The sequence below is a fragment of the Pseudophryne corroboree genome, chromosome 8 (assembly GCF_028390025.1).
Source record: "Pseudophryne corroboree isolate aPseCor3 chromosome 8, aPseCor3.hap2, whole genome shotgun sequence".
Taxonomy (NCBI): domain Eukaryota; kingdom Metazoa; phylum Chordata; class Amphibia; order Anura; family Myobatrachidae; genus Pseudophryne; species Pseudophryne corroboree.
Genome location: NC_086451.1, coordinates 27,831,511 through 28,076,693, shown reverse-complemented (window position 1 = coordinate 28,076,693; position 245,183 = coordinate 27,831,511). Strand labels below are relative to the sequence as shown.

At 50.1% G+C, this 245,183-nt stretch overlaps 2 protein-coding genes across 5 annotated transcripts; one reads left to right on the top strand and one right to left on the bottom strand.

The window, feature by feature from the left end:
- Positions 1 to 13,193: 13,193 nt before the first annotated feature.
- SYN1 (synapsin I) lies at positions 13,194 to 190,354 on the bottom strand. Of its 4 annotated transcripts, none has more exons than XM_063936125.1 (13): positions 189,797 to 190,354; positions 168,903 to 168,960; positions 148,060 to 148,151; positions 137,684 to 137,840; positions 134,893 to 134,982; positions 67,227 to 67,289; positions 66,049 to 66,191; positions 29,998 to 30,072; positions 17,350 to 17,452; positions 16,942 to 17,085; positions 16,101 to 16,161; positions 15,103 to 15,751; positions 13,194 to 14,392 (listed from the first exon to the last, which is right to left on the bottom strand). In XM_063936125.1, exons 1-13 carry the CDS (start codon positions 190,114 to 190,116, stop codon positions 14,257 to 14,259), a joined length of 2,091 nt encoding a protein of 696 aa, XP_063792195.1. In that variant the 5' UTR covers positions 190,117 to 190,354; the 3' UTR covers positions 13,194 to 14,256. The 4 variants fall into 4 exon arrangements, with proteins under 4 accessions (XP_063792195.1, XP_063792196.1, XP_063792198.1 ...); XM_063936126.1 differs by having other exon boundaries at positions 13,194 to 14,354; XM_063936128.1 differs by having other exon boundaries at positions 14,271 to 14,354; positions 15,068 to 15,751.
- TIMP1 (TIMP metallopeptidase inhibitor 1) lies at positions 101,997 to 113,915 on the top strand. Its single transcript, XM_063936124.1, has 6 exons — positions 101,997 to 102,103; positions 102,905 to 103,039; positions 104,038 to 104,117; positions 105,384 to 105,501; positions 112,644 to 112,765; positions 112,949 to 113,915. Exons 2-6 carry the CDS (start codon positions 102,931 to 102,933, stop codon positions 113,150 to 113,152), a joined length of 633 nt encoding a protein of 210 aa, XP_063792194.1. The 5' UTR covers positions 101,997 to 102,103; positions 102,905 to 102,930; the 3' UTR covers positions 113,153 to 113,915.
- Positions 190,355 to 245,183: the final 54,829 nt, after the last annotated feature.

Here is a 245,183-nt window from a genome sequence, read left to right as displayed (position 1 = left end):
GTAGCGCACAGCACTGCAGCTGTGCGCCATTGCTCCTCATGCACACTTCACACTCCGGTCACTGAGGGTGCAGGGCGCTGGGGGGGGCGCCCTGAGCAGCAATAAAAACACCTTGGCTGGCAAATATATCACAATATATAGCCCCAGAGGCTATATATGTGATAAATACCCCTGCCAGAATCCATAAAAAATCGGGAGAAAAGTCCGCGAAAAAGGGGCGGAGCTATCTCCCTCAGCACACTGGCGCCATTTTCTCTTCACAGTGCAGCTGGAAGACAGCTCCCCAGGCTCTCCCCTGTAGTTTGCAGGCTCAAAGGGTTAAAAAGAGAAGGGGGGGCACTAAATTTAGGCGCAATATTGTATATACAAGCAGCTATTGGGAAAAATTCACTCAATATAGTGTTAATCCCTAAATTATATAGCGCTCTGGTGTGTGCTGGCATACTCTCTCTCTGTCTCCCCAAAGGGCTGTGTGGGGTCCTGTCCTCAGTCAGAGCATTCCCTGTGTGTGTGCGGTGTGTCGGTACGGCTGTGTCGACACGTTTAATGAGGCTTATGTGATGGCAGAGCAGATGCCGATAAATGTGATATCGCCCCCTGTGGGGCCGACACCAGAGTGGATGGATAGGTGGAAGGTATAAACCGACAGTGTCAACTCCTTACATAAAAGGCTGGATGACGTAACAGCTATGGGACAGCCGGCTTCTCAGCCCGCGCCTGCCCAGGCGTCTCAAAGGCCATCAGGGGCTCAAAAACGCCCGCTCCCTCAGATGGCAGACACAGATGTCGACACGGAGTCTGACTCCAGTGTCGACGAGTTTGAGACATATACACAATCCACTAGGAACATCCGTTACATGATCCCGGCAATAAAAAATGTGTTACACATTTCTGACATTAACCCAAGTACCACTAAAAAAGGGTTTTATGTGTGGGGAGAAAAAGCAGGCAGTGTTTTGTTCCCCCATCAAATGAGTGAATGAAGTGTGAAAAAGCGTGGGTTCCCCAGATAAGAAGCTGGTAATTTTTAAAAAGTTACTGATGGCGTACCCTTTCCCGCCAGAGGATAAGTTACGCTGGGAGATATCCCCTAGGGTGGATAAGGCGCTCACACGTTTGTCAAAAAAGGTGGCACTGCCGTCTTAGGATACGGCCACTTTGAAGGTACCTGCTGATAAAAAGCCGGAGGCTATCCTGAAGTCTGTATTTACACACTCAGGTACTAGACTGAGACCTGCAGATAGTGCTGCTGCAGCGTGGTCTGTAACCCTGTCAAACAGGGATACTATTTGCGAACATAAGACGTCGTCTTATATATGAGGGATGCACAGAGGGATATTTGGCCGTCTGGCATCCAGAATTAATGCAATGTCCATTCTGTCAGGAGGGTATTAGAGACTTGACACTGGACAGGTGATGCTGACTTTAAAAGGCACATAGTGCCTTATAAGGATGAGGAATTGTTTGGGGATGGTCTCTGGGACCTCGTATCCACAGCAACAGCTGGGAAGAAAATTTTTTACCTCAGGTTTCCTCACAGCCTAAGAAAGCACTGTATTATCAGGTACAGTCCTTTCGGCTTCAGAAAAGCAAGCGGGTCAAAGGCGCTTCTTTTCTGCACAGAGACGAGGGAAGAGGGAAAAAGCTGCACCAGTCAGCCAGTTCCCAGAATCAAAATTCTTCCCCCGCTTCCTCTGAGTCCACCGCATGAAGCGGGGGCTCCACAGGCGTAGCCAGGTACGGTGGGGGGGCCGCCTCAAAAATTTCAGCGATCAGTGGGCTCGCTCACAGGTGGATCCCTGGATCCTTCAAGTAGTATCTCAGGGGTACAAGCTGGAATTCGAGGCGTCTCCCCCCCGCCGTTTCCTCAAATCTGCCTTGCCGACAACTCCCTCAGGCAGGGAGGCTGTGCTAGACGCAATTCACAAGCTGTATTCCCAGCAGGTGATAGTCAAGGTGCCCCTACTTCAACAAGGACGGGGTTACTATTCCACACTGTTTGTGGTACCGAAACCGGACGGTTCGGTGAGACCTATTTTAAATTTGAAATCCTTGAACACGTACATAAAGAAATTCAAGTTCAAGATGGAATCGCTCAGGGCGGTTATTGCAAGCCTGGAGGAGGGGGATTACATGGTATCCCTGGACATCAAGGATGCTTACCTACATGTCCCCATTTACCATCCTCACCAGGAGTACCTCAGATTTGTGGTACAGGATTGCCATTACCAATTCCAAACACTGCCGTTTGGACTGTCCACGGCACCGAGGGTCTTTACCAAGGTAATGGCAGAAATGATGATACTCCTTCGAAAAAAGGGAGTTTTAATTATCCCGTACTTGGACGATCTCCTTATAAAGGCGAGGTCCAAGGAGCAGTTGTTGGTCGGAGTAGCACTATCTCGGGAAGTGCTACAACAGCACGGATGGATTCTATACATTCCAAAGTCACAGCTGGTTCCTACCACACGCCTACTGTTCCTGGGGATGGTTCTGGACACAGAACAGGAAAAAGTGTTTCTCCCACAGGAGAAAGCCAAGGAGCTGTCATCTCTAGTCAGAGACCTCCTGAAACCAAAACAGGTATCGGTGCATCACTGCACACGAGTCCTGGGAAAAATGGTAGCTTCTTACGAAGCAAAATTCCATTTGGCAGGTTCCATGCAAGAACCTTTCAGTGGGACCTCTTGGACAAGTGGTCGGGATCGCATCTTCAGATGCATCGGCTGATAACCCTGTCTCCAAGGACCAGGGTATCTCTACTGTGGTGGCTGCAGAGTGCTCATCTTCAAGAGGGCCGCAGATTCGGCATACAGGACTGGTTCCTGATAACCACGGATGCCAGCCTTCGAGGCTGGGGGGCAGTCACACAGGAAAGAAATCTCCAAGGACTTTGGTCAAGTCAGGAGTCGTCCCTACACATAAATATTCTGGAACTGAGGGACATTTACAATGCCCTAAGTCTGGCAAGGCCTCTGCTTCAAAACCAGCCGGTACTGATCCAATCAGACAACATCACGGCAGTCGCCCATGTAAACTGACAGGGCGGCACAAGAAGCAGGATGGCGATGGCAGAAGCCACAAGGCTTCTCCGATGGGTGAAAAATCACGTCTTAGCACTGTCAGCAGTGTTCATTCTGGGAGTGGATAACTGGGAAGCAGACTTCCTCAGCAGACACGACCTACACCCGGGAGAGTGGGGACTTCATCCAGAAGTCTTCCAACTGTTGGTAAACCGTTGGGAAAGGCCACAGGTGGACATGATGGCGTCCCGCCTAAACATAGATATTGCGCCAGGTCAAGGGACCCTCAGGCAATAGCTGTGGACGCTCTAGTGACACCGTGGGTGTACCAGTCGGTTTATGTATTCCCTCCTCTGCCTCTCATACCGAAGGTACTGAGAATAATAAGAAAACGAGGAGTAAGAACGATACTCGTGGTTCCGGATGAGCCAAAAAGAGCTTGGTACCCAGAACTTCAAGAAATGATATCAGAGGACCCATGGCCTCTACCGCTCAGACAGGATCTGCTACAGCAGGGGCCCTGTCTGTTCCAAGACTTACCGCGGCTGCGTTTGACGGCATGGCGGTTGAATTCCGGATCCTAAAGAAAAGGGCATTCCGGAGGAAGTCATTCCTACACTGATAAAAGCCAGGAAAGAAGTAACCGCAAACCATTATCACCGTATTTGGCGAAAATATGTTGCGTGGTGTGAGGCCAGGAAGGCCCCAACAGAGGAATTTCAGCTGGGTCGTTTTCTGCACTTCCTACAGTCAGGAGTGACTATGGGCCTAAACTTGGGTTCCATTAAGGTCCAGATTTCGGCTCTGTCGATTTTCTTCCAGAAAGAACTGGCTTCACTGCCTGGAGTTCAGACATTTGTAAAGGGAGTGCTACATATTCAGCCCCCTTTTGTGCCTCCTGTGGCACCTTGGGATCTCAACGTGGTGTTGAGTTTCCTAAAATCACATTGGTTTGAGCCACTTAAAACTGTGGATTTGAAATATCTCACGTGGAAAGTGGTCATGTTATTGGCCTTGGCTTCGGCCAGGCGTGTGTCAGAATTGGCGGCTTTGTCATGTAAAAGCCCTTATCTGATTTTCCATATGGATAGGGCAGAATTGAGGACTCGTCCCCAGTTTCTCCCTAAGGTGGTATCAGCTTTTCACTTGAACCAACCTATTGTAGTGCCTGCGGTTACTAGGGACTTGGAAGATTCGAAGTTACTGGACGTAGTCAGGGCCTTAAAAATTTATATTTTCAGGACGGCTGGAGTCAGGAAAACTGACTCGCTTTTTATCCTGTAGGCACCCAACAAAATAGGTGCTCCTGCTTCTAAGCAGACTATTGCTCGCTGAATTTGTAGCACAATTCAGCAGGAGCATTCTGCGGCTGGATTGCCGCATCCTAAATCAGTAAAAGCCCATTCCACGAGGAAAGTGGGCTCATCTTGGGCGGCTGCCCGAGGGGTCTCGGCTTTATAACTTTGCCGAGCTGCAACTTGGTCAGGGGCAAACACGTTTGCAAAATTCTACAAATTTGATACCCTGGCTGAGGAGGACCTTGAGTTCTCTCATTCGGTGCTGCAGAGTCATCCGCACTCTCCCGCCCGTTTGGGAGCTTTGGTATAATCCCCATGGTCCTTACGGAGTTCCCAGCATCCACTAGGACGTCAGAGAAAATAAGAATTTACTCACCGGTAAATCTATTTCTCGTAGTCCGTAGTGGATGCTGGGCGCCCATCCCAAGTGCGGATTGTCTGCAATACTTGTATGTAGTTATTGCCTAACTAAGGGTTATTGTTGAGCCATCTGTTGAGAGGCTCAGTTATATTTCATACTGTTAACTGGGTATAGTATCACAAGTTATACGGTGTGATTGGTGTGGCTGGTATGAGTCTTACCCGGGATTCAAAATCCTTCCTTATTGTGTCAGCTCTTCCGGGCACAGTATCCTAACTGAGGCTTGGAGGAGGGTCATAGTGGGAGGAGCCAGTGCACACCAGGTAGTCTAAAAGCTTTCTTTTAGTTGTGCCCAGTCTCTTGCGGAGCCGCTATTCCCCATGGTCCTTACGGAGTTCCCAGCATCCACTACGGACTACGAGAAATAGATTTACCGGTGAGTAAAATCTTATTATCAAGTACATTCTATAAAATGATAGGTAGACCTTGGTTGGTTGCTATGGGCAACTTCTCCACTCTTTAGAAGGCTTGATACATCTAACCTTAAGTCTTGGCAACCCACCAGGATATGGTCCACTATGCAATGGAAGGTGGTGGAAGCACTGTCCATCCTGAAGGGCATCTCCTTAAGCTCAGAGAGCATGAACAGATGGTGATAGTCCTTCCTGGTCTACGGGATTTGCCAATAGCCTTAAGTCCATTGTAGACTAGCCAGAAAAGAAGCATGGCAGATGACCTGTACTAACAGACATCAGTCACAGAGACCTTCATTTAAGCTATGATAGTCTGAGTAGAACTCAGTGGTTTGGCGCTGGCACATAGCTGGCTGCCATCAGGCTCCAGGAGTTAACATTCTCTCTCATTCATTTAGTCAACTGCAATCAATAATTTTGATCAACTTGGGTCCACCTAATATGCTGGATACCAAATAATTCTGGCCTCCTAGCAGTCAACAAGATGGTCAACCTAATACCCTTTTCAGACTTCGATCCAGGAATTTGCCTGGTCTAAAAGTTGCAAATTCCCAGCTCTCAGCCCTGACCCAAGTAAAGAGCAGGGTCGGGGTCCGGGAAGTTTGTGTTCAGACCGAACCTGGAAATTGGGTGCTAGTGTGAAAACGAGATTTATGGTAAGAACTTACCGTTGTTAAATCTCTTTCTGCGAGGTACACTGGGCACCACAAGGATTAACATTGGGGTGTAGAGTAGGATCTTGATCCGAGGCACCAACAGGCTCAAAACTTTGACTGTTCCCAAGATGCACAGCGTCGCCTCCTCTATAACCCCGCCTCCGTGCACAGGAGCTCAGTTTCGTTAACCAGCCCAATGCAGTAGCAGGTACTAGAGACGACAATCGCTCGTAGCCAATAATTACACCACACACTCGCCACAGGAGAGGGTGTCAGCGGCTATGCCACACCAACCCAAAGAAGCTAAGTGCGTCAGGGTGGGCACCTTGTGGAGCCCAGTGTACCTCGCAGAAAGAGATTTAACAACGGTAAGTTCTTACCATAAATCTAGTTTTCTGCTGCGCGGTACACTGGGCTCCACAAGGATTAACATTGGGGATGTCCTAAAGCAGTTCCTTATGGGAGGGGGGACGCACTGTAGTGGGCACAAGAACCCGGCGTCCAAAGGAAGCATCCTGGGAGGCGGAAGTATCAAAGGCATAGAACCTTATAAATGTGTTCCCTGAGGAACACGTAGCCGCCTTGCACAATTGTTCAAGGGTCGCACCAAGAAGGTCCAACCAACCAAGTAGAATGGGCTTCGATGGTAGCAGGAGCTGGACGACCAGCCTGTACATAAGCATGTGCAATCACCATTCTAATCCATCTGGCCAGGGTCTGCTTGGAAGCTGGCCAGCCACGTTTGTGAAAACCAAACAGTACAAACCGAGAATCAGAGGCACCTGTACTACCACTCCTGTGGTCAGGAGGGAATGTACCACCGAATTCAGATTGTTTGCCTTTGTCCAGTTCAGAGGAACATCTGTCGGGCAAAATCGATGAGGGGGACTATTCTTGACAGGTACGGCGTAACCTCGAGTGACAACTTCCCTTACCCAGGCATCGGAAGTGGTCTTCAATCATTCCTGGGCAAAACCTAGAAGTCGGCCCCCCACCCTTAGATCCCCCAGAGGGAGGCCTGCCCCATCATGCGGCAGGCTTGTCAGTTTTGGAAGCAGGCTGATGGGCAGCCCAGGCTCATTTCGGTCTGGGCTTGGCAGGTCTGGAAGCACGAGCTTGCTTTGGGTACGCCTGACCTTTTGCTTTACCTGGAGGATGAAAGGGCAGAGGGAAAGTACTTTTAGCCTTCTGTGCGTAAGGAGCCGTACTAGGTAGGCAAGCTGTTTTAGCAGTAGCCAGATCAGCCACAATCTTATTGAGGTCTTCTGCAAAGAGAATGTCTCCCTTGAAAGGAAGCACCTCCAGGGTTTTCTTGAAATCCATATCCACCGACCATGATCTCAACCAAAGGATACGTCTGGCCAAGATGGACGTAGTAGCAGCTTTAGCCTCCAGCACCCCGGCATCGGAGGCCGCATCCTTAAGGTACAGAGAAGCCGTGGTAATATACGAGAGACATTGTCGAGCATGCTCAGATGCGTTGGAAGGCAGCTCCGCCTCAAGCTCCTGAGCCCACGCCTCAACAGCTTCAGCAGCCCATGTTGCTGCAATGGTTGGCCTATGCACAGCCCCCATTAGGGTGTAAATCGCTTTCAAACAACCCTCCACACGTCTATCCGTCGGTTCTTTCAGAGAGGTGACGTAGTTACTGGCAGAGCAGAGGAAAGTACCATGCGCGTCAAATGAGAATCTACAGGCGGAGGAGTTTCCCAATTCCTACATCTGTCCGCAGAGAGAGGATAGCTTGCCAACTTTCCCTTATTTGGTGTGAATCGTGTCCCCGGATTTTCCCAGGATTCCTGACGTATGTCAACCAGGTGTTCAGAATGAGGTAAAACTTGTTTTACCATCTTCTTACGTTTAAACCTATCCGGCTTTTTAGAGACAGCCTCAGCCTCAGGATCATCAGACTCCTGAAGAATGAGCCTAATAGCCTCACTCAGATCAGGGACATCCACCAATGACTTCTTTTCCCCATCAGAAACATCTGAGTCAGTGTCTGTGGGATCAGTATATGCAACATCCTCCTCAGAGGACGTGTCCGGGATAACAGTGGATTGGGAGGAAGTAATGGCCCGTTTAGAAGATGACTTAGTCTTAGGCGGGCGAGAGTGACACTTAGATTTAGTCAGTGACCGGTTCAAATGCTGTTACTGAGTACAGATTTGATCTGCCCATGGCGGATTAATAGCAAGGACCATAAACTGCTGCAATGGCACAGGTGGTCCCACAGGGGGCGCCAATTTAGTTACAAGCGTGTTTAAGAGCGTGGAAAAGGTAGTCCAAGGTGGGTCATTTGTTGCCCCCGGTGCTACGGACCAACTCGGGGGTAAGGAACCCCTTGAACCTGAACTCTCTGCTGCCATATTTTCCTCCAAAATGTCTGCAGCATCACCACCACACAGTATGGGAGAAGCCCCGGCTCCGTTACCTCTTGTAGCTGACATAATAGAAAGCACAATATTGGGCAACCAGGTACAATTCCTAGCAGCGATATACCTAGCAAGAACCCCCCGTGAAGTGTGACTGTGGCAGCACAATTACCGGGAGTCCAAGAGATATATATGGGGTGACTATAAATCACAAGTAAAAACACACAGCAAGTATATCTTGTGAAAAAAATCCTATATTATACAGAAAACCCGATACACTTAGCCCCCACAGGTTATGGAATCTAGGAGTAGCGCGCTGAGTGAAATACCCAATAAGGCAGCCACGCAGCAGCTATATATATATATATATATATATATATACACACACACACACACACACACACACACACACACACACACACACACACACACACACACACACGCGCGCGCGCGCAACATGCAGAAATTATGCACCATAAAACTGCACTGGACTAGCAATACAAAGTAATACTCAGTATAGCTATATGTGTCATCAATAGATATAACAAAGCACAGTGAACACTGGATGTATATCACAGGGTGTTTGTACCCACACAATCCTGAATGTACGCATTCTTTCTTATCTAACACTGTCCCAGTAACAGGTAGAATACTCAAGTGTCCTGTAGGAAGCACAGCACTGGCAGGCAGGCGGTTCTACAGAGGAGGATTTGCCCCAGCAGTCCCAGGAACAGCTCAGCTCCGTGTGTGATGGCGGCTGACAGGGAGTGAGGGAGAGATAAGCAGCTCCAGGGCGGGAGCATTCACAGAAAGTGTGCCCTGGGGCTGGGGGAGGGGCTACAGGTTAGGCCTGCTCCCCCTGCTGGCATCCCCACCGGGCGCTTGCGGGCCATAAAAAAAAACGGGGTTTTTCAGAGGTAAAAACCCCCACCTGTGCCCAGTGTCCCTGGTGGCTAGTGGAGCGGCTGCCCAGTAATAGTGTCCTCGCCACGGCCAAGCTGGATCGTGGTAACAGCGGCCAAAGAGACCCCTTACCTCCCCTTGAATGTGCGGCCACGCGATCCTGGAGGGCAGCGGCGGGTGTGTGTGACTAACGAGAACGACACCGGAGCCTCCGCTGTAGTTACCCGGCAACCAGGGCGCGGGAGTATACAGCGCCGCTGGGGGTGATGGAGCTGCAGCAAAGAATGTCTTTCTGACATCAAACGCTGCAGCCCTTGAAGTCTTAAAAGTATTTCTTCTTTTCTTCAAATAAAGCTATAAATGGGCTGCAAAAGGCAGTCCCCCTGTTGATTGCCTGCTTACTGCATGGCACCAACTTACAAACCGGGCTCCTGTGCACGGAGGCGGGGTTATAGAGGAGGCGGCGCTGTGCATCTTGGGAGCAGTCAAAGCTTTGAGCCTGTTGGTGCCTTGGATCAAGATCCTACTCTACACCCCAATGTTAATCCTTGTGGAGCCCAGTGTACCCCGCAGCAGAAAGGGGTATTATATGGTAGATACCAATGGACCTGGCCACCTAGCTGTCAACATGACAGGCCAAAAAGTGGAAGTGCCCTAGTGGGCTAGTGAACTGGGATCGCTGTGCCCCCAGTTGCCTGATTTTGCTGTAGTCCTATCTGCACTGGCTGTAGCCCTAGCTTTCAATTTGTCCTGCAGATTGGCCAAAGGAATATGCGTCAAGAGCCTCCATTGGAAATCAACAGATTGCTGTAGCCCTTACTTCATGTGCAAGGTATGCTATTACTTGGTTTATATAGTAGGTCCTAGGTCATGTTGAACCCTATTGCATTGTCTGCCTCTGCGCCGCCGAACGACCATGTGAGGCCCATCCTAAGACATTTGTAGCTTATTTTTACAGGTAGGTACTAGCATTTTTTCCCCCATATGTGCCCCAGCAGTGGTGTCATTGCCCCTGTTCTGCCTTACCTGCTATACCCAGGGGTTGGAGTTACCTCCCTTAATCTCCAGAATGCCTCCCTTAGATTAGCGGTTGCTGGATTTACACATTTTACTCTCCTACACTAGGTCCAATGGTTCTCTGTTCTTCTCTCCATAGCAGCTTGATGGGGAGAAGCCTGTGGAATCTCTCAGTAGGAGAAGAGGAGCTAGGTGTGGATTGATATATCCAAAGTAGACAGAGACATTAGGTCGACAGGTGATTGCTCAACAGTGACTTAGGTTGACAGGGTTAAAAGGTCAACCTTCAAATGGTTGACACAAAAAGATTTACTTTTTTTATTTTTTATATATATTTGAGCCTAACCCTAAGAGTTTTTCATGGTTCATGTTTTTTAATGTGGCAACCATTTGATTGTCAATCTTTTAAACATGTCGACCTAATGTCCCTGTTGACCATCTGATGTCGACCCTTTTCTGTCCATCTGCCTGTCTTCTTTACCGGTATAGAAGTGAAGCATATGGAATGGAATCGCTCATGTAGTCCATATCTCAGGTTGGTATGAAGGGAAAGGAACCCTCAGGCCTTTCCTGTAATGTTTGCGTGATCACCTGAGGCGATCCTATCCAGATTAAAACATAAATCAAAGCCTGGGCTGTATGTCCTGCATCAGTGTATACCAATGCTACTGCCATTCGGTTGCTCAGAGGCTATCTACTACATGCAATGACAATAAACTTTTTACCTATGATGCCGGTAGAGGGTCTCCCATTGTCGGGGTATGCAGCTGGTTGGCTGCACAGGCTAGATATGGATGTTTGTCTCCACTGTAACCCTGAATTCAGCTGGTCCACCTCCCCCCAAGTCGGTCTATGTGTCAGGTTAGACTCCTCCTAACCAGGTTAACAAAGTTGCTGTCAGTGATCATTTCCCAACAACAAGTCAGCGACCATCCCATCCAAAATTCCTCCTTCCAGAAAACCTTGTTCATGGCCGAGCCTGGCTCCACTCGCCTAAAGAAATATCTTTGTTCTGCCCTCAAGCCAAGGACACTGGGATCTAGGGACCAAGTAATCGATGGCCCAGACGTAGGCCCTTATATATTTTTGGTGTCTCCATGTCCACAACAGTTTCCACTTGGATGAATGCCCTTGCCTGCTGGGGGAGCCAAAGTAAATCTGGTTAAGTAGACAACTTGTACAGCCTTCTGTTCCATAATCAGCCAAATTCTAGTGCCTTTAGTGACATGCAAATTTCATCCAATGTAGAGGCAGTGTGGTATTTGGAAATTAGGGAGCGCCAAACGGCCAAATGTATTGGGAAGGAAGAGCCTATGCGTATGCTCCCGGATGTCTCCCGAAAATGTTTGAAGACTGGTACATCTTTCCTTACAAGAATCCAAAATCACCAGGAGGGCTCAAAGTACATCTGACTAACGGTCTTAATGAGGCTGCCACAATGAGTTTTAAGGCTGGAGGGTCACTTGTTGCCCACTCCTGTACCTAGACTATAGACCTGGATGAATTTTAGGGCTGAAGGGTCACTTATTGCCCACCCCTGTATCTAGACTATAGACCTGGATGAGTTTTAGGGCTGGAGGGTCACTTATTGCCCACCCCTGTATCTATAGACCTGGATGAATTTTAGGGCTGAAGGGTCACTTATTGCCCACCCCTGTATCTAGACTATAGACATGGATGAGTTTTAGGGCTGGAGGGTCACTTATTGCCCACCCCTGTATCTAGACTATAGACCTGGATGAGTTTTAGGGCTGGAGGGTCACTTATTTCCCACCCCTCTATCTAGACTATACACATGGATGAGTTTTAGGGCTGGCGGGTCACTTATTTCCCACCCCTGTATCTAGACTATAGACAAGGATGAGTTTTAGAGCTGGAGGGTCACTTATTTCCCACCCCTGTATCTAGACTATAGACAAGGATGAATTTTACGGCTGGAGGGTCACTTATTGCCCACCCCTGTGACATGGATGAGTTGTAGGGATTTGCAATACACCTCGGCAACAAAATATTCAGATTTGCTGATGTGTAAGGTTTATGTGTGGGTTTTGCATCCCAACATCGCGCGCTGCAAACTGTAACTACAGATGTGACCTCATCCATCTTGCCTCAATATACCACGTAGAGGGAGATGCTGGTGTCAGGTGCCTTACCCCCCCCCCCCCCCTCCTTCCCCAAAATGCGTCTTATTTGCATTGATGCACAAGCAGACCCTGCTGATAAAAATATGTGGCATGTCTATATTCTGTGTGCGACCGCACCTGTATCTGCATACAAAGTGGTACTAGACAGTTTTTCCTAGGAAATTACTGTAGTGTAGCATTCCGTATGCAGATACAGCCACGGTCGCACACAAATATATGCCGCCTATCATTTTAATCAGCAGAAGCTGCTTGTGCGTCCTATTCACATCGGTATGTAAATTAAATGGAAAAAGTCACATGAAAAGATGTTTGGCACTATTGAGTCGCACCACGGTGTGACCAGAAGGGCTGTTTAATGTGCTAAGAGGATAGGTGTCAGTGGACATATCTGTACAAGTTTTGGGGTCACAACCCCTGTCTTAGCGAACTGTACCCTCTACTGCACTTGTTCCATATGTGTGATGAAGACTTGCTCTGCGGTTACAATCCTCCCAGCTTGTCATTCCTCTGCCCTGTTCATACACCATCTGCTCACATTATCAGCCAACATCCCGCTATAGTGGGGACAATCGGGTTATGGAAAAAGAAAAATCCGGGTTCCTGGTCAGTGTGAAGCGATGGGAGACTTCTCTAAGGTGGGAGGTAAAAGTAAAATATTTTTATGCTGCTGTGAGGGGTGGATTTTACTTTCTTGCCTTTCCCTGTTGCCAAACAGCTTTATAACTTACTGCATGGTTTATCAGTGCCCACTGCCATATAGAGAGTGTCTGTCACTTAGTAGACAAGGTTCCTGCAATTTGCATTTTTTCCAACCTGTTTCCTGTCTTATTTCTCTAAATGGTCTGTAAATTTGTCAGAAAAAGGTTCAGGTTCTCTCCAGATTGACACCTACAGACGCAGCGCGATCCGTCTCCACCGCTCCCAAACATGACGCTGTGCCACCATCTTGCTTTCAGAATTGTTTAATTAGGACACATCACATTTTCTTGCCCCCCTTTGGGGTTCACATTTTCACACAAACGCTGACAAACGTTACGCACACTTCTGATGGCGCCTGCTCTGTGCAGGTAAATAGAATAAGTTCTTTAATATAATCATAATATATTACTCTGAATACTAAGATCATGGTTTTTTGCTCACTAACAATCATATCACGACAGTACCCACAGCAAGCTTAAGTTACACACGTTACAATAGTGTTACTGTCACACAAAATAAGACCTGGAATGAGTGGAAACACAAAGCGGGAGAAAGCAGGGTTAGGAGCGGGATCAGCCAGGCTCATGAAGGGGAGTGGGGGGTGGAAATAAAGACAGAATTGGAGACAAAAGCTGTGGCTTTACATTCGGATGTCAACAAAATATCTGGGAACTGTATCACAGCCGGGGAACAGCGCAACACACAGCACAGGAGCGTAGCGGAAGATGGGAACCAGGAGGGATAGATAGTGAGAGCAGGCTGGGAGGAGAAGCGCAGAAGTGACGGTCGAGAGATCAGACAAACGTACAAAATTAACTTAACTTTACTGTTGCAGGGTCTAATATATTAATATCCATGAATATATATTTGTATACATATATATATACACACACATGCAGAAGACTGCCACACGTAGGACTTGTGGTCACAGGTCCTAACGAGGATCCCCGATAGGACGGGTTCCCCTGCGTGGTTGTCCTCCTGCCATTTGCTTTTTTTTGTCCTTGACTATCTAAAAAGGCCTTAAGGATACTACCGCCATCAGAGCTCTCCGCTCTGGTATCCCAGAATATATATGTATAAATTATTTATATATGGTATATAGCCTCTAGAGTTCTCTCTTCCTCCCATGATTTTATGATTTGTCTTCTCTCCATATCTACCTCTTCATTGGCCTTTTTTTTTCAGGAGAAGATTAAGCCGTGCAAACAGGTGAAGGGAGCGGGATTTTAGACACAAAGCCGCAATGTTGGGTTGGGAGAGGTGTGACGTGGTGTCGGAGGGATTAAAATGACTCCCGAAAGATCCCTTCAGTCTGAGAAGAGACTGGCGAAGGACTTCCTCAGGTTGCGGATGGTTTCAGCTTTCACCTCATCGTGACTAAGACTGGAACGTGGAGCTGGCGAGTCTGCAAGGGTGAAGGAGTTGGTGAGGGATTGGGACTTACTGGAGAACAATGTGAGGTGATGGCCGATGATGGGGACAAATGGTGGTGGGATGTGAGGAGGACGGAGGTTTAAATATTGAAAGGAGAGGTTGTTTATAAAATGTGGAGACCAGAGAGAAAGGGGGAGGAGGAGAGGGATAGATCAAAGAGAGCAGGAATGTTGGTGAGAAGATATATAATGGCAAAAGAATTCAGAGAACACAAGGTATAAGGTGGGGTACAATACGGGGGTGGGGGGTGTCATACATGTTGGTAGTATCAGGAGGAGGTAGAGGAGGAGTATGTTGAAGGGGGAGGGAGAGAGAGATAATGATCAGTTAAAGTCATGCAATTGTTAATCATTCACACTAAAATCTCCACAAGTCTCGGACACCTATATTCTTATCCTTCAAATCAAGAGTGTCGATAAATCCTAAAACACGATCGACTTCAGGAACCCATTGAAGGGCGCTAAATAAACCTGGTATCTTACATTTAAAAACATGACTGTTCTAGGTGTCTGGTGTAACCTGCGAGCTGCCACTGAGAACCCTCGGGGTCCAAGCTACAAGAGCGCACAGAACCATAAATAAATATGAGCACAAGGTGGCTCCATCTCTGACAAAGCTGTGTCTACCTCCACTTAAGCAGCATGCAACAAAGGGATGCAAAAAGGTAGTATATGAAGCGGAAACCTGTGTGGCCCACCCAGAACCTCGGGGGCGCTTACTTCAGCTGCGGCTGGGGTGGGGGCAGCTCTGGGCCCGGCTTCTGAGCCAGCTGAGGCTTTTGGGGCCCACCGGGACGTGATGGACCCTGCCCAGGTGCTTGAGGGTTAGGCCTGGGCTGCTGGGTCATGGGTCGCTGTGGCGGTTGGTGCTGCTGCTGCTGGGGCGGCTGTTGCTGGGGACCGCCGGGAGCCGACTGCCGTTGCTGCAGTGGTGGTTGCTGTCCTGGTTGACGGATGCCGTGCTGTTGTTGATGGACTGGTGGTGGTGGCTTCTGCTGGGGCCCTGTAGGAACTGGTTGCCTAACAGGGCCAGGTGGCCGAGGCTGAGGGGGTTGGACACCCATTGGCTTGGGACCTGCTGGCATGGGAGGTGCCTGCTGCTGGCGTTGGGGAGACTGTGAGCCTTGAGGGCTTGGCTGCCTTTGAGGGGACTGAGATTGGCGGGGTGAAGCTTGTTGGGACCTAATCTGCTGGGGCGAAGGCTGCTGCTGAGGGGCAATTTGCCTTTGTTGTGCCCCAGGGCTGGGTAGATTTGCTGGATGCTGCGAAGGCTGAGGCCCTAAACCCTGAAGCTGTTGTCCTTGTGGTGGTGGCCTTGGTTGGGAGGGAGGCCCTTGTCTCTGAGGAACCTGGGCTGCCGGTGGTCCTCCTAAGAGAAATGAAAATTGCAATTAAGTAATCCATGCTTAGTTATTGTATGTGTGATTAATATGTATGTAACCTAGCAACATGTAAGTACATGTTCTAAGAACAGAATTTCTGCTGTTTGTTCACATTCCATTGTGTAGCGGAGACTTCTGTCTTCTCAAACTGCAATAATTTTCCTCGTTCTCCAACTTATATTTCCAATAACTGGCTATGGCTCCTCGAGGTATAGGAAGGACTAATACTAATTATTCTCTCTCCCACATCTGCATTATCATTATTATAGACCCACCAACTGGCATTAATAGACAATTATTTTACAAGAAGCTGACACCCCCTGGAAATGAGCGTACCTTGAGGGGGAGGTCTCTGTTGCTGAATGGGAGTAGCAGATCGCGAGTGAACGGGTTGAGCCTGTAAAACAATACAGAGAATTCAGGATATAGGAGATGGGGCTGAACCTATGGAGAAAAACACTAAATCTCATTTATGACCAAGAGGAGGTGCATGGAACGGAAACCGAGACGACCATGTCTGCGGGAGTGTGAAATCTCGCGCCGTCCAGTGGGGGGAGCTGGTCGGAGTAGCGTTTACCTGACCGAGGATGGATTAGGAACATCTCCTATTGCACCAACACTATGAGATCACTGAGTTTTAATTTTTGGTAGGACAAGATTATTTAAATGAGGGAAAGTGGTGGAAAAGGCGAATGTAGAAGAGGATCCCTGCTTGGCGGAGAGCGCACAGCCCTCTTCTTCATTATATGGAGCCCAGAAATTGGGGCTCATCCTATTGTTTTAATGAGAGACCCTTTGCACCTTCCCGTTGCCCTTTAGCAGGAAAGCGTGTTTTTAGGTGCACTTGAAAGTGCCAGATGTCATAAGAAGTCTTCTGATGTCCCCTCGCTCTCATGATTAATACAAGACATAAAAGTTATGATAACTCAGCAGTATTTTACCATAAACAGTATATATGAGTAGAAGGTGCGTGCGTGTACGCTTCTAACAAGTTATGGCATTTTCAGGCATATCCGCAAAGCAAGGTGTGGAATTATCTGTTGGGGGAAGTTCCACAGGCCGGGAACTGTGTGTCCTCCTTGCAGTGCACTAGTCGGACGCAGTTATGCACATAAAGAAGCGCCATGAGTCTCCCCGGCTTGTGGTTGGTAAATAACCCAGACTGAGCCTCTGTTACCTGTGGCTGAGGCCCGTGGATGGAGCGGCTGGGCGATGAGCTGCACTGAAGAGTCAGTGCCATCTTACTGACCACCAGATCTGCGATCAGCAGCCGGTCTTCTTCTTGCTGGTCTCCGATTAATGGCATTGAGGAGCCCACCAACTGGGGGAGAGACAACACAATGAGTGCCTGCAGAGGCCAGGGATTCATTCTCCTCTTGTACCGCCAGCCCAGGAAGGAAAGCAGCTGAGTACTACAAAATATCCAATTCTTACAAATATCTTTTTAAAGAACATTATCCTCCTGAACGGGGCAGGTGTGGAGAAGGATCACTGGCCAGTGAAGGACACACATAAAGCCTCCTCCAGAATGAGACCCCTATGATCTATGTAGATCCATAGCACAACATGCGAGGCATAGCATCACCTCTATAACGTGATCTTTCCCATCTTTTCCATGCAGAGCTTCCACAGCGCAGATATCCAGACCACCGAATATTTCAGAGCATGTGTCCACCCACAGCTTGTATCTAGAAGACAGAGTTTTATGTCACTTTTCCACTGATGAACGTTAGGCCTCATATCTACTGGCGTCAATGACACGCATTTTACATGTGACCCGGCTGTAGTCTGTATGCTGCCTGTACCGGCGTTTTGCTGTATACCGGGCGTGCACGGACCAACCTTCTACTAGAGTCATCTATCCTGTTTGCTACGCCAACTATACCTCAGTAGTTGTCCTCCACCAGACAGACCATAACCCTTCTTTTTCCATTTGCTTGTTGGACTCACCAAGTTGCATTGGCAGCAACTATTATTCTGCGTTCTACCCCCTACACTGTTTTGCTTGTTGCTGTTGTGTATTACATCCTGTCTGCAACTTACAATATTGGATGATTTAGGTGTAGGCAACCTTTGGGACTAAATCACAGGCTGGCATTTAAGGATGTTTTGAGTGGCACCCACGGCACCAATCCCTCTCCTATTACGTGTGTTGCTCTCCTCCTACTCAAACTCCTTCCCTCGCAGAGTAGATCTTTTTTTGGGGAACTAGACTCTCTCCAAAATGGAGACCACAAGCATGACTTGATTATCCAGAAAAGCCTGGGACCCCGGTGAGTTAGCCCAGCCACAGTCAGCCCCGGCTAACAGCCGATTACCACCAGTACAAAGTTCTGGTGCTTGTTACATCTCCAGACTACAAATGAGCAATCTAGCTTCAACACAGGAAGGACAAGGAAGCCACCAACATTTAGTCGTCATCCATTACTGTTGCGAATGTCTGTATACCTTGTCATGGTGCTGCCATCGTTATGGAAAGAGGGAAACGTTGCCCACCCTTAGGATAAAATGCCGTGGCCGGGTGTTTCTGCATTCACCCAGTAGGTGATCTTGGTACTATATCTTACCTGCAGAATAGTAATATGTGTTTCCATAGGGGAAATGTATCAAAACTTCTAAAGAGTGGAGAAGTTGTCCATAGCAACAAGATTCCAGCTAGCATAAATCCATTCTTTTAAATGATAGGAGCGGATTGGTTGCTATGGGCAAATTCTCTGCTTTTTAGAAGCTTTGATACCTCTCCCCATTGGCCATTTTCAGAGAGGAGAGGGCCCACACGCCGGCCCCTTCCTCACTGAAGGCATAGCAGGCTCTGACTTTGGGCCTGTGCAGGTCTCCGGGAACATGGCGCCCGTGCTATGTTTCCAAAGACTGCTCTGCTGCGCATGCGCAAATCTCCAGGAAAATGGTCGTCGCGCTATTTTACTGGTGAATTCTGTCTGCAGCGCCAGCTGATACGGGGCTCTGAAGAGGTAAGTATCATTATATGGGTGCGTGTGCAATGCACACCCATTATAGATACGCCATATTGGTTCTTATACATTATCTTGCATGAATGTTGTAACGTGTGTGCTATCAACAGTGTTACACAGTGCCAACGCAATTCCAGTGGCCTTCCATCTGACACCTCCGAACTCTGGACTATTATGTATGCACTAGTTACTAGTCCGTCAAAATGATGGAACAACATAACAGTAACATCAGCTTTGGCGTGCACAACACATGAACTCCCCCCATACAGGTGAGGAGCAGCGTTATCCTTTTATTATATAGGATAATATGCGGCACAGTCTGCTCATGTTAAGCCAGCATGGCAACACGTTGTGACCACATTCTCCCCGCTGCTTCTCCATCCCCCAGAATGCAGCAGAAGAAACGTTAATCGCATGTTTGCAAATCACGGACATCTGAAGGATAATACATAGATATGTGATAATGGAGGCGGCAAGGTCTCCGTAAGGTTAGCCTGCTTACGGTTAGAAGTCTGGCACATTTACAGAGTTGTGTCTCCTTGTTAATAAACAGGAACGCTTCCGTAGATAACTAGAAATATCCGTACATCTTCCATCTGACACCTCTGCAAGGACTTGTTCAGACTTGTGTTTGCAATGAAGAAAATGCAGTAAAACCTCTTTACAAACTGCGGTTTTGCTGTAGACTTCTATATGGTACATTTATTGTAGTCATTATTATACACGGGTTCACTACGATATGCCGGCGGTCGGGCTCCCGGCGACCAGCATACCGGCGACGGGAGCCCGACCGCCGGCTTACCGACAGTGTGGCGAGCGCAAATGAGCCCCTTGCGGGCTCGCTACGCTACGGGCACGGCGGTGTGCTACGCGCCCCACGCTATTTTATTCTCCCTCCAGGGGGGTCGTGGACCCCCACGAGGGAGAATAAGTGTTGGTATGCCGGCTGTCGGGATCCCGGCGCCGGTATACTGTGCGCCGGGATCCCGTCAGTCGGCATACTGAAGACCACCCGTTATACACTATAGGGAGAAATGCACATGGAGTTATCTGTATGCTATGTGGCCTGTGTATGAGGGGGGGATGGGGCAACGGTATCACACTCTATGTGCGAGGGGTGCAGCTGATGTTCCTTTGGTTTATTTCAAGGGACCAATAAAACCTTAATAAACAGCCCCAGCCAATATCTGCCTCTGTCCCCTCTCTCGTATGACAGAGCCTCGGGAAGTCAAAGCAGAGGGAGGGCAGGTGGCCTTGTGTTCTTGGTAAATTACATAGTGTACGGATGGTGTAGTGGTTAGCATTACTGTCTCAGCACTGAGGTCATGGGTTCAATTCCCACCATGGCCCGAACTGTGTGGGGTTTGTATATTCTCCCCGTACTTGCGTGGGTTTCTTCCAGGTACTCCGGTTTACTCCCACAATCCAAAAATATACTGGTAGGTTAATTGGCATCTGACAAAATTAACCCTAGTATGAATGTGTGTGCGTGTACATGTGATGGGGAATATAGGCCCCCATTCCGAGTTGATCGCTCGCTAGCTACTTTTTGCAGCCGTGCAAACGCATAGTCGCCGCCCACCGGGGAGTGTATTTTCACTTTGCTAGTGTGCGATCGCATGTGCAGCCGAGCGGGATGAAAAAGTTTTTTGCAGTTTTAGAGTAGGTCTGAACATACTCAGCCCTTGCGATCACTTCAGCCTGTCCGGCCCCGGAATTGACGTCAGACACCCGCCCTGTAAACGCCTGGACACTCCTGCGTTTTCCCTACCACTCCCAGAAAACGGTCAGTTGACACCCATAAACGCCTTCTTCCTGTCAATCTCCTTGCGATCACCCTGCAAATGGATTTTTTGCTAGAAGCATTGGCCAGCAACGATGCTGTTTGTACCCGTACGACGCGTGTGCGCAGTGCGGTGCATATGCATGCGCAGTAGTAACCTGATCGCTGCTCTGCGAAAATCAGCAGCGTGCGATCAACTCGGAATGACCCCCATAGAGTGTAAGCTCCACTGGGGAAGGGCCAAATATTCTCTGTAAAACACTGCAAAATATGTGTTTGTTTTATATACATAACTGGTAGTAATAATAATAATAATAATAATAGTGACATTCTGATCGAATTAAGGTGTAGTGCAGTGGCGGGTACCAGGCTACCTGATGGAGTATAAAAACGCGACCCCCCTCCCCCGGCTGACTGCGCCCAATCTGACTTATTCTCCAATTCCACATCATGTGACCTCTGCACACGGCAGAATGGTCACAGAGCTCATCCAATCAGAGGAGGGAACACATGCTCTGCCTCTTTCCTCTGCAGTGTAGGGGGCAGGTGGGGAGGGCCAGCGAGTGTGTGTGTGTACTGGGGGAAAGTGGGGAGTTCTGGGTGGCACCAGAGGAGATCTGAGGCCACGTGGGAGACTTGTTGCAAGTAAGTATATGCGGGCATTTTGGGATGGGTGATTGGGTTGTTGAGGTCATTATGAGGCTGTTTTCCCATTGTCTAATAATTCAGAGTATTGGTCGGCCCTTTTCAAGGGCTGTACGTGTGGCCTCACTGGTCAGGGGAACTGGAAGTGGCAGGTTACTTCAGCAGATGAGAGGAGAGCGGCTACACTGGCTCTCTCTATTACTTCCAACGCGTTTCATACCCTGATGTACTTTGTCAATGATGTTACATTGTATCCAGAGCAGTCCTTTTATGAAACGCGTTGGAGGGAACAGACAGAGCCAGTGTAATAGCTCTCCTCTCTCATCTGCCGGCCACTTGTGGTCCCCTGATGAATGAGGAACACAGAGACCGCATCTGCTAGCAAAGAGAAGACGCCGCAGCGCACCGGAGAAGCAGCGCACCGCTGCTGAACACCGGAGGGACCTTGCAGGGTAAGAGTAGGGAAAGTATCAGCCGTTCTGTCCTGCAATCACCCGGTTATCACTTGTTATATCCACGCCGTACCACCACACCAGAAAGGAGCGCAGAACATTATTTTACTTGAGATAATATTCCCTTAGTACTTTTTTTATATTAAAGTTGTGGTATAAGCATTTGCACTAATAGACGATTACACAATTAGTAACAGCGCTCATCAGTCGTTGCGTTTCAGTGTAACCCTTGGCCATGATTTGCGCAGCTCACGCATTCACCTCCGCAGGACTGCTATGCCTTGCATTATATCCTGCACCCCATGTTTCCAGACTCGAGACCTGGCGGTTTTGCTACTTGCATAGAATAGGGCACTATACTAGAGATTGAAGGTTGGGTTTGCGTTCTTCCTTAAATGAGCCATAGAATAAGCCCCACTCAGTCTGTAAGCACGCGCTGTCTGCGCGTTTTCAGGTCAGGTGGTATAAGCAAGATGTGTATAGAATATTGGCACTGCGCTTAATTTCAGACGCAAGATAATGTGACAGATGCAGTTGGCTGCAGACATTGAAACGGCCAGCGGGGGGCACTGCTACATAATAGGCAAAGGGCTCCCTTATAGTTAGGAGGAAATCCAGCTTCCAGTTTATACTGGAACAAACCACGTTGCGATGCCTGAGGGCACAGAATCACTTTTACTGCAGAGAAAACCCAGGCTGATTCTCAATATAACAATCAAATGCGATTTAGGAGGTTCCTCTTCCCAACTGTAAATGTGTCGGCAAATTTGAAGTATGTACTTCGTCAATGACCGAGGCGCAGTGCAAAATCCTCTATGGTGGAACGATATAGCAGTTTTGTGCAAAAGCGCATAGGTTAAAAAAAAAACCCAAGATGGTGGCAGCTGAGGAGGAGCGGGTTTGCACTGGCTGATGGGAAGATATGAGAAGTGCTCCTCACACATGGGTAAATGTATTACCCGTAGTTATGGGGGAGAAGTGGTATCAGCGGACGTTATGTGCGCTATACCGCTTCTCCCCCATGTATGAAGGCAGCAGTGTCTGCAGGGTGACAGGGGCGCTTCGGCAGACAAGATGTTAGTACATCGGTAATGATAGTACTCGGTAATGAGGCGAAGCAGGAAGTGTGCCGCTATAATACAGCTACCCCACCGTACGGAGTAGGCACTGTGACATATGCAAAAAAATAAGAATTTACTCACCGGTAATTCTATTTCTCGTAGTCCGTAGTGGATGCTGGGAACTCCGTAAGGACCATGGGGAATAGCGGGCTCCGAAGGAGGCTGGGCACTCTAGAAAGATCTTAGACTACCTGGTGTGCACTGGCTCCTCCCACTATGACCCTCCTCCAAGCCTCAGTTAGGTACTGTGCCCGGACGAGCGTACACAATAAGGAAGGATTTTGAATCCCGGGTAAGACTCATACCAGCCACACCAATCACACCGTACAACTCGTGATATGAAACACAGTTAACAGTATGAAACAATAGAGCCTCTCAACAGATGGCTCAACAATAACCCGATTTAGTTAACCATAACTATGTACAAGTATTGCAGATAAACCGCACTTGGGATGGGCGCCCAGCATCCACTACGGACTACGAGAAATAGAATTACCGGTGAGTAAATTCTTATTTTCTCTAACGTCCTAGTGGATGCTGGGAACTCCGTAAGGACCATGGGGATTATACCAAAGCTCCCAAACGGGCGGGAGAGTGCGGATGACTCTGCAGCACTGAATGAGAGAACTCCAGGTCCTCCTCAGCCAGGGTATCAAATTTGTAGAATTTTTGCAAACGTGTTTGCCCCTGACCAAGTAGCTGCTCGGCAAAGTTGTAAAGCCGAGACCTCTCGGGCAGCCGCCCAAGATGAGCCCACCTTCCTTGTGGAATGGGCATTGACAGATTTTGGCTGTGGCAGGCCTGCCACAGTATGTGCAAGCTGAATTGTACTACAAATCCAACGAGCAATAGTCTGCTTAGAAGCAGGAGCACCCAGCTTGTTAGGTGCATATAGGATAAACAGCGAGTCAGATTTTCTGACTCTAGCCGTTCTGGAAACATATATTTTCAGTGCCCTGACAACGTCTAGCAACTTGGAGTCCTCCAAGTCCCTAGTAGCCTAGGCACCACAATAGGCTGGTTCAGGTAAAACGCTGACACCACCTTTGGGAGAAACTGGGGACGAGTCCTCAATTCTGCCCTATCCATATGGAAAATCAAATAAGGGCTTTTACAAGACAAAGCCGCCAACTTTGATACTCGCCTGGCAGAAGCCAAGGCCAATAACATAACCACCTTCCACGTGAGATATTTCAGATCCACGGTTTTTAGTGGTTCAAACCAATGTGATTTTAAGAAACTCAACACCACGTTGAGATCCCAAGGTGCCACAGGAGGCACAAACGGGGGCTGACTCTGCAGCACTCCTTTTATAAATGTCTGAACTTCAGGTACTGAAGCTAGTTCTTTTTGAAAGAAAATCGACAGAGCCGAGATCTGTACCTTAATGGAACCCAATTTAAGGCCCATAGTCACTCCTGCTTGCAGGAAATGCAGAAATCGACCTAGTTGAAATTCCTCTGTTGGGGCCCTTTCGGCCTCACACCATGCAACATATTTTCGCCATATGCGGTGATAATGAGTTGCTGTAACCTCTTTCCTGGCTTTAGTAAGCGTAGGAATGACTTCCTCCGGAATGCCCTTTTCCTTCAGGATCCGGCGTTCAACCGCCATGCCGACAAACGCAGCTGCGGTAAGTCTTGGAACAGACAGGGCCCCTGCTGCCGCAGGTCCTGTCTGAGTGGCAGAGGCCATGGGTCCTCTGATATAAATTCTTGAAGTTCTGGGTACCAAGCTCTTCTTGGCCATCCACGAGTATCGTTCTTACTCCTCGCCTTCTTATTATTCTCAGTACCCTTGGTATGAGAGGCAGAGGGGAGAACACATAAACCGACTGGTACACCCACGGTGTTACCAGAGCGCCCATAGCTATCGCCTGAGGGTCCCTTGACCCGGTGCAATATCTTTTATAGCTTTTTGTTGAGGCGGGACGCCATCATGTCCACCTGTGGCCTTTCCCAATGGTGTACAATCCTATTGGAAGACTTCTGGAGGAAGTCCCCATTCTCCCGGGTGGAGGTCGTGTCTGTTGAGAAGATCTGCTTCCCAGTTGTCCACTCCGGGAATGAACACTGCTGACAGTGCTAACACATGATTTTCCGCCTATCGGAGAATCCTTGTGGCTTCTGCCATCGCCATCCTGCTTCTTGTGCCGCCCTGTTGGTTTACATGGGCGACTGCCGTGATGTTGTCTGATTGGATCAGTACCGGCTGGTTTTGAAGCAGAGGCCTTGCCGGCCTCAGGGCATTGTAAATGGCCCTCAGGTCCAGAATATTTATGTGTAGGGAAATAACCTGACTTGACCAAAGTCCCTGGAAATTTCTTCCCTGTGTGACTGCCTCCCAGCCTCAAAGGCTGGAATCCATGGTCACTAGGACCTAGTCCTGTATGCCGAACCTGCGGCCCTCTTGAAGACGGGCACTCTGCAGCCACCACAGTAGAGATACCCTGGTCCTTGGAGACAGGGTTATCAGCCTATGCATCGGAAGATGCGATCCGGACCACTTGTCCAACAGGTCCCTCTGAAAAGTTCTTGTATGGAACCTGCCTAATGGGATTGCTTCGTAGGAAGCTACCATTTTTCCCAGGACTCGCGTGCAATGATGCACCGCTACCTATTTTGGCTTCAGGAGGTCTCTGACTAGAGATGACAACTCCTTGGCTTTCTCCTCCGGGAGAAACACTATTTCTGGTTTATGTCCAGAACCATCCCCAGGAACAGTAGACGTGTCATAGGAACCAGCTGTGACTTTGGACTATTTAGAATCCAACCATGCTGTTGTAGCACTTTTCAAAATAGTGCTACCCCGACTACCAACTGCTCCTTGGACTTCGCCCTTATAACGAGATTGTCCAAGTACGGGATAATTACAACTCCCTTTTTTTTTTTTTTAAGGAGTATCAACATTTCGGCCATTACCTTGATAAAACACCCTTGGTGCCATGTACAGTCCAAACGGCAGTGTCTGGACTTGGTAATGGTAATCCTGTACCACAAATCTGAGGTACTCCTGGCGAGGATGGTAAATGGGGACATGCAGGTAAGCATCCTTGACATCCCAGGATACCATGTAATCCCCCTCGTCCAGGCTTGGAATAACCGCCCTGAGCGATTCCATCTTGAACTTGAATTTTTGTGTTCAAGGATTTTAAATATAAAATGGGTCACACCGAACCATGCGGTTTCGGTACCCCAACCCGTGTGGAATAGTAACCCCGTCCTTGTTGAAGTAGGGGCACCTTGAGTATTACATGCTGGGAATACCGCTTATTAATTGCCTCTAGCACAGCCTCCCTGCCTGAGGGAGTTGTCAGCAAGGCATATTTTAGGAAACGGCTGGGGGGAGACATCTCGAATTCCAGCTTGTACCCCTGAAATACTACTTGAAAGAAACAGGGATCCACCTGTGAGCGAGCCCACTAATTGCTGAAATTTTTTGAGACGGCCCCCCACCGTACCTGGCTACACCTGTGGAGCACCCGCGTCATGGTGTGGCCTCACAGGAGGCGGGGGAAGAATCTTGATTCTGGGAACAGGCTGACTGGTGCAGCTTTTTTCCCTCTACCCTTGTCTCTGTACAGAAAGGAAGCGCCATTTGACCCGCTTGCTTTTCTGAAGCCGAAAGGACTGTACCTTTGTCTGTGAGGAAACCTGAGGTAAAATTATTTCTTCCCAGCAGTTGCTGTGGATACGAGGTCCCAGAGACCATCCCCAAATAATTCCTCACCCTTATAAGGCTCTCTATGCGCTTTTTAAGTCAGCATCACCTGTCCAGTGACAGGTCTCTAATACCCTCCTGACAGAATGGACATTACATTTATTTTGGATGCCAGCCGGCAAAATATCCCTCTGTGCATCCCCCATATATAAGACGACGTCTTTAATATGTTTTTATGTTTGCCAACTAGTATCCCTGTTTGACAGGGTCACCGACCACGCTGCAGCAGCACTATCTGCAGGTCTCAGTCTAGTACCTGAGTGTGTAAATACAGACTTCAGGATAGCCTCCTGTTTTTTATCAACAGGTACCTATTAAAGTGGCCGTATCCTAAGACGGCAGTGCCACCTTTTTTGACAAACGTGTGAGCGCCTTATCCACCCTAGGGGACATCTCCCAGCGTAACTTATCCTCCTGGCGGGAAAGGGTACGCCATCAGTAACTTTTTATAAATTACCAGTTTCTTAACGGGGGAACCCACGCTTTCACACACTTCATTTATTCATCTGATGGGGGAACAAAACACTGCCTGTTTTTTCTCCCCAAACCTAAAACCCATTTTTAGAGGTGCTTGGGTTAAAGTCAGAAATGTATAACACATTTTTTATTGCCGGGATCACATCACGGATGTTCCTAGTGGATTGTGTATATGTCTCCACCTTGTCGACACTGGAGTCAGACTCCGTGTCGACATCTGTGTCTGCCATCTGAGAGAGCGGGCGTTTTTGAGCCCCTGATGGCCTTTGAGACGCCTGGGCAGGCGCGGGCTGCGAAGCCGGCTGTCCCACAGCTGTTACGTCATCCACCCTTTTATGTAAGGAGTTGACACTGTCGGTTAAAACCTTTCACCTATCCATCCACTCTGGTGTCGGCCCCACAGGGGGCGACATCACATATATCGGCCTCTGTTCTGTCACCATATAAGCCTCCTCATTCAACATGTCGACACAGCCGTACCGACACACCGCAGACACACAGGGAATGCTCTAAACGAGGACAGGACCCACAAAAGCCCTTTGGGGGGACAGAGTAAGAGTATGCCAGCACACACCAGAGCGCTATATATATACAGGGACTAACTGAGTTATGCCCCTAATAGCTTTTATATAATATACTGTATACAGTGCCAATTTTAATGCCCCCCCTCTCTTTTCCCTCTTACTGTGCAGGGAAGAGCCAGGGAGCTTCCCTCCAGCCGAGCTGTGAGGGAAAAATGGCGCCAGTGTGCTGAGGAGATAGGCTCCGCCCCTTTTTCGCGGCCTATTCTCCCGTTTTTTATGGAATTCTGGCAGGGGTATTTACCTCATATATAGCCCCTGGGGCCATATATTGAGGTATTTTAGCCAGCCAAGGTGTTTTTATTGCTGCCTCAGGGCACCCCCCCCAGCGCCCTGCACCCTCAGTGACCGGAGTGTGAAGTGTGTGAGAGGAGCAATGGCGCACAGCTGCAGTGCTGTGCGCTACCTTGGTGAAGACAGAGTCTTCATGCCGCCGATTTTCCGGACCATCTTCTTGCTTCTGGCTCTGTAAGGGGGACGGCGGCGCGGCTCCGGGACCGAACATCAAGGCTGGGCCTGCGGTCGATCCCTCTGGAGCTAATGGTGTCCAGTAGCCTAAGAAGCCCAATCCGGCTGCAAGCAGGCGAGTTCGCTTCTTCTCCCCTTAGTCCCTCGCTGCAGTGAGCCTGTTGCCAGCAGGTCTCACTGAAAATAACAAATTCTAAGACTATGGCCCTCATTCCGAGTTGATCGGTCGCAAGGCGAATTTAGCAGAGTTACACACGCTTAGTCTACGCCTACTGGGAGTGTATCTTAGCATCTTAAAAGTGCGAACGAAGTTTACGCAATATTGCGATCAAAAAAAACTTAGCAGTTTTAGAGTAGCTCCAGACTTACTCTGCCTGTGCGATCAGTTCAGTGCTTGTCGTTCCTGGTTTGACGTCACAAACACTCCCAGCGTTCGCCCAGACACTCCCCCGTTTCTCCGGCCACTCCTGCGTTTTTTCCGGAAACGGTAGCGTTTTCAGCCACACGCCCATAAAACGCCGTGTTTCCGCCCAGTAACACCCATTTCCTGTCAATCACACTACGTTCGCCGGTGCGAACAAAAAGCCGTGAGTAAAAATACTTTTTTCATAGCAGAATTACTTAGCGCAGTCGCAGTGCGAACATTGCGCATGCGCTCTAAGCTGATTTTCACTGCGATGCGAAAAAAAAGAACGAGCGAACGACTCGGAATGAGGGCCTATAACTTTCTAAGAGCTCAGGAGAGCCCCTAGTGTGCATCCAACCTCGGCCGGGCACGAAATCTAACTGAGGCTTGGAGGAGGGTCATAGTGGGAGGAGCCAGTGCACACCAGGTAGTCTAAGATCTTTCTAGAGTGCCCAGCCTCCTTCGGAGCCCGCTATTCCCCATGGTCCTTACGGAGTTCCCAGCATCCACTAGGACGTTAGAGAAATAAGATTTAAATATGCGGATGATATTACTGAAATGAGATATAGGCGTGTCAATGGTTCTGCACCAGGTTAGAGATGGTGGAGATCTTGGGCCTAATTCAAACCTGATCGCTCCTCTGCAAATTTGAAGTGGTCTGCGATCAGATAGCCGCCGGCCATAGAGAGTGAAAACCCGCCCCGTGCAAGTGTGTGAATGCATGTGTTCGCCGTGCAAAAACTTCGCCAGACAGCGGACATCTGCAAATCCGTTCACAACTCACTCACCTTCGAATGATTATTTCAGTCTGTGCGCAGCCCAGGACTGACTCCTACAGTGCGATACACACAGGCTGATCGGGGCCGGAGCTGACGTCACACACCCTCCCTTAAAACGCTTGGGAACGCCTGCCAAACAGGCAGTTACCACCCCCAAACGCCCACTTCCTGTCACTCAGCCTGCGTACGCCTAGCGATCGTCATTTTTGCACCATCCTGTCGCTGTTTGGGCTTGCGCACTTTGCTGCATACTCATGCGCAGTCATTCGATAATCGCCCGCTGAGCGATTTCAAACAACAGCGACCAGGTCTGAATTAGGCCCCTTGTTTTACATATATTACCCTACTTTATACTGTGTCAATCGGACTCACGCTAATGGCGATCGGTTACTGCACATTTGTGCTTCGTCAGTACAGAACTTGCCAGAAACACATCATCATCGAACCATAGTGTAAGTACACAGCATAAGAACAATACACAACAGCTAACCACAAGTATCGCAGCACAGACAGGGTAGGGTGAATGGCTGTAGCCTGAAGGGGCATGCAGCTGTGAGTCACGTATGGGGTGAGGATTCAATTCGGCACTCAATGAACCTATATCCAATGCATGGGTGAGCAAACCGTGTCAGTCACTGGAGGAACAGAGGAACACCTGATATACAACTGTGATGTGACTCTGACAACTGTGTCGCAGCCAGTCTACGGTGTCGGCAATTCATCACTTGTTGGTAAATATTGTGCAAAAGCATGGAACACGTCTGCACCGGAACATAAGGCATGCGGCGTATACCTGCAGGACTTCCGCACAATGGCGCTGGTACCGTACCTGTCTGACACCGCAATCTGCTCCAGCATGGCCGATCCCGTGTTGGTCTTCCAGTTCCCGGAGATGGAGGTTCTCCTGCAATGGGTAAAGCACAGATTGAGAATTAGGGTATTTCACACCTGAGTACTGACAGCTAATATTTGTTAGGGTAATATTATCTGTTCACATTGCAGACGTAACCTCTGCTCCGCCTCCCATACACCAAACCTGCTGTCAGGTGCTCCTTTGGGGGAAACACCCAATCCTCCAGCTGCACCACCGCACATTACTGACACGGTGAATCAGCAAGGGTTACACAATGATTATGTAACAGGACCACACAATAATAAGTTTCCTCCTAGTCAACAAAACATCGGTGACGGCTGATAACACAGGTCTCTGGTGCACTGAGTGGTGTTTCGCTGCGTCTGTGATGTATATAAGACAGAAACTAGTAAGCTATACCTCTTGGAGTGTCTCCGCTGCGGCTAGGGTGTCGCACCGTATGGTGTATAGACGCTAGGTGTCTGAGTAAACACCTGTACACAAGGCGGAGGAGTTATCACGCAGTAAAGGCCCAATTGCAAACACATGACATTAGCACATATGCACCTGAGAAATCTGTATTATTGGCGGGTGGTTATAGACCTCAGCGCTGACGAACCGCTTGTGATTGGCTACTTGCATATGTTCTGCTGACACAGATTTCTTGGTCACACGGGCAAAGATTATACTCTTGTTAGCGGCCAAACAGAACTTTTCTTGGTTTGCTCATGAGACGGGGAGTTATTATAGCTGCTAGGAGATTGCAGCATTTTTATTTATTCCTAATAACAAATGCATTGTTGCACAAAAAAAAAAAGTGGTAAGAAAAATCTATGTGGAAGTGTGACATGTCTGGTGTAAATCCAGCGTATATGCTGACGCAGCTGACCGACGTGCATCTCTAGATAGTGACCGTCTGGCATATGGTCACAGTAGTGGCTTAATTGCATCTGTGACTTTGGGCGTTTGTTTAAAGCTATACATTAAAAAACAATGAGGGTAATTCAGATCTGATCGCAGCAGCAAATTTGTTAGCTAATGGGCAAAACCATGGGGGTCATTCCGAGTTGTTCGCTCGTTATTTTTTTCTCGCAACGGAGCGATTAGTCGCTAATGAGCATGCGCAATGTCCGTAGTGCGACTGCGCCAAGTAAATTTGCTATGCAGGTAGGTATTTTACTCACGGCATTACAAGGTTTTTTCTTCGTTCTGGTGATCGTAATGTGATTGACAGGAAGTGGGTGTTTCTGGGCGCAAACTGGCCGTTTTATGGGTGTGTGCGAAAAAACGCTACCGTTTCTGGGAAAAACGCGGGAGTGGCTGGAGAAACGGAGGAGTGTCTGGGCGAACGCTGGGTGTGTTTGTGACGTCAAACCAGGAATGACAAGCACTGAACTGATCGCAGATGCCGAGTAAGTCTCGAGCTACTCAGAAACTGCACAGAGAAGTCTTTTCGCAATATTGCGAATCTTTCGTTCGCAATTTTGATAAGCTAAGATTCACTCCCAGTAGGCGGCGGCTTAGCGTGTGCAATGCTGCTAAAAGCAGCTTGCGAGCGAACAACTCGGAATGACCCCCCATGTGCACTGCAGGTGGGGCAGATGTAACGTGTGCAGAGAGAGTTAGATTTGGGTGGGTTATATTGCTTCTGTGCAGGGTAAATACTGGCTGCTTTATTTTTACACTGCAATTTAGATTTCAGTTTGAACACACCCCTCCCAAATCTAACTCTCTCTGCACACGTTACATCTGGCCCCCCTGCAGAGCACATGGTTTTGCCCATTAGCTAACAAATTTGCTGCTGCGATCAACTCAGAATTAGGCCCAATATACCCTATGTAACAAGTGTTCCCCATTCCTCTTAGACTGTCAGCTCATTGGATCAGGGCTATCTTTACCTTGTTTTACGTCACTGCATGTTATATGCTTGTTTGATGATCCCCCTCAGTGTACAGCGCTGCAGACTATGGCAGGCGCTTTACAAATACACAATAATACTAGGCTATATAATTTTACTGAAAAGTACAGGAAAGTAATTGCAGTTAATCACAACCATTGCAGGGTTTATGGGATGGACCAGTGGCCGTATCTCATTATCACAGACAAAGGGGTGGGCAATAAGCTGCTGCTATAGAACTACACATCCCAGCATGCCCTGCCATAGTTTTGTTCCTAAACTATTGCAGGGCTTGCTGGGATGTATGGTTCGATAGCAGCTGGAGGGCCGCTTATTGACCACCCTTCGCCATAGACAGACCAGTGGGATGATTAGTCTGTGGACCAAGATTATCTGAGGTACAGTAACCCTACACCAGGAATCTGACTGGGAAATCGTGTTTGCAAGACGTTAATAGGGACATTGCATCAATAGGCGCGCTGATCTAATAGGATTCAGGCTCAATAAGTCCATATCGGGTCTCCAATCATTATTATTCACATCCCTCGTTGATATGAGATACTTGTTTTTCCTCCGCCTTATGGCTGAACAATTGCATCTACGGGTACCACGTTCCAGCTGGTCTTCTGCCAATAGCTGTAAGCGGTGAGTCAGGAGGCGCAGAAGGGAAGGAAGCTGTGACAGAACTGACTGGATTCAGGTCTGCTGATATACCAGCTGCAGGTCAGTAAGTGCAGCCTGTGTAACGCAATGTGTCAGTAGCATGGACAGAAACTACTCTGCTGACATATTGGGGCAATCCGAGCAATAGAACCCTTTATTCAGGTGGATGGTTGGGGGACGGGAGTTAGAAGGCTGTGCTCTGTATCGGCTCCTCGTCCACGTACCTTATAATTGCCCAGGAGGCATCGCACCAAGGTCTCAGACATGTGTTGTAAATGTAGTGGGCGGTGACGGGAAGGGGGCTGAGCGCATGCGCGGAGAGGTGGTCTGTCTTATGGCGTGATGTGCTGTGGGTGCGTCGATGACAGTGGCTGTGTATACAGACGCTCAGCAGCTCTTATAAGAGGCCACACTCAGACTGAGAATCTGCACCTGCCACAGGGCTGGTATAAGGTTCAATGGTGCGACCTTTTGTGGCGTCTAAAAGCGCATCAATGGGTATTTCAGTATCTACGGGTAATGACAGTGGGCGTCACGGTCCTTGCACTCTAGGACACACAGATGTACACCTGGGAAGTGCTTTGTAGCACCATTTGCATAAAACTGCTGAAGGGCAAATGTCAATAGACGCAGACACATCTGCATCTGACTGAGAATCAGCCCCAGTGACTTCCACTGTCACCGCTTTTATCCTCTCCGCTCCGCCTATGCAGTGGCAGCAGCGGCCACTGTCACTGCTGTTACCCTCTCTGTTCCTCCTCTGTGGTGGCTGCCGCGGCCACTGTCACTGCTGTTACCCTCTCTGTTCCTCCTCTGTGGTGGTGGCAGCCGCAGCCACTGCTGTTATCCTCTCTGCACCTTTTCTGTGGTGGTAGGAGCCACAGCCACTGCTGTTACCCTCTCTGCACCTTCTCTGTGGTGTCAACAGCAGCCACTGTCACTGCTGTTATTCTCTCCGCTTCTCCTCCTTGTGGCAGCAGCAGCCAATGTCACTGCTGTTATCCTCTCTGCTCCTCCCCTGTAGTGGTAGCAGCAGCAGCCACTGTCACTGCTGTTATCCTCTCTGCTCCTCCCCTGTAGTGGTAGCAGCAGCCACTGTCACTGCTGTTACCCTCTCCGCTCCTCCTTTGTAGTGGTGGCAGCAGCAGCAGCAGCCAATGTCACTGCTGTTATCCTCTCTGCTCCTCCTCTGTGGTGGTGGCAGCCGCAGCCATTGTCACTGCTGTTACCCTTGGTTCCTCCATAGTGGCAGCAGCAGCTACTGTCACCGCTGTGGTGGCAGCCGCAGCCACTGCACTGCTGTTATCCTCTCCGCTTCTCCTCTGTAGTGGCAACAGCAGCCACTGTCACTGCTGTTACCCTCTCTGCACCTCCTCCGTGGTGGCAGCCGCAGCCATTGTCACTGCTGTTACCCTTGGTTTCTCCTTAGTGGCAGCAGAAGCTACTGTCACTGCTGTGGTGGCAGCCGCAGCCACTGTCATTGCTGTTATCCTCTCCGCGTCTCCTCGAAGCCACTGCTTTTATCCTATGTTCTTACTCAGTGGCGACAGAAACAGCGTCACTGCTGTTACCCTGTTGTTTCTCCTTTGTTGTGGCAGCCACTATCACTGCTGTTACCCTGTTTCTCCTTAGTGGCAGCAGCAGCCACTGTCACTGCTATCATCCTCGCTGCTACTCCTCTGTGGTGGTGGCAGCAGCAGCCACTGTCACTGCTGTTACCCTCTCTGCACCTCCTCTATAGTGGCAGCCACAGCAATTGTCACTGCTGTTACCCTTGGTTCCTCCTTGTGGCAGCAGCAGCCACTGTCACTGCTGTTATCCTCTCCTCCTCTGTGGCGGTGGCAGCTGCAACCACTGTCACTGCTGTTATCCTCTCCGCTTCTCCTCTGTAGTGGCAGCAGCAGCCACTGTCACTGCTGTTATCCTCTCTGCTTCTCCTTGGTAGTGGGAGCAGCAGCCACTGCGACTGCTGTTATCCTCTCTGCACTTCCTCTGTGGTGGCAGCAGCAGCCAATGTCAATGCTGTTACCCTCTCTGCACCTCTTCTGTGGTGGCAGCAGCAGCCACTGTCACTGCTGTTATCCTCTCCGCTCCTCCTCTGTAGTGGCAGCAGCAGCCAATGTCACTGCTGTTACCCTCTCTGCACCTCCTCTGTCGTGGCAGAAGCAGCCAATGTCACTGCTGTTACCCTCTTCTGCACCTCCTTTGTGGTGGCAGCAGCAGCCAATGTAATTGCTTTTATGCTCTCCGCTCCTCTAAAGTGGCAGCCGCAGCCATTGTCACTGCTGTTATCCTCTCTGCTCCTCCTCTGTGGTGGTGGCAGCCGCAGCCATTGTCACTGCTGTTACCCTTGGTTCCTCCATAGTGGCAGCAGCAGCTACTGTCACCGCTGTGGTGGCAGCCGCAGCCACTGCACTGCTGTTATCCTCTCCGCTTCTCCTCTGTAGTGGCAGCAGCAGCCACTGTCACTGCTGTTACCCTCTCTGCACCTCCTCCGTGGTGGCAGCAGCAGCCATTGTCACTGCTGTTACCCTTGGTTTCTCCTTAGTGGCAGCAGCAGCTACTGTCACTGCTGTGGTGGCAGCCACAGCCACTGTCATTGCTGTTATCCTCTCCGCGTCTCCTCTGTAGTGGCAGCCGAAGCCACTGCTGTTATCCTATGTTCTTACTCAGTGGCGACAGAAACAGCCACCGTCACTGCTGTTACCCTGTTGTTTCCCCTTTGTTGTGGCAGCCACTATCACAGCTGTTACCCTCTGTTTCTCCTTAGTGGCAGCAGCAGCCACTGTCACTGCTATCATCCTCGCTGCTACTCCTCTGTGGTGGTGGTGGCAGCAGCAGCCACTGTCACTGCTGTTATCCTCTCTTCTCCTCCTCTGTAGTAGCAGCCGCAGCCATTGTCACTGCTGTTACCCTGTCTGTTCCTCCTTTGTTGTGGCAGCAGCAGCCACTGTGACTGCTGTTACCCTCTGTTTCTCCTCCTCTGTGGTGGCAGCAGTTACTGTCACCGCTGTGGTGGCAGCCACTGTCACTGCTGTAACCTTCTTCTCTCTTCCTCTGTGGTGGCAGCAGCAGCCACTGTCACTGCTGTTACCCTCTCTACACCTCCTCTGTGGTGGCAGGAGCAACTAATGTCACTGCTGTTACCCTCTCTGCTCCACCTCTGTAGTAGCAGCCGCAGCCACTGTCACTACTGTTATCCTCGCTGCACCTCTTCTGTGGTGGCAGCAGCAGCCAATGTCACTGCTTTTACTCTCTCTGCACCTCCTCTGTGGTGGCAGCGGCAGCCAATGTCACTGCTGTTACCCTCTCTGCACCTCATCTGTGGTGGCAGCAGCAGCCAATGTCACTGCTGTTACCCTCTCTGCACCTTCTCTGTGGTGGCAGCCTAAGCCACTGTCACTGCTGTTACCCTCTCTGCACCTCCTCTGTGGTGTCAACAGCAGCCACTGTCACTGCTGTTATTCTCTCCGCTTCTCCTCTATAGTGGCAGTAGCAGCCACTGCCACTGCTGTTATCCTTTCTGCTCCTCCTCTGTGGTGGTGGAAGCCGCAGCCACTGCTGTAATCCTCTCCGCTCCTCCCCTGTAGTGGTAGCAGCAGCCACTGTCACTGCTGTTACCCTCTCTGCGCCTCTTCTGTGGTGGCAGCAGCAGCCAATGCCTCTGCTGTTACCCTCTCTGCACCTCCTCTGTGGTGGCAGCAGCAGTAGCCACTATCACTGCTGTTATCCTCTCCGCTCCTCCTTTGTAGTGTTAGCAGCAGTCAATGTCACTGCTGTTACCCTCTCTGTAACTCCTCTGTGGTGGCAGCAGCAGCCACTGCTGTTACCCTCTCTGCCCCTCCTCTGTGGTGGAAGCAGCAGCCAATGTCATTGCTGTTATCCTCTCTGCTCCTCCTCTATAGTGGCAGCCACAGCCATTGTCACTGCTGTTACCCTTGGTTCCTCCTTGTGGCAGCAGCAGCCACTGTCACTGCTGTTATCCTCTCTGCTCCTCCTTGGTAGTGGCAGCAGCAGCCACTGCTGTTACCCTCTCTGCACCTCCTCTGTGGTGGCAGCAGCAGCCAATGTCAATGCTGTTACCCTCTCTGCACCTCCTCTGTGGTGGCAGCAGCAGCCACTGTCACTGCTGTTACCCTCTCTGCACCTCCTTTGTGGTGGCAGCAGCAGCCAATATCATTGCTTTTATGCTCTCCGCTCCTCCTCTATAGTGGCAGCAGCAGCCATTGTCACTGCTGTTATCCTCTCTGCACCTCCTCTGTGGTGGTGGCAGCCGCAGCCATTGTCACTGCTGTTAACCTTGGTTTCTCCTTAGTGGCAGCAGCAGCTACTGTCACTGCTTTGGTGGCAGCCGCAGCCACTGTCATTGCTGTTATCCTCTCCGCTTCTCCTCTGTAGTGGCAGCAGCAGCCACTGTCACTGCTGTTATCCTCTCTGCTCCTCCTTGGTAGTGGGAGCAGCAGCCACTGCGACTGCTGTTACCCTCTCTGCACTTCCTCTGTGGTGGCAGCAGCAGCCAATGTCAATGCTGTTACCCTCTCTGCACCTCTTCTGTGGTGGCAGCAGCAGCCACTGTCACTGCTGTTATCTTCTCCGCTCCTCCTCTGTAGTGGCAGCAGCAGCCAATGTCACTGCTGTTACCCTCTCTGCACCTTCTCTGTGGTGGCAGCCTAAGCCACTGTCACTGCTGTTACCCTCTCTGCACCTCCTCTGTGGTGTCAACAGCAGCCACTGTCACTGCTGTTATTCTCTCCGCTTCTCCTCTATAGTGGCAGTAGCAGCCACTGCCACTGCTGTTATCCTCTCTGCTCCTCCTCTGTGGTGGTGGAAGCCGCAGCCACTGCTGTAATCCTCTCCGCTCCTCCCCTGTAGTGGTAGCAGCAGCCACTGTCACTGCTGTTACCCTCTCTGCGCCTCTTCTGTGGTGGCAGCAGCAGCCAATGCCTCTGCTGTTACCCTCTCTGCACCTCCTCTGTGGTGGCAGCAGCAGTAGCCACTATCACTGCTGTTATCCTCTCCGCTCCTCCTTTGTAGTGTTAGCAGCAGTCAATGTCACTGCTGTTACCCTCTCTGTAACTCCTCTGTGGTGGCAGCAGCAGCCACTGCTGTTACCCTCTCTGCCCCTCCTCTGTGGTGGAAGCAGCAGCCAATGTCATTGCTGTTATCCTCTCTGCTCCTCCTCTATAGTGGCAGCCACAGCCATTGTCACTGCTGTTACCCTTGGTTCCTCCTTGTGGCAGCAGCAGCCACTGTCACTGCTGTTATCCTCTCTGCTCCTCCTTGGTAGTGGCAGCAGCAGCCACTGCTGTTACCCTCTCTGCACCTCCTCTGTGGTGGCAGCAGCAGCCAATGTCAATGCTGTTACCCTCTCTGCACCTCCTCTGTGGTGGCAGCAGCAGCCACTGTCACTGCTGTTACCCTCTCTGCACCTCCTTTGTGGTGGCAGCAGCAGCCAATATCATTGCTTTTATGCTCTCCGCTCCTCCTCTATAGTGGCAGCAGCAGCCATTGTCACTGCTGTTATCCTCTCTGCACCTCCTCTGTGGTGGTGGCAGCCGCAGCCATTGTCACTGCTGTTAACCTTGGTTTCTCCTTAGTGGCAGCAGCAGCTACTGTCACTGCTTTGGTGGCAGCCGCAGCCACTGTCATTGCTGTTTTCTCTATCGTCCTAAGTGGATGCTGGGGTTCCTGAAAGGACCATGGGGAATAGCGGCTCCGCAGGAGACAGGGCACAAAAAAGTAAAGCTTTACTAGGTCAGGTGGTGTGCACTGGCTCCTCCCCCTATGACCCTCCTCCAGACTCCAGTTAGATTTTGTGCCCGAACGAGAAGGGTGCAATCTAGGTGGCTCTCCTAAAGAGCTGCTTAGAGAAAGTTTAGTTTAGGTTTTTTTCTTTACAGTGAGTCCTGCTGGCAACAGGATCACTGCAACGTGGGACTTAGGGGGAAAGTAGTAAACTCACCTGCATGCAGAGTGGATTTGCTGCTTGGCTACTGGACACCATTAGCTCCAGAGGGATCGAACACAGGCCCAGCCGTGGAGTCCGGTCCCGGAGCCGCGCCGCCGACCCCCTTGCAGATGCTGAAGCGTGAAGAGGTCCGGAAACCGGCGGCTGAAGACTCCTCAGTCTTCATAAGGTAGCGCACAGCACTGCAGCTGTGCGCCATTTTCCTCTCAGCACACTTCACTGGGCAGTCACTGAGGGTGCAGAGCGCTGGGGGGGGGCGCTCTGAGAGGCAAATATAAACCTTATACAAGGCTAAAAATACCTCACATATAGCCCATAGGGGCTATATGGAGATATTTAACCCCTGCCTGACTGGAAAAATAGCGGGAGAAGAACCCGCCGAAAAAGGGGCGGGGCCTATCTCCTCAGCACACGGCGCCATTTTCTGTCACAGCTCCGCTGGTCAGAACGGCTCCCAGGTCTCTCCCCTGCACTGCACTACAGAAACAGGGTAAAACAGAGAGGGGGGGCACATTAATGGCTATATATATATATATTAAAGCAGCTATAAGGGAGCACTTAATATAAGGATATCCCTTGTATATATAGCGCTTTGTGGTGTGTGCTGGCAGACTCTCCCTCTGTCTCCCCAAAAGGGCTAGTGGGTCCTGTCTTCATTAGAGCATTCCCTGTGAGTTTGCGGTGTGTGTCGGTACGTGGTGTCGACATGTATGAGGACGATATTGGTGTGGAGGCGGAGCAATTGCCAAATATGCAGATGTCACCCCCCAGGGGGTCGACACCAGAATGGATGCCTTTATTTGTGGAATTACGTGATGGTTTATCTTCCCTTAAACAGTCAGTTGAGGACATGAGGCGGCCGGACAATCAATTAATGCCTGTCCAGGCGCCTCAAACACCGTCAGGGGCTGTAAAACGCCCTTTGCCTCAGTCGGTCGACTGATTCCAGTGACGACGGTAGAAATTCAAACGTATTTTCCAGTAGGGCCACACGTTATATGATTTTGGCAATGAAGGAGACGTTACATTTAGCTGATACTACAGATACCGTAAAACAGGGTATTATGTATGGTGTGAAAAAACTACAAACAGTTTTTCCTGAATCAGAAGAATTAAATGACGTGTGTGATGAAGCGTGGGTTGCTCCTGATAAAAAGTTGATAATTTCAAAAAAGTTATTGGCATTATACCCTTTCCCGCCAGAGGTTAGGGCGCGCTGGGAAACACCCCCTAAGGTGGACAAGGCGCTCACACGCTTATCCAAACAAGTGGCGTTACCCTCTCCTGAGACGGCCGCACTTAAGGATCCATCAGATAGAAAGATGGAAGTTATTCAAAAGAATATATACACACATGCAGGTGTTATACTACGACCAGCTATAGCAACTGCCTGGATGTGCAGTGCTGGAGTAGTTTGGTCAGAATCCCTGATTGAAAATATTGATACCCTAGATAGGGACAATGTTTTACTGTCGTTAGAACAAATAAAGGATGCATTTATCTATATGCGTGATGCACAGAGGGATATTTGCACACTGGCATCTCGGGTGAGTGCTATGTCCATTTCAGCCAGAAGAGCCTTATGGACACGACAGTGGACAGGCGATGCGGATTCAAAACGTCACATGGAGGTTTTGCCGTATAAAGGGGAGGAGTTATTTGGAGTTGGTCTATCAGACTTGGTGGCCACGGCTACTGCCGGGAAATCCACTTTTTTACCTCAAGTCACTCCCCAACAGAGAAAGGCACCGACCTTTCAACCGCAGCCTTTTCGCTCCTACAAAAATAAGAGAGCAAAGGGCTTGTCGTACCTGCCACGAGGCAGAGGAAGAGGGAAGAGACACCAACAGGCAGCTCCTTCCCAGGAACAGAAGCCCTCCCCGGCTCCTGCAAAAACCTCAGCATGACGCTGGGGCCTCTCAAGCGGACTCGGGGACAGTGGGGGGCCGTCTCAAAAATTACAGCGCGCAGTGGGCTCACTCGCAGGTAGACCCCTGGATCCTGCAGATAATATCTCAGGGGTACAGGTTGGAATTAGAGACGGATCCTCCTCATCGTTTCCTGAAGTCTGCCTTACCAACCGTCTCTTCCGAAAGGGAGAGGGTGTTGGAAGCCATTCACAAGCTGTACGCTCAGCAGGTGATAGTCAAAGTACCCCTATTACAACAAGGAAAGGGGTATTATTCCACTCTATTTGTGGTACCGAAGCCGGATGGCTCGGTAAGGCCTATTCTAAATCTGAAGTCCTTGAACCTCTACATAAAAAAGTTCAAGTTCAAGATGGAGTCACTCAGAGCAGTGATAGCGAACCTGGAAGAAGGGGACTTTATGGTATCCTTGGACATCAAGGATGCGTATCTACACGTTCCGATTTACCCCGCACACCAGGGGTACCTCAGGTTCATTGTTCAAAACTGTCACTATCAGTTTCAGACGCTGCCGTTCGGATTGTCCACGGCGCCTCGGGTCTTTACCAAGGTAATGGCCGAGATGATGATTCTTCTTCGAAGAAAAGGCGTATTAGTTATCCCATACTTGGACGATCTCCTAATAAGGGCAAGGTCCAGAGAACAGCTGGAGACAGCTTTAGCACTATCTCAAGAGGTGCTAAGACAACACGGGTGGATTCTGAATATTCCAAAATCCCATTTAATCCCGACAACTCGTCTGCTGTTCCTAGGAATGATTCTGGACACGGTTCAGAAAAAGGTTTTCCTTCCAGAGGAAAAAGCCAAGGAGTTATCCGATCTGGTCAGGAACCTCCTAAAACCAGGAAAAGTGTCAGTACATCAATGCACAAGAGTCCTGGGAAAAATGGTGGCTTCTTACGAAGCAATTCCATTCGGCAGATTCCATGCAAGAATATTCCAAAGGGATCTGTTGGACAAATGGTCAGGGTCGCATCTGCAGATGCACCTGCGAATAACCCTGTCACCAAAGACAAGGGTGTCACTTCTGTGGTGGTTGCAGAAGGCTCACCTATTAGAAGGCCGCAGATTCGGCATTCAGGATTGGATCCTGGTGACCACGGACGCCAGCCTGAGAGGCTGGGGAGCAGTCACACAAGGAAGAAACTTCCAGGGAGTATGGACGAGTCTGGAAAAGTCTCTTCACATAAACATTCTGGAACTAAGAGCAATCTACAATGCTCTAAGCCAGGCGGAACTTCTCCTGCAAGGAAAGCCGGTGTTGATTCAGTCGGACAACATCACGGCGGTCGCCCATGTAAACAGGCAGGGCGGCACAAGAAGCAGGAGTGCAATGGCAGAAGCTGCCAAGATTCTTCGCTGGGCGGAGAATCACGTGATAGCACTGTCAGCAGTGTTCATCCCGGGCGTGGACAACTGGGAAGCAGACTTCCTCAGCAGACACGATCTTCATCCGGGAGAGTGGGGTCTACATCCAGAAGTCTTCAACATGTTAATAGACCGTTGGGAAAGACCAATTGTAGACATGATGGCGTCTCGCCTCAACAAGAAACTGGACAAATATTGCGCCAGGTCAAGAGATCCACAGGCAATAGCTGTGGACGCACTGGTAACTCCTTGGGTGTACCAGTCAGTGTATGTGTTTCCTCCTCTGCCGCTCATACCAAAGGTATTGAAGATCATACGGCAAAGAAGAGTAAGAACAATACTAGTGGTTCCGGATTGGCCGAGAAGGACTTGGTATCCGGAACTTCAAGAGATGCTCACGGACGAACCGTGGCCTCTACCTCTGAGAAGGGACCTGCTACAGCAGGGTCCCTGTCTTTTTCAAGACTTACCGCGGCTGCGTTTGACGGCATGGCGGTTGAACGCCAGATCCTAAAAGGGAAAGGCATTCCAGAAGAAGTCATTCCTACCTTGATTAAGGCACGGAAGGAAGTCACCGTGAAACATTATCACCGCATTTGGCGAAAATATGTAGCGTGGTGCGAGGATCGGAGGGTTCCGACGGAGGAATTCCAACTGGGTCGTTTCCTACATTTCCTGCAATCAGGATTATCTATGGGTCTCAAATTGGGATCCATTAAGGTTCAAATTTCGGCCCTGTCAATATTCTTCCAAAAAGAATTGGCCTCTGTCCCTGAGGTCCAGACTTTTGTCAAGGGAGTACTGCATATACAGCCTCCTGTGGTGCCTCCGGTGGCACCGTGGGATCTAAATGTAGTTTTAGATTTCCTCAAATCCCATTGGTTTGAACCATTGAAAAAGGTGGATTTGAAATATCTCACATTGAAAGTGACTATGTTACTAGCCCTGGCCTCTGCCAGGAGAGTATCTGAATTGGCGGCTTTATCTTATAAAAGTCCTTATCTAATCTTCCATTCGGATAGGGCAGAACTGCGGACTCGTCCGCATTTTCTCCCTAAAGTGGTATCAGCATTTCATCTGAACCAACCTATTGTGGTGCCTGCGGCCACTAGCGACTTGGAGGACTCCAAGTTGTTGGACGTTGTCAGAGCCTTAAAAATATACATTGCAAGGACGGCTGGAGTCAGAAAATCTGACTCGCTGTTTATATTGTATGCACCCAACAAGTTGGGCGCACCTGCTTCTAAGCAGTCGATTGCTCGTTGGATTTGTAACACAATTCAACTTGCACATTCTGTGGCAGGCCTGCCACAGCCTAAAACTGTAAAAGCCCACTCCACAAGGAAGGTGGGCTCATCTTGGGCGGCTGCCCGAGGGGTCTCGGCATTACAACTCTGCCGAGCAGCTACGTGGTCGGGGGAGAACACGTTTGTAAAATTTTACAAATTTGATACCCTGGCAAAGGAGGACCTGGAGTTCTCTCATTCGGTGCTGCAGAGTCATCCGCACTCTCCCGCCCGTTTGGGAGCTTTGGTATAATCCCCATGGTCCTTTCAGGAACCCCAGCATCCACTTAGGACGATAGAGAAAATAAGAATTTACTTACCGATAATTCTATTTCTCGGAGTCCGTAGTGGATGCTGGGCGCCCATCCCAAGTGCGGATTATCTGCAATACTTGTACATAGTTATTGTTAACTAATTCGGGTTATTGTTAAGGAGCCATCTTTAAGAGGCCCTTTCTGTTGTCATACTGTTAACTGGGTTTAGATCACAAGTTGTACGGTGTGATTGGTGTGGCTGGTATGAGTCTTACCCGGGATTCAAAATGCCTCCCTTATTGTGTATGCTCGTCCGGGCACAGTACCTAACTGGAGTCTGGAGGAGGGTCATAGGGGGAGGAGCCAGTGCACACCACCTGACCTAGTAAAGCTTTACTTTTTTGTGCCCTGTCTCCTGCGGAGCCGCTATTCCCCATGGTCCTTTCAGGAACCCCAGCATCCACTACGGACTCCGAGAAATAGAATTATCGGTAAGTAAATTCTTATTATCCTCTCCGCTTCTCCTCTGTAGTGGCAGCAGCAGCCACTGTCACTGCTGTTATCCTCTCTGCTCCTCCTTGGTAGTGGGAGCAGCAGCCACTGCGACTGCTGTTACCCTCTCTGCACTTCCTCTGTGGTGGCAGCAGCAGCCAATGTCAATGCTGTTACCCTCTCTGCACCTCTTCTGTGGTGGCAGCAGCAGCCACTGTCACTGCTGTTATCCTCTCCGCTCCTCCTCTGTAGTGGCAGCAGCAGCCAATGTCACTGCTGTTACCCTCTCTGCACCTTCTCTGTGGTGGCAGCCTAAGCCACTGTCACTGCTGTTACCCTCTCTGCACCTCCTCTGTGGTGTCAACAGCAGCCACTGTCACTGCTGTTATTCTCTCCGCTTCTCCTCTATAGTGGCAGTAGCAGCCACTGCCACTGCTGTTATCCTCTCTGCTCCTCCTCTGTGGTGGTGGAAGCCGCAGCCACTGCTGTAATCCTCTCCGCTCCTCCTCTGTAGTGGTAGCAGCAGCCACTGTCACTGCTGTTACCCTCTCTGCGCCTCTTCTGTGGTGGCAGCAGCAGCCAATGCCTCTGCTGTTACCCTCTCTGCACCTCCTCTGTGGTGGCAGCAGCAGTAGCCACTATCACTGCTGTTATCCTCTCCGCTCCTCCTTTGTAGTGTTAGCAGCAGTCAATGTCACTGCTGTTACCCTCTCTGTAACTCCTCTGTGGTGGCAGCAGCAGCCACTGCTGTTACCCTCTCTGCCCCTCCTCTGTGGTGGAAGCAGCAGCCAATGTCATTGCTGTTATCCTCTCTGCTCCTCCTCTATAGTGGCAGCCACAGCCATTGTCACTGCTGTTACCCTTGGTTCCTCCTTGTGGCAGCAGCAGCCACTGTCACTGCTGTTATCCTCTCTGCTCCTCCTTGGTAGTGGCAGCAGCAGCCACTGCTGTTACCCTCTCTGCACCTCCTCTGTGGTGGCAGCAGCAGCCAATGTCAATGCTGTTACCCTCTCTGCACCTCCTCTGTGGTGGCAGCAGCAGCCACTGTCACTGCTGTTACCCTCTCTGCACCTCCTTTGTGGTGGCAGCAGCAGCCAATATCATTGCTTTTATGCTCTCCGCTCCTCCTCTATAGTGGCAGCAGCAGCCATTGTCACTGCTGTTATCCTCTCTGCACCTCCTCTGTGGTGGTGGCAGCCGCAGCCATTGTCACTGCTGTTAACTTTGGTTTCTCCTTAGTGGCAGCAGCAGCTACTGTCACTGCTTTGGTGGCAGCCGCAGCCACTGTCATTGCTGTTATCCTCTCCGCTTCTCCTCTGTAGTGGCAGCAGCAGCCACTGTCACTGCTGTTATCCTCTCTGCTCCTCCTTGGTAGTGGGAGCAGCAGCCACTGCGACTGCTGTTACCCTCTCTGCACTTCCTCTGTGGTGGCAGCAGCAGCCAATGTCAATGCTGTTACCCTCTCTGCACCTCTTCTGTGGTGGCAGCAGCAGCCACTGTCACTGCTGTTATCCTCTCCGCTCCTCCTCTGTAGTGGCAGCAGCAGCCAATGTCACTGCTGTTACCCTCTCTGCACCTCCTCTGTAGTGGCAGAAGCAGCCAATGTCACTGCTGTTACCCTCTCTGCACCTCCTTTGTGGTGGCAGCAGCAGCCAATGTAATTGCTTTTATGCTCTCCGCTCCTCTATAGTGGCAGCCGCAGCCATTGTCACTGCTGTTATCCTCTCTGCTCCTCCTCTGTGGTGGTGGCAGCCGCAGCCATTGTCACTGCTGTTACCCTTGGTTCCTCCATAGTGGCAGCAGCAGCTACTGTCACCGCTGTGGTGGCAGCCGCAGCCACTGCACTGCTGTTATCCTCTCCGCTTCTTCTCTGTAGTGGCAGCAGCAGCCACTGTCACTGCTGTTACCCTCTCTGCACCTCCTCCGTGGTGGCAGCCGCAGCCATTGTCACTGCTGTTACCCTTGGTTTCTCCTTAGTGGCAACAGCAGCTACTGTCACTGCTGTGGTGGCAGCCGCAGCCACTGTCATTGCTGTTATCCTCTCCGCGTATCCTCTGTAGTGGCAGCCGAAGCCACTGCTGTTATCCTATGTTCTTACTCAGTGGCGACAGAAACAGCCACCGTCACTGCTGTTACCCTGTTGTTTCTCCTTTGTTGTGACAGCCACTATCACTGCTGTTACCCTCTGTTTCTCCTTAGTGGCAGCAGCAGCCACTGTCACTGCTATCATCCTCGCTGCTACTCCTCTGTGGTGGTGGTGGCAGCAGCAGCCACTGTCACTGCTGTTATCCTCTGTTCTCCTCCTCTGTAGTAGCAGCCGCAGCCATTGTCACTGCTGTTACCCTGTCTGTTCCTCCTTTGTTGTGGCAGCAGCAGCCACTGTCACTGCTGTTACCCTCTGTTTCTCCTCCTCTGTGGTGGCAGCAGTTACTGTCACCGCTGTGGTGGCAGCCGCAGCCACTGTCACTGCTGTAACCTTCTTCTCTCTTCCTCTGTGGTGGCAGCAGCAGCCACTGTCACTGCTGTTACCCTCTCTACACCTCCTCTGTGGTGGCAGGAGCAACTAATGTCACTGCTGTTACCCTCTCTACACCTCCTCTGTGGTGGCAGGAGCAACTAATGTCACTGCTGTTACCCTCTCTGCGCCTCTTCTGTGGTGGCAGCAGCAGCCAATGCCTCTGCTGTTACCCTCTCTGCACCTCCTCTGTGGTGGCAGCAGCAGTAGCCACTATCACTGCTGTTATCCTCTCCGCTCCTCCTTTGTAGTGTTAGCAGCAGTCAATGTCACTGCTGTTACCCTCTCTGTAACTCCTCTGTGGTGGCAGCAGCAGCCACTGCTGTTACCCTCTCTGCCCCTCCTCTGTGGTGGAAGCAGCAGCCAATGTCATTGCTGTTATCCTCTCTGCTCCTCCTCTATAGTGGCAGCCACAGCCATTGTCACTGCTGTTACCCTTGGTTCCTCCTTGTGGCAGCAGCAGCCACTGTCACTGCTGTTATCCTCTCTGCTCCTCCTTGGTAGTGGCAGCAGCAGCCACTGCTGTTACCCTCTCTGCACTTCCTCTGTGGTGGCAGCAGCAGCAGCCAATGTCACTGCTGTTACCCTCTCTGCACTTCCTCTGTGGTGGCAGCAGCAGCCAATGTCAATGCTGTTACCCTCTCTGCACCTCCTCTGTGGTGGCAGCAGCAGCCAATGTCACTGCTGTTACCCTCTCTGCACCTCCTTTGTGGTGGCAGCAGCAGCCAATATCATTGCTTTAATGCTCTCCGCTCCTCCTCTATAGTGGCAGCAGCAGCCATTGTCACTGCTGTTATCCTCTCTGCACCTCCTCTGTGGTGGTGGCAGCCGCAGCCATTGTCACTGCTGTTAACCTTGGTTTCTCCTTAGTGGCAGCAGCAGCTACTGTCACTGCTTTGGTGGCAGCCGCAGCCACTGTCATTGCTGTTATCCTCTCCGCTTCTCCTCTGTAGTGGCAGCAGCAGCCACTGTCACTGCTGTTATCCTCTCTGCTCCTCCTTGGTAGTGGGAGCAGCAGCCACTGCGACTGCTGTTACCCTCTCTGCACTTCCTCTGTGGTGGCAGCAGCAGCCAATGTCAATGCTGTTACCCTCTCTGCACCTCTTCTGTGGTGGCAGCAGCAGCCACTGTCACTGCTGTTATCCTCTCCGCTCCTCCTCTGTAGTGGCAGCAGCAGCCAATGTCACTGCTGTTACCCTCTCTGCACCTCCTCTGTAGTGGCAGAAGCAGCCAATGTCACTGCTGTTACCCTCTCTGCACCTCCTTTGTGGTGGCAGCAGCAGCCAATGTAATTGCTTTTATGCTCTCCGCTCCTCTATAGTGGCAGCCGCAGCCATTGTCACTGCTGTTATCCTCTCTGCTCCTCCTCTGTGGTGGTGGCAGCCGCAGCCATTGTCACTGCTGTTACCCTTGGTTCCTCCATAGTGGCAGCAGCAGCTACTGTCACCGCTGTGGTGGCAGCCGCAGCCACTGCACTTCTGTTATCCTCTCCGCTTCTTCTCTGTAGTGGCAGCAGCAGCCACTGTCACTGCTGTTACCCTCTCTGCACCTCCTCCGTGGTGGCAGCCGCAGCCATTGTCACTGCTGTTACCCTTGGTTTCTCCTTAGTGGCAACAGCAGCTACTGTCACTACTGTGGTGGCAGCCGCAGCCACTGTCATTGCTGTTATCCTCTCCGCGTCTCCTCTGTAGTGGCAGCCGAAGCCACTGCTGTTATCCTATGTTCTTACTCAGTGGCGACAGAAACAGCCACCGTCACTGCTGTTACCCTGTTGTTTCTCCTTTGTTGTGACAGCCACTATCACTGCTGTTACCCTCTGTTTCTCCTTAGTGGCAGCAGCAGCCACTGTCACTGCTATCATCCTCGCTGCTACTCCTCTGTGGTGGTGGTGGCAGCAGCAGCCACTGTCACTGCTGTTATCCTCTGTTCTCCTCCTCTGTAGTAGCAGCCGCAGCCATTGTCACTGCTGTTACCCTGTCTGTTCCTCCTTTGTTGTGGCAGCAGCAGCCACTGTCACTGCTGTTACCCTCTGTTTCTCCTCCTCTGTGGTGGCAGCAGTTACTGTCACCGCTGTGGTGGCAGCCGCAGCCACTGTCACTGCTGTAACCTTCTTCTCTCTTCCTCTGTGGTGGCAGCAGCAGCCACTGTCACTACTGTTATCCTCGCTGCACCTCTTCTGTGGTGGCAGCAGCAGCCACTGTCACTGCTGTTATCCTCTCCGCTCCTCCTCTGTAGTGGCAGCAGCAGCCACTGTCACTGCTGTTACCCTCTCTGCACCTCCTCCGTGGTGGCAGCAGCAGCCACTGTCACTGCTGTTATCCTCTCCGCTCCTCCTCTGTAGTGGCAGCAGCAGCCACTGTCACTGCTGTTACCCTCTCTGCACCTCCTCTGTGGTGTCAACAGCAGCCAATGTCACTGCTGTTATTCTCTCCGCTTCTCCTCTATAGTGGCAGTAGCAGCCACTGCTGTTATCCTCTCTGCTCCTCCTCTGTGGTGGTGGAAGCCGCAGCCACTGCTGTTATCCTCTCCGCTCCTCCCCTGTAGTGGTAGCAGCAGCCACTGTCACTGCTGCTGTTACCCTCTCTGCACCTCTTCTGTGGTGGCAGCAGCAGCCAATGCCTCTGCTGTTACCCTCTCTGCACCTCCTCTGTGGTGGCAGCAGCAGTAGCCACTGTCACTGCTGTTATCCTCTCCGCTCCTCCTTTGTAGTGTTAGCAGCAGTCAATGTCACTGCTGTTACCCTCTCTGTACCTCCTCTGTGGTGGCAGCAGCAGCCACTGCTGTTACCATCTCTGCACCTCCTCTGTGGTGGAAGCAGCAGCCAATGTCATTGCTGTTATCCTCTCTGCTCCTCCTCTATAGTGGCAGCCACAGCCATTGTCACTGCTGTTACCCTTGGTTCCTCCTTGTGGCAGCAGCAGCCACTGTCACTGCTGTTATCCTCTCCTCCTCTGTGGCGATGGCAGCCGTAGCCACTGTCACTGCTGTTATCCTCTCCGCTTCTCCTCTGTAGTGGCAGCAGCAGCCACTGTCACTGCTGTTATCCTCTCTGCTCCTCCTTGGTAGTGGCAGCAGCAGCCACTGCGGCTGCTGTTACCCTCTCTGCACTTCCTCTGTGGTGGCAGCAGCAGCCAATGTCACTGCTGTTACCCTCTCTGCACTTCCTCTGTGGTGGCAGTAGCAGCCAATGTCACTGTTGTTACCCTCTCTGCACCTGCTTTGTGGTGGCAGCAGCAGCCAATATAATTGCTTTTATGCTCTCCGCTCCTCCTCTATAGTGGCAGCAGCAGCCATTGTCACTGCTGTTATCCTCTCTGCACCTCCTCTGTGGTGGTGGCAGCCGCAGCCATTGTCACTGCTGTTACCCTTCGTTTCTCCTTAGTGGCAGCAGCAGCTACTGTCACTGCTTTGGTGGCAGCCGCAGCCACTGTCATTGCTGTTATCCTCTCCGCTTCTCCTCTGTAGTGGCAGCCGAAGCCACTGCTGTTATCCTATGTACCTACTCAGTGGCGGCAGAAACAGCCACCGTCACTGCTGTTACCGTGTTGTTTCTCCTTTGTTGTGGCAGCCACTATCACTGCTGTTACCCTCTGTTTCTCCTTAGTGGCAGCAGCAGCCACTGTCACTGCTATCATCCTCGCTGCTACTCCTCTGTGGTGGTGGTGGCAGCAGCAGCCACTGTCACTGCTGTTATCCTCTCTTCTCCTCCTCTGTAGTAGCAGCCGCAGCCATTGTCACTGCTGTTACCCTGTCTGTTCTTCCTTTGTTGTGGCAGCAGCAGCCACTGTCACTGCTGTTACCCTCTGTTTCTCCTCCTCTGTGGTGGCAGCAGTTACTGTCACCGCTGTGGTGGCAGCCGCAGCCACTGTCACTGCTGTAACCTTCTTCTCTCTTCCTCTGTGATGGCAGCAGCAGCCACTGTCACTGCTGTTGGCAGCAGCAGCCACTGTCACTGCTGTTACTCTCTCTACACCTCTTTTGTGGTTGCAGGAGCAACTAATGTCACTGCTGTTATCCTCTCTGCTCCTCCTCTGTGGTGGCAGCAGCAGCCACTGTCATTGCTGTTATCCTCTCTGCTCCTCCTCTGTGGTGGTGGCAGCCGCAGCCACTGTCACTGCTGTTATCTTCTCTGCACCTCTTCTGTGGTGGCAGCAGCAGCCAATGTCACTGCTGTTACCCTCTCTGCACCTCCTCTGTGGTGGCAGCGGTAGCCAATGTCACTGCTGTTACCCTCTCTGCACCTCCTCTGTGGTGGCAGCAGCAGCAGCCACTGTCACTGCTGTTATCCTCTCCGCTCCTCCTCTGTAGTGGCAGCAGCAGCCAATGTCACTGCTGTTACCCTCTCTGCACCTTCTCTGTGGTGGCAGCCTCAGCCACTGTCACTGCTGTTACCCTCTCCGCACCTCCTCTGTGGTGTCAACAGCAGCCACTGTCACTGCTGTTATTCTCTCCGCTTCTCCTCTATAGTGGCAGTAGCAGCCACTGCTGTTATACTCTCTGCTCCTCCTCTGTGGTGGTGGAAGCCGCAGCCACTGCTGTTATCCTCTCCGCTCCTCCCCTGTAGTGGAAGCAGCAGCCACTGTCACTGCTGTTATCCTCTCTGCACCTCTTCTGTGTTGGCAGCAGCAGCCAATGTCTCTGCTGTTACCCTCTCTGCACCTCCTCTGTGGTGGCAGCAGCAGTAGCCACTGTCACTGCTGTTATCCTCTCCACTCCTCCTTTGTAGTGGAGCAGCAGCCAATGTCACTGCTGTTACCCTCTCTGCACCTCCTCTGTCGTGGCAGCAGCAGCCAATGTCATTGCTGTTATCCTCTCCGCTCCTCCTCTGTGGTGGCAGCAGCAGCCACTGTCACTGCTGTTACCCTCTCTGCGCCTCCTCTGTGGTGGAAGCAGCAGCCAATGTCATTGCTGTTATCCTCTCTGCTCCTCCTCTATAGTGGCAGCCACAGCCATTGTCACTGCTGTTACCCTTGGTTCCTCCTTGTGGCAGCAGCAGCCACTGTCACTGCTGTTATCCTCTCCGCTTCTCCTCTGTAGTGGCAGCAGCAGCCACTGCCACTGCTGTTATCCTCTCTGCACTTCCTCTGTGGTGGCAACAGCAGCCAATGTCAATGCTGTTACCCTCTCTGCACTTCTTCTGTGGTGGCAGCAGCAGCCACTGTCACTGCTGTTATCCTCTCCGCTCCTCTGTAGTGGCAGCAGCAGCCAATGTCACTGCTGTTACCCTCTCTGCACCTCCTCTGTGGTGGCAGCAGCAGCCACTGTCACTGCTGTTACCCTCTCTGCACCTCATCTGTAGTGGCAGAAGCAGCCAATGTCACTGCTGTTACCCTCTCTGCACCTCCTTTGTGGTGGCAGCAGCAGCAGCCAATATCATTGCTTTTATGCTCTCCGCTCCTCTATAGTGGCAGTCGCAGCCATTGTCACTGCTGTTATCCTCTCTGCTCCTCCTCTGTGGTGGTGGCAGCCGCAGCCATTGTCACTGCTGTTACCCTTGGTTCCTCCTCTGTGGCAGCAGCAGCTACTGTCACTGCTGTGGTGGCCGCCGCAACCACTGCACTGCTGTTATCTTCTCCGCTTCTCCTCTGTAGTGGCAGCAGCCACTGTCACTGCTGTTACCCTCTCTGCACCTCCTCTGTGGTGGCAGCAGCAGCCAATGTCACTGCTGTTACCCTCTCTGCACCTCATCTGTAGTGGCAGAAGCAGCCAATGTCACTGCTGTTACCCTCTCTGCACCTCCTTTGTGGTGGCAGCAGCAGCAGCCAATATCATTGCTTTTATGCTCTCCGCTCCTCTATAGTGGCAGCCGCAGCCATTGTCACTGCTGTTATCCTCTCTGCTCCTCCTCTGTGGTGGTGGCAGCCGCAGCCATTGTCACTGCTGTTACCCTTGGTTCCTCCAAGGTGGCAGCAGCAGCTACTGTCACCGCTGTGGTGGCCGCCGCAACCACTGCACTGCTGTTATCTTCTCTGCTTCTCCTCTGTAGTGGCAGCAGCAGCCACTGTCACTGCTGTTACCCTCTCTGCACTTCTCTGTTGTGGCAGCCTCAGCCACTGTCACTGCTGTTACCCTCTCTGCACCTCCTCTGTGGTGGCAGAAGCAGCCACTGTCACTGCTGTTATCCTCTCTGCTCCTCCCCTGTAGTGGTAGCAGCAGCCACTGTCACTGCTGTTACCCTCTCTGCACCTCCTCTGTGGTGGCAACAGCAGCAGTAGCCACTGTCACTGCTGTTATCCTCTCCGCTCCTCCTTTGTAGTGGTAGCAGCAGCAGTCAATGTCACTGCTATTACCCTCTCTGCACCTCCTCTGTGGTGGAAGCAGCAGCCAATGTAATTGCTGTTATCCTCTCTGCTCCTCCTCTATAGTGGCAGCCACAGCCATTGTCACTGCTGTTACCCTTGGTTCCTCCTTGTGGCAGCAGCAGCCACTGTCACTGCTGTTATCCTCTCCTCCTCTGTGGCGGTGGCAGCTGCAACCACTGTCACTGCTGTTATCCTCTCCGCTTCTCCTCTGTAGTGGCAGCAGCAGCCACTGTCACTGCTGTTATCCTCTCTGCTTCTCCTTGGTAGTGGGAGCAGCAGCCACTGCGACTGCTGTTATCCTCTCTGCACTTCCTCTGTGGTGGCAGCAGCAGCCAATGTCACTGCTGTTACCCTCTCTGCACTTCCTCTGTGGTGGCAGCAGCAGCCAATGTCAATGCTGTTACCCTCTCTGCACCTCTTCTGTGGTGGCAGCAGCAGCCACTGTCACTGCTGTTATCCTCTCCGCTCCTCCTCTGTAGTGGCAGCAGCAGCCAATGTCACTGCTGTTACCCTCTCTGCACCTTCTCTGTGGTGGCAGCCTCAGCCACTGTCACTGCTGTTACCCTCTCTGCACCTCCTCTGTGGTGTCAACAGCAGCCACTGTCACTGCTGTTATTCTCTCCGCTTCTCCTCTATAGTGACAGTAGCAGCCACTGTCACTGCTGTTATCCTCTCCGCTCCTCCTCTGTAGTGGCAGCAGCAGCCAATGTCACTGCTGTTACCCTCTCTGCACCTCCTCTGTAGTGGCAGAAGCAGCTAATGTCACTGCTGTTACCCTCTCTGCACCTCCTTTGTGGTGGCAGCAGCAGCCAATGTAATTGCTTTTATGCTCTCCGCTCCTCTATAGTGGCAGCCGCAGCCATTGTCACTGCTGTTATCCTCTCTGCTCCTCCTCTGTGGTGGTGGCAGCCGCAGCCATTGTCACTGCTGTTACCCTTGGTTCCTCCATAGTGGCAGCAGCAGCTACTGTCACCGCTGTGGTGGCAGCCGCAGCCTCTGCACTGCTGTTATCCTCTCCGCTTCTCCTCTGTAGTGGCAGCAGCAGCCACTGTCACTGCTGTTACCCTCTCTGCACCTTCTCCGTGGTGGCAGCCGCAGCCATTGTCACTGCTGTTACCCTTGGTTTCTCCTTAGTGGCAGCAGCAGCTATTGTCACTGCTGTGGTGGCAGCCGCAGCCACTGTCATTGCTGTTATCCTCTCCGCGTCTCCTCTGTAGTGGCAGCCGAAGCCACTGCTGTTATCCTATGTTCTTACTCAGTGGCGGCAGAAACAGCCACCGTCACTGCTGTTACCCTCTGTTTCTCCTTAGTGGCAGCAGCAGCCACTGTCACTGCTATCATCCTCGCTGCTCTTCCTCTGTGGTGGTGGTAGAAGCAGCCAATGTCACTGCTGTTACCCTCTCTGCACCTCCTTTGTGGTGGCAGCAGCAGCCAATATCATTGCTTTTATGCTCTCCGCTCCTCCTCTATAGTGGCAGCAGCAGCCATTGTCACTGCTGTTATCCTCTCTGCTCCTACTCTGTGGTGGCAGCCGCAGCCATAGTCACTGCAGTTACCCTTGGTTTTTCCTTAGTGGCAGCAGTAGCTACTGTCACTGCTGTGGTGGCAACCGCAGCCACTGTCATTGCTGTTATCCTCTCCGCTTCTCCTCTGTAGTGGCAGCCGAAGCCACTGCTGTTATCCTATGTTCCTACTCAGTGGCGGCAGAAACAGCCACCGTCACTGCTGTTACCCTCTGTTTCTCCTTAGTGGCAGCAGCAGCCACTGTCACTGCTATCATCCTCGCTGCTCCTCCTCTATGGTGGTGGCAGCAGCAGCCACTGTCACTGCTGTTATCCTCTCTCTTCCTCCTCTGTAGTAGCAGCCGCAGCCATTGTCACTGCTGTTACCCTGTCTGTTCCTCCTTTGTTGTGACAGCAGCAGCCACTGTCACTGTTGTTACCCTCTGTTTCACCTCCTCTGTGGTGGCAGCAGTTACTGTCACCGCTGTGGTGGCAGCCGCAGCCACTGTCACTGCTGTAACCCTCTTCTCTCTTCCTCTGTGGTGGCAGGAGCAACTAATGTCACTGCTGTTACCCTCTCTGCTCCTCCTCTAAGGTGGCAGAGGCCATTGTCACTGCTGTTACCCTCTCTGCCCCTCCTCTGTGGTGGCAGCAGCAACCAATGTCACTGCTTTTATCCTCTCCGCTCCTCCTCTATGGTGGCAGCAGCAGCCAATGTCACTGCTGTTACCATCTCCGCTTCTCCTCTGTGGTGGCAGGCGCAGCCAATGTCCCTGCTGTTACCCTCTCCGCTCCTCTGTGGTGGTGGCAGGCGCAGCCAATGTCACTGCTGTTACCCTCTCCGCTCCTCCTCTGTGGTGGTGGCAGGCGCAGCCAATGTCCCTGCTGTTACCCTCTCTGCTCCTCCTCTGTAGTGGTGGCGGCAGCAGCCAATGTCCCTGCTGTTACCCTCTCTGCTCCTCCTCTGTAGTGGTGGCGGCAGCAGCAGTGCTGTTACCCTGTTCCTCCTCCTCTGTAGTGGTGGCGGCAGCAGCCAATGTCCCTGCTGTTACCCTCTCTGCTCCTCCTCTGTAGTGGTGGCGGCAGCAGCCAATGTCCCTGCTGTTACCCTCTCTGCTCCTCCTCTGTAGTGGTGGCGGCAGCAGCAGTGCTGTTACCCTGTTCCTCCTCCTCTGTAGTGGTGGCGGCAGCAGCCAATGTCCATGCTGTTACCCTCTCCGCTCCTCCTCTGTGGTGGTGGCAGGCGCAGCCAATGTCACTGCTGTTACCCTCTCCGCTCCTCCTCTGTGGTGGTGGCAGGCGCAGCCAATGTCCCTGCTGTTACCCTCTCTGCTCCTCCTCTGTAGTGGTGGCGGCAGCAGCAGTGCTGTTACCCTGTTCCTCCTCCGATGACCTATGCAGACTTACTACCTTATGCTAATTTGAGGTTCTGTGTGACTTCAAGCGGGAAGCCCACTGTTACCTGTCCACAGCCGCATCTGTCATCACTAGCACCAGCCTCAGGCTATGTGCAACAGATCCGCCAGAAACAGGCGTCCACCACCATATGCACAACTCAGAATAGCGCAGACCTCTAGCTACATCACAATACTCCTATGACGCTCCCCCTAGACAGAACAGTCCCTGCCTTACAGGAGTCAGTTGCACTTTCCCCACCGCCAGCTACAAAAGTCCTGTACTTTATTTATTAAGTGCTCCCACATGTTTTAAGAGTGTAAGCTCATAGGGTCAGTGCCATCCTCACCTTGTGTCATGTCAGTGTATGTTATCTATTTGTGTCATGATCCCATCCATATACTGCGCTGTATGATATCTCAGAGCTCATACAGAAACCATAATAATAATAATAATAATAATATAACCTTTGATCCTATGTGCTCAAACACTTCCGCAGCTCAGAGACAAGTATTCCAGTTATTCAGGACAGGGGAAAGGAGAGATGATATTTGCCTAGTGACGCAGTGAGACAGTAATGGGAACATGAAGTGGGCAGTTGCATACTGTAGGTAACTGGAGTGTCACACATGAGGCAAGGAGGAAAGAGGAAGAAATTCCCCATCACACGTCCCATCTCACCATCATCCTGAAGACCGGAGAGAAAGACTAAGTCAGTGGGGCATCTAGCTTGGATCGCAGCCAATCAGACACTCCCTTTTCCCTAACTCCCGATTGGTTGTTATCAGTTGTTGCACTGGACAAGGTTGCATCTATTTTCTATTTGTGTGAATGACTCATATAGAACCACTGACTTATGTGGGGGACAGATAGGACAAGTTATATCTTACAGTCTTATTTAAGTATATTTAAATGGAGATAATGTACTTACATTGGGGGTCATTCCGAGTTGATCGCTCGCTAGCAGTTTTTAGCAGCCGTGCAAACGCTAGGCCGCCGCCCACTGGGAGTGTATTTTAGCTTAGCAGAAGTGCGAACGAAAGGATCGCAGAGCGGCTACAAAGTTTTTTTGTGCAGTTTCAGAGTAGCTTCAGACCTACTCAGCGCTTGCGATCACTTCAGACTGTTCAGTTCCGGATTTGACGTCACAAACACGCCCTGCGTTCGCCCAGCCACGCCTACGTTTTTCCTGGCACGCCTGCGTTTTTTCAAACACTCCCTGAAAACGGTCAGTTGACACCCAGAAACGCCCACTTCATGTCAATCACTCTGCGGCCAGCAGTGCGACTGAAAAGCTTCGCTAGACCTTGTGTGAAACTACATCGTTCATTGTAATAGTACTTCGCGCGTGCGCATTGCGCCGCATACGCATGCGCAGAAGTGGCAATTTTTTACCTCATCGCTGTACAGCGGACAAATGCAGCTAGCGATCAACTCGGAATGACCACCATTATCACTTCCCAAAGTAAACAGACACTCTATTTCTGAAGACAATTAAGATGTACCACCACCTACATTATAGGAACCAGTGCCTCGTGCCTCACTCACCTCACTTGTTACTTTACTAGGCTGCATTATTTTTTAATATTAGATTAACCCATGATATGCCAGCATCCTCTGGTGCAGATGATGGTACACGTTGATAAAAATGACTGGAAATGCAACATAACTTTGGCTTTTAACTTTTGTATTGATAATTATATGACAAACAATATTATAATGGCTGTATGTCTGTATGCTACAGTTTCCCTTTGTGACAACTTAGTAAATGTCCTCTAGACCTGCCAAAAAGTTCAAGTGGTCAGATCTTTACACCCATTTAAAAGTGGCCCTAGGGCCATGGGTTTGATTACAAGCAGCGCTTTATCTGAGTAGGGTTTGTATGTTCTCCCCATGTTTGTGTGTATTAGCTCCGGATTACTCCTACACTCCAGACACAGGGCCTAATTCAGACCTGATCGCTCGCTAGGGTTTTTTTTGCAGTCCTGCGTTCGCATAGTCGCCGCCCATAGGGGAGGGTATTTTCGCTGTGCAATTGTGCGAACGCATGTGTAGCCGAGCTGTATAAACAGATCTTGTGCAGTCTCTGCGCAGCCCAGGACTTACTCAGCCGCTGCGATCACTTCAGCCTGTCCGGGACCGGAAATGACGTCAGGAACCCTTCCTGCGAACGCTTGGACGCGCCTGTGTTTTTCCAACCACTCCCAGAAAACGGTCAGTTGCCACCCAGAAAGCCCTCTACCTGTCAATCTCCTTGCAAACGCCAGTGTGAATGCATTCTTCGCAAAGCCATCGCTGAGCGGCGATCCGCTTTGTACCCGTGCGACGCACCTGCGCATTGCGGTGCATACGCATGCATAGTTTAGACCGGCGACTACGTGAATGCAGGACAGCATAAAAAACATAGCGCGCGAACAGGTCTGAATTAGGCCCACTGTACATATCGGTAGGATATAAGTGGCTTCTCACAAAGGGGGTCATTCCGAGTTGATCACTAGCTGCTTTCGTTCGCTGCGCAGCGATCAGGCAAAAAAATGGCACTTTTGCGCATGCGTATGCAGCGCAATGCGCACACGCGTCGTACTATTACAATGAACGATGTAGTTTCACACAAGGCCTAGCGTAGCTTTTCAGTCGCACTGCTGGCCGCAGAGTGATTGACATGAAGAGGGCGTTTCTGGGTGTCAACTGACCGTTTTCAAGGAGTGTTCGGAAAAACGCAGTCGTGGCTGGGCGAGCGCAGGGCGTGTTTGTGACGTCAAAACAGGAACTGAACAGTCTGAAGTGATCGCAAGCGCTGAGTAGGTCTGGAGCTGCTCTGAAACTGCACAAAATTATTTTGTAGCCGCTCTGCGATCCTTTCGTTCGCACTTCTGCTAAGCTAAAATACACTCCCAGTGGGAGGCGGCATAGCGTTTGCACGGCTGCTAAAAACTGCTAGCGAGCGAACAACTCGGAATGACCAGCTAAATTCTGAGGGGCTGAGATAAACTGTCAGCACACAAGTCACCCTTCTTCATATCAGCAACACCCCATCTGCTAGTCATCTTCCAGGTTCTGTGTTGCTTCAAGCGGGAAGACCACTGTTATTCCGTCCACAGCCGCATCTGTCATCACTAGCACCAGCCTCAGGCTACGTGCAGCAGATCCGCCAGAAACAGGCGTCCTCTGCCATACGCACAACTCGGAATAGCTACATGTCACAATACTCCTATGACGCCCCCACTGGACAGGACAGTCCCTGCCTTACACGAGTCAGTTGCACTTTCCCCACCGCCAGCTACAACTGTTAGTCCTGTACTTTATGTATTAAGTGCTTCCACATGTTTTAAGAGTGTAAGCTCATAGGGTCAGTGCCATCCTCGCCTTCAGTGTCATGTCACAGTATGTTATCTATTTGTGTCATGATCCCATCCATATACTGCGCTGTGTGAAATCTCAGAGCTCATACAGACACAATAATAATAATATAACCTCTGATCCTATGTGCTCAGACACTTCCGCAGCTCAGAGACAAGTATTCCAGTTATTCAGGACAGGGGAAAGGAGAGATGATATTTGCCTAGTGACGCAGTGAGATAGTAATGTGAACATGAAGTGGGCAGCTGCATACTGTAGGTAACTGGAGTGTCACACATATGAGGCAAGGAGGAAAGAGGAAGAAATTCCCCATCACACGTCCCATCTCACCATCACTCATCTCACTGGGCAGCGCGGCTGGTGTAGTGGTTAGCATTACTGCCTCACAGCACTGAGGTCATGGCTTTGATTCCCACCAAGGCACTAGCTGTGTGGAGTTTGTACATTCTCCCCGTACTTGGGTGGGTTTTCTCCGGGTGCTCCGGTTTCCTCTCACAATCCAAAATTATACTGGTAGGTTAATTGGCTTCTGACAAAATTATCCCTAGTGTGAATGTGTGCGCGTGTACATGTGGTAGGGAATATAGGCCCTCATTCCGAGTTGTTCGCTCGCTAGCTGCTTTTAGCAGCATTGCACACGCTAGGCCGCCGCCCTCTGGGATTGTATCTTATCTTAGCAGAATAGCGAACGAAAGATTAGCAGAACTGCTACTAAATAATTCCTTGCAGTTTCTGAGTAGCTCCAGACCTACTCCTAGATTGCAATGACTGCAGTCTGTTTAGTTCCTGGTTTGAAGACACAAAGACGCCCTGCGTTCGGCCAGCCACTCCCCCATTTCTCCAGACGCTCCTGCGTTTTTGCCTGGCACGCCTTCGTTTTTTAGCACACTCCCTGAAAACGCAGAGTTGCCGCCCAGAAACACCCACTTCCTGTCAATCATACTACTTACACTCGAGCGACTGAAAAACGTCGCTCGAGCTTGGGTAAAATTACAAAGTTTTGTGTGAAAGTACTTAGCGCATGCGCGCTGCGTACCATGCACATGTGCATAATTGCCGTTTTTTCACTTGATCGCTGCGCTGCGAAATTTGGCAGCGAGCATACAACTCGGAATGACCCTCATAGAGTGTAAGCTCCACTGAGCAGGGACTGATGTGAATGGCCAAATATTCTCTGCAAAAGCGCTGCGGAATATGTGTGCGCTATATAAATAACTGGTAATAAATAATAACAAATCATCCTGGAGACCAGAGAGAACAACTATGGATCGCAGCCAATCAGACGCTCCCTTTTCCCTAATAACTGCTGATTGGTTGTTATCAGTTGTTGCACTGTACAAGGGGCCTAATTCGCTGTTGTGTGAAATCGCACAGCGGTTGATTATTGAATGACTGCGCATATGTATGCACCGCAGTGCGCAGCTGTGAGCCCAAGCAGAGACAGAACGGTGCAAAATGTTCGATCGCTAGGCGTACGTAGGTTGACTGACAGGAAGTGGACATTTGGGGGGTGGTAACTGGCCGTTTTCTGGGAGTGTCAGGATAAACGCAGGCGTTCCCAAGCGTGATCAGGGCGGGTGTGTGACGTCAGCTCCGGCCCCGATCAGCCTGTTTGTATCGCACTGTAGGAGTAAGTCCTGGGCTGCGCACACACTGCACACACTGGAAAAATCATTCCCTGGTGAGTGACGGATTTGCAGCTGGCCGCTGTCTGGCAAAGTTTTTGCACGGCGTACGCATGCATTCGCACACTTGCACGGGGCAGGTTTTCACTCCCTATGGGCGGCAGCTATCTGATCGCAGCCCTCTGCAAAAATGCACCAAGACTGAATTAGGCCCAAGGTTGCATCTACTTGTGTGAATGACTCCAGAACCGGTGACTGATATGGGGGACAGATGGGACAAGTTATATCTTACAGTCTTATTTAAGTATATTTAAATGGAGATAATTTAATTAAAATTATCACTTTCCAAAGTAAACAGTCACTCTTTATTTCTGTAGACAAATAGGGGCTCATTCCGAGTTGATCGCTAGCTGCTTTCGTTCACTGTGCAGCGATGAGGCAAAAAAAAGGCACTTCTGCGCATGTGTATGCGGCGCAATGTGCACGTGCGGCGTACTATTACAACGAACGATGTAGTTTCACACAGGATCTAGCAAAGCTTTTCAGTCGCACTGCTGGCCGCAGAGTGATTGACAGGAAGTGGGCGTTTCTGGGTGTCAACTGACCGTTTTCAGGGAGTGATCGAAAAAACGCAAGCGTGCCAGGAAAAACGCAGGCGTGGCTGGGAGAACGCAGGGCGTGTTTGTGACGTCAAATCAGGAACTGAATGGTCTGAAGTGATCGCAAGCGCTGAGTAGGTCTGGAGCTACTCTAAAACTGCACAAAATTATTTTGTAGCCGCTCTGCGATCCTTTCGTTCGCACTTCTGCTAAGCTAAAATACACTCCCAGTGGGCGGCGGCATAGCGTTTGCACGGCTGCTAAAAACTGCTAGCGAGCGATCAACTCGGAATGACCACCTTAAGATGTACAACCACCTACATTATAGGACCCAGTGCCTCATGCCTCACTGACCTCACTTGTTGCCTTACTAGGCTGCATTCTTTTGAATATTAGATTAACCCATGATATGCCAGCATCCTCTGTGTGCACATGATGGTACATGTTAATAAAAATGATTGGGAAAATGCAACATACCATACGCGTTTTACTTCGGTATTGATAAATATATGACAAACAATATTATAATGGTTGTATGTCTGTATGCCACAAATTACTTTCTTGGCAAGTTAATAAAGGTCCTCTAGACCCTGCTAAAGGAGATCTTTACATCCATAGGGCCATGGGTTTCATTCCAAGCAGTGTCTTATCTGAGTGGGGTTTGTATGTTCTCCCCCTGTTTGCGTGGATTATCTCCGGATTCCTCTTACACTCCAGGCACTGGGGGTCATTCCGAGTTGATCGCTAGCTGAAAATGTTCACTGCGCAGCGATGATGCAAAAAAAAGGCACTTCTGCGCATGCTTATGCGGCGCAATGCGCACGCGCGACGTACTTTCACAACGGCCGATGTAGTTTCACACAAGGTCTAGCGAAGCTTTTCAGTCGCACTGCTGGCCGCAGAGTGATTGACAGGAAGAGGGTGTTTCTTGGTATCAACTGACTGTTTTCAGGGAGTGTTCGAAAAAACGCAGGCGTGCCAGGAAAAACGCAGGCGTGGCTGGGAGAATGCAGGGCGTGTTTGTGACGTCAAATCCGGAACTGAACAGTCTGAAGTGATAAGCGCTGAGTAGGTCTGCAGCTACTCTAAACCTGCACAATTTTTTTTTTAAGCCTCTCTGCGAACCTTTCGTTCGCACTTCTGCTAAGCTAAAATACACTCCCAGAGGGCGGCGGCATAGCGTTTGCACGGCTGCTAAAAACAGCTAACGAGCGATCAACTTGGAATGACCCCCACTGTACATATCGGTAGGATATAAGCGGCACCTTACAAAATACTGCTAGTCATCTTGTAAAATACCATTGTATGCAAATCCTTTATAAACCTGACTCATCCAATCCAAACTAGTGTAATCATCTCTACACACTCTCCTGCAATGAGATCAGTAATTGTGTATCCAGCGTGATGAAATGACAAGTACAGGTTCCTTACTGGTGTACGTAGCGCGGAGTTCCTGCTAACTGTACGGCATGGGAGACTTACGTAACCATTCAGGTGAAATGCTATATAGAAAACTTACCCAACAGCTAAGGGCAATGTGTTGGCGCGTTTCACTGTGTAAAGTACAGATCACTGTATATAACATGCACGTGCTATATGAAAGCAAGACGTAGTTAGAAGAAAGTATACTAGGTATCGTCTTAATATATTATCTTCAGGGGATGGCGTGCGGCGGTATGATAACCGCATACCATCTTCAGTATAGGACAGAACACACAGGAATGTTAATAATTGGCTCAGGATCACAAATCCGATTATCTGGATGATCTGGGGCGGTTTCAAAACACGCAGGTACTTACCTTTAAGCTGGGTAAACTCTGGAGCGATGGGCATTTGGTCTGACATCGGAACGAATGCCCTTGCGGCCAGATTCTGTGTACACACTGGGCCGACTTTAATGAATCATGTTCCGTCCTTCATTAGCACAAACAAGGTCACTAGCGATAGTGGTAGGTTTGATGTGCCTAGCAACTGCCGCTAGCGACCACGGGAGCGCGCAATATCCCGCACACACTGGGCGATGTAGGCGATTTGTCGTTACGAAGCGGCAAATCAGCCCCACAATCCTCCAGTGTGTGCTCAGCTTTACCCTTCACAGGCTTCAGGGGCAGATAAACTCTACTCTATCCGGGCTCACGGCCCTGGTTACAACTCGAGGGCTCATTCAGAGTTGCACGCAAGCCCGTTTTGTAGACAGATCTTGAGATCGCCCAATGGGCAATTCAGGTTCTCATCTTGGGCTTGAGTTGGCGTCCAAGTGTCTGAGCAGCTCTCCTATACTAGATGGGAACAAGAGATTTACTTGTTCCAGAAAAGGGGTTACTGCTTGACCAGCTGTCCCCTATCTCGTGTCTAGAGCGTAGGCTCCGGTGTCTGGCCAGCTCTGCCTTACTCTGGTTTGGAACTAGAGGATTTGTGTGTGATTTGTTCTACGCAATAGAGGTTCTAGAACAGGACCCTGACTGATGGATTGAGAGGCCCACCGGCGGCCTCGCACATAACATCTGCGCACACAGACGCAGGAATGCTCACAGATCCTCCCATAATCCACCATCTCAGTAACCCTACGGACACGCAAAGCGGCCGCGGGAACGGAGACGCCGGCGCCCATGTGTTCTGCATATGAGATTGCAGATGTAGGAGGGACATGTCTGCGTTTTGGCCACCATTCCCAGTAACCGCCTCCAAGCTGTCGCTGACCGTCAATCACTTTGCAAACAAATGCTCGCTGTGAGCGACTTTGCAGAGGTACCTTGGCGTGTGCGCAGTACAACTGTGGCTCAGCTGCATAAATATAGGCATAGCGTCTCCGAATCAGGCAGAACCAATGCAGGTTCTACGTACTGACCGGCTGAGGTCTGCCATCAATCCAGAAAATCACGTGTTCAGTGACTGTCTAGCTCCGATCTAGGCTGGCACCAGAATATAGGTGAGCGTGCGTGGCCAGTTTTATGCCATGCTGACTCACAGCCTCAGGCGCTTTGCTCTATTCAGACTTCAGAACAAGGGGTTTGTTGTCTGGCGGGGCAGCTGACTAGTGAGACCAAAGGACCTAGGTGTTGCCGCAACTTGTGCCAGGTCATGTCGGAGGGAAGGGAGAGGCTAATATTATACTGCATGGAGCTGGAACAGAGAGACCCCTAACAAACAACACTGTTGAAATCAGATAAGTGACATCAACAAGACGAGCTATTTTGGGCCCAAGGTAAACCGCAAGTTCTATTTAAAGCAGGATCGGAAGAGGGAGTTACAGAATCAGCGAGGTATAATAAATAAACAGCACATACGCCGCTCAGGAGCTATAAGTCTACTGCAGAGAATCAGGGTCATACAGCAAGCGGTGTCCCCCGACGCCTTTATGACGCCACACAAGTACACCTCAGGACTGTGAGTCTATTCTTGCAGAGCTGTGCACGGATCTGCTCTGTAAACCACAGACGGGAGAGAAGTGGCACAGGGCCACGTGGGGGATCCCCAGCCCCGCAGTATAGGCCCAGGGATATATCTGCAACTGTTTTATGTATTTGACATGGAAAACCTGATGTGGAAAATAAAGGTCGAATAAACAGTACGAGAGTGGTACATTGCACACGTAAAAGGGGAGGGGGGGGGGGGTTTCTATATGGTTTTTGGAGACTTTTGTCTGCTTAGGGCTTTCCACTGTGGCCTTCGTGACTGCACTGATCACAAGCGACAGATTTGCCAATAGGTTAGGACCTCTACAGATGAGGAACATGCATGCACTTGTGAAAGTGTCTACAAGGACATATCTATAGATGCCCATTCTGTAATTGGACTCAAATGCATTGTCCAGCAATTGGCTGATTGTATTACGTGTAGACGCACAAATGCGCAGTGACAATCTGGGCGAGCCGTATCTAGCTCTCAACCTGTACAGTAAACCATGGAGTGTGCACTCGACAAAGCGTAACTGCATACCTACCTCCCAACTGTCCCCATTTTGTCAGGACGGTCCCATTTTTTGGGCTCTGTACTGCCCGTGAGCCACAGTGTCCCGCGGTGAGGGAGCAGTTGGTATGGCCCCCTCTCACTTTCTTCTCTGTTCAGCACAGCATCTATTCATCAAGAGAGAGGGACCGAGAGCATGGCCTGCAGTTCCAGGAGTGCTGTTCATGCCCCTCGCACTTACTTGCAAGGACACGCCCCATACTTGCAAGGCCACGCCCCTGAATGTTGGGCACCTGCCGCTGTCCCTCCTTCATCCCACACAAAGTTGGGAGGTATGTACAGTAATTGACGGTAAGTGAACATCAGTGTCAGACTGGGGCATGAAGGGCACACCAGGGGAAGGAAGTAGTCGGGGCCCATGCTTAAGGGGTGTGGTCAGCCACTGGAAGGGGTGTGGCAAGCCAACACAGAGGCGTGGCTAACCATTATAGATCATCCGTGTTCCTGCTCTGCCAGGTAACTGACCCAGGTGCACTGTCTGAAACCTGAATTTGGAAGAGGAGGTGGAGCTATCAGACAGTGGGGCCGCCCACTAGGGATTCATTCCCCCTGTAGCCCGGTAGGCTAGTCCGACACTGGTAGATGGTGAGTGCTTTGAGGATAATATAAGAGCCCAAGTATAAGTATCGGAAGCGGAATAAATACTACAATAACGATAAAACACGGACAGACAGACGGATAAACTGAGTAGGACATTAGGGTAAAAGTGTCTACGGGACACATAAGTAATCAGACAGTGGGCACCGGCTCAGCGGTATTCTATAGACCTTACCAAAACGGGCTACCTGCTCTGTAAGGGGATTGTCCACCAGAAGCTGCAAGTGAGGGGCCGGTGGTTACCGTTTACTATACAATCTCTATACTTTCGTTACATACAGACTGAATGCATACGGTCATCACTTACATGTAGGCTTTGTAGTTGTTCCCGATCTTCTGGATACGGACATCGTACTTGGCGTCGATGAATGGCTCTGACGTGGCGTAGGTTTTGGTGAGAGCCACCACACTGGCGATATCCTGGAAGTCATACTGATTGTCCACCTTCACCTGGAATGGGGCATGAGAGAAGATTCTATAGTGTTATCGCTGGACCTCAGGAGAGTCAGATGATGCTGGACCTCAGGAGAGTCAGATGATGCTGGACCTCAGGAGATTCAGGTGACCCTAGGCTACTTGTTGGTGGGACTGTGGCTACGCTCAATCTGTGTGGGTCTGATGTACGCTTTGCAGTAGCAGCTGCGACGGTTGTTGCCGCCACTACTGTCATAATACGCTAAAGCCACAGGAGGCGTCTTGTGCCTGCCAGCTCCTGTGATCTGCTGCTGTGCCATCGGACGCAGCATCGGATAATCTGCATGAACATCGGTCATCTCTGTATTGCTCTGACTCGTCAAGAAATTCATGCAGCTGAAGCTGGTGGAGTTGCATACAAGGACGAAGCCGCTGGATTCAGTCTGGACAGAATACGGGGCCGCCATGCCCCGCTTTTCTGCAACGCTGCCCCCAAATGGTCATAGCAGCTTCTGTACTTTGGTTCTCGCTGCTCAGTGAGGGTTATGGTATCTGTTCAGCCTGTTACAGCTGGCTACAGTTCCCCACAACACAGATTATTAATCATATAACCCAGTGATGTTTTACACTGTGTGTATTTTGTGCATTTGTGTTTTACTAATTGACTTTTGCATGCTTTGAAACTGCACCTATAATTATATATGGGGTGCTGGACCCTGTACTGTAACTAACATCACCTATAAATAATATGAATCACTGTGCGCATCCTGGGTGATCGGGTCTAGCAGCACATGGAGAAATAATCTGTGAATAGGAAATGGACTCTGTGACACAATGGCAGCGGCACATGATGTGGTAACGACGAGGAGAAAGGAGACAACTCGAGGTCAGGGCACAGAGAGGGGAAGACCCATGGCAACACCTGCGAGGTTACTATATATTAGCACACAGGGAAAGACGCAGGCTGCATTGTGTAACACATGACCTCTCAGTGACCTGGCACGTTGCATGGCTCTGCGGTGACCTTCCTGTCCCATTGTTACTCTACTGACCATCCTGAACTCTACTCACCTTTCCCATCCCTGAATGAGCGTGTCCCATCTTGATGACCACCGGAAACTTAGACGCAGTCAGCTGTAACAGAGAGGACAAACAAAGCATAGAGTTAGCGTGTCTCTGCATTGTACATGTACAGAGTTAGCGTGTCTCTGCATTGTACATGCACAGAGTTAGCGTGTCTCTGCATTGTACATGCACAGAGTTAGCGTGTGTCTCTGCACTGTACATGCACAGTGTTAGCGTCTGTCTCTGCATTGTACATGCACAGAGTTAGCGTGTGTCTCTGTATTGTACATGCACAGTGTTAGCGTCTGTCTCTGTATTGTACATGCACAGTGTTAGCGTCTGTCTCTGCATTGTACATGCACAGTGTTAGCGTCTGTCTCTGCATTGTACATGCACAGAGTTAGCGTGTGTCTCTGCACTGTACATGCACAGTGTTAGCGTGTGTCTCTGCATTGTACATGCACAAAGTTAGCGTGTGTCTCTGCATTGTACATGCACAGAGTTAGCGTCTGTCTCTGTATTGTACATGCACAAAGTTAGCGTCTGTCTCTGTATTATACATGCACAGAGTTAGCGTGTGTCTCTGCATTGTACATGCACAGAGTTAGCGTGTGTCTCTGCATTGTACATGCACAGTTAGCATCTGTCTCTGCATAGTACATGCACAGAATTAGCGTGTGTCTCTGCATTGTACATGCACAGAGTTAGCATCTGTCTCTGCATAGTACATGCACAGAGTTAGCGTGTGTCTCTGCATTGTACATGCACAGAGTTAGCGTGTGTCTCTGCATTGTACATGCACAGAGTTAGCGTCTGTCTCTGCATTGTACATGCACAGAGTTAGCGTCTGTCTCTGCATTGTACATGCACAGAGTTAGTGTCTGTCTCTGCATTGTACATGCACAGAGTTAGCGTGTCTCTGCATTGTATATGCACAGAGTTAGCGTCTGTCTCTGCATTGTACATGCACAGAGTTAGTGTCTGTCTCTGCATTGTACATGCACAGAGTTAGTGTCTGTCTGTGCATTGTACATGCACAGAGTTAGCGTGTCTCTGCATTGTATATGCAGAGTTAGCATCTGTCTCTGCATTGTACATGCACAGAGTTAGCGTGTGTCTCTGCATTGTACATGCACAGAGTTAGCGTGTGTCTCTGCATTGTACATGCACAGAGTTAGCGTGTCTCTGCATTGTACATGCACAGAGTTAGCGTGTGTCTCTGCATTGTACATGCACAGAGTTAGCGTCTGTCTCTGCATTGTACATGCACAGTTAGTGTCTGTCTCTGCATAGTACATGCACAGAGTTAGCGTGTCTCTGCATTGTACATGCACAGAGTTAGCGTGTGTCTCTGCATTGTACATGCACAGAGTTAGCGTCTGTCTCTGCATTGTACATGCACAGAGTTAGCATCTGTCTCTGCATAGTACATGCACAGAGTTAGCGTCTGTCTCTGCATTGTACAAGCACAGAGTAAAGTGAAATTGTTTTCTTAATTAAAAATTTTGTAGCACCACTAACAGTGTTTGCATGTCTGTTACTTAGAGATGGCAGGAGAGAGGTGGATGTTGGGAATACGCAGAGGGTCAGACAGACGTTACAAGTGTTGGGGATATGCAGAGTGACAGACGGACGTTACCGGTGTTGGGGATATGCAGAGTGACAGACGGACGTTGCGGGTGTTGGGGATATGCAGAGTAACAGACAGACGTTACAGGTGTTGGGGATATGCAGAGTGACAGACGGACGTTACGGGTGTTGGGGATATACAGAGTGACAGACGGACATTACAGGTGTTGAGGGATATGCAGAGTGACAGACGGACGTTACAGGTGTTGGGGGATATGCAGAGTGACAGACGGACGTTACAGGTGTTGGGGGATATACAGAGTGACAGACGGACGTTACAGGTGATGGGGGATATGCAGAGTGACAGACGGACGTTACAGGTGTTGGGGGATATACAGAGTGACAGACGGACATTACAGGTGTTGGGGATATACAGAGTGACAGACGGACATTACAGGTGTTGGGGGATATGCAGAGTGACAGACAGACGTTACAGGTGTTGGGGTATATGCAGAGTGACAGACGGACGTTACAGGTGTTGGGAGATATACAGAGTGACAGACGGACGTTACAGGTGTTGGGGGATATGCAGTGACAGACGGACGTTACAGGTGTTGGGGATATGCAGAGTGACAGACGGACGTTACGGGTGTTGGGGATATACAGAGTGACAGACGGACATTACAGGTGTTGGGGGATATGCAGAGTGACAGACGGACGTTACAGGTGTTGGGGATATGCAGAGTGACAGACGGACGTTACAGGTGTTGGGGGATATACAGAGTGACAGACGGACGTTACAGGTGATGGGGGATATGCAGAGTGACAGACGGACGTTACAGGTGTTGGGGGATATACAGAGTGACAGACGGACATTACAGGTGTTGGGGATATACAGAGTGACAGACGGACATTACAGGTGTTGGGGGATATGCAGAGTGACAGACAGACGTTACAGGTGTTGGGGTATATGCAGAGTGACAGACGGACGTTACAGGTGTTGGGAGATATACAGAGTGACAGACGGACGTTACAGGTGTTGGGGGATATACAGAGTGACAGACGGACGTTACAGGTGTTGGGGGATATGCAGAGTGACAGATGGACGTTACAGGTGTTGGGGTATATGCAGAGTGACAGATGGACGTTACAGGTGTTGGGGGATATACAGAGTGACAGACGTTACAGGTGTTGGGGATATGCAGAGTGACAGACGGACGTTACAGGTGTTGGGGGATATACAGAGTGACAGACGGACGTTACAGGTGTTGGGGGATATGCAGTGACAGACGGACGTTACAGGTGTTGGGGATATGCAGAGTGACCGACGGACGTTACAGGTGTTGGGGATATGCAGAGTGACAGACGGACTTTACAGGTGTTGGGGATATGCAGAGTGACAGACGGACGTTACAGGTGTTGGGGATATGCAAAGTGACAGACGGACGTTACAGGTGTTGGGGATATGCAGAGAAACAGACGGACGTTAGAGGTGTTGGGGTGATATATAGAGTGACACACGGACATGCACAGAGTAAAGTGAAATTGTTTTCTTAATTAAAAAAATAGCAATTTTGTAGCACCACTAACAGTGTTTGCATGTCTGTTACTTAGAGATGGCAGAAGAGAGGTGGATGTTGGGAATACGCAGAGGGACAGACAGACGTTACAGGTGTTGCGGATATGCAGAGTGAAAGACGGACGTTACCGGTGTTGGGCGTTACAGGTGTTGGGGGATATACAGAGTGACAGACGTTACAGGTGTTGGGGGATATACAGAGTGACAGACGTTACAGGTGTTGGGGGATATACAGAGTGACAGACAGACATTACAGGTGTTGGGGATATGCAGAGAAACAGACGGACGTTACAGGTGTTGGGGGATATGCAGAGTGACAGACGGACATTACAGGTGTTGGGGATATGCAGAGAAACAGACGGACGTTACAGGTGTTGGGGATATGCAGAGAAACAGACGGACGTTACAGGTGTTGGGGGATATGCAGAGTGACAGACGGACGTTACCGGTGTTGGGCGTTACAGGTGTTGGGGGATATACAAAGTGACAGACGTTACAAGTGTTGGGGGATATGCAGAGTGACAGACGGACATTACAGGTGTTGGGGATATGCAGAGAAACAGACGGACGTTACAGGTGTTGGGGGATATACAGAGTGACAGACGTTACAGGTGTTGGGGGATATGCAGAGTGACAGACGTTACAGGTGTTGGGGGATATACAGAGTGACAGACGGACGTTACAGGTGTTGGGGGATATGCAGAGTGACAGACGGACGTTACAGGTGTTGGGGGATATGCAGAGTGACAGACGGACGTTACCGGTGTTGGGCGTTACAGGTGTTGGGGGATATACAAAGTGACAGACGTTACAAGTGTTGGGGGATATGCAGAGTGACAGACGGACATTACAGGTGTTGGGGATATGCAGAGAAACAGACGGACGTTACAGGTGTTGGGGGATATACAGAGTGACAGACGTTACAAGTGTTGGGGGATATGCAGAGTGACAGACGGACATTACAGGTGTTGGGGATATGCAGAGAAACAGACGGACGTTACAGGTGTTGGGGGATATGCAGAGTGACAGACGGACATTACAGGTGTTGGGGATATGCAGAGAAACAGACGGACGTTACAGGTGTTGGGGGATATACAGAGTGACAGACGGACGTTACAGGTGTTGGGGATATGCAGAGAAACAGACGGACGTTACAAGTGTTGGGGGATATGCAGTGACAGACGGACGTTACAGGTGTTGGGGATATGCAGAGTGACAGACGGACGTTACAGGTGTTGGGGGATATGCAGAGAAACAGACGGACGTTACAGGTGTTGGGGGATATGCAGTTACAGACGGACGTTACAGGTGTTGGGGGATATGCAGAGTGACAGACGGACGTTACAGGTGTTGGGGGATATGCAGAGTGACAGACGGACGTTACAGGTGTTGGGGGATATACAGAGTGACAGATGTTACAGGTGTTGGGGGATATGCAGAGTGACAGACGGACGTTACAGGTGTTGGGGGATATGCAGAGTGACAGACAGACGTTACAGGTGTTGGGGGATATGCAGAGTGACAGACGTTACAGGTGTTGGGGGATATACAGAGTGACAGACGGACGTTACAGGTGTTGGGGATATGCAGAGAAACTGACGGACGTTACAAGTGTTGGGGGATATGCAGTGACAGACGGACGTTACAGGTGTTGGGGGATATACAGAGTGACAGACGTTACAGGTGTTGGGGTATATGCAGAGTGACAGACGGACGTTACAGGTGTTGGGGGATATGCAGAGTGACAAATGTTACAGGTGTTGGGGGATATGCAGAGTGACAGACGGACGTTACAGGTGTTGGGGGATATGCAGAGTGACAGATGGACGTTACAGGTGTTGGGGGATATGCAGAGTGACAGACGGACGTTACAGGTGTTGGGGATATGCAGAGTGACAGACAGATGTTACAGGTGTTGGGGGATATGCAGAGTGACAGACGGACGTTACAGGTGTTGGGGGATATGCAGAGTGACAGATGGACATTACAGGTGTTGGGGGATATGCAGAGTGACAGACGTTACAGGTGTTGGGGGATATGCAAAGTGACAGACGTTACAGGTGTTGGGGGATATACAGAGTGACAGATGGACATTACAGGTGTTGGGGGATATGCAGAGTGACAGACGGACATTACCGGTGTTGGGGGATACACAGAGTGACAGATGGACATTACAGGTGTTGGGGGATATACAGAGAAACAGACGGACGTTACCGGTGTTGGGGATATGCAGAGTGACAGACGGACGTTACAGGTGTTGGGGGATATGCAGAGTGACAGACGGACGTTACAGGTGTTGGGGGATATGCAGAGAAACAGACAGACGTTACAGGTGTTGGGGGATATGCAGAGTGACAGATGGACATTACAGGTATTGGGGGGATACGCAGAGTGACAGACGGACGTTACAGGTATTGGGGGGAAATTCTGAGCGACAGTCGTACGTTACAGGTGTTGGGGGGATATATTGACTGACAGACAGGTGTGCTATGGAATAAATGTGCTTTTTATTAGAGATAAATTCCTATTTCCACTTTAGTACTTTTGAAAATATTGGTGCACAGTTCCCTCCCCTCCCCAGCGATTCCCCTACTCTTCTCTTTGTACCCCGTCCCCCCACATTTATACTTTTATAAACCAGAAAAACGTAAATGTACAAAGCAGGCAGATAGGTATACGGTATAATAAACCATGGGCGTACGGTTACCAGGAGAGCACTAACAGAAATAATTACACTTGCTGGGCAGGACTGAGCGAGATGTTTAATTAACACGTTGGTACAGAGGCTTCCCAGCGCGTCTCTCTGCGGATGGCGCGCTCACACTGTCCTGTTATCTCTCATCCCAGATCAGGAGGAGGGAGTCTTATTTTAGGAGACTGTGGTTAGTGAAGACGAGATCACAGAGATGTATTATTGTATCTAGAACAATCAACAAACTGACGACATCTCCCCCCACTAACTCTCTCTTCTCCCAGAGTGCAGGGTTAGGGAGTTTAGTGGAAACTGGCTGCAGGGAGAGGAGAGAGTGTGGAAACACAGGAAGGCAGGGGAGAGTCTGCGTACCCCTTTCACTGCCCCCCCCCCCCCCCTCCCACCCCTGTGCGTCTTACAGTCTCCTGCGGTTTTCACTCTACTTTTTATGGTCAAGGGTGAGGCTGGAAACAGACACCTACGTGGATCACATGCTGGAAGGATTTATTTAACGGACCACTAAACCGCAAAATGGAAATAATCAGATATGAAGCATGGGGATGAGACACCATTGTTCAGAGTTGCTCAGCCATTTCTCTGTAATTACCACTCCACACATTGCCGGACGTCGAAGCTGCTGACATATCCTTAGGACAAGGCGACCCGCTGTAGCGGAGTAAGACGCTGCGCCGATTAATTTAATAATGTGTACATTGTGACAGCTTTTACTGTCCCTTTATCACTTCTCCAAATTATCATCCATCAGAGAAGGAAAATGAAACTGTTTCTGACAGTGCGTAATAAGTTTAATTGGCCAGGACAATTTCAGGTGACCGCCAGCCGGCACTTGGCCGTCGTAGGCCTGAAAGCTCCTAGCGATCCAAACAGGCTAATTCTAGCACGTCCTTCCATACATTTTCTGTCCACATATAGGGGTCTATTCATAAAACAGTGAAAAATGTGGAGAAGTGATCCAGTGGAGAAGTTGCCTATGGCAACCAATCAGTGTTGAGGTAACATTTAAAAAAATGCCTTCTAATACAATTGTACGGAGCAGCTGATTGGTTGCCGTGGGCAACTTCTCCACTGGCTCACTTCTCCACACTTTTCACTGCTTCATGAATATACCCCATAACGTGGGAATTCGGTTGGTCAGTCAGACCACCGAGTGAACGGATTTTACTCCACGTTGCGGCACAGATTTGGCCTCATTTACAGTTGGACGTTCAGGGGGCTGGGCCACCCCCAGCAGTGTTGATGGGAAATTGGCGCTCTAACCAGGACTTTACTTGGGTTTAGCCGCTATACGCATCTATTTGAGTGTGACAAGCGTGATAATTAAAGGGCTCCAGGAACAACTGAACTGCTATGTCAGGCGTCCATTAATTAATGGGCTCCCAAAAGAATTGAATCCCCCCCTCCAAAGTCAAACTCTATGAGGTAAATTTTACTGAGATGGGAGTTCTATGTAAGATTGGATGTTGCCCACAGCAACCAATCAGACTCCAAGTATTATCTTCTAGAAGGTGCTAGATAAATGAGAAATAGAAGCTGATTGGTTACTATGAGCAACATTCCATCTTACATAGAACTCCCATCTTAGTAAAATTTACCTCAATAGAACTCCCATCTTAGTAAAATTTACCTCATAGAGCTCCCATCTTAGTAAATGTACCCCTAAGTTAGGTCCACATTGGGCAGAACTAGCTGTTTTGGTTAGTAGCAGATGATTTACCGACGGCCTTTTTAAATGTAAGTATTCTGACATGTCGGCATTTTGAACATGTCGGCATAAAGAATGTCGGTATTTTGACCGCATCGGTATTGTGTCTGTCTGTAAATCATACTGAACCCGCCTTGGCAGTAGGGCGAGTAAATAGATCTATAAACTGGCCAGCCTATGACTGCACGGAAAGACGGTTTTGCAACCTGACACATTATCTGCGGCCAATTTGAGTACACGGCACCAATGGACAAACGGGTCATGCTAAAATGACTGACATCACATGAAAAAAACAAATAAAAGTATCTGTATTTCAAAGCCTGGTGGCCCAAAACTGCCGCCTGGTAGCCAAGCTCTCTATGAGGGTCATTCCGAGTTGATCGCCAGCTGGCGTTGTTCGAAGCGCAGCGATCAGGCTAAAAAACGGCTTTTCTGTGCATGTGTATGCGCCGCAATGCGCTTGCGCGTCGTACGGGTACAAAGGCCGTTGTTGTTTCGCACAGGTTCTAGCGAAGTTTTCAGTCGCACTGACGGCCGCAAGAAGATTGACAGGAAGTGGGCGTTTCTGGGTGTCAACTGACCGTTTTCAGGGAGTGTTTGCAAAAACGCAGGCGTGTCTGAAAAAACGCACGCGTGTCTGGGTGTTCGCTGGGCGGGTGTATGACGTCAAATCCAGACACGAATAGGCTGAAGTGATCGCAAGCGCTGAGTAGGTTCAGAGCTACTCTGAAACTATACAAACTGGTTTTGCAGAGCTCGGCTGCACAAGCGTTCGCACGTCAGCTAAGCTAAAATACACTCCCCAGTGGGCGGCGGAATAGCGTTTGCACGGCTGGCGGAATAGCGTTTGCACGGCTGCTAAAACTAGCTAGCGAGCTATCAACTCGTAATGACCCCCAGTGTACCATCTATATATTCAATTGGAATCGCCTCTTCCCTGGAGACATGGATGGTCTCCTTCCCAACTCATTTCTACGTGCCTCTAACATTCCTTAACGTCGGCGTCATTCCTGATGTAATAGAGTCGCATGGCTTGCCTCTGCAAAGTCAACACAGAAATAGTAGTGCAGCGTGCATGGTGACGTATTCAATGTAAGGCTGCCGAGGGATTGCTTCCAGCTTTACATTATGTAAACACTTCATGACCCCCCCCCCCCCCCCCCTTCCCCAGAACTCACCAGCGCTGCCATACTTACCTCACTCTTGTTTAATTCCGATTACAAAACACGAGTCCCGCTGACTCGGGCAGAAATTGCACAGTAGAATGAGAAGACTTCTGATTTAAAACCCACACATAGCCACTTCCTGCCTTATTATTATAATGATTTAATTGGCAGGTCTTATTTTTAGCCGGCATGGTGCTTTGGAGAGCGGCGGCGGAAATGGGGAAGGGGGGGTAATGGATTACAGTCTCGTGGTCGCAAAACTGGGCACAGGTTATGGAAAAAGAAAAAAAAGATGGAATTTTGCAAAAAAAAATAAAAAAAATCTCCTGCAGGATTTCTATGTAAAGGTCTTTATTCGGCTGTACTGTTGCGGAGACACGGTTCTAAGGCTTGACCTCTGGTTATGTTTGATCCTCTATGCATTTGGGATTTGTCCCTTGTACAGAGGATACATCAGCCAACACATACTGTACAGCCGCCTTTCCAGGAAAGCACGTGACCATGGTGAGGTCCAGACTCCTTTGGAACATTTCACACACAGTGAACATCTGTAGGAGTCTGGGTGTAATCCATCAGCGTCTGGAGCGTTTATCAGTAACACATAACAGTAACAGGCGCTTACTAGAGATAGGCAGCACGGGGGGAAACCCCAGAACATAACTTCTCCTATTCTGCTGCCTTTACTGGTAACAATGTAAGAAATACGTCACTAGGCCATTACATTGCAGGACGGGGAGATACCCTCTGTCCCCGATTCCGTGATCCAGTTCTATCCTCACTTAACTAGTTTGACGTTTGTTATTAACTCTTTCTGAAATATATAACATTAGTAATAGAATAATGGACGCAGCAGGTTTTTTTTAAATAGTTCCGTTATGCAAATGCCCTTCCCTGTGCACACCTGTGCGTCCGAATGAGCAAGGACTGAGACGCACCCTTTTGATCGCCCGTAGACGCTGACATAGCGCAGCGTCAAAATTATGGAAGGTGTAGGTGAACAAATCTGTGTCCCCCTAATAGGCGACATCTCCGTGTGTCTGTTTAGTCCCACCCCCTCTTACCTCCCAATCACCACCCAGACACACCCCTTACATTTCCGCAACGGATGCGCGGTGCAACGCATGTACAAAGAAGGTAATTCAGACCTGATCGCTGGGATGCTAACTTTGCTGTCCTGCGTTCAGATAGTCGCTGCCCAAGGGGAGTGTAAATTTGCCGTGCAAGTGTGCGATCGTATGTGTACCTGCGTTTTTCCGAACACTCCCTAAAAACGGTCAGTTGCCACCCAGAAACACCCCCTTCTTGTCAATCACTCTGCGGCCACCAGTGCGACTGAAATGCATCGCCAGACCCTGTGTTAAACTACATTGTTCGTTGTGCCCGTACGACGCGCGTGCGCATTGCGCCGCATACGCATGCGCAGAACTGCCATTATTTAGCCTGATCGCTGCGCTGCGAACAAATGCAGCTAGCGATCAACTGGGAATGACCCCCAATATCTGAGAATGTTTAGCTGTGGAAGCCTCAGTGCTTTCCTTCAAATATATATTGTTATAGCCACAAATAAAACATGAATTGCAGCATTACAAAGAGTGTCCTATGTCTTTATAGGGTGTAATAGACTTTTAATATGATCAGGTCATGTTGAGGTGTAGTGTCCTATGTCTGTATAGTGTAACAGAATTGTATTGTGCTCACGTCACATTGCGGGTGTAGTGTCCTATGTCTAATTGTAGTATGATCATGTCCAGGGGCCAGGTTACACTGACAGATGGGAAGGTTCCTGTAAATACTTCAGTTACAAACTCTTTCATTTAACTTACAAATGTCTAACTACTGTCATACCCATCACCTCTCACACTGCAGCCAGGCACCTTACACGTGGAGCTATTTGCACCTGTGAAGCTTGCGAATAATAACTATATAAAGCTACTTGTAATTGTCTGTTTAAAACTATTACAACTAGGACTACATAGTAACATAGTAACTAAGGTTGAAAAAAGACAATTGTCCATCGAGTTCAACCTATTTGTGGTCTCCTATGCAGTCCTATTATAGGACTAGTTATTTTTATGTTAGGACTAGTTATATTAACTATAATGCGTGACTACATATATATATATAGTGTGCAGCCACACACCCAACACCCTGTAGCCACACACTACATAGATCTGCTCAGCTGCAATGCTGATTATGGTGGTCATTCCGAGTTGTTCGCTCGTTATTTTTTTTCCGCAACGGAGCGATTAGTCGCTAATGCGCATGCGCAATGTCCGCAGTGCGACTGCGCCAAGTAAATTTGCTATGCAGTTAGGTATTTTACTCACGGCATTACGAGGTTTTTTCTTCGTTCTGGTGATCGTAATGTGATTGACAGGAAGTGGGTGTTTCTGGGCGGAAACTGGCCGTTTTATGGGAGTGTGTGAAAAAACGCTACCGTTTCTGGGAAAAACGCGGGAGTGTCTGAAGAAACGGGGGAGTGTCTGGGCGAACGCTGGGTGTGTTTGTGACGTCAAACCAGGAATGAAACTGACTGAACTGATCGCAGATGCCGAGTAAGTCTGGAGCTACTCAGAAACTGCTAAGAAGTGTCTATTCGCAATTCTGCTAATCTTTCGTTCGCAATTTTGATAAGCTAAGATACACTCCCAGTAGGCGGCGGCTTAGTGTGTGCAAAGCTGCTAAAAGCAGCTTGCGAGCGAACAACTCGGAATGAGGGCCTATGTTTTACAAAAGTAAATTGTGTCTCAATTACAATGAGCAGGATTCCTTTGCAGAAGCAAATTAGCTCCATGTGTAAGGTATGTGACTGCGGTGTGAGAGCTGATGGGTAATAGGCCCTACACACTGGTGGTCATTCCGAGATGTTCGCTCGTTGTCGATTTTCGCTATGCTGCGATTTGCTGCTAAATGCGCATGCGCATGGTACGCAGCGCGCATGCGCTAAGTTATTTAACTAAAAACTTAGCAGTTTTTCTGGTGTTCGTACGGCGCTTTTCAGTCGCACTGCTGATCGATAAATGATTGACAGGAAAGGGGCGTTTCTGGGAGGTAGCTGAGCGTTTTCCGTGACTGTGCCAAAAAACGCAGGCGTGTCAGGGAAAAACGCGGGAGTGTCTGGAGAAACAGGGGAGGGGCTGGCCGAACGCAGGGCGTGTTTGTGACGTCAAACCAGGAACTAAACGGACCGAGCTGATCGCAATCTAGGAGTAGGTCTGGAGCTACTCAGAAACTGCAGGGAATTATTTAGTAGCAGTTCTGTTAATCTTTCGTTCGCACTTCTGCTAAGCTAAGATACACTCCCAGAGGGCGGCGGCCTAGCGTGTGCAATGCTGCTAAAAGCAGCTAGCGAGCGAACAACTCGGAATGAGGGCCACTGGGCGATAATCCACAAAGATATGAATGATCTCGTTCATTAATGAATGAGACACCGTTCATATCTTTGAGTGTGGAGTCACCTGCGCTCGTTCATCGTTGGTGCCCCGTCGCCTGTGCATGCAGGCCAATATGGACGATCTCGTCCATATTTGCCTGCACTTTTATGGAGCCGGGTGACGGGGGCCCCCCGTCACTGCCCCCCCCCCCCCCCGCGCCGCCGGGTCACCCGTCGGCCGTATCTGCCGTCGGGCAGCTCAGCGGCGGATCGATCAATGTGTAGGGCCCTTTAGAGTCATGTGTATGACAGTATTTTAAAATGTGTGTGTTAATATAAAGGAAAATGTGATTGATGGTGATTGGGGAGGTGGCCAGACGCAGTGGGCTAGGGACAGGGATCAAAGAGGAGGAAGCTACAAGAGAAAATTATTAAAACAAAAAAATTGACAGGCTCTGCCCAACAGCGCCCCCTGCCTTGCTATGCTCTGCGCCGTAGCGCACTGCACCACCCTATTTACAACTATACTTCTCCTACAGTATTATAACAGAAGAAAATTAATGAAAAAATGCTATATACTGTCTGTACATACACACATAATTATTTTTAATTTCTATTATATGGTACTGAAAGGGGATACATACGATATCCCGTCTGCCGGAATACCGGCGGCGAGTCCCCTTGTAGGCACGCCACGCTTTGGGCCCGGTTGCGAATGACAGGTTCTATTCCCACTAGGTTGGTGGCATGGGCCCATTAACCAACTGGGAAGGGTATCCGGACTCTGGGTCGACACCCATTGGTCGACAGTGGCTAGGTAGACACTAGAAATAGGTCGACACGGCCATTAGGTCGACATGAAAAAAAGACGACACGAGTTTTTTTGACATTTCTGGGGGGGGGGACGTTTTCATGCTTTACGATCCACGTGGACTACGACTGGGAACGGTAACCTTCGCTCGCCATGCAAGGGGACGCGGTGCACTACTTGGGGTTCCCGGTCACTTGACGGAGAAAACGACACCCAAAAAATATCAAAAACTCATGTTGACCTTTTTCATGTCGACCTTTTCATGTCTACCTAATGGATGTGTCGAGCTATTTCTAGTGTCGACCTAGCCACTGTTGACGAATGGGTGTCGACCTAATTGGTGTCAACCCTGAGTCCCATACCCGTGGGAAGTACGGGCAGGTGTCAGGATGCCGGCTGTCGGCATTCAGGCGTCGGTCTCCTGAACGTCGGGATCCTGACAGCCGGTAAACTGACTGCATCCCAAATGAAGGCCCAAGTTAGGGCCAGTGTCACTGCGTGTGGGTAATCCTGCTAGCTGGCGACACAGCGATAAAATAACCCTCTACTGCTCTGCATCTCTCAGCCGCATCGGCAACATTTATTGATAAATTATGCTAGGAGGTGATTTTTTTTTTTTTTTATCAATTAAAATCAAAAACGTAATCACCAGATGATAAACAAATGCCCCTTTACGTGTACGGGTCCTGATTCCCAGCAGCAACATGTCCCTGGGAATAATTTCCATTTTACAATTATGCATACACAGCTTCAAAGGACACGTCGCTGCTGGGAAAGGTGGAAATGTACACACTGTACGGAACGCTCCACGCCGACGCCGAATGCCGCTGTAATTAGTCTGTAATACATTACTGTAGTGTGTACTTGTGCACATTACGGAGTGATGCACAATAATTGTATATATGTGTCATGTTACGGTTACATACTACAGACCTATGGTTTATATGCCACACTACGCTAGTGTTCCGATCCGAGGAGCGACGTTCCATCTACTTTTTTAATTTTGCTTCTTATTCGTATCGCAGAAGCAGCAAAACACCACTGACAGTGTACTAGAGACGCAGCGCTGCCACTTTAGCTGACAGTGTACTAGAGACGCAGCGCTGCCACTTTAGCTGACAGTGTACTAGAGACGCAGCGCTGCCACTTTAGCTGACAGTGTACTAGAGACGCAGCGCTGCCACTTTAGCTGACAGTGTACTAGAGACGCAGCGCTGCCACTTTAGCTGACAGTGTACTAGAGACGCAGCGCTGCCACTTCAGCTGACAGTGTACTAGAGACGCAGCGCTGCCACTTTAGCTGACAGTGTACTAGAGACGCAGCGCTGCCACTTCAGCTGACAGTGTACTAGAGACGCAGCGCTGCCACTTTAGCTGACAGTGTACTAGAGACGCAGCGCTGCCACTTCAGCTGACAGTGTACTAGAGACGCAGCGCTGCCACTTCAGCTGACAGTGTACTAGAGACGCAGCGCTGCCACTTTAGCTGACAGTGTACTAGAGACGCAGCGCTGCCACTTTAGCAGACAGTGTACTAGAGACGCAGCGCTGCCACTTCAGCTGACAGTGTACTAGAGACGCAGCACTGCCACTTTAGCTGACAGTGTACTAGAGACGCAGCGCTGCCACCTTAGCTGACAGTGTACTAGAGACGCAGGGCTGCCACTTTAGCTGACAGTGTACTAGAGACGCAGCGATGCCACTTCAGCTGACAGTGTACTAGAGACGCAGCGCTGCCACTTTAGCTGACAGTGTACTAGAGACGCAGCGCTGCCACTTTAGCTGACAGTGTACTAGAGACGCAGCGCTGCCACTTTAGCTGACAGTGTACTAGAGACGCAGGGCTGCCACTTTAGCTGACAGTGTACTAGAGACGCAGGGCTGCCACTTTAGCTGACAGTGTACTAGAGACGCAGCGATGCCACTTCAGCTGACAGTGTACTAGAGACGCAGCGCTGCCACTTTAGCTGACAGTGTACTAGAGACGCAGCGCTGCCACTTTAGCTGACAGTGTACTAGAGACGCAGCGCTGCCACTTTAGCTGACAGTGTACTAGAGACGCAGCGCTGCCACTTTAGCTGACAGTGTACTAGAGACGCAGCGCTGCCACTTTAGCTGACAGTGTACTAGAGACGCAGCGCTGCCACTTTAGCTGACAGTGTACTAGAGACGCAGCGCTGCCACCTTAGCTGACAGTGTACTAGAGACGCAGGGCTGCCACTTCAGCTGACAGTGTACTAGAGACGCAGCGCTGCCACCTTAGCTGACAGTGTACTAGAGACGCAGCGCTGCCACTTTAGCTGACAGTGTACTAGAGACGCAGGGCTGTCACTTTAGCTGACAGTGTACTAGAGACGCAGCGCTGCCACCTTAGCTGACAGTGTACTAGAGACGCAGCGCTGCCACTTCAGCTGACAGTGTACTAGAGACGCAGCGCTGCCACTTCAGCTGACAGTGTACTAGAGACGCAGCGCTGTCACTTTAGCTGACAGTGTACTAGAGACGCAGCGCTGTCACTGTAGCTGACAGTGTACTAGAGACGCAGCGCTGCCACTTTAGCTGACAGTGTACTAGAGACGCAGCGCTGCCACTTTAGCTGACAGTGTACTAGAGACGCAGCGCTGCCACTTTAGCTGACAGTGTACTAGAGACGCAGCGCTGCCACTTTAGCTGACAGTGTACTAGAGATGCAGCGCTGCCACTTTAGCTGACAGTGTACTAGAGACGCAGCGCTGCCACTTTAGCTGACAGTGTACTAGAGACGCAGCGCTGCCACTTTAGCTGACAGTGTACTAGAGACGCAGCGCTGCCACTTTAGGTGACAGTGTACTAGAGACGCAGCGCTGCCACTTTAGCTGACAGTGTACTAGAGACGCAGCGCTGCCACTTTAGCTGACAGTGTACTAGAGACGCAGGGCTGCCACTTTAGCTGACAGTGTACTAGAGACGCAGCGGTGCCACTTTAGCTGACAGTGTACTAGAGACGCAGCGATGCCACTTTAGCTGACAGTGTACTAGAGACGCAGGGCTGTCACTTTAGCTGACAGTGTACTAGAGACGCAGCGCTGCCACTTTAGCTGACAGTGTACTAGAGATGCAGCGCTGCCACTTTAGCTGACAGTGTACTAGAGACGCAGCGCTGCCACTTTAGCTGACAGTGTACTAGAGACGCAGCGCTGCCACTTTAGCTGACAGTGTACTAGAGACGCAGCGCTGCCACTTTAGCTGACAGTGTACTAGAGACGCAGCGCTGCCACTTTAGGTGACAGTGTACTAGAGACGCAGCGCTGCCACTTTAGCTGACAGTGTACTAGAGACGCAGCGCTGCCACTTTAGCTGACGGTGTACTAGAGACGAAGCGATGCCACTTTAGCTGACGGTGTACTAGAGATGCAGCGCTGCCACTTTAGCTGACAGTGTACTAGAGACGCAGCGCTGCCACTTTAGCTGACAGTGTACTAGAGACGCAGCGCTGCCAAACACCACTGACAGTGTACTAGAGACGCAGCGCTGCCAAACACCACTGACAGTGTACTAGAGACGCAGCGCTGCCACTTTAGCTGACAGTGTACTAGAGACGCAGCGATGCCACTTTAGCTGACAGTGTACTAGAGACGCAGCGCTGCCACTTTAGCTGACAGTGTACTAGAGACGCAGCGCTGCCACTTTAGCTGACAGTGTACTAGAGACGCAGCGCTGCCACTTTAGCTGACAGTGTACTAGAGACGCAGCGCTGCCACTTTAGCTGACAGTGTACTAGAGACGCAGCGCTGCCACTTTAGCTGACAGTGTACTAGAGACGCAGCGCTGCCACTTTAGCTGACAGTGTACTAGAGACGCAGCGCTGCCACTTTAGCTGACAGTGTACTAGAGACGCAGCGCTGCCACTTTAGCTGACAGTGTACTAGAGACGCAGCGCTGCCACTTTAGCTGACAGTGTACTAGAGACGCAGCGCTGCCACTTTAGCTGACAGTGTACTAGAGACGCAGCGCTGCCACTTTAGCTGACAGTGTACTAGAGACGCAGCGCTGCCACTTTAGCTGACAGTGTACTAGAGACGCAGCGCTGCCACTTTAGGTGACAGTGTACTAGAGACGCAGCGCTGCCACTTTAGCTGACAGTGTACTAGAGACGCAGCGCTGCCACTTTAGCTGACGGTGTACTAGAGACGAAGCGATGCCACTTTAGCTGACGGTGTACTAGAGATGCAGCGCTGCCACTTTAGCTGACAGTGTACTAGAGACGCAGCGCTGCCACTTTAGCTGACAGTGTACTAGAGACGCAGCGCTGCCAAACACCACTGACAGTGTACTAGAGACGCAGCGCTGCCAAACACCACTGACAGTGTACTAGAGACGCAGCGCTGCCACTTTAGCTGACAGTGTACTAGAGACGCAGCGATGCCACTTTAGCTGACAGTGTACTAGAGACGCAGCGCTGCCACTTTAGCTGACAGTGTACTAGAGACGCAGCGCTGCCACTTTAGCTGACAGTGTACTAGAGACGCAGCGCTGCCACTTTAGCTGACAGTGTACTAGAGACGCAGCGCTGCCACTTTAGGTGACAGTGTACTAGAGACGCAGCGCTGCCACTTTAGCTGACAGTGTACTAGAGACGCAGCGCTGCCACTTTAGCTGACGGTGTACTAGAGACGAAGCGATGCCACTTTAGCTGACGGTGTACTAGAGATGCAGCGCTGCCACTTTAGCTGACAGTGTACTAGAGACGCAGCGCTGCCACTTTAGCTGACAGTGTACTAGAGACGCAGCGCTGCCAAACACCACTGACAGTGTACTAGAGACGCAGCGCTGCCAAACACCACTGACAGTGTACTAGAGACGCAGCGCTGCCACTTTAGCTGACAGTGTACTAGAGACGCAGCGATGCCACTTTAGCTGACAGTGTACTAGAGACGCAGCGCTGCCACTTTAGCTGACAGTGTACTAGAGACGCAGCGCTGCCACTTTAGCTGACAGTGTACTAGAGACGCAGCGCTGCCACTTTAGCTGACAGTGTACTAGAGACGCAGCGCTGCCACTTTAGCTGACAGTGTACTAGAGACGCAGCGCTGCCACTTTAGCTGACAGTGTACTAGAGACGCAGCGCTGCCACTTTAGCTGACAGTGTACTAGAGACGCAGCGCTGCCACTTTAGCTGACAGTGTACTAGAGACGCAGCGCTGCCACTTTAGCTGACAGTGTACTAGAGACGCAGCGCTGCCACTTTAGCTGACAGTGTACTAGAGACGCAGCGCTGCCACTTTAGCTGACAGTGTACTAGAGACGCAGCGCTGCCACTTTAGCTGACAGTGTACTAGAGACGCAGCGCTGCCACTTTAGCTGACAGTGTACTAGAGACGCAGCGCTGCCACTTTAGCTGACAGTGTACTAGAGACGCAGCGCTGCCACTTTAGCTGACAGTGTACTAGAGACGCAGCGCTGCCACTTTAGCTGACAGTGTACTAGAGACGCAGCGCTGCCACTTCAGCTGACAGTGTACTAGAGACGCAGCGCTGCCACTTCAGCTGACAGTGTACTAGAGACGCAGCGCTGCCACTTTAGCTGACAGTGTACTAGAGACGCAGCGCTGCCACTTTAGCTGACAGTGTACTAGAGACGCAGCGCTGCCACTTTAGCTGACAGTGTACTAGAGACGCAGCGCTGCCACTTTAGCTGACAGTGTACTAGAGACGCAGCGCTGCCACTTTAGCTGACAGTGTACTAGAGACGCAGCGCTGCCACTTCAGCTGACAGTGTACTAGAGACGCAGCGCTGCCACTTCAGCTGACAGTGTACTAGAGACGCAGCGCTGCCACTTCAGCTGACAGTGTACTAGAGACGCAGCGCTGCCACTTCAGCTGACAGTGTACTAGAGACGCAGCGCTGCCACTTTAGCTGCACAGGAATTGCACAAAGTTGCAGATGCAGCACAACGGAACTTGGCGTGAGAAAAAACCACGACCGCTGCACATCGTCACTTCGTACACAGATTCAGACGCAGTCGCACACAGATGTACAAATGGCGCACATCTGATTGACCACTGTAATCTAGCAATGTAGCTTTGTCTTTCCCAGTTGTTTTATTTATGCGAAGACGCACATTTTGAGCGAGACAGCTGCTTGGTGCAGCTGGGTCGACGAGGACCTGGCGCCGAGAGGGGCTGTTTGGTGTGATTGAAGCCACAGTGTAAGAGGACACATATGTATATATATTAAGGCTTGACCTTTGAACCTACACATGACATCTAAGCTGCCACACAAGGAAAACAATTGCGTTTAACGTGTTCAAGCAAGTGGGTTCTGATTGGCCTTTATTTAGATGTCTTGTGTGTTGTAAGCAGTCTTCTCTGATGGTTGGAACAAACTTTCTTTCCCCCAGCTGGGAAAAACTCTTAACAAGATTGGGATCCTCCTTCCCTTCTCTGCAACCTACCACACGGTGTTCATTTTGTGGACGAAAGTTTTGTCTAAAACGGTTTATTTCAGGACTACACTACTACACCCCTAATTCAGACCTGATCGTAGACGTGCTAAATTTAGCACATCTATGATCAGCTTCCCTGACCTGCGGGGGGGACGCCCAGCACAGGGCTAGTCCTCCCCACATGTCAGCCCCCCCCCCCACCGCACAGTTACAAAAGCAATACACGGCGTCGATGCTTTTGTACCTGAAGAGTAGCTCCCCACCAGCACGGCTCCTGCACGCCGGCAGGGAGCTACCCGTCGCTCTCCAGGTCGCAGCGGCTGCGTGTGACGTCACACAGCCGCAGCAGACCCCCCATCCTGCGCAGTCCGGGCACGCCTGCGTTGCCCGCCCCCAAAACGGCGGCCCCTCCCACCTGGCGAACGCCTCTGCCTTTCAATCAGGCAGAGGCGATCGCTGGGCTGAGATGCCGATCGCATCTCTGGCATGCGACAGCGCACTGCGGCACCTGCGCAGTTCAGACATGATCACCCGCTGTGCGAAAACGCACAGCAGCGTTCGGGTCTGAATTAGCCCCCATGCAGCTATGCCGCACTGTGTTCTATTGAAATCCTGTGTGTCACATTCCCACAGAACAGGATCCGTGTGCACACAGAACCCCCTCCCGGGCAAGAGAGTCCCGTTCTGCCGCTATGTGTGGCCCCAGCCTTACACTAAAAGTATCACTAAATATAAAATCCTTGTCAAAATGAACGCTGGAGGTAGGGTCTTACATTTTTAAAGAACAATTATATTACAATTACGCTGCTAGGAAATATGACTGTATACTGGGGTGTGGTATGTGTGTACGGTGTGCGCAACAAGCCCCTTGCGGGCTCAGTGATGACCGAGTTGTATTCCCACTCTATGGGCATCGTGGACACCCACGACTGGGAATAGTCCATGTTGGTCGGCATGCCGACCGTCAGGATTGTGAGTGTGTGGGATGTAGGGGGAGGTATTGTGACCAGTGGTCTCCTGACCGCCAGTCACATAACTACATCCCATATATTGTACTTGTTTTTTCTAACAGACTTAAGGCGTTCATTTGTATAGTCAGACTCAGTATGTAACACATTCTCAGCCTACTGAGCCTAGATTACTAATGATATATGTGAGCACTACGGTAAGTCAGGCTCAGTATGTAACACATTCTCAGCCTACTGAGCCTAGATTACTAATGATATATGGGAGCACTACGGTAAATCAGACTCAGTATGTAACTTATTCTCAGCCTACTGAGCCTAGATTACTAATGATATATGAGAGCACTATGGTAAGTCAGGCTCAGTATGTAACACATTCTCAGCCTACTGAGCCTAGATTACTAATGATATATGGGAGCACTAAAGTAAGTCAGACTCAGTATGTAACACATTCTCAGCCTACTGAGCCTAGATTACTAATGATATATGGGAGCACTACTGTGAGTCAGACTCAGTATGTAACACATTCTCAGCCCACTGAGCCTAGATTACTAATGATATATGTGAGCACTACGTTAAGTCAGATTCAGGGCCTCATTCAGCACAGATTGCAATTGCGAATGAATGCACACTGATTGCGCAATCGCAAATCTGCAAAGACCTCTAGCCAAACCCACAATCGCATCTGCGTATACTACAACTCCGCAGAATGTGCAAGCTGAATCGTGCTACAGATCCAGCGAGCAATAGTCTGCTTTTAAGCAGGAGCACCCAGCTTGTTGGGTGCATGCAGGATAAATAGCGAAAAAACAAATGGTTCCCTAATGCACACCGAGTAAAAAATATTACTACATAGTAGTCAGATAATACGGAGATCTTGGTTGCGTATATCTGCAGATATAGGGTTAAGCCCCCAGGCCGATCGACAAGGCTTCTCCGTCACTGGGGGTCCCTAATACTAGGTATGGGTCCGGGGTGCAGGACCCCATAACGTCGGCACAGGTCGGCTACCCCAGGTCAGCACACAGGTGAGAGTTAATAAGGGTTAATAAGAAGCACAGAAGTGCTATGTAAGTGGTGTGATTAAAATAATACAAAAATATATACAAAGTGATAGGGGAAAAACATAAGTGTTAATAAAGTGTTAGGGTGTGCCGACCTGAAGCAGCCCAGCCATACAGACACAGGGGCCACCACACCCCACACCCACCCCATAAATAATTACAAATATGTCTGGGTAAAATTCCCAGTGTAAGGCCACATGGTAATAAGAAGCACAGAAGTGCTATGTAAGTGGTGTGATTAAAATAATACAAAAATATATACAAAGTGATAGTGGAAAAACATAAGTGTTAATAAAGTGTTAGGGTGTGCCGACCTGAAGCAGCCCAGCCATACCGACTGTGCTTCTTATTAACCCCTATTAATTCTCACCTGTGTGCTGACCTGGGGTGGCCGACCTGTGCCGGTATTGTGGGGTCCTGCACCCCGGACCCATACCTAGTATTAGGGACCCCCAGTGACGGAGAAGCCTTGTCGATCGGCCTGGGGGCTTAACCCTATATCTGCAGATATACGCAACCAAGATCTCCGTATTATCTGACTACTATGTAGTAATATTTTTCACTCGGTGTGCATTAGGGAACCATTGTTTTTTCCTACACAGAATTACCCCTCCCTTTTAGCACCTGAGTGCAGAGCCGGCCTTAGGCATAGGCAAACTAGGCAGTTGCCTAGGGCATTTGGTATGCTTAGGGGCACCAGCAGCTTCTGCTGATTAAAATGATATGCGGCATGCCTATATTCTGTGTGTGACTGCGGCTGTATCTGCATACAAAATGCTACGTTGCAGTGTAGTCCTGGAAACCACTGTAATATAGCATTTCATATGCAGATACAGCCGCAGTCACACACAAAATATAGGCATGCCGCATATCATTTTAATCAGCAGAAGCTGCTTGTGCATCCTAGCCACATAGTAATGCAAATAAGATGCATTTTTATAAACAAAAGGCACCCGACATTAGCAGAGCTACCAGCTGACTCATGCCATTATCTCCTGCAGAACTAGCGGCGGTGCTAGGGGGCACCAGCCAAAATCTTGCCTAGGGCATCATATTGGTTAGGGCCGGCTCTGCCTGAGTGACATCACTATCTGATTGAGCAGCTCACCATTTTTTGCATTGTATTGAGAGGCATGGATGGGTCAGCATTAGGAGGGATTGCTGATTCCAGACTGCCATAGGAGAAGCTAGGGGTATCTCCAGGTAAGCTGGCTCTCAGATGCTGTAGGAGCCATTACCATGTGGCCTTACACTGGGAATTTTACCCAGACATATTTGTAATTATTTATGGGGTGGGTGTGGGGTGTGGTGGCCCCTGTGTCGGTATGGCTGGGCTGCTTCAGGTCGGCACACCCTAACACTTTATTAACACTTATGTTTTTCCCCTATCACTTTGTATATATTTTTGTATTATTTTAATCACATCACTTACATAGCACTTATGTGCTTCTTATTAACCCTTATTAACTCTCACCTGTGTGCTGACCTGGGGTAGCCGACCTGTGCCGACGTTATGGGGTCCTGCACCCCGGACCCATACCTAGTATTAGGGACCCCCAGTGACGGAGAAGCCTTGTCGATCGGCCTGGGGGCTTAACCCTATATCTGCAGATATACGCAACCTCCGTATTATCTGACTACTATGTAGTAATATTTTTCACTTGGTGTGCATTAGGGAACCATTGTTTTTTCCTATACAGAATTACCCCTCCCTTTTAGCACCTGAGTGACATCACTATCTGATTGAGCAGCTTTCCATTTTTTGCAGGATAAATAGCGAGTCAGTTTTTCTGACTCTAGCCGTCCTGGAAACATAAAGTTTCAGGGCCCGGACTACGTCCAGCAACTTGGAATCCTCCAAGTCCCTAGTAGCCGCAGGCACCACAATAGGTTGGTTCAAATGAAACGATGATACCACCTTAGGGAGAAATTGGGGACGAGTCCTCCATTCTGCCCTTTCCATATGGAAGATCAGATATGGGCTTTTACATGACAAAGCCGCCAATTCTGACACACGCCTAGTCCAAGCTAAGGCCAAAAGCATGACCACTTTCCACGTGAGATATTTTAGCTCCACGGTCTTAAGTGGCTCAAACCAGTGGGATTTTAGGAATCCAACACACGTTAAGATCCCAGGGTGCCACTGGAGGCACAAAAGGGGCTGAATATGCAGCACCCCTGTTACAACGTCCGAACTTCAGGCAGTGAAGCCAGTTCTTTTTGAGAGAAAAAGGGATAGGGCCGAAATCTTGGCCTTTATGGATCCTAATTTTAGGCCCATAGTCACTCCTGACTGTAGGAAGTGCAGGAATCGACCCCCCTGGAATTCCTCTGTATGGCCTTCCCGGCCACACACCAAGCAACCTATTTTCGCCATATACAGTGAAAAAGTCTTGCTGTCACGTCTTTCCTAGCCTTTATCAGCGTAGGAATAACTGCATCCGGAATGCCCTTTTCCGCTAGGATCCGGCGTTCAACCGCCATGCCGTCCAACGCAGCCGCGGTAAGTCTTGGATCAGACAGGGTCCCTGTTGCAACATGTCCTGACTGAGAGGCAGAGGCCATGGGTCCTCTGAGAGCATTTCTTGCAGTTCCGGGTACCGAGTCCTTCTTGGCCAATCCGGAGCAAAGAATATTGTTCACACTCCTCCGTTTATTACAAATCTCAGCCCTTGGGTCTGAGAGGAAGAGGAGGGAATATATAGACCGACTGGAACACCCACGGTGTTACTAGTGCGACCACAGCTATCGCCTGAGAGTCCCTTGACCCAGCGTAAAACCTTTTTTATCTTTTTATTGAGGTGGGACGCCATGTAGTCCACCTGAGGCAGTTTCCATCAATTTGCAAAACTGCGTGAAGACTTCCTGATGAAGTCACCACTTTCCCGGGTGGAGGTCGTGTCCACTCCCGGAATGAACACTGCTCACAGTGCGCTTACTTGATTCTCCGCCCAGCGAAGAATTCTGGTGGCTTCTACCCTCGCCACCCTGCTCCTTGTGCCGCCCTGGCGGTTTACATGAGCCCCTGCGGTCTGACTGGATCAGAACCGGTTGGCCGCTTGACTTAGGGCGTTGTATATGGCCCTTAGTTCCAGGATATTGATGTGAAGGCAAGTCTGTTGGCTTGACCACAAACCTTGGAATTTTCTTCCCTGTGTAACTGCCCCCCACCCTTGGAGGCTTGCATCCGTGGTCACCAGGACCCAGTCCTGAATGCCGAATCTGCGGCCCTCGAGAAGGTGAGTACTCCGCAGCCACCACAGGAGAGACACCCTGGCCCTGGGGGATAGGGTGATTAACCGATGCATCTGAAGATGTGATCCGGACCACTTGTCCAGTAAGTTCCATTGTCCTTGCATGGAACCAGCCGAAGGGGATGGCCTCGTATGATGCCATCATCCTTCCCAGGACTCGAGTGCAGTGATGCACTGACACCTGTTTTGGTTTTCAATAGATTCCTGACCAGTGTCATGAGCTCCTGAGCTCTCTCTATCGGGAGATAAACCCTCTTCTGGTCTGTGTCTAGGATCATGCCTAGGCGAGGCAGATGAGCTGTAGGAACCAACTGCGACTTCGGAATATATAGAATCCAGTCGTGTTGCCGTTTCACTTCCAGAGAAGGTGATACGCTGTCCAGCAACTGCTCTCTTGATCTCGCTTTTATGAGGAGATCATCCAAGTATGTGATAATAGTGACACCTTGCTTCCGCAGGAGCACCATCATATCCGCCATTACCTTGGTGAAATTGGTAATGACAATCCCGTACCGCAATTCTGAGGTACGCCTGATGAGGTGGATAAATGGGGACACGAAGGTATGCATCCCTTATGTCCCGATTCATTTCAGGCTTGCAATGACCGCTCTTAGCGATTCCATCTTGAACCTGAACCTTTTCAGGTATATGTTCAGGGATTTTAATTCAATATGGGTCTAACCGAACCGTCTGGTTTCGGGATTATAACATGGTCGAATAATAACACCCTCTTGTTGAAGGAGGGGACCCTTGACCACCACCTGTTGAAGATACAATTTACGAATTGCAGTTAACACTGGCTCCCTCTCTTGGGGGGAAGCCCGCCGGGTCCTCGGTGAGGGGGCATCTTCTCACAGTCCAGCCTGTATCCCTGCGATACAATTTCTATTGCCCAGGGATCTAACAGGGAGTGAACCCACTTGTGGCTGAACTTACGAAGGCGTGTCCCCACCGGGCCTAGCTCCGCCTGTGGAGCCCCAGCGACATGCGGTGGATTTTTGTAGAGGCCGGGGAGGACTTCTGTTCCTGGGGACTAGCTGTGTTGTACAGCTTCTTTCCTCTGCCCCCGGCTCTGACAAGAAAGGACGCACCTCAGACTTTCTTGTTTCTTTATTCGAAAAGCTGTGCAGGAATATAAGGCAAAATATCAGAATTACCAGCTATAGCTGTGGAGACCAGGCCCGAGAACCTTTCTCCACACAATCCTCAGCCTTCCATATGCCTCTTAAGTCGGCATCATCTCTCCAATGTATATTCTACAGGACACGTCAAGCAGAAATCGACATAGCTTTTGTCTCTAGGACCCAGTATACTCATGTCCCTTTGGGCATGCTTTATAATTATATATCTATCACTTAAGACAGCATCTTAAAATATTTATATGCATACTAGGGTCTCAATCTCTGCTGATAAGGTACCTGTCCACGCTGCCACAGCGCTATAAACCCATGCCGACACAATCGCCGGTCTGGGTAGTATACTAGAATGTGCACACTATCTGCAGGATCCCTGAGAATAGCTAGTGCAAACAGGACACCCAAGGGGAAGATTCTCAACACATCCTGGCCCTAGTGGGGAAAGGATACAGCCTGAGAATTCTCTTGTGGGAAGCTGCCGTCTCTTGTCTGGAGATTCCCGCTCTTTTTCCTCATGAGAGGAGGGAAATTTACCTCAGCATTCTTCCCCTTAACATGTGTACTCTCGTGTCAGGGACAGATGAGCCATCAGTGATATGCAAATCATCTTTTATTCCAATAATCATATATTGAATATCTTTTAGCCCTCTTGGCTGTAACTTTGCATTATCGTAGTCGACAGTGGAGTTAAACTCCGTGTCGATACTTTGTTATTTTGGATAGTGAGCATAGAGAGACTCTGAAGGACTCTGTGACATAGGGACAGACCAGGGTAGATTTCCTTTCTGTTCCCTAACCTTTTGTGCAATAATTTTACCTCAGCACTTACACATATCCAAACAGGTGTCGGCGTTGTTGACGGAGACACCCTCCCACACACTTATCCGCTCTATCACCTCCTTAGAGGAGCCTTTTACCTCAGACATGTCGACACACGCGTACCGACACACCACACACACAGGGGATGCTCTATTTGAAGACAGTTCCCCCACCAGGCCCTTTGGAGAGACAGAGAGAGAGTATGCCAGCACACACCACAGCGCTATATAATACAGGGATGTACACTATACTGAGTGATTTTTCCCCTATAGCAGCTTATATACACAGTTTTGCGCCTAAATTTATGTGCCCCCCCTCTCTTTTTTACCCTTTGTGTACCAGGATACTGCAGGGGAGAGCCTGGGGAGCTTCCTTCCAGCTGAGCTGTGAAGAGAAAATGGCGCTGGTGTGCTGAGGAAGAAGGCCCGGCCCCCTCAGCGGCGGGCTTCTGTCCTTTTATGTACTTTAATGGCGGGGGATAATGCACATATACAGTTTATCAGACTGTATTATGTGCTTTTCGCCAAGTAAGGTAATCTAATTGCTGCCCAGGGCGCCCCCCCCCCCCAGCGCCCTGCACCCATCAGTGACCGGAGTGTGTGGTGTGCTAAGGGAGCAATGGCGCACAGCTTCAGTGCTGTGCGCTACCTTAATGAAGACCGGAGTCTTCAGCCGCCGATTTTCAACTTCTCTTCGTTCTTCTGGCTCTGCAAGGGGGACGGCGGCGCGGCTCCGGGACCGGACGACCGAGGACTGGGCCTGTGTTCGATCCCTCTGGAGCTAATGGTGTCCAGTAGCCTTAGAAGCCCAAGCTAGCTGCAAGCAGGTAGGTTCGCTTCTCTCCCCTCAGTCCCACGTAGCAGTGAGTCTGTTGCCAGCAGATCTCACTGAAAATAAAAAACCTAACAAATACTTTCTTTTCTAGGAAGCTCAGGAGAGCCCCTAGGGTGCATCCAGCTCTGGCCGGGCACAGATACTAACTGAGGTCTGGAGGAGGGGCATAGAGGGAGGAGCCAGTGCACACCAGATATAGTACCTAATCTTTCTTTTAAGAGTGCCCAGTCTCCTGCGGAGCCCGTCTATACCCCATGGTCCTTACGGAGTACCCAGCATCCACTAGGACGTCAGAGAAATTACGAGAATAAACGCAGCTCTTATACATCAATGTCAGCACAAAGCCACTGTAGTTTGCCCTAAGCAAATCACTGCAAGTGCTACTCATTAACTTCACACCTAGCGACTGCTAATAGATTACTAATCTAACCATTAATTACATGCAGAACTGTATAGGCAAAGAATTTGCAAAGCCAAAAAAAGAAGTGTGGGGGGAAAAAAACGACTGCATTAGCAATCTCTTGTTGCCCCATATGCCTGTTGCTTACAATAGTTAGGCACAACACTGTGATGAAATGAGTATACACATGACACATACATACCTAAAGAGAAGTGTATGTCAACTGTAAAAAGATAATTTGTTTAATTATGCATGCAGTACACTAACAGCATTCCCTGTGAGCACCATCACCTGCCTGTGATTGTGCAAGTATTAACTTGACCAATTTGCTTTTGCTGCTGCCGTCAGTACTTCCACAGTCTGCGTCGCTCTCTAGCCGCTCAGCCTGTGCTATTTATGCGTTTGGAATTCCTGCAATATGTGTCGCATATATTGTAAATGCAATGCCTACAACACACCCACTACACGCCCTCATCGCAGATATTGCGTACCCATCCCACTGACACGCCTCCACCGCTCCTTTTTATTGTTGCTAAATGCGATCGCTACTGTGTTTGCAGATAGCTACTGTAGGTATGGTCACGAAAACCAGACTTGGTGCATGCGCACTGTCTTGTGTACGGTTGGGTATACATGCGCAGTGTGACAATAATCACTCATTGCATGATTATTCACATTTGCAACTGATGCTGAATGAGTCCCTCAGTATGTAACACATTCTCAGCCTACTGAGCCTAGATTACTAATGATCTATGGCAGCACTACGGTAGGTCAGACTCAGTATGTAACACATTCTCAGCCTACTGAGCCTAGATTACTAATGATATATAGGAGCACTATGGTAAGTCAGACTCAGTATGTAACACACTCTCAGCCTACTGAGCCTAGATTACTAATGATATATGGGAGCACTATGGTAAGTCAGACTCAGTATGTAACACATTCTCAGCCTACTGAGCCTAGATTACTAATGATATATGGGAGCACTACAGTAGGTCAGACTCAGTATGTAACACATTCTCAGCCTACTGAGCCTAGATTACTAATGATATATGGGAGCACTATGGTAAGTCAGACTCAGTATGTAACACACTCTCAGCCTACTGAGCCTAGATTACTAATGATATATGGGAGCACTATGGTAAGTCAGACTCAATATGTAACACATTCTCAGCCTACTGTGCCTAGATTACTAATGATATATGGGAGCACTACAGTAAGTCAGACTCAGTATGTAACACATTCTCAGCCTACTGAGCCTAGATTACTAATGATATATGGGAGCACTATGGTAAGTCAGACTCAGTATGTAACACATTCTCAGCCTACTGAGCCTAGATTACCAATGATATATGGGAACAATACGGTAAGACAGACTCAGTATGTAACACATTCTCAGACTACTGGGCCCAGATTACTAATGATATATGGAGCACTACGGGAAGTCAGATTTAGTGGGTGGTATTCAAATGATATATCACGCCCAAACTCCTTTCTAAAATGATCCCCGTTATCATGCATATCGCACCCATAGTAATCAGGTTTAGCTGTGTAAAGGGTTGGGTGCTTCGCTACCCAGGGGTAGCAAGCTGAAATGTTTATACCACACCCCCGAAACAGAACTGGTGTGGAAGTGGGTGAAAAGAATTGAATACCGCCCAGTATGTAACACATTCTCAGCCTACTGTGCCTATATTACTAATGATATATGGTAGCACTGTGGTAAGTCAGACTCAGTATGTAACATATTCTCAGCCCGAGGAGCCTAGATTACAAAACACATAGTTAAAGGTATGCAAACTTCTCAAAGTAATTTTAGAGAAATGTTCTTCAGCAAAATCCATTACAGTATCATTAAACTGTTGGCAAAAGTTATGACTAAAACATTGATCAAAATTAGACTAAAATGAAAACTGAGATCCACTGACTTGGGGGTATATTCAATAGGAGTCGGATCCATTCCGACATGCAGCTGTCGGAATGGATCCGACAACCCCTATTCAATGGACGGCCAAATCCGACTGTCGGATTTGACCGTACACAGGGTCCTGTCAGGCCGCTGCTGTCAGGCCGCTGCTGTCAGCGGCTGCGGATGCGCTGACAGCAGCGGCCAGGGGGAGCAGAGATTGGCGGCCGTGAGCGGGAGTGGCTGGCTGCGGGGGACATGTGTGGAGCGGCAGGAGGAGATGGCAGCAGGAAGAGAGGTGCTGCGGGCGGCGCAGAGATCGGCGGCCGGAGGGAGGTGCTGGCAGCGGGGAACATGTTTGTGGCGGCGGGGGGAAGCGCTGCAGGGAGAGAGGTGCCTGTATTATCAACAACTCCGAGGAGCTGCTGAAGGCTATGCTGTCATCACTGTGGTGATGCGGCGTGCTCCCGATAAATCCAGAACATTGCTAAAACCTGGCTCCCACTGCGCTGCCGCGACCACGCTGGGAACACATTTTTGCATGGTCTATGGGTGGCAGACACGCACCTCGTTGACAGATTGCCTGTTTTCGGGTGCCGCGAACCCGTGAACCCATAGGTCCAGGAAATCATCCTGGATTCTATGGGGAAAATTTACTAAAGCTTTTAAAACACAGAATTGGTGATCAATCAGATGCTGTCTATCATTTTTTAAAAGGCAATAGAGAAATGATAGACAGCATGTGATTGGCTGCTATGGGCAACATCACCAATTCTCTGCTTTAGAAGCTTTAATAAATTTACCCCTATGTGTTAACGCCCAAAAACAGTTAATTTATCGCTCAAGAACAAAGGGGGGTCAATTCGGGATCCGGTCTCTAGGTCGACAGTAACTAGGTCAACACTATCTAGGTCGACCACTATTGGTCAACAGTAACTAGGTCAACAGGTCAAAAGGTTGACATGAGTTTTTCACATTTTTTTTCTTTTTTTGAACCTTTTCATACTTAATGATCCACGTGGACTACGACTGGAACGTTAATCGAGCGAATCGAGCCATGCGAGGGGACACAGTTCACTAATTGGGGTTCCCGGTCACTCTACGAAGAAAATGACACAACCCTCCCCCCCATAAAAACTCATGTCGACCTTTTGACCTGTCGACCTAAAGACCCTGTTGACCTAGAGACCCTGTCGACCTAGTTACTGTCAACCAATAGTGGTCGACCTAGACACTATCGACCTAGTTACTATCTACCCTCCATACCACACCCGGACAATCCAATTTGCCGACAGTTGAATAGCGCCGGGGATTAGCTCCCGTCGCTATTCAATTCAGCTCATGTTAAGTCGACGAATTCCCATTCTCCCGGACTTAGGTTGATTTGTCGGGAGAACGGGCATTCTCCAACTTCAATCCGTGGCGCGATGCTGATTCCCGACAGAATCAGCCTTAGCGCCGGCATCGCGCCAGCACTTTTGTCGGATTTACTCTCGCATCCCCCGGGGGTGAGAGAAGAATTCCCGACAATTAAGTGTCACTTGGCGCTGTATTGAATAGCACCGGGAGCTAACTACCGGCGCTATTCAACTGTCGGCAAATTAAATTGACCCCAGGGGCTCTAATTGAATAGCCCCGGGAGTTAAAGTACAAGGCTACTACTCATTTTCACACTCATTAAATTAATGGGTTTAACTGAATTCCCCCCTACATATCGAATCTAATTCCCCTATAGAGTGTAAGCTTGCAAGCAAGGCCCCCTTACTTACCTCTCTGTCTGTTATTATTACACAGTTATGTTTTATGACCAATTGTAAAGCGCAACGGAATATGCTGCCGCTATGCAAGTAAATGTTAATAAACAATAATTTTTTCCGATACATGAGAGTGCCTAACCGCTCTCTTGTGCCAATCTGGACTGGACACATTAGTTAAACAAAGGAAATCACAGTAGGTAATATAGGTAATATAAGTAATATAGGGCTGCTGCAGGCGCCGCTGTCCACTGGGGGTAATTCCGAGTTGATCACAGCAGCAAATTTGTTAGCAGTTGGGCAAAACCATGTGCACTGCAGGGGGGGAAGGTAGAACATGTGCAGAGAGAGTTAGATTTGGGTGGGTTATTTTGTTTCTGTGCAGGGTAAATACTGGCTGCTTTATTATTACACTGCAATTTAGATTTCAGTTTGAACACACCACACCCAAATCTAACACTCTCTGCACATGTTACATCTGCCCCACCTGCAGTGCACATGGTTTTGCCCAACTGCTAACAAATTTGCTGCTGCGATCAACTCGGAATTACCCCCCACTGTGCGCTATTCTACCAATTATCTTACAACCAGTTGGTTAAGCATCTCCTGATCTCCAGCGCCAAGACTCAGTCTTTAGTTATATATTAAATACCCACCACTCCACACATTATTATTTTATACTTTTATTGCTCTGTTCCTTGAATCACTAATGACAAATAATGGTCTGAAGATACCTAGCGGTAAATATAATAAAGTTTGATTTTGGCCGATTTGGTGTTTTTCTTTGATTTCCCTTCAATTCTGCAAATCGGACATTCACAAAGGCTAAATCAACGGAAAATAGCACGATTTAATGCTCCAATTCGCCGCAATACACCATCGGACCAAACATCGAATCCATAACATGGACACAAATCAAAATCATAGATTTACTAAGAATTGTGTTTGCAAAATAGATCAAAACTGCACCATAATCGCAGCGCAACAGACAAAATCAACAGTCCTGCCTGCAAGCGTTGCGTTGTCCCGAAACACTGCGCAGATCAGTATGGTTTGTGCAGGTTTTAGTGTATTCTAGTGTTACTAAAGCATTAATTCTGTTTTAAAAATTTGTGTTACCAGTCTGCGTAAGCCCGAGCTTACTCAGACAGGCCGCTTACTCAGACTGGCCATCGGAACCGGTCAGCGGGGCCCAAGAAGCCGGTGTCTGAAGAGGCAGAGCCTGATCTTGGCATGCCTACAAAGCGAGGGTGACGCCGATTGTTTTATAGAACAGTCCCAGTCACAACGACAGATTTTACCAATTTGTATGAACGACAATTTTTTTGTCCATTTTCCAGCATTTGGGAGCAAATGGTCGATTGTCATTTGCTCTCATCCATTACCAGATTTTCTTTCCAACCAGTCAGATCAGGCAGATTATCTGCCAGATAATTGTATAGTGTTTGCCCAGCACTACTCCGTGGAGGTAGTCTGTACCCTTATCCAGGGAGACGTCCAGCGGTACTGTACAACAGATACAGTACTGCGATCCGAATAACACTTCCTACATGGTTCTCTGCAATATAGTCAGACCGCTCTCAGCCAATCAGCGGGCAGTTTCTATGGCAACTTTATTTAAGTAAATGTAATGCTTCAGTAACACTAGAATACACCAAAGCCTCCAGATAACGCTGATCTGTTGGGTGCTTTGAGTCCGCAGCTTATATTTGGCTGCGGAGTCTATCGAAAACGGGACAAACCAACTGAAACCGATGAGAATCATCATCATCGGAAGCAAAAAAGAATCTCAAACACGCTACTTAGTAAATACGTGCATTTGAGCGTAAAATGTTCCTGGGGATGTCCAGCGATTGGTTTAGACGTCACCAATATCTGATAGCACTTAGAATCATGTGAATGTCTGTCTTATATCTATAAATCCTTCAATACCACATCATGCATCCTGCCAGTGATCTTACATCCACTTGGCTAAGGCCCTCATTCCGAGTTGTTCGCTCGCAAGCTGCTTTTAGCAGCATTGCACACGCTAAGTCGCCGCCTACTGGGAGTGAATCTTAGCTTAGCAGAATTGCGAACGAAAGATTTGCAAAATTGCGAATAGAAATTTCTTAGCAGTTTCTGAGTAGCTCGACACTTACTTACTGCCACTGCGATCAGTTCAGTCAGTTTCGTTCCTGGTTTGACGTCACAAACACACCCAGCGTTCGCCCAGGCACTCCCCCGTTTCTCCAGACACTCCCGCGTTTTTCCCAGAAACGGCAGCGTTTTTTCGCACACACCCATAAAACGGCCAGTTTCCGCCCAGAAACACTCACTTCCTGTCAATCACACTACGATCACCAGAACGAAGAAAAATCCTCGTAATGCCGTGAGTAAAATACTTAACTTCTGAGTAACATAACTAAGCGCATGCGCTCTGCGAACATTGCGCATACGCAGTAAGCGACTAATCGCAATATAGCGAAATTCGGCAACGAGCGAACAACTCGGAATGACCCCCTAAGTCTCTCCTTGTCTTTGTCGCTAAGGCCCACAGAGACTGATGCAGATTTTTGCGGACCGATCTTGCGTATTTTCACACTGCGCATGCTCAGAGGTCGAGCGCACAAACCTACCGGCCATTCAGAGGCGTACGTATGCAACTTAGCAGCATCCCCACTTGCAGCTGAAAGCGGGCAGGACTGGGCGGAGCATAGGCAACGGTTAGCTAGGGCGTGGTTTCAGAGCAGGTATACGTGCGAATGGATGATGACTGCTATGAAGCCAATACAATAAGGGCAGTGTGGGTGTGTAAAGGTAAACAACCCTGTATAAAGTCGAAAATCTGCATTTAATTCACGTAGACGCAACACGACTTGGTGGCAAGATACTGGTCCTTTCAATAGCCTTGTATTAAATATCGGCTGCACAATAGCGCTATATAACAACTTGGGGATCATGAGTTTCCCGTTTTGGGGACTTCATGCTGTATCGCTTACTAAAACCGCAGTGCAGCCATACTGTCCTGTCGTCCATCCGCCACCTGATTATACGTACACGGCTTTGTGTTATGATTTACACTTCCGCTGTTTCCCCCAGTGTCTGCCGCTGTGGACTTTCGCGGAGCCCTATCCACGCTAATAATAAACATTGATACTGTGTCGAGTGTTTCATCACGTCTGGACTGGTAATCCCTTCCATAGAGTGCCCTTACTCTGCCACCGGCGGCGGAGGGACCAGAATCATTTCCCAGCTCTCTGTATGATCTCTTCCTGTGTTGAAATCGAATCTCTGACTAATGGGGAAGGCGTCTGGGGCTGGGCTTTCGGCCAATCATATCGGAGGAGAGGGGGTGTGGGGAGCTTTAAATTCCAGCCGTGGAGTGAAGGGATGCAGTTCTGAGCTCCAGAGACACTGACAGCCCTGACACCAGGTAAGCAGCTGGCTCTCAGCACTCCGTCAGCTCTGTCTGCACCGGTCCTGCTCTCGCTGTTGCTGCCTTTCCCGAGTCTCGCTCTGCAGCACGTTACTTCCCTGTTCTCACTGGTCTTACCCCACAGCGCAGGCCAGGTCACTCTCCCCCGCCAGAGACTGGTGCATCCTATTACCCCTCCAGCATCACATAATAACCCCTCCAGCATCACTTAATCCTTCTTATGCCAAACACTGAACACTCTGCATCAATTAACCCCTTGCATGCAATATCCCTCTACAACATCCTCTGCAACCGTCAGTGCACACACTTCCCATTGCATCACTACCTCTAGCACCGGAGACCAGCACCGCTTAACCCCTCATCTGCTGGAGCAACAGCATCTAACAACCCCTCTCTATCCAGAAACCTGCACAGCAGGCATGTCCAAACTGCGGCCCTCCAGCTGTTGTGAAACTACATATCCCAGCATGCCCTGACACAGTTTTGCTGTCAGAGAAAGCTAAAGCTGTGTCAGGGCATGCTGGGATGTGTAGTTTCTCAACAGCTGGAGGGCCGCAGTTTGGACATGCCTGCTGTACAGCATCACGCCTTGCACGGCCTCTGTTAACCCCTCTCCTGCAGCCTGCCCAGTTGCACGTCTTCTACAGAGCTATACGACTTAACCCGTTGCACGCCGGGGGAAACAAAATATAAACAGACCCTCTCCCCCAGCCAGAAACACACGCACAGCATCCTTTAACCCTTCATGCGGCAGAATGCATCTGTAACATGTAGCCTCTTCTTTTCTGTTTTCTACAGCTTGGACCAGTGACCAGTCTGCAAAAATGATCTGTCTTGTGCTGCTGATCGTTCTTGGTTGTTGGAGTTGGGAAGCCCAGTCTTGCTCCTGCGGCCCCAGGCACCCTCAAGCCGCATACTGCGATTCTGAAGTCGGTAAGACCATGAAACCATTTGCACAAAGGGGCTCTTTACGGGGACATAGTGGAACTATTCTGTGCGCCGCACAAATTCCGTGCAGAAACAGGAGACGGAAAGGTGGTGGTGGGGAACAGTAAAAGCCTTTCAGGTCTCCGGGAGAATTTAGCAAGATAGTAAGACCACATCACAGGGCGCTGCTAACACCTCCCCTACAGAGTTCTGGAGAGTCTCGGAAAACAGTGGGTGTGCCACCGCAAAACCCGCCCGACTACAGACCTGTATCTGTGTCCGTCATAGCAAATATTTTCTGTTTTCACTGTCCTGCAACTATCAGACAGACGTTTTATCCTAAGTTATCGGACAGTGGGGGTAATTCCAAGTTGATCGCAGCAGGAAATTTTTTAGCAGTTGGGCAAAACCATGTGCACTGCAGGGGGGGCAGATATAACATTTGCAGAGAGAGTTAGATTTGGGTGGGTTATTTTGTTTCTGTGCAGGGTAAATACTGGCTGCTTTATTTTTACACTGAAAATTAGATTGCAGATTGAACACACCACACCCAAATCTAGCTCTCTCTGCACATGTTACATCTGCCTCCCCTGCAGTGCACATGGTTTTGCCCAACTGCTATCAAAATTCCTGCTGCGATCAACTTGGAATTACCCCCTGTGTAATAGATAGAACCAATCGAGATTTGACTGCTGTGCAAGGTTCTTGTAGAAACTCCACACACAATTATAATGGCAGCTACCAAACCAAGGTTCTAGTTTCAGAATATTAATTACAGAATACTACCCTGTATTTGACAGTCCAGTCCAAAAACATCTTGGATAAATTTGCGGTGGGGTGTTAATGCAGACAGACGGGTCACGTGAATAGATGGCCAGAGCGGACAGGAATGAATGCATGGTGTGTTAGCGGAACCCTCGGATGTGTCTGGCATGAGCAAATGCTGTTTGCCATATTTTATTCTGGCAAAAAATGCGGTTCTGATGAAGACAATCTATTTTCAGTTTTGCGGGCAAAGTTTATTGGACAGTCGGACTGTGAGAAGAGGAGTCAGTGGACGAAGTTTGAGGTTAAAACTACCAAGGTAAGACCCTACTCTTATATTACATACGTTTATCGCGGCAAATATTCCCCCTTACACGCTCACTCCTTCTAATTCCCAACAATACACTCTAGACGCAAGTTTAAACATAGAGGATTCTGGGTAAACATAAAGGATTCTGGGTAAACATGACCCTTGCTCTTGGGCCAACCATCACTTATCCAGCCAGAGACAATGTGATTATCTGTTTTTGTCATATCTAGCTGTAGCGGTCTGGCTGCTTTTTAACGCCATATTACCTCAGTGTTATAGATATACACCATGGGGGTAATTCCAAGTTGATCGCAGCAGGATTTTTGATAGCAATTGGGCAAAACCATGTGCACTGCAGGGGAGGCAGATATAACATGTGCAGAAAGAGTTAGATTTGGGTGGGTTATTTTATTTCTGTGCAGGGTAAATACTGGCTGCTTTATTTTTACACTGCAAATTAGATTGCAGATTGAATACACCCCACCCAAATCTAACTCTCTCTGCACATGTTATATCTGCCTCCACTGCAGTGCACATAGGTGGTCATTCCGAGTTGATCGCTCGTTATTTTTTTTCCGCAACGGAGCGATTAGTCGCTAATGCGCATGCGCAATGTCCGTAGTGCGACTGCGCCAAGTAAATTTGCTATGCAGTTAGGTATTTTACTTATGGCATTACGAGGTTTTTTCTTTGTTCTGGTGATCGTAATGTGATTGACAGGAAGTGGGTGTTTCTGGGCGGAAACTGGCCGTTTTATGGGTGTGTTTGAAAAAATGCTGCAGTTTCTGGGAAAAACGCGGGAGTGTCTGAAGAAACGGGGGAGTGTCTGGGCGAACGCTGGGTGTGTTTGTGACGTCAAACCAGGAACGAAACTGACTGAACTGATCGCAGTGGCAGAGTAAGTCTCGAGCTACTCAGAAACTGCTAAGAACTGTCTATTCGCAAATTTGCTAATCTTTCGTTCGCAAATCTACTATGCTAAGATTCACTCCCAGTAGGCGGCGGCTTAGCGTGTGCAAAGCTGCTAAAAGCAGCTTGCGAGCGAACAACTCGGAATGAGGGCCTTAGTTTTGCCCAATTGCTAAAAAAAATCCTGCTGCGATCAACTTGGAATTACCCCCCATGTTCATAAAGCAAACACAGTAAGATCGGACCTGGTCTTTTTGCTTTGTGTTAAACAGATCTGCAGACCCCACACTGCTCCTTTTGCCCTGGGCTGCTTTTCTGATTACGCCGCTGTGACTGCTCATATTTACAAGTATCTTTCTCCGTTAGATTTTCAAGGCTCCAAAAGACCTGGATGACATCCAGTTTGTGTACAGTGCCAAACAAGAGAGTATGTGCGGGTACCAGCACACATCAACCAACAAGAGCGAGGAGTTTCTGATCTCTGGTCAGTGTAATATGTATCTGTGCGCACACTGCCCCCTTCTGTACAGAGGTAGAATATTACTGTATCAGGATGCTACACTGCAAACTCTGACCTGTGGTCATACTGCACTACAAGTACATCACTCGCTACATCCATCCCCCTCTATATCACACGCAGCTCCATCCATCCTCCTCTATATAACACGCAGCTCCATCCATCCTCCTCTATATCACACGCAGCTCCATCCATCCTCCCTCTATATCACACGCAGCTCCATCCATCCTCCCTCTATATCACACGCAGCTCCATCCATCCTCCTCTATATCACACGCAGCTCCATCCATCCTCCCTCTATATCACACGCAGCTCCATCCATCTATATCACACGCAGCTCCATCCATCCTCCTCAATATCACACGCAGCTCCATCCATCCTCCTCTATATCACACGCAGCTCCATCCATCCTCCTCTATATCACACGCAGCTCCATCCATCCCCCTCTATATCACACGCAGCTCCATCCATTCTCCCTCTATATCACACGCAGCTCCATCCATCTTCCCTCTATATCACACGCAGCTCCATCCATCCTCCCTCTATATCACACGCAGCTCCATCCATCCTCCTCTATATCACACGCAGCTCCATCCATCCTCCTCTATATTACACGCAGCTCCATCCATCCTCCTCTATATCACACGCAGCTCTATCCATCCTCCCTCTATATCACACGCAGCTCCATCCATCCTCCTCTATATCACACGCAGCTCCATCCATCCTCCCTCTATATCACACGCAGCTCCATCCATCCTCCCTCTATATCACACGCAGCTCCATCCATCCTCCTCTATATCACACGCAGCTCTATCCATCCTCCTCTATATCACACGCAGCTCCATCCATCCTCCTCTATATCACACGCAGCTCCATCCATCCTCCCTCTATATCACACGCAGCTCCATCCATCCTCCTCTATATCACACGCAGCTTCATCCATCCTCCTCTATATCACACGCAGCTCCATCCATCCCCCTCTATATCACACGCAGCTCCATCCATCCTCCTCTATATCACACGCAGCTCCATCCATCCTCCTCTATATCACACGCAGCTACATCCATCCTCCTCTATATCACACGCAGCTACATCCATCCTCCTCTATATCACACGCAGCTCCATCCATCCTCCTCTATATCACACGCAGCTCCATCCATCCTCCCTCTATATCACACGCAGCTCCATCCATCCTCCTCTATATCACACACAGCTCCATCCATCTTCCCTCTACATCCCACGCAGCTCCATCCATCCTCCTCTATATCACACGCAGCTCCATCCATCCTCCTCTATATCACACACAGCTCCATCCATCTTCCCTCTACATCCCACGCAGCTCCATCCATCCCCCTCTATATCACACGCAGCTCCATCCATCCTCCCTCTATATCACACGCAGCTCCATCCATCCCCATCTATATCACACACAGCTCCATCCATCCTCCTCTATATCACACGCAGCTCCATCCATCCTCCTCTATATCACACGCAGCTCCATCCATCCTCCTCTATATCACACGCAGCTCCATCCACCCTCCCTCTATATCACACGCAGCTTCATCCATCCTCCTCTATATCACACGCAGCTCCATCCATCCTCCTCTATATCACACGCAGCTCCATCCATCCTCCCTCTATATCACACGCAGCTCCATCCATCCTCCTCTATATCACACGCAGCTCCATCCATCCTCCTCTATATCACACGCAGCTCCATCCACCCTCCCTCTATATCACACGCAGTTCCATCCATCCTCCTCTATATCACACGCAGCTCCATCCATCCTCCCTCTATATCACACGCAGCTCCATCCATCCTCAATATCACACGCAGCTCCATCCATCCTCCTCTATATCACACGCAGCTCCATCCATCCTCCCTCTGTATCACACGCACCTCCATCCATCCTCCCTCTATATCACACGCAGCTCCATCCATCCTCCTCTATATCACACGCAGCTCCATCCATCCTCCCTCTATATCACACGCAGCTCCATCCATCCTCCCTCTATATCACACGCAGCTCCATCCATCCTCTTCTATATCACACGCAGCTCCATCCATCCTCCTCTATATCACACGCAGCTCCATCCATCCTCCTCTATATCACACGCAGCTCCATCCATCCTCCTCTATATCACACGCAGCTCCATCCATCCTCCCTCTATATCACACGCAGCTCTATCCATCCCCCTCTATATCACACGCAGCTCCATCCATCCTCCTCTATATCACACGCAGCTCCATCCATCCTCCCTCTATATCACACGCAGCTCCATCCATCCCCCTCTATATCACACGCAGCTCCATCCATCCTCCTCTATATCACACGCAGCTCCATCCATCCTCCCTCTATATCACACGCAGCTCCATCCATCCTCCTCTATATTACACGCAGCTCCATCCATCCCCCTCTATATCACACGCAGCTCCATCCATCCTCCTCTATATCACACGCAGCTCCATCCATCCTCCTCTATATCACACGCAGCTCCATCCATCCTCCTCTATATCACACGCAGCTCCATCCATCCTCCCTCTATATCACACGCAGCTCCATCCATCCTCCTCTATATTACACGCAGCTCCATCCATCCTCCCTCTATATCACACGCAGCTCCATCCATCCCCCTCTATATCACACGCAGCTCCATCCATCCTCCTCTATATTACACGCAGCTCCATCCATCCTCCCTCTATATCACACGCAGCTCCATCCATCCCCCTCTATATCACACGCAGCTCCATCCATCCTCCTCTATATCACACGCAGCTCCATCCATCCTCCTCTATATCACACGCAGCTCCATCCATCCTCCCTCTATATCACACGCAGCTCCATCCATCCCCCTCTATATCACAGACAGCTCCATCCATCCTCCCTCTATATCACACGCAGCTCCATCCATCCTTCTCTATATCACACTCGGCTCCATCCATCCTCCTCTATATCACACGCAGCTCCATCCATCCTCCCTCTATATCACACGCAGCTCCATCCATCCTCCTCTATATCACACTCAGCTCCATCCATCCTCCTCTATATCACACTCAGCTCCATCCATCCTCCTCTATATCACACGCAGCTCCATCCATCCTCCTCTATATCACACGCAGCTCCATCCATCCTCCCTCTATATCACACGCAGCTCCATCCATCCCCCTCTATATCACACGCAGCTCCATCCATCCTCCTCTATATCACACGCAGCTCCATCCATCCTCCTCTATATCACACGCAGCTCCATCCATCCTCCTCTATATCACACGCAGCTCCATCCATCCTCCTCTATATCACACGCAGCTCCATCCATCCTCCTCTATATCACACTCAGCTCCATCCATCCTCCTCTATATCACACTCAGCTCCATCCATCCTCCTCTATATCACACGCAGCTCCATCCATCCTCCTCTATATCACACTCAGCTCCATCCATCCTCCTCTATATCACACTCAGCTCCATCCATCCTCCCTCTATATCACACGCAGCTCCATCCATCCTCCTCTATATCACACGCAGCTCCATCCATCCTCCCTCTATATCACACGCAGCTCCATCCATCCCCCTCTATATCACACGCAGCTCCATCCATCCTCCTCTATATTACACGCAGCTCCATCCATCCTCCCTCTATATCACACGCAGCTCCATCCATCCCCCTCTATATCACACGCAGCTCCATCCATCCTCCTCTATATCACACGCAGCTCCATCCATCCTCCTCTATATCACACGCAGCTCCATCCATCCTCCCTCTATATCACACGCAGCTCCATCCATCCCCCTCTATATCACAGACAGCTCCATCCATCCTCCCTCTATATCACACGCAGCTCCATCCATCCTTCTCTATATCACACTCAGCTCCATCCATCCTCCTCTATATCACACGCAGCTCCATCCATCCTCCCTCTATATCACACGCAGCTCCATCCATCCTCCTCTATATCACACTCAGCTCCATCCATCCTCCTCTATATCACACTCAGCTCCATCCATCCTCCTCTATATCACACGCAGCTCCATCCATCCTCCTCTATATCACACGCAGCTCCATCCATCCTCCCTCTATATCACACGCAGCTCCATCCATCCCCCTCTATATCACACGCAGCTCCATCCATCCTCCTCTATATTACACGCAGCTCCATCCATCCTCCCTCTACATCACACGCAGCTCCATCCATCCTCCTCTATATCACACGCAGCTCCATCCATCCTCCTCTATATCACACGCAGCTCCATCCATCCTCCTCTATATCACACGCAGCTCCATCCATCCTCCTCTATATCACACGCAGCTCCATCCATCCTCCCTCTATATCACTCGCTACATCCATCCTCCCTCTATATCACACGCAGCTTCATCCATCCTCCTCTATATCACACGCAGCTCCATCCATCCTCCCTGTATATCACACGCAGCTCCATCCATCCTCCCTCTATATCACACGCAGCTCCATCCATCCTCCCTCTATATCACACGCAGCTCCATCCATCCTCCCTGTATATCACACGCAGCTCCATCCATCCCCCTCTATATCACACGCAGCTCCATCCATCCCCCTCTATATCACACGCAGCTCCATCCATCCTCCCTCTATATCACACGCAGCTACATCCATCCTCCTCTATATCACACGCAACTCCATCCATCCTCCTCTATATCACACGCAGCTCCATCCATCCTCCTCTATATCACACGCAGCTCCATCCATCCTCCTCTATATCACACGCAGCTCCATCCATCCTCCTCTATATCACACGCAGCTCCATCCATGCTCCCTCTATATCACACGCAGCTCCATCCATCCTCCTCTATATCACACGCAGCTCCATCCATCCTCCTCTATATCACACGCAGCTCCATCCATCCCCCTCTATATCACACGCAGCTCCATCCATCCTCCTCTATATCACACGCAGCTCCATCCATCCTCCTCTATATCACACGCAGCTCCATCCATCCTCCCTCTATATCACTCGCTACATCCATCCTCCTCTATATCACACGCAGCTCCATCCATCCTCCTCTATATCACACGCAGCTCCATCCATCCTCCTCTATATCACACGCAGCTCCATCCATCCTCCTCTATATCACACGCAGCTCCATCCATCCTCCTCTATATCACACGCAGCTCCATCCATCCTCCCTCTATATCACTCGCTACATCCATCCTCCCTCTATATCACACGCAGCTTCATCCATCCTCCTCTATATCACACGCAGCTCCATCCATCCTCCCTGTATATCACACGCAGCTCCATCCATCCTCCCTCTATATCACACGCAGCTCCATCCATCCTCCCTCTATATCACACGCAGCTCCATCCATCCTCCCTGTATATCACACGCAGCTCCATCCATCCCCCTCTATATCACACGCAGCTCCATCCATCCCCCTCTATATCACACGCAGCTCCATCCATCCTCCCTCTATATCACACGCAGCTACATCCATCCTCCTCTATATCACACGCAACTCCATCCATCCTCCTCTATATCACACGCAGCTCCATCCATCCTCCTCTATATCACACGCAGCTCCATCCATCCTCCTCTATATCACACGCAGCTCCATCCATCCTCCTCTATATCACACGCAGCTCCATCCATGCTCCCTCTATATCACACGCAGCTCCATCCATCCTCCTCTATATCACACGCAGCTCCATCCATCCTCCTCTATATCACACGCAGCTCCATCCATCCCCCTCTATATCACACGCAGCTCCATCCATCCTCCTCTATATCACACGCAGCTCCATCCATCCTCCTCTATATCACACGCAGCTCCATCCATCCTCCCTCTATATCACTCGCTACATCCATCCTCCTCTATATCACACGCAGCTCCATCCATCCTCCTCTATATCACACGCAGCTCCATCCATGCTCCCTCTATATCACACGCAGCTCCATCCATCCTCCTCTATATCACACGCAGCTCCATCCATCCTCCTCTATATCACACGCAGCTCCATCCATCCTCCTCTGTATCACACGCAGCTCCATCCATCCTCCTCTGTATCACACGCAGCTCCATCCATCCTCCTCTATATCACACGCAGCTCCATCCATCCTCCTCTATATCACACGCAGCTCCATCCATCCTCCTCTATATCACACGCAGCTCTATCCATCCTCCCTGTATATCACACGCAGCTCCATCCATCCTCCTCTATATCACACGCAGCTCCATCCAGCCTCCTCTATATCACACGCAGCTCCATCCATCCTCCTCTATATCACACGCAGCTCCATCCATCCTCCTCTATATCACACGCAGCTCCATCCATCCTCCTCTATATCACACGCAGCTCCATCCATCCTCCTCTATATCACACGCAGCTCCATCCATCCTCCTCTATATCACACGCAGCTCTATCCATCCTCCTCTATATCACACGCAGCTCCATCCATCCTCCTCTATATCACACGCAGCTCCATCCATCCTCCCTCTATATCACACGCAGCTCCATCCACATTCTACAGCAATCACAAATCTTTTTCCATTCTCTATAGTCTCCCAACATCATCTATGAACCCTCTTTTGTGCCCAGTTACCTAACCATCTATACTGGCCCACCATGGTCTACCCACCCTATATAGTGCTCCAGCATTATCTATCCCCTACAGTATATATTGTCCACCATTATCTACCCACAATATATAGTCCTCCAACATAATCTATACATTCTGAAGAGTGCTAACCATTGTATATCCACCCTACATAGGGGTAAATTTACTAAGATGGGAGTTCTATTTAATATGGGATGTTGCCCATAGCAACCAATCAGATTCCAGGTATTATCTTCGAGAAGGTGCTAGATAAATGAGAAGTAGAATCTGATTGGTTGCTATGAGTAACATCACATCTTAAATAGAACTCCCATCTTAGTAAATTTACCCCATAGTGTCCACTATTCTCTAAACCTTTCAAGAATATAAGTGTTACTATGACAACGCCATGTAAACCGTCTCTGAGCACTGAAGCTACTACTGTATAGTCTCCCCTTCTACCCACGCAAGCCACGCGCCGCACTGCTACCCCTCATCGGCCGTCTAATCATTTCTTCCACCCTTTTTAATGTGCAGGTAACATGGTAGATGGCAGTGTCTACATCACCTCCTGCGGCTTCATCGCCCCGTGGGCCTCCCTGACCTACTGCCAGAGGAGGGGATACGGGCAGGTGTACGAGAAGAACTGCGGCTGCCAGGTGAGACCCCAGTCAGCGTTGTTTTCTACGTGTGCTTAGAACGCCGCAAACTACTACCCGAAGCAGCCTTAGGCAACTGACGGCACTCAAGTACTGTACTAGGACATGATGGCATTTGTAGTTCCACTATAGATATCACATTTCAAATGGTCTTCTAACAAACCACTCTCTATTTAATTCTAGATCGTGCCGTGCCACCACTTGCCCTGTGAGATCTCCAACGACCGCCAGTGCCTCTGGACAGACATGCTGATGAAACCAAGGTCCCTGTATGCTGGATACCAGGCCACGAAATTGGCCTGCGTGGACAATGGCAGTGGCATATGCATTTGGGATTCCTTAAAGTCCCGCATATACGCCCCCATCACCAAAACCACAACTCAATAAGTACTACTGTTCCGCCGGCCCAGATCTGACCACTTCCTGTTGACAAATCGCAAAGAAATGAGGTCCTCTGCAGCTCACCAGACGCACCTTAAAATCAAGGGGCTCCCCCTAGAGGAGAAGAAATATACTGCATGTGCAGGGCATCGGAACCCACCACCTGTGCTTCCTCTGATACTTGTGAGCTTCTGTCTTCGGCTAATGTTATATACACTCGCTGCTAGATCCAGAGTTGATGCGTCGTGGTGCGCCGTTACTGCTTTATACATGTATTGGACTGTTTAATAAATATTTGTAGGATTTTTTTTGTAAATAACTGTGTCGCTGTCCTGAATTGAGTAAAACTCCGCAGTCACCCGTACATATAAATATAGCGTGTTACGGAGACCCTAATGTGACACTGGGAGCAAATATAGGTCATTAAGGGGGGAGATGTATCAAGGCTTGGATGGAAATAAAGTAAGATAAAAAGGTGGCGAAACAAAACAGTACTAGACCTCTCCTGTCTCTAGGAAATCCCCCCTAAGCGAGGAGGGAAAGTTTCAGCAGGAAAATAATTTAAATTCAAAAGTAATCAACTACCGTAATATTTAGAAAGAAAAATCAATAGTTCAATGGTTGGCGGTGCTCCCCAGAATCAGAAATAATATGTATTGTTATGGGAAAGAAAAGAAGACTCTTTTGGGGGGCACTCATTTATTGTATTATACTGTACAGGGAAATGCCAATGTTAATAAAATTTTACTTTTATTATATATTATTAAAATGTCTGGGATTGTGTATATTTTTCGGACAAATAACACATAAAAAATAAAAACAGTATTTACAGCAGTGAAATCATGCCCTGCATAATTAATTGGGTATAGGGGTATTCCCAATGTGGGTATATAATGAACTACGTGAACCCAGTGGTTAAATACCAAATCACCTGATATTGTTTAAACCTTAACAGGAACTGAACCAGTTATTATTCAGCATAAGTCGATCAAAAATGCTAACTAGTGCTGGACAGATAGTGGGTAATTTAAAGAAAATGGTTCACTTTAATGTTTTGGACATAAAAATTATCAAATTACCCAGCACATAGTGATCCAATGTTTTGGAACCTCCAAAAAAAACAACAACATTTGATATAGGAAACTCCTTACCCTGATAGGCAAGATAGTCCTAAAATGGATCACCTGCAATTACAGTGCTCCTCCTCAGCCTGGTCTGGCTCCCCCTCTCTTTCCCCTGCTAGCTGCAGTCACTCACTGACAATATTTGGGACAATAATTAATTATCAGTCTGTCCAAAGCTCAATTACCTCCTGGACTTTTTGTCATTTATATAAGTCATGTCAAATTAAATATGTAGACGCATGAATTATTGACATATGTAGTAACTGGATGATTGAACTAATGGGGTCATTCCGAGTTGATCGTAGCTGTGCTAAATTTAGCACAGCTACGATCATCTTCCCTGACATGCGGGGGGAAGCCCAGCACAGGGCTAGTCCGCCCCGCATGTTAGTCCGGCCCCCCCGCACAAATACAAACGCATCGCACACGGGCGATGCCTTTGTATTTGAGGAGTAACTCCCGGCCAGCGCAGCTCTTGCGGCTGGCAGGGAGTTGCTCGTCGCTCCCGCTGGCCACAGCGGCTGCGTGAGACGTCACGCAGCCGCCGCGGCCCCCCCCCAATGGTCCGGCCATGCCTGCGTTGGCCGGACCGCTCCCCCTAAACGGCGGCTTAACGCCACCGCTTAGCCCCCTCCCGCCTAGCGACCGCCTCTGTCTCAGAGGCGATCGCTAGGTAACGAAAGCTGCCATGCACGGCGCACTGCAGTGCTGGCGCAGTTCTGACCCGATCGCTGCGCTGCGACAAACTGCAGCGAGCGATCGGGTCGGAATGACCCCCTAAGTTCAAACAAAGCAGGCTAGTCAGTCAGAATTCACTTGCCTCTTTAAAAGTGTGTGTAGGCAGCTGTTAACATTGCATCAATCCCCCGCATAAAGGGGGCCATTCCGAGTTGTTCACTCGCTAGCAGTTTTTAGCAGCCGTGCAAACGTTATGCCGCCGCCCACTGGGAGGGTATTTTAGCTTAGCAGAAGTGCGAACGAAAGGATCGCAGAGCGGCTACAAAATAATTTTGTGCAGTTTCAGAGTAGCTCAAAACTTACTCAGCGCTTGCGATCACTTCAGACTGTTCAGTTCCTGTTTTGACGTCACGAACACGCCCTGCGTTCGCCCAGTCACGCCTACGTTCTTCCTGGCACGCCTATGTTTTTGCAAACACTCCCTGAAAACGGCCAGTTGACACCCAGAAACGCCCACTACCTGTCAATCACTCTGCGGCCAGCAGTGCGACTGAAAAGCTTTGCTAGACCCTGTGTGAAACTACATCGTTCGTTGTAATAGTACGACGAGCGTGCGCATTGCGCCGCATGCCCAGAAGTGCCGGGTTTTTTGCCTCATCGCTGCGCAGCGACCGAAAGCAGCTAGCGATCAACTCGGAATGACCCCCAAAGTGTATAGACCGAGGATTATTGAGCGATCTACACTAAACTGAAAATGCAGCTATTATCATGAGATACAAGGTTGCAAAGTTATAATATAATCATAAATGTTTGATATTCAATCACATCAAGCCAAACACACGAAAAATAAGAATTTACTCACCGGTAATTCTATTTCTCGTAGTCCGTAGTGGATGCTGGAGACTCCGTAAGGACCATGGGGGAATAGACGGGCTCCGCAGGAGACTGGGCACTCTATAAGAAAGATTTGGTACTACCTGGTGTGCACTGGCTCCTCCCACTATGACCCTCCTCCAGACCTCAGTTAGGATACTGTGCCCGAAAGAGCTGACACAATAAGGAAGGATTTTGAATCCCGGGTAAGACTCATACCAGCCACACCAATCACACCGTATAACTCGTGATACTATACCCAGTTAACAGTATGAAATATAACTGAGCCTCTCAACAGATGGCTCAACAAGAACCCTTTAGCTAGGCAATAACTATATACAAGTATTGCAGACAATCCGCACTTGGGATGGGCGCCCAGCATCCACTACGGACTACGAGAAATAGAATTACCGGTGAGTAAATTCTTATTTTCTCTGACGTCCTAGTGGATGCTGGGGACTCCGTAAGGACCATGGGGATTATACCAAAGCTCCCAAACGGGCGGGAGAGTGCGGATGACTCTGCAGCACCGAATGAGAGAACTCAAGGTCCTCCTCAGCCAGGGTATCAAATTTATAGAATTTTGCAAACGTGTTTGCCCCTGACCAAGTAGCAGCTCGGCAAAGTTGCAAAGCCGAGACCCCTCGGGCAGCCGCCCAAGATGAGCCCACCTTCCTTGTGGAATGGGCTTTTACGGATTTAGGATGCGGCAATCCAGCCGCAGAATGCGCCAGCTGAATTGTGCTACAAATCCAGCGAGCAATAGTCTGCTTAGAAGCAGGAGCACCTATTTTGTTGGGTGCATACAGGATAAAAAGCGAGTCAGTTTTCCTGACTCCCGCCGTCCTGGACACATACATTTTCAAGGCCCTGACTACGTCCAGTAACTTGGAATCTTCCAAGTCCCTAGTAGCCGCAGGCACTACAATAGGTTGGTTCAAGTGAAAAGCTGATACCACCCGAGGGAGAAACTGGGGACGAGTCCTCAATTCTGCCCTATCCATATGGAAAATCAGATAAGGGCTTTTACATGACAAAGCCGCCAATTCTGACACCAGCCTGGCCGAAGCCAAGGCCAATAACATGACCACTTTCCACGTGAGATTTCAAATCCACAGTTTTAAGTGGCTCAAACCAATGTGATTTCAGGAAACTCAACACCACATTGAGATCCCAAGGTGCCACAGGAGGCACAAAAGGGGGCTGAATATGAAGCACTCCCTTTACAAAAGTCTGAACTTCAGGCAGTGAAGCCAGTTCTTTCTGGAAGAAAATCGACAGAGCCGAAATCTGGACCTTAATGGAACCCAATTTTAGGCCCATAGTCACTCCCGACTGTAGGAAGTGCAGAAAACGACCCAGCTGAAATTCCTCTGTAGGGGCCTTCCTGGCCTCACACCACGCAACATATTTTCGCCAAATACGGTGATAATGGTTTGCGGTTACTTCTTTCCTGGCTTTTATCAGCATAGGAATGACTTCCTCCGGAATGCCCTTTTCCTTTAGGATTCGGAATTCAACCGCCATGCCGTCAAACGCAGCCGCGGTAAGTCTTGGAACAGACAGGGCCCCTGCTGTAACAGATCCTGTCTGAGCGGTAGAGGCCATGGGTCCTCTGATATAATTTCTTGAAGTTCTGGGTACCAAGCTCTTCTTGGCCAATCCGGAACCACGAGTATCGTTCTTACTCCTCGCCTTCTTATTATTCTCAGTACCTTTGGTATGAGAGGCAGAGGAGGGAACACATAAACCGACTGGTATACCCACGGTGTCACTAGAGCGTCCACAGCTATCGCCTGAGGGTCCCTTGACCTGGCGCAATATCTCTTTAGCTTTTTGTTGAGGCGGGACGCCATCATGTCCACCTGTGGCCTTTCCCAACGGTTTACCAACAGTAGGAAGACTTCTGGATGAAGTCCCCACTCTCCCGGGTGTAGGTCGTGTCTGCTGAGGAAGTCTGCTTCCCAGTTGTCCACTCCCGGAATGAACACTGCTGACAGTGCTAGTACGTGATTTTCCGCCCATCGGAGAATCCTTGTGGCTTCTGCCATCACCATCCTGCTTCTTGTGCCGCCCTGTCGGTTTACATGGGCGACTGCCGTGATGTTGTCTGATTGGATCAGTACCGGCTGGTTTTGAAGCAGGGGCCTTGCCTGACTTAGGGCATTGTAAATGGCCCTCAGTTCCAGAATATTTATGTGTAGGGACGACTCCTGACTTGACCAAAGTCCCTGGAAGTTTCTTCCCTGTGTGACTGCCCCCCAGCCTCGAAGGCTGGCATCCGTGGTCACCAGGACCCAGTCCTGTATGCCGAATCTGCGGCCCTCTAGAAGATGAGCACTCTGCAGCCACCACAGTAGAGACACCCTGGTCCTTGGAGACAGGGTTATCAGTCGATGCATCTGAAGATGCGATCCCGACCACTTGTCCATGAGGTCCCACTGGAAGGTCCTTGCATGGAACCTGCCGAATGGAATTGCTTCGTATGAAGCCACCATTTTTCCCAGGACTCGTGTGCAGTGATGCACCGATACCCGTTTTGGTTTCAGGAGGTCTCTGACTAGAGATGACAGCTCCTTGGCTTTCTCCTGCGGGAGAAACACTTTTTTTCAGTTCTGTGTCCAGAATCATCCCCAGGAACAGTAAGCGTGTGGAAGGAACCAGCTGTGACTTTGGAATGTTTAGAATCCAGCCATGCAGTTGTAGCACTTCCCGAGATAGTGCTACTCCGACCAGCAACTGTTCCTTGGACCTCGCCTTTATTAGGAGATCGTCCAAGTACGGGATAATTAAAACACCCTTTTTTCGAAGGAGTATCATCATTTCTGCCATTACCTTGGTAAACACCCTCGGTGCCGTGGACAGTCCAAACGGTAGTGTCTGGAATTGGTAATGGCAATCCTGTACCACAAATCTGAGGTACTCCTGGTGAGGAAGGTAAATGGGGACATGCAGGTAAGCATCCTTGATGTCCAGGGATACCATGTAATCCCCCTCGTCCAGGCTTGCAATAACCGCCCTGAGCGATTCCATCTTGAACTTGAATCGTTTTATGTATGTGTTCAAGGATTTCAAATTTAAAATGGGTCTCACCGAACCGTCCGGTTTCGGTACCACAAACAGTGTGGAATAGTAACCCCGTCCTTGTTGAAGTAGGGGTACCTTGACTATCACCTGCTGGGAATACAGCTTGTGAATTGCCTCTAGCACAGCCTCCCTGCCCGAGGGAGTTGTCGGTAAGGCCGATTTGAGGAAACGGCGGGGGGGAGACGCCTCGAATTCCAGTTTGTACCCCTGAGATACTACTTGAAGGATCCAGGGATCCACCCGTGAGCAAACCCACTGATCGCTGAAATTTTTGAGGCGGCCCCCCACCGTACCTGGCTCCGCCTGTGGAGCCCCACCGTCATGCGGCGTATTTGGAAGAAGCGGGGGAGGACTTTTGTTCCTGGGAACCTGCTGTGTGTTGCAGCTTTTTTCCCCTTCCTCTGCCTCTAGACAGAAAGGACCCGCCTTTTCCCCGCCTGTTTTTCTGGGGTCGAAAGGACTGTACCTGATAATACGGCGCTTTCTTAGGCTGTGAGGGGACATGGGGCAAAAATGCTGACTTCCCAGCTGTTGCTGTGGAAACAAGGTCTGAGAGACCATCCCCGAATAACTCCTCACCCTTATAAGGCAAAACTTCCATGTGCCTTTTCGAATCTGCATCCCCTGTCCACTGTCGAGTCCATAAGCCTCTCCTAGCAGAAATGGACAATGCACTTATTCTAGATGCCAGCCGGCAGATCTCCCTCTGTGCATCTCTCATGTATAAGACTGAGTCTTTTATATGCTCTACGGTTAGCAATATAGTGTCCCTGTCTAGGGTGTCAATATTTTCCGACAGGGAATCTGACCAAGCAGCAGCAGCACTGCACATCCACGCTGAAGCAATAGCTGGTCTCAGTATAACACCAGTGTGTGTATATATAGACTTTAGGATAGCCTCCTGCTTTCTATCAGCAGGTTCCTTTAGGGCGGCCGTATCCGGAGACGGTAGTGCCACCTTTTTTGACAAACGTGTGAGCGCTTTATCCACCCTAGGGGGAGTTTCCCAAGGTGACCTATCCTCTGGCGAGAAAGGGAACGCCATTAGTAATTTTTTTGAAATCACCAATTTTTTATCGGGGAAAGCCCACGCATCCTCACACACTTCATTTAATTCTTCAGATGGGGGAAAAACTATTGGTAGTTTTTTCTCCCCAAACATAATACCCTTTTTTGAGGTACCTGGGTTTATATCAGAAATGTGTAATACCTCTTTCATTGCCTCAATCATGCAACGAATGGCCCTAGTGGACATTAAATTTGACTCATCGTCGTCGACACTGGTATCAGTATCCGTGTCGACATCTGTGTCTGCCATCTGAGGTAGTGGGCGTTTCAGAGCCCCTGATGGCCTTTGAATTGTCTGGGCAGGCACGAGCTGAGAAGCCGGCTGTCCCGCGTTTGGCATGTCGTCAAATTTTTTATGTAAGGAGTCGACACTTGCACGTAATTCCTTCCATAAGTCCATCCACTCCGGTGTCTGCCCCGCAGGGGGTGACATCACATTTATAGGCATCTGCTCCGCCTCCACATAAGCCTCCTCATCAAACATGTCGACACAGCCGTACCGACACACCGCACACACACAGGGAATGCTCTTAAAGGAGACAGGACCCCACAAAAGCCCTTTGGGGAGACAGAGAGAGAGTATGCCAGCACACACCAGAGCGCTATATAATGCAGGGACTAACTGAATTATGTCCCCTTATAGCTGCTATAAGTTATACTGCGCCTAAATTTAGTGCCCCCCCTCTCTTTTTTACCCTTTCTGTAGTGTAGACTGCAGGGGAGAGTCAGGGAGCTTCCTTCCAGCGGAACTGTGAGGGAGAAATGGCGCCAGTGTGCTGAGGGAGATGGCTCCGCCCCTTTTTCGGCAGACTTTTCTCCCGCTTTTTTATGGATTCTGGCAGGGGTAATTACCACATATATAGCCTCTGGGGCTATATATTGTGGTTATTTTGCCAGCCAAGGTGTTTTTATTGCTGCTCAGGGCGCCCCCCCCCCCAGCGCCCTGCACCCTCAGTGACCGGAGTGTGAAGTGTGTATGAGGAGCAATGGCGCACAGCTGCAGTGCTGTGCGCTACCTTGGTGAAGACTGAAGTCTTCTGCCGCCGATTTTCCGGACCATCTTCATGCTTCTGGCTCTGTAAGGGGGACGGCGGCGCGGCTCCGGGAACGAACACCAAGGACGGGTCCTGCGGTCGATCCCTCTGGAGCTAATGGTGTCCAGTAGCCTAAGAAGCCCAAGCTAGCTGCAAGCAGGTAGGTTCGCTTCTTCTCCCCTTAGTCCCTCGTTGCAGTGAGCCTGTTGCCAGCAGGTCTCACTGTAAAATAAAAAACCTAACATATACTTTCTTTCTAGGGGCTCAGGAGAGCCCCTAGTGTGCATCCAGCTCGGCCGGGCACAGAAATCTAACTGAGGTCTGGAGGAGGGGCATAGAGGGAGGAGCCAGTGCACACCAGATAGTACCAAATCTTTCTTATAGAGTGCCCAGTCTCCTGCGGAGCCCGTCTATTCCCCCATGGTCCTTACGGAGTCCCCAGCATCCACTAGGACGTCAGAGAAACATAGATTGTTAACCCTATATAATGACTGGAAGGTTGGACAAAATTCAGTCAGAACAGGCCAGTGAGTCAGAACTTTTTCCTTTCCTCCTTAACCAAAATGGCGGCCTTATTTACTGCAACGATCGCCCCGCATATGGTATCAACAACGGGGATGATTAGCAATCTGCACTGTGCTGAATTGCCCATAGATAACTGATAAAGTATACATTAATACAGTAATGTCAAATTGCAGTAGTATCGCTCACTGGTGGTCATTCCGAGTTGTTCGCTCGTTGCTGATTTTAGCTATGCTGCGATTTGCTGCTAAATGCGCATGGTACGCAGTGCGCATGCGCTAAGTTATTTAACTAAAAACTTAGTAGATTTGCTGGTGTTCGTGCGGCGCTTTTCAGTCGCACTGCTGATCGGTGAGTGATTGACAGGAAAGGGGCGTTTTTGGGAGGTAACTGAGCGTTTTCGGGGAGTGTGCTAAAAAACGCAGGCGTGTCAGGGAAAAACGCGGGAGTGTCTGGAGAAACGGGGGAGTGGCTGGCCGAACGCAGGGCGTGTTTGTGACGTCAAACCAGGAACTAAACGGACCGAGCTGATCGCAATCTGTGAGTTGGTCTGGAGCTACTCAGAAACTGCAAATAATTATTTAGTAGCAGTTCTGCTAATCTTTCGTTCGCAATTCTGCTAAGCTAAGATACACTCCCAGAGTGCGGCGGCCTAGCGTTTGCAATGCTGCTAAAAGCAGCTAGCGAGCGATCAACTCGGAATGAGGGCCACTGAAAGAAACTTTGTATCCGTTAATATTTTATAACCTGTGCATCGATAATCAAACATTTGGTCTCATTGTAAAAGGTAGTTTTAATACTTATTGATAATTGTAGCAACTTGTCTTCTTAAGTGTACGTAGCGGTCCTGCACACCGTGTCACATATAATAAGAATTTACTTACCGATAATTCTATTTCTCGGAGTCCGTAGTGGATGCTGGGGTTCCTGAAAGGACCATGGGGAATAGCGGCTCCGCAGGAGACAGGGCACAAAAAAGTAAAGCTTTTACCAGATCAGGTGGTGTGCACTGGCTCCTCCCCCTATGACCCTCCTCCAGACTCCAGTTAGGTACTGTGCCCGGACGAGCGTACACAATAAGGGAGGCAATTTGAATCCCGGGTAAGACTCATACCAGCCACACCAATCACACCGTACAACTTGTGATCTAAACCCAGTTAACAGTATGATAACAGAAAGAGCCTCTTAAAGATGGCTCCTTAACAATATAACCCGAATTTGTTAACAATAACTATGTACAGTATTGCAGATAATCCGCACTTGGGATGGGCGCCCAGCATCCACTACGGACTCCGAGAAATAGAATTATCGGTAAGTAAATTCTTATTTTCTCTATCGTCCTAAGTGGATGCTGGGGTTCCTGAAAGGACCATGGGGATTATACCAAAGCTCCCAAACGGGCGGGAGAGTGCGGATGACTCTGCAGCACCGAATGAGAGAATTCCAAGTCCTCTTTTGCCAGGGTATCAAATTTGTAGAATTTTACAAACGTGTTTTCCCCCGACCACGTAGCTGCTCGACAGAATTGTAATGCCGAGACCCCTCGGGCAGCCGCCCAAGATGAGCCCACCTTCCTTGTGGAATGGGCCTTAACAGATTTAGGCTGTGGCAGGCCTGCCACAGAATGAGCAAGTTGAATTGTGTTACAAATCCAACGAGCAATCGTCTGCTTAGAAGCAGGGGCACCCAACTTGTTGGGTGCATATAGTATCAACAGCGAGTCAGATTTTCTGACTTCAGCCGTCCTTGAAATGTATATTTTTAAGGCTCTGACAACGTCCAACAACTTGGAGTCCTCCAAGTCGCCAGTGGCCGCAGGCACCACAATAGGTTGGTTCAGGTGAAACGCTGATACCACCTTAGGGAGAAAATGCGGACGAGTCCTCAGTTCTGCCCTATCCGAATGGAAGATTAGATAAGGGCTTTTATAAGATAAAGCCGCCAATTTAGATACTCTCCTGGCGGAAGCCAGGGCCAGTAACATAGTCACTTTCCATGTGAGATATTTAAAATCCACCTTTTTCAATGGTTCAAACCAATGGGATTTGAGGAAATCTAAAACTACATTTAGATCCCACGGTGCCACCGGAGGCACCACAGGAGGCTGTATATGCAGTACTCCTTTAACAAAAGTCTGTACCTCAGGAACTGAGGCCAATTCTTTTTGGAAGAATATTGACAGGGCCGAAATTTGAACCTTAATAGATCTCAATTTGAGACCCATAGACAATCCTGATTGTAGGAAATGTAGGAAACGACCCAGTTGAAATTCCTCCGTCGGAACACTCCGATCCTCGCACCACGCGACATATTTTCGCCAAATGCGGTGATAATGTTTCGCGGTGACTTCCTTCCTTGCCTTAATCAAGGTAGGAATGACTTCTTCTGGAATGCCTTTCCCTTTTAGGATCTGGCGTTCAACCGCCATGCCGTCAAACGCAGCCGCGGTAAGTCTTGAAAGAGACAGGGACCCTGTTGTAGCAGGTCCCTTCTCAGAAGTAGAGGGCACGGGTCGTCCGTGACCAACTCTTGAAGTTCCGGGTACCAAGTCCTTCTTGGCCAATCCGGAGCCACTAGTATTGTTCTTACTCCTCCTCACCGTATAATCTTCAATACCTTTGGTATGAGAGGCAGAGGAGGAAACACATATACTGATTTGTACACCCAAGGTGTTACCAGTGCGTCCACAGCTATTGCCTGTGGATCTCTTGACCTGGCGCAATACTTGTCCAGTTTCTTGTTGAGGCGAGACGCCATCATGTCTACCATTGGTCTTTCCCAACAGTTTATTAGCATGTGGAAGACTTCTGGATGAAGACCCCCCTCTCCCGGGTGAATATCGTGTCTGCTGAGGAAGTCTGCTTCCCAGTTGTCCACGCCCGGGAAGAACACTGCTGACAGTGCTATTACGTGATTCTCCGCCCAGCGAAGAATCTTGGCAGCTTCTGCCATTGCACTCCTGCTTCTTGTGCCGCCCTGTCTGTTTACATGGGCGACCGCCGTGATGTTGTCCGACTGAATCAACACCGGTTTTCCTTGCAGGAGTGGTTCCGCCTGGCTTAGAGCATTTTAGATTGCTCTTAGTACCAGAATGTTTATGTGAAGAGACTTTTCCAGGTTCGTCCATACCCCCTGGAAGTTTCTTCCTTGTGTGACTGCTCCCCAACCTCTCAGGCTGGCGTCCGTGGTCACCAGGATCAAATCCTGTATGCCGAATCTGCGGCCCTCCAATAGATGAGCCTTTTGCAACCACCACAGAAGATATACCCTTGTCCTTGGCGACAGGGTTATTCGCAGGTGCATCTGAGGATGCGACCCTGACCATTTGTCCAACAGATCCCTTTGGAAAATTCTTGCATGGAATCTGCCGAATGGAATTGCTTCGTAAAAAGCCACCATTTTTCCCAGGACTCTTGTGCATTGATGTACAGACACCTTTCCTGGTTTTAGGAGGTTCCTGACAGGTCGGATAACTCCTTGGCTTTTTCCTCGGGAAGAAAAACCTTTTTCTGAACCGTGTCCAGAATCATCCCTAGGAACAGCAGACGTATCGTCGGAAAACAGCTGCGATTCTTGGAATATTTAGAATCCAGTCGTGCCGTCGAAGAACTACTTTAGATAGTGCTCTTCCGACCTCCAACTGTTCTCTGGAACTTGCCCTTTTTAGGTCGTGCAAGTAAGGGATAATTTAGATGCCTTTTTTCTTTGAAGAAACATCTTTTCGGCCATTACCTTGGTAAAAAGGCCCGGGGTGCCGTGGATAATTCAAACGGCATCGTCTGAAACTGATATTGACAGTTCTGTACCACGAACCAGAGGTACCCTTGATGAGAAGGACAAAATTTGGACATGGAGGTAATCCTTGATGTCCAAGGACACCATATAGTCCCCTTTTTTCCGGTTCGCTATCACTGCTCTGAGTGACTTTATCTCGATTTGAACCTTTTATGTAAGTGTTCAAAACATTTTAGATTTAGACTATGTGTCACCAAGCCGTCTGGCTTCAGTACCACAATATAGTGTGGAAAAATAATACCCTTTTCCTTGTCGTAGGAGGGGTACTTTGATTATCACCTGCTGGATATACAGCTTGTGAATTGTTTCCAATGCTGCCTCCCTGTCGGAGGGAGCCGTTGGTAAAGCAGACTTCAGGAACCTGCGAGGAGAAGATGTCTCGACTCTCCAATCTTTACCCCTGGGATAATACTCGTACGATCTAGGGGTCAACTTGCGAGTGATCCCACTGCGCCCTGAGACTCTTGAGACTACCCCCCCACCTTGAGTCCGCTTGCACGGCCCCAGCGTCATGCTGAGGACTTGGCAGACGCGGTGGAGGGCTTCTTTTCCTGGGAAAGGGCTGCCTGCTGCAGTCTACTTCCCTTACCTCTATGTCTGGGCAGATATGACTGGCCTTTTGCCTGCATGCCCTCATGGGAAAGGAAAGATTGAGGCTGAAAAGACGGTGTCTTTTTTAGCTGAGATGTAACTTGGGGTAAAAAAGGTTGGATTTCCCAGCTGTTGCTGTGGTCCCCAGGTCCGATGGACCGACCCCCAAATAACTCCTTCCCTTTATACAGCAATACTTCCATCTGCCGTATGGGATCTGTATCACCTGACCACTGTCGTGTCCCTGACATCTTCTGGGAGATATGGACAACGCACTTATCTTGATGCCAGAGAGCAAATATCCCTCTGTGCATCTCACATACATATATATAGAATGCATCCTATTAAATGCTCTACATGAATAAAATATTTTCAGTCAGGGAATCCGACCAAGCCAACCCAGCACTGCATCTCCAGGCTGATGGCGATCGCTGGTCGCAGTATAACCACCGTATGTGTGTATATACTTTTTAGGATATTTTTCCAGCTTCCTATCAGCTGGCTCCTTGAGGGCGGCCGTATCTGGAGACGGTAACGCCACTTGATAAGCGTGTGAACGCCTTATCACCCTAAGGGGTGTTTCCCAACGTACCCTAATTTCTGGCGGGAAAGGGTATAACGCCAATATTTGCTATCGGGGTAACCCTACGCATCATCACACACTTCATTTTATTTTATCTGATTCAGGAAAAACTACAGGTAGTTTTTTCCACTCCCACATAATACCCTTTCTTGTGGTACTTGTAGTATCAGAAACACGTAACACCTCCTTCATTGCCCTTAACGTGTGGCCCTAATGAGAAATACGTTTGTTTATTCACCGTCGACACTGTATTCAGTGTCCGTGTCTGTGTCTGTGTCGACCGACTGAGGTAAATGGGCGTTTTTAAAACCCCTGACGGTGTTTCTGAGACGCCTGGACCGGTCCTAATAGATTGTCGGCCGTCTCATGTCGTCAACCGACCTTGCAGCGTGTTGACATTCTCACGTAATTCTCTAAATAAGCCATCCATTCCGGTGTCGACTCCCTAGAGAGTGACATCACCATTACAGGCAATTTCTCCGCCTCCTCACCAACATCGTCCTCATACATGTCGACACACACGTGCCGACACACAGCACACACACCGGGAATGCTCTGACAGAGGACAGGACCCACTAGCCCTTTGGGGAGACAGAGGGAGAGTCTGCCAGCACACACCAAAAACGCTATAATTATATAGGGACAACCTTATATAAGTGTTTCTCCCTTATAGCATCTTTTATATATATACAATATCGCCAAAATCAGTGCCCCCCCTCTCTGTTTTAACCCTGTTTCTGTAGTGCAGTGCAGGGGAGAGCCTGGGAGCCTTCTCTCCAGCTTTTCTGTGAGAGAAAATGGCGCTGTGTGCTGAGGAGATAGGCCCCGCCCCTTTTACGGCGGGCTCGTCTCCCGCTATTTTTGAAGTTAGGCAGGGGTTAAATATCTCCATATAGCCTCTGTGGGCTATATGTGAGGTATTTTTTTGCCTCTAATAAGGTTTTTATTTGCCTCTCAGAGCGCCCCCCCCAGCGCTCTGCACCCTCAGTGACTGTTGTGTGAAGTGTGCTGAGAGGAAAATGGCGCACAGCTGCAGTGCTGTGCGCTACCTTTATGAAGACTCAGGAGTCTTCAGCCGCCGATTTTGGACCTCTTCTCTCTTCAGCGTCTGCAAGGGGGCCGGCGGCGCGGCTCCGGTGACCATCCAGGCTGTACCTGTGATCGTCCCTCTGGAGCTAGTGTCCAGTAGCCAAGCAGCAAATCCACTCTGCACGCAGGTGAGTTCACTACTTCTCCCCTAAGTCCCTCGTTGCAGTGATCCTGTTGCCAGCAGGACTCACTGTAAAGTAAAAAACCTAAGCTAAACTTTCTCTAAGCAGCTCTTTAGGAGAGCCACCTAGATTGCACCCTTCTCGTTCGGGCACAAAATCTAACTGGAGTCTGGAGGAGGGTCATAGGGGGAGGAGCCAGTGCACACCACCTGATCTGGTAAAAGCTTTACTTTTTTGTGCCCTGTCTCCTGCGGAGCCGCTATTCCCCATGGTCCTTTCAGGAACCCCAGCATCCACTTAGGACGATAGAGAAAAAGGCATAAAAATCAAAATTCAGTTAGAGCAGGCCAGTGAGTCAGGATTTTTCTTCCCTCCTTAGCAAAGTAAGCAGCCTATTCTCTATACCAGTCACCCGCAAAAGTTATTTAAAATAAGAATTTACTTACCGATAATTCTATTTCTCATAGTCCGTAGTGGATGCTGGGTACTCCGTAAGGACCATGGGGAATAGCGGCTCCGCAGGAGACTGGGCACATCTAAAGAAAGCTTTAGGACTATCTGGTGTGCACTGGCTCCTCCCCCTATGACCCTCCTCCAAGCCTCAGTTAGGATACTGTGCCCGGACGAGCGTACACAATAAGGAAGGATTTTGAATCCCGGGTAAGACTCATACCAGCCACACCAATCACACCGTATAACCTGTGATCTGAACCCAGTTAACAGCATGATAACAGAGGAGCCTCTGAAAGATGGCTCACAACAATAATAACCTGATTTTTGTAACAATAACTATGTACAAGTATTGCAGACAATCCGCACTTGGGATGGGCGCCCAGCATCCACTACGGACTATGAGAAATAGAATTATCGGTAAGTAAATTCTTATTTTCTCTATCGTCCTAAGTGGATGCTGGGGACTCCGTAAGAACCATGGGGATTATACCAAAGCTCCCAAAAGGGCGGGAGAGTGCGGATGACTCTGCAGCACCAAATGAGAGAACTCCAGGTCCTCCTCAGCCAGGATATCAATTTTGTAGAATTTTACAAACGTATTTGCTCCTGACCAAGTAGCTGCTCGGCAAAGTTGTAAAGCCGAGACCCCTCGGGCAGCCGCCCAAGATGAGCCCACCTTCCTTGTGGAGTGGGCATTTACAGATTTTTGGCTGTGGCAGGCCTGCCACAGAATGTGCAAGCTGAATTGTACTACAAATCCAATGAGCAATAGTCTGCTTAGAAGCAGGAGCACCCAGCTTGTTGGGTGCACACAGGATAAACAGCGAGTCAAATTTCCTGACTCCAGCCGTCCTGGAAACATATATTTTCAGGGCACTGGCAACGTCTAGCAACTTGGAGGCCTCCAAGTCCCTAGTAGCCGCAGGCACCACCAATAGGTTGGTTCAGGTGAGACGCTGAAACCACCTTGGGGAGAAACTGAGGACGAGTCCTCAATTCCGCCCTGTCCGAATGGAACATCAGATAAGGGCTTTTTCAGGATAAAGCCGCCAATTCTGACACGCGCCTGGCCCAGGCCAGGGCCAACAGCATGACCACTTTCCATGTGAGATATTTTAACTCCACAGATTTAAGTGGTTCAAACCAATGTGACTTTTGTAACCCAAAACTACATTGAGATCCCAAAGTGCCACTGGAGGCACAAAAGGAGGCTGTATATGCAGTACCCCTTTTACAAACGTCTGAACTTCAGGGACTGAAGCTAGTACTTTTTGGAAGAAAATTGACAGGGCCGAAATTTGAACCTTAATGGACCCCAATTTCAGGCCCATAGACACTCCTGTTTGCAGGAAATGTAGGAATCGACCCAGTTGAATTTCCTCCGTCGGGCCTTACTGGCCTCGCACCACGCAACATATTTTCGCCAAATGCGGTGATAATGTTTTTGCGGTTACATCCTTCCTGGCTTTGATCAGGATAGGGATGACTTCATCCGGAATGCCTTTTTTCCTTCAGGATCCGGCGTTCAACCGCCATGCCGTCAAACGCAGCCGCGGTAAGTCTTGGAACAGACAGGGTCCTTGCTGGAGCAGGTCCCTTCTTAGAGGTAGAGGCCACGGATCCTCCGTGAGCATCTCTTGAAGTTCCGGTTACCAAGTCCTTCTTGGCCAATCCGGAACCACGAATATAGTGCTTACTCCTCTCCATCTTATCAATCTCAGTACCTTGGGTATGAGAGGCAGAGGAGGGAACACATACCCTGACTGGTACACCCACGGTGTTACCAGAGCGTCTACAGCTTATTGCCTGAGGGTCCCTGGACCTGGCGCAATACCTGTCGAGTTTTTAATCATGTGGAAGACTTCTGGGTGAAGTCCCCACTCTCCCGGGTGGAGGTCGTGCTGAGGAAGTCTGCTTCCCAGTTGTCCACTCCCGGAATGAATACTGCTGACAGTGCTATCACATGATTTTCCGCCCAGCGAAGAATCCTTGCAGCTTCTGCCATTGCCCTCCTGCTTCTTGTGCCACCCTGTCTGTTTACGTGGGTGACTGCCGTGATGTTGTCCAACTGGATCAACACCGGCTGACCTTGAAGCAGAGGTCTTGCTAAGCTTAGAGCATTGTAAATGTCCCTTAGCTTCAGGATATTTATGTGAAGTGATGTCTCCAGGCTTGACCATAAGCCCTGGATATTCCTTCCCTGTGTGACTGCTCCCCAGCCTCGCAGGCTGGCATCCGTGGTCACCAGGACCCAGTCCTGAATGCCTAATCTTCGGCCCTCTAGAAGATGAGCACTCTGCAACCACCACAGGAGGGACACCCTTGTCCTTGGTGACAGGGTTATCCGCTGATGCATCTGAAGATGCGATCCGGACCATTTGTCCAGCAGGTCCCACTGGAAAGTTCTTGCGTGGAATCTGCCGAATGGGATTGCTTCGTAGGAAGCCACCATTTTACCCAGAACCCTTGTGCATTGATGCACTGAGACTTGGCTCGGTTTTAGGAGGTTCCTGACTAGCTCGGATAACTCCCTGGCTTTCTCCTCCGGGAGAAACACCTTTTTCTGGACTGTGTTCAGGATCATCCCTAGGAACAGAAGACACGTCGTCGGAACCAGGTGCGATTTTGGAATATTGAGAATCCAATCGTGCTGCCGCAACACTACCTGAGATAGTGCTACACCGACCTCCAACTGTTCCCTGGATCTTACCCTTATCAGGGAATTGTCCAAGGAAGGGATAACTAAAATTCACTTCCTTTGAAGGAATATCATCATTTCGGCCATTACCTTGGTAAAGACCCGGGGTGCCGTGTACCATCCATACGGCAGCGTCTGAACTGATAGTGACAGTTCTGTACCATAAACCTGAGGTACCCTTGGTGAGAAGGGTAAATTTTGACATGAAGGTAAGCATCCTTGATGTCCCGAGACATCATGTAGTCCCCTTCTTCCAGGTTCGCAATCACTGCTCTGAGTGACTCAATCTTGAATTTGAACCTCTGTACGTAAGTGTTCAAAGATTTTAGATTTAGAATCGGTCTCACCGAGCCGTCCGGCTTCGGTACCACAACAGTGTGGAATAATACCCCGTTCCCTGTTGCAGGAGGGGTATCTTGATTATCACCTGCTGGGAATACAGCTTGTGAATGGCTTCCAAAACTGTCTCCCTGTCAGAAGGAGACATCGGTAAAGCCGACTTTAGGAAACGGCGAGGGGGAGACGTCTCGAATTCTAATTTGTACCCCTGAGATATCACCTGAAGGATCCAGGGGTCTACTTGCGAGTGAGCCCACTGCGCGCTGAAATTCATTGAGACGGGCCCCCCACCGTGCCTGATTCTGCTTGTAAAGCCCCAGCGTATACTGAGGGCTTGGCAGAGGCGGGAGAGGGTTTCTGTTCCTGGGAACTGGCTGATTTCTGCAGCCTTTTTCCTCTCCCTCTGTCACGGGGCAGAAATGAGGAACCTTTTGCCCGCTTGTCCACGAAAAGACTGCGCCTGATAATACGGCATCTTCTCATGTTGAGAGGCGACCTGGGGTACAAACGTGGAATTCCCAGCTGTTGCCGTGGCCACCAGGTCTGAAAGACCGACCCCAAATAACTCCTCCCTTAATAAAGCAATACTTCCAAATGCCGTTTGGAATACGCATCACCTGACCACTGACGTGTCCATAACCCTCTACTGGTAGAAATGGACAACGCGCTTAGACTTGATGCCAGTCGGCAAATATTCCGCTGTGCATCACGCATATATAAAAATGCATCTTTTAAATGCTCTATAGGCAAAAATATACTGTCCCTATCTAGGGTATCAATATTTTCAGTCAGGGAATCCGACCACGCCAACCCAGCACTGCACATCCAGGCTGAGGCGATTGCTGGTCGCAGTATAACACCAGTATGTGTGTAAATACCTTTTAGGATACCCTCCTGCTTTCTATCAGCAGGATCCTTAAGGGCGGCCATCTCAGGCGAAGGTAGAGCCCTTACAAGCGTGTGAGCGCTTTATCCCCCCTAGGGGGTGTTTCCCAACGCACCCTAACCTCTGGCGGGAAAGGATATAATGCCAATAACATTTTAGAAATTATCCGTTGTTGTCGGGGGAAACCCACGCATCATCACACACCTCATTTAATTTCTCAGATTCAGGAAAACTACAGGTAGTTTTTCCTCACCGAACATAATACCCCTTTTTTGGTGGTACTCGTATTATCAGAAATGTGTAAAACATTTTTCATTGCCTCAATCATGTAACGTGTGGCCCTACTGGAAGTCACATTCGTCTCTTCACCGTCGACACTGGAGTCAGTATCCGTGTCGGCGTCTATATCTGCCATCTGAGGTAACGGGCGCTTTAGAGCCCCTGACGGCCTATGAGACGTCTGGACAGGCACAAGCTGAGTAGCCGGCTGTCTCATGTCAACCACTGTCTTTTATACAGAGCTGACACTGTCACGTAATTCCTTCCAACAGTTCATCCACTCAGGTGTCGACCCCCTAGGGGGTGACATCACTATTACAGGCAATCTGCTCCGTCTCCACATAATTTTTCTCCTCATACATGTCGACACAAAAGTACCGACATACAGCACACACACAGGGAATGCTCTGATAGAGGACAGGACCCCACTAGCCCTTTGGGGAGACAGAGGGAGAGTTTGCCAGCACACACCAGAGCGCTATATATATACAGGGATAACCTTATATAAGTGTTTTTCCCCTTATAGCTGCTGTATAGTTAATACTGCGCCTAATTAGTGCCCCCCTTTCTTTTTTTTAACCCTTTCTGTAGTGTAGTGACTGCAGGGGAGAGACTGGGAGCTTCCCTCCAACGGAGCTGTGAGGGAAAATGGCGCCAGTGTGCTGAGGAGATAGGCTCCGCCCCTTTTTCGCTGACTTTTCTCCTGCTTTTTTATGGATTCTGGCAGGGGTTAAATGCATCCATATAGCCCAGGAGCTATATGTGATGCATTTTTTTTGCCATCCAAGGTGTTTTTATTGCGTCTCAGGGCGCCCCCCCCAGCGCCCTGCACCCTCAGTGACCGAAGTGTGAAGTGTGCTGAGAGCAATGGCGCACAGCTGCAGTGCTTTGCGCTACCTTGTTGAAGACAGGACGTCTTCTGCCGCCGATTTTCTGGACCTCTTCTGCCTTCTGGCTCTGTAAGGGGGCCGGCGGCGCGGCTCTGGGACCCATCCAAGCTGGGCCTGTGATCGTCCCTCTGGAGCTAATGTCCAGTAGCCTAAGAAGCCCAATCCACTCTGCACGCAGGTGAGTTCGCTTCTTCTCCCCTTAGTCCCTCGATGCAGTGAGCCTGTTGCCAGCAGGTCTCACTGAAAATAAAAAACCTAATCTAAAACTTTCACTAAGAAGCTCAGGAGAGCCCCTAGTGTGCACCCTTCTCGTTCGGGCACAGAGATCTAACTGAGGCTTGGAGGAGGGTCATAGGGGGAGGAGCCAGTGCACACCAGATAGTTCTAAAGCTTTCTTTAGATGTGCCCAGTCTCCTGCGGAGCCGCTATTCCCCATGGTCCTTACGGAGTCCCCAGCATCCACTTAGGACGTTAGAGAAAACGGGGATTAATCAACAATCTATACTAGACTTAAATGCCCACAAATAGCTGATAGATATATTACAGCTATGTTACACTTTAGATACAAAGTTGCCAGTTGTATTGTGGCCACGCACTGAAAGAAACACTTTGCTCGTTAGTATTTTATATCCTGTGCATTGATTTATCAAACATTTAGTCGTGTTGCAAAGGGCACAATTCCAAAACACATTGTAGTAATTTAACTTCCGTAGCAGTACTGTCTACAGTTATTCATTAGTCAAATTGTGGTGATAGGGGATACCCCTAAACCCAATTAATTATGCAGGGCATGATTTCACTGCTGTAAATACTGTTTTTATTTTTAGATGCTATTTGTCCAAAAAATATACACAATCGCAGACATTTTAATAATATATAATAAAAGTAAAATTTTATTAACATTGGCATTTCCCTGTACAGTATAATACAATGAATGTGTGCCCCCCCAAAAAGTCTTCTTTTCTTTCCCATAACAATACAGGGAAATAAAGTACTAACCAATCAGAACCTAACTGCCATGTTACAGACTGTGGGGCAGATGTATTAAGCCTGGAGAAGGCGAAAGGAAGTGATAAACCAGCGATAAGTGCAAGGTGATAAACGCATCAGCCAATCAGCTCCTAACTGTTAATTTACATATTGGAGCTGATTGGCTGGTGCATTTATCACCTTCCACTTATGACTGGTTTATCACTTCCTTATGCTTTCTCCGGGTCAATACATCTGCCCCTGTAGCTTTGATACATCTGCCCCAAGCTTTGATACATCTGCCCCTGTATTTGAAAAATGACAGGAGCTGATTGGTTGGTACTTTATCTCTCCAAGCTTTGATACATCTCACCCTGAATGTGATCACACAAAGTAAAGTGAAATTCTGGCTGCATAAGGAAATTTTACAGAGCGACATCTGTTTTAAATCAAGGGTTTTCTGTAAACTTATGCCATGACACAATCTCCTGGATGCGGCCAGGACGGTATGGTACCAGCACGGCTGCTGGGGTCACTATGGGACACAGGCCGTAAAACAATCAGGTATTCATGACATCATCTCAGGAAATGACTCCCCCCAGGTGTAACCGGGTGAAGCCGCTGACTGCGGTGGGACAGTAGAAGATCGCAACGTCTCTGACTCACCATCTCTTTGTGGTTGGGGTAATACGTTTGCTCGATCAGAGGGAAATCCTCAGGCCCTAGCTTCTTCTGCAGACGGACCAGCTGAGAGAACTGAAAGATAAGCAGCAGAAAACGGTGGTACAGGCTGAATGATTATACATGGCTTTCCTAGGGGGAGATAGTAACAGATGGAGAGGTTAAACACAAATTGGAACGTCTTGAAGATGAACTCTGATTGCCCTCTACAGTCGTTTCCAATATAGGTCCTGATGGTGAGGCAGGGGCAGAGGTGATGTCGGACACAGTGGAGCGATGTTTGTCACCTGCGTACACGCCTGAGTCACTGCATCTGCGTCCTGATTTTGTTTGTACAGTGTTGCAGATCAAGTTTAGACGTACAGTAGCAGAATGTGAGGGCCGTTCCTGGACGGTGTCTAGGAGGTAACAGGGGGACAGCTAAAAAGACGCACAGAGAATCCGCATCTTATGGGAGTGTCTCAGGCCTGTTCCCTGGGAAGGTGTACGGTTCCATGGTGCGTCTTAAGAGACACCAAGCAATTTTACAGCGTCTACAGATGCTGACACTGAGCATCTCACTGCTTGCACGGACTCAGGGAAGGGCTCTGTAGCCGCATCAGCATAAAGTGACGGATGTAAGACCTGCAAAAGACGCAGGCGTAGATGCTGCAGCATCAGACTCACAATCAGGCCCACGGTCTCCACAGACAGATGCGTCCTCATACATCCAGCCTTAATAAGCCACAGACTCCTGCACCCTAGACGTATTTTTAGCAAAAAGATGCCTGACGCTAGAAGATTTTCATGCGACCTGGCATGTCAAGAGGGGCTGTTTGGCGTGATTGCAGCCTGAGGACACGTCTGTAGTACTGGGTTTTACTATGGGGGTCATTCTGACCCGTTCGCTCGCTACGTTTTAACGCAGCAGAGCGAACGGGTCCCTGCTGCGCATGCGCCGGCGCATGCAAGACGGCCGAGGGCCGTAGCAGGGATGCGATCGCCTCTGCCTGATTGACAGGCAGAGGCGATCGCTGGGCGGGAGGGGGCGTAACGGCGGGCGTATGGCCGCCGTTTCGTGGGTTTGGTCCGGCCAACGCAGGCGTGGCCGGACCGAACAGGGGGCGGGCCGCAGCGGCTGCGTAACGTAACACGCAGCCGCTGCGGGCCGGGGAGCGATGAGTAGCTCCCGGCCAGCACGCTAAAACTGCGCTGGTCGGGAGCTACTCTTGAAATGCAAAGGCATCGCCGCTGTGCGATGCTTTGCACTTCTGCGGTGGGGTGGGGGGGGGCTCTGGGGGCGGCACTGACATGCGGGGCGGACTAGCCCTGTGCTGGGCGTCCCCCCGCATGTCAGGGAAAAAGATCGTAGCTGTGCTAAATTTAGCACAGCTACGGTCAACTCGGAATGACCCCCTATAAACAGAACTGCACGGCTACCAAACAAGCAGTGGCTGTCGTAGCTTTATTTGCTGTGGGTGGGAATGACTGCACTCTCAGGCTTACAGAATCTTCTGTCTCATATTTAAAGCTATGTCCATATATACTGCTTTCATATTTGAAAGTAAAAGACCCATAGTGTTGGAAGTAATTTGCGAGTCAGATACCCCATCTATCAGACTGTGAAATGAAGAAATAAAACACCTTCTGGGGGGTGCGGAAGTAACAACTCGATCACTGAGCTAACTTCAAAGGATTTGAATTGTACACCCCACCCCCCTCAATATTTGAGGGCTGGTGCACCGTGTGGCCGCCATCTAGGTAGTGTCAGGATGGAGATAATCCCCTTTCCGTCTGCTCTACCTCCTCCCTCCCCCACTGCCCTTCTCCGCTCACCTCCAGGGCCTTCCGTTGCCCTGCACCCAGCTCCAGTCCCTATAGTGTGTGTCTATTTACGGTGGGCTGGCCCTTCCTCTGGGATCAGCCCTGCCCCTCCCACTTCATATGCCCTTCCCCTCTGCCCCTTTGCCTCCCATCCCCTCGTAGCACCTGCCTTCCGTATTAGATAAAAAGGAGAAGAAAGGCGGGTACTCGTTTCGGGGGATGCATCCCCTTCTTTCCTGAAGAAGGGGGGTGCGTCCCCCGAAACGTTGAAGTGATTAAACACTTGATGGTTTGTTTCACCTGAATCTCCAAGTGCCGTCTTTCTTCTCCACGTGCATTGGGGTAGCAAACAGCTCTAAGGAGGGCACCGGAACCGGTATCCAGCTGGGGGAGGTGAGTGCCGGACTGCATAGAGAACTGTGTATATATATATATATATATATCTCACCCCAACCTAAAAGTGATGTGGCGCCCCGGGCAGAATGTTATTTTGAGCACAGCAATGCATGGACCCGCTTACATTCAGATCTCCTCATCCTCTTTGGCGTATTGCAAACGTACAGAGAGGTCTTCCCATGGGGAGTAAAGAATAACGGCTCCATCGATAAGAAGAGACTGAATATTAAGGGGTTTACTGTACAATAGCCGGAATCCTGGACATAGATTAATGAGCGGGGCAATCACAATCACAAACCATTGCACTGGTCATGAAGGAAAATGATAAGGCCTTGGAGGAAAATAAATCTTGTTAATCAATAGCAGTTGCTGATCCGCGTGTCAGGTTTTCCTCTAGGAATGCTGCCTAGATATAGACAGGACAAGGCCTTAGCTAATAAAAGGGATGAGTGAAAGTCGGGCAAGTCTGAGTGTATCAATAGCAAAATCATTATCAGAAAAAGATAGGAAATGCCTGAGAGCCGGGGAGGGGAACCATGCGGAGCTGCCACACTGGCTGTTCTGTGCGGGTACTCACCACCCAGGGCTTGTCGCAGAAGTTATACACCGAGTGCAGGGAGTTCAGGCTGGGGACTCCGGCGTACTGCAGCCCTATCACCAGGCTGCGGAAGTCTCCGTTCCGTGCCATGCTGAAGGCGTGCTGGCGAATCAGCACAAAGTCCGGCTTCAGTGACCTGCAAGGAGCAATCCGCGGCGTCAGGGGTTATTTTGTAAAGTGTCATTGATTTGCACGAAACCCAGCCCAGAGGGATCAATTAAATTACAGTCAGCATTCACCGCACTCAGCTTGATATGCGTGTGCTCGATATATAAAAATATGCTTGGTCTATTCAATTACATTGCTACCAGGGATCAGTAGTTATTAAATACCGCGTGCTGGGCTAATTAGCAGTGTTTGCCCTGAGCTAAGAAAGGAACTAAAGGAGTCACTAGCAAATAAACACATCCCCTCGCTGTGATCTAAGAACACCTCGGCTTGCAATTAGCAGCCCTGTGCTGGCGCGGTAACACTTTATACGGAGGCCAGGTGATCATTTGCAGGAGGAACGCTACTTCCAATCTTCCAGGTGAAGGCATATCTGAGCAAAAGCCCATTAATAGCCCCTTTCTATATCTTAGGGATGCAGTCAGTTTACTGGTTGTCGCTTCCCGGCGTTCAGGAGACCGACGCCGGAATCCTGACACCTGCCAATGTGTGGTGATGCTACTGAATAGAATCTGAAATTTAAAAGGCCTCCTATAGCCTGGAGCACTAGAGGGCGCTGTTTTCCCTACTACACTAATGCACTGCTACTAATTAATGTGACATCACCCTGGATTGGAATAGTACGGGTCCACACCACCCACACACCTGGGTGAAGATGTCTGGTGTGCTATAACAAAAAACTAAAAATTACAGTTTAAGATAATTAGTTTAATAATAATTAAAAAAAAGAAAAAAGAAAAAATGGGAACTCTTGGCAGACTAAGGGTCAAACATTACAGACGCACACATCATATGTTATTACAGCACAAAGACCTGCAGTACTCCAGAATCTCCACAGGGGGGCATACTATGCTACCCAAATAATAGACATTAATAAAATAATGGCTTCAGTAAGAGCTGCTATTTAAGTTCTCACCATTAGCGACACACAGGGTAAAGACTATATAAATATCAGTTGTAATTCAACACATATTTGCTTAACCTTAGATGGTAAAAGCTATATAAATGTATTCACCAGAAAAACGACACAATTACACATAGCTGGGCTGACGCTGCGTAAGTAACAGTTTGTTTACATTTGTTTTTATAGCCCCCAAAAAAACCTTTCGCTATATGGTTTTGATTTCAATAAAACACAGTCGGTATAATCTTCCTTCTTGTGTAAGAAAGAAAATCGCACAGAGGAATTATACAATCAGAAATCAAGTATTATAGGCGCAATCAATGAAGATCTATCAGCTTCACAGAGGCCAATCCACAATCAGCCAATCAGAACTGACAGTCTGCGTTCTCAGTGCCTCAGTGATTGCAGAGGTTCCTAGTGAACTGACAGTCTGCGTTCTCAGTGCCTCAGTGATTGCAGAGGTTCCTAGTGAACTGACAGTCTGCGTTCTCAGTGCCTCAGTGATTGCAGAGGTTCCTAGTGAACTGACAGTCTGCGTTCTCAGTGCCTCAGTGATTGCAGAGGTTCCTAGTGAACTGACAGTCTCAGTGCCTCAGTGATTGCAGAGGTTCCTAGTGAACTGACAGTCTGCGATCTCAGTGCCTCAGTGATTGCAGAGGTTCCTAGTGAACTGACAGTCTGCGTTCTCAGTGTCTCAGTGATTGCAGAGGTTCCTAGTGAACTGACAGTCTGCGTTCTCAGTGCCTCAGTGATTGCAGAGGTTCCTAGTGAACTGACAGTCTCAGTGCCTCAGTGATTGCAGAGGTTCCTAGTGAACTGACAGTCTGCGTTCTCAGTGCCTCAGTGATTGCAGAGGTTCCTAGTGAACTGGCAGTCTGCGTTCTCAGTGCCTCAGTGATTGCAGAGGTTCCTAGTGAACTGACAGTCTGCGTTCTCAGTGCCTCAGTGATTGCAGAGGTTCCTAGTGAACTGACAGTCTTAGTGCCTCAGTGATTGCAGAGGTTCCTAGTGAACTGACAGTCTCAGTGCCTCAGTGATTGCAGAGGTTCCTAGTGAACTGACAGTCTGCGTTCTCAGTGCCTCAGTGATTGCAGAGGTTGCTAGTGAACTGACAGTCTGCATCCTCAGTGCCTCAGTGATTGCAGAGGTTCCTAGTGAACTGACAGTCTGCGTTCTCAGTGCCTCAGTGATTGCAGAGGTTCCCAGTGAACTGACAGTCTGCGTCCTCAGTGCCTCAGTGATTGCAGAGGTTCCTAGTGAACTGACAGTTTGTGTTCTTAATGCCTCAGTGATTGCAGAGGTTCCTAGTGAACTGACAGTCTGCGTTCTCAGTGCCTCAGTGATTGCAGAGGTTCCTAGTGAACTGACAGTCTGCGTTCTCAGTGCCTCAGTGATTGCAGAGGTTCCTAGTGAACTGACAGTCTCAGTGCCTCAGTGATTGCAGAGGTTCCTAGTGAACTGACAGCCTGCGTTCTCAGTGCCTCAGTGATTGCAGAGGTTCCTAGTGAACTGACAGCCTGCGTTCTCAGTGCCTCAGAAATTGCAGAGGTTCCTATTGAACTGACAGCCTGCGTTCTCAGTGCCTCAGTGATTGCAGAGGTTCCTAGTGAACTGACAGTCTGCGTTCTCAGTGCCTCAGTGATTGCAGAGGTTCCTTGTGAACTGACAGTCTCAGTGCCTCAGTGATTGCAGTGGTTCCTAGTGAACTGACAGTCTGCGTTCTCAGTGCCTCAGTGATTGCAGAGGTTCCTAGTGAACTGACAGTCTGCGTTCTCAGTGCCTCAGTGATTGCAGAGGTTCCTAGTGAACTGACAGTCTGCGTTCTCAGTGCCTCAGTGATTGCAGAGGTTCCTAGTGAACTGACAGTCTGCGTTCTCAGTGCCTCAGTGATTGCAGAGGTTCCTAGTGAACTGACAGTCTGCATTCTCAGTGCCTCAGTGATTGCAGAGGTTCCCAGTGAACTGACAGTCTGCGTCCTTAGTGCCTCAGTGATTGCAGAGGTTCCTAGTGAACTGACAGTCTGCGTTCTCAGTGCCTCAGAAATTGCAGACGTTCCTAGTGAACTGGCAGCCTGCGTTCTCAGTGCCTCAGTGATTGCAGAAGTTCCTAGTGAACTGACAGTCTGCGTTCTCAGTGCCTCAGTGATTGCAGAGGTTCCTAGTGAACTGACAGTCTCAGTGCCTCAGTGATTGCAGAGGTTCCTAGTGAACTGACAGCCTGCGTTCTCAGTGCCTCAGTGATTGCAGAGGTTCCTAGTGAACTGACAGCCTGCGTTCTCAGTGCCTCAGAAATTGCAGAGGTTCCTATTGAACTGACAGCCTGCGTTCTCAGTGCCTCAGTGATTGCAGAGGTTCCTAGTGAACTGACAGTCTGCGTTCTCAGTGCCTCAGTGATTGCAGAGGTTCCTTGTGAACTGACAGTCTCAGTGCCTCAGTGATTGCAGTGGTTCCTAGTGAACTGACAGTCTGCGTTCTCAGTGCCTCAGTGATTGCAGAGGTTCCTAGTGAACTGACAGTCTGCGTTCTCAGTGCCTCAGTGATTGCAGAGGTTCCTAGTGAACTGACAGTCTGCGTTCTCAGTGCCTCAGTGATTGCAGAGGTTCCTAGTGAACTGACAGTCTGCGTTCTCAGTGCCTCAGTGATTGCAGAGGTTCCTAGTGAACTGACAGTCTGCATTCTCAGTGCCTCAGTGATTGCAGAGGTTCCCAGTGAACTGACAGTCTGCGTCCTTAGTGCCTCAGTGATTGCAGAGGTTCCTAGTGAACTGACAGTCTGCGTTCTCAGTGCCTCAGAAATTGCAGACGTTCCTAGTGAACTGGCAGCCTGCGTTCTCAGTGCCTCAGTGATTGCAGAAGTTCCTAGTGAACTGACAGTCTGCGTTCTCAGTGCCTCAGAAATTGCAGACGTTCCTAGTGAACTGGCAGCCTGCGTTCTCAGTGCCTCAGTGATTGCAGAGGTTCCTAGTGAACTGACAGTCTGCGTTCTCAGTGCCTCAGTGATTGCAGAGGTTCCTTGTGAACTGACAGTCTCAGTGCCTCAGTGATTGCAGAGGTTCCTAGTGAACTGACAGTCTGCGTTCTCAGTGCCTCAGTGATTGCAGAGGTTCCTAGTGAACTGACAGTCTGCGTTCTCAGTGCCTCAGTGATTGCAGAGGTTCCTAGTGAATTGATAGTCTACGTTCTCAGTGATTGCAGAGGTTCCTAGTGAACTGACAGTCTGCGTTCTCAGTGCCTCAGTGATTGCAGAGGTTGCTAATGAACTGACAGTCTGCATTCTCAGTGCCTCAGTGATTGCAGAGGTTCCTAGTGAACTGACAGTCTGCGTTCTCAGTGCCTCAGTGATTGCAGAGGTTCCTAGTGAACTGACAGTCTGCGTTCTCAGTGCCTCAGTGATTGCAGAGGTTCCTAGTGAACTGACAGTCTGCATTCTCAGTGCCTCAGTGATTGCAGAGGTTCCCAGTGAACTGACAGTCTGCGTCCTTAGTGCCTCAGTGATTGCAGAGGTTCCTAGTGAACTGACAGTCTGCGTTCTCCGTGCCTCAGAAATTGCAGACGTTCCTAGTGAACTGGCAGCCTGCGTTCTCAGTGCCTCAGTGATTGCAGAGGTTCCTAGTGAACTGACAGTCTGCATTCTCAGTGCCTCAGTGATTGCAGAGGTTCCTAGTGAACTGACAGTCTGCGTTCTCAGTGCCTCAGTGATTGCAGAGGTTCCTAGTGAATTGATAGTCTGCGTTCTCAGGGATTGCAGAGGTTCCTAGTGAACTGACAGTCTGCGTTCTCAGTGCCTCAGTGATTGCAGAGGTTCCTAGTGAACTGACAGTCTGCATTCTCAGTGCCTCAGTGATTGCAGAGGTTCCCAGTGAACTGACAGTCTGCGTCCTTAGTGCCTCAGTGATTGCAGAGGTTCCTAGTGAACTGACAGTCTGCGTTCTCCGTGCCTCAGAAATTGCAGACGTTCCTAGTGAACTGGCAGCCTGCGTTCTCAGTGCCTCAGTGATTGCAGAGGTTCCTAGTGAACTGACAGTCTGCATTCTCAGTGCCTCAGTGATTGCAGAGGTTCCTAGTGAACTGACAGTCTGCGTTCTCAGTGCCTCAGTGATTGCAGAGGTTCCTAGTGAATTGATAGTCTGCGTTCTCAGTGATTGCAGAGGTTCCTAGTGAACTGACAGTCTGCGTTCTCAGTGTCTCAGTGATTGCAGAGGTTGCTAGTGAACTGGCAGTCTGCATTCTCAGCAGTGCCTCAGTGATTGCAGAGGTTCCTAGTGAACGGACAGTCTGCGTTCTCAGTGCCTCAGTGATTGCAGAGGTTCCTAGTGAACTGACAGTCTCAGTGCCTCAGTGATTGCAGAGGTTCCTAGTGAACTGACAGTCTTAGTGCCTCAGTGATTGCAGAGGTTCCTAGTGAACTGACAGTCTCAGTGCCTCAGTGATTGCAGAGGTTCCTAGTGAACTGACAGTCTTAGTGCCTCAGTGATTGCAGAGGTTCCTAGTGAACTGACAGTCTCAGTGCCTCAGTGATTGCAGAGGTTCCTAGTGAACTGACAGTCTGCGTTCTCAGTGCCTCAGTGATTGCAGAGGTTGCTAGTGAACTGACAGTCTGCATCCTCAGTGCCTCAGTGATTGCAGAGGTTCCCAGTGAACTGACAGTCTGCGTTCTCAGTGCCTCAGTGATTGCAGAGGTTCCCAGTGAACTGACAGTCTGCGTCCTCAGTGCCTCAGTGATTGCAGAGGTTCCTAGTGAACTGACAGTTTGTGTTCTTAATGCCTCAGTGATTGCAGAGGTTCCTAGTGAACTGACAGTCTGCGTTCTCAGTGCCTCAGTGATTGCAGAGGTTCCTAGTGAACTGACAGTCTGCGTTCTCAGTGCCTCAGTGATTGCAGAGGTTCCTAGTGAACTGACAGTCTCAGTGCCTCAGTGATTGCAGAGGTTCCTAGTGAACTGACAGCCTGCGTTCTCAGTGCCTCAGTGATTGCAGAGGTTCCTAGTGAACTGACAGCCTGCGTTCTCAGTGCCTCAGAAATTGCAGAGGTTCCTATTGAACTGACAGCCTGCGTTCTCAGTGCCTCAGTGATTGCAGAGGTTCCTAGTGAACTGACAGTCTGCGTTCTCAGTGCCTCAGTGACTGCAGAGGTTCCTTGTGAACTGACAGTCTCAGTGCCTCAGTGATTGCAGTGGTTCCTAGTGAACTGACAGTCTGCGTTCTCAGTGCCTCAGTGATTGCAGAGGTTCCTAGTGAACTGACAGTCTGCGTTCTCAGTGCCTCAGTGATTGCAGAGGTTCCTAGTGAACTGACAGTCTGCGTTCTCAGTGCCTCAGTGATTGCAGAGGTTCCTAGTGAACTGACAGTCTGCGTTCTCAGTGCCTCAGTGATTGCAGAGAATCCTAGTGAACTGACAGTCTCAGTGCCTCAGTGATTGCAGAGGTTCCTACTAAACTGACTGTCTGCGTTCTCAGTGCCTCAGTGATTGCAGAGGTTGCTAGTGAACTGACAGTCTGCGTCCTCAGTGCCTCAGTGATTGCAGAGGTTCCTAGTGAACTGACAGTCTGCGTTCTCAGTGCCTCAGTGATTGCAGAGGTTCCTAGTGAACTGACAGTCTGCATTCTCAGTGCCTCAGTGATTGCAGAGGTTCCCAGTGAACTGACAGTCTGCGTCCTTAGTGCCTCAGTGATTGCAGAGGTTCCTAGTGAACTGACAGTCTGCGTTCTCAGTGCCTCAGAAATTGCAGACGTTCCTAGTGAACTGGCAGCCTGCGTTCTCAGTGCCTCAGTGATTGCAGAAGTTCCTAGTGAACTGACAGTCTGCGTTCTCAGTGCCTCAGAAATTGCAGACGTTCCTAGTGAACTGGCAGCCTGCGTTCTCAGTGCCTCAGTGATTGCAGAGGTTCCTAGTGAACTGACAGTCTGCGTTCTCAGTGCCTCAGTGATTGCAGAGGTTCCTTGTGAACTGACAGTCTCAGTGCCTCAGTGATTGCAGAGGTTCCTAGTGAACTGACAGTCTGCGTTCAGTGCCTCAGTGATTGCAGAGGTTCCTAGTGAACTGACAGTCTGCGTTCTCAGTGCCTCAGTGATTGCAGAGGTTCCTAGTGAATTGATAGTCTACGTTCTCAGTGATTGCAGAGGTTCCTAGTGAACTGACAGTCTGCGTTCTCAGTGCCTCAGTGATTGCAGAGGTTGCTAATGAACTGACAGTCTGCATTCTCAGTGCCTCAGTGATTGCAGAGGTTCCTAGTGAACTGACAGTCTGCGTTCTCAGTGCCTCAGTGATTGCAGAGGTTCCTAGTGAACTGACAGTCTGCGTTCTCAGTGCCTCAGTGATTGCAGAGGTTCCTAGTGAACTGACAGTCTGCATTCTCAGTGCCTCAGTGATTGAAGAGGTTCCCAGTGAACTGACAGTCTGCGTCCTTAGTGCCTCAGTGATTGCAGAGGTTCCTAGTGAACTGACAGTCTGCGTTCTCCGTGCCTCAGAAATTGCAGACGTTCCTAGTGAACTGGCAGCCTGCGTTCTCAGTGCCTCAGTGATTGCAGAGGTTCCTAGTGAACTGACAGTCTGCATTCTCAGTGCCTCAGTGATTGCCGAGGTTCCTAGTGAACTGACAGTCTGCGTTCTCAGTGCCTCAGTGATTGCAGAGGTTCCTAGTGAACTGACAGTCTGCGTTCTCAGTGTCTCAGTGATTGCAGAGGTTGCTAGTGAACTGGCAGTCTGCATTCTCAGCAGTGCCTCAGTGATTGCAGAGGTTCCTAGTGAACTGACAGTCTGCGTTCTCAGTGCCTCAGTGATTGCAGAGGTTCCTAGTGAACTGACAGTCTCAGTGCCTCAGTGATTGCAGAGGTTCCTAGTGAACTGACAGTCTGCGTTCTCAGTGCCTCAGTGCTTTCAGGGGTCCCTAGTGAATAGATGTCTCAGGAGCTATGGTTCAGAGAGATGTCCACCTCCAGTACCAAACCTGTCCACTCTAAGGGGCTAATTCAGACGTGATCGCTGCTGTGCGTTTTCTTTCGTACAGAGGGTGATGGCAGATATGTTATTGGCATCTCAGCCCAGCGATAGCCTCTGCCTGATTGACAGGCAGAGGCGTACGCTGAGCGGAAGGGGGCGGGCCGGCGGCGTTGGGCCGCAGTTTTGGGGGCGCAGTCTGGGCAACACAGGCGTGCCCGGACCATGGGTGGGCCACCGCGGCTGCCTGACATCACACGCAGCCGCAGCGACCCCAGAAAGCGTTGGGTAGCTCCCCGCCAGCGCGCAGGAGCTGTGCTGATAGGGGGCTGCTCTTCAGGTACAAAAGCACCGCCGCCGGGGGGGGGGGGGGGGGGGGGCAGATATGCGGGACGTGAAAGTGATCGTTGATGTGCTAACTTTAGCACATCTACGATCAAGTCTGAATTACCCCCTAAGAGGCCTCAATAATGAACTTGTATTATTGATTTTATGTAGTTAGATATCCTAAGGTTTATTTTCTGTATATAAGAAAAACCAAATTTTAAATCGTCCAAACTGTAAAGTGCTTTAGAAATAAATGTTAATAATAACGATAACGATAGGTACATAAATGCAATCCTCATTCAGAAACTATTGTGGCAGTATGAAGGAAAATTGTATTATTGGCACATGGATTCTGTGTCTAAACCTGTTTTCGGGGGGTTAGCCCCAAATATTAGGTAATACATGAATGTAAGCAGGAGGGATCCCTCCACTGCCTCCGGCAGCCACATCCCCCATAGTTTTCTATGGAGGATGCGATGCTGCCTGATTTACCAATATCCGAAAGGCGACGCCATCCCAATATTGCTCCCTGCAGCTGCCGCCATCTGAAGATTATGCAGCTGAGATCTTTCATTGGTATAAATGCAGATAATAATACATTGGGTCTTGTTAGTCGTCTAGCAACCGAGTGTCGGGGAGAAACTGTGTTTTGTGCAATCTCTGAAGCAATCGCACCATCGGACAGGACACTGCTCCAACGCCGTCACCTCCTCTCCTGCGACCACTCCGGTGACAAGCTTGGCTACGGTTAGCGCTATACTCTCCTACATCAAAACCTGTATGAGCAGTAGTCGGAACGTTAATAAGATCAGGTTCTCCGGTTCTATTCATACACAGCTTAAGAAATTCCTCTTTGCTTTCCGGTGACCCAGTTTGTAGCTACAAGGAATCCGCTCACCTAAAGAAGGTGGTCGGCCTGTGATACGCTGATCGGCGGCACACAGAACAGGCTGGAACGCTGGAACTGTCCTACTTATAGTCTAATCGGTGATTCTTTTATCATCAACCACTTAAATATGGTCTCTGCTGTTTCCATGGATGCTAGGTCTGCAGTGCTGGGGCCTAGCGTCTCAGCGTATGTCGGGTAATGATGTGACCTCAGAGACACCTGCTGGTGAGATAAGGGTAGCGATGGCATCTGATGTTAAGCACAAGATATGGAAGTGGTTAATCCCTCGTGTATATATGAGATATGTAACGCGCTAATTAAAGCAAGCTTTTAATAACGTCTAAATACTGCAGCGGTGTCAGCAATGTCTGGGTAGTCGTTAAGATCATTATTACCCGGGAACATAGTGGTAGGTTCATTGGCTGCCTGTGACGTCTGTGTGTGCATGTGTATCGCTCTTTAATTGCCCATGCGGCAGGGACTGCGCTGCGTCTTAGGGTGGCGCTATTATACAGATGGAGCCTAGCTAGGTGCACCAAGGTTTATTAGCATGAGCCTTTCAACTATTGTTCTCAGCTGCAATCCAATACAGCGGGGGATTAAGTCATTACAGCAGGGGATTAAGGGGGTCATTCCGAGTTGATCGTAGCTGTGCTAAATTTAGCACAGCTACGATCACGTTTCCAGACATGCGAGGGGACGCCCAGCACAGGGCTAGTCCGCCCCGCATGTCAGTGCCACCCACCCCCCCCCCCCCCCGGGAGTTGTGTGTCGCTGCCGCTGGCCGCAACGGCTGCGTGAGACGCCCCCCCAACGGTCCAGGCCACGCCTGCGTTGGCCGGACCGCGCCTACTAAACGGCCGTTCAGCCCCCTCCCGCCCAGCAACCGCCTCTGTCTCAGAGGTGATCGCCGAGCACCGACGACTGCCATGTGCCGCAGTTCTGACCCGATCGCTGTGCTGCGACAAACTGCAGCGAGCGATCGGGTCGGAATGACCCCCTAAGTCATTACAGCAGGGGATCAAGTCCGACAGCGCTGGCTCAGTTAAATCCTATCAAAGGGATAGATGAGCATGGCTCCATCTGTAAACAGCATTAAACAAATGACGTACATCAGTAATGGCTATCACTCACCTCACGACTTTTACACCGTTTCTCATGACCTCCAGATCCACAGAGAAGGTCCCGTTACTATGTGCCACCAGGTTCAGGTCACAGAACTCGGCCTGCAAACCACCACAGGAGGAGAAGACATAGATCAGACATGTACATAGATCAGAGATTTGCTTTCATCTTCTAAACTAGCAAAATGCCTGGATCTGATTGGTTGCCACTACAGACAATGGGCCTGATTCAGGTGCGGTTGTATAAAGCACAGCTGCAGCCACCTTGGCTGCTCACATATGGTAATGCAGCAGGAGGCGTCTGGTATAAGTAGATGCCTCCTGCATGCATGTATGATCCTGCGACACAATATGGGGGTGATTCCGAGTTGTTCGCTCGCTAGCTGCTTTTAGCAGCATTGCACACACTAGGCCGCCGCCCTCTGGGAGTGTATCTTAGCTTAGCAGAATTGCGAATGAAAGATTAGCAGAATTGCGAATAGAAACTTCTTAGCAGTTTCTGAGTAGCTCCAGACTTACTCCTACACTGCGATCAGTTCAGTCAGTTTCGTTCCTGGTTTGACGTCACAAACACGCCCCCAGCCACTCCCCCGTTTCTCCAGACACTCCCGCGTTTTTCCCTGGCACGCCTGCGTTTTTCCGCACACTCCCAGAAAACGGCCAGTTTCCGCCCAGAAACACCCACTTCCTGTCAATCACACTACGATCACTTCAACGATGACAAATCTTCGTTCGGGCGTGAGTAAATCTACTAAGTTTTGTGTTAAAATACTAACCACATGCGCACTGCGTACCATGCGCATTTTTGCCTTAATCGCTCCGTTGCGAAAATCGGCAAGAGCGAACAACTCGGAATGACCCCCATAGGGCGGATGTGTATCCCGTGAGATTGTGCAGACCGGCTGCCGCAGCTCCTGTCGCTCAGGCCAGGAAATGACTGTCGGAAGACGGAAACCCTGGCCTGGGCACTCCCACGTAACAAAGACGACCGTTTATGCAACGGAAACCATCGCCACCCCCCTCCCCGCCCCTAAACAGCTGCAGACTGTCAATCACCTGATGCCTGCAGCCGCTATGTAAGCGACAACGCAGGATCCATACTGCACATATGCAATGTCCCAAACATCAATGCATTGCGACTTTACCCATATAGCGACCGGAGCTGAATCAGGCCCGGTCTATCTTCCTTTGTGAAGTTTTTTCTATATGCCCCCCAGAAAAGGGAAAGAAAGGGATAATGAATATGCACTAAGCACCACAGTGTGGCCATGGGCCCTGATTCTAACCACGGAACCATCTTTGTGGAGTTTGTATGTGCTGCCGTGCTTGTGTGGGTTCTCTCCAGTTTATTCCCACAATACAAAAAACGAGTTTTATGGTAAGAACTTACCTTTGTTAAAATAAGATTTTACTCACCGGTAAATCTATTTCTCGTAGTCCGTAGTGGATGCTGGGAACTCCGTAAGGACCATGGGGAATAGCGGCTCCGCAGGAGACTGGGCACAACTAAAAGAAAGCTTTTAGACTACCTGGTGTGCACTGGCTCCTCCCCCTATGACCCTCCTCCAAGCCTCAGTTAGGATACTGTGCCCGGAAGAGCTGACACAATAAGGAAGGATTTTGAATCCCGGGTAAGACTCATACCAGCCACACCAATCACACCGTATAACTTGTGATACTATACCCAGTTAACAGTATGAAATACAACTGAGCCTCTCAACAGATGGCTCAACAATAACCCTTAGTTAGGCAATAACTACATACAAGTATTGCAGACAATCCGCACTTGGGACGGGCGCCCAGCATCCACTACGGACTACGAGAAATAGATTTACCGGTGAGTAAAATATTATTTTCTCTGACGTCCTAGTGGATGCTGGGAACTCCGTAAGGACCATGGATATTATACCAAAGCTCCCAAACGGGCGGGAGAGTGCGGATGACTCTGCAGCACCGAATGAGAGAACTCCAGGTCCTCCTCAGCCAGGGTATCAAATTTGTAGAATTTTGCAAACGTGTTTGCCCCTGACCAAGTTGCAGCTCGGCAAAGTTATAAAGCCGAGACCCCTCGGGCAGCCGCCCAAGATGAGCCCACTTTCCTCGTGGAATGGGCTTTTACTGATTTAGGATGCGGCAATGCAGCCGCAGAATGCTCCAGCTGAATTCTGCTACAAATTCAGCGAGCAATAGTCTGCTTAGAAGCAGGAGCACCAATTTTGTTGGGTGCCTACAGGATAAAAAGCGAGTCAGTTTTCCTGACTCCAGCCGTCCTGGAAATATAAATTTTTAAGGCCCTGACTACGTCCAGTAACGTGGAATCTTCCAAGTCCCTAGTAGCCGCAGGCACTACAATAGGTTGGTTTAAGTGAAAAGCTGATACCACCTTAGGGAGAAACTGGGGACGAGTCCTCAATTCTGCCCTATCCATATGGAAAATCAGATAAGGGCTTTTACATGACAAAGCCGCCAATTCTGACACACGCCTGGCCGAAGCCAAGGCCAATAACATGACCACTTTCCACGTGAGATATTTCAAATCCACAGTTTTAAGTGGCTCAAACCAATGTGATTTTAGGAAACTCAACACCACGTTGAGATCCCAAGGTGCCACAGGAGGCACAAAAGGGGGCTGAATATGTAGCACTCCCTTTACAAATGTCTGAACTCCAGGCAGTGAAGCCAGTTCTTTCTGGAAGAAAATCGACAGAGCCGAAATCTGGACCTTAATGGAACCCAAGTTTAGGCCCATAGTCACTCCTGACTGTAGGAAGTGCAGAAAACGACCCAGCTGAAATTCCTCTGTTGGGGCCTTCCTGGCCTCACACCACGCAACATATTTTCGCCAAATACGGTGATAATGGTTTGCTGTTACTTCTTTCCTGGCTTTTATCAGCGTAGGAATGACTTCCTCCGGAATGCCTTTTTCCTTTAGGATCCGGAATTCAACCGCCATGCCGTCAAACGCAGCCGTGGTAAGTCTTGGAACAGACAGGGCCCCTGCTGTAGCAGATCCTGTCTGAGCGGTAGAGGCCATGGGTCCTCTGATATCATTTCTTGAAGTTCTGGGTACCAAGCTCTTCTTGGCCCATCCGGAACCACGAGTATCGTTCCTACTCCTCGCTTTCTTATTATTCTCAGTACCTTTGGTATGAGAGGCAGAGGAGGGAATACATAAACCGACTGGTACACCCACGGTGTCACTAGAGCGTCCACAGCTATTGCCTGAGGGTCCCTTGACCTGGCGCAATATCTAGTTTTTTGTTTAGGCGGGACGCCATCATGCCCACCTGTGGCCTTTCCCAACGGTTTACCAACAGTTGGAAGACTTCTGGATGAAGTCCCCACTCTCCCGGGTGTAGGTCGTGTCTGCTGAGGAAGTCTGCTTCCCAGTTGTTCACTCCCGGAATGAACACTGCTGACAGTGCTAGTACGTGATTTTCCGCCCATCGGAGAATCCTTGTGGCTTCTGCCATCGCCATCCTGCTTCTTGTGCCGCCCTGTCGGTTTACATGGGCGACTGCCGTGATGTTGTCTGATTGGATCAGTACCGGCTGGTTTTGAAGCAGAGGCCTTGCCAGACTTAGGGCATTGTAAATGGCCCTCAGTTCCAGAATATTTATGCGTAGGGACGACTCCTGACTTGACCAAAGTCCTTGGAAATTTCTTCCCTGTGTGACTGCCCCCCAGCCTCGAAGGCTGGCATCCGTGGTTACCAGGACCCAGTCCTGTATGCCGAATCTGCGGCCCTCTTGAAGATGAGCACTCTGCAGCCACCACAGTAGAGATACCCTTGGAGACAGGGTTATCAGCCGATGCATCTGAAGATGCGATCCCGACCACTTGTCCAAGTGGTCCCACTGAAAGGTTCTTGCATGGAACCTGCCGAATGGAATTTTGCTTCGTAAGAAGCTACCATTTTTCCCAGGACTCGTGTGCAGTGATGCACCGATACCTGTTTTGGTTTCAGGAGGTCTCTGACTAGAGATGACAGCTCCTTGGCTTTCTCCTGCGGGAGAAACACTTTTTTCTGTTCTGTGTCCAGAACCATCCCCAGGAACAGTAGGCGTGTGGTAGGAACCAGCTGTGACTTTGGAATGTATAGAATCCATCCGTGCTGTTGTAGCACTTCCCGAGATAGTGCTACTCCGACCAACAACTGCTCCTTGGACCTTGCCTTTATAAGGAGATCGTCCAAGTACGGGATAATTAAAACTCCCTTTTTTCGAAGGAGTATCATCATTTCTGCCATTACCTTGGTAAAGACCCTCAGTGCCGTGGACAGTCCAAACGGCAGTGTTTGGAATTGGTAATGGCAATCCTGTACCCCAAATCTGAGGTACTCCTGGTGAGGATGGTAAATGGGGACATGTAGGTAAGCATCCTTGATGTCCAGGGATACCATGTAATCCCCCTCCTCCAGGCTTGCAATAACCGCCCTGAGCGATTCCATCTTGAACTTGAATTTTATTATGTATGTGTTCAAGGATTTCAAATTTAAAATGGGTCTCACCGAACCGTCCGGTTTCGGTACCACAAACAGTGTGGAATAGTAACCCCGTCCTTGTTGAAGTAGGGGCACCTTGACTATCACCTGCTGGGAATACAGCTTGTGAATTGCCTCCAGCACAGCCTCCCTGCCTGAGGGAGTTGTCGGCAAGGCAGATTTGAGGAAACGGCGGGGGGGAGACGCCTCGGATTCCAGCTTGTACCCCTGAGATACTACTTGAAGGATCCAGGGATCCACCTGTGAGCGATCCCACTGATCGCTGAAATTTTTGAGGCGGCCCCCCACCGTACCTGGCTACGCCTGTGGAGCCCCCGCGTCATGCGGTGGACTCAGAGGAAGCGGGGGAAGAATTTTGATTCTGGGAACTGGCTGACTGGTGCAGCTTTTTCCCTCTTCCCTCGTCTCTGTGCAGAAAGGAAGCGCCTTTGACCCGCTTGCTTTTCTGAAGCCGAAAGGACTGTACCTGATAATACAGTGCTTTCTTAGGCTGTGAGGAAACCTGAGGTAAAAATTTTTCTTCCCAGCTGTTGCTGTGGATACGAGGTCCCAGAGACCATCCCCAAACAATTCCTCACCATTATAAGGCTCTATGTGCCTTTTAAAGTCAGCATCACCTGTCCAGTGTCGGGTCTCTAATACCCTCCTGACAGAATGGACATTGCATTAATTCTGGATGCCAGCCGGCAAAATATCCCTCTGTGCATCCCTCATATAGAAGACGACGTCTTATGTTCGCAAAATAGTATCCCTGTTTGACAGGGTTACAGACCACGCTGCAGCAGCACTATCTGCAGGTCTCAGTCTAGTACCTGAGTGTGTAAATACAGACTTCAGGATAGCCTCCTGCTTTTTATCAGCAGGTACCTTCAAAGTGGCCGTATCCTAAGACGGCAGTGCCACCTTTTTTGACAAACGTGTGAGCGCCTTATCCACCCTAGGGGATATCTCCCAGCGTAACTTATCCTCTGGCGGGAAAGGGTACGCCATCAGTAACTTTTTGGAAATTACCAGTTTCTTATCGGGGGAATCCACGCTTTTTCACACTTCATTCACTCATTTGATGGGGGAACAAAACACTGCCTGCTTTTTCTCCCCAAACATAAAACCCTTTTTTAGTGGTACTTAGGTTAATGTCAGAAATGTGTAACACATTTTTTATTGCCGGGATCATGTAACGGATGTTCCTAGTGGATTGTGTATATGTCTCAACCTCGTCGACACTGGAGTCAGACTCCGTGTCTACATCTGTGTCTGCCATCTGAGGGAGAGGGCGTTTTTGAGCCCCTGATGGCCTTTGAGACGCCTGGGCAGGCGCGGGCTGAGAAGCCGGCTGTCCCATAGCTGTTACGTCATCCAGCCTTTTATGTAAGGAGTTGACACTGTCGGTTTATACCTTCCACCTATCCATCCACTCTGGTGTCGGCCCCACAGGGGGCGACATCACATTTATCGGCATCTGCTCTGCCATCACATAAGCCTCCTCATTAAACGTGTCGACACAGCCGTACCGACACACCGCACACACACAGGGAATGCTCTGACTGAGGACAGGACCCCACACAGCCCTTTGGGGAGACAGAGAGAGAGTATGCCAGCACACACCAGAGCGCTATATAATTAGGGATTAACACTATATTGAGTGAATTTTTCCCAATAGCTGCTTGTATATACAATATTGCGCCTAAATTTAGTGCCCCCCCTCTCTTTTTAACCCTTTGAGCCTGCAAACTACAGGGGAGAGCCTGGGGAGCTGTCTTCCAGCTGTACTGTGAAGAGAAAATGGCGCCAGTGTGCTGAGAGAGATAGCTCCGCCCCTTTTTCGCTGACTTTTCTCCCGCTTTTTTATGGATTCTGGCAGGGGTATTTATCACATATATAGCCTCTGGGGCTATATATTGTGATATATTTGCCAGCCAAGGTGTTTTTATTGCTGCTCAGGGCGCCCCCCCCCAGCGCCCTGCACCCTCAGTGACCGGAGTGTGAAGTGTGCATGAGGAGCAATGGCGCACAGCTGCAGTGCTGTGCGCTACCTTGGTGAAGACTGATGTCTTCTGCCGCCGATTTTCCGGACCTCTTCTTGCTTCTGGCTCTGTAAGGGGGACGGCGGCGCGGCTCCGGGAACGAACACCAAGGCCAGTTCCATGCGGTCGATCCCTCTGGAGCTAATGGTGTCCAGTAGCCTAAGAAGCCCAAGCTAGCTGCAAGCAGGTAGGTTCGCTTCTTCTCCCCTTAGTCCCTCGATGCAGTGAGCCTGTTGCCAGCAGGTCTCACTGTAAAATAAAAAACCTAAAATAAACTTTCTTTCTAGGAGCTCAGGAGAGCCCCTAGTGTGCATCCAGCTCGGCCGGGCACAGAAATCTGAGGCTTGGAGGAGGGTCATAGTGGGAGGAGCCAGTGCACACCAGGTAGTCTAAAAGCTTTCTTTTAGTTGTGCCCAGTCTCCTGCGGAGCCGCTATTCCCCATGGTCCTTACGGAGTTCCCAGCATCCACTAGGACGTCAGAGAAAACTCTTTCTGCGAGGTACACTGGGCTCCACAAGGAATGGACAATGGGGTGTAGAGTAGGATCTTGATCCGAGGCACCAACAGCTCAAAGCTTTGACTGTTCCCAGAATGCACAGCTCCGCCTCCTCTATAACCCCGCCTCCCTGCACAGGAGCTCAGTTTTTAGTTAACCAGCCCAATGCAGTAGCAGGTACTAGAGACGACAACGGTTAGTAGCCACAACACCACACTCTCATGACAGGAGACGTGTCAGCGGCTAATGCCATACCAACCCAAAGAAGCTAAGTGCGTCAGGGTGGGCGCCTTGTGGAGCCCAGTGTACCTCGCAGAAAGAGTTTTAACAAAGGTAAGATCTTACCATAAAACTCGTTTTCTGCTGCGGGGTACACTGGGCTCCACAAGTCTGGACAATGGGGATGTCTTAAAGCAGTTCCTTATGGGAGGGGACGCACTGTAGCGGGCACAAGAACCCGGCGTCCAAAGGAAGCATCCTGGGAAGCGGCAGTATAGAAGGCATAGAACCTAATGAACGTGTTCCCGGAGGACCACGTAGCCGCCTTGCACAATTGATCAAGGGTCGCACCACGTTGGGCCGCCCAAGAAGGTCCAACAGACCGAGTAGAATGGGCCTTAATGTGATCAGGAGCTGACAGACCAGCCCTCACATAAGCATGTGCAATCACCATTCTAATCCATCTGGCCAGGGTCTGCTTGTGAGCAGGCCAGCCACGTTTGTGAAATCCAAACAAAACAAAGAGAATCAGACTTTCGAACAGAAGCAGTTCTCTTCACATAGATACGGAGAGCCCGTACCACATCCAAAGACCGCTCTTTGGAAGACAAATCAGGAGAGACAAAGGCCGGAACCACAATCTCCTGATTAAGGTGGAACGAAGAAACCACCTTAGGTAAATATCCAGGACGAGTCCTAAGAACCGCCCGGTCACGGTGAAAAATCAGATATGGGGAACTACAAGACAAGGCACCCAGATCCGACACTCTTCTAGCAGAGGCAATAGCCAGCAAGAACACCACCTTAAGGGAAAGCCACTTAAGGTCAGCTGAACCAAGGGGTTCAAATCGAGGCTCCTGCAACGCCTCCAAAACCACTGACAAGTCCCAAGGAGCAACAGGCGGTACATAGGGAGGTTGGATACGCAACACACCCTGAGTGAAAGTATGAACATCAGGTAAAGTCGCAATTTTTCTCTGAAACCACACTGACAAGGCAGAAATATGAACCTTGAGGGAGGCCAGACACAGGCCTAAATCTAGGCCTTGCTGCAGAAAAGCCAAAAGTTTGGCTGTACTAAACTTGGAAGCGTCATAATTGTTAGATGCGCACCAAACAAAGTAGGAATGCCAGACCCTATGATAAATCCGAGCAGAAGCCGGTTTCCGGGCTCGCAACATAGTTTTAATGACCTCTTCAGAAAAACCCTTAGCCCTCAAGACGGAAGCTTCAAGAGCCACGCCGTCAAAGATAGCTGGGCTAGGTCCTGGTAGACACAGGAGCCCTGAACGAGGAGGTCTGGGCGTTGTGGAAGTAGAAGTGGACGGTCCGACGATAGGCCTTGCAGGTTTGAGAACCAGTGCTGGCTGGGCCACGCCGGAGCTATGAGAAGCAGATTTCCTCTTTCTTGCTTGAACTTCCGAATTACCCTGGGCAGGAGTGACACCGGAGGGTATATGTACGGCAGCCGAAACCGCCACGGCACCGCCAGCGCATCCACGAATGCTGCTTGAGGATCCCTTGTCCTTGCTCCGAAGACCGGAACCTTGTGATTGTGTCGAGATGCCATCAGATCTACATCTGGAAGACCCCACTTTTCCACTAGGAGTTGAAACACTTCTGGATGGAGGCCCCACTCGCCGGCATGTACGTCCTGACGACTGAGAAAGTCCGCTTCCCAATTCAGGACTCCCGGAATGAATATTGCCGATATGGCCGGTAGATGGCGTTCCGCCCAACATAGAATCCATGAGACTTCCTTCATTGCCAAACGGCTTCGTGTGCCGCCTTGATGATTTATGTAAGCCACCGTGGTGGCGCTGTCCGACTGTACTTGAACAGGACCGTTCTGAATTAAATGCTGGGCCAGGTTCAATGCATTGAAGACCGCCCGCAATTCCAGAATGTTGATCGAGAGGAGAGATTCCTCCTTGGTCCACCAACCCTGAAGGGAGTGCTGCTCCAGCACCACGCCCTAACCTCTTAGACTGGCATCTGTCGTCAACAGGACCCAGTTGGATATCCAGCGAGAGTGGAATTGAGCATACTCCACGATGTCGAATGCTGATACCATGAGGCCCAGCACCTGCATTGCCGAATGTATCGACATTTGCGGACGAGAAAGGAAGCTACGAATCCTGTCCTGAAGCTTTAGGACTTTCTCCTGAGACAAGAACAACCTCTGGTTGTGAGTGTCCAACAGCGCTCCCAGGTGCACCATGCTCTGAGCAGGGACCAGGGAGGATTTCTTCCAGTTGATGAGCCACCCGTGGGCTTGTAGAAACCGGACCGTCATATCCAGATGACGCAGGAGAAGATCTGGGGAATTTGCCAGGATTAACAAGTCGTCCAGATACGGCAGTATCCTGACCCCTTGACGGCGGAGTACCACCGTCATCACCGCCATAACTTTGGTGAAGACTCGTGGAGCCGTTGTTAAACCAAAAGGTAATGCCCGAAACTGGTAATGTAGGTTGCCAATAGCAAACCTCAGGTATTGTTGATGTGACACTGCTATAGGAATATGCAGGTAAGCATCCTGTATGTCCAGGGAGACCATGTAGTCCCCAGGTTCCAAGGCCAGAACTATAGAGCGAAGAGTTTTCATACGGAACTTGGAAATCTTCACAAACCTGTTCAATGCCTTGAGGTTGAGAATGGGCCGGGAGGACCCATTCGGTTTCGGGACTAGAAACAGCGGAGAATAGTACCCCCGGCCCCTCTGAGCAAGAGGCACTTGCACTACGACTCCTGTATCCATGAGGGTCTGTACCACCGAGTGAAGAGTTTTTGCCTTTGTCTGGTCCAAAGGGACGTTTGTCAGGCAAAATCGATGAGGGGGTCGGTTTTTGAAGGCTATGGCGTAACCTCGAGTGACGACTTCCCGTACCCAGGCATCTGAAGTGGTCTACAACCATTCCTGGGTATACCCTAGAAGCCGGCCCCCCACCCTGGGATCCCCCAGCGGGAGTCCCGCCCCGTCATGAGGCAGGCTTATCGTTCTTGGCAGCTGGCTGACGGGCAGCCCAGGCTCTTTTGGGCTTTGGCTTACCAGGTTTGGAAGTGCGGGCCTGCTTAAGGTACGCCTGACCTTTTGCTTTACCTGAAGGACGAAAGGGGCGAAAGGACGTACCTTTAGCCTTCGACGCAGAAGGAGCGGTATTAGGCAGACAGGCAGTTTTGGCAGTAGCCAAGTCAGCCACTATCTTATTTGAGTCCTCCCCAAACAGAATATCTCCCTTGAAAGGGAGTACCTCCAGGGTTTTTCTAGAGTCCAGATCCACAGACCAGGATCTCAGCCACAATATTCGGCGAGCCAGGACTGACGTAGTAGAGGCCTTGGCTGCTAGGACACCGGCATCAGAAGCCGCCACTTTAATATATCGAGAAGCTGTGACAATATATGACAAGCATTGTCTAGCATGGGCAGAGGAGATTTCAGCTTCTAACTCCAAGGCCCATGTGTCACTGGCCTAGACTGAGGGTGTTGTGAACTCTGGGATTCTTCCGATGGTTGGGAAGAGGAACCACAACTGAGCCGGAAAAGGGGAAGCCTAATATAGGACTTCCTCATACAGGACGCTGACAGTGGAGTTTGATGAAATACTGAAGAGTTTTATTGCAGGGAAAAACAACTTAAAGTCAAATGATAAACGGAATAAATGTGGGAAATGGGGTTTTATGAGCAGGATTAGAGATGCTGGTAACTGAGGAAACTGTGGGTGATGTTCAAAGTCACTGATAACTTATAAAGGCACAAATGGATATAGAACTTGTGAGCGGTGACAGAGACACTGATGATGTGAAGAACTGGAGTGCAGGGGTTTTAGACGCTGTTGTTTTGTAGAACTTGAGAACGGTGACTGAGACGCTGATGATATGAGGAACTGAAGTGCATGGGCTTTAGACGCTGTTATTCTGTAGAACTCGTAAACGGTGACTGAGACGCTGATGATATGAGGAACTGAAGTGCAGGGGTTTTAGACGCTGTTATTCCGTAGAACTTGTGAACGGTGACTGAGACGCTGATGATGTGAGGAACTGAAGTGCAGGGGTTTTAGACGCTGTTATTCCGTAGAACTTGTGAACGGTGACTGAGATGCTGGAGTACAATTGCAGAGATCCTTGCCGGGAACGAGAGCGCTGGCATCTACGTCTGGGTAAGACGATATTTAGGCACCGAGGGCCCGTCCGGCGTCAGACTTTGAATTCCCCGCCACCGCTGGATTGGCGGAGCAGTCAGATGACGTCACCCGCCCCCCATCCACGTGAAGCCGGGTGTCATGGCGGCGCCCATGCCCCGGAAAACCGCCGGGAGCCGCGCCAGCCAGACGCCGGTGTTGCGGCCCACCGAAGGCAGAGGCCGCAACACCGACCAGCAGACACGCAGGGGTAAGCGCGGCGAACGCCGCCTCTGGTGTGTGACACCATGCTTCAATAGCCTCTGCAGCCCATGTTGCTGCAATAGTGGGCCTTTGTGCAGCACCCGTGAGGGTGTAAATCGCTTTAAGACAACCCTCCACACGTTTATCCGTAGGCTCTTTTAGAGACGTGACGGTAGTGACAGGTAGAGCTGAGGAAACCACCATCCTAGCCACATGAGTCCACTGGAGGAGGCGTTTCCCAATTCTTAGACAGCTCTGGCGCGAGGGGATAGCGAGCCAGCATCTTCTTTTGAGGCACAAACTTCGTACCTGGGTTTTCCCAGGGTTCCTGACATATATCCACTAGGTGATCAGAGTGAGGTAAAACTTGTTTGACCACCTTCTAACGCTTGAACCTATCTGGTTTCTTAGGAGGGACGGATGGCTCGGGATCGTCCGTAATCTGCAGAATTAACTTAATAGCCTCCAAAAGATCAGGAACATCCACATGTGAACTACCCTCCCCATCAGCCGTATCTGAGTCAGAACCTGTGGGGTCAGTATATGTGCCGTCTTCATCAGACGAGGTGTCCGTGATGGCAGTGGATTGTGAGGAGACAAGCGCTCGCTTAGAGGACCTCTTGGACGTAGGTGAGCGTTGGTCAGACTTTTTAGTAGTCAGGGACTGGTTCAACTTCTTTAATTGAGCAGATAAATCGTCCGCCCACGGTGGGTTAGATGCAGGGACCACAAACGGTTGTACCGGCATTGGGGGTCCCATAGGGGGTGTTAGTTTATGAACTAGCGTATGCAGAAGTGTGGAAAAAGCGGCCCACGGTGGGTCAGTATGTGCCTCCGCTGCCACAGTCCCACTAGGAGGCAAGGAGCCCCCAGAACTAGAGCCCACAGCTGCTATATTCTCCCCATATGTGCCTGTGGCTTCAGCAACACCGGCAGTGTGTTCTGCCCCAGAACCGTTACCTTAGAAGCAGACATGATATAACTTGCAGTATCAGGTAACACAGTACAATTATCAGCAGCACAATACCTCTAACCCAAACCCCTGCACAGTGTAGTCAGCACCAGCAGAGATAATCCTATATTAGATAACACCTGACGCACCAAGTCCCCTCAGGTTATGGAATATAGGGATAGCAGGTTGAGTGAAAGACACGATGGTCACGATGGTGATCCGTGGCTGCATCCTCAGACGCAGCACTCTGATCCTCGCTAATGCTAACAGGACGCATCTATCTCCTACAGACACCTCCTGCTGCATTAGAATGATAATGACACAAAATGGACACCACTCAGCTATCAAATGCACACACAGATAGTCACAGTTTGTACAATGCAGAGGTTATTACTTACAATAATACTGCACTGGACTAGCTTACACAGCTATATAACAATAGATATAACAGTACACAGTAAGAACTGGATGTATATCACAGGGTAATTGTACTATAAAACCCTGACTAAATGCACTCTTTCTTAACTATCACTGTTAAGTGTTAAGTGTCATGTAAAGGCACAGCGCTGACAACCAGGCGGCTTTACATAGGAGGATTTGCCCAAGCAGTCCCAGGAACAGTGAGCTGAGGGATAATGGCGCCGCAGACACTGACAGGGAGTGAGGGAGAGACAGATATGCAGCTCCAGGGCGGGAACATTTGCAGAAAATGGCGCCCTGGGGCTGGGGGAGGGGCTTCAGGTCTAAGCCTTATCCCCTCTGCTGGCAAAACCACCGGGTACTGTGGGCGATATAAGAATTGGTTTAGAGAGAAAACCTGACCTGCGCCCATGCCCTGGTGATCTAGTGGGATCGCCTGTATCCACAGTGTCCACCTCCAGCGCGCGCGGCCCGCCTCCCACTGACCGCAACGGATCGCGATAAAGACCACTTACCACCTCCCGAAGCGCGACCACGCGATCCTGGAGAGCCCCAGCCGTGTGTGTCTAACGTGAAGTAAACCGGAGCCTCCGCTGTAGGTACCCGGCAACCAGGGCTCGGGAGTGTACAGCGCCGCTGGGGAGAGCTGGAGCTGCAGCAGTGAATGTCACAAGACATTTACCACCGCTGCTGCCCATGAAGTCTTCACTTTTTACCTCATAAAAAGCTTTTCTCAGGGCTGCTTGGAGCAGCCCCTCTGTTCAGTGCCTACTTACTGCAGCACCAAATTACAAAACTGAGATCCTGTGCTGGGAGGCGGGGTGATATAGGAGGCGGCGCTATGCATCTTGGGAACAGTCAAAGCTTTGAGCCTGTTGGTGCCTCGGATCAAGATCCTATTCTACACTCCATTGTCCAATCCTTGTGGAGCCCAGTGTACCCCGCTGACATAAAGACGTTCATGGGCCTGATTCATATTTTTACGCAAATTCGATGGTTTGTGTACAAATGCGATGTTTGAACAGCGGAACAGGTTCAAGACCATGGGGGTCATTCTGAGTTGATCGTAGCCCTGCAAAGCTACGATCATGACAATAGACATGCGGGGGGACGCCCAGCACAGGGCTATCCCACCCCGCATGTCAGTGCCGCCCGTCCCCCGCAGACGTGCAAAAGCATTGCACAGAGGCGATGCTTTTGCACTTTAGGAGTAGTTCCCGGCCGGCGCAGCTGTAGCTTGAACATGTTTTGAAGGCGTGACGGGTCCAGGGTATGCATTGTCGGAAGCAGACTTCCTGGCCACCGGTGTCCAGATCCTACGGCCAGCCTGTGTAAGCTGGCCGGTGGCTGTAACCGATGGTCACGATGGTGATCCGCGGCTGCATCCTCAGACGCAGCACTCTGATCCTCGCTAATGCTAACAGGACGCATCTATCTCCTACAGACGCCTCCTGCTGCATTAGAATGATAATGACACAGAACTGCACAGCTGCTACCTTGCGGCTCTGCAATTCCATACAAACATAAATCGGGCCCTATATGTGTCCATGTGATGTGGAATCTAGGGCTTCATTCAGAGGTGGGAACGCAAGTGCATCCGCAGCTGGGAATGTGTACGCAGCAGCTGTGCGGAAACATGCAAATGTGGCTGGCTGCCTGGATTCGACCACCGGCCTCTGTGCAAATCCCAGCGTCTGAGTAGAAAGACGCAGCGTCTGTCGCAGTTCAGACGAGTTCGGAGGTTCTATGTAGCCCTATATTGTGCAGTATGGCCGCAGGACAGACGATAATTGCTGAACTGCCAGAAAATCTGGGTTGGGTACATCTCTGAATCCGCCCCATATATTGTAAGCTCTGCTGAGGTAAGGACTGGTGTGACTGACTCAGAATCAGGGACGGATCTAGACTTTTCTTTTAGGGGGAGGCGGTTTACTGTTTAATCTTGACTCCTCCTCTCTCTAGTCCCAACTCCTCCCATCTGCAATCCTAACTCCTCCTCTCTCAATTCTGACTGAACTTTTTGAGTGAGACTGAGATAGAGCTTTGTGATTGTTCTATGTACATGTGACTGTGCTGTGGGGTAATTGTATTTATTAGCCCTAGTACCCACACACCAGCAAGTGAGGGGCAAATGCTGTGTAACCCTTGCTCTCCTGGCTCCACTGTGCTGCTTTGGTATAGGCTGCAGCACATCGTTCTGCCTCAGCTCAAAAGTGGGCGTGGCTATGATTGTGTTAGGGGTGGGGGGGGCGTTCGCCCCCTTCGCCCCTCTCCTAAATCCAGCCCTGCTCAGAATGTGCACTGTGTAATATGGGCCTAATTCAAAGTTAATGAAAAACAACATTTACCTCTAATGGGCAAAACCATGGGCCTAATACAGACCTGATCGGTGCTGTGCGAATTCGATACGACTGCAAATCAGGTAACGTGACTTTAGCAATTACCACTACCATTGCCAACCCCCATCTCTTCGCTATGGTGGGGCGTACGTATACACCTGTATGTCTGACGAAAATACCGGGCGCATCTTGATATAAACAAATAAGGACGCTTCTCTCTTCCTGACTGCGTATTTTACTATGTACTTTTGCCATTTAACCCTAATTGAGCTTGAAAGGATCCAAGCGTGTCATATGCAACCGCCAAGCCGTACAAAGCGCCTTATTCAGGCCGTGACCGCAATTTCTGAGAGTGGTGTCTCGTCCTGCGCGTGCAGTTAATGTGATTGGGTTGCATTAATTGCAAACACCTCTGACTGACAGGCAGAGGTGTTTGCGGGGTGGGTGGAAGGCGTTCGTTGACTGTTCCAGCGCGGTGGAAACAGGGGAGAGGGGGGGGGGGCGTGCCGGTGGCGTTTTCAGGGTGGCTGTGCGTCGTCGCATGCAGCCACTCCGATCAAAATAATAGCAGAAGTACTCCTGCCGACGCAGCCAGGCTGCAACGGCAGGAGGCTTCCCTAGTTTCTGCAACCACGCACTAATTGCGGTGCGATCGCAATTAGAGCGTGGTCGCAGTTGGTGGGCGGCGGTCAGCATGCTGTGTGGCCTTGCCCTGCGATGGGCGGCCCCCAGCATGCGGAAGAACGCAACGCAAAATGTGCTTTTTACCACAATTTGCAATCCGTACTGAATAGAGACCAATGTTCTGGAATGTTCTGTAAGCAGGAAAAGGCCTGATGTACGGGATAGCGGTGCCGGGGTGACTGTAAGGAGTACAGTAAGGTGCCGGGGTGACTGTAAGGAGTACAGTAAGGTGGCAGGGTGACTGTAAGGAGTACAGTAAGGTGGCGGGGTGACTGTAAGGAGTACAGTAAGGTGGCGGGGTGACTGTAAGGAGTACAGTAAGGTGCCGGGGTGACTGTAAGGAGTACAGTAAGGTGCCGGGGTGACTGTAAGGAGTACAGTAAGGTGGCGGGGTGACTGTAAGGAGTACAGTAAGGTGGCGGGGTGACTGTAAGGAGTACAGTAAGGTGCCGGGGTGACTGTAAGGAGTACAGTAAGGTGGCGGGGTGACTGTAAGGAGTACAGTAAGGTGGCGGGGTGACTGTAAGGAGTACAGTAAGGTGCCGGGGTGACTGTAAGGAGTACAGTAAGGTGGCGGGGTGACTGTAAGGAGTACAGTAAGGTGGCGGGGTGACTGTAAGGAGTACAGTAAGGTGCCAGGGTGACTGTAAGGAGTACAGTAAGGTGGCGGGGTGACTGTAAGGAGTACAGTAAGGTGCCGGGGTGACTGTAAGGAGTACAGTAAGGTGCCGGGGTGACTGTAAGGAGTACAGTAAGGTGGCGGGGTGACTGTAAGGAGTACAGTAAGGTGGCGGGGTGACTGTAAGGAGTACAGTAAGGTGCCAGGGTGACTGTAAGGAGTACAGTAAGGTGGCGGGGTGACTGTAAGGAGTACAGTAAGGTGGCGGGGTGACTGTAAGGAGTACAGTAAGGTGCCGGGGTGACTGTAAGGGGTACAGTAAGGTGCCAGGGTGACTGTAAGGAGTACAGTAAGGTGCCGGGGTGACTGTAAGGGGTACAGTAAGGTGCCGGGGTGACTGTAAGGGGTACAGTAAGGTGCCGGGGTGACTGTAAGGAGTACAGTAAGGTGCCGGGGTGACTGTAAGGAGTACAGTAAGGTGCCAGGGTGACTGTAAGGAGTACAGTAAGGTGGCGGGGTGACTGTAAGGAGTACAGTAAGGTGCCAGGGTGACTGTAAGGAGTACAGTAAGGTGGCGGGGTGACTGTAAGGAGTACAGTAAGGTGCCGGGGTGACTGTAAGGAGTACAGTAAGGTGGCGGGGTGACTGTAAGGGGTACAGTAAGGTGCCGGGGTGACTGTAAGGGGTACAGTAAGGTGCCGGGGTGACTGTAAGGAGTACAGTAAGGTGCCGGGGTGACTGTAAGGAGTACAGTAAGGTGCCGGGGTGACTGTAAGGAGTACAGTAAGGTGCCAGGGTGACTGTAAGGAGTACAGTAAGGTGCCGGGGTGACTGTAAGGGGTACAGTAAGGTGCCGGGGTGACTGTAAGGAGTACAGTAAGGTGGCGGGGTGACTGTAAGGAGTACAGTAAGGTGGCGGGGTGACTGTAAGGAGTACAGTAAGGTGGCGGGGTGACTGTAAGGAGTACAGTAAGGTGCCGGGGTGACTGTAAGGAGTACAGTAAGGTGCCGGGGTGACTGTAAGGAGTACAGTAAGGTGGCGGGGTGACTGTAAGGAGTACAGTAAGGTGCCGGGGTGACTGTAAGGGGTACAGTAAGGTGCCGGGGTGACTGTAAGGAGTACAGTAAGGTGCCGGGGTGACTGTAAGGGCTACAGTAAGGTGGCGGGGTGACTGTAAGGAGTACAGTAAGGTGGCGGGGTGACTGTAAGGAGTACAGTAAGGTGGCGGGGTGACTGTAAGGAGTACAGTAAGGTGGCGGGGTGACTGTAAGGAGTACAGTAAGGTGCCGGGGTGACTGTAAGGAGTACAGTAAGGTGCCGGGGTGACTGTAAGGAGTACAGTAAGGTGCTGGGGTGACTGTAAGGAGTACAGTAAGGTGCCGGGGTGACTGTAAGGGGTACAGTAAGGTGCCGGGGTGACTGTAAAGGGTACAGTAAGGTGCCGGGGTGACTGTAAGGAGTACAGTAAGGTGCCGGGGTGACTGTAAGGAGTACAGTAAGGTGCCAGGGTGACTGTAAGGAGTACAGTAAGGTGCCGGGGTGACTGTAAGGAGTACAGTAAGGTGCCGTGGTGACTGTAAGGAGTACAGTAAGGTGCCGGGGTGACTGTAAGGAGTACAGTAAGGTGCCAGGGTGACTGTAAGGAGTACAGTAAGGTGGCGGGGTGACTGTAAGGAGTACAGTAAGGTGCCAGGGTGACTGTAAGGAGTACAGTAAGGTGGCGGGGTGACTGTAAGGAGTACAGTAAGGTGGCGGGGTGACTGTAAGGAGTACAGTAAGGTGCCGGGGTGACTGTAAGGGGTACAGTAAGGTGCCAGGGTGACTGTAAGGAGTACAGTAAGGTGCCGGGGTGACTGTAAGGGGTACAGTAAGGTGCCGGGGTGACTGTAAGGGGTACAGTAAGGTGCCGGGGTGACTGTAAGGAGTACAGTAAGGTGCCGGGGTGACTGTAAGGAGTACAGTAAGGTGCCAGGGTGACTGTAAGGAGTACAGTAAGGTGCCGCGGTGACTGTAAGGAGTACAGTAAGGTGCCGGGGTGACTGTAAGGAGTACAGTAAGGTGCCGGGGTGACTGTAAGGAGTACAGTAAGGTGCCGGGGTGACTGTAAGGGCTACAGTAAGGTGCTGGGGTGACTGTAAGGAGTACAGTAAGGTGCCGTGGTGACTGTAAGGAGTACAGTAAGGTGCCGTGGTGACTGTAAGGAGTACAGTAAGGTGCCGTGGTGACTGTAAGGAGTACAGTAAGGTGCCAGGGTGACTGTAAGGAGTACAGTAAGGTGCCGGGGTGACTGTAAGGAGTACAGTAAGGTGCCGGGGTGACTGTAAGGGGTACAGTAAGGTGCCGGGGTGACTGTAAGGAGTACAGTAAGGTGCCGGGGTGACTGTAAGGAGTACAGTAAGGTGCCGGGGTGACTGTAAGGAGTACAGTAAGGTGCCGGGGTGACTGTAAGGAGTACAGTAAGGTGCCGGGGTGACTGTAAGGAGTACAGTAAGGTGCCGGGGTGACTGTAAGGAGTACAGTAAGGTGGCGGGGTGACTGTAAGGAGTACAGTAAGGTGCCAGGGTGACTGTAAGGAGTACAGTAAGGTGGCGGGGTGACTGTAAGGAGTACAGTAAGGTGCCAGGGTGACTGTAAGGAGTACAGTAAGGTGCCGGGGTGACTGTAAGGAGTACAGTAAGGTGCCGGGGTGACTGTAAGGAGTACAGTAAGGTGCCGGGGTGACTGTAAGGAGTACAGTAAGGTGCCAGGGTGACTGTAAGGAGTACAGTAAGGTGCCGGGGTGACTGTAAGGAGTACAGTAAGGTGCCGGGGTGACTGTAAGGAGTACAGTAAGGTGGCGGGGTGACTGTAAGGAGTACAGTAAGGTGGCGGGGTGACTGTAAGGAGTACAGTAAGGTGCCGGGGTGACTGTAAGGGGTACAGTAAGGTGCCGGGGTGACTGTAAGGAGTACAGTAAGGTGCCGCGGTGACTGTAAGGAGTACAGTAAGGTGGCGGGGTGACTGTAAGGGGTACAGTAAGGTGCCGGGGTGACTGTAAGGAGTACAGTAAGGTGCCGCGGTGACTGTAAGGAGTACAGTAAGGTGCCGGGGTGACTGTAAGGGGTACAGTAAGGTGCCGGGGTGACTGTAAGGAGTACAGTAAGGTGCCGGGGTGACTGTAAGGAGTACAGTAAGGTGCCGGGGTGACTGTAAGGAGTACAGTAAGGTGCCGTGGTGACTGTAAGGGCTACAGTAAGGTGCCGGGGTGACTGTAAAGGGTACAGTAAGGTGCCGGGGTGACTGTAAGGAGTACAGTAAGGTGCCGTGGTGACTGTAAGGGGTACAGTAAGGTGCCGGGGTGACTGTAAGGAGTACAGTAAGGTGCCGGGGTGACTGTAAGGAGTACAGTAAGGTGCCGTGGTGACTGTAAGGGGTACAGTAAGGTGTCGGGGTGACTGTAAGGAGTACAGTAAGGTGCCGGGGTGACTGTAAGGAGTACAGTAAGGTGCCGGGGTGACTGTAAGGAGTACAGTAAGGTGCCGGGGTGACTGTAAGGAGTACAATAAGGTGCCGCGGTGACTGTAAGGGGTACAGTAAGGTGCCGGGGTGACTGTAAGGAGTACAGTAAGGTGCCGGGGTGACTGTAAGGAGTACAGTAAGGTGCCGGGGTGACTGTAAGGAGTACAGTAAGGTGCCGGGGTGACTGTAAGGAGTACAGTAAGGTGCCGGGGTGACTGTAAGGAGTACAGTAAGGTGCCAGGGTGACTGTAAGGAGTACAGTAAGGTGCCGGGGTGACTGTAAGGAGTACAGTAAGGTGCCGGGGTGACTGTAAGGAGTACAGTAAGGTGCTGGGGTGACTGTAAGGAGTACAGTAAGGTGCCGGGGTGACTGTAAGGAGTACAGTAAGGTGCCGGGGTGACTGTAAGGAGTACAGTAAGGTGCCGGGGTGACTGTAAGGAGTACAGTAAGGTGCCGGGGTGACTGTAAGGAGTACAGTAAGGTGGCGGGGTGACTGTAAGGAGTACAGTAAGGTGCCGGGGTGACTGTAAGGAGTACAGTAAGGTGCCGGGGTGACTGTAAGGAGTACAGTAAGGTGCCGGGGTGACTGTAAGGAGTACAGTAAGGTGCCAGGGTGACTGTAAGGTGCTGGGGTGACTGTACAGTAAGGACGCACAGAAGTGTATGGTATAGCGCGGGAACAATCACCAGATTAGACTGCCATAACTTACTTGTTCCACCTTGATGTCAAACTCTCCGCTGATTTTCTTCCCTTTGAAAATCTTCACCCTGTGATTTCAATAAAATATTTGGTCAGGAAATGACTAATTAGAAAGTACCTCTTTCTTAAAGAAAAATAATAATGAATATTGCCAAATGGCAATATCCAATTTAAGTCCAACATTAGTGATGAGACCATTTACACACGACACATGTAAGACCATGGGGGTCATTCCGAGTTGATTGCTAGCTGCAATCGGTCGCTGCGCAGTGCTGAGGCAAAAAAAGGGCACTTATGCGCATGCGGTGCAATGCGCAAGCGCGTCGTACTTTTACAAAGGCCGATGCAGTTTCATACAAGGTCTAGCAAAGCTTTTCAGTCGCACTGGTGGCTGCAGAGTGATTGACAGGAAAGGGGCGTTTCTGGGTGTCAACTGACCGTTTTCAGGGAGTGTTCGAAAAAACGCAGTCGTGCCAGGAAAAAAGCAGGCGTGGCTGGGCGAACGCAGCGCGTGTTCGTGACGTCAAAACAGGAACTGAACAGTCTGAAGTGATCACAAGCGCTGAGTAGGTATTGAGCTACTCTAAAACTGCACATAAAAAAATTGCCGCCGCTCTGCGATCCTTTCGTTCGCACTTCTGCTAAGCTAAAATACACTCCCAGTGGGCGGCGGCATAGCGTTTGCACAGCTGCTAAAAACTGCTAGCGAGCGATCAACTCGGAATGACCCCCCATGGGCTTTATTCAGTCACGGCCGCTCATGCAGCCCGTAGCTCAGTTTGCCGATGCGCAGCGGGCACACACATTACGGTCGCAGCAGTGTGCGTTTGCGGGGTGGCGATGCGCTGCAGGGGGAAGGGGCGGGGCAGGACCGTTTTTTAGGGGTGGCTGCGTCATGTCACACGCAGCCGCTCAGATTTAAAAAATGTTGGACGGACTGCGCAGCCAGGGGGACAACCTTCGTTCCAATGCGTCAGCAATCTAATCGCGGACGCATCGGGAGGCGGCCTCACACGTGCTGGGCGTCCTCGACCTTTGCTGGGCCGCACTCAGCGTGTGAGGAGATGGATGCAGATTTGTCTGCGTATGCTGTGATCTGGGTCTATCTCTGAATGAGCTCCCGGGTTTTATCCGGTGCCATCTTGAAGAGCCGAGTTACAAAGATTTAAATGGTGGTTTATGAGTTCCGAGGTTTTAGCTGATTCATATTGTACACTTCATGCATGCTGCTGCGTCTTTGGATGCAGAAGTGATGCGAATATATGGTGATATCCAGGAGGTGTCTGCCGGCATGGCAGATCGAAGTGCTGTGCCCTCTTTCTTTGCCCACAAATGGCCGCAGCATGGGGGTCATTCCGAGTTGATCGCACGTAGCAACTTTTTGCTGCTCGAGCGATCAACCTGACGCCGCCTATGGGGGAGTGTATTTTAGCATAGCAGGGCTGCGATCGCTTGTGTAGCCCTGCTATGCTAAAAAAGTTTCCTGCAACCAAGACCAGCCCTGCAGCTACTTACCCTGTGCGACGGATCCAGCGATGAAGGGGGCGGCTGTAACGTCAGACATCCGCCCTCCAAATGCCTGGATCCTCCTGCGTTGGACTCACCACGCCTGGAAAACGACCCGAAACACCTCCCGCCTGTCCGTCTTCTTGCGATCGCCGCTGCCATCACTTTTCTCGCTGGCGGCGTCGTGGCCCGGCGAAACAATCGTTGCTGGGCAACGACGTGCGTTCGCAATGCGTCCACTGCGCATACGCATTTCCGACCCGTTCGCACCGCAGCGAAGAACCTCCCAATGACCTCCCATATGCGCAGATCTCCCAAAATCGGAGTTGTACGCAAACCATCGGGTTTATGTATAACTCATAATCAGGCCCTGTCATTACAGAACGTCATTAGGATCATTGAAAGATAAGAAGCGAGACTGAGCATGTACGGAGCCTCTCCACCGTTCTACCAGTACAACACGTGTCAGAGAAGACTGTAGCAGGTGGTCTGTGTTATTAGGGAAAACAGAACGTATACTGGGCCGATCCAGGTCTGTACACAAATGCAATAGCAAATGCTGATGTCAGCAGAAGCTGCCACCCAGGCAATTGCGTACACATTCCCAACCTATACACAGCAACGAGGAACATCAAGGTTAAAGGTAGGCTTATAGCTGGTCATTCCGAGTTGATCGCTCGCTAGCAGTTTTTAACAGCCGTGCAAACGCTATGCCACCGCCAACTGGGAGTGTATTTCAGCTTAGCAGAAGTGCGAACGAAAGGATCGCAGAGCGGCGGCAAAGTTTTTCTGTGCAGTTTTAGAGTAGCTCACTACCTACTCAGCGCTTGCGATCACTTCAGACCATTCAGTTCCTGTTTTGACGTCACAAACACGCCCTGCGTTCGCCCATCTTTCTGAGGAAGCTGCTGAGTTCACTAAAGGCAGAGAAACGCGTAAGAGAGGAGTGTGACCCACGGCTGGGGATCTCCGTTCTACCATCACTCCCTGCTATTGAGCGTGAGGACTGTGCGGCAATACTTTCTGCACTGAGGGTGAGACGTCTCCTCAGATGCGGGAATCAAAGGTCTGAAGACACGCTGGAGTGAGACTTTCAATAAGCGTGGCCACGCGGGACTGATAAGTATACTTTGAAACATTCTCTATAAATGGGAATTAGTGACCAATTATACATCAAATGGTTCCGCTTGCTACATATTGATACAACTGGAAACAGTCACGGAGCTTGTGATTTATCTTTTTAGCTTGCTAACGGAACAGTTATCAATGCTTTACTAACCAGTTCTTGCTTGTAGTTCATGGTCATAACTGGAATCAGACGCTAAACACACCATTAACGATTTCATCTGGCCATCTGATTTCAATTGGAACTAGGCGCAAATTACAGTCACTAACCATTTCTGCTTGGCTACTAAAAATTATATTGATTATTCTAAGCCTTTTTAAGCTCAAGTGATTGGGATTTTACAGTGTTAAATTGAGAGATAAAGTTAATCATGTGGTTTTAATTATAATTGTCATATTTATTAATACACTGGCCGTGTGGTTATGTATTGTGTGTTTGATTAAATGTTTTATGTCTTTAATTATAACTGATCTGGACAGCGCTTTATTATATTTGTTTGACACCCAGAAACGCCCACTTCATGTCAATCACTCTGCGGCCAGCACTGTGACTGAAAAGCGTCGCTAGACCTTCTGTGAAACTACATAGTTCGTTGTAATAGTACGTCGTGCGTACGCATTGCGCTGCATATGCATGCGTAGAACTGCCGTTTTTTTGCCTCATCGCTGCACAGCGAACGAATGCAGCTAGCGATCAACTCGGAATGAGCACTATGGCTATGTAGACTGGACACGGCAGTAGCGATGCAGGCACCATGTTTTTGCGCGTACAAGCTTGCAGCAGTCAGCATATACACGCACCGAAAACAGCACTGCGGTCAGATAGTCGCCGCCTATAGAGTGTATTTTCGCTGTGCAAGTGTGCGATCGCATGTACAGCCAAGCGCTACAAAAAGCTTTTGTGCAGTTTCTGAGTAGCCCAGAACTTACTCAGCCGCTGCGATCACTTCAGCCTGTCCGGGCCTGGAATTGACGTCAGACACCCGCCCTGCAAACGCCTGGAAACGCCTGCGTTTTTCCAAACACTCCCAGAAAATGGTCAAGTGCCACCCACAAACGCCTTCTTCCTGTCAATCTCCTTGCGATCGTCTGTGCAGATGGATTCTTCATTAAATCCATCGCTCAGCAACGATCCGCTTTGTACCCGTGCGACGCGCCTGCACATTGCGCTGCATACGCAGTTCTGACCTGATCGTACCGCAACAAAGAAAAAACCTAGCGTGCGATCAGGTCTGAATGAGGCCCAGAGTCAGTGTGGTTTCAAGAAGGACTGGGCCTTGTGGCTTCACAATGAGCTTGGTCTACAAAGTAAGGTGCTCAATAAGCCATGTTATGGTATCAATAGAGAGCAAGATGTACTCTTGAGATGGAGAGCATCATGGGACTCAACGTCAGAGAGCTGCTACATAAGCAAAGAACACAGGGGGTAATTCAGACTGGATCCTTTTGTGGAGTGCGCACGTACAGCGGCCGCACTGCGCATGTGCACCCCAGTGAGATGCTAAAAGCATCTCAGGGCTGCGATCGCCTCTGCCTGATTGTCTGAACCGTTTGGGAGGCGGGCCGTGGCAGCTGTGTGACATCACTCGCAGACACATGCGACCTGGGAGGCGGCAAGTAGCGGACTGCCAGAACGCAGGAGCTGCGCTGGCAGGGAGCTACTCGCCAGGTATAAAAGCATCGCCGCCGTGTGATGCTTATGTACCTGTGCGGGGGGAGGGGGTGGGCCTGACATGTGGGGCGGACTAGCCCTGTGCTGAGCGTCCCCCCCGCATGTCAGAGTAAATGATCGTAGATGTGCTAAACCGATCAGATCTGAATTAGCAGCATAACGCAGGGACGGCAGATGGAGGAGAACGTCTAAGTTACTAAACTGCCCATTATATAAATCATTGGCTATAGCACAGCCGCAATATGGGGCACAGTTTTGGGCACCTGTTTATGGGGGTCATTCCGAGTTGTTCGCTCGTAATATTTTTCTCGCAACGGAGCGATTAGTCGCTAATGCGCATGCGCAATGTCCGCAGTGCGACTGCGCCAAGTAAATTTGCTATGCAGTTAGGAATTTTACTCACGGCATTACGAGGTTTTTTCTTCGTTCTGGTGATCGGAATGTGAGTGACAGGAAGTGGGTGTTTCTGGGCGGAAACTGGCCGTTTTATGGGAGTGTGTGAAAATAAGAATTTACTTACCGATAATTCTATTTCTCGGAGTCCGTAGTGGATGCTGGGGTTCCTGAAAGGACCATGGGGAATAGCGGCTCCGCAGGAGACAGGGCACAAAAAAGTAAAGCTTTTACCAGATCAGGTGGTGTGCACTGGCTCCTCCCCCTATGACCCTCCTCCAGACTCCAGTTAGGTACTGTGCCCGGACGAGCGTACACAATAAGGGAGGCAATTTGAATCCCGGGTAAGACTCATACCAGCCACACCAATCACACCGTACAACTTGTGATCTAAACCCAGTTAACAGTATGATAACAGAAAGAGCCTCTTAAAGATGGCTCCTTAACAATATAACCCGAATTTGTTAACAATAACTATGTACAGTATTGCAGATAATCCGCACTTGGGATGGGCGCCCAGCATCCACTACGGACTCCGAGAAATAGAATTATCGGTAAGTAAATTCTTATTTTCTCTATCGTCCTAAGTGGATGCTGGGGTTCCTGAAAGGACCATGGGGATTATACCAAAGCTCCCAAACGGGCGGGAGAGTGCGGATGACTCTGCAGCACCGAATGAGAGAATTTCAAGTCCTCTTTTGCCAGGGTATCAAATTTGTAGAATTTTACAAACGTGTTTTCCCCCGACCACGTAGCTGCTCGGCAGAATTGTAATGCCGAGACCCCTCGGGCAGCCGCCCAAGATGAGCCCACCTTCCTTGTGGAATGGGCCTTAACAGATTTAGGCTGTGGCAGGCCTGCCACAGAATGAGCAAGTTGAATTGTGTTACAAATCCAACGAGCAATCGTCTGCTTAGAAGCAGGGGCACCCAACTTGTTGGGTGCATATAGTATCAACAGCGAGTCAGATTTTCTGACTTCAGCCGTCCTTGAAATGTATATTTTTAAGGCTCTGACAACGTCCAACAACTTGGAGTCCTCCAAGTCGCCAGTGGCCGCAGGCACCACAATAGGTTGGTTCAGGTGAAACGCTGATACCACCTTAGGGAGAAAATGCGGACGAGTCCTCAGTTCTGCCCTATCCGAATGGAAGATTAGATAAGGGCTTTTATAAGATAAAGCCGCCAATTCAGATACTCTCCTGGCGGAAGCCAGGGCCAGTAACATAGTCACTTTCCATGTGAGATATTTAAAATCCACCTTTTTCAATGGTTCAAACCAATGGGATTTGAGGAAATCTAAAACTACATTTAGATCCCACGGTGCCACCGGAGGCACCACAGGAGGCTGTATATGCAGTACTCCTTTAACAAAAGTCTGTACCTCAGGAACTGAGGCCAATTCTTTTTGGAAGAATATTGACAGGGCCGAAATTTGAACCTTAATAGATCTCAATTTGAGACCCATAGACAATCCTGATTGTAGGAAAAGTAGGAAACGACCCAGTTGAAATTCCTCCGTCGGAACACTCCGATCCTCGCACCACGCGACATATTTTCGCCAAATGCGGTGATAATGTTTCGCGGTGACTTCCTTCCTTGCCTTAATCAAGGTAGGAATGACTTCTTCTGGAATGCCTTTCCCTTTTAGGATCTGGCGTTCAACCGCCATGCCGTCAAACGCAGCCGCGGTAAGTCTTGAAAGAGACAGGGACCCTGTTGTAGCAGGTCCCTTCTCAGAAGTAGAGGGCACGGGTCGTCCGTGACCAACTCTTGAAGTTCCGGGTACCAAGTCCTTCTTGGCCAATCCGGAGCCACTAGTATTGTTCTTACTCCTCCTCACCGTATAATCTTCAATACCTTTGGTATGAGAGGCAGAGGAGGAAACACATATACTGATTTGTACACCCAAGGTGTTACCAGTGCGTCCACAGCTATTGCCTGTGGATCTCTTGACCTGGCGCAATACTTGTCCAGTTTCTTGTTGAGGCGAGACGCCATCATGTCTACCATTGGTCTTTCCCAACAGTTTATTAGCATGTGGAAGACTTCTGGATGAAGACCCCCCTCTCCCGGGTGAATATCGTGTCTGCTGAGGAAGTCTGCTTCCCAGTTGTCCACGCCCGGGAAGAACACTGCTGACAGTGCTATTACGTGATTCTCCGCCCAGCGAAGAATCTTGGCAGCTTCTGCCATTGCACTCCTGCTTCTTGTGCCGCCCTGTCTGTTTACATGGGCGACCGCCGTGATGTTGTCCGACTGAATCAACACCGGTTTTCCTTGCAGGAGTGGTTCCGCCTGGCTTAGAGCATTTTAGATTGCTCTTAGTACCAGAATGTTTATGTGAAGAGACTTTTCCAGGTTCGTCCATACCCCCTGGAAGTTTCTTCCTTGTGTGACTGCTCCCCAACCTCTCAGGCTGGCGTCCGTGGTCACCAGGATCAAATCCTGTATGCCGAATCTGCGGCCCTCCAATAGATGAGCCTTTTGCAACCACCACAGAAGATATACCCTTGTCCTTGGCGACAGGGTTATTCGCAGGTGCATCTGAGGATGCGACCCTGACCATTTGTCCAACAGATCCCTTTGGAAAATTCTTGCATGGAATCTGCCGAATGGAATTGCTTCGTAAAAAGCCACCATTTTTCCCAGGACTCTTGTGCATTGATGTACAGACACCTTTCCTGGTTTTAGGAGGTTCCTGACAGGTCGGATAACTCCTTGGCTTTTTCCTCGGGAAGAAAAACCTTTTTCTGAACCGTGTCCAGAATCATCCCTAGGAACAGCAGACGTATCGTCGGAAAACAGCTGCGATTCTTGGAATATTTAGAATCCAGTCGTGCCGTCGAAGAACTACTTTAGATAGTGCTCTTCCGACCTCCAACTGTTCTCTGGAACTTGCCCTTTTTAGGTCGTGCAAGTAAGGGATAATTTAGATGCCTTTTTTCTTTGAAGAAACATCTTTTCGGCCATTACCTTGGTAAAAAGGCCCGGGGTGCCGTGGATAATTCAAACGGCATCGTCTGAAACTGATATTGACAGTTCTGTACCACGAACCAGAGGTACCCTTGATGAGAAGGACAAAATTTGGACATGGAGGTAATCCTTGATGTCCAGGGACACCATATAGTCCCCTTTTTTCCGGTTCGCTATCACTGCTCTGAGTGACTTTATCTCGATTTGAACCTTTTATGTAAGTGTTCAAAACATTTTAGATTTAGACTATGTGTCACCAAGCCGTCTGGCTTCAGTACCACAATATAGTGTGGAAAAATAATACCCTTTTCCTTGTCGTAGGAGGGGTACTTTGATTATCACCTGCTGGATATACAGCTTGTGAATTGTTTCCAATGCTGCCTCCCTGTCGGAGGGAGCCGTTGGTAAAGCAGACTTCAGGAACCTGCGAGGAGAAGATGTCTCGACTCTCCAATCTTTACCCCTGGGATAATACTCGTACGATCTAGGGGTCAACTTGCGAGTGATCCCACTGCGCCCTGAGACTCTTGAGACTACCCCCCCACCTTGAGTCCGCTTGCACGGCCCCAGCGTCATGCTGAGGACTTGGCAGACGCGGTGGAGGGCTTCTTTTCCTGGGAAAGGGCTGCCTGCTGCAGTCTACTTCCCTTACCTCTATGTCTGGGCAGATATGACTGGCCTTTTGCCTGCATGCCCTCATGGGAAAGGAAAGATTGAGGCTGAAAAGACGGTGTCTTTTTTAGCTGAGATGTAACTTGGGGTAAAAAAGGTTGGATTTCCCAGCTGTTGCTGTGGTCCCCAGGTCCGATGGACCGACCCCCAAATAACTCCTTCCCTTTATACAGCAATACTTCCATCTGCCGTATGGGATCTGTATCACCTGACCACTGTCGTGTCCCTGACATCTTCTGGGAGATATGGACAACGCACTTATCTTGATGCCAGAGAGCAAATATCCCTCTGTGCATCTCACATACATATATATAGAATGCATCCTATTAAATGCTCTACATGAATAAAATATTTTCAGTCAGGGAATCCGACCAAGCCAACCCAGCACTGCATCTCCAGGCTGATGGCGATCGCTGGTCGCAGTATAACCACCGTATGTGTGTATATACTTTTTAGGATATTTTTCCAGCTTCCTATCAGCTGGCTCCTTGAGGGCGGCCGTATCTGGAGACGGTAACGCCACTTGATAAGCGTGTGAGCGCCTTATCACCCTAAGGGGTGTTTCCCAACGTACCCTAATTTCTGGCGGGAAAGGGTATAACGCCAATATTTGCTATCGGGGTAACCCTACGCATCATCACACACTTCATTTTATTTTATCTGATTCAGGAAAAACTACAGGTAGTTTTTTCACTCCCACATAATACCCTTTCTTGTGGTACTTGTAGTATCAGAAACACGTAACACCTCCTTCATTGCCCTTAACGTGTGGCCCTAATGAGAAATACGTTTGTTTATTCACCGTCGACACTGTATTCAGTGTCCGTGTCTGTGTCGACCGACTGAGGTAAATGGGCGTTTTTAAAACCCCTGACGGTGTTTCTGAGACGCCTGGACCGGTCCTAATAGATTGTCGGCCGTCTCATGTCGTCAACCGACCTTGCAGCGTGTTGACATTCTCACGTAATTCTCTAAATAAGCCATCCATTCCGGTGTCGACTCCCTAGAGAGTGACATCACCATTACAGGCAATTTCTCCGCCTCCTCACCAACATCGTCCTCATACATGTCGACACACACGTACCGACACACAGCACACACACCGGGAATGCTCTGACAGAGGACAGGACCCACTAGCCCTTTGGGGAGACAGAGGGAGAGTCTGCCAGCACACACCAAAAACGCTATAATTATATAGGGACAACCTTATATAAGTGTTTCTCCCTTATAGCATCTTTTATATATATACAATATCGCCAAAATCAGTGCCCCCCCTCTCTGTTTTAACCCTGTTTCTGTAGTGCAGTGCAGGGGAGAGCCTGGGAGCCTTCTCTCCAGCTTTTCTGTGAGAGAAAATGGCGCTGTGTGCTGAGGAGATAGGCCCCGCCCCTTTTTCGGCGGGCTCGTCTCCCGCTATTTTTGAAGTTAGGCAGGGGTTAAATATCTCCATATAGCCTCTGTGGGCTATATGTGAGGTATTTTTTGCCTCTAATAAGGTTTTTATTTGCCTCTCAGAGCGCCCCCCCCAGCGCTCTGCACCCTCAGTGACTGTTGTGTGAAGTGTGCTGAGAGGAAAATGGCGCACAGCTGCAGTGCTGTGCGCTACCTTTATGAAGACTCAGGAGTCTTCAGCCGCCGATTTTGGACCTCTTCTCTCTTCAGCGTCTGCAAGGGGGCCGGCGGCGCGGCTCCGGTGACCATCCAGGCTGTACCTGTGATCGTCCCTCTGGAGCTAGTGTCCAGTAGCCAAGCAGCAAATCCACTCTGCACGCAGGTGAGTTCACTACTTCTCCCCTAAGTCCCTCGTTGCAGTGATCCTGTTGCCAGCAGGACTCACTGTAAAGTAAAAAACCTAAGCTAAACTTTCTCTAAGCAGCTCTTTAGGAGAGCCACCTAGATTGCACCCTTCTCGTTCGGGCACAAAATCTAACTGGAGTCTGGAGGAGGGTCATAGGGGGAGGAGCCAGTGCACACCACCTGATCTGGTAAAAGCTTTACTTTTTTGTGCCCTGTCTCCTGCGGAGCCGCTATTCCCCATGGTCCTTTCAGGAACCCCAGCATCCACTTAGGACGATAGAGAAAAAACGCTACCGTTTCTGGGAAAAACGCGGGGGTGGCTGGAGAAACGGGGGAGTGTCTGGGCGAATGCTGGGTGTGTTTGTGACGTCAAACCAGGAACGACAAGCACTGAACTGATCGCACTGGCAGAGTAAGTCTGGAGCTACTCAGAAACTGCTAAGAAGTGTCTAGTCGCAATTTTGAGAATCTTTCGTTCGCAATTTTGATAAGCTAAGATTCACTCCCAGTAGGCGGCGGCTTAGCGTGTGCAAAGCTGCTAAAAGCATCTAGCGAGCGAACAACTCGGAATGAGGGCCTATAAGAGCTGAGATATGAATCACAGGCTACCTTGTTACCTATGATGTATATAGAGGTAGGCTTGGGAAACAAAAATGATTTATAGCTAACTGGATTAATATGGACAAACCCAATCAATGGCAATAAATAGATTCACCTGACAAGATGTCCATACTGGGCCGATGTATGGGGGTCATACCGAGTTGATCGCTCGCTAGCTATGTTTTGCAGCGCTGCGATCAGATAGTCGCCGCCTATAGGGGAGTGTATTTTCGCTTTGCAAGTGTGCGATCGCCTGTGCAGCCAAGCGGTACAAAAACGTTTTGTGCTGTTTCTGAGTTGCCCAGAACTTACTCAGCCGCTGCGATCACTTCAGCCTGTCCGGTCCCGGAATTGACGTCATACACCCGCCCTGCAAACGCTTGGACGCGCCTGCGTTCTTACAAACACTCCCAGAAAACGGTCAGATGAAACCCACATACGCCCTCTTCCTGTCAATCACCTTGCGATCGGCTGTGCGAATGGATTCTTTGTTAAATCCATCGCTCAGCAACGATCCGCTTTGTACCCGCGCGACGCGCCTGTGCATTGCGGTGCATACGCAGTAGTGACCTGATCGGCAGCGTGCGAACAGGTGGGAATGACCCCCTATGTTATAAGCAGGCGGCCACTGCGATTGGAGCCCATAAAGCGGCTAAGTAAATTGGGTGCTTATGTTACTGGCGCCGCCCCTCACGCATCCTGCAACAGTTGCATCTTTCCTGCGGCTTTTCAAGTGTTCGTGTTTTACAACTCTGCACCAAGCTCAAATCGTTTTCTCTGTTCTCGCTCTGAGGATGAATTAGAATCTGCTCTGCTTCCGTTTTGGAAAGCTACGTATGTTCCCACAGGCACTGCAGATCGTTATCATGGCAGCTAAATCTGCCCGTCCAGATGAACGGAGAACGTGAACTGACAGAGCGAGACAATCACGCAGTCCCCCCCCCCCCCCATGCAGTGCTTAGTCTCCGCATAGTGAAACACAGGTTGCTGCAAATAGAGGACACACCGACAGAATACAGAAAGATTCTGGTTGCAGCGTGAATGGCATCAGGAAAACCTGACGTACAAATGAAGCTTTCAAATGTCACAAGTGACGCGTGACTACACCGAGCGGCCAGGCTGGCTAACCCCCCCGTATCTGGTATGTGACAAGCAGCCCCCTGACTGCAGAATAGCAATCAATGGCCGCTGACTGCGCCTTCCCCCAGGCTTCCCGTCCTTCTGCACTGGCACACAAGAAGTGCAGGCTCTGGGCTTATTTATCCTCCTGCCTCTGTGTCTTATCATTCCTCTACTCTCTGCACAATATGAATCACTGCCCATAATTTCCCCTTATCCGGAGCTGATGGCTCCGCAGTGTTTTATCTGTGCAGCACATATTTCTGGATTGAGGGGGCGAGACTGTGAAATTAGTTAGCACTTTTACCTTATAGCATGCTGGAATCTGTGTGGCTGATACTGAATGTGCGTGAACACGGGCGAGAGGTCTTTATGCTGGGAGGGAGGAGCTGCGTGATACCTTGTCAGCATACTGAGAATATTAGGGGGTCATTCTGACCTGATCGCACGTTGCAGTTCATCGATTCATTGATTGACAGGCAGAGGCGGTTGCTGGGAGGCACGGCGGCGTTTGGCTACCGTTTTGTGGGCACGGTCCGGACAACGCAGGCGTGGCTGGAGCGTGCGGGGGGGGGGGGGGGGCCGCAGCGGCTGTGTGATGTCACACGGAGCCGTTGCGACCCGGGCAGCGACGAGTAGCTCCCGGCCAGCGCGCAAAAGCTGCGCTGGCCGGGAGCTACTCCTGAAGTACAAAAGCATCATCGCTGTGCGATGCTTTTGTACTTCTGCGGGGAGGGGGAGTCGGGCCTTGCATGCGGGGCGGACTAGCCCTGTGCTGGGCGTCCTCCCGCATGTCAGTGTGCCTGATCGTAGCCCTGCAAAATTTTGATCAGGTCTGAATTAGGCCCATTGATGAGATCTGCTTGTACCAGATGCACAGAATATGTAGTAAAGCAAATATTGACATTTAGAGCCTCATTTATCAAGGATTACATATTGAATGCAATCTGCAAAGCGGTGGCATACGTATACGCATAAACATACGTCAGATTGCCTGCCGCTACATGAGGCTAAGACGCATTGGGTAGCTTATCGCACGACCCACAGCTGACAATATATTTCAGCCTAATTAATATGCCACAGGGGGGTGGTACGGTTCAGCGGAGTCCTCTATGACTGTACTGCCAGCTTACGCACCCAATCTGTGGCAGTCATTGGTTGCAGGGCATCTTATATACGGATTATAGTTTTAAGAACCGGTCTATTGTAAAAACACAGGAGAACTTGGGAATGTTCAGAGATGGGCTGCGTTATAAATAGAAGAGATGGAGGGATTCGATAAGAATGATAAACTGGACGCGTTAAAGTGGTTTGCTTCGGAAAAATAGCAATCATTGCAAGCTGGGATTTGTAGTTCCACAGCAGCAGAGATTCTGCAGGTCGCCTACCTCTGCACTGCAGTCAATGCAACCTCCCCACTTAGGCCAGTGATACGTGTGCTGTACCACAAATTGCATTAAGATAAATTCTATTGCTTGAGATTGGGCACAAGTCGGTTATAGACGGATCTTGTGTGGTTTCGCACTGCGTGCGTTCCGGAAATCCTGGACGATATGTATATAAGTCACATCTCCACTTGCACTGATGGGGAGTAACTGGGGGGTAATGCAGGTTTCACAGGTAGACAAAGGTCTAAGAAAAATGTTGCATAATAAATGGAGTTGTGTAATTACGTCTGTTTTCTGACATGTTTTGCACCTAGTGGTTGTGCAAGTGCACACTGAAGATGACGATGCAAGTGAACACTGAAGATGATGATGCAAGCGCACACTGAAGATGATGATGCAAGCGCACACTGAAGATGATAGTGCAAGTGCACACTGACGATGATGGTGCAAGCGCACACTGATGATGATGATGCAAGCGCACACTGAAGATGTTGGTACAAGTGCTAATTGACGATAATGATGCAAACGCACACTGACGGTGATGATGCAAACGCACACTGACGATGATGATGCAAGCGCACACTGACGATGATGGTGCAAGTGCACACTGACGATGATGATGCAAGCGCACACTGAAGATGTTGGTACAAGTGCTAACTGACGATAATGATGCAAACGCACACTGACGGTGATGATGCAAGCGCACACTGACGGTGATGGTGCAAGTGCACACTGACGATGATGATGCAAGCGCACACTGAAGATGTTGGTACAAGTGCTAACTGACGATAATGATGCAAACACACACTGACGATGATGATGCAAGCGCACACTGACGATGATGATGCAAGCGCACACTGAAGATATTGGTACAAGTGCTAACTGACGATAATGATGCAAACACACACTGACGATGATGATGCAAGCGCACACTGACGATGATGATGCAAGTGCACACTGACGATGATGGTGCAAGCGCACACTGACGATGATGGTGCAAGCGCACACTGAAGATGATGATGCAAGCTCACACTGACGATTATGATGCAAGCGCACACTGAAGATGTTGGTACAAGTGCTAACTGACGATAATGATGCAAACGCACACTGACGGTGATGATGCAAGCGCACACTGACGATGATGGTGCAAGTGCACACTGACGATGATGATGCAAGCGCACACTGAAGATGTTGGTACAAGTGCTAACTGACGATAATGATGCAAACACACACCGACGATGATGATGCAAGCGCACACTGACGATGATGATACAAGCGCACACTGAAGGTGTTGGTACAAGTGCTAACTGACGATAATGATGCAAACACACACTGACGATGATGATGCAAGCGCACACTGACGATGATGATGCAAGTGCACACTGACGATGATGGTGCAAGCGCACACTGACAATGATGGTGCAAGCGCACACTGAAGATGATGATGCAAGCTCACACTGACGATTATGATGTAAGCGCACACTGAAAATGTTGGTACAAGTGCTAATTGACGATTATGATGCAAACGCACACTGACTATGATGATGCAAGAGCACACTGAAGATGACGTAACAATTGCACACTGACGATGATGGTGCAAGCGCACACTGAAGATGTTGGTACAAGTGCTAATTGACGATAATGATACAAATGCACACTGACCATGATGATGCAAGCGCACACTGAAGATGATGGAGCAAGCGCACACTGACGATGATGATGCAAGCGCACACTGACGATGATGATGCAAGCGCACACTGACGATGATGATGCAAGCGCACACTGAAGATGATGATGTAAGCACGCACTGACGATGATGATGCAAGCGCACATTGAAGATGATGATGTAAGCACACATTGACGATGATGATGCAAGTGCGCACTGACGATGAGGACGACGGTGAAACCAATCACGCAGATTGGGGCGATCCAGCCTTACATATGGGTCCAAATCAACATACAGGCGACTGCGTACATTTAGTTCAGCGACAGCAATCCGGGTGCAAATACGCCCAACTTGTCTGCATGGCATCCGAGTGTCCATTACGTGCACCTTTTTCCTGCCATCTTCAACTTGAAACGGCAGGAGACACAATGTAACTGCAATGCATATCGTTGGGGCTGGATTTGTCGCAAGCAACAGTGGTGCAGAGATCACAGGTGTAGAAGGTCACATACAGATCATGCAACACTGATGACATCTAAACCATACGAACGTAATCTATCACTGAAAAGAAAATCCCTTGTGTTGCCAAGCCCGGGTGGGGGGGGGGACTGTGACACTGCAATACCATGGAGCTAAAATCAGATCAATTGCCACAGGAGGTGCTTCAGTTACACTCCTTACACCAGAGAAGAATTAAAGGGATGAGGAATAATCCCCATGGCCTCTGGGAACACCAATTCTGCTCACAAATGTGTTTTTTTGTGTGTTTTTTTTTTTTTGCAGGACCATCACGAGGCAGACATTGCAGAGGACACGAGCTGATCTGACAAGATGCCTCATCCTGCAGATCTCTCTGCTCAGACTTCAGAGCTGTGAGCGAAGCGCAATTACAGCCCTGCCGGATAATGGGGTACAATTACCACAGAGAACTGGGCGGATTGTTTCTGCAGCTGGCACAAGCCACTATGCCTCGCATACAGGTGCTGTGCTTCAGCCTGATCTAATGTGTGCATTACAATGTATAATTCAGGTGTCTGCTTTCACGCCGAAAAATAACGGTTTCCCCGCCGAGGCATCTGTTTCGTTCACCTAAACACCCCTCCTCCGAGGCCTTACTACACCTTCTGCTGTCAAAGATGTGCGCGGTTACATCACCGATAAGCCAGGCGACGACTATAAAACTCTTATTGCACTTCTATAGGTTACAAGCTTTTCACGCTTCACGTACGGATGTCGGCCAGATGATGTGGTGCTCGGGGTTTGAGTGTTAACAACAAGATCGCAAACACCAAGGGGGTCATTCCGAGTTGTTCGCTAGCAGATTTCGTTCGCTGCGCAGCGATCAGGCAAAAAATCGTCACTTCTGCGCATGCGTATGCGGCACAATGCCCACGCGCGTCGTACTATTACAACAAACGATGTCGTTTTACACAAGGACTAGCGAAGCTTTTCAGTCGCACTGTTGGCCGCAGAGTGACTGACATGAAGTGGGCGTTTCTGGGTGTATACTGACCGTTTTCAGGGAGTGTTCGAAAAAACGCAGGCGTGCCAGGAAAAACGCAGGCGTGGCTGGGCGAACGCAGGGCGCGTTTGTGACGTTAAAACAGGAACTGAATGGTCTGAAGTGATCGCAAGCGCTGAGTAGGTCTGGAGCTACTCTGAAACTGCACAAAAATTTTTTGTAGCCGCTCTGCGATCCCTTCGTTCGCACTTCTGCTAAGTTAAAATACACTCCCAGTGGGCGGCGGCATAGCGTTTGCACGGCTGCTAAAAACTGCTAGCGAGCGAACAACTCGGAATGACCCCCCAAGCCTCCTGAACATGAATCTGCAAGAAACGTGCTAGGCACACACTGCTATGGAGTATGTAGGAGACGGTCAGACGTTGGATAGCGGTCACATTTGTAAAACGGGCCGATTCGGAACATTTAATCCCACAGAATAATTCCACAAAGGATGAATTATTCAATTATTAAACTGTATTTTCATTATTAAAGCTTTAATTGACAACACTGCAAATTGTGCTTATGTACATGATATATGAAGTCATTAAAATCCTCAGTCTACAAGTATATCAAGAAAGTGGTAAAATGAAGACCTTAAAGTGCACCGCTGACCTACACCAAGTGCATTCACTAGGAACCTGCCTACCAACAGCTGTCTCCGCTGTGTACAGGCCACAGGTGCAATTTACATAATGAACCATTTCTTCCAACCTCGGCAAACATCTCCCCAATTACCGGTAATGCAGACTTCACCGAGTCCTGCCCACACAACTGGGCCCTTGGGATCATCGTAGTATGGTGATTCCCAACACCAGTCCTCAGGGACCCCTAACAGCGCATGTTTTCCAGATGTCATCGTTTGTGCACAGCTACAGTCATTGCTGGCTGACACATTTTACAAAAATCCAGAGGTGGAGCTAATTATTTCACTGGTGAAACTGGGACTTGTAGAGCATGCTCTGATATGGGACCTTGGGGATTGGAGTTGGGAAACGTTAAGTAGGACATGCTTGGTTTAAAGGAACAGGGTGATCTGCTATAGCCAATATTAATCTAAAGGATCGTTTCCACTAAAACTGAAAATGTATTAGAAATAATTAATTAATGAGTAAATATTGATGTGATGATATATAAATATGTGTATACATAAAGGTTTGGCAGAATAACAATCACCCAGTCATTTAAACTGCTCTCCAAAAAGCCATTTTGTGGTCCCCGGCACTACTAAATCAATAGCCTTGTTCCGATATCCTTCATCATACTCTAAGCATCTTACATCGCCCTTCATTTAATGTCTCCAGCTATATTTAGCCTATACCACGTGCCTGTTCTACACCTTTCACCTCTCCTTTCCAACATCTCCACTGTACCCAGTACGTTCCCTGTAATATCATCTACGCTTTTCACCAGTCACACTCATCCTTTACTCTCTTTCCTCCACTTTACACTAATTGTAGAGTGAAACACAAAATAATAAAAAAATATATATTTTCCCCCTCCCGTCTGCCTTTCCTTACTTCTCACATCCGCTCCCTATGCAATGATTTCTCCCTCACCATATCCCAATATCATATCCTCCTATCCATCCACTTTATGATCCCTTCATTCAACATTCCCTGTACTTCTGTCAACACCATCCCCCGCTCCTGACTATACCGCGTAACTCTTTTTTCATACATGTTGTTCCTTCTCTCCCCTTTTCTCATCCATCTAACTATATACTCGCTTTTAAAAACTGCACAGCATACGTCCAAGTTACTTCATAATCTCTACTCAAAGGCCTTCAAAACTAGCATTCGCACATCTGTCCCCGTTTCTACATAACCCCTTCCATCTCCCTTATGTATTCCCAAACAGATAATGATCATCTTTCACAGTTCCTTCATAGGTCTCATCACAACTTTCCCCATCCTACTCCTTCTCTTCTCATCCATATCTCTTCATGACTCTTACTGGTACCAAGCCAGACTCATCCTCTTTACTCATCACCCTTAACAGTCCCCTTCCAGACTCCCTCACATCTCTCTCAACACCTCCATCATACCCTTCATATCCATTAACATTCTCTTTCCTAAGCATACTTTTTCACTTCTCATTCCCATCTCTTTATAGCCCTTATTCACTACCCTTATCATATGCCCACCAGACTCACTCTGATCTTCCAAAGGCCATTCATAACCCTTTTCCTCACCTTCCCAACCAGACACCCTATCCTCTCTTCCACTCCCTCTATAACAGTTTGCTCATCATCACCAGCTAAACTCTCTACTGTCTCCCCATTATCCCTATCCTTTGCAATGAGACACCTTCTCATCTACTCCATTCACGACCATTGCTATTCATCCGTAGCCATTCCCAACCAGACTCTCTCCTCTTGCAATCCCTACATACCCTTTACTCATAACCAACACACTCTACTCTTACCTAGTTACCTATACCATTTCCAATCAGACACACAATAATATCTTCTATTACCTCCATCACACACTTCCTCTACCTTAGCCCTCTCAACCAACCTCTCTTCTCTTTCTTCTCCCTTCATAATCCTTACTCATCACCCTTAACCCTGCCCAACCAGACACTCTCATGTCTTTTAATCCATCCAACCCCTTAACTCATCTCCAACCAAACTCCCCCAACTCATTCCCCAACCAGACACCTCTTATCTCTTCCAATTCATCTATAACCTTTGCTCATCACCTTTACTCCCTAACAAAAACCCTCTACGCTGTCTTCATTATCCTTACCCTTTCCATCCAGATAGTATCTCATATCCTCCCCATCTCTTCATAATTATTTCACATTAGTCTTAATCCTTCCAAACCAGGCTCCCTCTCTTTGCTTCCAATCCATCATACATAATCTCCAACCAAACTCCTCCTACGCCCTCCCCAACCAAGCATGCCTTATCTCTACCAATCCATTCATAACTTTTACTCATTTCCAACCAAACTCCTCCTACACGCTCCCTAGACAGTCACCCTTCATCTCTTCCAATCCATCTATGACCTTTACTCATCATTCCCTACCATGCTCCTTCTACTCTCTCTGCATGATACTTACCATTTCAAACCAGACACCCTCTCATCTCCTCCCCATCCATTCATAAACCTTACTTATAATCTTCAACTAAATTCCTCCTGCACCATCCCCAACCAAAAACCCGTCATCTCTTCCAATCCATCCATAAACTTTACTGTTCATCTCCAACCAAACTGCCCTACCTTGTCTCCATTATCCTTACCATTTACAACCAGATATCTTCTCATCTCCTCCCCATCCATTCATAATATCTACTCATCACCCTTAACCCTTCTCAACCAGGCGCGTCTCAACTTTTCCAATCCCTCCATGTTTACCCATAATTCCCACCCAAACTCCCCATAATCTCCATTTATACAACCACATACTATAGCATCTCCTCCCCATCCCTTCATAACACATACTCATCACCATTATCCCTTCCCAACCAGACACCCAATCATGTATTCTAATCTAATCATACCATTTACTCGTCAACCCCCAATCCAACCTGCCCCTACGCCCTCCGTTATCATTTCCAACGCTTCTCCCACCTGATAAACCCTAGTCACAGTCATCACCTTGACTCCATTACATCTCTCTATCACCCTCTCCTGCTCCCACCCCAGTTCTCCAGTCCAGATATTAACCAACTGTGCCCTGCCACCCCAACCCCCGCTGTATCCAGCCATCCCCCAGTGCTCTTTTACCCCATGTATCCTGCTATCTCTCATGCCCTGCCACATTCCCATGCTTTTATGTCCTCGATGCCCTGCAGCCCTCCTGTCATCACCAGTGCCGTTACCCTCCTGTGCCCTGTCACCCCCCAGTGCCCACGCCATCCTCCCCCCAACATTGCACTGCCACCCCCCAATGCCACTGTTACCCTTCCATGCCCCGTCACCCCCCAGTGCCCCGTCACCCCCCATGCTATGTCATGCCCACTGCCCTGCCCCCAACCCCCCCACCACTGCCCTGCTCCCCCCTCCCCTCCCACAGTGCCCTGTCACCCCCCCCCCCAGTGCCCTTCCCCCCCCTCACCACTGCCTGCTCCCACCTCCCCCACTACAGTGCCCTGTCACCCCCCCAGTGCCCTGCCCCCAATCCCCTGCTCCCCCTCCCCTCTCCCAGTTCCCTGCCCCCCTCCCCCCACCACTGCACTGCCACCCCCCAATGCCATGTCACCCTTCCATGCCCTGTCACCCCCCAGTGCCCTGTCACCCCCCCCCCCCCAGTGCCTTGCCACCCTCCCATGATATGTCATCCCCAGTCACCCCCTCAACCCACCACTGCACTGCCACCCCCCAATCCCCTGTCACCCCTCCCCCAGTACCTTGTCACCCTTCCATGCCCTGTCACCCCCCCCCCCCCCAGTGCCTTGCCACCCTCCCATGCTATGTCATCCCCAGTGCCCTGCCACCCCTCCCCCCACCACTGCCATGCCAGCCCCCAGTGCCCGATCTCACCAGTCCGTATGCGGCTCATCAACGACCAGCAGCACCTTGGCCCCCCTGGCCGACGCCCCGGACACCCCTCCGGCCGCCGTGGACACCTGCTCGCTGAGGGCGGCCGTGGTCTGTTTCACCGCGTTGGAGAGGGAGGAGAAGAAGCCGCCACCGCCGCCGCCACCGCCGCCGGTGCTGGGCTCCGGGGACACGGCCGGGGGTCCCGGGGAGGCGGCGGGCGGTGCGGGGGTCTCCGGCCGCTGCAGGTCACTCATGTACCCGTTGGGCAGGTTGGCCATGAAGTTACTGTCCGATAGGCGGCGCCGCAGGTAATTCATCATGTGTTCGCTCCGGTCCCCGGTGTCAGTGTCCGGTGAGTCCCGTTACCAGTCACTGTCCGCTCCGCTCCCGGCTGTGGAGGTGATGAGAGGGCGTACGGTGAGCCCGGGGCAGCAGAGCCGTCAGGCGGGGGACTGGCAGCGGCTACGGCCGGTCTTCTATCTGTCTCCTCGGCGACCGAGCGCGATCAGCATCCTCCTCCCCCTCCCCTGGCACTTGGTACGATCGGCGCCGACCCCTGTGTCTGTCAGTGGAGAGATCCTGCAGTGCGGGCAGCCAGGCAGAGTGGGAGTGTACCAAGCTGCAGAGAGGGGAGGCGGGGCGGTGATGGTGAATCACCTGCATCCCTCATCTTGCTCCCTCTGTGATGCGACCAATGGAGCGTTCCGGTACCCAGAAGAAGAAGCAGCAGCAGGAGCAGAGGGGATGGAGCACTCAGCCTGACAGAGACAGCCAGAGACAGTGGCACTCAGCCTGACAGAGACAGCCAGAGACAGGGACACTCAGCCTGACAGAGAGACAACTAGAGACAGGGGAACTCAGCCTGACACAGAGACAGGGTCACTCAGCCTGACAGAGACAGCCAGAGACAGGGGCACTCAGCCTGACACAGAGACATCCAGAGACAGGGACACTCAGCCTGGCAGAGACAGCCAGAGACAGGGACACTCAGCCTGACAGAGACAGCCAGAGACAGTGGCACTCAGCCTGACACAGAGACAGCCAGAGACAGGGACACTCTGCCTGACAGAGAGACAGCTAGAGACAGGGGAACTCAGCCTGACACAGAGACAGGGTCACTCAGCCTGATAGAGACAGCCAGAGACAGGGGCACTCAGTCTGACACAGAGACAGCCAGAGACAGGGACACTCAGCCTGACAGAGAGACAGCCAGAGACAGGAGCACTCAGCCTGACAGAGACAGCCAGAGACAGTGGCACTCAGCCTGACACAGAGACAGCCAGAGACAGGGACACTCAGCCTGACACAGAGATAGCCAGAGACAGGGACACTCAGCCTGACAGAGACAACTAGAGACAGGGGAACTCAGCCTGACACAGAGACAGGGTCACTCAGCCTGACAGAGACAGCCAGAGACAGGGGAACTCAGCCTGACACAGAGACAGGGTCACTCAGCCTGACAGAGACAGCCAGAGACAGGGGCACTCAATCTGACACAGAGACAGCCAGAGACAGATGCACTCAGCCTGACACAGAGACCGCCAGAGACAGGGGCACTCAGTCTGACAGAGAGACAGCCAGAAACAGAGAGACAGCCAGAGAGAGACAGGGGCACCCAGTCTGACAGAGAGACAGCCAGAGAGAGACAGATGCACTCAGCCTGACACAGAGACAGAGGCACTCAGTCTGACAGAGAGACAGCCAGAAACAGGGACACTCAGCCTGACACAGAGACAGCCAGAAACAGGGGCACTCAGCCTGACACAGAGACAGCCAGAAACAGAGAGCCAGCCAGAGAGAGACAGGGGCACCCAGCCTGACAGAGAGACAGCCTGAGAGAGAGAGAGAGGTGCACTCAGCCTGACACAGTGACAGCCAGAGACAGGAGCACTCAGCCTGACAGAGAGACAGCCAGAGACAGGGGCAGTCAACCTGACACAGAAACAGTTAGAGACAGGGGTACTCAGCCTGACACAGAGACAGCCAGAGACAGGGACACTCAGCCTGACTCAGAGACAGCCAGAGACAGGGACACAGCCTGACACAGAGACAGGGGCACTCAGCCTGAGAGAGAGACAGCCAGAGACAGGGGCACTCAGCCTGAGAGAGAGACATGGGCACTTATCCTGACAGAGAGACAGCCAGAGACAGGGGCACTCAGTCTGACAGAGAGACAGCCAGAGACAGGAGCACTCAGTCTGACAAAGTGAAAGCCAGAAACAGACTGCCAGCCATAGAATGGAGATTCAATCAATTTTCCGGCTGTCAGGATCCCGGGGGTCAGGATACCGACGCCGAAATTCCGACAGTCAACAATGCCGACAGCCAGAATCCCGGCTCACAGGGGCTATTCCCACTCGTGGGTGTCCACGACACATATTGAGTGAGAATAGAACCTGTGGCGAGCCACAGAGCCAGCAAGGGGACTCTTAGCGCCCGCCCCACTGCCGGAATTCTGGCGGGCGGGATGCCGCTGTTGGGATGTTGACAGCCGGCATCCCGCCCACTGGTAAATATTCAGTAACCCAGAGAATGACAAGGGCACTGAGCTTGACACAGAGACAGTCTGAGAGAGACAGGGGCACTCAGCCTGAGACAGAGAGAGATAGGGGCACTCAGCTTGACACAGAGACAGCCAGAGACAAGGGCACTCAGCCTGACACAGAGACAGCCAGAAACAGAGAGCCAGCCAGAGAGAGACAGGGGCACCCAGCCTGACAGAAAGACAGCCTGAGAGAGAGAGAGAGGTGCACTCAGCCTGACACAGTGACAGCCAGAGACAGGAGCACTCAGCCTGACAGAGAGACAGCCAGAGACAGGGGCAGTCAACCTGACACAGAAACAGTTAGAGACAGGGGTACTCAGCCTGACACAGAGACAGCCAGAGACAGGGACACTCAGCCTGACTCAGAGATAGCCAGAGACAGGGACACAGCCTGACACAGAGACAGGGGCACTCAGCCTGAGAGAGAGACAGCCAGAGACAGGGGCACTCAGCCTGAGAGAGAGACATGGGCACTTATCCTGACAGAGAGACAGCCAGAGACAGGGGCACTCAGTCTGACAGAGAGACAGCCAGAGACAGGAGCACTCAGTCTGACAAAGTGAAAGCCAGAAACAGACTGCCAGCCATAGAATGGAGATTCAATCAATTTTCCGGCTGTCAGGATCCCGGGGGTCAGGATACCGACGCCGAAATTCCGACAGTCAACAATGCCGACAGCCAGAATCCCGGCTCACAGGGGCTATTCCCACTCGTGGGTGTCCACGACACATATTGAGTGAGAATAGAACCTGTGGCGAGCCACAGAGCCAGCAATGGGACTCTTAGCGCTCGCCCCACTGCCGGAATTCTGGCGGGCGGGATGCCGCTGTTGGGATGTTGACAGCCGGCATCCCGCCCACTGGTAAATATTCAGTTACCCAGAGAATGACAAGGGCACTGAGCTTGACACAGAGACAGTCTGAGAGAGACAGGGGCACTCAGCCTGAGACAGAGAGAGACAGGGGCACTCAGCTTGACACAGAGACAGCCAGAGACAAGGGCACTCAGCCTGACACAGAGACAGGGGCACTCAGCCTGACAGATAGACAGCTAGAGACAGGGGCACTCAGCCTGACACAGAGACAGTCAGAGACAGGGGCACTCAGCCTGACAGAGAGACAGGGACAATTAGCCTGACAGAGAGACAGTCAGAGACAGAAAGACAGAGAGAGGCAGGGGCACTCAGCCTGACAGTGACAGCCAGAGAGAGACAGGGGCACTCAGCCTGACAGAGAGACAACCAGAGACAGGAGTACTCAGCCTGACACAGAGGCAGCCAGAGACAGTGGCACTCAGCCTGACAGAGAGACAGCCGGAGACAGGAGCACTCAGCCTGACAGAAAGACAGCCAGAGACAGGAGCACTTAGCCTGACAGAGAGACAGTCAGAGACAGAGAGACAGCCATAGGGAGGCAGGGGCACTCAGCCTGACAGAGAGACATCCAGAGACAGAGGCACTCAGCCTGACACAGAGACAGCCAGAGAGAGACAGGGGCACTCAGCATGAGAGAGACAGCCAGAAACAGGAGTATACAGCCTCATAGAGAGACAGCCAGAAACGGGGGCTCTCAACATGACATAGCGACAGCCAGAGAGAGGAGAGACAGGGGCACTCAGCCTGACACAGAGACAGCCAGATACAGGAGTACTCAGCCTGAGAGAAAGAGAGAGACAGCCCGAGACAGGGGCACTCAGCATGACAGAGATATAGCCAGTGAGAGACAGGGTTACACAGCCCAACAAAGAGACAGCCAGAGACGGGGGCACTCAGCCTGACAGAGAGACAGCCAGAGACAGTGGCACTCAGCCTGACAGAGAGACAGCCGGAGACAGGAGCACTCAGCCTGACAGAAAGACAGCCAGAGACAGGAGCACTCAGCCTGACAGAGAGACAGTCAGAGACAGAGAGACAGCCATAGGGAGGCAGGGGCACTCAGCCTGACAGAGAGACATCCAGAGACAGAGGCACTCAGCCTGACACAGAGACAGCCAGAGAGAGACAGGGGCACTCAGCATGAGAGAGACAGCCAGAAACAGGAGTATACAGCCTCATAGAGAGACAGCCAGAAACGGGGGCTCTCAACATGACATAGCGACAGCCAGAGAGAGGAGAGACAGGGGCACTCAGCCTGACACAGAGACAGCCAGATACAGGAGTACTCAGCCTGAGAGAAAGAGAGAGACAGCCCGAGACGGGGGCACTCAGCATGACAGAGATATAGCCAGTGAGAGACAGGGTTACACAGCCCAACAAAGAGACAGCCAGAGATGGGGGCACTCAGCCTGACAGAGAGACAGCCAGAGACAGAAATAGAAAGACGGGCACTCAGCCTGACAGAGAGGCAGCCACAGAGAGACAGGGGCACTCAGCCTGACAAAGAGACAGCCAGAGACGGGGTCACTCAGCCTAACAGACAGCCAGAGACAGAGAGCCAGCCAGAGAGAAACAGGGGCACTTAGTCTGACAGAGAGACAGCCAGAGAGAAAGAGAGAGAGAGATACAGGGTCACTCAGCCTGACAGAGAGACAGCCAGATAGACAGCCAGAGACAGAAAGACAGACAGAGATTAGGGCACTCAGCCTGAGAGACAGACAGCCCGAGACGGGGGCACTCAGCTTGACAGAGATGTAGCCAGAGAGAGACAGGGGCACTCAGCCTTACAGAGATATAGCCAGAGAGAGACAGGGGCACTCAGCCTGACAGAGACAGCCAGAGAGAGAAAGGGGCACTCAGCCTGACAGAGAGACAGCCACAGACAGAGAGTGAGAGACAGGGGCACTCAGAGAGACACATGCAGAGAGAGATGCAGAGACAGAGGTGCTCTGACAGAGACAACCAGAGATAGAGGCAGAGAAAGTAGCACTCTGACATACAGCCAGAGACAGGCACTATGACATAGACAGCCAGAGAGAGATGCAGTGACAAGGCCACTCTCACAAAGCCAGAGAGAGATGCAGAGTCAGGGGTTCTCTGACAGAGAGAGTCGCAGGGACAGGGGCACTCTGAGAGACATAGAGATAGAGGTCCCCTGACAGAGAAAGCCAGAGTGAGGGGCACTCTGACAGAGACAGACAGGGGCACTTTGACAGAGATAGCCAGAGACAATGGCACTCTGACAGAGAGGGGCAATGAGACCGAGACAGCCAGCCAGTGAGAGACAGAGGCATTCTGCCATAGATAGAGTCAGGGGCACTCTGACAGAGCCAGCCAGAAACAAAAGCACTCTCTCTCTGTGACAGAGAGAGGGTCAGTCTGACAGAGACAGCCAACCAAAGAGAGACAAAGGCACTCAGACGGAGATATCCAGATAGCAGCAAAGACAAGGTCACTCTGACAGAGACAGGCAGAGAGAGAGGTAGAGTCTGGGACACTCTAAAGGGGTAATAAAAAAGAGTGAGAGGCTCAAGAACAAAGAGACAGCAGGAGAGAAGCAGACTGATCTGGAGCGCTCGTAAAGAAACAGTTTAGAGATGTAGGGGCCCATTTATCCAAAAATATTTGCTGCTTGTTCCCTGAAAACACATTTTCTGGATTATCTGCAAATATTTAGTATCACCAAAATGTATATAGGAGGGACGTCTGATACCTGCCGCGATCTCTGCATTCCCGCCAGCAGCCGCAGCCCCCAGTAGGTTTCTATGAAGTATATCATGCTGCCAGATTTACCACTATTCGGAATACAAAGCATTCCGGATATTGGCCCCTGCAGCTACCGCCATCTGAAGATGGCGCTACACACTGTCCCTGTGGGTGTCTCTTCATTTATTCGCATTCTGCAATGCAATTAATCATTATTGGGCCCCGTAGAGACTGGAGCGCTCTGAAAGAGACAGACAGAAGCAGAAACTAAAGCACTGTGAAAGAGACAGCCATAGTGATTCATAGACTGGATTGCTCTGAGAGAGACCGCCAGAAAAAGGCAGAACACTTAAAAATAGACAGCCAGAGAGACAATTCCGCGTCAGACGGGTTTCTTTGCACGGACGCAAGTGGTGGGTTTTTTGCATACCGCGATTTTGCATACCGCGATTTTTCACATTTGTTGCGCATGTCTGTTCTATTTTAATTCAGACTGAACTTTGCCGTCTCTATCTTTCCGTAAAACAGGTCATTTTGGGGCGAGAACTGGATGGCGACAATGTGTTCACACAGGACCGCTCTGACTTGCGGGCGTGTATCTTAACCTTCCGTGCAATTCTGAGTCATGCGTACTGCGAGGGGAAGCCTAATTCTGAACCGCGTTTCTTGCTCCTGGAATGGGGCCGGTGCTATCAATGAAGGTTGCAGCATCTGGCGTAAAATCAGTGACCGCCTCCCCTTTCGCGGCGCACGGACCCTCACATTACCTGAACGGAATCTTGCATTAGCGTAAGGTAGCAACTACAGCCACTTTGCTTGCAAGAATCAGCCCCAGGGACTGGAGCACCCTGACAGAGACAGCCACATACAGATGGATCCATGTTTATCTTGGCCTTTAATTGGATTAATTGAGCCAGGTCAATCAGACTTAATCCCCTGCTGTAATAACTTAATCCCCTGCTGTAATAACTTAATCCCCTGCTGTAATAACTTAATCCCCTGCTGTATTCTTTTCTGTATTGTATTGCAGCTGAGAACAATAGATGAAAGGCTCATGCTAATAAACCATGGTGTGCCTAGGCGCAGCAAAGAAGTCAAGATAAATGTGGATCCATCTGTACTTACCTACTCCTCCGGAAAGGCCGGGAGGCTCCCGAAACTCGGATGGCACTCCGCATCCCCCTCGCCGCTCTCCGCGGAATCCCGTCACACACTTTGCAATATGGGCATTGTAAAGCGCCCCCGTACCGCCTCCTCCACGCCCCCTCCTGTGTGATCTGGCTGCTCCGTCCTGCCGTACTACAGTTCTTCGCAGCGCAGCAGTCAGGTCAGAACTGCGCATGCGCTGGCCCCGCAGTGCACCGGCGCATGGCTGACATTCGACGGCTGTCGTTACCTAGCGATCGCCTCTGCCTGATTGACAGGCAGAGGCGGTCGCTGGGCGGGAGGGGCGGCACGGCGGCGTTTGGCCACCGTTTTGTGGGCGCGGTCCGGAAAACGCAGTCGTGGCTGGACCGTGCGGGGGTAGGCTGCGGCGGCTGCGTGACGTCTCACTCAGCTGTTACGACCCGGGCAGCGACGAGTAACTCCCGGACAGCCGCAGAAGCTGCGCTGGCTGGGAGTAACTCTTCAAGTACAAAAGCATCGCCGCTGTGCCATGCTTTTGTACTTGTGCATGGGGGGGGGGGGCGGACTGACATGCGGGGCGTCCCCCCGCATGTCTGTGTAAGTGATCGTAGCTGTGCTAAATTTAGCACATCTCCGATCAGGTCAGAATGACCCCCAAAATGAAGAACATGGGATAATGAGCGTGAAAGAGAGATACAATCATCTTACGTCATCAGAGAGACTGAGGCAGGCAAAGAGACAGCAGAGCCACAAGAGAGACTGCTGAATCGATAATGCCCTGAGAGAGAAAAGGGTGAAGAGAGAGAGAGTGTTCTTCCGCAGATCCATTAAAGTTCCTTTAAAGTGGTCTTTGTCTGCCAAATGCATTGCAGACAGACAAATAGGGAGAGAGAGGAGGCTACCGCAGACTATGAGGATGTGCAGGTGTCTGGAATATGATATATAGGTGCGTGCCCTCATTCTGCGCTGCGCCTTTACTTCCCCTTCTGTTGTGGGCCCAGGTGGAAGTGTACCTCTAGTACATCACGTCTGGCGGCTCCAACCTAGCGACACTTTAATACTTAGGGGGTAATTCAGACCTGATCACTGGGCAGCGACTTTTGCAGCCCTGCAATCAGATAGTCGCCGCCTACAGGGGGAGTGTATTTTTCGCTGTGCAAGTGTGTGAACGCATGTGTAGCAGAGCTGTACAAACTGATTTTGTGCGGTCTCTGCGCAACTCAGGACTTACTCAGCCGCTGCGATCACATCAGCCTGTCCGGGGCCGGATTTGACGTCAGACACCCGCCCTGCAAACGCTTGGACACGCCTGCGTTTTTCCAGACACACCCTGAAAACGGTCAGTTGCCACCCACAAACGCCCTTTTCCTGTCAATCTCCTTGCGAACGCCCGTGCGAATGGATCCTTCGCACAAACCCGTCGCTGACTGGCGATCCGCTTTGCAGCCGTCCGTCGCGCCTGCGCATTGCGGTGCATACGCATGCACAGTTTGGATCTGATCGCAGTGTTCAGGTCTGAATTACCCCCTTAATTAATTAGGATTGTTGTTTCTCACATAGTTCAGCTTCCAGTCTAATATGTCCCGAGAGTGAGAGGACCTCAGTCCTGCATGCACTAAAAGGATTCCGCAACTGAAAGCAAACACGGATGCGTCCTATTTAGAATCCGGTCCATATGGAGCAAGTGGCTTCTGAGAGAAATTGCAGGATGACTCCTGGCTGCTGCCACTTTTAGATCTTACCTGTAAAAAAAAGCCTATGCAGTCACTTGCACCGCAATGTGCAGGCGCGTCGTACGGGTACAAAGCGGATCGTTGCTGTGCAATGGAATTAACGAAGAATCCATTCGCACAGCCGATCGCAAGAAGATTGACAGGAAGAGGGCGTTTGTGGGTGGCAACTGACCGTTTTCTGGGAGTGGTTGGAAAAACGCAGACGTGTCAAAACGTTGGCAGGGTGGGTGACTGACGTCAATTCCGGGCCCGGACAGGCTGAAGTGATCGCAGCGGCTGAGTAAGTTCTGGGCAACTCAGAAATTGCACAAAACTTTTTTTGTACCGCTCGGCAGCAAAACCGTTCACACACTTGCACAGCAAAAATACACTCCCCTATAGGCGGCGACTATCTGATCGCAGCGCTGCAAAAAGTAGCTAGTGAGCGATCAACTCGGAATGACCCCCTATAATGTTTGCAGGGCGTGCAGGGTAAATCAGAGCCAACACTACACGCCTTGCACACATGTATTATACTCACCACTCTAAAGTCCTGCATCGGCGAGGCGTGGCCACGGCGGTGAAGGAGTAGGCAGCGGATCCCGGGAGCTCCCCGTACTAATATCTCCTGTACCCATCCTGAGTCCCTCCGGAGCGTCTACCCTCCAGTGCTGGTCCCCCCTCACCTCTGGGCAGCGGCGGGCACCCTTTGTCCGCGATCTCTGCGTGCTGGCTGACCGCGGCGGACGACTTCCGGCATTGCGGCCTGTGACTCCTCCGGATCCCCGACCTCGAGTTTGGCGCTCCCGGCCGCGCGACTCACGGGGCCTCATTGACGAGCGGGCGACGCTGTCCGGCCGCAGGGAAAGACACAGAGGACATTATTAATCCTCCTGCAACCGGCTGGAGGGCCCTGGGACTGCTGGCTGGACAACAGGGAAAGGTACTCCAGGGAAGGGGAGAAGTGCCTATAGACCCGGGGGCCATTTTGGGTGCAGTTCCATATACAGCCTCACTACACAGCTCTCTCTGTCCGCCCTGCAGGGGCTGCATGTACCTTGGAACTCCCTGTACTGCTGAGCTGCATTAATAGCTCATAGTGTATCACACACTAATACCCTATTTTTGCCTCCTGGAATTTGCTGCAGGACATTTTCCTCAATACTACCTATATTATTCCTACTTTTACACAAAGCCTGTGCTTCTTGTCCATTGATATTTTGACCCAAAGATTCAACACGATTGCTTCCCGGCTCTAACAACAGATAGCCTGCTGTCTTCTAATTATACTTTATACTACAACTCTACCCGGAGGAGTGTGTGACCGACATTTGTCAATATGGTTAAGGGCGGTCAGAGTGCGGCCGCGGCCAAACTAGAGAGATTTGCTAGGCAATCCAACCCCAGGGGGTCATCGGTTCCACCTCAGGGTGCCTCTCCAACACACCCAAGCTCCCCTTCTGAGTCTACTGCCAACTCCCCAACGGCAGCGGAGGCGCCGTCTATTCAGCAGGTGTTGGAGGCTATAGCCGGAAGCGAGCAGCGTCTCTCCGATAAGATGGAAAAGGTGCAGTGCGACCTCTCCTTACTCCGACAAGATGTTCAGCGTATCCGTGAGAGAGTGGGTGAGGCGGAGACGCGTGTCTCCAACTTGGAGGATGTGTGTGGCCCCCTTAAGCAATCCATGTCCGCGGTGACCCAACAGGTCTCATCTCTTCAAACCAAGCTTCTAGACATGGAGGGTCGGCTGCGTAGGAACAATGTACGATTTGTGGGTCTGCCTGAGAGAGAGGAGGGCTCGCAGCCGGAGGACTTCCTCGAATCCTGGCTCAAAGAGGTATATGGCGCTGAGTCCTTTACGGCCCAATTCACGGTGGAGCGTGCACATAGGATACCATCTCGGCCACTACCTCCTGGTGCCCCTCCTCGCACCTTCATCGCCAAATTCCTGCACTATAAAGATCGTGACTCGGTTCTCCGCCTGGGTCGTACGAAGGGCCCGTTGGTCCGTAATGGAGTCAAGGTGTCGGCTTTCCCGGATTTTGCCGCAGATGTCCAGAAGGACAGAGCCCAGTTTATGCCTATTAAACGACGTCTGCGGGATCTCAACCTCTCATACTCCATGCTGTTTCCCTCTCGGCTCCGGGTAGTGGCGGATGGGGAGACCAAGTTCTTTAATTCTCCTAGAGAGGCGGCCCAATGGCTGGACAGATGTGCGCCAGGTGCTCGTCAGTTGGCTCCGGACTGATTCCCTGCGTTGGAGATGCTGGACCGTGACTACCGGAGGAGACGACCACAGTTCGGGGAGCCCCCCCTTTGCATTGGTGGCTCAAGACTTTTCACGTTCAAGTGCTACTAGTGCTACTAGTTAAAGAGGTTTAGGTTAAGCTGAGAATCTAGGCCTTCTTAGCATTTGGTAATTAGGTTGGCTGTTTGGGATATAAGTATGCCAGAGTTCGGGGTGGTGTACGGGGAGGGGAGGGATGGTTGGGAAGCTGCTGGTTGCGGCTCCTCTTGTTGTTTTTGGTTTTCTTTCTTTAGTTTGTTATTTTTCATATCTATGTTTTTTCTGAAACTAGGATGTTTGATATACTGGATGTTATGGTTTACAACGCAGGGCCTGTATGAGCTATATGTTGCTGTGGCTAATAGTCCTGATTCTCAGATATATATTGTGAGATGTCTATCCGTGTGGCACATGGCGTATACCTGGGGTCATGATTAACCTGAAATTTCTGGCATGGAATGTCCGAGGTTTGAATAACAAAATCAAACGCTCCTTGGTTTTAAATATGATTAAGAAATATGACCCGGATATTGCATGCCTCAGCGAGACCCACTTAGAGGGAAATCGGTTGTTATCTCTACGACGGGCCTGGGTGGGATGGGCTTACCATTCCTCTCATTCCTCCTTCTCCAGGGGTGTATCTGTTCTGATTAAAAAATCGGTGCAATTTGAGTTAATATCGGTCAAAACTGACACATATGGTAGATTTGTATTTCTTGAATGCAAACTGAGCTCCCAGCCTTATTATATCTTAGCAGTGTATGTCCCCCCTCCTTTTTCATATGCTGTATTGCAGCAAGCTGCATCATTTATAGCCTCCTCTCCTACCACCCCAGTGATATGTCTGGGCGACTTTAATAATATACTAGATGTGTTTTTGGACCGATGGCATTCTCCGATTGATGCGGTGGTGGGTAGAGGTTCTACCAAGTTTGCTGATTTCATGAATAGTTTGCAGTGGGTAGATGTGTGGAGGCTTCGCCACCCTGCGGTCCGTCAGTTCTCCTGTTTCTCCAGCACATATGGCTCCTTTTCTAGAATAGACCTGATACTGGTGTCCCCCGCCCTTGTCCCTGTGATCAATGACGTCCGTTATGAGGCCCGAGGGGTCTCTGACCACTCCCCTTTGTTGATGACTCTTACTGTGGAAAGTAAGAGGGGACACTCTTATTGGAAGTTGCACCCTTCCTGGCTGACTCAGCTGGGTGACTGCAGTGACTTGGAGACTCAGTGGGAGGGTTACTTTAGCGACAACACGGGGTCTGCCCCGGGAACGATGGTATGGGATTCATTCAAGGCATTTATGAGGGGTTCTTATATAGGACGCATAGCAGCTCATAAAGTATCCTCTAGGGAAAGGGAAAAGGCCCTGGAGAGTGACGCCAGGGATTTGGAGTCCCAATACTTGCTGGATGGTACCACCGCGACGAAAGCGCGATGGCTGGTGGCTCGGTCGGCTTGGCTTGCCCACCTGTCTGATAAAAACTCACGGTCCCTCCTCTTTAGGGCTACCAATATTTATATGCAGGCTGATAGGACGGGTGGCCTCCTGGCCCGGCTGATACATCAGGATCGCCCTGGGACTGTGATCACTCAAATGTCCGGCGGTGGTGGCTCCTTTGTTGACACCACGCCGGACATTGCGCAGTTATTCCGATCCTATTACACCAGGGTTTATAGCTCACAATTGACATGCTCTACTCTAGATCTCTCCTATTATCTGGGGGGTATTCCACTGCCTGCGCTCTCCTCTGAGGCCCGTGAGGTACTGGAGGCGCCTTTGACGCTCGCGGAGGTGACTGCGGCTATTGGTGTGTCCCCTAATGGCAAGGCTCCGGGGTGTGACGGAATTTCCTCCGAAGTATACAAAACTCACGTTGATTTTTTCGGGCCCAGGCTCCATGCCTTATACTTAGATATATTTGCCAATAATGAACTTCCCCCTTCTATGTCAGAGGCAATTATAATAGTGATTCCAAAGCCCGGTAAGGACCCTAAGTCCCCAGACTCCTATAGGCCGATATCCCTTATTCCCACCGACGCTAAGATCCTGGCAAAGATATTGGCAGTACGACTTAACACAGTGATCACCTCCCTTGTTCATCCGGACCAGACTGGCTTCATGCCAGGGAAGTCCACGTCTATTAACCTGCGTCGACTGTATACCATTTTGCAACTCCCATATGACTTCCCTTCTGACTCGGCTGTGGTCTCGCTGGACACGGCCAAGGCCTTTGACAGTGTCGAATGGGCTTATTTATGGGAGGTGATGGCTTGTATGGGCTTTGGGCCCAACTTTATCAGATGGACTAAATTACTGTATCAACATCCGAGTGCCAGGATCTTGGTGAATGGTTATGTTTCCCCCTCCTTTCAATTGTCCCGTGGTACTAGGCAGGGCTGCCCCCTGTCCCCCGCACTGTTTGCTCTGGCCGTTGAGCCCTTGGCCTGTTTGGTAAGATCACACCCAGATATTGTGGGAATTCGTACGGGCTCACGCGAGGATAAGATAGCACTCTATGCCGACGACCTGTTGTTGTTTTTGCAAGACTACGCCAGGTCAATGCCCATTCTGCTGCGTGTGATTGAGGGCTTTGGTGCTCACTCGGGTCTTCGGATCAACTGGTCTAAATCATACATTATGCCAGTCATAGGCCCCCCTCCGATTGTACCCAAAATCTCCCTACCATTATGTTGGACAACACAATTTAAGTACCTTGGAATCCAAATAACTAATGACCCTTCTGATTTCATCCCTCTGAATCTGGACCCGACCATGCAGCAGATCATGCGCAAATCCAAAACCTGGTGTAGGCTTCCACTGACGGTGTCTGGCAGGGTTAATCTCATTAAAATGATCATACTGCCAAAACTTTTATACATTATTCTCCAGTCCCCTGTATATATCTATCCATTATTCTATAGAAAATTGAATAGTGTTCTATCCTCACTGATTTGGGCTAACAAACGACCTAGGATACAGTTAAATACCCTCACCAGGCAGCGCTCTGATGGCGGCCTAGCTCTGCCTAACTTTCAGATGTATTACTACGCTGCTCAGCTGACTCACATTAGTGTTTGGGTGCAGGATTCTGGCAATGATTCTTTACATTGTGAGTTCATCCGCTGCTATTTTCCTCACCTCTCTCCTATGCAGGTGCTGCTGAGTGGGAGCATAGCCCGGTTTCTTCCCCCTATTATTTTTCAGGCCTTAAAGATATGGCGGGCCCTGAGAGATCTCTTAGGGTACGAGGACCTGGACCCAGACACCCCCCTTTGGTATTCTGATTGGCTTCCCGAGCTGCATGCGCTTGAGGGACGGGAGGTATGGGCCCCTAGATCTGTGGTTTCTATTTCCCAACTTTACCTAAATAGTGTGTTTAAATCCTTTCAGCAACTGAAAGACGAGTTTGATTTACCCAACTCCTATTTTTTCAGATACCTTCAACTTCGACATGCCCTCCAGTCCCAATTTGCTGAGTCCCCCCCGCGAATCCTCCCATTTCCCATCACGAGTGACATTCGTGACTACTTTGGGTCGAGCTAAAATGGTCTCCCTTGCATATGGATATCTTATTACCAAACTCCATGCGGACCCTTTGACACGTCTCCGTGGAAAATGGGAGGAGGACATAGGTCTAATAACTGAGGAGGACTGGGCCCTTGCTCTGGAATATCCTGCTACAGTCACCAAGTCCCTCAGATATCAACAAATTCAATTCTTCATCCTACATAGAACATATATGACCCCAGCTAGACTGGCCTCTTTTGGGACTGGTAGATCTGGCCTCTGCCCTAAGTGCGGGGTGGATGAGGGAACATTTTGGCACCTCGTGTGGGACTGCCCGAGACTGCGGGTATTCTGGTCAGGGGTTAGGTCAATTCTGGAGAGTACGGGAGTGACTGGCGGATTGCTTACCCCACAATTCTGTATTTTGGGGATGGGATGTTCTACTTCTGAGACTGGTCCAGTGGATCTATATGCTCGCAGTGTATGCGCCTTGGCTAAGGTTTGCATTGCGAGGCTCTGGATGGCCCCTGGTGGCCCTTTAGTTTCTGCGCTCAAGGCCCTAGTTAATGATACAATATTCAAGGAAAGATACATTTACATGAAACAAAACGCATCAGCCAAATTTGAAAGAGTCTGGTCTCCATGGCTGGAATCTCCCCACTCCTACCTGGTCCCTTAATTATAGTGGATACTGAAAAGCTATTGTGCCACTGAACCACTGAATTACTGTTTAATGACGTATGTTTAGATGGTTGATTGCTGAGCTCTGCGGGTTCGCCTGGTTATATACACGACTGATAAGGTCCTGGTTTAGAGGATTACTCCTTAATATGTTTCTTTCAATGTTTCTTTTTTCTTGTTTCCTACTTCTTTTCTTTTTCTTTTATGTACCCTCTGTCTTGTTGGGTTAATTTAAGGGCGCAAATTCCAAAAAATATCATGGGGATTTATATATTAGTGGCGGATGTTGCAGGATCAAACGTGCTACTTAAATGTGTGTTTGTTTGCTTGTTTTTCTTTTTTATGCTCATTTCCTCATGGACACAGCCTGTTACTACACTGCTGTAAATATATCTCATAAAAGAGGATGCGATTTATTTGCTATATGTGATGTGCCGTTGATGTGCAATGTCTGTAACTTCATTTTCATTCTATTGAATAAAAATTACTTTACTAAAAAAAAAAAAAAAAGTCCTGCATCGGCACTACACAAAGCTCCGGGAAAATGGCGAGTCGGACACAGTCCTGGAGACCTGTGCATACATTGTAGACTCTGACACAGTGACGAAAGCCAGAGCAACCCGTGAGAGAGGAGGGGACCTGCTAAACTAGCGAGTGGTGGGCAACAATATGCATTTACCCCTCCTATAACGAACATACACACACCAAAAAAGATATATACAGTAAATCTAGCAGTGGGGTGCTCCACACCAAGTGAGTTATTGAGGATTGTTAGCAAACCAAAAAAGCACACTACAGGACAAAATCATGGGGGTCATTCCGAGTTGATCGTAGCTGTGCTAAATTTAGCACAGCTACAATCATCTTCCTAGACATGCGGGGGGACGCCCAGCACAAGGGTGGTATTCATGTGACCGCCGGTCGGCTGACCGACAGTCACATGACCTCCTCCATCATCCCGAAGGCACACTATCCCGATGGTCGGCATGCCGACCAACAGGAACTATTTCCACTCGTGGGTGTCCACGACAGTAATGCGCAGTTCCAACCCGATTGCTGCGCTGCGAACAACTGCAGCGTGTGATTGGGTCGGAATGACCCCCCATGTGCACTGCAGGTGAGGCAGATGTAAAATGTGCAGAGAGAGTTAGATTTGGGTGGGTTATATTGTTTCTGTGCAGGGTAAATATACTGGCTGCTTTATTTTTACATTGCAATTTGCAATTCAGTTTGAACACACCCCACCCAAATCTAACTCTCTCTGCACATGTTACATCTGCCTCCCCTGCAGTGCAGCATGGTTTCTCTGACGTCCTAGTGGATGCTGGGTACTCCGTAAGGACCATGGGAATAGACGGGCTCCGCAGGAGACTGGGCACTCTTAAAAGAAAGATAAGGTACTATATCTGGTGTGCACTGGCTCCTCCCTCTATGCCCCTCCTCCAGACCTCAGTTAGAATCTGTGCCCGGCCAGAGCTGGATGCACCTAGTGGGCTCTCCTGAGCTTACTAGAAAAGAAAGTATTTGTTAGGTTTTTTATTTTCAGTGAGTTCTGCTGGCAACAGACTCACTGCTACGAGGGACTTAGGGGAGAGAAGCAAACCTACCTGCTTGCAGCTAGCTTGTGCTTCTAAGCAGTGCCGTAACTAGGCATTTTAGCGCTGTGTGCAAGAAACGACAGTGGCGCCCCCCCCCCATGTAAGATAGGGGCAATGCGCGCCGTAGTCGCGCGAAAAATTTATAGGGGCATGGCTTCACGGGGAAGGGGCGTGGCCACAAAATAATAGCAATTCATACTACGGTGCACAGTAGTCTACATTATTCAAATTACGCTGCACAGTAGCGCCACTACACCAGGTAAAGCCCCTTTTATACATTACAGCAGACAGCGTCCCCCTTTTTACACATTACAGCAGACAGTCTCCCTTTTAACACATTGCGGCAGCCAGTCCCCCTTTTTACACATTGTGGCAGACAGCGTCCCCGTTTTTACACATTACGGCAGACGGTGTCCCCCTTTATACACATTGCGGCAGCCAGTCCCCCTTTTTACACATTACGGCAGCCAGTCCCCCTTTTTACACATTATGGCAGCCAGGCCCCCTTTTTACACATTGCGGCAGCCAGTCCCCCTTTTTACACATTACGGCAGCCAGGCCCCCTTTTTACACATTGCGGCAGCCAGGACCCCTTTTTACACATTGCAGCAGCCAGGACCCCTTTTTACACATTGCGGCAGCCAGGCCCCCTTTTTACACATTGCGGCAGCCAGTCCCCCTTTTTACACATTACGGCAGCCAGGCCCCCTTTTTACACATTGCGGCAGCCAGGACCCCTTTTTACACATTGCAGCAGCCCCCTTTTTACACATTGCGGCAGCCAGGCCCCCTTTTTACACATTGCGGCAGCCAGGCCCCCTTTTTACACATTGCGGCAGACGGTGTCCCCCTGAGAGAGAGAGAGAGAGAGAGAGAGAGAAAGAGAGATATACTTACCATCTCCCCGCTGGCAGTCAAGGTCCTCGTTCAGGTCCCTCGGTGCAGGCAGGTGAGAAGGAGGAGGAGGGAGGGGGAGCAGGGAGCCGCAGCAGCGCTATGTCATTGGTAGTAAGCGCCGCTGCAGCATCCCCCTCTCCTTCCGTATTGGCTGCCCAGCGCTGCTGTGGATGCTGGGATGGAGGAACCGCATCCCAGCATCCACAGCAGCGCCGGGCAGCTCCCTCCTCCTCCTTCTCCGCTGCCCGGCGTGGCTGCAGACTTCTCCCTCCACAGCGCGGCGCACGGCGCAGACTTAGAGGCGGCATGTAATGAGAGTCAATTTGACTCATTACATGCCGCTGGCCGTGCGCCCTCAGGGCAACTGCGCTGTGTGCCAAGCCCACTTGGCACACACGTAGTTACGGCCCTGCTTCTAAGGCTACTGGACACCATTAGCTCCAGAGGGATCGAACACAGGGCCCGACCTCGATCGTCCGTTCCCGGAGCCGCGCCGCCGTCCCCCTTGCAGAGCCAGAAGACGTAAGATTCCAGGAGAAAATCGGCGGCTGAAGACTCCGGTCTTCAATAAGGTAGCGCACAGCACTGCAGCTGTGCGCCATTGCTCCCACAGCACACCACACGCTCCGGTCACTGGTGGGTGCAGGGCGCTGGGGGGGGGGGGGGGGCGCCCTGGGCTGCAATTTGGTTACCTTACTTGGCAAAATGCACATAATACAGTTCTAAACTGTATATGTGCCTAATCCCCCGCCATAAATATTATTAAAAAAGCGGGAGAAGCCCGCCGCTGAAGGGGCGGGGCTATCTTCCTCAGCACAGCCAGCGCCATTTTCTCTTCACAGCTCCGCTGGAAGGACGCTCCCCAGGCTCTCCCCTGCAGTATACACTACGGAAAGGGTAAAAAAGGGAGGGGGGGCACATAAATTTAGGCGCAATTGTGATAATAAGCAGCTATTGGGGGAAAATTCACTTTGTATTAGTGTAAATCCCTCTGTTATATAGCGCTCTGGTGTGTGCTAGCATACTCTCTCTCTGTCTCCCCAAAGGACTTTGTGGGGTCCTGTCCTCAGTCAGAGCATTCCCTGTGTGTGTGTGCGGTGTGTCGGTATGGCTGTGTCGACATGTTTGATGAGGACGCTTACGTGGAGGCGGAGCAGGAGCCGATAAGTGTGATGTCGCCCCCTGCGGGGCCGATACCAGAGTGGATGGATATGTGGAAGGTATTAACCGACAGTGTCAACTCCTTGCATAAAAGGTTCGATGACGTAACGGCTTTGGGACAGCCGGCATCTCAGCCCGCGCCTGCCCAAGCGTCTCAGAGGCCATCAGGGGCTCAAAAACGCCCGCTACCTCAGATGGCAGACACAGATGTCGACAGGGAGTCTGACTCCAGTGTCGACGAGGATGAGACAAATGTACAATCCACAAGGGCCATCCGATGCATGATTACGGCAATGAAAAATGTGTTGCACATTTCTGACATTAACCCGGTTACCACAAAAAAGGGTATTATGTTTGGGGAGAAAAAGCAGCCAGTGACTTTTCCCCCATCTGATGAGTTAAATTAATTGTGTGAAGAAGCGTGGTGTTCCCCAGATAAGAAATTAGTGATTTCTAAGCGGTTACTAATGGCGTACCCTTTCCCGCCAACGGATAGGTTACGCTGGGAGACATCTCCTAGGGTGGACAAGGCGCTCACACGCTTATCAAAAAAGGTGGCACTGCCGTCTCAGGATACGGCCGCCTTAAAGGAGCCTGCAGATAGAAAGCAGGAGGCTATCCTGAAGTCTGTGTATACACACTCAGGTACTATACTGAGACCTGCTATTGCTTCAGCATGGATGTGTAGTGCTGCAGCAGCATGGTCTGATTCCCTGTCAGATAACATTGATTCCCTTGACAGGGATACTATTTTGCTAACCATAGAGCATATTAAAGACGTAGTCTTATATATGAGGGATGCACAGAGGGACATTTGCCGGCTGGCATCTAGAATTAATGCAATGTCCATTTCTGCCAGGAGAGTATTATGGACTCAGCAGTGGACAGGTGATGCTGATTCTAAAAGGCACATGGAAGTTTTGCCTTATAAGGGTGAGGAATTATTTGGGGACGGTCTCGCGGACCTCGTGTCCACAGCAACAGCTGGGAAGTCGACTTTTTTACCTCAGGTTCCCTCACAGCCTAAGAAAGCACCGTATTATCAAGTACAGTCCTTTCGGCTCCAGAAAGGCAAGCGGGTCAGAGGCGCGTCCTTTCTGCCCAGAGGCAGGGGTAGAGGGAAAAAGCTGCACCAGTCAGCCAGTTCCCAGGAACAAAAATCCTCCCCTGCTTCCACTAAGTCCACCGCATGACGCTGGGGCTCCACAGGTGGAGCCAGGGGCGGTGGGAGCCCGTCTCCGGAACTTCAGCGACCAGTGGGTTCGCTCACAGGTGGATCTCTGGGTTCTACAAGTGGTATCTCAGGGATACAAGCTGGAGTTCGAGACGTCTCCCCCTCGCCGTTACCTCAAATCAGCCTTGCCAGCCACTCCCAAGGAAAGGGAGGTAGTACTGGCGGCAATTCACAAGCTGTATCTCCAGCAGGTGATAATCAAAGTTCCCCTCCTTCAACAGGGACGGGGTTACTATTCCACAATGTTTGTGGTACCGAAACCAGACGGTTCGGTGAGACCCATTCTAAATTTGAAATCCTTGAACAATTATATAAGGAAGTTCAAGTTCAAAATGGAATCGCTCAGGGTGGTTTTTGCAAGCCTGGAAGAGGGGGATTTTATGGTATCACTGGACATCAAGGATGCTTACCTACATGTCCCCATTTACCCACCTCACCAGGAGTACCTCCAATTTGTGGTACAGGACTGCAATTACCAATTCCAGACGTTGCCGTTTGGTCTGTCCACGGCACCGAGGGTATTTACCAAGGTAATGGCCGAAATGATGATACTCCTTTGAAAGAAGGGAGTTATAATTATCCCGTACTTGGACGATCTCCTTATAAAGGCGAGGTCCATGGAGCAGTTGTTGGTCGGAGTAGCACTATCTCAGGAAGTGCTACAACAGCACGGCTGGATTCTGAATATCCCAAAGTCGCAGCTGGTTCCTACGACGCGTCTGCTGTTCTTGGGTATGATTCTGGACACAGAACAGAAGAAGGTGCTTCTCCCGGAGGAGAAGGCCAAGGAGTTGTCATCTCTGGTCAGAGACCTCCTGAAACCAAAACAGGTGTCGGTGCATCACTGCACGCGAGTCCTGGGAAAGATGGTAGCTTCTTACGAAGCAATTCCCTTCGGCAGGTTCCATGCAAGGATCTTTCAGTGGGATCTGTTAGACAAGTGGTCCGGATCGCATCTTCAGATGCATCGGTTGATCACCCTGTCCCCGAGGGCCAGGGTGTCTCTGCTGTGGTGGCTGCAGAGTGCTCATCTTCTCGAGGGCCGCAGATTCGGCATTCAGGACTGGGTCCTGGTGACCACGGATGCAAGCCTCCGAGGTTGGGGGGCAGTCACTCAGGGAAGAAACTTCCAAGGACAATGGTCGAGTCAGGAGACTTCCCTACACATAAATATTCTGGAACTAAGGGCCATTTACAATGCCCTAAGTCAAGCAAAACCCCTGCTTCAAAACCAGCCGGTGCTGATTCAGTCAGACAACATCACGGCGGTCGCCCATGTAAACCGACAGGGCGGCACAAGAAGCAGGATGGCAATGGCAGAAGCCACAAGGATTCTCCGATGGGCGGAGAATCACGTGATAGCACTGTCAGCAGTGTTCATTCCGGGAGTGGACAACTGGGAAGCAGACTTCCTCAGCAGGCACGACCTCCACCCGGGAGAGTGGGGACTTCATCCAGAAGTCTTCCAGCTGATTGTAAATCGTTGGGAAAGGCCACAGGTGGACATGATGGCGTCCCGCCTCAACAAAAAGCTAAAAAGATATTGCGCCAGGTCAAGGGACCCTCAGGCAATAGCTGTGGATGCTCTAGTGACACCGTGGGTGTACCAGTCGGTTTATGTGTTCCCTTCTCTTCCTCTCATACCAAAGGTACTGAGGATAATAAGAAAGAGAGGAGTAAGAACTATACTCATCGTTCCGGATTGGCCAAGAAGAACTTGGTACCCGGAACTACAAGAAATGATCTCAGAGGACCCTTGGCCTCTGCCGCTCCGACAGGACCTGCTACAGCAGGGGCCCTGTCTGTTCCAAGACTTACCGCGGCTGCGTTTGACGGCATGGCGGTTGAACGCCGGATCCTGATGGAAAAGGGCATTCCGGTTGAAGTCATTCCTACGCTGATAAAGCTAGGAAGGATGTGACAGCAAAACATTATCACCGCATATAGCGAAAATATGTTGCTTGGTGTGAGGCCATGAAGGCCCCAACAGAGGAATTTCAGCTGGGTCGATTTCTGCACTTCCTACAGTCAGGAGTGACTATGGGCCTAAAATTGGGATCCATTAAAGTCCAGATTTCGGCCCTGTCTATTTTCTTTCAAAAAGAACTGGCTTCACTGCCTGAAGTTCAGACGTTTGTTAAGGGAGTGCTGCATATTCAACCCCCTTTTGTGCCTCCAGTGGCACCTTGGGATCTCAACGTAGTGTTGGATTTCCTAAATCACATTGGTTTGAGCCACTTCAGACCGTGGAGTTGAAGTATCTCACGTGGAAAGTGGTCATGCTTTTGGCCTTGGCTTCGGCTAGGCGTGTGTCAGAATTGGCGGCTTTGTCATGTAAAAGCCCTTATCTGATCTTCCATATGGACAGGGCAGAATTGAGGACTCATCCCCAATTTCTCCCAAAGGTGGTATCAGCGTTTCATTTGAACCAACCTATTGTGGTGCCTGCGGCTACTCGGGACTTGGAGGATTCCAAGTTGCTGGACGTAGTCCGGGCCCTGAAAATCTATGTTTCCAGGACGGCTAGAGTCAGAAAAACTGACTCGCTGTTTATCCTGCATGCACCCAACAAGCTGGGTGCTCCTGCTTCTAAGCAGACTATTGCTCGCTGGATCTGTAGCACGATTCAGCAGGCACATTCTGCGGCTGGACTGCCGCATCCTAAATCAGTAAAAGCCCATTCCACGAGGAAGGTGGGCTCTTCTTGGGCGGCTGCCCGAGGGGTCTCGGCTTTACAACTTTGCCGAGCTGCTACTTGGTCGGGATCAAACACTTTTGCAAAATTCTACAAGTTTGATACCCTGGCTGAGGAGGACCTTGAGTTTGCTCATTCGGTGCTGCAGAGTCATCCGCACTCTCCCGCCCGTTTGGGAGCTTTGGTATAATCCCCATGGTCCTTACGGAGTACCCAGCATCCACTAGGACGTCAGAGAAAATAAGAATTTACTCACCGGTAATTCTATTTCTCGTAGTCCGTAGTGGATGCTGGGAGCCCGTCCCAAGTGCGGACTTTCTGCAATACTTGTATATAGTTATTGCTTAACTATAGGGTATTGTTCTGAGCCATCTGTTGAATGAGGCTCAGTTATTGTTCATACTGTTAACTGGGTATAGTTATCACGAGTTGTACGGTGTGATTGGTGTGGCTGGTATGAGTCTTACCCTGGATTCCAAATCCTTTCCTAGTAATGTCAGCTCTTCCGGGCACAGTTTCCCTAACTGAGGTCTGGAGGAGGGGCATAGAGGGAGGAGCCAGTGCACACCAGATATAGTACCTAATCTTTCTTTTAAGAGTGCCCAGTCTCCTGCAGAGCCCGTCTATTCCCCATGGTCCTTACGGAGTACCCAGCATCCACTACGGACTACGAGAAATAGAACTACCGGTGAGTAAATTCTTATTTTTGCCCATTAGTGGGCTTTTTTGGTTTACTGACAAACCTGAATAAGGCCCCAAACTCCAACAAATAGTAGGCTCAGAATAATATAATTCAGATGGTAGACGCTGACCAAGTCTTCAATGATGCATCTTGTTTTAGTAATAATCCTCACGTTATATACATACAGTTTGCAATGTTTCGGTCACAGGGCCTAATTCAGACCTGATCGCTCGCTAGGTTTTTTTTGCAGTACTGCGTTCGCATAGTCGCCGCCCACTGGGGAGTGTATTTTAGCTGTGCAAGTGTGCGATCGCATGTGCAGCCGAGCGGTACAAAAAAAACTTTGGCCCTCATTCCGAGTTGTTCGCTCGCAAGCTGCTTTTAGCAGCTTTGCACACGCTAAGCCGCCGCCTACTGGGAGTGAATCTTAGCTTATCAAAATTGCGAACGAAAGATTAGCAAAATTGCGAATAGACACTTCTTAGCAGTTTCTGAGTAGCTCCACACTTACTCGGCATCTGCGATCAGTTCAGTCAGTTTCAGTCAGTTTCGTTCCGAACACCCAGCGTTCGGCCAGACACTCCCCCGTTTCTCCAGCCACTCCCGCGTTTTTCCCAGAAACGGTAGCGTTTTTTCGCACACACCCATAAAACGGCCAGTTTCCGCCCAGAAACACCCACTTCCTGTCAATCACATTACGATCACCAGAACGAAGAAAAAACCTCATAATGTCGTGAGTAAAATACCTAACTGCATAGCAAATTTACTTGGCGCAGTCGCACTGCGGACATTGCGCATGCGCATTAGCGACTAATCGCTCCGTTGCGACAAAAAAATAACGAGCGAACAACTCGGAATGACCCCCTTTGTGCAGTTTGTGAGTAGCCCAGGACTTACTCAGCCGCTGCGATCACTTCAGCCTGTCAGGTCCCGGAATTGACGTCAGACACCCGCCCTGCAAACGCTTGGACACGCCTGCGTTTTTCCAAACACTCCCAGAAAACGGTCAGTTGACACCCATAAACGCCCTCTTCCTGTCAATCTCCTTGCGATCGGCCGTGCGAATGGATTCTTCGTTAAAGCCATCGCTCAGCAACGATCCGCTTTTTACCCATTCGACGCGCCTGCGCATTGCGGTGCATACGCATGCGCAGTTCTGAACTGATTGCAGCGCTGCAAAAAAATGCTAGCGAGCGATCAGGTCTGAATTACCCCCTATAGTGGGACCTTTTTCAAGAATAAGATCATAGCAGCAGCTGCTCATCATACGACTAATGCCACGTTTCTCATCATACCCCCTGCTCATTACTCAAGTGCGGGAGACTGGGGGAGCGGTAGAAGAACCTAGAAACAACCCTAGACATTAATGTAAACATTGGTCTTTTTATACACTGGATACTATATGTAATACAGTATTACTATTTAACACTATAGATGGTCTATAGTATAGGCTGTAGCCAACGTTTAAATAATATAAAATAAGTGGTCAGGAAAAGGTTAAACATACCATAATAAATAAAAACACAAACATACTAGAACCAGTACTGCACTTTCTAAGCACACATTCTCCCACCTCATGGTAAGGCTCCTGTCTCTTCTTCCTGGTAGCTACTCTCTGATCCAGTGCACTGATTGAGGAGTCAGATCCACACACACAGCAAACTTGGTTGAAGAAGCTGCTACCACCACTGGGCCTGTGCAGCTGTGGGAATGTGTCCTGTTTTACAGGACACATTCCAGCTGCAGCAGCCAGAGCGCCTGTGTCCCCTGCGGGACAATGTCTCTGACAGCGCGGGGACAGCTTGTCTGTCCCCAGCGCCTGTCAGTGTGTGGCGGCGGCGGGTGTCCGGTGCAGGGATTACCCTTTTCCCTGCACCGGACCAGAGACTGCGGGGGCATTTGAATGTTGGCGCCCTCCGGGAGCCAATCGCGGCTCCCGGAGCGGCAGCCAATAGGAGAGAGACGCGGCGAGCCAATCGGCGCTCGCCGCGTCATAGGCCCCGCCCCCGGCGTCTGACGTCAGACGTCGGGCGGGACGGAGCGAAGGAGGCCGCGCCGAAGAGCGGCGAAGACAGAAGACACGGGCAGGAGCCGAAGAGGTTGCGCGCGCAGAAGAGCGCGAAGAAGGAGGAAGACGCCGCCGCAGAAAGGAGACGACGACGGCCGCGGGGAGAAGAGCTCCGGTGGCCGCTGAAGAGGCCGGAAGACGTCGGGCCCCAGGAAGGAGATGTCCAGCGGCGGCTGGACGCGGAGCAGCGGAGGCGACGCCGCTGGCCAGGACGGGTCAGCGGCAGAAGACGGTGTCGGAGGCCCTCGGGTTAGGTAAGGCCTCAGTGAGGCTAGCCTCCCCTCTTCCTCCCTCGACCACCAGGGACGGGCATTAGGCCCGCGGGCACAAGTCAGGCACTAGGCCTGTGGCGCAGTTAGGAGATTGGGGGTCATTTGTCTGATTAGGTGGTTTGGGCATTAGGCCCAAGCCACCCAACCCCTGCGGCACCAGATAGGCAGGCACTAGGCCTGGGGGGGCACATGTTGGGCACTAGGCCCATGAGAATAGTCAGGCCACCGGCCTGTGGGCACAGTTAGGCGGGCATTAGGCCCGAGGGGCAGTTCAGGCAATAGGCCTGTTGGGACATTAGAGGGCGCTAGGCCCTAGCGTATTTTGGCCAGTAAGTACAGATAAGGTGACCCTGGGCACAAGGCCTAGGTCACCCAACGGGCAGCAAGTTAGGCGGGCGCTAGGCCCGTGGGCGAAGTCAGGCCTCCGGCCTGTGTGCAGTTAGGGGGCGCCAGGCCCAGCGAAGCAGTGTTTTCCCCGAGGTGAGTAAAGGTGGCACTGGGCGTTAGGCTCAGGCCACCCTGAGAGTACGGTAGGTGGGTGAGCTGTGCGGTCCCCACTACTGGGTGTTCTGAGTCGGGTAGAAAAGGGACAGCACCGTTTTATGTTGTAACTCCGATAGTGTGATATATGTTGTTACCGTGCAGGGCAAAGTGTATGTGTTGTGTAAGTTGTGCATAGTTGTGTTGCACCACACCCACAGAGCTAGTTTGAGGGCTCCGCTGTTGTAGATAGTATAGGGTGTGACACTAGGGTAGAGTTAGGCCCTGCACGGCTGTTTCTCTTTGCCTCCTTACAGGGATCTGTAAGTGGAGAAGATCGGAGTGCAAGACTTGTGACGGTGAGTAGCATCCGTGTACGTCTGTCCCTTGTTTGTCCCCAAGCGCCGGAGTTAGGATTGCTCACGGACGTGAGAATCCCTTTCATCACACTACGTGCGAAAGCGCGAGTGTGTGAAAGCTGGGTAGCTGAGGCTTTGTGCCGGTGATGACCATTCACCCAGCCGGTGAAGGTCGCAGCCACCCCTGGGGTATCCCCTGTTCCACCGGAAGCAGGGTCAATACCCCCTTTAATGTAGACCATTCTCTCCTCAGCTCGGTCGTCGGTCAGCTCCGAGAGGGAATCGCCGTGTCCGGATCCGAGTGAAGATTTCCAGGTCCGTTGAGGGTTCCGGTACCTGAAGGTGAGAGCGAGCGGCGCCTGGTGAGTACCGAGTCTACACCTGCACGGCAGCAGGCACCCCCACACGCACTCGCAGGCCCCCCACCACCTCTCACATTTGGCGTAGTCGGCAGGATCAAAGAGACCGGATCACGGACACGATGTGGAACGCCACCAAGAAGACCTCCCTGCGGACGGCTCCGGAGAAGACTCACCCCCGGACGTGTGCGGACCAGAGCGACTGGGTGACGGTGTCTGGGGCAGACATCCTGAAGATGGTGCAGCGGTCGGTCCAGCGTGGAAAAGAAGAGCGCCGGGAGAAGGGGCGCAAGAAGGCCGCTGTGACGCCCTGCAAGAAATGTCGGCAAACAGGTCACTTTGCCGACGAGTGTACTTGGCGAGAGACGTCCCCAAAGAAGGTGGTCCAGGAAGCGGACCGAAGACGTCAGAAGGGCCAAGCGAAAGAGTCCTGGTGTTTGCTCTGCGGAAACTACGGGCATGAGCACAACAGTTGTCCCTGGGACGAAGAGTTGAGCGAAGACGAGGTTGATTCCCGGTGTGAAGGCTGTGGAGATCCCCGACATCGGCTCCTGGAATGTCCATGGACGGAAGACAGGACGGACTACGAGGCCACGGTGAAGCAGCTGACGGAGTCTCGTCAGCAGCTTTGGGACCGGGTGGCTGCAGAGCCTGTGTGTGCGCTCTGCGAGGCGAGAGGACATGCGCTTCCCGATTGTCCGTGGAATGAAGACCGGATGATTGCGGATGGTCGCGCCCAGAGATGGGAGGAGGAAACCAGGGAAATGGAGCGGAAGGCCTTGCTTGAAGTAAGTTCGCAGGTGCCCATTTCCTCTGAGCCGGAACCAACGGGTGAAGATTCCCCAGTGAAGGAGGTGGACCAGGAACCCGTCTTGGAGAAGGTGGCAGTGGCCCTCCCTTGTTGGAAGTGTCGACGACCAGGACATGCGGCCAGTGAGTGCCCCTGGGAAGATGCCGCGGACCTACTCTGTCCCAAGAAAGTGACCCCAGTAAGGCAGAATCCTTTCCCGCATGAGGCGGAGGTGGACGACTGGGAGGTGAAGAGGCCACGCTGCGAAGAAAAGCGTGAAGACCCAGTGACTGAGACGTCCGGAATCTCCCCGCGATGGAACCGTCCACGACCAGGACGTGCGGAACAGGAGTGTCCTGGGTACCAAGAGATGCCAGCGGAAGCAAAGGAGTACGCTGAGGAAGTAACGATGCCAGCGGAAGCGAAGGAGTACGCTGAGGAAGTAACGATGCCAGCGGAAGCGAAGGAGTACGCTGAGGAAGCAGAGGTGCCAGCGGAAGTGAAGAAGTACGCTGAGGAGGAAAGTAATACCCCAGGCCAGATATCGGAGGAGGACTCGGACTACGGTGAGCTGTCCGCCGACGAATCCCTCCCAGAACAGATGGAGGACGACTCTGGCATCGGAAGCGCCGACGAGAGTGACTGGCAGGATCGGGTGGAGTCATGCTCCCAGTTGAATGCCCTCCGTGAAGAGGAGGAGATAGTCCTGGAGCAAGAATACCTGCCAGGAGTGTCGAAATGGACCGACGTACGGGGACAGGACTGTGATGCCGTGGGAGGACCCGTTCCAGAGGAAGACACAGGACCTTTGGAGATGCCCCACGAGGAAATTCTACATGTGGTGGCTGTTGCCCGGGAGGAAACGGATGCCCCGGAGGATTCCGCTGTTGGGTGGTGGTCGATACCACACCCGGAAGACAGGGACGAAGCCACAGACGATATCGGAGGCCAAGAGTGGGTGACTGTTGTCCCCGTGGAGGAAGATTCCCCTTGGTGGCCAGCGTCAAGCGACCGTGAGGAGATGCCACTCCCCCAGAGGATCCGCCGATGGAGGTCAGGCCGTAAGAGGAACCCGGAGCTGGAGGAGGAAGGATGTGGGGTCACAGCTGGTCCAGGCTGGGCCCCCGAATGCACCCTCGCCGGAAGGACCTTGGAATTCCCTGACCCGCGGACGATGGACGCCGTGGAGATCTTTGTAGGGACTACAAAGGAAAAAGGGGGGGGAAATGTGGGAATGTGTCCTGTTTTACAGGACACATTCCAGCTGCAGCAGCCAGAGCGCCTGTGTCCCCTGCGGGACAATGTCTCTGACAGCGCGGGGACAGCTTGTCTGTCCCCAGCGCCTGTCAGTGTGTGGCGGCGGCGGGTGTCCGGTGCAGGGATTACCCTTTTCCCTGCACCGGACCCGAGACTGCGGGGGCATTTGAATGTTGGCGCCCTCCGGGAGCCAATCGCGGCTCCCGGAACGGCAGCCAATAGGAGAGAGACGCGGCGAGCCAATCGGCGCTCGCCGCGTCATAGGCCCCACCCCCGGCGTCTGACGTCAGACGTCGGGCGGGACGGAGCGAAGGAGGCCGTGCCGAAGAGCGGCGAAGACAGAAGACACGGGCGGGAGCCGAAGAGGTTGCGCGCGCAGAAGAGCGCGAAGAAGGAGGAAGACGCCGCCGCAGAAAGGAGACGACGACGGCCGCGGGGAGAAGAGCTCCGGTGGCCGCTGAAGAGGCCGGAAGACGTCGGGCCCCAGGAAGGAGATGTCCAGCGGCGGCTGGACGCGGAGCAGCGGAGGCGACGCCGCTGGCCAGGACGGGTCAGCGGCAGAAGACGGTGTCGGAGGCCCTCGGGTTAGGTAAGGCCTCAGTGAGGCTAGCCTCCCCTCTTCCTCCCTCGACCACCAGGGACGGGCATTAGGCCCGCGGGCACAAGTCAGGCACTAGGCCTATGGCGCAGTTAGGAGATTGGGGGTCATTTGTCTGATTAGGTGGTTTGGGCATTAGGCCCAAGCCACCCAACCCCTGCGGCACCAGATAGGCAGGCACTAGGCCTGGGGGGGCACATGTTGGGCACTAGGCCCATGAGAATAGTCAGGCCACCGGCCTGTGGGCACAGTTAGGCGGGCATTAGGCCCGAGGGGCAGTTCAGGCAATAGGCCTGTTGGGACATTAGAGGGCGCTAGGCCCTAGCGTATTTTGGCCAGTAAGTACAGATAAGGTGACCCTGGGCACAAGGCCTAGGTCACCCAACGGGCAGCAAGTTAGGCGGGCGCTAGGCCCGTGGGCGAAGTCAGGCCTCCGGCCTGTGTGCAGTTAGGGGGCGCCAGGCCCAGCGAAGCAGTGTTTTCCCCGAGGTGAGTAAAGGTGGCACTGGGCGTTAGGCTCAGGCCACCCTGAGAGTACGGTAGGTGGGTGAGCTGTGCGGTCCCCACTACTGGGTGTTCTGAGTCGGGTAGAAAAGGGACAGCACCGTTTTATGTTGTAACTCCGATAGTGTGATATATGTTGTTACCGTGCAGGGCAAAGTGTATGTGTTGTGTAAGTTGTGCATAGTTGTGTTGCACCACACCCACAGAGCTAGTTTGAGGGCTCCGCTGTTGTAGATAGTATAGGGTGTGACACTAGGGTAGAGTTAGGCCCTGCACGGCTGTTTCTCTTTGCCTCCTTACAGGGACCTGTAAGTGGAGAAGATCGGAGTGCAAGACTTGTGACGGTGAGTAGCATCCGTGTACGTCTGTCCCTTGTTTGTCCCCAAGCGCCGGAGTTAGGATTGCTCACGGACGTGAGAATTCCTTTCATCACACTACGTGCGAAAGCGCGAGTGTGTGAAAGCTGGGTAGCTGAGGCTTTGTGCCGGTGATGACCATTCACCCAGCCGGTGAAGGTCGCAGCCACCCCTGGGGTATCCCCTGTTCCACCGGAAGCAGGGTCGATACCCCCTTTAATGTAGACCATTCTCTCCTCAGCTCGGTCGTCGGTCAGCTCCGAGAGGGAATCGCCGTGTCCGGATCCGAGTGAAGATTTCCAGGTCCGTTGAGGGTTCCGGTACCTGAAGGTGAGAGCGAGCGGCGCCTGGTGAGTACCGAGTCTACACCTGCACGGCAGCAGGCACCACCACACGCACCCGCAGGCCCCCCACCACCTCTCACACAGCAGCTCTGCTCTGTCCCAAACACTGCATGATGTGGCGGCAGCTCTAGTAATCTAATCATATTATATACCATTGCTATTGTTGTCATAATTTGAGCCATTTGCCAAGTGGATGGGGGTTTCCGGGCGACCAGAACCCCCCCCCCCCCCCCTGCGTTTGCCTATGCTGTACATGCCATCAGCCCAGCACTGATCAATCTACCTTATCATCGCTCATCATACCAGCTGTCTGCCACTGGCATAACACCAGGCCACTGCTGATGAAGCAACCAGACCGCCACCGATCGCAGCACAAAGGCCACCGGAGAACGTAATAACAGAGCACAGCTGATCATTATCACCCCTTTCTCATCTGCTCATTATGAACGTATGTGTGCATCCTTTGGCCGTTCTTCAGAGACATCATCAATCCCTATTGTGAGTCACGTTTTGCTGCGTTCCCTGCTGACGAAAGTGGGGAAGATCCGCTGATCCCTGACCACCTTCCCCTAAAGCGGGAGGAACGTCCATGCAGTAATGACCTGCTTCTCCCACGAAATAAGAAATAACCCGGGATTAAATAAGTAACTGATTGTTTTTTAAAAACACATTCAATAATTTAATTCAACAGGATTTTTTCTCCCCCTACTCGGAATACAGCAGAGCGTTGTGCGAGGAGTGAGTAATGTTGGCAGCTGAACGTGTTGTATGCAAAGGAAACACAAATAAACAGCCGTCTAGATTACATAAAGGCCGACGTGATAAACACAGGTTGGCAGCCGTGACTATAACAGGGATCCTATATATCGTTGTGCTCATATTATGGAAAAGTGCATTTATAAATGAGGCAATGGCGTGCGGACGCCAAGATGGCGGTCAGTAGCAATAACGTATGCGCCAGTACTACCCCAGGAGTAACAGAAGCATAGCGATGCAGTGTGACAGTATTAGTACTAAAGTACCCAATGTAATACTGTAATGTCATGTACATAATACAGGATGGTGTCTAGACGGTGTTATTAATATGAAAGTCCCATTTATCATTTAAAAATCAATTAGTTCAAATATAAAATAAATATACAAACGCCAACTGCAAATCTCAGTACAGTACATACTGGGCGACTCCGGGACTCCCAGAGATTAGACAGGGCTCCCGGATCAGGGACTCATTGACTGGGCTCCCGGATCAGGGACTCATTGACTGGGCTCCCGTCACAGGACTCCCGGACTGGGCTCCCGGACAGGGCTCCTGGATCAGGGACTCATTGACTGGGCTCCCGTCATAGGACTCCCGGACTGGGCTCCTGGACAGGGCTCCCGGATCAGGGACTCATTGACTGGGCTCCCGTCATAGGACTCCCGGACAGGGCTCCCGGATCAGGGACTCATTGACTGGGCTCCCGTCATAGGACTCCCGGACTGGGCTCCCGGATCAGGGACTCATTGACTGGGCTCCCGGATCAGGGCTCCCGGACTGGGCTCCTGGATCAGGGACTCATTGACTGGGCTCCCGTTATAGGACTACCGGACTGGGCTCCCAGATCAGGGACTCATTGACTGGGCTCCCGGATCAGGGACTCATTGACTGGGCTCCCGTCACAGGGCTCCCGGACTGGGCTCCCGGACTGGGCTCCCGGATCAGGGCTCCCAGACTGGGCTCCCGGATCAGGGCTTCCAGATCAGGGCTCCCATATCAGGGACTCATTGACTGGGCTCCCGGATCAGGGACTCATTGACTGGGCTCCCGGATCAGGGCTCCCGTACTGGGCTCCCGGATCAGGGACTCATTGACTGGGCTCCCGTCACAGGGCTCCCGGACTGGGCTCCCGGATCAGGGCTCCCGGACTGGGCTCCTGGATCAGGGCTCCCGGACTGGGCTCCTGGATCAGGGCTTCCAGATCAGGGCTCCCAGATCGGGGACTCATTGACTGGGCTCCCGTCACAGGGCTCCCGGACTGGGCTCCCGTCACAGGGCTCCCGGACTGGGCTCCCGGATCAGGGCTCCCGGACTGGGCTCCCGGATCAGGGCTCCCGAACTGGGCTCCCGGATCAGGGCTCCCGGACTGGGCTCCCGGATCAGGGCTCCCAGATCAGGGACTCATTGACTGGGCTCCCGGATCAGGGCTCCCGGACTGGGCTCCTGGATCAGGGCTCCCGGACTGGGCTCCTGGATCAGGGCTCCCGGACTGGGCTCCTGGATCAGGGCTTCCAGATCAGGGCTCCCAGATCAGGGACTCATTGACTGGGCTCCCGTCACAGGGCTCCCAGACTGGGCTCCCGTCACAGGGCTCCCGGACTGGGCTCCCGGATCAGGGCTCCCGGACTGGGCTCCCGGATCAGGGCTCCCGGACTGGGCTCCCGGATCAGGGTTCCCGGACTGGGCTCCCGGATCAGGGCTCCCAGATCAGGGACTCATTGACTGGGCTCCCGGATCAGGGCTCCCGGACTGGGCTCCTGGATCAGAGCTCCCGGACTGGGCTCCTGGATCAGGGCTTCCAGATCAGGGCTCCCAGATCAGGGACTCATTGACTGGGCTTCCGTCACAGGGCTCCCGGACTGGGCTCCCGGATCAGGGCTCCCGGACTGGGCTCCCGGATCAGGGCTCCCGGACTGGGCTCCCGGATCAGGGCTCCTGGATCAGGGCTTCCAGATCAGTGCTCCCAGATCAGGGACTCATTGACTGGGCTCCCGGATCAGGGCTCCCGGATCAGGGGCTCATTGACTGGGCTCCCGGATCAGGGCTCCCGGATCAGAGGCTCATTGGTAATTCTCTGCAAATCGCGTCATTGTACCTGCGCTCCCAGTGGCCCAAATCTCAGCATAGGACATTAGAGGTGGAGCTGATTCGCCATGATATGATGCCACGCCCCTCCCACTTGGATCTCATGTCAGCATATAAATACCCCTTTTACACCAAAGTCCCGGGTCTGTCCCAGTGTTTGGATCATGGTTTCAAACCGGGTCAGACCCGGCACAGACCCCTTTTCACACCGGGGTGCCAACCTGCGTTATTCCTCTTCTGCCGGCGTTTGGAGATTATATCATCTCCAAGTGCCGGGAAATCCACATTCTGTAGCTGGGACCAGGGTAGGACGACCAGGGTTACCCGTTTACACTGCCCTGTTACACGGCACCAACAATTGCTCTCTCCCCGGGTTGGAGTGCTGGGCCGGTCAACCTGGGTTTTTCTCAGGGACCCTTTTACACTGAGGGGTGATCTGGGTCGACCCGGGAATAATCCAGGTTATTTTGCCAGTTTAAAAGGGGTATAAATAGACTTAATATAATATAGCAGCCACACTAATGATTTCTATACAAAGGGGGGTTCAGACCCATCATCAGGGAGTTTTTTGCACCAGGAATCGAGCCCCTGTATGAGATCCGACCTCCCGACAGGTGCACATCTTTATGTAACTTTACTGGAGCTCTTAAGTGTGTATTTCGGAAACTCCTATGAGCCAATAATGAAGGTAAAAACTCCTATTTACACCAAACGCAAAAAGAGAAAATGGCCATTGGTTCTAATAATACATATGATATATATATATGTTCAATAGGGATAAAGTCTCTGCGCCTTCAGTGCTTTGGTGTGGAAACTTCCATCTGTGTATAACAAATAATATATGCGTACCAGAAATATGATCAAGTTGTGCCTGTGGTAGTGTCTTTAATTGGTCGTCTTCCCTTGTCCTCTTACTCCATGTATGAACACCCCCAGCGAGGTGTTAAAACACAATTTTCATAGGCAGAGAGGGAAGATTTGTGTCAGCAAAATGCTCTTAATATTATAAAGTGACTTGTGACTTATTTGTGCCAATATATAAAATATTTTTTATATAAAGTGCTCTGTGCCTATAGTGTTTCAATAAACCACTATATTATATGTGATTTCTAATATACTCAGAATCACACCCGAGTGGCAACCCCTGAGGAAGTCCCACAAAAGCTGTTAAAGGGACGAAACGCGTTGGACCAGCTTCCACTACCTCTCCAACGACCTGTAAAACAGATAAGCTTGTTATTACTTTTTAAATTGTACGATTCCATTTTTATATGTATGTGTGTGATTAAAAATTGTGAAAAACTATATCACACTATCAGCTCCTTTTTCTTTCTGTTTTTTTCCATGAGAAAAAAAACGTTCCTTTTAGAGGTACTGTACTTTGTCAAGGATTACCTCATAGGAGCAGCATTCTTAAAAGGAGTGAGTTATTACCTTCCTTTTTTATTTATTCTAAGCCACTCGGGTGTGATTCTGAGTATATTAGAAATCACATATAATATAGTGGTTTATTGAAACACTATAGGCACAGAGCACTTTATATAAAAAATATTTTATATATTGGCACAAATAAGTCACAAGTCACTTTATAATATTAAGAGCATTTTGCTGACACAAATCTTCCCTCTCTGCCTATGAAAATTGTGTTTTAACACCTCGCTGAGGGTGTTCATACATGGAGTAAGAGGACAAGGGAAGACGACCAATTAAAGACACTACCACAGGCACAACTTGATCATATTTCTGGTACGCATATATTATTTGTTATACACAGATGGAAGTTTCCACACCAAAGCACTGAAGGCGCAGAGACTTTATCCCTGAACATTTGTATTTATGACTCAGCGAAATATGAGTCAATAAGAAAGTCTATACTGCAGCCCCTACACTTGGGAGTGCTGTTTGGAATTGTCGTGAATGGTTATGCACGAATTTTGTTTGATTAATTTATTTATTGTAAACGTTTAGGTATTAAGCGCTCGTTATACACCTTTTTTGCACATATGATATATATATATATATATATATATGACTGCTGCTGATAGCACCGCTTACTGTATCATGTAATCCCTCCCACTAACGGTATATCATATCCACCCATCCCGCCCATTGCGACCCTGCACCGCTGTCATTTCTCAGTAGCAGACTGAGACCCCAGCAGATTTAGTATCACTCGGCCTGTGTTTATGATTACTGCGATCATGTTTCTCCCCAGCAGTCCTGCTCTTTATGAATAAATGATTATATAAAGCAAAAAATGTCCTGAGAAGGCTGCAAGAATTTACACATGCGGTTCCAAAAGACGCCACTAGATGGCCACCTCTCATTGATTCCAACATTCCTAGGACTGAATGACACAAGAAATGGGATGTGATGGTGGCTTATCCTCTGTCACCAAGATCTGATTAGCGTGCTGGATGTGAACCGTAAAACGCTCTGGTACTGCACCGGGGCACCTCACTGGTCTGCCCTGCGCATATATTTACATTTTATTGGATATAATAAGGGCTGTGCAGGAATGCTACTTATACAGACAGTAAATATACGCCATATCTAGATGGCATTACCTGTGTCTTCGTACCTGTAGAATTGCACGGAATAGGCGATCTCTTCCTGATTTTTTCCACTTCCCCCGGACGGGACGCACTCTTTCTCTGCTCCCGCAACCGGCTGGTGTCGGCGACATTACTACGAATGATGCATTGAATCTCCTCACTGGGATAGCCCTTTACCACAACGGCATTTAAAATGTAAATATGGTGAAAACTACAAAGCAAAAAGCAGCCATTTGTTTTGTGCCACTTTTTCTCTGTTGTTTAAATAGATCTCTGAGCACCAAATAGTATTTAAGGCTACACTTCTACATGTTTGTGAGGTGTAAATGAGTCACATTGTGTGACGTTAGTAGATAGGGGGCATAGTGTGTGACAATGGAAGGCACAGTGTGTGACGTTAGTAGATAGGGGCATAGTGTGTGACGATGGAAGGCACAGTGTGTGACGTTAGTAGATAGGGGGTATAGTGTGTGACGATGGAAGGCACAGTGTGTGACGTTAGTAGATAGGGGGTATAGTGTATGACGATGGAAGGCACAGTGTGTGACGTTAGTAGATAGGGGGCATAGTGTGTGACGATGGAAGGCACAGCGTGTGGCGTTAGTAGATAGGGGGCATAGTGTGTGACGATGGAAGGCACAGTGTGTGACGTTAGTAGATAGGGGGCATAGTGTGTGACGATGGAAGGCACAGCGTGTGGCGTTAGTAGATAGGGGGCATAGTGTGTGACGATGGAAGGCACAGTGTGTGACATTAGTAGATAGGGGGCATAGTGTGTGATGATGGAAGGCACAGCGTGTGACGTTAGTAGATAGGGGCATAGTGTGTGACGATGGAAGGCACAGCGTGTGACGTTAATAGATAGGGGGCATAGTGTGTGACGATGGAAGGCACAGTGTGTGACGTTAGTAGATATGGGGCATAGTGTGTGACGATGGAAGGCACAGCGTGTGACGTTAGTAGATAGGAGGCATAGTGTGTGACGATGGAAGCCACAGTGTGTGACGTTAGTAGATAGGGGGCATAGTGTGTGACGATGGAAGGCACAGTGTGTGACATTAGTAGATAGGGGGTATAGTGTGTGACGATGGAAGGCACAGTGTGTGACGTTAGTAGATAGGGGGCATAGTGTGTGACGATGGAAGACACAGTGTGTGGCGTTAGTAGATAGGGGACATAGTGTGTGACGATGGAAGGCAAAGTGTGTGACGTTAGTAGATAGGGGGTATAGTGTGTGACGATGGAAGGCACAGTGTGTGACGTTAGTAGATAGGGGCATAGTGTGTGACGATGGAAGGCACAGTGTGTGACGTTAGTAGATAGGGGGTATAGTGTGTGACGATGGAAGGCACAGTGTGTGACGTTAGTAGATAGGGGCATAGTGTGTGACAATGGAAGGCAGAGTGTGTGACGTTAGTAGATAGGGGGCATAGTGTGTGATGATGGAAGGCACAGTGTGTGACGTTAGTAGATAGGGGGTATAGTGTGTGACGATGGAAGGCACAGTGTGTGACGTTAGTAGATAGGGGCATAGTGTGTGACGATGGAAGGCACAGTGTGTGACGTTAGTAGATAGGGGGCATAGTGTGTGACGATGGAAGGTACAGCGTGTGACGTTAGTAGATAGGGGGCATAGTGTGTGATGATGGAAGGCACAGTGTGTGACGTTAGTAGATAGGGGGTATAGTGTGTGACGATGGAAGGCACAGTGTGTGACGTTAGTAGATAGGGGCATAGTGTGTAACGATGGAAGGCACAGTGTGTGATGTTAGTAGATAGGGGGTATAGTGTGTGACGATGGAAGGCACAGTGTGTGACGTTAGTAGATAGGGGCATAGTGTGTAACGATGGAAGGCACAGTGTGTGACGTTAGTAGATAGGGGGCATAGTGTGTGACGATGGAAGGTACAGCGTGTGAAGTTAGTAGATAGGGGGCATAGTGTGTAACGATGGAAGGCACAGTGTGTGACATTAGTAGATAGGGGGCATAGTGTGTGATGATGGAAGGCACAGCGTGTGACGTTAGTAGATAGGGGCATAGTGTGTGACGATGGAAGGCACAGCGTGTGACGTTAATAGATAGGGGGCATAGTGTGTGACGATGGAAGGCACAGTGTGTGACGTTAGTAGATATGGGGCATAGTGTGTGACGATGGAAGGCACAGTGTGTGACGTTAGTAGATAGGGGGCATAGTGTGTGACGATGGAAGGCACAGTGTGTGACGTTAGTAGATAGGGGGCACAGTGTGTGAAGTTAGTAGATAGGGGCATAGTGTGTGACGATGGAAGGCACAGTGTGTGACGTTAGTAGATAGGGGGCACAGTGTGTGAAGTTAGTAGATAGGGGCATAGTGTGTGACGATGGAAGGCACAGTGTGTGACGTTAGTAGATAGGGGGCATAGTGTGTGACGATGGAAGGCACAGTGTGTGACGTTAGTAGATAGGGGGCATAGTGTGTGATGATGGAAGGCACAGTGTGTGACGTTAGTAGATGGTGGCATAGTGTGTAACGATGGAAGGCACAGTGTGTGACGTTAGTAGATAGGGAGCATAGTGTGTAACGATGGAAGGCACAGTGTGTGACGTTAGTAGATGGAGGCATAGTGTGTGACGATGGAAGGCACAGTGTGTGACATTAGTAGATGGAAGCATAGTGTGTGATGATGGAAGGCACAGTGTGTGACGTTAGTATATAGGGAGCTTAGTGTGTGACGAAGGAAGGCACAGTGTGTGACGTTAGTAGATAGGGGGCATAGTGTGTGACGATGGAAGGCACAGTGTGTGACGTTAGTAGATGGGGGCATAGTGTGTGACGATGGAAGGCACAGTGTGTGACGTTAGTAGATGGAGGCATAGTGTGTGACGATGGAAGGCACAGTGTGTGACGTTAGTAGATAGGGAGCATAGTGTGTGACGATAGAAGGCACAGTGTGTGACGTTAGTAGATATGGGGCATAGTGTGTGACGATGGAAAGCACAGTGTGTGACGTTAGTAGATAGGGGGCATAGTGTGTGACGATGGAAGGCACAGTGTGTGACGTTAGTAGATAGGGAGCATAGTGTGTGACGATGGAAGGTACAGTGTGTGACGTTAGTAGATAGGGGGCACAGTGTGTGACGATAGTAGATAGGGGCATAGTGTGTGACGATGGAAGGCACAGCGTGTGACGTTAGTAGATAGGGAGCATAGTGTGTGATGATGGAAGGCACAGCGTGTGACGTTAGTAGATAGGGGGCATAGTTTGTGATGATGGAAGGCACAGTGTGTAACGTTAGTAGATAGGGGGCATAGTGTGTGATGATGGAAGGCACAGTGTGTGACGTTAGTAGATAGGGGGCATAGTGTGTGATGATGGAAGGCACAGTGTGTGACGTTAGTAGATAGGGGCATAGTGTGTGACGATGGAAGGCACAGTGTGTAACGTTAGTAGATGGGGCATAGTGTGTGACGATGGAAGGCACAGTGTGTGACGTTAGTAGATAGGGGGCATAGTGTGTGACGATGGAAGGCACAGTGTTTGCCGTTAGTAGATGGAGGCATAGTGTGTGACGATGGAAGGCACAGTGTGTGACGTTAGTAGATGGAGGCATAGTGTGTGACGATGGAAGGCACAGTGTGTGACGTTAGTAGATAGGGAGCATAGTGTGTGACGATAGAAGGCACAGTGTGTGACGTTAGTAGATATGGGGCATAGTGTGTGACGATGGAAGGCACAGTGTGTGACGTTAGTAGATAGGGGGCATAGTGTGTGACGATGGAAGGCACAGTGTGTGACGTTAGTAGATAGGGAGCATAGTGTGTGACGATGGAAGGTACAGTGTGTGACGTTAGTAGATAGGGGGCACAGTGTGTGACGTTAGTAGATAGGGGCATAGTGTGTGACGATGGAAGGCACAGCGTGGGACGTTAGTAGATAGGGAGCATAGTGTGTGATGATGGAAGGCACAGTGTGTGACGTTAGTAGATAGGGAGCATAGTGTTTGACGATAGAAGGCACAGTGTGTGACGTTAGTAGATATGGGGCATAGTGTGTGACGATGGAAGGCACAGTGTGTGACGTTAGTAGATAGGGGGCATAGTGTGTGACGATGGAAGGCACAGGGTGTGACGTTAGTAGATAGGGAGCATAGTGTGTGACGATGGAAGGTACAGTGTGTGACGTTAGTAGATAGGGGGTACAGTGTGTGACGTTAGTAGATAGGGGCATAGTGTGTGACGATGGAAGGCACAGCGTGTGACGTTAGTAGATAGGGAGCATAGTGTGTGATGATGGAAGGCACAGCGTGTGACGTTAGTAGATAGGGGGCATAGTGTGTGATGATGGAAGGCACAGCGTGTGACGTTAGTAGATAGGGGGCATAGTGTGTGATGATGGAAGGCACAGCGTGTGACGTTAGTAGATAGGGGGCATAGTGTGTGATGATGGAAGGCACAGTGTGTGACGTTAGTAGATAGGGGGCATAGTGTGTGATGATGGGAGGCACAGTGTTTGACGTTAGTAGATAGGGGGCATAGTGTGTGACGATGGAAGGCACAGTGTGTGACGTTAGTAGATAGGGGCATAGTGTGTGACGATGGAAGGCACAGTGTGTAACGTTAGTAGATGGGGCATAGTGTGTGACGATGGAAGGCACAGTGTGTGACGTTAGTAGATAGGGGGCATAGTGTGTGACGATGGAAGGCACAGTGTGTGCCGTTAGTAGATGGAGGCATAGTGTGTGACGATGGAAGGCACAGTGTGTGACGTTAGTAGATGGAGGCATAGTGTGTGACGATGGAAGGCACAGTGTGTGACATTAGTAGATGGAGGCATAGTGTGTGATGATGGAAGGCACAGTGTGTGACGTTAGTATATAGGGAGCTTAGTGTGTGACGAAGGAAGGCACAGTGTGTGACGTTAGTAGATAGGGGGCATAGTGTGTGACGATGGAAGGCACAGTGTGTGACGTTAGTAGATAGGGAGCATAGTGTGTGACGATGGAAGGTACAGTGTGTGACGTTAGTAGATAGGGGGCACAGTGTGTGACGTTAGTAGATAGGGGCATAGTGTGTGACGATGGAAGGCACAGCGTGTGACGTTAGTAGATAGGGGCATAGTGTGTGACGATGGAAGGCACAGCGTGTGACGTTAGTAGATAGGGAGCATAGTGTGTGATGATGGAAGGCACAGTGTGTGACGTTAGTAGATAGGGAGCATAGTGTGTGACGATAGAAGGCACAGTGTGTGACGTTAGTAGATATGGGGCATAGTGTGTGACGGTGGAAGGCACAGTGTGTGACGTTAGTAGATAGGGGGCATAGTGTGTGACGATGGAAGGCACAGTGTGTGACGTTAGTAGATAGGGGGCATAGTGTGTGACGATGGAAGGCACAGTGTGTGACGTTAGTAGATAGGGGGCATAGTGTGTGACGATGGAAGGCACAGTGTGTGACGTTAGTAGAGAGGGGGCATAGTGTGTGACGATGGAAGGCACAGTATGTGACGTTAGTAGATATGGGGCATAGTGTTTGACGATGGAAGGCACAGTGTGTGACGTTAGTAGATAGGGGCATAGTGTGTGACAATGGAAGGCACAGTGTGTGACGTTAGTAGTAAGGGGGCATAGTGTGTAACGATGGAAGGCACAGTGTGTGACGTTAGTAGATAGTAGAGATGAGCGCCGGAAATTTTTCGGGTTTTGTGTTTTGGTTTTGGGTTCGGTTCCGCGGCCGTGTTTTGGGTTCGACCGCGTTTTGGCAAAACCTCACCGAATTTTTTTTGTCGGATTCGGGTGTGTTTTGGATTCGGGTGTTTTTTTTTTAAAACACTAAAAAACAGCTTAAATCATAGAATTTGGGGGTCATTTTGATCCCAAAGTATTATTAACCTCAAAAACCATAATTTACACTCATTTTCAGTCTATTCTGAATACCTCACACCTCACAATATTATTTTTAGTCCTAAAATTTGCACCTAGGTCTCTGGATGACTAAGCTAAGCGACCCTAGTGGCCGACACAAACACCGGGCCCATCTAGGAGTGTCACTGCAGTGTCACGCAGGATGTCCCTTCCAAAAAACCCTCCCCAAACAGCACATGACGCAAAGAAAAAAAGAGGCGCAATGAGGTAGCTGTGTGAGTAAGATAAGCGACCCTAGTGGCCGACACAAACACCGGGCCCATCTATGAGTGTCACTGCAGTGTCACGCAGGATGTCCCTTCCAAAAAACCCTCCCCAAACAGCACATGACGCAAAGAAAAAAAGAGGCGCAATGAGGTAGCTGTGTGAGTAAGATAAGCGACCCTAGTGGCCGACACAAACACCGGGCCCATCTAGGAGTGGCACTGCAGTGTCACGCAGGATGTCCCTTCCAAAAAACCCTCCCCAAACAGCACACGACGCAAAGAAAAAAAGAGGCGCAATGAGGTAGCTGTGTGAGTAAGATAAGCGACCCTAGTGGCCGACACAAACACCGGGCCCATCTAGGAGTGTCACTGCAGTGTCACGCAGGATGTCCCTTCCAAAAAACCCTCCCCAAACAGCACATGACGCAAAGAAAAAAAGAGGCGCAATGAGGTAGCTGTGTGAGTAAGATAAGCGACCCTAGTGGCCGACACAAACACCGGGCCCATCTAGGAGTGGCACTGCAGTGTCACGCAGGATGTCCCTTCCAAAAAACCCTCCCCAAACAGCACATGACGCAAAGAAAAAAAGAGGCGCAATGAGGTAGCTGTGTGAGTAAGATAAGCGACCCTAGTGGCCGACACAAACACCGGGCCCATCTAGGAGTGTCACTGCAGTGTCACGCAGGATGTCCCTTCCAAAAAACCCTCCCCAAACAGCACATGACGCAAAGAAAAAAAGAGGCGCAATGAGGTAGCTGTGTGAGTAAGATAAGCGACCCTAGTGGCCGACACAAACACCGGGCCCATCTAGGAGTGGCACTGCAGTGTCACGCAGGATGTCCCTTCCAAAAAACCCTCCCCAAACAGCACATGACGCAAAGAAAAAAAGAGGCGCAATGAGGTAGCTGTGTGAGTAAGATAAGCGACCCTAGTGGCCGACACAAACACCGGGCCCATCTAGGAGTGTCACTGCAGTGTCACGCAGGATGTCCCTTCCAAAAAACCCTCCCCAAACAGCACATGACGCAAAGAAAAATAAAAGAAAAAAGAGGTGCAAGATGGAATTGTCCTTGGGCCCTCCCACCCACCCTTATGTTGTATAAACAGGACATGCACACTTTAACCAACCCATCATTTCAGTGACAGGGTCTGCCACACGACTGTGACTGAAATGACGGGTTGGTTTGGACCCCCACCAAAAAAGAAGCAATTAATCTCTCCTTGCACAAACTGGCTCTACAGAGGCAAGATGTCCACCTCATCATCATCCTCCGATATATCACCGTGTACATCCCCCTCCTCACAGATTATCAATTCGTCCCCACTGGAATCCACCATCTCAGCTCCCTGTGTACTTTGTGGAGGCAATTGCTGCTGGTCAATGTCTCCACGGAGGAATTGATTATAATTCATTTTAATGAACATCATCTTCTCCACATTTTCTGGATGTAACCTCGTACGCCGATTGCTGACAAGGTGAGCGGCGGCACTAAACACTCTTTCGGAGTACACACTTGTGGGAGGGCAACTTAGGTAGAATAAAGCCAGTTTGTGCAAGGGCCTCCAAATTGCCTCTTTTTCCTGCCAGTATAAGTACGGACTGTGTGACGTGCCTACTTGGATGCGGTCACTCATATAATCCTCCACCATTCTTTCAATGGTGAGAGAACCATATGCAGTGACAGTAGACGACATGTCCGTAATCGTTGTCAGGTCCTTCAGTCCGGACCAGATGTCAGCATCAGCAGTCGCTCCAGACTGCCCTGCATCACCGCCAGCGGGTGGGCTCGGAATTCTGAGCCTTTTCCTCGCACCCCCAGTTGCGGGAGAATGTGAAGGAGGAGATGTTGACAGGTCGCGTTCCGCTTGACTTGACAATTTTCTCACCAGCAGGTCTTTCAACCCCAGCAGACTTGTGTCTGCCGGAAAGAGAGATCCAAGGTAGGCTTTAAATCTAGGATCGAGCACGGTGGCCAAAATGTAGTGCTCTGATTTCAACAGATTGACCACCCGTGAATCCTTGTTAAGCGAATTAAGGGCTCCATCCACAAGTCCCACATGCCTAGCGGAATCGCTCCGTGTTAGCTCCTCCTTCAATGTCTCCAGCTTCTTCTGCAAAAGCCTGATGAGGGGAATGACCTGACTCAGGCTGGCAGTGTCTGAACTGACTTCACGTGTGGCAAGTTCAAAGGGCATCAGAACCTTGCACAACGTTGAAATCATTCTCCACTGCACTTGAGACAGGTGCATTCCACCTCCTATATCGTGCTCAATTGTTTAGGCTTGAATGGCCTTTTGCTGCTCCTCCAACCTCTGAAGCATATAGAGGGTTGAATTCCACCTCGTTACCACTTCTTGCTTCAGATGATGGCAGGGCAGGTTCAGTAGTTTTTGGTGGTGCTCCAGTCTTCTGTACGTGGTGCCTGTACGCCGAAAGTGTCCCGCAATTCTTCTGGCCACCGACAGCATCTCTTGCACGCCCCTGTCGTTTTTTAAAAAATTCTGCACCACCAAATTCAAGGTATGTGCAAAACATGGGACGTGCTGGAATTTGCCCATATTTAATGCACACACAATATTGCTGGCGTTGTCCGATGCCACAAATCCACAGGAGAGTCCAATTGGGGTAAGCCATTCCGCGATGATCTTCCTCAGTTGCCGTAAGAGGTTTTCAGCTGTGTGCGTATTCTGGAAAGCGGTGATACAAAGCGTAGCCTGCCTAGGAAAGAGTTGGCGTTTGCGAGATGCTGCTACTGGTGCCGCCGCTGCTGTTCTTGCGGCGGGAGTCCATACATCTACCCAGTGGGCTGTCACAGTCATATAGTCCTGACCCTGCCCTGCTCCACTTGTCCACATGTCCGTGGTTAAGTGGACATTGGGTACAACTGCATTTTTTAGGACACTGGTGAGTCTTTTTCTGACGTCCGTGTACATTCTCGGTATCGCCTGCCTAGAGAAGTGGAACCTAGATGGTATTTGGTAACGGGGGCACACTGCCTCAATAAATTGTCTAGTTCCCTGTGAACTAACGGCGGATACCGGACGCACGTCTAACACCAACATAGTTGTCAAGGCCTCAGTTATCCGCTTTGCAGCAGGATGACTGCTGTGATATTTCATCTTCCTCGCAAAGGACTGTTGGACAGTCAATTGCTTACTGGAAGTAGTACAAGTGGGCTTACGACTTCCCCTCTGGGATGACCATCGACTCCCAGCAGCAACAACAGCAGCGCCAGCAGCAGTAGGCGTTACACGCAAGGATGCATCGAAGGAATCCCAGGCAGGAGAGGACTCGTCAGAATTGCCAGTGACATGGCCTGCAGGACTATTGGCATTCCTGGGGAAGGAGGAAATTGACACTGAGGGAGTTGGTGGGGTGGTTTGCGTGAGCTTGGTTACAAGAGGAAGGGATTTACTGGTCAGTGGACTGCTTCCGCTGTCACCCAAAGTTTTTGAACTTGTCACTGACTTATTATGAATGCGCTGCAGGTGACGTATAAGGGAGGATGTTCCGAGGTGGTTAACGTCCTTACCCCTACTTATTACAGCTTGACAAAGGCAACACACGGCTTGACACCTGTTGTCCGCTTTTCTGTTGAAATACCTCCACACTGAAGAGCTGATTTTTTTGGTATTTTCACCAGGCATGTCAACGGCCATATTCCTCCCACGGACAACAGGTGTCTCCCCGGGTGCCTGACTTAAACAAACCACCTCACCATCAGAATCCTCCTGGTCAATTTCCTCCCCAGCGCCAGCAACACCCATATCCTCCTCATCCTGGTGTACTTCAACACTGACATCTTCAATCTGACTATCAGGAACTGGACTGCGGGTGCTCCTTCCAGCACTTGCAGGGGGCGTGCAAATGGTGGAAGGCGCATGCTCTTCACGTCCAGTGTTGGGAAGGTCAGGCATCGCAACCGACACAATTGGACTCTCCTTGTGGATTTGGGATTTCGAAGAACGCACAGTTCTTTGCGGTGCTTTTGCCAGCTTGAGTCTTTTCAGTTTTCTAGCGAGAGGCTGAGTGCTTCCATCCTCATGTGAAGCTGAACCACTAGCCATGAACATAGGCCAGGGCCTCAGCCGTTCCTTGCCACTCCGTGTGGTAAATGGCATATTGGCAAGTTTACGCTTCTCCTCCGACAATTTTATTTTAGGTTTTGGAGTCCTTTTTTTACTGATATTTGGTGTTTTGGATTTGACATGCTCTGTACTATGACATTGGGCATCGGCCTTGGCAGACGACGTTGCTGGCATTTCATCGTCTCGGCCATGACTAGTGGCAGCAGCTTCAGCACAAGGTGTAAAAGTGGATCTTGATCTTTCCCTAATTTTGGAACCTCAACATTTTTGTTCTCCATATTTTAATAGGCACAACTAAAAGGCACCTCAGGTAAACAATGGAGATGGATGGATACTAGTATACTTATGGATGGACTGCCGAGTGCCGACACAGAGGTAGCTACAGCCGTGGACTACCGTACTGTACTGTGTCTGCTGCTAATATAGACTGGATGATAATGAGATGTAGTATGTATAAAGAAGAAAGAAAAAAAAAACCACGGGTAGGTGGTATACAATTATGGATGGACTGCCGAGTGCCGACACAGAGGTAGCTACAGCCGTGGACTACCGTACTGTACTGTGTCTGCTGCTAATATAGACTGGATGATAATGAGATGTAGTATGTATAAAGAAGAAAGAAAAAAAAAACCACGGGTAGGTGGTATACAATTATGGATGGACTGCCGAGTGCCGACACAGAGGTAGCTACAGCCGTGGACTACCGTACTGTACTGTGTCTGCTGCTAATATAGACTGGATGATAATGAGATGTAGTATGTATGTATAAAGAATAAAGAAAAAAAAAACCACGGGTAGGTGGTATACAATTATGGATGGACAGCCGAGTGCCGACACAGAGGTAGCTACAGCCGTAAACTACCGTACTGTGTCTGCTGCTAATATAGACTGGTTGATAATGAGATGTAGTATGTATAAAGAAGAAAGAAAAAAAAAACCACGGGTAGGTGGTATACAATTATGGATGGACTGCCGAGTGCCGACACAGAGGTAGCTACAGCCGTGGACTACCGTACTGTACTGTGTCTGCTGCTAATATAGACTGGATGATAATGAGATGTAGTATGTATAAAGAAGAAAGAAAAAAAAAACCACGGGTAGGTGGTATACAATTATGGATGGACTGCCGAGTGCCGACACAGAGGTAGCTACAGCCATGGACTACCGTACTGTACTGTGTCTGCTGCTAATATAGACTGGATGATAATGAGATGTAGTATGTATAAAGAAGAAAGAAAAAAAAAACCACGGGTAGGTGGTATACAATTATGGATGGACTGCCGAGTGCCGACACAGAGGTAGCTACAGCCGTGGACTACCGTACTGTACTGTGTCTGCTGCTAATATAGACTGGTTGATAATGAGATGTAGTATGTATAAAGAAGAAAGAAAAAAAAAACCACGGGTAGGTGGTATACAATTATGGATGGACTGCCGAGTGCCGACACAGAGGTAGCTACAGCCGTGGACTACCGTACTGTACTGTGTCTGCTGCTAATATAGACTGGATGATAATGAGATGTAGTATGTATAAAGAAGAAAGAAAAAAAAAACCACGGGTAGGTGGTATACAATTATGGATGGACTGCCGAGTGCCGACACAGAGGTAGCTACAGCCGTGGACTACCGTACTGTACTGTGTCTGCTGCTAATATAGACTGGATGATAATGAGATGTAGTATGTATGTATAAAGAAGAAAGAAAAAAAAAACCACGGGTAGGTGGTATACAATTATGGATGGACTGCCGAGTGCCGACACAGAGGTAGCTACAGCCGTGAACTACCGTACTGTGTCTGCTGCTAATATAGACTGGTTGATAATGAGATGTAGTATGTATAAAGAAGAAAGAAAAAAAAAACACGGGTAGGTGGTATACAATTATGGATGGACTGCCGAGTGCCGACACAGAGGTAGCTACAGCCGTGGACTACCGTACTGTACTGTGTCTGCTGCTAATATAGACTGGATGATAATGAGATGTAGTATGTATAAAGAAGAAAGAAAAAAAAAACCACGGGTAGGTGGTATACAATTATGGATGGACTGCCGAGTGCCGACACAGAGGTAGCTACAGCCGTGAACTACCGTACTGTGTCTGCTGCTAGTAGACTGGATGATAAATAATGATATAAAAAATATATATATATCACTACTGCAGCCGGACAGGTATATATTATATAATGACGGACCTGCTGGAGTGGACACTGTCTGTCAGCAGAATGAGTTTTTTAATTTTTATAGAATAAAAAAACACCACACAAGTCACACGACGAGTGTACTTTTTCAGGCAGACATTCAATCACAATATACTATACTGGTGGTCAGTGTGGTCAGGTCACTGGTCACAGTGGTCAGTGGTCAGTCACACTGGCAGTGGCACTCTGGCAGCAAAAGTGTGCACTGTTTAATATGTACTCCTGGCTCCTGCTATAACCTATAACTGCTCCCCAGTCTCCCCCACAATTAAGCTGTGTGAGCACAGTCAGATATTATACATAGATGATGCAGCACACTGGGCTGAGCACAGATATGGTATGTGAGTGTGACTGAGTCACTGTGTATCGTTTTTTTCAGGCAGAGAACAAGAACAGAACGGATTATTAAATAATAATAAATTATAAAACTGCACTGGTGGTCAGGTCACTTGTCATCAGTCACTAGTATAACTCCTCCTAAGCTCCAGTAAGTAAATGAAGTGTCTCACTCTCACTCTCCTATCTATTTTAATTTCTAAACGGAGAGGACGCCAGCCACGTCCTCTCCCTATCAATCTCAATGCACGTGTGAAAATGGCCGCGACGCGCGGCTCCTTATATAGAATCCGAGTCTCGCGATAGAATCCGAGCCTCGCGAGAATCCGACAGCGTGATGATGACGTTCGGGCGCGCTCGGGTTAACCGAGCAAGGCGGGAAGATCCGAGTCGCTCGGACCCGTGTAAAAAAACATGAAGTTCGGGCGGGTTCGGATTCAGAGAAACCGAACCCGCTCATCTCTAGTAGATAGGGGGCATAGTGTGTGACGATGGAAGGCACAGTGTGTGACGTTAGTAGATAGAGGGTATAGTGTGTGACGATGGAAGGCACAGTGTGTGACGTTAGTAGATAGGGGCATAGTGTGTGTGACGATGGAAGGCACAGTGTGTGACGTTAGTAGATGGAGGCATAGTGTGTGACGATGGAAGGCACAGCGTGTAACGTTAGTAGATAGGGGGCATAGTGTGTGACAATGGAAGGCACAGTGTGTGACGTTAGTAGATAGGGGGCATAGTGTGTGACGATGGAAGGCACAGCGTGTGACGTTAGTAGATAGAGGGCATAGGGGGTATAGTTTGTGATGAAGGCACAGTGTGTGACGTTAGTAGATAGGGGGCATAGTGTGTGACGATGGAAGGCACAGTGTGTGACGTTAGTAGATGGGGCATAGTGTGTGACGATGGAAGGCACAGTGTGTGAAGTTAGTAGATAAGGGACATAGTGTGTGATGATGGAAGGCACAGTGTGTGACGTTAGTAGATAGGGGACATAGTGTGTGATGATGGAAGGCACAGTGTGTGACGTTAGTAGATAGGGGGCCCAGTGTGTGCTGATGGAAGTCACAGTGTGTGACGTTAGTAGATAGGGGGCATAGTGTGTGACGTTAGTAGATAGGGGGCATAGTGTGTGATGATGGAAGGCACAGTGTGTGACGTTAGTAGATAGGGGCATAGTGTGTGATGATGGAAGGCACAGTGTGTGACGTTAGTAGATAGGGGACATAGTGTGTAATGATGGAAGGCACAGTGTGTGACGTTAGTAGATAGGGGACATAGTGTGTGATTATGGAAGGCACAGTGTGTGACGTTAGTAGATAGGGGACATAGTGTGTAATGATGGAAGGCACAGTGTGTGACGTTAGTAGATAGGGGACATAGTGTGTGATTATGGAAGGCACAACATGTGACGTTAGCAGATAGGGGGAACAAAATCTTTACAAGAAAATTACGGGTTCGTTCCAATTGTGCAATCAATACCACAGCTGCCTACACAGATCTGTACAATATAAGGGTGTCCCCACACCCACAATAGAACATAAATTACAGAAAAATGATACAAATAGCGTGAAGGCGCTACTACAGTGACAATAGGTGTCTCCAAAAGTCACAAATTCATAAGAATGATGATATCATAGTTACGTTCCTGTACTAAACTTGTCAGCTTGCATGTAATGGTGTCTTTTCCTCTATTCTTCTCCTCACAGTAATTCTCCTCTCCGTATCCAATAGTGATTTTCATGCAAAATAAAGGATTGCCAATATCTCATGCAATACGTCTTTAATCTTTGTATATTAAAATTCCAATACATAAGTCATATAAAACATACATAAAATTCCAGCTTTGAAACTAACACACTTTAGGTAGAGAAAAATCCAGACTCAGTGTGAATGGAATAATTACCAGCTCATTCGAGAACATTCGTTTTCAAATAGATGTTTATGCAGTCAGATGGCCACCCGGGAGGCACAACCCTGCTGAAGGTAATCTGGTCACTCACACGCCGCACCGGAAATCTCTGTACCAGACCAACGCGTTTCAAACCTATTCCAGGTTCTTTTTCAAGGTAAGTGTGCTCTCTTATGCTCTAAAGGGGCCTTAAATACCCATATCCACCAATGAAAAAACAAATCCTCAATTAACAACACCTGTATAAACATGGCAGCTACCATATGTTGATGTTAGGGTCTCCTGCCCTGTGCTGCCACGTCGTCATGGCAACCGGGAGACAAGTGCTAGCGGAGTAACCTGAGCGCAGCTGATACTCCGGTTCGGGTCTTTTGCTGTGCAGTGGTTACAGGCTCTGTGCACGGCAGGGGATCCGGTGCTGGTTTTTGTGCTCACAGTCTGTGAGGTCTGAGTGGGGCGTGGACAGCACCTGCTATATAAGGCCTCTTCTCAGGTTAAGCAGATGCTGCTGAATCTTTGTTGGTTAGTCAGTTCCTGAAAGTTAGCCAGTACTGTGTAGCTTTGTATTTGTTGTTGCTTACTGCAAATAGGCCTGGGGATTTGGTACTACACTCTGCCAATCCAGACCTAGCAGTAAGACTGGAGTCAGTCGTTTAACTTGCTGGGGTTCTTTTGCTACTCTGTGAACTTAGCAAGTTTGCGGCTGTATTCTCAGACTTGCCTGCCTAAATCCTGTCTCACGTTGCAAGGTGTTCAGGTGTCAGTTTAGTGGCAGTAAGCTGGACCTGTGCACTGCAAGTGAGGATTAGGATTGTGGAGACTCTCCTTGTGTCTATCATTCCATCTCTGACCAAGGAGTTTACTGCCACACCCGTTGGTAACCCTTTAGGGTTTTGCTGTTGCCCTTAGCAACAGCATTTCGGGTTCTCTACGTATTAAAACACAACATCTTGCTTTTTCCATCTGAGCATTACTAATACTAGGGAGACACCCAGTTTCTTAGCCTCTGGGCTTCTCTGTTCACTTTGTGTTTATTTTGTTACCCTATCACCTTCTGTGTACGTAATGTCATATTCCCCAGTCTGTCTGTGAGTTCATTTGTTTTGCATCCCTATCCGTTCAGACACCAGTACATTCCTGCAGGCACTGGTGTGCATAACAGTTCAGACACCAGTACATTCCTGCAGGCACTGGTGTGCATAACATATTCAGCAGCCTAATACTCCTGTTGAAATTTTGTGGGAATATGGAGCATACCCCTCAAAATACGTTGCAACAGGTGGTCGATCAGGTGCAGGTCCTGACTCGACAATTTAATGATTTGTCCATTAAAATGCACACCTCCCAGGCCGCTGGCGGAGCTCCCGCAGCAGCAGCACCTTCAGGGGTTAAGGAGCCGAAAGTAAATCTCCCGGATCGTTTTTCTGGAGATCGCTCGCAGTTCTTTTGTTTCAAGGAGAGCTACAAGCTATACTTCCGGCTTAAGCCTCAGTCTTCTGGGTCGGAGATTCAGCGGGTGGGCATAGTGATTTCCTTGCTACAAGGAGACCCACAGGTCTGGGCATATGGGTTGCAGCCTGACTGTCCGTCGCTTAAAAGTGTTGATGCTTTTTTTACGGCACTGGGCATGTTGTATGATGACCCTGACAAGACGGCCTCAGCCGAGGCTCAGATTTCGATCCTTAAGCAAGGGCGAAGGCTAGTTGAGGTTTACTGTACGGAGTTTCGGAGGTTGGCCCATGATACCCAGTGGAATGACCCAGCCCTGAGACACCAGTACTGAAGAGGTCTTTCTAACCAGATAAAAGACCAACTGGTACAATATCCCTTGCCTGATAGCTTGGATCAGCTCATGCAGTTATCCATCCGGGTGGATAGACGGCTGAGAGAGCGTAGGCTTGAAAGGGAGACCGAGGTTTCCTTCTTTCCCAAGGGAACCTCAGACTCTGAGGAATTTTCCGAGGAGCCTACGCAGATTAGGGCTACCAGCCTCTCCTCGCGTGAGAAGACGCGGAGGAGACAGCAGGGGTTGTGTTTGTACTGTGGGAATAAAGGTCATGTGGTAGTATCATGCCCAGAAAAGCCGGAAAACTTCAGGGTCTGAGGGTGATGGGAAATATCCTGTCAGGCCAGAAGTCAGAATTTCCCAAGAAGACTTTTATCATTCCGGTGACCTTGAAGATCCTCGGTCAAACTGTCAAGACTGAGGCCTTTGTGGACAGTGGGGCCGACGGGGTTTTTATGGACCGCCAATTCGCCCTGAAACACTCTGTTCCCTTAGTACCCTTGGCATCGGAAATTGAGATTTGTGGGTTAAACGGGGAACCATTATCCCAAGGTAAAATTACCTCTTGCACTAGCCAGATTTATTTGTTTATTGGAGCCACACACTCTGAAAAATTGTCCTTTTATGTGACTGTCTGTACTTTTGCCCCATTGGTGTTGGGGTTACCCTGGTTAAGGGCCCACAATCCTCAATTTGACTGGGTCTCTGGGGAGATTCTTAGTTGGGGTACTGATTGTTTCAGGAGTTGCTTGAGCCTTCCAGTCAGGCTCTCGCAGCTAAGTTTGCCAGGATTGCCAGGGTGTTATGCAGATTTTGCGGACGTGTTCTCCAAAAAAGTTGCAGAGGTACTACCTCCCCATCGCCCCTATGACTGTGCCATTGATTTGTTGCCAAATGCTAAGCTTCCCAAGAGCAGGTTGTACTCCCTGTCACGTCCTGAGACTCAGGCTATGGCAGAGTACATTCAGGAGAACTTGGCTAAGGGATTTATCAGACCTTCACAGTCTCCAGTTAGGTCGGGGTTCTTTTTCGTGGGTAAAAAGGACGGTTCGTTGCGACCCTGCATCGACTTCAGGGAATTGAACCGTATCACGATTAAAAACTCATACCCACTGCCTCTCATTTCGGTCTTGTTTGACCAGCTTCGTACTGCCACCATTTTTTCTAAGATTGACCTACGCGGTGCGTACAATCTAATCCGAATAAGAGAGGGGTATGAATGGAAGACTGCCTTTAATACCCACTCAGGGCATTATGAATATTTGGTGATGCCTTTTGGGCTCTGTAATGCCCCGGCAGTCTTCCAGGATTTCATGAATGATGTACTCAGGGAATATTTGGATAGATTCTTAGTTGTATACTTAGATGACATCCTAATCTTCTCCCATTCCCTGGAGGAACATCGGAAGCATGTACGCTTAGTCCTCCAGAAACTCAGAGACCACCGGCTTGGGGCGAAGCTGGAGAAGTGCGAATTTGAAGTTCAGCAAATCGCATTTCTAGGATATATTATCTCCCCAGAAGGTTTCCAAATGGAGGGTTCCAAGGTACAGGCAGTCCTGGATTGGGTGCAGCCCACTAGTTTGAAGGTGCTTCAGCGTTTCCTGGGCTTTGCGAATTTTTATAGACGATTTATCGCTGGATTTTCTTCTATAGTGGCGCCCTTGGTGGCACTCACTAAGAAAGGGGCGGATGTTGCTCACTGGTCTTGTGAGGCTAAAGCGGCTTTTGCCCGTCTCAAAAGGGCATTTGTATCGGCCAAGGTGCTGCGACACCCAGATCCAGAGCGTCCTTTTGTGGTGGAGGTGGATGCCTCTGAGATGGGTATTGGGGCAGTGCTCTCTCAGATGGGAGTGTCTGATAATCGCCTTCATCCCTGTGCTTACTTTTCCCGTAAATTTTCGCCTGCCGAGATGAATTATGACGTGGGTAACCGGGAATTGTTGGCTATTAAGGATGCACTCGAGGAGTGGAGACACTGGCTTGAGGGGGCTAAGTTTGTGGTCTCAATTCTCACCGACCATAAGAATCTGGCATATTTAGAGTCAGCGAAGCGTCTCAATGCCAGGCAGGCACGATGGGCTTTGTTTTTTGCTCGCTTTCATTTTTTGATAACATATCGCCCTGGGTCAAAAAACATCAAGGCTGATGCGCTCTCGCGGAGTTTTGCTCCAATCCAGGAGACCACCGAGGAGCCGTTGCCCATTGTGTCCCCATCATGTATTAAAGTGGGCATTACCCAGGACCTCTTATCATTAGTCCTTAGAGCACAGGAGCAGGCTCCTCCAGACCTTCCGGTAGGTCTTTTGTTTGTGCCTCCTAGGTTAAGACAGCGAGTGTTCGTGGAATTCCATGCCAAGAAGTCGGCAGGTCACCCGGGTATTGCCAGAACTCGGGAGTTGCTATCTAGGGCGGTGTGGTGGCCCTCGGTGGCGAAGGATGTGGATCAGTGGGTTCGGGCATGTGA

Bases quoted from the DNA above. Each gene is read 5' to 3' on its own strand.
- TIMP1 (XM_063936124.1), top strand. From the start codon at position 102,931: ATGATCTGTCTTGTGCTGCTGATCGTTCTTGGTTGTTGGAGTTGGGAA. The intron at 103,040-104,037 runs GTAAGACCATGA...ATCTATTTTCAG, and splicing joins ATACTGCGATTCTGAAGTCG to TTTTGCGGGCAAAGTTTATT. The intron at 104,118-105,383 runs GTAAGACCCTAC...TTTCTCCGTTAG, and splicing joins TTGAGGTTAAAACTACCAAG to ATTTTCAAGGCTCCAAAAGA.
- SYN1 (XM_063936125.1), bottom strand. From the start codon at position 190,116: ATGATGAATTACCTGCGGCGCCGCCTATCGGACAGTAACTTCATGGCC. The intron at 137,841-148,059 runs GTGAGTGATAGC...TGCTCCTTGCAG, and splicing joins AACGGTGTAAAAGTCGTGAG to GTCACTGAAGCCGGACTTTG. The intron at 17,453-29,997 runs GTACGGTACCAG...TCTGTCTTCTAG, and splicing joins CAGATTGCGGTGTCAGACAG to ATACAAGCTGTGGGTGGACA.